The sequence below is a fragment of the Macrotis lagotis genome, chromosome 2 (genome assembly GCF_037893015.1).
Source record: "Macrotis lagotis isolate mMagLag1 chromosome 2, bilby.v1.9.chrom.fasta, whole genome shotgun sequence".
Classification (NCBI taxonomy): domain Eukaryota; kingdom Metazoa; phylum Chordata; class Mammalia; order Peramelemorphia; family Peramelidae; genus Macrotis; species Macrotis lagotis.
The window spans coordinates 25,637,343-25,924,095 of record NC_133659.1 but is presented as its reverse complement, the minus strand read 5'-3'; the positions used below and the strand labels follow the sequence as shown (position 1 = coordinate 25,924,095).

General features: G+C 44.2%; 5 protein-coding genes across 13 annotated transcripts; 4 read left to right on the top strand and 1 right to left on the bottom strand.

The window, feature by feature from the left end:
* The first annotated feature begins 1,127 nt into the window (after positions 1 to 1,127).
* LOC141512459 (protein zyg-11 homolog B) lies at positions 1,128 to 61,466 on the top strand. The gene is made up of 14 exons (XM_074221421.1): positions 1,128 to 1,208; positions 21,539 to 21,704; positions 25,488 to 26,242; positions 35,577 to 35,717; positions 36,152 to 36,328; positions 39,366 to 39,430; positions 40,292 to 40,391; positions 40,601 to 40,651; positions 42,269 to 42,430; positions 42,516 to 42,563; positions 47,498 to 47,695; positions 47,816 to 47,868; positions 51,988 to 52,085; positions 53,243 to 61,466. The coding sequence occupies exons 1-14, from the start codon at positions 1,206 to 1,208 to the stop codon at positions 53,431 to 53,433; spliced, it is 2,208 nt and encodes a 735-aa protein (XP_074077522.1). The 5' UTR covers positions 1,128 to 1,205; the 3' UTR covers positions 53,434 to 61,466.
* A 17,545-nt stretch (positions 61,467 to 79,011) lies between these two features.
* Positions 79,012 to 109,092, top strand: ZYG11A (zyg-11 family member A, cell cycle regulator). 3 transcript variants are annotated; one of them, XM_074221417.1, is made up of 14 exons: positions 79,012 to 79,199; positions 81,435 to 81,600; positions 87,700 to 88,454; positions 90,045 to 90,185; positions 96,978 to 97,154; positions 98,328 to 98,392; positions 98,753 to 98,852; positions 98,944 to 98,997; positions 100,262 to 100,423; positions 100,503 to 100,550; positions 104,070 to 104,267; positions 104,378 to 104,439; positions 104,717 to 104,814; positions 107,486 to 109,067. In XM_074221417.1, exons 1-14 carry the CDS (start codon positions 79,110 to 79,112, stop codon positions 107,665 to 107,667), a joined length of 2,298 nt encoding a protein of 765 aa, XP_074077518.1. In that variant the 5' UTR covers positions 79,012 to 79,109; the 3' UTR covers positions 107,668 to 109,067. The 3 variants fall into 3 exon arrangements, with proteins under 3 accessions (XP_074077518.1, XP_074077520.1, XP_074077519.1); XM_074221419.1 differs by lacking the exons at positions 79,012 to 79,199; positions 87,700 to 88,454 and having other exon boundaries at positions 81,532 to 81,600; positions 107,486 to 109,086; XM_074221418.1 differs by lacking the exons at positions 79,012 to 79,199; positions 81,435 to 81,600; positions 87,700 to 88,454 and adding an exon at positions 88,455 to 88,543 and having other exon boundaries at positions 107,486 to 109,092.
* Positions 109,093 to 112,334: 3,242 nt separating this feature from the next.
* On the bottom strand, positions 112,335 to 128,754 carry ECHDC2 (enoyl-CoA hydratase domain containing 2). Its single transcript, XM_074221420.1, has 10 exons — positions 128,666 to 128,754; positions 123,655 to 123,722; positions 121,567 to 121,654; positions 120,647 to 120,733; positions 119,347 to 119,439; positions 117,615 to 117,671; positions 117,104 to 117,291; positions 115,780 to 115,830; positions 113,456 to 113,503; positions 112,335 to 112,537 (listed from the first exon to the last, which is right to left on the bottom strand). The coding sequence occupies exons 2-10, from the start codon at positions 123,703 to 123,705 to the stop codon at positions 112,460 to 112,462; spliced, it is 741 nt and encodes a 246-aa protein (XP_074077521.1). The 5' UTR covers positions 123,706 to 123,722; positions 128,666 to 128,754; the 3' UTR covers positions 112,335 to 112,459.
* Positions 128,755 to 145,994: 17,240 nt separating this feature from the next.
* Positions 145,995 to 226,184, top strand: SCP2 (sterol carrier protein 2). 2 transcript variants are annotated; one of them, XM_074221415.1, is made up of 16 exons: positions 145,995 to 146,198; positions 153,372 to 153,429; positions 154,748 to 154,819; positions 166,950 to 167,081; positions 168,351 to 168,415; positions 182,619 to 182,745; positions 185,093 to 185,156; positions 186,633 to 186,719; positions 188,361 to 188,511; positions 189,414 to 189,561; positions 191,463 to 191,570; positions 200,242 to 200,404; positions 211,618 to 211,708; positions 217,186 to 217,315; positions 220,248 to 220,327; positions 225,139 to 226,184. In XM_074221415.1, the coding sequence occupies exons 1-16, from the start codon at positions 146,010 to 146,012 to the stop codon at positions 225,232 to 225,234; spliced, it is 1,761 nt and encodes a 586-aa protein (XP_074077516.1). In that variant the 5' UTR covers positions 145,995 to 146,009; the 3' UTR covers positions 225,235 to 226,184. The 2 variants fall into 2 exon arrangements, with proteins under 2 accessions (XP_074077516.1, XP_074077517.1); XM_074221416.1 differs by lacking the exons at positions 145,995 to 146,198; positions 153,372 to 153,429; positions 154,748 to 154,819; ... (6 more) ...; positions 189,414 to 189,561; positions 191,463 to 191,570 and adding an exon at positions 199,214 to 199,654.
* Positions 226,185 to 229,951: 3,767 nt separating this feature from the next.
* Positions 229,952 to 280,762, top strand: PODN (podocan). Of its 6 annotated transcripts, none has more exons than XM_074221410.1 (11): positions 229,952 to 230,403; positions 246,409 to 246,671; positions 255,494 to 255,587; positions 259,163 to 259,227; positions 260,792 to 260,901; positions 263,898 to 264,054; positions 265,401 to 265,516; positions 269,910 to 270,567; positions 274,850 to 274,998; positions 277,038 to 277,256; positions 278,070 to 280,761. In XM_074221410.1, the coding sequence occupies exons 2-10, from the start codon at positions 246,414 to 246,416 to the stop codon at positions 277,231 to 277,233; spliced, it is 1,803 nt and encodes a 600-aa protein (XP_074077511.1). In that variant the 5' UTR covers positions 229,952 to 230,403; positions 246,409 to 246,413; the 3' UTR covers positions 277,234 to 277,256; positions 278,070 to 280,761. The 6 variants fall into 6 exon arrangements, with proteins under 6 accessions (XP_074077511.1, XP_074077514.1, XP_074077510.1 ...); XM_074221413.1 differs by lacking the exon at positions 229,952 to 230,403 and adding an exon at positions 230,453 to 231,004 and having other exon boundaries at positions 278,070 to 280,762; XM_074221409.1 differs by lacking the exon at positions 229,952 to 230,403 and adding an exon at positions 235,176 to 235,307.
* Positions 280,763 to 286,753: the final 5,991 nt, after the last annotated feature.

Here is a 286,753-nt window from a genome sequence, read left to right as displayed (position 1 = left end):
GATCCCCTTAAAGAAACCAAGCAAGGTATTAGAAGGAATCTCTAGCTTTAAATCAGAAAAAGGTTTCTTACTGACTTAGCCCTTAGTGCTCAGGATATCAAGGCATATGTTTCTAAATGGGCATAATATCGTGGGGCATCACTGTAGGCCATGGCATAAAGTTTGTCCTTTGTTCTTGAAGAAGACCATGACATCAGGCAGGTGATGCCATGACAAGCCCATGAATTGGATTTGAGCGCGCTAAGTCCCCAGCCTCACTTTCTCCTCCAGAGCCACTTGGAATCAGTGGCCAGACACGGATCCGGAAGACTGGACGTGGCCCTGGGTGTGAGGCAGTCAGGGTGAATTGATTCCAACTCCTCCAAGGCCAGTGCTCTATCCACTGCACCACCCAGCTGCCCCAAGGAATCTCTATGGCGAAGTCCAAAGGAGATTTCTGGCTGACTCAACCTTTGGAGTCAGAAGGACAAGCAGTTTGACTCTGACCAGCTGTGTGACCTTGGGCAAGTCACTTCACCCCAGCATCCAGGACCAGGACCAGGACCAGGACCAGGCCCAGGCCCAGGCCCAGGACCAGGACCAGGACCAGGACCAGGACCGGCTCCAGGCCTGCTGATTCATACCTGGCCACTGGACCCAGGTGCCTCTGGAGGAGAAAGCGAGGCTGGGGCCGTAGCCCAGCCCCCCACTCAAATCCAACCCAGCTCAGGCATCGCCTCCGGGATGCGCGGGCCTCTCCTGGCATGAAGGACGCCCGTCATTACTGTACTACGGGGGGCATAACTGTGGGCCCCAGCCGCTGGGAGGGGGCAGAGCGGGGTCAGGAGGCCGGGCTGGTGAGAGGGACGGGGGTGAGTGGGGCAGCAGCGGGAGCTGGGCCCGGATGGGGGGAATGAGGAGGTTTTGGGGTTCTGCAGGGTTGGGGGTTGGGGCGTGGATGAGGGGATGCCGGGTCCTCCCTTCCCCGGCCCGGGCCCCGCCGGCCGGTGATTGACAGCGCGGCCGGGGGCGCGGCTCCTTTAAGGGCGGCGCTGGGGGCGGGGCGCCCCCGAGTCTGCGCAGTGGCGGCGGCGGCGGCGGCGGCGGCGGGTTCACTTCCAGCTTCCGCCGAGGCTGAGGGAGCCGAGGAGGCTGCGGAGGCCGGGCCGGGCCGGGGCCGCCGCCCGCAGCTTCCCGCGGGGCCGCCGGGCCGGGCCGGCGCAGCCATGGTGAGCAGCCGCGGCGGGGCGGGGGGCGGCGGGGGCGGGGCGGCGGGGCCCGGCGCGGCCCGAGGCCCCTGCGGCCCGGCCCGGCCCCCCGCCGCCCCCATGTGTCCCGCCTCCCGGGGGCGGCTGCGGGGGCGGCCGGGGCCCGGGCCTGGGGGCCGCCTCCGCCGGGCCGGGCCCGGGTTCCAGTCCCGACTCTGCCCCCTGCGCCGCCGCCGTGACCTTGGCGGGGCCGCGGCCCCCTCCTCAGGAGAAGCGGCCGGAGAGGGGAGGCTCGTGGGGGTGCGGGAAACGGGGGTCCCGAGGAGGGAGGGCCGGGAGGGGCTGCACCAGGCCCGGGGGCGCCCCCTCCCCTGCCGCTCCATCTCCTCCTTCCCTTCTGGCCTCGCCCTCCCAGCCCTCTCCCCGCCCCGGGCCCAGCACGTCCGGGGAGCGGGCGGCCCAGGTCGCACTGGCTGGACCCGGTGTAGACCCTCGTGGGAGCAGGGCCCAGGTCACACTGGCTGGACCCGGTGTAGACCCTCCGGGGAGCAGGGCCCAGGTCACACTGGCTGGACCCAGTGTAGACCCTCCGGGGTACAGGGCCCAGGTCACACTGGCTGGACCCAGTGTAGACCCTCCGGGGTACAGGGCCCAGGTCACACTGGCTGGAGCTGGTGTAGACCCTCATGGGAGCAGGGCCCAGGTCACACTGGCTGGACCCAGTGTAGACTCTCCGGGGAGCAGGGCCCAGGTCGCACTGGCTGGACCCGGTGTAGACCTTCCGGGGAGCAGGGCCCAAGTCACACTGGCCAGTGTAGACCCTCCGGGGAGCAGGGCCCAGGTCACACTGGCTGGAGCTGGTGTAGACCCTCGTGGGAGCAGGGCCCAGGTCGCACTGGCTGGACCCTGTGTAGACCCTCCGGGGTACAGGGCCCAGGTCACACTGGCTGGACCCAGTGTAGACCCTCCGGGGAGCAGGGCCCAGGTCGCACTGGCTGGACCAGGTGTAGACCCTCCGGGGAGCAGGGCCCAGGTTACACTGGCTGGACCCGGTGTAGACCCTCCGGGGAGCGGGCGGCCCAGGTCACACTGGCTGGACCCGGTGTAGACCCTCCGGGGAGCAGGGCCCAGGTCACACTGGCTGGACCCGGTGTAGACCCTCCGGGGAGCAGGGCCCAGGTCACACTGGCTGGAGCTGGTGTAGACCCTCGTGGGAGCAGGGCCCAGGTCACACTGGCTGGACCCGGTGTAGACCCTCCGGGGAGCAGGGCCCAGGTCACACTGGCTGGACCCGGTGTAGACCCTCCGGGGTGCAGGGCCCAGGTCACACTGGCTGGACCCGGTGTAGACCCTCTGGGGTACAGGGCCCAGGTCACACTGGCTGGACCCGGTGTAGACCCTCCGGGGTACAGGGCCCAGGTTACACTGGCTGGAGCTGGTGTAGACCCTCGTGGGAGCAGGGCCCAGGTCACACTGGCTGGACCCGGTGTAGACCCTCCGGCGAGCAGGGCCCAGGTCACACCCTCAGGGGAGCAGGGTCCAGGTCACACTGGCGGGACCCGTTGTAGACCCTCCGGGGAGCAGGGCCCAGATCACACTAGCTGGACCCAGTGTAGACCCTCCGGGGAGCAGGGCCCAGGTCACACTGGCTGGACCCAGTGTAGACCCTCCAAGGAACAGGTGGCCCAGGTTACACTGGCTGGAGCTGGTATAGACCCTCCAGGGAACAGGTGGCCCAGGTTACACTGGCTGGAGCTGGTGTAGACCCTCCAGGGAGCAGGTGGTCCAGGTTACACTGGCTGGAGCTGGTGTAGACCCTCCAGGGAGCAGGGCCCAGGTTACACTGGCTGGAGCTAGTGTAGACCCTCCAGGCCAGACTTTGGCAGAGGAAAACACCTTTCTCTTTTACTTGATAGGTTGCTCACTGGCATGGTCACCAAGCTTGGAAATGGTACAGCCTGTGAGGGGGCGCCTGGCTGAGCCTGGAGCTGGACTTGAGCCAGAAAGACCTGGATTCAAGTGCCACCATTTAAGCCCCACTGACATGAGTTTGTCTATAGACCAACCTCCAGCACCTTGGAGAAGTTCTTAAGACTAGAAAATGGTTTCCTTTGAAGCATCGATTGGGGTGGAGCTAGATAATGGTCCACTTTGGGACCTTCAGAAAGTCTGTTTCCAGGAGGAGGTCAAGTTCCACTTTGCCTTAGAACATTAGAGCCAGATGTTGACTATGAGGGCAGAGTTTTGCTTGTTTAGTTCGGGAATGGCTCCATCATCTCTGTGTCCAGAGCATTGGGCTGGAGGATTGTGGATTGATGTGTGTGGGAGCTCTTAGGAGGGAGAAGCCAGCCCCAAAATGGGGAGGTCTGATTGGGGGAGAGAAGGGGAACAAGTCTCATGGTGATGACTTTTGTATAATTAAGTCCAATAAGAGAGAACAAAGAGTATGGAGCTACAGTCCAGTGTGGGAAGCTTGAGGAAATTTGGGAGGTTCATTTGTGGAGTTCTCCAAGTCTGCTTAGCCTAGAAAGCTGCTGATGGATTAATTATTACCTTCTCCATTAAGCTTAACATTTGCAGTGTGCCTGGGCGGTTTCAGAATGCATTGACACTTAAGTTCCTTGGGTCTTTGCAAGAGTTTGACTATCACCCATAACTGTTTTGTTGTTCTTGTTTTTTTGCAAGGCAATGGGGTTAAGTGACTTGCCCAAAGCCACACAGCTGGGTCATTATTAAGTGTCTGAGACGGGATTTGAACCCAGGTACTCCTGACTCCAGGGCTGGTGTTCTATCCACTGCACCACCTAGCCACCCCATCCATAACTGTTCGAAACCCCTAAATCATAATCTTGAACAAGCCAAAATCCCCATTGGATTTAGAAGTCTTAGGCAAAACTAATGTGTTAATCATTTTCTTTGGGAGATTCATGTTGAATGCCAGTCTTGTCCGGAATCTGATAATAGAGAAAGGGCAAGATTACCTTGACCTTACCATGGACTAACTGTGTGACTGTAAAATGGGGTGGGAGGGTTGGATTTGAGGCTCCTGAAGGCCCCTCTGTCTTTAGGAGTCTAGAGGGTGTCAGCTGCTTTTGGACTCTGCTTTATGGGATCTGTTTCCTTTATGAGCCCTCTCCACTTGAATGGCCATTGTCATCAATCAGTTGATCAGCAAATATTTATTCCCTCCCATGTGCCTGGTCTATGAAACAGAAAAGGAAACATACGTTGGTCTCAAGGAGTTGGCATGTCTGTAGAAGGTCTCAGGATATGAGGCTGGTATAAAATACATACATTAGAAAGACTTCTTAAGGCATCCTTAAATAGAATGGAAATTGGAGATGGCATGTCAGCTTCTTGTCAAAGAAATAACAACTATCTTAGGAGAATTATATTGTTAAGTGTTTCCTGAATTTTTTCCTAAAGGCCTTCTTTGATGCTTCTCTTGTAGCCCTTGAAATAGAAGAAAGCACTGGTGCCTGCTGTTTATGTTAGCAAGAACAGAGGGTATGAAATACTTAGGGCGGAACTTCAAAGAAGGGAACAGTGGCAGATTCTTCTGAGTGTTGGATCTTGCCTAACACCTTGTAAGGTTCTTGTTGAGCAGCCCCAGATCTAGGCAAAGTAAGTACCTCCCCATGGAGACATTGAAATCGAATGGAAAGAAACACTGAATCCTCCAGGTGGGAAACAGAACTTTTGCTTCTGGCCCTATGTGTGACCCTGCTCAAGTCACTTGGTTTCTGTGGGCTGCCCCTCAGCTGTAAAAATCCAAGGGCATGTCACATAACTCTTAGGTTCTCTTTCAACCTAAAGAGCAAATTTTCTTATGTTGAACTTCACTGGTCCCATTCATTAAAATGGATTATTTGAGTGTCCATGAAACCTAATTTTCCTATTAGCCATTTTACTTCAGACCAGAATTTGGAAGTTGTAGGATTGCCAGATAGCAGATTCATGACCTGAAGGTGGCAGAGCTATCACTGCCAGTCCCAGCAGGAGCAGCTTTTGATTAATTGCTACCTAAATTGTTGTAGAGAGCCTCTGAGACTCTTACCCAAACTCTAACCTATTTGCTTCTTAAGTTTTAAAATCTAGTCTTCAGGGAATTGAAAAGAATTTCACTCTAGTCTTTCAGTTCCCCAGCTGATTTTTGTTGCTGTTCAGTTGTCTAGCTCTTTGTGACCCCATTTGGGGGTTTTCTTGGCAGAGATACTGGAATGGATTGTCATTTCTCCAGCTGAGGATACTGAGTCAAACAAGGGGAAGTGACTTGCCCAGGGTCATACAGGTAGTAAGTGTCTGAGATCAGATTTGTACTAAGGTCTTCCTAACTTCAAACCCAGCACTGTAGCCAAAGTGCCACCTAGCTGCCCTGTATAGCTGATAAACTGCTTTTAATGGTAGTTGTCTTGGGGCAGTATTTGAAGGGGTCTTATGAAGTTCTTGCTGAACAGCCACTGTTACTTAAAAAGTCTGCTATCAATCTTTGATGCTGACCAGGAGATTTAGCAGACACGATCAGCTTCTGGGCTTTCAGGGGACTGACTGTGGTGTCTAGATTGTGGAAAAGCAAGGGCCAAAAACCCTTCCCTCATGAACTGCTACTTAGCATGGAGTAGACGGGAAGATGAAATGCAACTGATACATTGAGTTTTTCTTAGAATTGAATAATAATGTTGCATTTTACTTTGTAAACCTTAAAGTGCTGTCTAGAAATGTCAACTGTTATTAATTTCTTTGTGAAGATGAAGCACTTAGTCAAAGAACTTGATGGAGCAGATTGAATGTGGACTTGAGCCAGAAAGACCTTGATTCAAATCTCATTGGTGATATTTGGCTCTTTGAACCTCAGGTAATAGTGCCAAGCCTGAGTGTTCAAAACTGGGTTGCAAGCAGGCTAAACTGGTGGACGAAGTTTCTACATAGATAAAATACTGGGTCCTTCATCTGTTGATTTAGTTAAGGTCTAGTGGGGGACACACTTTTAGCTTAAAACGAGTAGTTTCAGTACTTTATTTGTAGATTTTACATCTCATACTATCTCAGAACCCTGTACATAGAAGATACTTGAAAGGACTGGAACAGAAAGCCTGAGAGTCACTTTTTTGCCAATGATGGACTGTATGTCTTTAACTTGCTTTAGAGGGCCTCAGTTTTCTCATTTCTAAAATAAGTTTAGGCAGGATAAGCACCAAGGTCCCTTCCTACTCTAAAATCTTGGACAAATCTATCCATTGCCTAGTCTTCTGATAGGACAAGGACAATCAGGTAGTATTAATATTACTTATATGTGCTTCCAGATTAAGAAATAATATTCTTGAACATTTGTGCCACACTTTTCAAAACTTTTATTGTATTAGCTTTTAAAATAACTGGAATTTGGCAGTAGCAAGATACCCCCATTACCCCACAGTTTCTCAATACATGTTTGTTGTTGCTGAAATTGAAATATTCGAGACTCCAAAGTCTAGACCAGGGCAACTCTTGGCTTAACAAAAGATGCCAGCTAATAGTGCTTCCTCCCCACAAGTGATGGATGAACTTGATTTGTGTGGCTGCCATTCCTTCTCAGGTCTTTTCAGTTGATCACCTGATTATCCAAGCCAACTGATTAGCAAGTTTCCAAACAAAGTCTTGGTATTTTCTCCTCCCTTCTACTTCCAATCCCTTTATTCCCCATGTATTGATTCTCAAATAACTTGGACTTGATCCTCTGACACCTATAACTAACTGTAGCCTTCATTGACATACAGAACTTCTCACCTCCATCCCCCTCATGGGGACCAGCTTGCTTAATTTCCCAATAATTCAACAGCAAATTTTAAAAAGCATTTGTTAATAGTTTGTTTGTGTTGGGTCCTTACTCTAGTAAGGATGATCCAGCTCTGGTCCTCAAGGATCTTAGACTCTGCTAAGATAGGAACACAGATGCTAGAGCACGTAATGAAATGACTAATTATAGAATCATAGACTTTTTAAAATTTTAGAGCTGGAAGAGACCTTGGAGATTATTCTAGTTGAACCAACCCTTTGGGGTCCATGGAGAGGTGGATTTGAAGCTAGAGGAAGCTGAGCTCTGGATGAAGAGGACTTAAGGCAAATATTTGTCCCTTTTGAAAAAACTGAATTCTGGAGTTAACTTTGCCTAAGTGGAAGTTGATAATATCAATTTACACCTAAGTGGAAGTTGATAATATCAATTTACAGTTCTCTAGTGTTTTACATAATCTCTTTGGCCCTCTGGGCATCCCTCTGAGGAGAGGACAAGTAGTCTTTCCTTTTTAGAAATGATGCAATTGACACTGGGAGGTAGAGGTGATGGGATTTGCCCCTTGTGGCAGAGTCTGTAGTCAGCTTTCAAGTAAGGACTTGGTTGGCCTCAGGGAAGCTAAGGGTTCCCCTGAGGTCTGGATCCTCTGGATCTTCTCCCTTCTACCTCCTATCCTTTCCTTCCTCCTATTCCTCCTCCTCCTCTTCCCTCTCCTCCCCTATCCTAATTCTCAAGCTAGGCTGGGTTATGGATTTAAACAAGAGAAGCACAATAAGCAAAAGGCAGGCCGAAAGCGGAAACATTCTATATGAACCTCTGTTGTTTCCTCCAGGGTTTGGGAATACTCTGCCCAGACTGCCCTGTCCAGCTTCTTTTTTAACCTTTCGGTGTTAGATTGGAGCTTGCTGCTTGGCATTTTGTGTGTTGGTCATTGGGGAGCACATGCTCAACTGGCAAACTTTTATCTGGCATTATAGGGGAGGTGGCATTCTTACAAACAAACAGCAAAAGAGTGAATTATTTTCATGACTGACATAGTAAATTTAAATTCCTAATAAAGGCACCAGCAAAATTAGAAGTGTTCTTTTCTCTTTCATCTATAATGTGAATGTTAGTGTGAGCAGCAATCAGAAGATGCTTCATCATTACTTTTGACTTGACCCAATTTAAAACAAATCAAAACAAAAAAAGCCCCTTGACTAATCTTAAAATTTCCTAAAGGCTATGAAAGTTGGGGTCACCTCTAGGAGAGACCTAGAAGCATGCTTTAATATGCAGTGAAGTGTCTCAAGTATTTTAACTAATTTTATTATATAGCAAATAGGTGCTCATGGCATAACTGTATCTAGCAAAGATCATAGATCGAGAAAGCATAGCTTCCCCATGTGACCCACTAATTGAATGACTTCAGGCAAATCATTTCCCCTCCCTGGATTTTTCATCTGTAAAGGAGTCTATGACAAAAAAAGACCTCAATCATTTCTAAGATCTTTTCAGGCCTAATAGTCTGCAGCCTCAATGTTGTGATTCTGGAGTTGACTTCGAAGTCAGAGTCTCTTCAGAGACTGGTGGGGCATAAGTTTAGTGATCTCAAGGATCCAGCAAACCTGACCAATGATTCTTTGACAATAAGACTTAAGACACCATTTGCTAGCTAGTCATTAATAATGTTTGGTAGTTTCCTCTAAAACAGAAATTCTTTTTTTGTTTTTAGGGGTTTTTTTTAGATAAAACAAATTCTTAAACTGAGACCATGAACTTGTTTTAAAAAATATCTTTATAACTGTATTCAGTATTACTGGTTTTCTTAGTAATTTTATATTATGCATTTAAAAACATGATTCTGAGATGTGATCTCCCTAGGTTTCATCAGGATGCCCATGACACTGAAGAGGTTGTAAGAATTGGTGTAAAGACTCTTAACTCTTGTGAATCAGCTGACTAACAACCCTCCCCTGCCAAATTGGATAAAATTCCTTAATACCTTCTTCACTTGGGTCTGATTCTTCCATGACCTCTTTTGGGATTTTTTTTTTTTTAGGTTTTTGCAAGGCAAATGGGGTTAAGTGGTTTGCCCAAAGCCACACAGCTAGGTAATTATTAAGTGTTTGAGACTAGAATAGAACCCAGGTACTCCTGACTCCAAGGCCAGTGCTTTATCCACTACACCACTTAGCCTCCCCTTTGGGATTTTCTTGGTAAAGGTACTAAAGTAGTTTGCTATTTTCTTCTACAGTTCATTTTACAGATGAGGAAACTAAGGCCAACAGGATTAAGTGACTTGCCCAGGTCACACAGCTAGTAAGTGCCTGACCCCCAGGATTTGGAGTCTTCCTGACTTCAGGCCTAGCAAGCCACCTACAACACTACCTAGGGAGCTAGATGGCTCAGTGGGCAGAGTACTAGGCCTGAAGTTAGGAAGACCGGAGTTCAAATGTGGCTTCAAACACTATTACCTCGGGCAAGTCACTTAATCCTGACTGCCACGCATCCAGGGCTTCCTCCAGTCTGTCCTGATTCATATCTGATCACTGGACCCAGATGGCTCTGGAGGAGAAAGTGAGGCCGAGAACTTAGCATAGTCTTCCCCCCAAATTGAATTCATGTGCTTGTCCTGGCATCACCTCCTGATGTCAAGATCTTCATGTAGACAAAGAACAAACATCATCATCATCATCATCAATAGTATACTATTGTTTGATTAGTTTGGGAGAGTTAGCCAGGTGGCTTAGAGGATAGGAAGCTGGACCTAGAAACAGAAAGAACAGAGTTCAAATTCTATCTCTGAGACCCTGATAAGTTACTTAACCTCCCTCAGCCGCAGTTTCCTATCTGCGAACTGGCTATAATAATTCTTCCATCAAAGGGCTGTTGGGAGGATCCAAAGGAGCAGATGCTTTTTAGGTTTGTTTGGTTTTTTTTTTTTTGGTTTTTTTTTTGTTGTTGTTGTTGCAAGGCAATGGGGTTAAGTGGCTTGCCCAAGGCCACACAGATAGGTAATAATTAAGTGTCTAAGACTGGATTTGAACCCAGGTACTCCTGACTCCAGGGCCGGTGCTTTATTCACTGAGCCACCTAGCCACCCCTGAGTAGATGCTTTTTCAAGCCTTAAATGGCTAAATAAATGCTAGCAGTTATTTTGATTGGTCCAAATTGAGGACTTTGGCCTTTAGTGATTAATTGAGGTACAAGTGGGATCCACCTTTACATCTTTAAAGAAATATTTATCCCTCTTGCAGATTCAGGAAGATTTTTTAACTAAGGAACTTAAAAATTGATCTCTTGTCCTTATTCTTGTTTCAGATGTGACTTATTTGAGCCGGTAAACTTTTTCAGTCCATATGTGGATTTCCAGAAAGGAGAGCAGAGGTTCCTGGGGCTCTTCTGAGTCACTGCAGTTGGCCAATGTTCCTGCACTGTCTAGAAGGCCTGCTCTTTGTAATGCTGATACTAGTTAGCCTGGCTTCCTGGGTCTGCACTTAGAGGGCAGCTCCTGAGGACTGTTAGGAGGGAACTCAAGGGCACAACTTCATCTTACAGAGGAGTGACCAGGAGACCTCAGAATGACTTGCTCAGGGTCTCTCGGGAAGGGAGGAGGAGACCACACTCTTCTCTTCACTTCACCAAACTGCCTCATAGGAATCAGATTACGAAAGAAAGTATTTTGGGGGTTTCTTTCTACTTGATTTTTGAAATAAAGAATAATGAGTTCATAGGGGCAGCTAGGTGGCGCAGTGAACAGAGCACCGGCCCTGGAGTCAGGAGTATCTGAGTTCAAATCCGGCCTCAGACACTTAATAATTACCTAGCTTGTGTGGCCTTGGGTAAGCCACTTAACCCCATTGCCTTGCAAAAAAAAAAAAAATAGAATAATGAGTTCAGAGGTTATGTGTAGAGAAAGCACTTGACAAATATTAAAACTACCTTCTTGGGGTGGCTAGGTGGTGGGGTGGATAAAGCACCGGCCCTGGAGTCATGAGGACCTGAGTTCAAATTTGCCTTCAGACACTTAATAATTACCTAGCTGTGTAGCCTTGAGTAAGCCACTTAACTCCATTTTCCTTGCAAAAACCTTAAAAAAAAAAAATCTACCCTCTCCCCTTTGTCAGAAGAGAGAAACTTGGGCAGCAGAAGGTGGATTTGTTGGTTAATCTTTGGACCTGATGTGTCCTAATATTGTTCATAAGCAACTTATTTTTTTTGTAGATAATAACAATATTGGATTATCTACAAACCAGCCCTTTTCTGGTTAATTAAAATGAGTTGCCCAGATTTTCTGACCCTGCTAGATTGAAACATCTGAGAGACTGCCTGCCTTTGAGAGTTTGGGCTCTATAAATACACACAGGTCAGAAAGCAGCTTCCAAAGAGAGAATAAACTCAATCCTTGGCACATTTTAAAAGGTGGAACGGCCTTTAGGATCAATGACTTTAGAATTGCAGAGGACCTTAGATCTCTTAACAAGGCTCTCACTCTAGACCAGGGGAAACAAAAGTCCTCCTTTCCTATGTGTGGAAGATTCTGGTCCCTAAGGAGGGCTTTGTCCTTGGCTGAACTGGCATTTTCCCCAGTGGTCTCTCCTTGAACACTGTAGTCATCAGCCTCCATCTCAGTAACACTTGCGGTATACAGTTTAACCCTGTACTGTGAGACTTGGGGATGGGGGTAGCTCTGGAGGAGGAAGTCCTATCAAATTATAGCAAAGCACCATTTGGGCAACTTAAGAAGAGGGACCTGGCTCATCAAGGATGTTAAAAGATTTACCCAGAATTACATGGGCAAAATGTGTTAGATGAGATTTGAATCCAAGTATTCTGACACCCAGTTGCTTCACTTAAATGCTGTGGTAGTCTAATCTTAATATTGTAAAAGCTCAGTAGCATATGAAGATTTTCAATCACTTTTCTTTACAATAAGCTTGTGAGTTAGTATGGATATCATGATCTGAAGAATCTGAGGCTCGGAAACACCCAGCTAAACACCACTAAGCAAGTTCTTCCTTCCAGTACTGGTGTTCTCACCCTACAAAGGGAGGCTAGCTACCTGCCTGAAGAGGTGGGGGGGCATCTTGCCCTCTGGAGCATTTCAATACAAGGGGGCCTTCCTACAGTAGAATTTGATTATTCCGATGGAAAAAACTGTCTCTGAGGTTCCCCTGGAAATATCCTTTTCCCCTGATTGCCCACCAGCTACTGGCAGGGAGCTGGGCTTTACCACATAGCAAACTGGAATCACATCATGTCCCCTGAACTCTGTGGCAAGGTGTCTTCCCCTCCTAGCCAGAAATAGCACTATTTTTGGCCTGAAGCATTGAAATGACCTCCCAGGCATAGTACTCTTAGGAAAAAAGTCTTACAGAATCAACAAGCATTTTTTAAAAGTGCCTCCTATGGTGCCAGGCCCTGGGGTATCTAAGAAATACAAAGCCAGCCCCTGCTCTCAAGGAGCTCCTAATCTAATAGGTCTGAAAATAAGATGAATCATGATAGGGAGAGAGTACAGTAAAAAGAATGACCTGGACTCAGGACTCTGGGTTTAAGTGAAGCTGTATGACACTGAAAAAATAGTTTTGTTCTTCATTTCCTTTATCTGTAAAATGAAGGGGATGAAATACATGAAGTTTCAAAGAAGATTGTTTTTCAACTCTTAGCTTCTCGTGATTTGCAGGAATTGAGAAGACCAGACTTTAAATTCTATGGAAAATAGGTTTGTTTTTAAAGAAGGGAAGAGTTCCAGAAGATAATGCAAAGTGGGGGGGTGTGAGGGAGGGCTGAGGCTGTACTGGGTAAAACCTCAGCTCTCCTACCCCATCTGACCTTGAGCAAGTTACTGTTTCCCCATCTGTAAAATAAGAGATAATAATACCACCTACCTCAGAGTTAGTGCCAGGTTCACCTGAAATATGAGGGTACTTTATGGAATTCATTCCCAGTGAAAACTCTTAAGGAGACTCTTAGTAGGGAAAAGTCATCATGACTCAACAGCATCACCAGTGTCATCTTCACCCCCCAGGTTTCCTTTTACAATAATAACTCATGTCTATTTAATATTTTACAAAATGCTTCGGTTATAATGTCATTTGCTTCATCTCTTACTTGAAGTAAAAATTGTCTGTATCTCATCCCTGATTCTCTTGGTTCCTCTGCTCAGCCTTTTTCCCTTGACTAACTCAGGTCATAGTAAACCCAGGGGAGGGACCAGGAATAAGTGTCAGAAAATTAAACACAAGTTGATTTTGGGGAACGAGTTAAGATTAATTCTGGGAAGAACCAACGGTGGCCTGAGAGATAGCATTCTGTGACCTTTATCTTTAATTTGGAGGGATTTGCAGCATCATTTCAAAATCTGTTGAACATCTCCTCTTTACAAGGACCTGTGCTAGGCAAAGATCAGTGACATGATAGCCACTTTCAGAGCATCACAGAAAAACAGAAATTTAATTTTGGAAGGAACCTCAATGGCTGCTCGGTGTATTATGTACCTGAGGATAGTCATTGTGATAGCTCTCTTGATTCCCAGGCTAAATTTTTTTTTTTTTATTTAGGTTTTGGGTTTTTTTGCAAGGCAAATGGGGTTAAGTGGCTTGCCCAAGGCCACACAGCTGGGTAATTATTAAGTGTCTGGGGTCAGATTTGAACTCAGGTCCTCCTGACTCCAGGGCCAGTGCTCTATCCACTGCACCACCTAGCTACCCCTCCCAGGCTAAATTTGAATCTTTACACCCCCTTCACTCCTGGTTCTGCCTTCTTGGCCATACGGGAACATAATGAGAACTCTTCAGATACATGAAGATTATTCTTTTTTGTTTTTTGCTTTTTTTGTTTGTTTGTTTTGTAAGGCAGTGGGGTTAAGTGACTTGCCCAACCAAAAGAGAAAAAAAGTTGAACCTGTAGTTAAGATCCTTAGATCATCTCCAGACAAATTGTCATCTGATCATGCCTCATTTTATACTTATAAGATTGATTTTTTTTTTCTGTATCCCTAGTATAACACCTTACACTTCTATTCTTTTAGGGGAGCTAAAGGTTAAGCAGAAATTATAATTTACATTTCTCTAATATTCTCAGGTTTACAAATTGCATTTGGTGTAACAGTAAAAGTGATATTTTGCCCATTTTGCAAATGAAGGAGCTGAATCTCAGGTTGTGATTTTCCTGATTCACTCTCTAGTAGGAAGGCCCAATGAAAATAGAAAAGGAATCATTAAACCAAACATAAGAGTCTCTACCTTAGGTTGTTGACTTAGGAATCTTCCTTTTTACATTTTCTGTGTTTGATTGTATTTCTGTTAAATCTTCTCAATTACATTTTATTCTCTTTTGAACTATTCTCTGGAGCAGTGCTTCTTGTGTGTTTTGACATCTCTGACCTAGCCCATAGCTGAAAGGTGGGAAAATACCCTTAGAAACAATGACCTTGCCTTCTTTTCTATGGGACCCATTAAAGGACCAGATTCACAGGGCTTGAAGGCCTCCTCTCCTGAAGCTGCTCGAAGCTGGGTGGGTGGGTGGGGGCTGCTCACTGCTAGGTCAGGCCTCTGACTGTTCTCCCCCCCCCCCCTTACTTTCCTCTTGAGTTTCCTTTTTTTCTTTTCTTTTTTTAAAAAGAAAGACTGATTAATTGAAGGGATTATGTCCTACTTCAGAAAGGAATTTGGCAGGCAAAAAAGTCAGCAACAATAAGAAGCTGTTTATTTAAAGTAGGGATTGTTTGTAGAAATGACCCAGGATTCTATCAGCCACGTGGTACCCATTGTGCTAGTGGCTGACTTGAATTGTATTCATTTGTCCATACCCTTTATTAGTCTCTGGTTGACTCCCCTTGTTTCCCCAGAGGTTGTTTCAAAGCTTCTCTTTCTTGTACACCCAGTCAGTCTCCAGACTCAGAATCTCTCTCTGGTTTTCTGTCATCTCCTCTTTTATTCTATTGTTTGATCTTCTCTCTCAAACCCTTTTACATTTTACGTGAAAGTCAATAAGAGCACATATGGAAAAGCCTTTTCTAAAGTGCTTAGCACCTAGTAGACATTGACTGTCAATTCTGTGGTGGTGGTGGTGGTGATGATGATAATGCTGCTGCAATTTCAGAAGATAAAGGGCAAATGGGGAGTGGGTATCTAATTTCTTGCCAAGACTAGATTGTTCACTTGTGACATTCCCTCAGGTCCTTCCTTTTCATCAGTAGTTATTCCCCATTTTTTTTTTCAGGAGTCTTAGAGTCTTCTGTGTATTTATTGTTTTACAGCAGAATCCCCATCCTTTCTCTTAAGTTTTTACTATATCTTGGTTCCTTTTCTGTCTGTAGACATACTTAGGTTCCTCCATCCTGCTCTTATTCACTATCCTTCCTCCAATTAAGTCACCATTTTCCCAAGCTGTTGACCTAGATCTAAGGTTAAATTAGAAAAAGAAGGAATAGCTCTCACTTATTAAGTATTTATATTAAGCATCTCAGTCCATCCTCACATCCCACCTGAGGTCAGGAGAAGAGTAATCCTAAGTAAAGAGTAAGAGTAAACCTAATATTTTTATAGCTCCAGGAATTTGAGGCTCTTAGAATTTAAGGGACTTGTCCCTGGGTAACAAAGCCAGCTTTTGTTTTGGGCTAGATTGTTACCAACTGTCTCCATGTCAGATTCTATCTGGTAAGGTCACAAAGCCTCTCAAAAAGTTGTCTACACTACTACATTGTCATTCATTTTGTTTCCTTAAAGGTTGACTTTCAGCTTACTTTCCTGAGATGCACTGAAGTTGTTTCTATAGCTGTTAAGAACACTGTGATTTTTCTACAGTGAGAGCTTTTTTCCCTTAGACTAACACCCTTAGGTAGAACATAGCCCTAATTTTAGAATCATTTGGTTGAAGGACATGAGCAACTTTATAATTCAGTGTATATCAAATGATATCATATTTTAAAAGTGCCTATGGGGCGGCTAGGTAGCACAGTGGATAGGGCACTGGCCCTGGAGTCAGGAGTACCTGGGTTCAAATCCGGCCTCAGACACTTAATAATTACCTAGCCATGTGGCCTTAGGCAAGTCACTTAACCCCACTGCCTTGCCAAAATACCTAAAAAAAAAAAAAAGACAAAAAGTGCCTATCACTGTCCTGGACAATTAGTAGATGCTTATTCCCTTCCTCTTGCTGCCACATTATTCTTCAAAAAGTTGACACTAGTTTATGACACATTTAATTTTATTTTTAAACTATTTTTGTTACTATAATGGCTATAAGATGGTATATTGTAATTTTCATTTCTTTGATTTCCAGGTAGCTTTAATCATTTTTATTATTCAGTTTCAAAAAATCTTTAACTGATATATAAGAGACTTCTTTCCTGGTCTCAAACTGTGGCAGGCCCCAAAGGTAGAAAGACAAATAGAAAAGATTCTTTGACAGCTGAGAGCTTCATTCTGTCCTGAGTTGTAAAAAGAGGGGTTGGACCAGAGATTCCCTTCTGGTTCTGATTCTTTAGTCTTATGATTCTATGTACATGCATAAGGATACAAAATAATGTCACTAAGGAGAAGGCATGACGGGTTGAGAGATCAGTCAGAACCTTGAGTAGCAGATGTCTGAGCTTTGAAGGAAGCTGAGTGGCTGAGAGGTGAAGATGGGAGGAGGACTTAGCCAGGATAATTCTTGAACTTTGGTGGCTCCCGGGTGAGTAGAGAACAGGATGGATAGGAGAAAAGTTGTAGAGAGAGAGAATCATCCATGATTTGGCAACTGGTTGCAAACTTGGATGACAAATAGGGAAGATCACAAGAGAAGGATGGATTTGAGAGGAAGGAGAATGGTGTTGAGTTTGAAGTGCTTCCAAAACATCTGTGGTCAATAGGCAATTTGTGATTGTGACTGGAGCTCATGAGAGACTAAGCCTGGATGGGGACATGTATGCATGTATGGGTGGTAGTTATCTGCATAGAGATCAAGAGAAGAGGACTTGGAGGAAAGCCTCCTGGCAGGGATGTCTATCCTTAATGGGCAGGGCAAGGTGGAAGATCTAGCAAAGGCAACTAAGGAGGAGCCACCAGGTAGGGAATGGGAGTACAGGACTCCTTGTTGAAGGTATGTAGGAACAAATGAGAGTTTGTTTTTGGATGAGGAGACTTGGACAGATGTGTAGGCAGCAAGGAAGGAATCAGGAAAGAGGGAGAGACAGGGGATGTTTCTGGGAGTAGTTGGCTGGAGGAGACTAGAGGGATTCGGATCAAGGGGACAGGGACAGATTTAGGCCTTGTCAAGGAGGAGGGGCCCCCCCTTCACGCAGTGACAAGTGGAGTAAAAGAGGAGACAGACATAGGGTAGGGGTTTGGGGAGCAACATTATCTCTCTCATTCTTACCACCTCTTCCTTTCACTTCTGGGACTTCAATTTCTCTGGTTTTCCTCTTTTTTGAATCATTGTTTCTTCAGGTAATCCTGCTATCCGGGAGATCTGGCCTGACTGCAGGGAAGTCAAGGCAGGATCCAGACAAATAAGTACCTAGAAGTTTTGGCAGGGAGGTGAGAGCTGAGAGGAGAGCGAGGAGGCTCAGGCAGGAATGAAAGTTTCTGCAGACGCCCAGCTTCAGACAGTGGGAGCTGGACTAGGACAGGCAGCAGCAGAAGCAGAGGAGTGGGAAGGGCATCTGTATTACCGCCCCCCCCCACACACACACACTGTGTGAGAAGCATTGTGCTAGATGCTTTACAAATAATTATCCCTCTTGCTTCTCACAACCCTGAGGAGGGTTAGCCCCATAATACAGTTGAAGAAACTGAGGCAGTCATTGTTAAGTGACCTGCCCAGAACCACATGGCTAGAAGTATCAAAGGTCAGATTTGAACTCTAGTCTTGGTGATTCTAAACTCCAGCTAAAGTCAGAAGATAAAGGTGGAGCCAGTTTATAAAGACATGCCAAATATAGGCCTTGCTATTTTGCCCTAAGGGTGGTATAAGGAACCACTGAAGCTTCTTGACCATGGGAGTGACATGTCAGAACTACACTGAAAGAAAATCATTTTGGCAGCACTGGATTAAGAGGAGAATTGAGGCAAGGACGCCCATTACGAAGTTCTTGGAAGAGACTAGACTGAAGGAAATGAGTTTGTGGAGAGAGGTGGAATTGGCAGGTCTTGACTACTGCCACCGCTTCTCATCATTCTGTTCTTTTCAGCTCAGTCTGGATCCCCCAGGCTCTGCTATCTTCTACCTTGGACATCTTTAGTGATAAAAAAGAAAGCCCCATAAATGGCAAACTATTCTTGGCAACCCTTTTTGGTAGTCACCCAGGATTGAACATAGTGTAGATGCCTGTCCATTGGGGAATAGCTAAATTACCTGAAAGGAATGATAGGATGTTACCACAAAAAAAAAAAAAAATGATGAATGCAAACCAGGGAAGAATAGGAAGACTTATGAACTGAAGAAAAGGGAGGCATCTTTTTATAGTTAATATTTTTGAAATATGGTACTTAAGTATAATTACTACCTAGTGTATATATAAATAGATAAATGATTATCCAGGACAGCAGGGAAGACTAGCCTCTGTTCAGACCTCTGCAATACTCAGGATCAGTTTCCAGTTCTCCTGAATTAATGTGTAAAACAAAAGGCATTTCAAGGAGCACACCTTCAGAAAATGTATTTAATGACTTTCAGTCTGGGAGGAGAAAACCACATCCATATCTTGGGCTGATTGAAGGGTTGTGATTGAAGAAAACTTGTTCATATTTGTTCTTCCTAGAAATCATTTAATCTTTGAACTTTGTTGTAATCCTACAGTGAGAGGGACAAGACACAGAAAGCCTGCTCGGGTTTATTCTTCAATTGGTGCTTTGTTTTTGTCTGCCAATAAACACTTTTGGTTTATGAGTATTCACTATACAAATTTTAAATCCTCCCTTCTACCTGTCTTTATAAAAGGAGATCTTTAACCAGGGGAAATATTTCCTGACTCTCTGTTAATGACCCTCTTCCTGTGGTACCAGCAACAGGTGTTGAATTAAGTAAGCAAAGAAGTTAAGAAGTTGGGTGAGAGAAAGAACTACAGAGTGCATAAAGTACAAGGATAGAGGACAGTCAGGGCCAAAGCAGGGTGTAGTGTAATTTCAATAGCTAGAATATGTAAATGAAGTTCAGAGGAAGGAATACACACCATACTCTCTCTCTCCCTCCCTCCCTCCTCGGACAATTCTAATTGTTAGGAAGAAGGTCTTCTTACCAACCTTGCTCCTCATTTTCCTGGGGCCAAGCAGAACCATTTGAAATACCTCTCCTGTGGAGATCAGATTTTATATCAGAAATAGAAAAGGCCAGAGTCTATTCTATAGGAGCTCCTTAATTTATTGATGGCTTTTGAAAATTTAAGGGACAGTATAGCTTATTTAGTTTTTAAAAGTTTTACTGATACTGTTTTTTGGAGTTTTTTTTTTAATACCAACTCTTTCCCAACAGAACTGTCATTTGTAAGAAAGGAAAATAAGCCAGCAGAACCAAACATCCTTTGGCAGTGTGTAAAGCATTCTGTACCCAGAATCCTCCATCTCTACCCAGAAGAACAAGTGTGTTTTGGCATCTGATTTCTAGGACCAAGACTGATCAGACAAAGCCATGTAGGGGAAAATTTAGTTCCACAAACATTTATTAACCAGGTGGCAGGGAAAAAGACACCTCTTTTATAGATTTGTTGGTTTACTCAGGGAATCCAATATGTATGGGCACAGGATATATAAGTAAATTGTGCGTGCTTTTTTTTTTTTTTTTTTTTTGGTAAGGCAATGGGGTTAAGTAACTTGTCCAAGGCCACACAACTAGGTAATTATTGTGTCTGAGGCTGGATTTGAACTCAGGTCCTCCTGACTCCAGGGCAGGTGCTCTTATCCACTGTGCCACCACCCCATATGTTCATGCTTTTAAGAGTGAAAAAAACCCTACCTGGGAATCAGACCATCTGCATTTTAGGAAATTTTAAAAACTTTTAAAGTCAACTATAAGCAATACTTTTTGAATGTTCACTGACTCCTAAGCACAGTGGAGGAACACAAAAGCAGTTGCAACACCAAAGTTTATTTTTGCAAATATATAACCCGAATAACCTGCACAGTTGGGGATAGAGAAAAGAGGTGGGCAGGAGACAATTTATGACTTAGGAAGGTTTGTGTCACAGGCCGTGTTTATTGAATACCTTTCAGTTCTCTAAGCATTTCTCTATTTAGGAGATGGACAGGGATTTGGGTAGGTCTCTAAATGTGCCTTTGAGGAGGAAAAGAGAACACTGACAATTGGTGGAAGTTTGTGAGGGGATAAGATCTCCAGGGTTCAAACTCCTGGAGAGAATTCTATTTTCACATGTAGGGGAGGGTCATTTAAATTAGAGTCTGCCATCGAATGAATGATATCAAGACTGGCAGTATGCCGGTCATTTTCAATGACCTTCATGTATATTCCTGGTCCCTAGGCTTACCATCTGACAAGTGCAGAAAGAATACTGGATTGAGAAGTCAGGAGTCCTGGTTTCCAGTTTTAAATCTGCCACTTCCTAGATGTGACTTCCCTTTTCTGAGTCTCAATTTCCTCAGCTAAAGAATATTTTACTTTAATACTTCAAAGCTCAGTGACTACAGATTGCTACTCTGCTACACCTTAATTGATAACCTTCTTGAGTTCTGGTGGCTGAGAAATTCCTTGCATTCTATGGCTAATCAGGTGAAGAGTGTTGGCAGCTCAGTCCTTGGGGACCTAGGCTGAAGTCTTTTCTGCATGAGTGGGACTGACCAGAGCCAGTGGGTTTCTGACTTGGCCTATGAGTGTCCAGAGGAGTCATCACAGCCTGTCTCTAGGGGTAACAATGCTGACCTTACCCCCTTTCACAGGAAAACATTTTGTTTAACCTGATGGTGCTGCATAAATGGAAACTGTATGGATCTCAAGTGAAACTGAACTGGGGAGGCGAGTCAAAAGACCATGTGTGTCTGAAGTTGGGTCATCTTATTGAACTGGGATGCTTTGGCCAGAGGCAGAGCACTGGACCCCCCCCCCCCCCACACACACATTCTCCCCCCAGTGCAGGCCTCAGAGACTGTGAGGGGGCTAGATGAGCTCCAGATCTCACTCTCTGAATTTGGAGCATTTAGGACTTGAACCCCTAGAGCTTGGTACAGAAGGTTGTGAAGCATGGGATACCCACAGGACAAGGATGGGGCAGGGAAATTGGGACAGAATAGAAAAAATGTAAACCTATTTTCATTTCAAGGAATATTTGATATTACCATCATTTCATGCTGAATATTAGAGGAGGAAAATGTTGTAATTGAGCATCAGAATTTGCTGAAAACAGTTTTGAAATGAGGTTAGGTCATCTGTAAGATTCCTTTTTACTTTGTCTTCTAGTCCTGATTGAGGGCTCCCCTTTCTTTCCAACTTTTCTAAGAGTCTCTTGAACTAAAATTTCAAACTGCTCCCTCTTGTGTTATGAAGGGGCTACTGTAACTTAGTGTTTAATCTTAATTATTTTACCTGAATTCCATTATCCTTTAGCTGCCATTTGTGGTATTTTATTTATGTTCTTTTTTGTTTTCCATGGAATGTACAGGAGGAAGCATCTCCCTTCTCCTTATTGGATATTTGCTTGAATTTCCTGACCACTCACTTGGAAAAGTTCTGTTCAGAAAGACAAGATGGAACTCTGTGCCTGCAGGAACCAGGCATGTTCCCCCAAGAAGTGGCTGATAGGCTTCTTCAGACGATGGCCTTTCATGGTAAGACCAAACAGTGAGACACTAGTTAGTATTGCCACACATGCAAATCCTTGGTTTAGAATCAATGGAAGCAGAGCAATAATATAACAAAGACAGTTCTAAAAGATCTGTGATGGAAAATGCTATCCCCCACCAGAGAAAGAACTATGGAATCTGAGTGCAGATGAAAACATACTTATTTTCACCTTTTTAAATTTGTTTCTTGCTTTTTTCTTCTTGTAGTTTCCCCCCTTATTCTGATTCTTCTTTCACAGTATGACTAACATGTATATACATGTAACACGATATCAGATTACTTGATATCCTAGGGTTGGGGTGATGGATGGGTGGGAGAAAACTTTACAAAAAATGAATGTTGAAAACTATCTTTAAATACAATTGAAAAATAAATTAAAATTATAATTTTTAAAAAGCATCATTGAAAGCTAATGTGTTGTGTTGGATTGGTATATTAGAGAAGGCAGCAAGCTTAGTGTGATAGAAGGAATACGAGATTCAGGTTCAAGAGACTCCAATTCTATTAAAAAAAAAAGAGAGACTCCAATTGATTCTTATTTCTGACCAATTCTAACTGTGACTTTGGACAAGATTGCCTTGGTAAGTCTATTTCTACATTTGTAAAATGAGGGTATTGTACTAGATATAACTTCTGAGTTCTCTTCCATCTTTAAACCTTTCATCCTGTGATTCCAGAGGAAGAAAAAAAGAATTTGCTTGCTTCTAGCCAGTTCTGGCACTTTCTCTGCATTTTGGGATATTCTTTTAGATATTCTATTAGACTGGCAAGACCTATAATGCTTTGCAGTTCAGCTATTAGAAGGATGCTGACAAATTGGAGCATGCCTTGGGGAAAGGGAGAAGCCCGTGAGACTGTGCCAGATGAAAACTGGTTAGAGGCATTGGATATTCAGTCTAGAGAAGAGAAAATGGATTGGACTTGTGATATGAAGGGCTCAGTCTTGGACCAAAGATTTGATTTAGTCTTTATGGCCTTAGAGGTGAGAATTGGGATTAATTAGCACTCCAATTTTTGCTTGATGAAAATGGATAAACTTGTTTACAATGAGAGATGCCTCCTGGTGGAAATGCTGCCTTAGAGGTGATAAGCATCTTCCTTCGAGGTCCTCAGGAAAGAATCCTGAGTGTCCACTTATCCAAAATGTTATAGGAGAATTCCTGTTTAGTTCTGGATTGTAAGTGAGGAGGTAGTGATCTAGCATCTAATTGCTTCCAGGTGGTTGATCCTAGGCTGAGACACAACATATGCCAACAGTTTGGGAGAACTGGTGGGTGGCATTGCTGAGGTGCAGTCAGCAATCTCGAGAAGTGCTGGTAGCTGGGGCCACCATCGCTATCCTCGGAAGAGCTGAATGCTCTGATTTACAGTGAATTGAAAGGGAAAAATCTTAATCTGCAAGCCAGAGAGCACAGATTGATGAGCCCAGTGACAAGGAGGGCCCCGACCAGTTCTTCTGGCCCTGGGCAGTCCTTGCCCTTTGTCCTTCTGTACCCGGAACTACCCTGTAGACTTGGACCTTCCTTTGGGTATGCCAAGCATTGCAAGTCTAATGGTTCCTGCCAGAAGCAGCATTTTGCTGGTACTGCCTTTGAGATTCCACAGTTACTTCCACACCAAACTGAGGCATTAGAGAAGAACTTGTGTGAAATTCTTGAATGCAGTATTCAAGGAAGTTTTTGTGAGCCCTAAGGAAAAGAAGCAATGATGAAGAAAAGCTGTTATGGCTTCATCCAGAATGGGTCCCGTCAAATGAATCTCATTTCTTCTTTTGACAGTGTAACTAGGTTGGTAGTTCATGGAAATGTAGATTTAGTCTTAGCTTTTAGCCAAGGATCTGGCAAGGTCATCTGTATTTTTAATGGAAAAAATGAAATAAATTCATGATTCATTGAATGATTGCAGCTCTTGAGTAATTATGAATGGGTTGATGTCATCTTGGAAGGGGGTCACTGTTTAAGTACCCCAAGGATAGGGCGTCATTCTTGTGGTGTTCAGTGCCATTAAGGTAGAGATTGCAAGATTTTGAAATCTACTGATGATATAAAGTTAGGAAGACCAGTGAATATGTTCACACAACAAAATTCAGAAATTCCATTCATCAATTTCTTATGGGACATTTGACATCTACTATGAGCAAGGGTCTGTGTTGGGGATGAAAGACAAACAAAAAACGATCCCTCTTTTTTAAGGAACTTACATTTTCATGGAAATAAGAAAAGAAAAGTTAGTTTGAGAGGGAAAAAAGAAGGAAGGAAAAGGAGAAAGAGGTAGAGGTGCATTCAGTGTGGGGGCCAGGCTGCAGAAGGTGAGCCACTGTGATGCACCAGTGGGCTCAGTGGAGAGCCACCTTGATTATGTGACTGTCAAAGGATCCTGGGCTTAGAAAGGGTGTATTCTCACTGTAAAGAGACATGATGGAGGAGTGACTGAAGTCAGGAAAACTTAAGTTCAGATATTGACTAGGCTACAAATTAGCATCCAATCTGGGGCAAGTGAACTGACCAAGGAACTTGACCTCGCTGGCCTCCAAATGGATCCTTCCAGCTCTAAATCTGGGTCACCTCCCAGCCTTGACAAGCAGTCATTCTCCATATGCACCAATTTGGGTTTCTATGGTTTGTTCCTTGTCTGATCCAGAGACCTTATAGAAGTCCATAGCCTTAACTAAGAGCTTTAGAACCTCCATGTATGTCTGTGATTGTGTGTATACTACATACATACATACATACATACATACACATATATTCAGGCTTAAGGAGGTGAGTTGGACCTGGAATCTGAAGACCTGAGTTCAAATGTGGACTCAGATACTTTGTGGCTGTGTGACCCTGAGCAGGTCACTTAACTGCTCAGTTGTACATTGCAGGGATAATAAGAGCTCCTGCCTCCCAGGTTGTTGAGAGGATAGAAGTGAGATCATACTTGTAGCACCTGACCCATCATAGGTGCCCTGGAAATGTTAGCTATTAGTATTATTGGCCACATTTATGGTGCATTAGGGCCAGACCTGGAGTCGGGACTCGTCTTCCAGAGTTCAAATCTAGCTACAGATAATGCCTACCTGGGCAAGTCGCTTAGCCTATTTGCCTGAGTAATCATCTATAAAATGAGCTGGAGAAGGAAATGGCAAACCACTTGGTATCTTTATCAAGAAAACCCCAAACAGGATCACAAAAGAGTTGGACATGACTGAAAACCATTAAACAACAGCAAAATTAATTTACAAAGATTGAATTCATTATAGCCCAGAGAGACAGGTAGTATAGATATGACTTGTACTTACTTGACACTTGAGCAAGATATACTGATTGTCTAAGGTCATGCTGCTAAGAAATGGAAGGACTGAGATTCAAATTTATTTGACCTGGGCCTTAAAGCAGGAGTACAATTTCAGTTTGAGGAGGCAAGGGAGAGAATAGATGACATTTACATAATATCCCCTTTTTTCCTTCTTAGGGTCTCCTAGTCCTGATCGTGTCTGACTATTGTCCCTTTTCCTGGTATTTCCTCTTACACATATGTCAGATTGTTGCATATTTGGCCTCATCATGTAATTTAATCCTTAGAATACTAATTTATTGGTTTCTAAGCAACTTCATGAGTAATCTTTGCGTGATTCCTGAGTAATATCAGTTTCTATAAATGTACCTCCCAGTCCCTATTTTTAACTTGTGACTCATTTAAACATGTTATCAATAATGTAACAGAAGAGTTTGCCTCATAAGACAGGATGAAATGTTCTGAATGCTATTCTTTTCTTCTAGGCCTACTAAATGATGGAACTGTGGGAATTTTCCGAGGTAACCAGATGCGCTTGAAGCGAGCTTGTATCCGCAAAGCAAAGATCTCTGCTGTAGCTTTCCGGAAAGCCTTCTGTCATCATAAGCTGGTCGAACTTGATGCCACTGGTGTGAATGCCGATATTACCATCACAGACATCATCAGTGGGCTTGGCAGTAACAAATGGATTCAGCAGAATTTACAGTGTTTGGTGTTGAACTCACTCACCCTTTCCCTGGAAGATCCTTACGAGAGGTGCTTCAGCCAGCTGTCTGGTCTTCGGGCTTTGAGCATTACCAATGTCCTCTTCTACAACGAAGACTTGGCTGATGTGGCATCACTGCCCAGGCTAGAGAGTCTGGACATCTCCAACACGTCCGTGACGGACATCACAGCACTGCTCACTTGCAAAGACCGGCTCAAGTCCCTGACCATGCACCACCTGAAGTGCTTGAAGATGACTACCACCCAGATCTTGGACGTGATCAGAGAGCTCAAGCACCTGAACCATCTAGACATTTCTGATGATAAGCAGTTCACTTCCGACATAGCTCTTCGCCTCCTGGAGCAGAAGGATATTCTGCCCAACCTTGTGTCCCTAGATATTTCCGGGAGGAAGCATGTGACTGACAAAGCAGTGGAAGCCTTTATCCAACAGCGACCATCCATGCAGTTTGTAGGCTTGTTGGCCACTGATGCCGGCTACTCGGAATTTCTCACTGGTGAAGGCCATTTGAAGGTTAGCACAAAACTTGGGTGCACCAGTACAGTAGTGGTATAAGTACACTCTAGGGAGATGAGACACTAACCTTGGCAGTAATTTTCAGGGTCATATACTGTTACCATTTTTAGTCTGCTTTCTTCAAAACCCTACAAGGAAGATATTACAGAAATTATTTACCCTATTTAACAAATAAGGAAACTGGGGCTCTGAGGAAGGCCCCTGCTATATGCTGGGAATACTAACACAAAAGTAGTGGTAATCATTTCTGTTAAGGAACTTACATGCTCAAAGGGAAACCATCATACTTAGGGGGGATGATGGCAGGAAAGTACTGAAAGTACTCTCTGCAAGCAGATGCTGCAGCCAGTCACAGGGCAGAGTGGCGAGGATGTGGACCTCAGGGCTGGAGGAATCCCTGGTTCTCCAGGTCCTCATGTTGGCTGCTGGTGTGCACCAGAGGCTCCCCATGCCCCCGGACAGAGACTTGTGACTTATTTCCTCTCATTCCATGTGACATAAGAAATAAGTTTCCTGGTTTAGCCAGCAGAGCACTAGATTCCTAGCTGAGACCCTTTGTTCAATGCCCAGCTGCTTCTTCCCACCAGTGAAAGTGCCTTTAGCACTTTGAATTACACTTTCTGGGGGTTGGTCCACCTGGTGTATAAAGCCCTTCCAGATCTGAATGTCATGTACCTAGGAAGTGACAAAACCAGTCTTGAATGGGTCTTACAACACAGTATTCCATGAGGTTTTGCAGCCATGGCCAGCATTTCTGTCACAAATCATTTCTAAATCTCTTTTTTTTTCCTTAAGGAGCCAGGAAAATGCTTTCTAGTTTATTGAATACCTGTGCAGATACAAAAGAAGTAAAAGAATAATATTTGGCATTTATATAGAGCTTTAAAGTTTATAAATATTTCTTAGTTCTCATTTGATCTTCACAACAACTCACTGATGTAAGTAATATGGGTGACATACCCATTTTTTAAGACAGAGAAAGTAAGATATATGTTTATGTGTGTGGGGGGGTGGTTAGATAAGTTGCTTATGATCACAGACCTGGCAAGCATTGGAGGCAAGGTTTGAACCCAGTTCCCTCCTAACTCCAAGTCAAGAACTCTATTTTAGGATACCTCCTTAAAAGATTAAGTGCCTACCACCAAAGAACTGATGATCTCGTGGGCAAATGAGATTATTCCCTTGTTCTTAGCATATTGCTCTAGGTAATTTAGTAAATATTTAAAAATGCTTGCTACAGATCAGTAAGTAGATACTGAATTAATTCAGTGATACCAAGGCTCTAGACATGTTGATGCTGAGTGATCAGTTCTGCTGCTTTTAGTGATATGGGCAAGTCACTTCATCGATCTGGACCTCATCTGTCAAATGAGAATTTTAGGCCTATTTCTATTTCTATTGTCCCTTCCAGTTTTAAAAATTGTGGAGCCTAATAGATTCAGAGGAGAGTCTAGCTGGTGCACTTGAAGGGGTCATGGAACATCTGATGAAATAAGTAAGACTTGAGTTGGTCTAGCTAGGGTAAAGGAGTTTAAGGAGGGAAGTGCTTATCAGTAAGAGAAGAGAGGGAGGGGGTGGAGAACTGACACACCAGGGATCTTTAAGGTCTCACCTCGGTGCTAAGGTTACAACTGATGTAAAATTTATTAAACCTGTACAAAAGAAAGGCAAAAACATAGTCCCTACCCAGCAAGGAGTTCATATTCCTTTTAAAAATATAATATTATTTATGCTTTTTATTGGATTTTTTTATTTTGTTAAAGACTTCCAGTTCCATTTTAATATGGTTCAGGCCACTGGGGAGAAAGTTTGACACCTCCCTCAGTCTTAGAGCAGACTAAAAGTACAACCCACTATTTTTATTTTTTTTACTTTTTATTGTTTTGAAATTGAAAATATATTTTATTTTATTTTTCCCATTACAGGCTTTGATAGTTTTTCATTATTTAGCCATTTGCAAATTTATAAGTTACACATTTTTCTACTACCCTCCCCCCCCCCCTTTGTGGCAAGCAGTCTGGTAAAAGTTGTGCTTGTGCATTTCTGTTTAACATATCTACATATTAGTCATTTTATGTAAAGAGGAATTAGGGCTAAGAGAAAGGAAAGAAAACCATGAGATAGAAAGGAAAAACATGTTTAAGAATGGAGTTCATTTCTTAAGGGGGAAATAAACATTCCAATAACCAGGCACATTCAAGTTATATACAGAACAGATATAAAGTGATCTCAGAGTGAACCAAGAGCACCAGTAAAAGCTTCCTGCTGAAGGTGGAATCTAAGACCATCTTGAAGAGGCCAGGGAAGCCAGGAGACTGAGAGAAGAGAGTTCCTGGTGGGAGCGTCAAGCCAGTGTGGCGGTAGAAGGGTGGAGCATGGACCCTTCCATGGAGGGAGGAATGATAAGTGAGCCAGGGCAGGAGAGAGGATGGAGAGTACATGGAGAGCAGGGAAGCCTGAGAAGACGAAAGGTACCAAGGAATCAGACTAGGGAGGGCACTAGACACCAAATAGAAGAGTTTATTGTCTGTCCTGGAGGAGAATGACATGCCATGGATGAGAGTTGTAATGTATAGGAGGAACCAATTTGATAGCTAAGTGGAGGGTGACTTGAAGTGAAGTGAGAGGTGAGGCAGAGATCCATAAATAAAATTACAGTAGTCTTAAAGGACCTGAACTAGTTGGTAGAGAGAAGCGGACACATACAAGGGATGTTATTGGGGAAGGTGGGAATAAGAAGATCTGGTACTGAGTTGGAAATAGAATGCATAAGAATGGGAAGTCAGGAATGACACTGAGATTGTGAGCTTGGATGACTAGGAAGACTAGGGATGCCTTCAACAGAAATGGGAAGTTGAGGGCAGAGGGTTTGAAGGGAAAGATGAGAGTTCATTTTGGACACCTCAGTTTGAGGTGCTTACTAGTCATCCATTGAGATATCCAGAGGGCAGTTGGAGAGACTTTAGAACTTGTTTTCATAAAGCAGGGTCTCAGCATCTTTAGAAGGAAGATTATTTGGGAGGAGGTGATCAACTGTGTCAAATGTAGGTAATGGAATTGGATAGCACAAGGAGCAAATAAGGAGCACCAGTGTGGAAGATTGTGAACCAGGCTCACACTGATTGTGTCATTGCTTAAGTGGGTCAATCACCAGGTCAGTCATCAGCTTTTCAGGACAAAGATTCCATGAAGCATTAGATTCTACAAGTTCTGATGTTAGGTTGTGATTGATTCCTGTTCGAACCCTCAGAACTCAGTAAAATTTATAAATGATCTCATCAGAGTGGCCATCTAAGCACATTTTCTATCATCCTTTTGTGAAAGGTATTGCTATAAAGCTTTTTTACTTTTGAAAATCTTGGTCTCAGATCAAGAAAGCAGCAGTGTCTTTGCTAGCATACATCTCAAAGCTCTGGAAATAGGACCTACATTCCTAGTTCACCATTTCTGCAAAAGGGTGGGAGACATGCTTATATCTACATTTTGACCCCAGCTTGGTCATTATAATTTTAGAGCATTCCACCTTAAATTTTTTTCATCAAACATTAAATAATCATCTACTTTATATAGCATGTATTAAGGCTGGTATAGAAGCCTTTGACTTCAAGGAGAAAGCAATCTGTATCTCACCATCTGCCTCTTAGTCCCACCTGCTTTTTACTTCCCCAGAACAAACTTCCCTCCCTGGTTACCACTCCCCTGTGAGTGTTGTCTTCCCCTATTAATAGAAAGCTCTTTGGAGGCTAGGCCAGTTGCTTTTTAAAATGTGTGCTAGGGCCATCTGTGAAACAAGATTACTGGTTGAAGTCACTCAATAATGAATGCTTTTTGATTCATTGACACAACCCACACACCTCCAGTTTTACACAAAGATGCTCAGGATCAAGTAGCTCTAGTATCTTCTCACAGCCACACCTAATAGGGGCAGACAGTTGGCACTGGGCACTCAAGTGCCAAGCCAACCTTCTTCCCTCTGCCTCTGTCTGTTGAATAAGATGAGTAAAGGAGAAAGGAAGTTCTGTCTGGAATCTTTCAAAGAGATTTCCTATGTGTGAGTTTTCACTCTCTACTAGAATAGATCACAACCTCCCCACCCCTTAGGAGCTAATTTTATAAGTTGTGCTGGCCAAAAAACATCCTTATCTGTTGGCAGCTCTTTTCCTGGTGCTTAGTCTTTGTGGACCCTGGAATGACAAGTCACTGGTCACTGGTCCTGTGCCTAGAACCTTGCCAACTTGGCAGAGACTGCCAACCCAGCTCACTTCTTTGCTATGGGGAGGTATGGGGGAAGGGACCACATTCAGGGGGAAAGGACAGCTTTCTTAAATCCATCAAAGGAGGCTGATCACTAAGGAAAATGTCTTTTTGCAAAGGAAAAGCTCTTAACAGTCATCAAGTTCCCCAACTAATAGACTCCTGCAAGAGCCTTAGCAATGGGTACATCATAAGCCTTCCCCCTCCCACAGCATAATCTTCAAGGCCATCCCTTCATTGGAGCCAGCGATTTGTCTGAGTGGTTGTAATGAGGTTTCCTTTTCAGGTTTAGGTTGGATGAGGGGCTGCTGAAACCTCTTCCAGGATCTGAGATCTAGGGATTCTTTTACAACTGGCGGTCATGTCCTCTTCCTGTTTGATTATATCACTCTGGGAACATTATGGGTCTAACAACACCCACTATTGTCAGTTTGACCAGTAAAAAATAATAAGAATAATACAAAGTTTGCAAAACCTTAATGAAGTTTCTTCTGTAACATGAGAGAGATTACCAGAGGTCACTTGGTGCTCTGAATCCATGACTTTAACTAAGCATTTCTCTTAAAACCACCCTGTCACTTAGCTTGTTCAAAAGCCCATTTTATTTTATTTTTTTAAATTTTTATTAAAGATATTATTTGAGTTTTACAGTTTTCCCCCAATCTTGCTTCCCTCCCCCCACGCCCACCCCACAGAGAGCACTCCGTCAGTCTTTACTTTGTTTCCATGTTGTACCTTGATCCAAATTGGGTGTGATGAGAGAGAAATCATATCCTTAAAGAGAAGAGAATTCTCAGAGGTAACCAGATCAAACAATAAGACATCCGGGTTTTGTTTTTTTTTCCGAATTAAAGGGAATAGTCCTTGTGCTTTGTTCAAACTCCACAGCTCCTTATCTGGATACAGATGGTACTCTCCTTTGCAGACAGCCAAAAATTGTTCCCAATTGTTGCGCTGATGGAATGGGCAAGTCCTTCAAGGTTGAACATCACTCCCATGTTGCTGTTAGGGTGTACAGTGTTTTTCTGGTTCTGCTCATCTCACTCAGCATCAGTTCATGCACATCCCTCCAGGTTTCCCTGAAATCCCGTCCCTCCTGGTTTCTAATAGAACAATAGTGTTCCATGACATACATATACCACAGTTTGCTAAACCATTCCCCAATTGAAGGACAAAAGCCCATTTTAGAGAGAAAACTGATACCCAGAGGAGGGAAGGGAACCAGAAGGGACAAAGGCCATACAATTAGTTAGTTTCTGAGACAGGATTTGAACCCAGCTTTATTTGATTTCAGAGTGCTTTGTTTTCTGATTGCATACAATGGTAGTTTCTACCAATCATTTTTTTTTGGCAAGGTTTTGAGTTTTATAATTTTTCTCCCTCCTTCCCTTCCTTCCCCCTTCCCCCCAACAGAAGGCAATCTGATACAGGCTTTACATTTGCACCCATGATAAGCATAGATCAAAATTGAATGGAAGAAACCCATCCAAAAGGAAGGAAAAAAAAAACATTAAAGCAACTTTTAAAAATTGAAGATAATAAACTTTGGTCTTTGTTTAAACTCTTCAATTCCTTCTCTGGATACAGATCGTTATCTCCATCAGAAATCCCCTAAATTGCCCTTTGATTATCACACTGATGCTTTTGCTATCTAGCACCAGACCTTAAAAGAATGGTGGGAGATGCCTGTATTGAGTAATGTAAGGAAAGCTCCTGGCCTTTCTGGTTTTCTCACTTTACCTCCCTTCACTCTGCCTCACTGAGCCACCAAAGGGTGGCTCAAACATTCTTCTTTATGGGAACCTCTGATATTCCACCCATCCAACCCTAACTTCCTCTCATTCCTCCCCCCCTTCTCCATGTCTGTCCTTATCAAGACCCCTAGAGTCCCTTATCCTGGAATTCATTCTCAGTAATACATAGATAGGACCAAAAGTCATCCCACAATAATAAATAAGTGGTCAAAACAAATGATTCTTAAAAGAATTGCAGACAACTAACAAGCATGAATATGTTTCACATCACCAATAATAACAGAAAGGCAAAATGAAGGCAGTAGTTTTGAAACTATAAGGTGTGGGGTTTTTTTAGTTTTTTTGCAAGGCAAATGGGGTTAAGTGGCTTGCCCAAGGCCACACAGCTAGGTGATTTATTAAGTGTCTGAGAGCAGGTCCTCCTGTCTCCAGAGCCGGTGCTTTAGCCACTGCACCACCTAGCTGCCCCAACAATATAAGTTTTACCCAGCACTCTGGTACCAGATTCTGCAATGACAAAAGATGGGACTAGGAGTTGTGGGAAGATAGGCCTTCTAGCTTATTGTTGGTGGAGCTGTGTATTAGTATAACCTGTTTGAAAAACAACATGCAACAATGCAAACAAAGTGATTCAGATATCTTTACCCTTTGGCCCAGAGATATGCCCCAAGGAGGCCCACAAAGATCAGTTAAGAAAGATCCTTTTTATACCAAACTATTTATGGCAGCTCTTTTGTGGTAGAAAAGAACTGTCATTGAAAGTGGATGCCCACCAGTTGAGGAATGAATGGGCATGGTGTACTGACTGCATGTAATGGAGCATCACTGAACTGTAGGAATTAAGGAACATAAGTACAAAAGACAGAAGTCGCAGAAAGGCCTACGTGGAGTAAGACAATGTAAAGTTGGCAGAAACAGCAATAAGAACACAGTAAATGGAACTAGCAGCAAGCATAAGACAAGTTCAAGTAAATACTACATGTTACAAAGAGTGAGCCAGCCCCAAAAAAGACTCAAAGGAGACTCTCAGGACCCGCCACACACACATGCACGTGCGCGCGTGCGCACACACACACACACACACACACACACAGACACCTTGACCACAGCTGTGGGACAGGGCATCAATTTTCAGTCTTTTTTCAGTATATTTAAAATTTGGCATATTGTTTATCTTTTTCTCTTTTTTCTTTTTTCTTTTAACATGGCAATGGGGTTAAGTGACTTACCCAAGGTCATAGAGCTAGGTCACACACTTTATTAAGTGCTTGCGGCTAGATTTGAACTCTGGTCCTCCTGACTCCAAGGAGTCAGGTGACTGTGCCACCTAGCTGCCCCCCCCATTCCTCTTTTTCTTAAAAATATGATGATGGGACAGAAGGAGAAGAATACAAGGCACAGTTTAGGTGATATGAAAAATGAAAGATATACTTATTGTTTGATCTTGCTATCTCTTATACTTCATGTTTCTTCCTCATCACACTCAATTTGGCTCAATATAGACCATGGAAACAACGGAAAGACTGGCAAATTGCCTTCTGTGGGGGGGGTGGAGGGAGGGAAGTAAGATTAAGGGAAAAATTGTAAAACTCAAAAATCTTTTAAAAAAGAAAAAATGAAAGATAGGAAAATATCTACATAGAGATAGATAGAAAGGTACACATATGAGAGAGATATACTCTGGCACCGTCTTCCACGGGCAACTTTTCCTTCTACCAAATGCCATTTCCTTGCCTCCAAACTATGTAATCACTTTGTATCTATTCATTCTTTGCACTTGTAACAATCTCTGGGACTTGGTATGGAGCTGATTTGCTATGGGGATAGATGAATGATTCCATAGCACAATGTATTGGGACTCATTTCTACTTTTTATCTTCCATTTACTTCCTAACTTTTTATTTGTAATTCCTAGTCCTTCCAAATGGTTTTGCTCAGTTTGTGTTTTTCATTTATTTGTTTGTTACATTTTGAGTTCTGAGTTATCTCCCTTCTTTCCATCCTTCTAAATCTGCATTGCAGGAGACTAACATTTGAGGCGCGCGCGCACGCGTGTGTGTGTGTGTGTGTGTGTGTGTAATTATATAGTACCTACTACTGTATATCAGGTTTTTCTCTGGAGGCAGATAGCCTCATCAGTCCTTTGTAGTTGATTTGAGTGATCATATTACTCAAAATAGCTTAGTCATTCCAAGTTGCTCTTCAAACAATATTGCTATTACTGTACAGTGTTCTCTTGGTTCTGCTTGTTCACTCTCCATCATTTCATGCAAAGTCCCATTTTTTTCAATGGTCACACCTTTCCTTGCCTCGTTGGACCCTGATCTCTTCCTTCTGACTTTTGAGCAGCTCTTATGATTTCAGTTCTTCCAAGAAGTCTTACCTAGAAGGACTACAGGAGTCAGATTTTCTCACCTTTTCTACTTACTGATACCTGCCTCAGCATAGAGAAGGAATGTGACTTTCCTAAGCTTCCATGACTAGTCACATAGCAGAGTTGAACACTTGAATCCTCATTTTCTGAGTCTTAAGTCCAGTCTCTCCACCACATTATGTTTTCTCCTCAATTATCTACTGGCCTGGGGGAGGACAGAGAGGTGGGGAGAGAGAATTTCCATAATATCTAAGTCCATAATTCAGGTCCTACAAGTCCATTCACCACTTCTCTAAACACCTCATTGCTGACACCATCTAATTTGATTAGTGTCTTTTATCTTTAGATCCCTAGACATTCTTTTAAAAATTAGAACATTTAATTGTCGCCTTTTTTTCAATTAGCACTTCTCATAATGTTCTTCCCTTATAACAAAAATAGAAGTAAATAAAATAAAACATATCTGATAATGCATACTACATTTTATGTTGGTAGTCCACCCTCTCCCTGCCTAGAGAATGAACATGCTTTGTACCATTGGCCATCTGAAGTTCCCCTGGCACCTAGTCTCTGCTGTGGTTGTGAAGCTGTCTAACAGGATTGTTTTCCTTTCCATCATTATGGTCTTGTGTAAACTGTTCTCCTGTTTCTACTGACTTTGCTCTTTATCTGTTTATTTATGTTCTTAGATGTGCCTAACTTGGGCAGTTGTTAGGAGAGTTAGAAAACTTTGTGGTTCTGGAGATGACGGAACAGCTTCCAGACATAGGTCCAGACTTAGGAGAGGATTACATACTTGATAGGAGGTGGGTGTTGAATGAGTTTGGCTTGGGGAGTCCCTTTGATGGATAGCATATTTCAAAATTTGGAAGACAAATACTAGAACTGGGAGAGCATGTTCTAATCTTGTGCTTTTTGTCTTTTAAGCAAAAATGACTTTGTTTTAAAGGTATCAGGAGAAGCTAACGAGACTCAGATTTCAGAAGCATTGAAGCGATACAGCGAGAGGGCCTTCTTTGTCCGGGAAGCCCTCTTTCACCTCTTCAGTCTGACCCACGTCATGGAAAAAACAAAGCCCGAGATATTGAAGGTAAAGTTGGAGTGTCAAGGGGGAATGACTTCCTTTCCTAATTATTTTACAGATGAGAAAGCCAAGGCCAGGGCTTGACCTTGGCCTTCTGCCTCCAGCTCCAGTTCTGCTCTGCAGGATTGCTTGGGATGGATTCTGGAAACCAGTGGGAGAATGATCTCAAGGGATGTTCTTGCTTAGTGATGATGGGAAGTCACTGGATTAAAACCCTTTAAGCTTGGGTCTTAAGACCAGCCTTTTTAGCAGCAACAGCTTCCCTGAATGGTTAGTGGGAGACTTGAAAGGGCCACTGAGATCAACCCCAGAAGCCAGTCATCACCTGCGTCAGCCCCGAGGGAGAGGTCAGAATGGGCCCAGCTGGTGCCTTCCCTGCTTCTCTGGGGATTGCTGCACCCACCATGCCTGAATTCCAGGGAGGGCTTCTTTCATTTCAGCTGGTGGTCATTGGAATGAGGAACCACCCCATGAACTTGCCGGTCCAGCTGGCAGCAAGTGCGTGTGTGTTTAACTTGACTAAGCAGGACTTAGCCGTGGGAATGCCAGTGCGGCTCCTGGCTGACGTGACCCACCTGCTGCTCAAAGCCATGGAGCACTTTCCTAATCACCAGCAGGTAACTGGCATCAGCCCCACACAGTGACTGGGATTTGGGGTGGGTGGCTAATGGCAGCTCTAGGGGCCTGGAGCCCAGCAGGGCTGTGGTGGTCAGAGAGCCAGAGAGATGGGGTTTGAGGCCTCCCTCTGATACCCACTGGCTGTGTGACTCTGGGCAAATCACTTAGCCTCTCAATGCCCTTACAGCTCTCCAAGATGAAAAGTGGCAAAGGTGGTGCTGGCCTTCCTTAAAAGAGGAAGATTCACTTGGGAGCTTTCTGTGCCAGTGACCCCACAAGTCTAGTCCCTGAGCCCTGTTCCCCAGCATCTGGTGCATACCAGGCCCTGAATCCTTATCAAATCAAAGTATTGTCTCCCTCCTGAATATTGAGCACAGGGGTAGAACTTGACTCTTCTCCCTGTCCCATTTTCTTACCCTTTTTATCTCTCTGTATCTCTTCTGAATGAATCATACCTTCTGGAGACATGCCAGCCACCAGTCCCATCCCACCAAGCCAATCCTTCCATTGGGATCTCTACTGTTTGTCCCCTTCCCAGCCTTTGGGCCTTGGTGTAGAGGTGTGGGCATGGATTGTATTGTCTCTTGTGAGTCACGGGGCCTCTCCTCTTCCTCTTCTGTTGTACCTGCTACTCTGCACATCATAGCATTTTGAGGTACCTACATTATCTCATTTGGTTTTTTTTTTTTAATTGAATAAATGGGTTTAGAAAGGTTAAGTTCCCTGCTTTTGATCACCCAGCTCAGAAATCTCAGAGAGGAGATTGGATCCTAGAGCTCTCCTGATCTCAAGTCCAGTGTTTTTTCATTGTACTACATGGCCTTCCTCTTCAAGCAGCTTTCCCCCTCTCCCTGTAATTTCTGTTGAAAATGTTCTAAATTAAATCTGCAAGACTCCAAGCCAGTAGGTTTTCACTCGTCTTAAAGATGGTATTAGTTCTCCTTATGAAGACCTTTCTGTCATCTCAGCCACAGCTCCCAAGTCAGCCCAGGCAGGTCCTCTTGGCTTCCCCCAGCTCCCTCCCCTTCACTCAGTATTAGGGAGTCAGAGCTCACCATGGCCCCGGGGTTTTCCATTTGGGACCCAGGGCTTCAAGGTTGCTTTCTGCTGGTTGCAGCATGTATCACCAAACTGACAGACATGACTTTCCCAGGCTGTCTGACTCTACTTACCCCTCTAACACAGATGCAGGAGCTCTAGGGAATTGGGTCCCCAGGATCCCAGGTTCTGCTGATAATTGCCTCCTCACACATGGAATATTCCAGGCCATCTCTTCAAGCTGCCCAGCCCCCCATTTTCCAGGGAAGAAAACTGAAACCCAAACTCAGTCAACTAGCAATGATTATGCACCCACCTGCCGGACTCCAGGCCCTATGCCAAGCAAGGTCATTCTGGCCGCAAGGAGCAGAGCTGGGGTTCCAACATGTCCTCATGAGTGTTATGAGAGGACATTGACTTTCTCAGCTGCTCTGCACCTCCCACTCCAGCTTGTGCTTCATTTTTCATCTCCCATGTGATCAAGAAATTACCTTTCAGGAAATGACTAAAACCAGGAAGAACCTTTTTTCTCACCTTGCTGAATATTTATCTTCTCTAATGAGATGCCATCTTTCAGCTTGCCCACTCCAGCTCTGGCTGTGTTTGGGTCTCAGAGGCACAGCTGGGTCACTCATTGCTCTGCTGTAAGCCTCTTGCTCTGTTCTTGAATATAAACCTTCCCTCCCTTTTGCTAACCTCATCTGTCTGAATTTCAAGGCCCTTTCTTAGGAAACCTTGGTCGGGGTCAGATTGCCTTCTAAAAGTGGGTAGAATGACACGACTTCGGGGCTGGGTTGGCAGCATCCGTAAGCTGCCCCCCCACAGAAGGCCAGTTCTGCTTTGAGGAGTCACAAAAGTGGAGGGCCAAGGAGCTGATCAGACATGACCCAGAGCCTGGCAGAATTGCCAGACTTTCACTGGCCATGGCCGCTGTGCTCTTAGTCTGTTCTCTTCTACCTCCATACAACTTGGGGCCCTCATTAGTTCCCAAGATTTAACTGCCATCTCTCTGCTAATGATTCTCCAACCAATCTTTCCTGCCCTAATCTTAAATTTGACCTAGCCCAAACTGAACTCATTCTCCTCCCCACCCCCCACCCCCGACCCTAGGGCTTGGAGCCTTCCCCTTCCAAGCCTCCATACTACAGTTGAGGGCACCACCATCATTCCAGTGTCTCTGACCCCTGACCTTTCTCTGCTCACACAGCCTTCCCTGAACTCAGACCCTCCTGTCTTTCCCTTGGATGGGTCACAGTTGCTACCAGTTGGTCTTCTCTGTCAGGACTCTGTTCATCTGCCAGAGTGACTTCCCTAAAGCACAAAACTGACCATGTCTTAGCCCTGCTCAGTAAGCTTCAGGGCTCCTGGAGACTTCTGTTGGCTTTTGAAGCCCATCACCACTCAGCTCCTTTCTGCCATTCATCCCCATTCCCTGCATTCCAGTACCCTTGGCCTTCTTGCCATTCTCCTGTCTCTCTCTACCTGCCTTCTCTGACTCACCCTGGAACACCCTCCCTCCTTCCCTCTTCTTCTTCAGTCTTTATTTCTTTAAATCTCAGCCCCCAGGAAGCCTTCCCTGATTGTGCCTCCAGCTTCAAACTGCCCTTCATTGCTTTTGTCTGTGCTCAATCTCTACTCACATGTGTTGTGTACTGTTTTTCCATGTGGAATATAAGCTCTTTAAGGCCAAGCAATTGTGTGCCTTTTGTCTCTGTCTGTCCTACACCTAGCTCTGGGCTTGTCACCTACTATTAATTAATGCTGGTTGATGGATGTGCCTTAATTAGCTCCCCTGGGAGATCAGTAATCAGATCCCATGGGGCAGACAAGGGCTTTTATACTGCTCAGGTGAGAAGAAAGGTTTGGGGAGTAGTGTAAAAATGTTTGGGAAAGTCTCAGCTTCTTCCTGAAGAGAGGCGACTTATTTGGGGTTTGTTTGTCCTAAGTCATTTTTCAAGATTATTTTATCCAAATTTTTTTTTTCCCCTTTGGCCACAGCTACAGAAAAATTGCCTTCTTTCACTGTGCAGTGACCGGATCCTTCAAGATGTTCCATTTAACAGGCAAGTGAGGCCCTGGCAGTGAGCCTTCTCCCTGGACCCAGAGTCAGTGTCTGATGGTCCTCTCTGTCTGATGAGCCACATTTTGAGCCTGCCTCGTGCTCCAAGTCATTCATTGGTTCCACCTTTACTCAGTTCCTCTTTTGTATGATGAATATGTCACACTCTGAGCTCTGGGGAGAGAGGGAGGTAGAGAGGCTGTTCATCAGGCCTCCTCCACTTGGGAAGCATTCTTACCCAGAGCCACAGCTCTGCCCTCAGATAGGTCATAGACCCATAGTGTGTGAACTCACACAACTCCAGATCAGAACAGAAGAAGGGCTGAATGGGAGCAGAAACACCAGGTACTGAGCAAGTCTGCACCAAGTCCGGGAGATCATTGACCCTGGGACTTGCCTCTATTACTGATGATTAAAGTGAGGCTCAGAGAACTTAAGCACCATAGAGTCAGAGCATCCATCAGAGCTCTTCCCTCAGCATCCTCCCTTCTTTGCCATGGAGGACAGGAATTCCCTCTGCTCACCTGCTCCTAAGTTTCTCCTTTGGTTTTCATCACCATAGTGGACATCCCAATCTCAAGCCCTGGTATCACCTGTCCCAGCTTTCCAAGGATCGTCCTTTCCACGGTCCCATTTGAGCCACCCAGGATGGGAAGGCAGGCAGGGCTGGTATGCTATCCCCATTTTGCTGATGAAAAAATTGAAGCCCCGAGAGTTGAAGTGATCTCCCTACTATCCCATAGCCACCAGGTAGGCAGGACAAGACTTGAATCCAGGCCTATGACTCCCAGGAAATTCTGGAGCTATTTCTACCCCATCATGCTAGTTGCAGATTTCATCTGTGGCAACCCCTGTTTCATTATAGGTTTGAAGCTGCCAAGCTTGTCATGCAGTGGCTCTGTAACCACGAAGACCAGAACATGCAGAGGATGGCTGTGGCGATCATCTCCATCCTCGCCGCCAAGGTATCTCCGAGATTGGGCTCTCCACCCAAAGTGCCATTTCAACAAACCAGACTGATGGGGACAGCCTGCTAGTTGGGGCAGTTCCCAGAATGAGCATTCCATTACAGTCAGAGAATTGGGGGGTGGGGAGAGGGGTGTTCTAGTGAACTAACAGCCTTTGACTCCCGATGAGAAGCTCTCCAAATTTACCTGGGATTGTTTATTTGCAGCTTTCTACAGAACAGACTGCCCAACTGGGAGCTGAGCTCTTCATCGTCAGGGTAGGTCATTTTAGCAGCCTGGCTGGTCAGCCCTTAGCTCCCTTGCACTTAGACCTCCAGAGTCCTCCCTAGTGTCCTCCCCTCAGTACATTCTTCATGCTGCTGTCCCTCCCCCCACAGGTCTCCCAGACCTGTCCATGGAAGGCCATCAGGCCACCCCTGTCTTTGCATCCCAGTTTTCTCTGCACCTGGGATCTCCCCTCAGTTTTTCCTAGCACACCTTTTGATTTCTCCTTTCCCACATCACTGTCCATGTCGTAGCACACTAATTTCTGCCCATGTCTGATGTCCCTAGCATTGTTTTATCATCTCCTTGAGGTTAGGGATCACCGCGTTTCATCTTCATATCCCCTGTGCTCCCTAAATCAGAGCAAATCCTTTGAAGGATGTTCCTTGTGAATACTGGGAGAGACGCTTCTTCATTCTTTCATAGAGAAGTAAGGTGGTCTTGAGAAAAGGTTAGTATTGCTCTGGGGACTGGAGGCCTATGTGCTGGTCCTGAATCTGCCACTGCCTGACCCTAGACATGTTCCTTTGCCTCTGTGCTGCAGGATGCCCATTTGTGAAATGAGGGATTTGACCTAGTGACCTCTAAAAGACCTTCTGGCTTTAAAATTCTCAGAAGCTCTGGATCTGGGCCCCCTAGCCCAATCCTCTGTGCTTCAGGAATCCTCTGTACAAGTGGGACTGGAAGTCCCACCCCTTCAGAATTCATTCAATTGAATAGCTTTAGGGAAAGGATTCTCCACATAAGATACTACTGTAACTTCTGGATAAAGAATCAAAAATTTGTTAACACAGCCTTTAATTTTGATTGTGGAATTTTGTCTTAAACTCTAAATTTTTAAGTAGAGACCTGGACCAAAAAAGATATTCAACAACAGGATGAGTTATGGACCCTTTGGATTTCTCTCTGTAAGCAGAAATACCTAGAATTTTAATCTAATCATTTTATTTTTGCTTGTGGTAGCTCTAGATTAGTGAATTTTACTTCCACAACCCTCAGTTTGCCATCCTGTACTTTAACCCATTATTGCTCATTCTGCCTTCTGAAGACTAATCCCACATGACTGCCCTTCAGAACCATCAGGGAAACCAGTGTGAACCTTAAGAGCATGGTCTAGGGACCTTTGCCATTTAGCTACCTGCTTTTTGATGCTTTCCAGCTAAGGAGAATCTTTCCTCAGTCAGCACAGGTTGCTGGGAAATGGCCTCAAAGCTGTCTTCACCAGAGGACATTTTCTTTTTTTTTCTTCCAATTTTTGTAAAGCGTTGGGTTGTTAAATGACTTGCCCAAGCACAGTTAGGTAATTATTAAGTGTCTGAGACAGGATTTGAACTCAGATCCTCCTGACTCCAGGGCTGGTGTTCTATCCACTGCGTCACCCAGCTGCCCCGACCAGAAGAAACTCAGGGAACTCTAGAATCATGAGGTGTAGAAATATTGTGCCTGGCTGATTGCTGAGGCTCAGGTCTTCCTGGCTCTGAATCCAAGGCACTTTTTACCATGCTGTCTGTCTGCAGTAGAAGTACTTAGTAGGGACTGCTTTAAATTTGGGAGGGTTCATGGATTTTCAGGTGTCATTGAATTTAATTTCCCCCTTTCTTTTCTTCTAGCAACTTCTCCAGATAGTGAAGCAGAAAACTAGCCAAAACTCTGTGGACACAACCCTCAAGTTCACCCTGAGTGCCCTTTGGAACCTCACAGATGAGTCCCCAACAACCTGCAAACACTTCATAGAGAACCAGGGTCTGGAGCTCTTCATGAGGGTGCTGGAGGTGAGGCTGCTGGGCAGTTGAAGCTTTGCCATCTTGCTGGCAGAGAAGTAGTGATCAATCCTTCTCTCTCTTTCTCTCTTGACAGTCCTTTCCAACAGAGTCTTCCATTCAGCAGAAAGTCCTTGGCCTTTTGGTAAGGTGTGATGCATGTTCTTTAACCCTTTGTGCCACTCAAAGGGAGATCCCTAATGATCCACATCATTGTTTCTTAAAATAACATGTTACTGATCTTTTGTCTTTCTAACACCTACATTTCCCAATAGGGTCTTCTCCTTCCCTCTCTCAGAGAACTATCTCATATAAAATTCTGGTCTTGTGTCTAAAACACTACCTATAATCCCTCACTTCTAGAAAGAAGCAGGGAAATTGCCTTCCTAGAGTTCTTCTTTGGAGCAACTTCAAACATTTCATCTTACAGCTTTTGGGTTTGCATGTGGAGAGGGGGGTGTCCTTTCCATTTAAATTTTATTGTAAATGGAAGGCAGTCATTTTTACCAGGGTATGCAGGTTGTCAACAAGCAATATGGATATGGAATAGAGCCAACTAAACTAAATGTAATCTTTTTGCATGTGGGGAAAAGTGAAACCGGAACCTTGTGGGTGACCTCAAAACTTCTGTTAGTTCAGTGGTGTCCAGTTCAGAAGATCCCTGAAGATGGAACTTGTTCCCTTTTTTTTTTTTTTTTGCTGAAAACTTGTTAGACATCAAGAAAGAGGAATGTTTTCATATGAAAAGAATATTATTTTCAAATATCTTTAAAGACTCCAGGTTTGGGGTGGCTAAGTGGCGCAGTGAATAGAGCACTGGCCTTGGAAGTTAGGAGTACCTGAATTCAAATCCGGCCTCAAACACTTAATAATTACCTAGCTGTGTGGCCTTAGGCAATCCACTTAACTCCATCGCCTTGTCCCCCCCCCCCCAAAAAAAAGACTCCAGGTTTATTTACTACGTATCATGATAATTTTGTACTTGTTCAAGCTCCCACAGTTGAAACCTTGATGATATCTCTGATCCTTCCTTTTCTTTTCCTCCCTTGCTCCACTTAGTGGTCAGATCCTTTGGATTACTCCCTTTACAACCTTTTTCCCGGCTCATCTTTCCAACTCACATCTAACCCCAGACCTTGCTCAGTTCCTCAGAGACATGCAGCTGCAGCTTCCTGATATGGTCACGGTCTGCTCGGTGGGCCCCCACTTCCACTCTCCACCTCCAGTTCTTTTTTCTGCCTTCCTTGTGTCAGATTCAGTCATTCAGAGAGTTCCACCTTCCCCAGAATTGGAGGTAGCTCCCTTGATGTAAAACAGTACAATCAAGTAGCTATTGCTCTTACTACTGGAGTAAAATCAAAATGGGATAAAAAAAACTTTAGGTATCTTAGCTGAAAGGTTCAGAAGAGGTTTCATAGACGAGGTAGCATCTGAGCTGAGCTTTGAAGAAAAATGAAATTTTATCACATTGAATATTTTTTCCACATCTAACTTTGATTGTAATCCAAACATTTTTAGTGGTGTTTAAATTAGGCATGTTCCTCATTTATTAAGCCTGTTTATCTTTCTCTTGGATAAATTTCTTAATCTGTTGTGATATGAGACCTGTTACAAGATTGTTTGATAGCATTCTCTATTGAGTAATATTTAGCTTTAGAACTGGTCTTTTTCTCAGTATAGCAGTTGATCAGAGTTCATCATTCCATTAATGAGGACAATACTTCTTTGCCCTTTGAGAGAAAAATTCTTTCTAATAATTTTGAGGCTGGGTGTTTGACATTTGTTTCATCAGTGGTTTGGGAGTATAGTAGAACCTTGAAATAAGGAAGTGAATTTCCTCAGTAAAAAGACCTTTGCAAGCTTCAATGCCATCCTCTTGGTATTGTCTTGCCTGTGACAAGAGGTTTTTTCCCTTCCAGCAAAGGTTGGCAACTGCTTGGATTCTGGTCTTCTCATTATTCTTCCAAGCTACAAGGAATCAGTGCCACATTGTAGAGGGTCAGCAACTAGTCCTTTCAACTGCCAAATCTCTCTTAGGATCTTTGCTTGTATGATTAAGTTCTTGTACCAGCAATAGTTTGTCTGTTTGGGGCATTTCATTTTTGAATGCCCTTTAAGCTTTCTCACAATTCTGTCATACAGTAATATCTCTAACAATTCAGGAAAACAGCCTAATCTAATGTATCTGGACAAGGTCAGATATTGTTTTATAAAATTATAATAATAATAGTGGACTAATTACCTCCAACACAGGAAGGCTCCTGAATGTTTTTGGTTTACAAAGTCTTTTGCAAATGTGCTACTTCCATTATTTAGGCATCCAGGAAGATGGAGAAATTTGGGCAATAAGGTAAACATTTGGAAAGACTGTTTTGGCTGGAAGTAGAGAAGAACAATGCTCATTGACCGTGCACCAAGAAATAATGCTTTTCTCCCTACAAGGCCCTATTCAGGTGCTGCCCCCTACTTGAAGTCTTCCCTCATTACTTCAGCTCAATGTGATCTCTATCAATAGTCAGTCAACATACATTTCTTCTGGGTTAGGCACTAGCAAACATGACAAAACTGCCAGCCTCTTTTCTCATTTATCAGAGGAAATATGTATAAATATGTAAATATAGAGAGAATAAACATGAGAGTTAAATAGAAGGTTGTTATAAAGGACCCCAATGTCCTTAAATCTTTATAGAGTACCTCATTTGAATCTTTCCTTTTATAGTCATCCCTTATTTTTCCCACTTCAATATGTCATTTGCCCAACCATATGAGAAAGTACTCCCAAGTGTAATTTTTTAATTGTTTTTTGTTATTCTGAACTTGCCAGACATGAACCAGTTTTTGTTTTTGTTTTTGCAAAGCAGTGGGGTTAAGTGACTTGCCCAAGCTGAGTAATTATTAAGTGTCTGAGGGTGGATTTGAACTCAGGTCCTCCTGACTCCAGGCCAGGGCTCTGTCCACCTAAGTGTAAATTAAAGCAAATCTGAGATGCTACCTCACATCCATCAGCTTGGTTAAAAGGAAAATGACAAATTTTGAAGGGGCTGTAGGAAAACAGACACATTGCTATCCTGGGGGATAGCGCTGGGAATTGGTCCAGCCGTTCAGGAAAGCGGTTTGGGATCATGCCCAAAATGTTACCTGTGCTTATTCTGTGACCCAGTGATACCTTTACCCCAAAAAGGTCAAAGAAGAAAAGGACTCCTGTGGATAGAAAGTATATAGCAGGTGTTTTTGTCCTGGCCCAGAATTGAAAACTTACGGAGTGCCCATCAGCTGAACACTGGCTACGCAGAGTATGGTTTACGAATATAATGCTATTGTGCCATATGAAACTACGAAGGGCAATGTGTTAAGAGAAGCCTGCTGATCAACACAATGACCCAGTGCAGAGAACCCATGATGAAAATGCTTCCAAGTTATTCCCTTCTGACCTAGAGAGGATGAGCTCAGTCCAGAGGAGATTGAGATGCTTGGGGCATTGCCAGTGTGGACACTTGTTTTTGTTGGCTGTGCACACTTCTGTTTGGGTGCTATTTTGTTTTCTGGTAAGGGGAGGGAGGAGCTGAGAGAAAATACATTTTTGTTCGTTGGAAAAGTAAACTTTTAAAAATGCCGCTTGCCTCTCTCCCGTCCTCCCCATACTATCAGTTCTTGAGAGCATGTATTCTCTTTCAGTTTCCCATCCCCAGCCAAATAGATTGGCCATCACATAAACAACACCTATTTACTTTGTAAAGCCTAGAGACACAAAGAAAAAACAAAGCCAGCCCCTGCACTACAGGAGTTTAGGTTCCATTGAGAGAGACAACATGCCTATCGGGGTGCAGGAAGATACCCTGAGAGTAAAAGGAAGGTGACTTGAGAAGGTGGGAAGGACTCTCCGCAGAAGATGGTGCTGGATCTTGAATTAGGGAGTTTTCAGAGCTGGAAAGGCATGCCAGATGGGAGGCAGCTTGTGAAAGAGAGGGAGCCTTGTGTGTGAGGAGAGGAAGTAGATGATATGGCGACAGCCCAGTGCTGCTGGAAAGGAAGGTCAGGGCCAGGTGGGAGAGAGAGTGGGTTTTTAGGAGTCAAGAAGCAGAGATTGATAAGATAACATGGTCAAATCAATGCTTTAGGAAAACCACTTGGTATACTTTTGGAGAATAGATTGTAGAGGAGAGACTCCGAAGTTTGACTATTTCTGGAATATGGGTGACAGGTGATAGACCTTGAATTAGTGTGGTAACTATGCAGAAAGGGAAAGGGATGTAGCCAAGAGACAAAAACAAAGTCTGACGCCTCTTGGAAGTGTTGGTCTAAGTGAGGTGTAAAGGAAAATGCTGAGGTTATAAAACCTGGGAGCCCAGGCCAGTGACCAGGAGGGAAGTTTGCAAGAAAGCTGTTTGTGGGAAAAGAAAATAAATTTTGTTTTGAATGTTCTGAGTTTGGGACCCCAAAGGAAACTAGGGCTATCTACATCATTGAACCTATAGGAGCTGCTCAGGTCACTCAGGAGAGAGACTTGGGGATCACCCCAGTTAGAGGGCATGACTTAGTTAAGAATACCAAAAAAAGAGTGATCAGAGAAGTAGGGGACCTGGAGAAAGCAACATCACAAACAAATTAGGGCATCTCCCCTATGAGGTAGCAAGGTAGCTCAGGGGATAGAACTCTGGCCTAGAATCAGGAAAACCTGAGTTCAAATCCAACCTCAGACACATAGCTGTGTGATCCTGGATGAGTCACTTGACCTCTGTTTGCATTCATCTGCTGAAGGAAATGATAAACCACTCTTGTTTCTTTGCCATGAAAACCTCATTGACAGCTTTAGTGTGCCGTGGTCCATGGGATTAATGAAGAGTCAGACAGGACTGAACAACAACAGAGACCCCCTAAGGAGTGGAAGAGGGGTGCCACTACTGGGGCAGACATCAGGGGTATCAAGAGTAATGGATGCTTAATCAAGAGTAATGGATGCTTAATGTTTGAACTGATTTGTTCTCAAATATTAAGTCCACTAACTACTTAATTTACCCACAGTATGTCATCAGGAGATGGCTCTAATTGGAGATTATAGCATACTTTGCTTCTTTCCAGAACAATATAGCTGAAGTCAAAGAATTACACTCTGAGCTGATGTGGAAGGACTTTATAGACCATATCAGTAAACTTCTGCACAGCGTGGAGGTGGAAGTCAGTTACTTTGCAGCTGGAATTATTGCCCATTTGATATCCAGAGGTGAACAGGCCTGGACATTGAGCCGCACCCAAAGAAACGCCCTCCTCGATGATCTGGTAAGGTCCTCGCCCTGCCTGGTGGTCTCTTGTGGGATGGTGAAGGCTCTGGACTTGAGCCTTTCTGCACCATAGCAGTCACTGTCATGCTCAGTTGTGTGGTGTCTTTATGTCTTACAGCATTCTGCCATTTTGAAATGGCCAACACCGGACTGTGAGATGGTGGCTTACAGGTAATGAGCTAAGCCATTTGATCATTCAGTAGTTGCCGAGCAAGTGTTTGTTGAGTGCATGGAAGACCCCAGAGGACTGTAAGACATATGTCTGCAGTTGGGAAGCTTACCATCTCTTATTGGGACTAGACACCAGCACAGAAAATGGAAACATAATGTGGCATAATTGCCCTGCGAGGGGTGACCAAAGGACTATGTAAGGTCTGAAGAGAAAAAGGATCAAGGAAGGTTTCCAGAAGGGAGAGGGGTAACATTTCTGATACAAAGAAAGTTTGAGCAGAGACAAAGGAGAGAAAGGGTTGAGGCAGTGCGAGCTGGCAGTTCTGTTCTTCACTTAGATTATGGCTTTTGACTTTTACAACCCACTTCTTGCAAGTGCTCTGCTAATTGAGCTCAGAGTCAGAAGTCACACCAGGGCTATCTGAGTCCAATTCCAGGACTTCTCAAAGAAACAGACTTTTTCAAACTGACTAGAGGGTAGAGGCCTTGGAGGAGAGATGGGGAGGGGGGGCATCAGATTTTTGAGGGCCTTGAATGTTAGATAGAAAAGTGGGTATTAACAATAGCAAAGTATCAAACTCATCAGTAGTTCTGAAAAAAATGCTCTTACCCATTAATAATAGAGAAATGCAAATTAAAAAACCTCACCTATCATATTGGCTAAAATGAAAGAAGAAAAATGACAAATACTGGAGGGGATGTGGAAAATTAGGGACACTAATGTACTGTTGTTGGAGTTGTGAACTAGTCTAGCTGTTCTGAAGAACAATTAGGAACTATTCCCAAAAGGCTATAAAACTGTGCATACCCTTTGACCCAATAATACCTCTGTATCCTAAGGGGGAAAAAAAAAAGAATACATATATACAAAAATATTTATAGAAAATTTTTTGTGGTGGAAAAAGAGTTGAAAACTGAAGGACTTTCCATCATTTGGTGAATGGCTGAACTAGTTATGATATGAATTTGATGGAAATGTGTTATAAGAAATAATGAAGGGAATAGAAGTCTTTTTTAAACTGATATAAAATGAAGTGGACAGAACCAGGAGAACATTGTACATAGTAACAGGAATATTGTAAAGAAAGTCAACAGTGAAAGACTTAAGTGATTCTGATCTACCACAACTCCCAAAGGACTCATAATGTAAGATACCATCACCTGTGGATAGAGAGCTGATGGCCTCAGAGTGCAGAGTGAAGCATATTTCTTCTCTTTATTGTCCTTTTTTTCATGGAACATAGCTAATGGGGAAATATGTTCTACATGACTTGGTATGTATAGTGAATATCTTATCTTTTGCCTTTTCAATGGGTAGAGAAGAATGGAGGAAAGGAGAGAACTTGTACCTGAAAATAAAAATTAAAGTTTTTGCTTGGTTTTTTTGTTTATGTGTTTTTGCAAGGCAATGGGGTTAAGTGACATGCCCAAGGTCACCCAGGTAGGTAATTATTAAGTGTCTGAGGCTGAATTTGAACTCAGGTCCTTTTGACTGCAGGGCTGGTGCTTGCTCTATTGCGCCACCTAGCTGCCCCTTGTTTGTTTTTAAAATCAGTAGTAGGGTAACCCAGCCTCATGAAACTGAAGACTGTTGCTTTCCTAAATGGGGCATGAATGTTTTTACCAGACAAGGATAATTTTTCATCATTTAGACTCTTCCTACTTTGAAATAACAATAACTCAGTTTAAATGTGTTCTGCTCTCAGCCTTCCGATCACCATCCCTTTAACTCGAAGAGTTTAGAAGCATGGAAGAAGACATCATTTGGATACAGGATGTAACTTCATTAGCTGGGTAATTAGGTAGTCATAATTGCTCAAGTCATTGTAGTTCATTTTTTATGAATGTCTTCATAAACAAAAAGTCATTTACATCTTTGACTCCTGAATTTTGGTTTTACCTTATCTTAAACTATGGACCCATAAGCCACTTTTGGGGGCTTTCAACTGTCAGTGCTATTTTACAAGGTGATAGCAACCTGGCTTGATTCACTAGGTTGTTATCCAAAATTACTCAAATTATAAAAAATCTTAAACTGGTATTTTCTGTCACTCAAAGTCCTGCCCTCAGACGCCAACCCTGCTTCCTGAAGAAGAACGGCTTGAGATTGTTCCCTAGCCCTTTATTGGTTTACCCATCCCATGCTCTAGCTTCCAGTCTGAACTGTAGTGTTTGGAAAAATGGAAGAAGCAAACCAGACATCTGGGTATTGCCAGTTTAAGAAGGAAAGTTGGATTAGAGTAGGGGTACCCAGGTTACTTTCTTCTAGGAACCTTAGTTTCCTCATTTGTAAAATGGAGTTAACCGTAGCATCCCCTGCTTCACAGAATTGTCATAAAGAAAGCATTTTGTAGGCTCTTTATGGGTATTAAAAAGACCTAGGAATTTGATGGAGGTGTGTCCTAAGGAAGTTCTCCAATTGCTTAAGAGGGTAGCCTAATTAGAGTCTAGGTGTAGCATTCTCTTGCCTCCATCTTCCCTGGTCCTCTACTTTAAGCTGACCAGCCTTATTGAGCACAAGAAAGGCTAGCTTATTGGGGTTTTTTAAGAACAAATTTTCTTACATAGCTTTTGTTTTTAATGTCACCTAAATTTCTCCCTATAACTTCTCTATGAGAAAGACTTTTTATTTCTTTCCCAATCACATGCAAAGATAGTTTCAGCATTTATCTTTTTGTAAGGTTTTGAGTTCTCCATTTTCCTACCACCCTCCCTTCCCTCCTCCCCCTTGACAAGGAGCAATCTGATAAGAGATTTTACATGTACAATCATGTTAAGTATATTTCCGTATTAGTTATGTTGTAAAAGAAAAATCAGAACAAAAGGGAAAAATACTATGAGAAAAACAAAACAAAACAAGCATTAAAAAGGGAAAATGTATGCTATGGTCAGCATTCAGGCTCCATAGTTCTTTCTCCAGATGTGGATGGTATTTTCCATCACAAGTCTTTTAGAATTGTCTTGGATCATTGCACTGCTTGAGAAGAGCTAAGTCTGTCATAGTTGATCATCACATGATATTGCTATTAACGTGTACAACGTTCTCCTGGTTCTGCTCACTTCACTCAGCATCAGTTCATGTAAGTGACAAACTTTTTTTAAAAAAGAGACAAAGAAAAGAAAGATTTTGAATATCAGTCTGACATGTACACAATGTTCCCTACCTCCAAACCATCCCCCCATATCTGCAAAGGGTTCAGAGAAAGTTTTTTCATTTCTTCTTGAAAGTCAAACATATTCTGGGTCATTTTGCAACATGTATTTTGAGGTTGCTATTCTTTCCATTTCCATTCTTGTATTCATTGTTTACATTTTTTTTAAAAAATCTACTTCCTTCTCTGTATTCATCTTACTCCAGTCTGTTCTTACACCACTGTTTGTTTAGCCATTTCCCATCCAGTGGACATCTACTTTGGTTCCACATAATGCAGAAAGAATTTTGGTTTTTTTCCTTAGCACTAAAAGTGCTGCTATAAGTATTTTGATTTGTTTAAGAATTTTGTTTTGGGGATCATTGGGTCAAAGGTTATGGATCTTTCAAAGAGACTAGCTTGCTGCTATGTTACTCCACATGAACCTGTAGATGTCAGTGGGACACAGCCTCTGTCATGTTCTTTTCATGAAGAAATAATGCTCTTTTGGGCTCATAGTCCTTAAAAGTACAAGCTAGCCCAATCATATCCCAGGTGACTTGGAATCCAAGGCCAGGAGTCTGAGTGAGCAAAGTATCTTAAATAAAGATAAAGACAACCGAAAACAGAGTCAGAACTAAAGAATTATTTTTGTTTGAGGATAAAAAAGTTATAATTATCAACATCATCCATAATGGATGTTCATTATTTCATGTTTTCAATGCACTTAGTGATCTTTATCTCAGAAGGAAGAGTTCAGAGAAAAATCTGTTGTAAACTTTGAGGTTCTCTAGAAATGTGAAACTTACCCCTTCTCTTCCTCTCACTTGAGCACAACTTCCCCTTCACTTGTACATTTGTTTTTTCCCTTGGATTTGTCCCTTTTTTCCTTGTCTTTCTATTTCTGACCTCTCACAGCTTAAAATAGTGACGTCATTTAGAAGTTCCATTCTGGGAAATGGAGACCTATCTTCTTGTTAACTTCCAGGTCTTTCAATCCATTTTTTCCATTGCTTGGCTGCTTCACGACCCCGGGTGTACAGCTGTGGGCAGTGTGGGCCATGCAGCATGTCTGCAGCAAGAACCGTATGTATAAGGGGAGATGATGGTGTAGGGTTGGCAGGGGTGGTCCTCCATTTGGTCACCCGGCCTATTTCTGCATGGTCAGTTGAAAAGACCCAGCTGGCTTTCAGTTGATGTGTGTTTATCTCTGTGAGTGTGGCTGAGACACCTTCAGGATCCGCTTATGTGCCTTTGGGAGTTCCTGTGTCTTTGGCAGCTCCCGGTGGCTAGTGAGGGTTCAAGAATGACAGCCATTTGGAACATTTCTTGAGGAACGCCCCTGGTTGCATATCCCATTCTGGACTTGCAGGATGATAAGAATTATCAGTGACCGTCTAGTCCAACTTGAACCTGAAAAAACATTTTTATCAAGTTAGAACTAGTCAGTCTGTCACCTAGTTGTGCCTTTGGGGGGTAAGCAAAGCCCATCTAGATGTCTGTTCTCCCATATAATGCTCATCCTGGTGTTGGACAAACTTTAGTAAAAGCCCTGGGCTTTTTGGATGAGAACCCTACTAAGTTCTGCAAGGGCTACAAAGAAAAGCCCTCCAGGCCCCCCTTCAGTCCAGTGGGTACCCTACAGTCCACACCACAATCTCTTCTCATTTCTGAGGAGAGGACAAGTACTTTCCTCTCTGCTTTTTCTAACCAGCCCCTGTGACAGGGACTCGGGTTGATCTGAAGTACACTGGAAAAGGAAGGATCCCTTCTGGTCCCAAGTGGGTCAGGAAAAAGTCTCCTGGGTGAAGGTGGGACATGAGCTGTCCTTGGGAGGGAGTGTGGGATAGCACAAGCAGGGGAGAGAATAGAACTTGGATGACCCTGGGGTTGGGGGTGGGTGATCATAATTAAGTAACTTGCCTGTGGTCACACAGCTATTAAGTGTCTGAGGCTGAATTTGAACTCAGATCTCCCTGATCCAGGGCTGGGGCTTCACCCACTGTACCACGCAACTGCCCCAGGAATGTGAGCTTTTTGAGGGCAAGGGCTCAGTTTGCCCCATCATTTGGCAGCAGACACTGACAGTATTGGGGAGGGGTCACCAGCCTACCCTGGCTGCCTACCCTGGTTTGGATGTCAGTTTGACAATGATGATGGGAAGGGACCAGGCCCCAGAGCTTCTTCAATGGGAGCCTGAGGGTCACCTATCTCCCGGCTGAGCAGTGCCTTCTTTCTTGCAGCGGCCCGTTACTGCAGCATGCTCATTGAGGAAGGTGGGTTGCAGCATCTCTACAACATCAAGGAGCAGGACCAGACTGACCCCCATGTCCAGCAGATTGCCATTGCCATCCTGGACAGCTTGGAAAAGCACATTGTCCGTCATGGGCGACCACCCCCAGGGAAAAAGCAGTCCCAGGCCAAGCTCCATTGAGAGGCGTGAGCTCCAGGACCAGGGAAGGCCCAGCCCTGTGGTTGAGCTTCCTCCTCTGTGCTTTGATCAGGAGGCCTGTTGCAGTGAGGAGCCTCGATTCCTTGCCACTGTAGGGTTATTTATTAGTGGACATGGACAGTGATGCCCATTCAAGCAAGTCTCTAATTCCTGTTGTGATTTTTTTAAAAAATTGAAGTCAAGAAGAGAAGGGTCCCAGCCATCCTTCTCTGATGCCATTTAGAGACCTTTCCACATAATTCTTTGGTGTTGAATATACCTGTGCTTGTGAGATTGTGCATCCTTATGATAAACTTCAGTGCTCAAACCCACTACAGAGATGGGTTCGCAATCAGGAGATCTGCAGAACCCTCCCAGGCCAGATGGGGCTTGGTGAGATGTGGTCTGCCGTCTCTGCCTGGCACAGCTTCTGCCCTCTGCTGCTGGAATCTGTGTTCTGGCCTGGCGGGGGCCACTTGCCAAGCCATTGCTGGTGGGGAATGGATGGAAGAGAATGTGTCTGACAAGGAGAAGGACATCAGGCTGTTGAGGGAGAACAGAGATGAGAAAGTGGGCATGTGACCTCTTTCCTCTGATGCCTTCACTCACAGGGCCTCTCTTTCCTGGTGCAGCAACCAAGCATGTGTATTCTTTCTCTTCAACCTGAGAGGGCTGATCAGCTGTTTTCTTGTAAACATTTTTGGTAACTAACCCCCTTCCCTCCTAAAAAACACCTTTCTGACTTGGTTCTTTGTGAAATGTCCTAAGATTCTCCCTTGTTTGTAAGTCACAGTTGTGGAGGTGTGAATCCATAGACAGCTTCCTGTGGGTCACCCAGTCATTTCTTCTCTTATTTCATGTCTGTCTCTGTCCAGGGAGCCCAAGGTTGCACCATATATTCCCCTGCCCTGTTGGGAGAAACACTGGTGGTGATGGGGCCTGGGGTCCTGAAGTCTCTCTTTTCTTGTTCTGATGTCATGTTCCCTGTCTCACTGCCAAAGGAGGAAAAGACAGCCAAGAAAAGATTTTGGCAGTTGCTGGGTATCCAAGAGAACCTCTCCGGACTGACAGCCGACCACCTAAAAAGTCACTTGCTAGTCTAAGACTGCACAATGGGGAAGAGTCGGTGGTGTTGCCATTGGGGCCTTCTTGGAGTCCTGCGGGACTGAGGAGCTGCATTGGTTTTTTAGGAATCCAGTTCTGTGGAAAACAGAGCCCATCTTTGCTTTACGACAGTCCTGTCCTTTCCCTGGAGCAGCCACTATTTGAACCAGAGGTTTGAGTAGATGTGTTTAAGTCAGAGGGAGAGGGGGGCCCTTGTAAGACTGCTCATTTCCTAAAGAAGCTTCTCCTTTGTCATGTGATTCTCTTACTAGCATGCACTTAACATCTGTTTGGTCTTATTTCATATGACTATAAGAATAATTCACACTTTAATTTTGAAATCTGCTTGGTTAGAATGAAAATGGAATTCGACTAAAGGAAGAAAATTAGTACATTCATGGTGATTGGATATCTTCCGATTGTGTAGGGTAAGGAAATCTTATAGACTTGGCCCACTGTCACAGGTAAAAATCTCCTTCAGGGGGAAGTAGCAAATTTTTTTTTTTTTTAGGGAGGGGAAAACCTTATGTCACCTTCATATAAAATTGAAATTTAATTTCACTTTTTCCCTTCTAGGTGTGGTTCTTTTAACTTGTTTTAAAACCTCACTAACTGTACCCTGTGACACACTGGCAGGCTTGAGCATGTCCTTGGCTGATCAGAGCTGAACTGAGGACCAGGCCTTGAGGCTGCCATCTGTATATCTGCACTTCCAGTCGGAGCCCCTTAGGGGGGCAGGCTTCCTCCTTCAGCTCTACCCCATATAGGAAGAAAGTGCATGTGCTGCTCACGGGGAAAGGTCAGGGGCAAGGAGATACTTCACAAAATCACGCAAAATGTCTGGAAGATGGCAAAGGTTTTTTTCCTCTGTTACGGTACGGGCCTGATGAGCCCCACAGGGCAAACCAGGCAGCTGTTCTCTTCACTTGAGAATTGAAACCCAGCCCCTCAAGCCCATCAGCAGTGGGCAGAACCATTGGCACTCCCCAGCCAGCCATGGGCACTAGCCCTGATTGTGTTCGAAAAGGCTAGTGCTTTTCTTCCTGGGATGGTTCTTAGCAAGGTGCAGTAGAAGCACCAGACTATTTGGGTTAGACCCTAGAGCTAGCTGGGCCACATGGATGTAAATGGTGACCATGGAGTGATGTGACTGGCCAGGACCCAGCCACAAGGGCAATGCCCAGGCCCTCCCTATTGGTAAGCATTGGCCCTTTGATTAGCAGAGCCCCAAAATGTGACAGTGCTTGGGACCCTCTGCAGTTACCACTCCTATGGCCAGGGCTATTTGATCAAGCACAAAGTAGACAAGGCACTTGATGTGAAGGGAAAAGAATGATGAGCATTCTGGCCCTCAGAAAATCTTCAGAGAGCTGAGCATGCCCCAGGACAGAGCAGAAAGTTGACCAGGATCGTTAGTGACCTTTGCCTTTCCACAAGGATGATTGGCTGGTGACTTTGACACTACAGAAACGCACCCTTGATTTGTGCAATAAATAAGAATCAAGAAGGGCTGGAGAGCCAAGAAGTCGGCAGTTCCTACCAGTGGGAGTTGATGGCTTGTTAGTTTCTTGATGTTTTTGTTGTTTTAATTAAAGAATGTAGGAGCCATCTCTAAGAAATAGAGGCTGTGATGGTTAAAATGACCCTGTAGTGTCGATTAGCAGCTCACCCATCTGTGATAGGAGGGCGTGTTTACCCAAATAGTGGTAGGCCCTGATCATATGGGGAGATTGTTGCAGGGATCCCTTGTTTGGCGGGAATTTGTAGCCCCAAATCTGTAGAGTGGACTTTAAGGAAATTGCTGCTTGTTAATGGAAGGTCTGAAGCCAGAGTGGTTGTGACCTAAGCTAACACATCTCCATTGGAAGATGTTTTGTAGCCCATCCTGATTTTTCCGTTATGGTGATTCGCAATTAAATTTAGAGCAACCCCTTCTGATAAATCCCTTAAATCATGTGCTGAGGGAAGAGAGACAAGCACAGGGCATCATGGTTGTGACCTTTTGTCCAAAGTTTGGGAGATGAGTTGACTTGCCATGAACATGGAATTGCCCTCTGGTCATTCCTCCCCTTTCTGCTGCTGGCTGTCATACCCTCAGGCAAAGACCAGTGCAGACATGTGGTTGAGCTTCTGATGATCTCATTTTCCATAAGTGCATGTGAAGTCCCAGTAGGAACTGCAGGGAAAGCCTACCTCTTTGGTTGTTACTTCCTTTTGCTGTGATTTCTCACTTCTCTCTCTCCTCCCTTCCCAATTTGAACAGAATCCAATAGAAAAAAAAAACCCGAAAAACTTGAGAGTATCTGCATCTGGTATTCAGGTTCTCTCATCCCATTTGGTTGGATGTCCTGTAGCTTTTGGCTTGAAGTTAACTGCACTGGTCAAGCCTCAGCTTAGTAAAGGCCTTCAATCCTTGATTGGCTTGAACGGGAGCCCACTCACCATCTCTTAACTGCTGGCGAGGTGGGCTTCACTCTGGGCTGTGCCTCCCACTTGCCTCCTGCTCAGGCTTGCAGATGTTTGTGTCCCCTGCATCCCAGTCTCATTCAGATGTTTCAGACTGTGGTGCTGAGGAATAGAGTGTGTGTACTGAATGTTTGCATTTGAGTGACAAGTCTCAGTTTGTCTCTTTGGGGAATAGAGTAGACCCTTTTTCAAAGGATGCTGTGTATGGTGTATGCTGAAACCACTAGGAAAAGAGTTCATTGAGTGGCCTTGAAACTAATCAATGCATCTTTTTTTTGTCATTTGTTAGTATAGCACAGGTGCTATGTGTGTGGGTATGTTCTTAAACCTTGTGGGAAAATGATGCTTCGGGTGGCTAAGGTTCTAAATGGACCGCGTCTGCTGGAAAGGAGCCGAAGGCCAAGGAGGCCCTCACTTGGTGTTGTGATATTTGTTTGTGGTAGGCACGGTAGTCCACCCTGCCTTAGGTCTCCCAACACCCCACCCAGAAGTGTCAAAGTCACTTGGTGGGAAATCCTGGGGATCTTGAAATTTGATCAGGTAGTTGCAGGTGTTCTGTTTTGGATTTGTTTTTGCAGAATTCTACATCAGGTCCTTTGGGGGGATGGGGTACATTCAAATTAGCCAAGAAGTCAATTATTGTGGAGTTTTGCAAGATGAAGAATTCAGGAGCATAAAGAAGGAGATGAGCCCAGGTCATCAAATTGGTCAGAATAAATAAATACAAACTGCCTCTGCCATTTTCAGAAGTTCAGGATCCTTGGACTCTGATTTTTTTTTTATCTGCTGTTTTCTTTTGCTTTGGTTTTCAGCTCTGCTCAGCTCCTTGTGTAGCTTATTACAAATTCATTAGAAAGCATAATGTACCTCCCCCCCCCAAAGGTTCTCTGTTTATCTGGCATCAATGCACTGTTACCACTGTGGCCAGATAAATAAGATTAGATTGTACCTGGATGGTACCACATTTCTAACCAGTCCATTATTTGTGTGAGCAGTTGTGGGGGAGGGGGCTATAGAGAAGAAAGGAGTGTTTGGGTTTTGGCCTAAATAAATGTTACAATTTTTGTGCATAAGGTGTCTCTTGTCTTTGATGCTTGAGATTTATTTTGAAATCTGGTTAAACACTGGTCTTGGGAATTTAGATTTCAAGGAGCAGCTTAGAAATCATCGAGGTCATCCTTGTTTTGCAGTGGAAGAAACTGGGACCCACAGTGGGGAAAGATCACACAGATAATTAAATTGGGTTCATTGATTCCACATTTGGGACTTTTCCTACCCTGTTACACAGTCCCACTTGTTATCACCAACTCCCTTGTGATCTGGAACTTCTCTCCCCTTAGCCTCTTCTTACCCTGTCTATACCCTGTCCCTTCAAGGATCAAAGAAGACCAGTGACAAAGCCTTATCTCAACTGTCTTCTCCAGTAGTGTTCTGTACACCAGTGTGCTTCATAAATGAGGATAACTTTGACCCCTTGCCACCCTCTCCAGGGCTAGACACACTCTGCCCAAGCACCCTGATACCCTGGGCCCTCCTCGCTCCCCTCTTCCATCTCCAGACCTTATCGTACTACCATGCCTCAGTAGCTGTTGACCTCTGATCTCCCTCTGACCTGTTCCCTCCTATCCAGATCCTCGTGGCTGTCACCTACCCACAGTAGCCAAGTTCAGCACCTGGCATGATCACAGTCTTCTCTGCTCTTGCACTCATCCTTGGGGATGTCAAGATTTTTTTCTTCCTTACCTTTGTCCTTCTCACCAATAGAAACTTCACGTTTTAACAAAGAAATAGGCAAGGTTAAGGAAAACCAGCTGGCACCCTGATGGTCTGATATATGTCTGACATGTTCTTCTGTCCCTGCATCCCCAGAGAATGATGGAGAGAGGTTCCCTCACCAGTTCTCCAATCTCTTGAGCGTTCTGGTGTCCTTTACAGAGTTGTGATTGTTGTATCTGTGGACTGTGTGTGCTGACTTCAATTTCCTCATCTCCCATGTACCCCAGCCCCACGAAGGGGTGGTCAGACCCTAGATTTTGTCCTCTTTCATTCAAAATTGCCCACTCAGTATCCCTGCTGATCCTAGGAGTAGGGTTAGGGACCTGATGCATTTTCTTCCTCCCTTTCCTCCTCTGCCTGCTGGCTTTCCTGCCTTCACTCAAGTCCCAGCTGAAGTCCTCTGTTCTAAAGGAAGCTTTGCCCAGTCCCCTTAATGCCAGTGCCTTCCCTTTGAGAGTCCCCCATTTTTTCTCTCTCCTTTTTGTTTGTATATAGTTGTTAGTGTGTCTTCTCTATCCCAGAAATGGTGGCTCAGTGGAGCACTGACCCTGGATTTATAAAGACCTGAGGTCAAGTTCAGCCATGGACACTAACTCTGTGTCTCCGGTCATCTCATAACTTCTGTTTGCCTCAGTTTCCACAACTGGAAAATGGGGATAATAACTACCCCCCTCCCAGGATCATAAGGATCAAACAAGGTCTTTGTCAAACAATTAGCACAAGGCTGGCTCACAGTAGGCCTTAATAAATAGTTATTGATTGACAATCATTTTTCCCTAAATGCCTGTTTCTCCCCATCATCCCAGCAGGTGAATCACTTCTGCTCTGGCTCTTTTTTGCCCCATACTACCTTCACCCATCATCTGCCTTCCACTCCGCTTCCGTCAGCTGCTCAGGCTGTGGAGTCCACCATAGAAATATCTCATCTCCACTGTGTCCCCTCTGCTGTTTGAGAACCCTATTCTATCCTCCTTCCTTTCCCAACCACTATCATTAGTCTCCAACAGGACCCTCTTACTCATCTCTCAGAGAATGACCCTACTGAGAAAAGCAGGGACACTTATCTCTTGTCCCACCTGTTCTATGCCATGACCTTTTTCTGTCATCCCATCTTTTTTTTTCCACTTTTGGGGATAAAATGGGTCATTTCCTTGTTAAGGGGAGACCCTCTCCTTGTATCCTTGACCTCAAAGACAGATCTTGGAGGCAATCTCCCCTTGGAACCTAAAAAAGATCTCCTCTGCAACATGTTCAGGGCGTGGCCCCTTTGGCCTTTCCTGGTCAATATGAATCTTCCCTTGGGTCAGGCTGGACAAATTGAATTCCTTCAGATTCCACCTCTCTTGTCCCTCCTGAGTTATTTTCAGGATCAAAATCCCTAGATCTTCCCATTAAACTCAAGGTTTGAGCCCTCCTCTGGACTCTGTCCAGTATATCCATTTGCATGTTTGTGTGTCCTCACTTACAAGTTCAGTTCATGTGGTCTGGCCATGTCCACCCTAAGAAAACTTAAATCCCATGAAGGCTAAGACTATTTCCTTTTGTCTTCTTATCCTCAATACCTAGCCTACAGCATCTGACACATAGATGTCCAGTAAAATACTTGGGGGTTTTTTTTTGTTGTTGTTGCAAGGCAATGGGGTTAAGTGACTAGGTAAATCACACACCTAGGTAATTATTAAGTGTCTGAGGCTGGATTTGAACTCAGGTACTCCTGACTGCATCACCTGGCAGCCTAAAATACTTGGTGATTGACGGTGGGACAGTCATCCTTCTAACCTTGAGCTCTCAATGTTGCCTAAAATTGAATTAGTTTTTGTGGCTGCCTATATATATATATCTTTTAGTTTTGTGCAAGGCAATGGGGTTAAGTGGCTTGCCCAAGGCCACACAGCTAGGTAATTATTAAGTGTCTGAGGCCAGATTTGAACTCAGGTGCTCTTGACTCCAGGGCTGGTGCTCTATCTACTGCACCACCTAGCTGCCCCTACATCATATTTTTTGATTCATTTTGAGTTTGCTGTTCTCCAACCACCCAGATCTTTCTTAATTATTTAAGCATGCCTTTCCTATCTGATACTTTGGAAATTAATTTTTGAAACTATATAAAACTTTCTGCTTTTAATCCAATTTAATTTTATCTTACTTGATTTTGCCCTCGCTTTTAACCTATTAAGAATTTGGGGGATTTGGATACTACCATTCAAAGCTTTGTGATATCCACAAATTTGATGTTTTCTTGATGCTCAAGACCCTACACCCTGGTGGGGCAGTGCCCCCAGACCACCAATCTTGCTTCTAGCCATCATTTGGGGAAGCAGCTCTTGAGTAGATGAGAGCTGGTAGTCATTTCTGCAAGGGCTACATTACCCACCCTACATCCTCAGAAGCTCCATCTACTTAAGACCTAGGGGGAAAAACGTTTTCCCCGCCAAAGTCCTTGACATTGTCCAATGGTGTAACCTCAGGTTTTATCAGTGGAAATACCATCTGCTTTACCACTGACCTTTTAAAGACCATGGGACCTTTCCATCTGACTTGCAACGGGAACTTTCCAATGTGTTGTCTTCCTACTTTAGAATGTGAGCTTCTTGAGAGCAGGGACTGTCACTATTCTGTTTGTATCCCTGGTGCCTAGCACACTGCTTTGTATATAGTAAGCACTTAATAAATGCTTTTTCGTTCATTCATATGCTTTCATCTATGTCTGCAAACTTGTGTTCTAATATCATGCCTCCTTCTCTGGGCCTCTGTCAGAAGGAAGGTTGGACTGCAGGGTCTCTTAGGACCCTTCGGTTCTACAGCTTTGTCATTCCAGGACTACTCCTAAGGAAGGCATTTATAACACTTGTGTCCGGAGTTCTTTCCTGATTGGAAAGGCTGATATGCTTTGGGAGAATTCTCTGTTTCCTTGGTCCTAGCCAGAGAATGCGGAATCATCAATATCTAAAGTCCTCCCCAAAGCCAATCTCTCAGAGCAGCCTGGACCCACAGGAGTGAATGAAGTCTCTGTGCTGAGAATCTCTGGGGCTTCTCAAGTTCCTTCAACTAGGTTGTTTCCATAGTTTTCTTCTGGGCTGGCTCCAGCCTCTGCTCTACCCTCTCATTTCACTAGCCAAAAGCTCCTGCGTTTTTCTCAACCTGTCAGCAGATGGTGGTTGTGGAGCTCAGCTCTCATTTCACAATTGGTCCAACAATGTGGGAGTTGTGGAAGTTGAGAAGATCTTTAAGTTAACTTAATAGACCAGAAAGAGGAGAGGGTCCAGGACAGAGCCTTGGAAGACATCCTCAGCAGAAGTAAATGAAGATCCAGCAAAAAAGATTGAGAAATAACAGAGATGTGAGAGGAGTCTGGCAGTAAACTAACATTTTTTTAGGCACCTACTGTTTGCCTGGCTCTTTGCAAATCTCTCATCTGCTAATTCTTAAAATAACTCTGGGAGGTAGCTGCTATTATCATTTCCATTTTACAGTTGAGGAAACTGAGGCAGGCACTGGTTAAGTGACTTGCCTAGGATCACAGGAAGTGTCTGAGGTGGAACTTGCACTCAGGTATTTTTGATTCCAAACATGGCATTCAATCTATTATGCCACCAGCTGCTTTGGGGATACAAAGAAAAGCAAACAACACCACCAAACTAGTCCCTGCTGTCAAGGAGCTCTAATAGGGGAGACAACATACAAACATCTTTGACCAAATGAGATGCAGACAGGAAAAATTGGAGATAATAGAGAGAAGGCACTAGCATTAAATGGGGTTTCACAGAAGAATTTCAGGGTCTTCAGGTCATTTGACAAATCCAATAAATACCTCCAAAATATAGGAAGAAATGAACTGTGATGTCAAAGGAAAGGAAGTAGAACCAAGAAAATGACATGTGACCCTGTGTGTTATACCAATGACCCTGCTATTGGGTGCCACAAAGAAAGTTCTAGACACTAAAAGGTATAAACACCACCTCTCTGGATTTGACTGAGATGAATGTGAGCATTCTAGATACAGAGAATAGCCAGCTAAAAAATGTTAAATGGTTAAGGAGAAGAGTTAGAGTTCAGTATGAGCTAGGAATTCTTGTGGGAAGGATTTGGCAAGATCAAGGATGTGACCATCACTGTCTACTTAGACCCAAGGTGGGGCAAAAAAAATAGATTCTAGGAATCCTCCAGATTGAGAACCTGAGAAGTTAAAGTTTTTGAGGGAGTGTCTTCATTAATGTTGGAAGTCCCCAGGAGGAGGGCAGGTATTGGGGTGGAGAGAAAGGCTATGAATAAGTATATGGAGGATTGAAGGATGCTGTGGGAGGGTGGTAGAGTAGGGTGGTTGATAGATAAGGACCACCAGGACATGGATTGGTTGATAAATGTGAATAGCATGATCTTTGGAGGAGGAAAGGATACAGAGTAGTAGTTGCAGGTGTTCTGACTTCCCTACCACCTCAGGGTTTGGGAGGTATAGAACAGAAACACTGAACCATAAGAGCATCACATAGAATCAGCATCCTAGAGCAGCCCACCTTCAGAAGTCCAGGTGGCCATCACTGTTTCAAGGAAAGCAGTTCTTCACTTTTTTATGTCCCATAAAGGAAAAGAAGAGAACAAAATTTGATGACAGAAAAAGCCATTGTAAGTGAATGTAATGAACACTCACTGTGCTGTAAGAAAAGACAAATCAAATGAATACCAAAAGATTACAGGAAGAAATGAACTGATGGCAAAGGAAGGGAAGTAGAAAACAACACATGACTCCTGTGTGTTATACCAATGACCCTGCTATGGTATGGGGTGCCACAGAGAAAGTTCTAGACACCAAAAGGTATAAACACCCCTTCCCCTCTCTGGATTTGTCTGGCTTCTCCAAACTTCAGGTCCAAGTTCCCAGAAATGTGCTTCCATTAAAGGATTTCTTTCAAAATCAGAGGCCTAAGTGTAATCCTGTGGAAAGAATACATTTTCCCTTTTCACCACTCTAGGAAAAGCTCCCAGAAACCCAATATGGTTTCTATCAACACATTCAATAAGAATAATGACAGTTTTTTTTATCTTAAATATAATCATTTACTTAATAAGGCAGAAGAAAAATTAGATATTAAAATGTTAGAGAAAAAGCATAAATAATTTTAAAAATCACAGCTAGGTTGCACAGTGGATAGAGCACTAACCCTAGAGTCAGGAGGCCCTGAGTTCAAATATGGCCTCAAATATGACATTAAATAATTGCCTAACTTGTGTGACCTTGGGCAAGTCACTTAACCCCATTGCTTTAAATAAACAAAAATTTAAAATATATCATAATAAACATATAAACCTGGATCACATTCTCCCAACAATGTCTTCAATAGATACAGTGAAGTTTGGGGAACCTGGCCTGAAAACCTGTGGGACAGGAAAACTGATACTTTGAATAACTCACTACTCAGGGCAGTAGGCTGCAATGTGTACACTTGTGTCCCATGAACTATTCTCTGCTTCCTGTTGGTCCTCTTCCTTTTACTTAAACATAGTATTTACAAGCTCTTTCAATTTATCAACACTTAAATGTGGATGACAATTCTCAAGTCAGAAAACTGTGTTGTTCGTCACACTGGCCTCAGGACCAGATTTCCAGTTTAAGCCAAATGACCAGGATACTTATCCCAGCAAACTTCCCTTCTCAAACCAGAGGTGCCTGTAGCAGAAGGGAAGAAATCCTCCTGAAAAGCTTTACCTTTCTCCAACTCTAGGTGATGCTGGAGATCTCCAATGTTGGTTTTGCTCCACCATCATTATCGATACCAATAACATCCATCTTCTGCTGCATTCTCTTGGACGCTGTCCTGCCCCTTTCTTGCTCTTTAGCAGCTGTTGTTAAGTGAAGGTTTTTCTGACTCTTAGTAATTTAGCTTTTACTTAAAAAAAAAAAATCCATGCTTCTCAAATTACTCCTAGCCACCCCACAGTCCTTTTCCCATCATACCTCAGTCTCTAAATGTTAATATGATCTTTTCATTTTCTTTAGTTTTCCCCTCTTTAGACATAAAATTGTGTATTTATGAGTTGATCGACCGCCATGCTTCCAAGGCTTTCTGAAATTCTCAACAAGGGGAAAGCTCACTTTAGTGAAATTGTTTCTTCTTAACATTTCTCTAGTTTTTAATATGGAAATTTTCTTTCTTTTCCTCTAAAAACATTAACTTGTTTCCACATAAGCAAGGCTTCACTCCACATTGCTGACAAGTTCAGAATTTTCAAACCATACCACAAATAATTTTTTTTTTAGGTTTTGTTTTGTTTTTTTGCAAGGCAAACAGGGTTAAGTGGCTTGCCCAAAGCCACACAGCTAAGTAATTATTAAGTGTTTGAGGCTGGATTTGAACCCAGGTACTCCTGACTCCAGGGCCGGTGCTTTATCCACTACGCCACCTAGCTGCCCCCACAAATAATTTTTTCTCCAAAAATATACAAATTTATCTTCACACACCATATCTTAGCAGTTTATATTAAAACAAAATCCTTTTCCCACTGTTTTAGGTATCAAAATGTTCATCCACAATCTATAATTCAACAATATCTTACATTATTTTTTCCTTTAAATTAGGGATGGCTGTCTAGGAAGGGAGGAAGAAATAATACACAGGAGCATATTTAAATGATGCAAAACAAAAGATAATTTTTTTTAAAGAGAAACCACTCAGAGAGCAAAACAATACTAGTAAGGGACCTCAATCATTCCCTCTCAGAATTAGATAAATCTAACCACAAAATAAACATTTGTGTTGTCTGTGCCATGTACTGAAAAGAGAGTATATTCTTTTCTTTACCCATTCAGTTTTCTCCAAGAGTCTTTCATGTCTAGCTTTTCTAAAATTCTATTCATTCCATTAATTTCTTGTTTCATTTGTAGTTAGATTTATCTAATTCTGATAACCTAAATCAGGAGGAGTCACAAAACAAAGAAAATTATGGACCAATTTCCCTAATGAATATCGATGCAAAAATTTTAAATAAAATATTAGCAAAAAATAAGTAATTTATCACCAGGATACTACACTATGACCACGTGGGATTTGTGCCAGGAATGCAGGACTGGTTCAATTTGAAAAAACTGTTAGCATTTGACCATATCAATAGCAAAATCAGTAGAAATCTTATTTCAATAGATATAGAAAAAACTTTGAATAAATCTAGTCCCCAATTCTATTAAAAACACTGGAGAACATAGGAATGAATGGAGCATTCCTTAAAACAGTAAGTTTCTGTCTAAAATCTTCCACAAACATATCTGAAATAGGAATTAGCTGGAAGCCTTCCCAATAAAATCAGGGGATAAGGGAAAATAAAAATAAATATCTCTATTTTGGAGTTTTCTCTGTATATACTAGTTTTCACTAGTATTAAGAACCAACCTCCCCATATATCTTATGAACACGTCTTTCCAATTCCTTATCAGCAACATGTCTTTCCAATTCCTTATCAGCACCGAGTGAGTTATGGAATGATATCTTTTCCCCATCACCTGAGAGCTAGTAGTTACATGCCAATGTAAGATTTGCAAAACACTTTACAAATATTTCATCTTCTCAACACCTTGCCATCTGAAGGATCAAGAGACTATCCCAGGTCCTCCCCAATTCTCAGACCAGTTCAGTTCGTTCAGGAGATTGTGGAGTTTTTCAAGTTACCTGAGGCTGCTTTAAGAGCTACCTAGGGTGGGGGTTGTCCAACCTTACCTTTAAAAGTTCTTATTGTAACAATAGAAAATATATTTTGATCTGTCATTTTATTGAGAGTTCTGTGGTAGCTTGGGTAGCTTGGCTTCCTTTACTAAAGCAGTTAATACCCCCCCCCCCCGCTGGGCAAAGGGGTGGGGTGGGGAGGGAGAGAGACAGAGAGACAGAGACACAGACAGAGAAAAGCAGAGACAGCGAGAAGAAAGAGAAGACAAGAGAAAAACAGAGAAGAGAGAGTGACAGAAAAAGAAAGAGAAGAGGACAGAAAAGACTAGAGAAAGAAAAACAGAAAAGAGAGTGACAGAAGAGACAGAGAAGAGACAGAGAAGAGAGAGGGAGTGACAGAGACAGAGACAGAAAAAAGAGATACAGAAGAGAAGAAAAAAGATGAGAGAGAGGGAAGGAGAGAGAGAGAGATCAGTAGTTGCTGTTATCTGTTGAAATGAATGTTGATATTTCAACTCTACTAAAGTAAAGGTTGAGAGGGCCTCCCGTGAGTGGTGAGAGGCAGTGGAGAAGAGAAGAAAGCTTAGCATTTTAGAGTCAAAGGGGCAGCTAGGTGGTGCAGTGGATAGAGCACTGGCCCTGGAGTCAGGAGGACCTGAGTTAAAATCCGGCCTCAGACACTTAATAATTACCTAGCTGTGTGGCCTTGGGCAAGCCACTTAACCCCGTTTGCCTTGCAAAACAAAAACAAAAACAACCTAGAGTCAATTAAAACCTTTGTACTGATTTAACTCCTCACTCCTTGGGTTGTCCAAGGCAAGTTCCATAATCTCTGAGTGAGTCTTTTCTGCAGAAGGTTGGTCTTGGTGATTTCTTAGGATCCTTCCAGGTCTAAAAATGAATGGTGAGGCTGTGGCTTCAATTAAATAAGAGCTAGACTCTGGTTACATAGAAGATGGGTCTCTGGTCCTAGTCTTGAACTCAACTCTTTGAAATAGGAACTCTAACCCTTGTTCAACACCACTTACATGAGGCTCAAAGGAGGTCCTCGGAGTGAAAGCCTTCCCATCTTAAACTCGATAGTTCAAGCCATCCAAAAATAGGACATTCCCTGCTTACTGCAGGAATTGGATAACAAAACCAAGAGGACAAGGACTACGCTCTAGGAACACATTCACTTTATCCTGATCTTGATATTTCCTCCAAGCCAGGAACACAGTGCCCACTACACCTCCATATTAGTCTGACTCCAGTGCATACCTTCCCTGGTCGTGGAGTAAGGAGGACAAGCATTGAATAAAGCCTCAGACATTGACTAGCTGAATGACCTTAGTCAAGTCACTTCACCCTGACAGCCTCACATCCAGGGCCATCTACAGTTGTTCTGATTCATATCTGGCCACTGAATCCAGATGACTCTGGAAGAGAAAGTGAGGCTGGTGACTTAGCACAGCCCCCCTTACTCAAATCCAAGTCACATGTAAGTCTTGGCATCACCTCCCTGATGTCATGGTCTTCTTCAAGAGTGATGGTCAATGGGGCAGCTAGGTGGCATAGTGGATAAAGCACCGGCCTTGGAGTCAGGAGTACCTGGGTTCAAATCTGGTCTCAGACACTTAAAAATTACCTAGCTGTGTGGCCTTGGGCAAACCACTTAACCCCATTTGCCTTGCAAAAAAAAAAAAACCTGAAAAAAAAGGAAAATTAAGTATTTAAGTCTTCTCTGGAATGGCAGTAGAAACTCTTGAGTTACAACTTCTCTTCAAGGAGGATGTCCCTCCCCTTGGGCTGAGCTATCTTGATTCGTGAGAGGGGCTTACTCATCTAGCTCACTATGTGACTGTATTAAAATTGGATCTTGTTCTGTTCTCCCTGACCATCCCCACCCACTTCTAGGTAGTAGAGTAAGTAAATTTAGAAATTGTTAGTAGAAAGTTAACAATAGCAGGAAGTAAGAAAGCAAAGGAGAACTTAGAAGTCACTCACAGGCTGTCCTAAAGATTAAGGGAACAAAAACAATCCTTTGCAAACTGTCTCATAAATTAACTAAGATACATCCTGAGACTAACTCAAGGAAAGCCAGCTCCACCTGTTCCCTCCTCACTGTTTACCTTTGCACTCTCTTTGTCATTCTAAAGTATGATTGAGCCATTACTCCCCATTTTTCTACCAACCCGGTCTTTCCTAGGGAATATCCAAAGAACTTGCCCCACTATTTCTCCCAGACGGATTCCCTCCTTGTGGTTCCATTCTCCTATCCCACAAATTAATTAGTAACTCATTGATGGTTCTGAGGAAAGAAGAGGGTTATCTCACATTATATTTACATTCCACCTAGTCATCCATCTTCCCATATGCCTAACACCATTCATAGCCCACCCTACTCTTACCCCCAAACCTACTTTATATCATCAGCTGTAGTCACAATAATCAAGTCAATACTACAATGTGTAATGGTCATTGAGAGTCCTGACTGTAGGACTTGCTTGGATCTGACCTTCCTGGTGGGTCAACCAGAGCATATGTAGATATTCCCATCCAGTGCCAATCCAACCTATGGAACTTGGGGAAGCATGAGTAATTGAGGGATTGGTTCTAAGGGTAATGAAAACTCTTCTAATTTACGAGAACTGAAAGAACTGGTTCCTCAGGAGGTGCTGAGTCAGAAGTGAATTAGAATACACAATCTCTCATTCTCTTTTCCTTCCTATTTGTGAACAAGGCAGGATTGCAATGATCTTCCAACTGGGGGAGCAGCAACAAATTGCTTTTTCCTGTTGAGTTATTGTGTGTCCATGAGCACATGGTGAATAGATTTGGTTTGGTTTTTTTTTCTTTTTCTTCCTTGATCTTAGGTTGCTACATATTCAGAATATTAAAAGGTCAGAAGAACCATCAATATTTTCTCAAGCACCTGAAATAAGTTGCCTAGTGGGCAGATGTGGAAAGATGTTGTGTCCTTTTTTCAAAGAGGACCAATGAGATCACAAGGGGATATCTTGACTCTTGTGTGAATTGTATTTAACAGCAGCACTCATCCTTCACAAAGTCATCAGTCTCACTCTCTCACTGAAGTCCAGTGTCAAGGCAAAAGTCAGAATGATGGGCAATGGCCTTGGATAAAGTGGCTAACCTTGTGGAACTCGAAGTGCTCCACACACCTTTTCAGTCTCCTTTATGGTCATTGGAACAAATTGTCCTCATCTACCCATTCCATGGGAGGGACATCTTCACATGCTTGGGATAGACATCTCCCTAACTGCCCAATGGGTCTGAAGTCTGTTGATTATCCTTAAACTGGTTTAGCCTGTCTACTCAGGCAGTTTAACTAGGGTGTGGTCATTGCAATGCTGTAGCCTCTTAGGGCCACAGGTGACAGGTAAAACCAAAGGTAGCTGAGCAGTCCTGAAAAGGGCTTGGCAAGCCCTCACACCAGAGATGCTAATCTTCCCTTTGAAGAAGGCAGGGTCTTCAGCAATCATAACCCTCTTGTTTGGATAAAAGAGCTGGCCATAGAGTCTAGACACTCATACTTCAATCTTAGCAGAGATCTCCATTGAAAGGGAACCTCATGATAACTTTATGAAGGGAGAAAAGAACTTCCAGCATCAGGAACTGGGAGGCACCAGGTGGATCTTCTCTCTACGAGCTTCAGTGTCTTTGGATTTTAAGTTTGAGCCACTCTACCTAGGGACCTTGTATGTGGAGGAGGAGGACATAGCCCAATTGAGGAGATTGGTTTGTAATTATTTTCTTGCTATACCATCTCAGTAAATTCCTTTTCTAAAAGCTAACACAGACAGTTCTTACTTTATTTCTGCAGAGTTCATAAAAAAGTGATTTTTACAAAATGTGAATTTGCCCATTCATGGATATGAGGAAAGGAGGGAAGAAGACAGGAAAGGGATCATGTGCCCATGGAAGGGGTGCTCACATGGTTCAAGGAGATATGGGGGCTGGAGATGGAGAAGTGAAAGCAGGAAGAACCTGTGGGGTCAGGGCTAGCTACATGGAAGCCTGACTGGTACCAAGAGGAAGAACATGGGGCAGGCATGGGGCAGGCAGGAAGTTGAACATGGAAAAGATAGAAGATGGGTGACATAGGGGAGAGGGGGCTGCTGAACCATCCTATAACTCAAACAGGAGGTTTTCTTGGGGCTTGTGTAGAATTAGGGATTTAAATTCTCTATAACAGTAACATTCCCCCATTGCCCCTAGTTCTACCTTGTGGGATATACCAGTACATTCAAGGACGCATTTATTATGCACCTACTATGGGCTTAGGCCCTGTGTTAGGCACTTTAGGTTCAAGTGCAAGAATGAAACAAACAATCCCTACTTCTACAGAGTTGACCTGGTACCAGGGGAGACATAAAGGTATGTAGATGAATATTTATAGACTAACTATCCATCTTGCACTTAACAATTCCTCAGGTCCTTGAAGACACGGGTAAGAGCTCCCCTAGCCCTACATAGCCAGCCTGGCCAAATGGAGCTACTGAATGGTTACAAATAAACTTATTAAGGGGTGGCTATGTGGTGCAGTGGATAGAACACCAGCCCTGGAGTCAGGAGTACCTGAGTTCATATCTGGCCTCAGACACTTAATAATGACCTAGCTGTGTGGCCTTGGGCAAGCCACTTAACCCCATTGCCTAAAAAAAAAATTCTTTTTATTAAGCAGGTACCAAGTGCTAAGCCCTGGGTTAAACAGCTGGAGATACAATAGAAAAGGCAAGACAGTCTTTGTATATTGTATTCTAATAAGGAAGTTATAGATATAGATATATGGGAACCACCCAGGAGAGTGTTTTGGCCTAGGAAGTCTCAGAGATGATGAGTGAAGTCATATAATGATAATAGTTACCATTAATATAGCTTCTACTATCTGCCAAACACTTTACAATTATCTCATTTGATCTACCACATCAACCTTGGGTTGCTATTTGCCTCAGGAAAGTTAAATGACTTACTCAGGGTCACACAGCTAGTAATTATCTAAGTCTTCCTGAGTCTGGAGTCTTCCTGACTCCAGGTCCAATACTTTCTCCACTGGACCATCTAGATAGTTACAAATAAATGAAAAACATTTTATTTATTAAGCAGGTATCAAATGCCAAGCACTGGGTGAAAACCTAGAGGTAACAATAGAAAACACAAGCCCATTAGCCTCTCTCCTGCACAGGTCCTCCATTTCTAAAATCTTTAGTTTAGAGGATGAATTGAAATATATGAAGTGAAATCTCTTGAAATCTTTGAACTGAAATCTCTTATTAGAGAGAATACCTGTACCCTTGAGTTCCAAGCATCTGGCTTAAATTCACCATAACCTTGGATACTGAAAGGATGGATGGATGGGTGGATGGATGGATGGATGGATGGATGAATGGATGGATGGATGGATGGATGGATAGATGAATGGATAGGTAAGTGGATGGATGAAAGTATGGATGGATGGATGGGATTGCTCAAGTAATCTCTAAAAAATTACAGAAAACTGGAAGAGTGTCAGGAATTGGTTCTTGTCCTTATCAAAGAAGACCAAAATGACATCATCATGTTTGAGACCAGTGATAGTATGTCTGACTGTGATTGATCAGTCCAATATGAGCTCAGAATGCTCTGCCACAGGTTGGGCACAAATAGTCCATGTGAACACCTGGGGTGGGTACTCTAAACTTAAGAAGGTCATGTTTCCTTTGAGCTGCTTCAATTCTGCCCTTCTCATAGACTGCAGCATCCTCACTGATGAAGGCACGCCATGCTGGGCAGTCCTGTGCCAGTGTCTCCTATACTGTACAATCAATTCCAAAGTTCTTCAATGAGACCTTCAGGGTGTCTCAGTATCACTTCTTCTGACCTCCTTGTGAGCACTTGCCCTGTGGGAGTTATCCAGGAATAGTAAAGGATATATATCCAGATTTGGAGAGTGGGGAAAAAGGAGTTTAGAAACTATAGGTTAGTGACCTTGACCTCAAATGCCAGCAAAAAAATCTAGAATGTATTACTAATAAGAGCTAATTAGCAAAAATCTAGAAAGAGACTCAAGCAATACTCACAAAGAGACAATGATGTGACTTGGTCTAGAACCAGTCATACCAAAAAAGCCTTATTTCCCTTTTTGAAAAGGATACCAAATGGAGCGCATAATACTAATACTAATGCTTGAAGGAGGGCCTTGTTAATTCAGTAGCTCCATTTGTCCAGGCTGGCTATGTTGGAGAGGAAGGAGTTCCTATCTTTGTTTTCAAAGACCTGAGGGACTGTCATATGGAAGATGGATAGTTAATCTAGAAATATTTATATATGTACCTGTTTGTCTCCCCGGTACAAGGTCAGCTCTTTGGAAGAAGGAATTGTTTCATTCTTGCTTTGTGCTTATACTTGTAGTTCATAGCATAGGGCCTGGCCCATTGTAGGTGTATAATAAATGCTTACTTTAGTGTACTGCAGAACTAGGGGCAGTTTGATAATATGTTTTAGTGTACAGAGGTAAGATTTTGAATCTTTTAAATTTTAAAATTTATTTTTATTCTCAATTAACTAAGTTATTTTGTTATTTGTTATATTTTCTTATTTATAATTTATTATATGATTAATATATTTCACAGTATATATAATCAACATTTTAATTATATTATTTATAGAATCACACAATAATATAATTAATGTGATAATCATGTTGTTTATAATTAATTTAATTTTAATTAATTTATTATTTAGGCACCGCTAGACCACCGCATACCAGTACAAGTAGAAAGACAGATCTTGCCTTCAAGGAGGCTCCATTCTAATAGCAGAAAGCCTAGAAAAGGATGAAGACAAGGCTGGTCTCTCTCTCTCCCTCTCTCTCTCTCTCTCTCTCTCTCTCTCTCTCTTTTAAAAAGTTTTTACAAGGCAATGGGGTTAATTGGCTTGCCCAAGGCCACACAGCTAGGTCATTATTAAATGTCTGAGGTCAGATTTGAACTCAGGTACTCCTGACTCCAGGCCTGGTGCTCTATGCATTGTGCTACCTAACCGTCCCTAAGGCTGGCCTCTTTAAATCAGGGGGTGGGGGTGGAGGCAGAGACTCCAGGGGTAGCAGGGGTCTCCCAGGGTATGGATTTCAGGACTGGAGCAAATTTCCACAGTAGTGTTGGAGAAACCCCAGTGTGCATCGTGGAGATGTCTCAAACCCAGCTCTGCATTTATTAAGAATCTACTGTATGCTAGCTACTGTTTGCTGTCCAGCCCAAAAAGCAGTCCCTGCTTTCCAGAAGTTCCCAATCTAATGGGGTACACAGCATGTAAGTAACTAGATACAAACAAGATCCGGACGAGAATAAGATGGAGAGAATCAATACCAGGAAGGTCGTGGGGTTAAGGGGGTTGGGGAGAGGCTCCTTGTGGAAGATGAGGCTAGAGGGGAGCCCGAGATGAAGGCAGAGCACCCTCCAGTCTTGGGGCACAGCCTGTAAAAACATACAGATAGGAGATTGCTATAAATGATTGGTAAATAAATACTTAGTTCAGAGTGATTAAAATAGCTGATAGCTTTTTGGCAGAAAAAGACCCATTTCCCTGGTGGCAAATTGCAACAATGTCTATTCTTACATGGAGTTTGAAAGGCTTTCTCCTCCCCTTGGTGCCAGCCTTTAGTCAGGCTTACAATCTAATCAATACACTCACCCCCATGCCACTCTCTAACAATAGGTTTTCCCTGCCCTGGTCATGATACTAATGAGCACAGGGGAGTGTATAGTATTGTGGACGAACTTCATTGAACAGAATGTCATTGAGCATTTGCAAAGGACAAGGATCCTAGGTCAACTCTGGACCAGATGGAGCAGGCCTGAGCTGATCTCAGGTCTGATCAAGTTGGGGTCAATTCTTCTTACACTCATATAGTTGTACTAACAGCCACAGGTAGACTCCAGTCTTCATGTGTGTATATAATATATATATTTAAACTAACAATCTCCTCTTGCATTCTGTGGAAGCCAAACACTCTACATCTCTCACAGAGATGGTCATTTTTTTTGTTTTTGTGGGCAATGGGGTTAAGTGATTTGCCCAAGGTCACACAGCTAGGCAATTATTAAGTGTCTGAGGCAGGATTTGAACTCAGGTCCTCCTGACTCCCAGGCTGATGCACTGCCCACTGCACCACCTAGCTGCCCAAGATGGTCATTTTTGAGGAACAACCAGGAGACTTTGTCTTGGGGCCTGAGGCTCAAGGGAGCCGTCAGAGTTTTGAACAGTTCAGATTCAGCCCACTTTTGAAGCTGGGAGAAATGGACTTCAGGGAAGAGGGGGCTTAAGGATGGAGCTGGGAGAAATGGATCTGTGGGTTCACTTTGGGAAGAATACAACCACACTGACTTGGGGAGTTGAGAAAAGGCTTAAATTTTAATTTACAAGTTGTACAAAAGTTTATGGTGATTACAACAAAGTTCACAAGTGGTTCTTTGGAGAGGCAGCAAGATAGCAAATCCCAGAAGCGAAGCAGAGAATTATGGATAGAGAGGAATATTCTAATTGGAGTCAAATTTTATAAACTTTTTTGGCACCTGACCTTTCCTTTGAGCCTGGCCACTTCCCAACCACCATCCCTCCCAACAGATCCTGAAGGGGGTATTAAAGGAGATTTCTCACTTGTGCCCTTGACTCTCTGACTTCTGATGTACAAGTAAGCTGCTGCCCTCAAAACCACTTGGCCTTTGAACTATTAGCTTTTTCTCACTATTTTTCTTTTGATTGCAGTGACTTTTTTTTTTAGTTGTTTTTTTTTTTTGCAAGGCAATGGGGTTAAAGTGGCTTGCCTAAGGCCACCTGGCTAGGTAATTATTAAGTGTCTGAGGCCGGATTTGAACTCAGGTACTCCTGACTGCAAGGCTAGTGCTCTATCCACTGCGCCACCTAGCCGCCCCCGATTGCAGTAACTTTTTAATAAATTTGTTTAATAAATCTGTTTTCTTTAACAACTGCCCTCCTGGGTCAGAGTTGTGAGGACTTCATGAGAAGTATAAAGTCCTCCTACAACAGCATAGTAGAGTTATACAAAGAAGAAACAGCCACTGGGCTAGTGAGAATATCAAGGACAGCTAAGGGGAGGAAAGAGTGCCAGAGGTTATTTGAGGGGATTATGCTCCCCCAGAGCAGGCTGCCTTCACAGCAAGACAGTGGAGAAGGGCAAAGGGGACCAGAGTTTGGGGAAGGATGCTTCCCCAGAGCAGACGAGTTTCCTCTAGGAACATGAGCAAATCGGGATAAGTAGTAAAAAAGGGGCAGGGAATGATGCCCCCCTCAGCAGGGGTCCTCCAAAGGCAGAGGAGCAGCTCAACTGAGGGCTGACCTAAGCATTAGAGGGTGGAGGGAGTTGTTTTGATGAGGTAATGAGAGGCATGTAGATGAGGGGTGGCAGGTCCAAGACTTCATTCTTTCAGGCTAAGGCCAGGGATTCATAATTTTGTACTTTTGGGGCAGGGATTTACTGAGACCTTGTCAGGGAGGGCAAGGGACTTAACTAAAAGTTCACTGACCTCATAGCTTGGACAGTGGGATGTGAGGGAGGGGGAGATACCTGGTCAGTACAGATTAATAACTATAAAACATACTTCTCTGTCCAACCATTCTCTTTGGAACAGAAATCAGAGCAGCCTAATACTCAGCCTTCTCTTTCTGGACAGTTATCTGTGCTTCATCCCTCCTCAGCAGGGTCATACCCTTTTTTGACCTTTCTCTTTTTCCTAGTATAGCTGGTGTGTGTGTGTGGGGGGGGGGTGCAACTCCCAAAGGTGGATGAGTTTTGAACATATTTCTTTAACAAATCACTGGAAATTCCCCAATAATCTCCTTTTGCTTAATTTAGGAGCTCAACAGGAGTTCACAAGTTTAGTTAAGATAATAAAGTATCTCCTAATAATTAACTATCATTCAAAAAGGGTAGGGTCTCCCTTAATAGTAACAAAAAAAAGTCCCTAAGACTCTTTTTCTGTTAGAATGGGTCCCTGACCTCCTTACCCTCTTTTTCCCCACCTTGCCCCTGCCTCATCCTAGTTGAGGGTGGTACCCTTCTTTAGTTGGCCTAGCTGGAAGAGTTTTCCCATCAGGGCAGCTGGTAACTGGTAGATAGAGCACAGCCCTGGAGTCAGAGGACCTGAGTTCAAATGTGACCTTAGACACTTAACGCTTACTAGCTGTGTGACCTGGAGCAAGTAATGTAACCCCATTGCCTTGCAAAAAAAAAAAACCCCAAAATCAAAAAGTTTTCCCATCTAAACTTAGCAAATTATCGATAAATGTGATTTTGTCATAGAGGAAATATTGGACAGAAAAATATGTACTAATGTGTTCTCTCTGTGCTAAGTCAAATAGTTCACTTCTGGACTGACCTTACATTAGCACTGAATCCCATCCCCTATCAAGATGAGGCCAATGAACTTTTTAGCAAAGTACCAAGTGTCATCCACAAAGCAGGGGTCCCTGCTCTAGCCTGGAAGGATTAAGTCCTAAAGTTCCTCCTCTTTGCTCTTTGGGTGATGCCCCTCAAATACACAGTCCGAATTACCTCACCTTTCTAAAAGTTCACTTTCTCCTCAGTAGAGTTGCTAGTTTCCTTTGGGAGGCCAGCCTGCTCTGGGAGAGTCGAATCCCCTGAGATAGATGACCTTTCATGCCCTGTACCTTTCTTTGCTGCTTTATCCCCTCAAGGCAGCTACTGCTCCCTTATTCTCTCTTCCCCCCACCTTAGTCTCTGCTAACCATGGCAATTCATAAAATTCCCCTCCCCCCCCAATTCTTCTAGTTCTTTTAAGTGAATGCTTTTATTTGGATCAATGTACACCGTGGAAACAATGTGAAGACTGACAAATTGCTTCCTGTGGGGGGTGGAGGAGGGAAGTAAGATTAGGGGAAAAATTGTAAAACTCCAACAAAATAAGTGAATGCTTTTACCTTCAGCTCCCATCGCTGGAGCCTTTCCCATTCCCAAACACTTCCAACCTAATTCAGCTTTTTCTCCTCCTTAGAATCAAAAAGTTCCTACTTTGGGGAATTTCCCAAATAGTTTCATCACTGCCAAGGAGCTCCTAAACTCATTGGAGGGGAGGACAACCCCAATGCTTGACAACTAGGCATACTGGGATAAATTGGGGAGGGAAGGGGCTAGGATTAAAAAGGGGAGACAATCTTTAGAGAAAGTAGGCTTTTGGCTAAGAGGGAAAGAGGGAATTCCAGGCACCTAAGACAGTGCTGGAATGCCCAGAGTACAGAGTGAGTGTGTTGTGCAAGGAACAAGAAGACCCCCAGTGGAACCTGGGCTGTGGGGCAGGTGGGCGAGTGGGACTGGGGCAGGTGGGGCGAGTGGGACTGGGGCAGGTGGGCAAGTGTGACTGGGGCAGGTGGGTGAGTGGGACTGGGGCAGGTGGGGCGAGTGGGACTGGGGCAGGTGGGACTGGGGCAGGTGGGACTGGGGCAGGTGGGCGAGTGTGACTGGGGCAGGTGGGTGAGTGGGACTGGGGCAGGTGGGACTGGGGCAGGTGGGGCGAGTGGGACTGGGGCAGGTGGGACTGGGGCAGGTGGGTGAGTGTGACTGGGGCAGGTGGGTGAGTGGGACTGGGGCAGGTGGGGCGAGTGGGACTGGGGCAGGTGGGTGAGTGTGACTGGGGCAGGTGGGCGAGTGGGACTGGGGCAGGTGGGACTGGGGCAGGTGGGCGAGTGTGACTGGGGCAGGTGGGACTGGGGCAGGTGGGTGAGTGGGACTGGGGCAGGTGGGGAAGAGCTTTCAAAGTTAGTAAGACTCCTTCTTGAATGAAGGAATGATTGTGGTCAGAACTGGGCCAGAGGACGGGCATTTTGACAGCTGGGGGACAACTGGGAGCAAGAGTTGTGGCTGGGGGATGGAGAGACAGGCGCTGGCCAGAGTGCAGGGATGAGGTCTGGTCACAGTGTGGGTCCCGGGGGTGATGGGGGTCCTGCCCCAGGGGACGGCAGCAGGAGCAGAGAGGAGGGGGCTGGGCAGGGCTCTTTCCTAGCTCTGGGACCCCGGGTCTGGGCCGGACGACGGCTTTGGCCTTGGCCTCCCCCAGCTTGGGCTGCGGCTTCTCTCTAGGGAAGTGCCGGCGACAGGGCGGGGCGGCTCCTCGGGGGCGGGGCGGCTCCTCGGGGCGGGGCGGCTCCCCGGGGGCGGGGCTTCTTCCGGAGCGGGGCCGGCCCGGCCAGGCTTACTCGGCACTTTCGGGGCGGGGCGGGGCGTCCCGGGCTCTGCCTCTAGGAGGAGGAGCTTCACGACTCCAGCCTATGGGAGGAAGGGCCTCGCGGGCTCCGCCCAGAGGAGGAGGGGCTTCTTAGAGCACGCCTATGAGAAATGGGCTCCAGCGGCGGGCCGGAGGGGCGGGGCTTGGCGGCCTGCCCCTCGGGATCTCCGCGGCGGAGCGGAGGGGCGGCCCCTGCTCCGTGGGCCTGGGTGCCCCGTGCGGCGGGCGCCTCGGGCTCCGCAGCGGCGGCCCCGTTTCCGGGCGGCCCCGCCCGCGCCCCGCCCCTCGCCGCGCCCCGCCCCTCGCCCCGCCCCGCCGGATTTCCTGTTTCCCCTCGGCGGCGGCGGCGGCGGCCGTTGGTCCCGGCGGGGCGGCCCGGGCCTAGCACGCGCCCCGGCGGCCGCTCCGGACTCGGCCCCGGAGGCCTCCCGGGCCCGGCCCCATGGTGCACTTCCTGCACCCGGGGCTGCGGCCCCGCACCATCGTCACCCCGAACGCCCTGGAGGACCCCCCGGGCTGCTGCGTGGTCCAGGTAGGGGCGCGGGGGGCGGCGGGGCGGGACTCCGGACCCCGCGGGGACGCGCCCCCTCCCGGGGCAGGGGGGCGGGGCGGCCGCTCCGAGCCCGGAAGCACTTGGGCAGCGGGACCCCGGCCCGGCCCCCCAGGACCCCGCGGGGCCCCGGGAGGGAGGGGGCTGCGGGAGGCACAGCTCGGGGCCCCCGGCCCCCACGCCGGCCCGCTGCGTGGCCCTCCGCCCGGGGCTCCCGTGTGAGCGGGGCGCTGCCCGTGGGTCCTGGGGCGCCGGCCCCCCGCCCCGGAGGCGGCTCCGTGGGGGCCCGCGTGCCAGGGCCCCGGGAGCATGGCAATGCTGGCAGACCGTGGAGCCCGGCCGAGGCCGGAGCAGAGCGGCGATGCCGGGGCACCGCCGATGCCCGTGCCCGGGGCCGGGGGCTGGGGTCCTGCCCCGGGAGTGGCCGCATGACCTGGAAAGACCCAGCTTTTGGAGGGGGTAGGGGGCTTGGGGTAGCCCGGGGGCACCCGCCGGAGAAGACCGGGACGGGCATGGGGTGCTGGCTTTCCCCTTCCCTTTCATGAAGGGCGCAGACCCCCCGCTCAGCAAGGGGGTGCGTGCCGTCTCCAGCCCGGTTCTCCCGGCCGAGGCTGGCTGGAGATGGCCCTGGATGCACTGGGAGACCTGGGCTTCTTTAAAGCCAGGGCTCTGCCAGGTCACGGTTTGATCAAGGCAATGCCCACTCGGTCTTTAAGGTTGGGCACAGAGGGGCAGAGGCCGAGAACGATCGCTCCCAAAGAAGCCTCAGAGTGGCTCAGTGATGAATGAATTAACGAATCTGTGCGGGCGAGACCCTCCCGGCTTTTGGCCAAAATAGAAAACTATTATTTGCATCCAGTCTGCAGACTTGGATCCAGACAATCACTTAGTACGTTTAGCCTGAGCTCCCTTGTTGAGCCATCTAGGAGGGCCAGACCCATCTGGGACCTGGAAATCCCAAGGAACCTCAGGGGGAAGGGCAGCTCAAACGTTGAATTTTACAGAGATAAAGAAAAATTGAATTTGCTTTTTTCCCCTTAGCCTTTATTTTTATTTAAGGCAGTGAGGTTAAGTGACTTGTGTCTGAGGCAATTTTTTTTTTTAAGGTTTTTGCAAGGCAAACAGGGTTAAAGTGACTTGCCCAAGGCCACACAGCTGGGTCATTATTAAGTGTCTGAGACTGGATTTGAACCCAGGTACTCCTGACTCCAGGGCCGGTGCTTTATCCACTGCGCCACCTAGCTGCCCCTCAATTTGATTCTTTTTTTTTAAAAAAATTATTTGAATTTTACAATTTTCCCCCCAGTGAATCTGATTATTTCTAATAATCGCTGGAGAATAGCATTTATAGAAAACTGCCTTTGCATGTGTGTGTATGAATATATTCTGTTTCTCTGTTTGCATGTTATATCCCACTAGCAGAATGGAAGCCACTTTGAGGGCAGGACTGATTTTTGGCAACAAGCCAGGATGTGGAGGCATCAGGCAGTACATTTTTTCAGAAAAAAATTGTTTTATGAATGAGGGGAAAGAGATGGGGTGAGAGTAACTGGCTTAAAAGTCTAGGGAAGCTTTTGTTTGTAAAATTAGGAAGGTCTGAGTGTTCTTGTAGATGGGGAGAGGGCTTGCTTGTACATACATGATGGATAGTGGACATTGCAGTGATTGTGTAGTAGGGGTCATTTCTGCTGGAGTGATTCACAAGCAAGAGGGAAGGAGCAAACAGAAGGGATTTTGGAGGAGGAGTTCCTTTAGACAGAGAAGTAGGTCATCTGCTATATCAGAATTATGGGGGTGTGAGGAGGAGGGAGAGAAAGGGTTAGTGCAGTTGTTGGGTAATGAGATAAAGGATCGTAAGTTTAGGTTAGAAGCATTAATTTATGAAAATGAATAGTAATCTGGAGAACATCATAGCTCCCTGCATTGTATTGTGTTGTAAGAGGTCGTCATCATCTATGAAATTGCATATGGTATGGAGGACCCACTTGTGGTTTATTTAGTATAGATTAACGTTTCCTTGGCCCTGTCACGCTTTACTGTATTAAATTTATTTGCATATATGCCATATCTTCCAGACCGAGTACAGGAGCCAGTGGTACCTTAATGTTTAAGTTTGAGTGTATTGAATTTCGTTATCACAAATGTCAAAAGTCACTTGTAACTAACTGGTTAGTGTTAGTTTAATGTTGACTAATTTTAGGTTTCTTTGTCTGGTAGGAGGAAGCATCTCCCTACTCTTTGGTTGACATTTGCCTGATTGTCTTGGCTACTGACCTGGAGAGTTTCTGTTCGGAACGACCAGATGGGACCCTGCGCCTGCACGAGCTGGGAAGCTTCCCTCAGGAGGTAGCTGATCGCCTGCTTCACATGATGACGGTTCATGGTAATTCAATTTATCTGTTAGCTATCAAAATGGCTCTCCTAAATGTGTAGGAACCGTGGCTTTGTTGCCAAAAATAATTACAAATTTGTCCTCTCTTTGAAAAAGGCTTTATAATGGCCTGGGGAAAAATGATCCGGAGATGAACAGAATCCTAGAAATCCCAAATTGGAAGGGAACATTTAAGGTCTTCATGCCCTCTTAGGGCAGGAACTTGAGGGCCAGAAAAGGGAAGTAATTTATCTAGGGTTTGTCCTGCAAATCTTTTAGGGCAGGGCAAATTTCTTTAGCTCTTAACTGGCTGAATTTCAGTTTCCTCATCTGGAAAACAGGGTTAGAAATCCCTGCACAGCTGATCTCACAGATCATTGTGAAATTAAATTTGACAGAAATAAATGGAAATTTGTGTAAACATCAGGGATAATGATTATTTTCCCTAGCATTTTCAGTTTTCTGAGGCTAAGAAAACTTAAAGGTTTTTGCTTCTTTTAAAAATCTTATAAATTGCTCAGGGGTAGTAGGTAATCTATCCAGAAAACTCAGAGACATGATCATAGTTTTTAGAGCTTGAAGGGACCTTGGTAGATGCCTTCTAGTTCCATTCCCCACCCTCTTTTTTTTTTTTTTTTAAAAGATTTTTGCAAGGCAAATGGGATTAAGTGGCTTGCCCAAGGCCACACAGCTAGGTAATTATTAAGTGTTTGAGACTGGATTTGAACCCTGGTACTTCTGATTCCAGGCCCGTGCTTTATCCACTTTGCCACCTAACCGCCCCCCCCCCCCCCCTCCTTTTTACAGACAAGGAAACCAAGTTCCAGGTCACTGCAGGAACTAGCAGATTTGCCCTTTGGCATTATAATTGACCCTTTATTACCATCCAACCAACTACTACCCAGTGAGTGTATAATCTGAATTCTCCACCCTTCTCATACATGTTAAATTTAAATTAATGTCCTTTTTGAGGAGGTGCTGGTTTTTCATTTTTGTCTGGGTATCCCCAGTACCTGGCTTAGTGTCCTATGCATATTAGTTGCTTAATTCATGTTGAATTAAATTTGGCTTAAACTGAGAGAGGGAAGACAAAATTGTTCCTATTTTGAGCCTGCAATCCTATTAGTGTTTAGAGTCCCAAGAAAAACCTATTTATGAAATGATTAGTGGCAATACTTTATTATAACAAAAAGACTGAAGGTAAATTGTGTCCTTGAGTGGAAATTATAGTGTGATTTGTTTTAATTTAATGGAATATTGCCGCCCCACGACTTGTGTACAAGTCCTCTCCCTGATCCATATTGTATAACTGGGGTGCTCCTGGACATCTCTCTTGGACATATCAGTGGAAGGACGTCCCCACACAGATAAAAGGCCAGTTTGAACCAAAAGTAGATGTTCAGATGTGTCTCCTATGTGCACTGGACTTTGCTAGGTAGTTTTTGGGTTGCTTCACTTTGACATTTCAGTCCCTTTGGGTTATTTGGGCCCTGGGAACAGTGATTCAATTGCACAATACAATTTTTATGGTGCTAAGCTTAATATTCATAGAATCAAATTACAAGTGAACAAATAGGACTTTATTTTAGTTTTTCTTCAAAAGTTCAGTCTTAGAAAATCTTTTGAGTTACAAATTTGGAAACTGGAAAAGAAATTGTATATTTCCACATATTTTTTTCAGAATTACTTCATTAACTTGATCATAATTCCAGATCCTCTGATAATAGTTGCCTTTTTTGTCACTGAGTTCTTTTTTTTTTTTTTGCAAGACAAATGGGGTTAAGTAGCTTGCCCAAGGCCACACAGCTAGGCAGCTAGGTAATTAAGTGTCTGAGGCCCGGATGTGAACTCAGGTCCTCCTGACGTGCTCTATCCACTGCGCCACCTAGCTGCCCTCACTGAGTTCTTTTGCAAAGCTCATTTACTTGGGTGTCTCAACTGATCCTCTTGGCTACTCTAGGAATTGAGTTTATTTTGTCCTTGAGGAAATTGACCCCACAAGACTCTGATCTCAGATTCCAAGCCAAGCACTGTACTCTTCATCACCTTCACCAATTTCACTTCAGGCAAATCAAACCAGACAACACGTTAACAGGAAGAACTTGAAACTTTCTTGTAAGAAATATTTCTACTGCATCTTTCTCAATTATTCCATCCTGTGCTGGGTTAAAGAAAAAACTTAATTACTAATTGCTGATTTATTAGATAATAAAATTCATTTTATAAGACATGTATTTTTATCTAGTAGAAGGAGCCAAAATGACTTAAAATACTTAGGGCATTCTTTCTATTGTACATGTTTCTTAACACAGTTATTGGCAGATGTTGTTACTTTGACAGTTAAATAAAACAGCATCCTTGGGGCAGCTAGGTGGCGCAGTAAATAGAGCATCAGCCCTAGAGTCAGGAGGACTTGGGTTCAAATTTGGCCTCAGATGCATAATAATTACCTAGCTGTCCTACCTTGGGCAAGTCACTTAACCCCATTGCCTTGCAAAAACAAACAGCAACAACTCCTCCCAAAAAACAACATCCCTATTTTAGAGTCAGTAAGCATTAAGTGCCTACTATGTGCCAGGCTAAGCACTTGGAATACAAATACAAACAAAAAGACAACTCCTACCCTCAAGGGACTTAACAGTCTACTACAGGAAGACAACAGTTTAAGAAAAAGCTGTGAAAGAGAGAAGGGAGGAAGAAGTGAGAGTAAGTCCAGCGTGCTTAGAGTAGAGTCTGGAGAGGAGTATGGACCTGGCTGGCTGGAGCATTTGCCTTAAACCGGTGAATCTAAGGAACCAATCAATCAGAGGAGGGGCCTGCAGGGGTATTGTAGGCTTCCTTTGTGATAGAGAAAGGACCCAGAGGCAAGAGTGTAGCTTGGAGAGGATAGAAATAATGAGAAGAAAGAACCAGTTACAACATAGGAACAAATCAAAATCATTGCCACAGGTTTTTCTAATGTTAAATACATTAATATAGTTTGCTAAACCATTTTATCTAAAAACTATCAAGACCAATTTTTTTTCTCTTAGAAAGGTTTTATTTTGAGTTTTACAATTTTTCCCCAATCTTGCTTCCCTCACCCCCACCCCCCACAGAAGGCAGTCTTTACATTGTTTCCATGGTATACATTGATCTAAGTTGAATGTGATGAGAGAGAAATCATATCTTAAGGGAAAAAAATAAAGTATAAGAAATAGCAAAATTACATAATAAGATATCATTTTTTTTTTAATTAAAGTTAATAGTTTTTGGTCTTTGTTCAAACTCCATAGTTCTTTCTCTGGATACAGACGGTATTCTCCATCGCAGATAACCCAGAATTGTCCCTGATTGTTACATTGATGAGATGAGCAAATCCATCAAGGTTGATCATCGCCTCCATGTTGCTATTAGGGTGTACAATGTTTTTCTGTCTGCTCATCCCGCTCAGCAAATCCCTCTAGGCTTCCCTGAATTCCCATCCCTTCTGGTTTCTAGTAGAACAGTAGTGTTTCATGACATACATAGACCACAGCTTGTTCAGCCATTCCCCAATTGAAGGACATTTACTTAACTTCCAATTCTATGCCGCCACAAAGAGAGCTGCTATGAATATTTCTGTACAAGTGATGTTTTTACCCTTTTTCATCATCACTTCAGGGTATAGACCCAGTAGTGGTATTGCTGGTTCAAAGGGCATGCACATTTTTGTTGCTCTTTGGGCATAATTCCAAGCTGCTTTCCAGAAAGGTTGGATGAGTTCACAACTCCACCAACAATGTATTAGTGTCTGAGATTTCCCACATCCCTTCCCTCATTGATCATTGTTCTTTCTGGTCATAGTGGCCAGTCTGAGAGGTGTGAGGTGGTACCTCAAGAGATGCTTTAATTTGCATTTCTCTAATAAGTAATGATTTAGAGCAATTTTTCATATGACTATGGATTGCTTTAATTTCTTCATCTGTAAATTGCCTTTGAATATCCTTTGACCATTTGTCAATTGAGGAATGGCTTGTTTTTTTGAAAATTTGACTCATTTCTCTGTATCTTTTAGAAATAAGTCCTTTGTCAGAAATGCTATAAAAATTGTTTCACAGTTTACTACATTTCTTTTGATCTTGGTTGCAGTGGTTTTGTCTGTGCAAAAGCTTTTTAATTTAATGTAATTAAAATTCTCTAGTTTGTTTTTAGTGATGTTCTCCTTCTCTTCCTTGGTCCTAAACTGCTTCCCATTCCATAGATCTGACAGGTAAACTACACGTTGATCTTCTAGATTGCTTATAATGTTGTTTTTTATGTCAAGCCCATTTGTTATACCTTCACTGCAGTCTACACAGCAATAAAAAGCTGGTATACTGAACATACAAGTTACCCTTTGACACCTCTGGTGGTTTTGGCAAACAGTCTCCCTCCAAAGCACATGATATCATTTTGGAGGCAAAATTTCCATTTGTTTTTGCCCTGACTCATCTTGCCATATTGACAGACTAGGACATTACCTCTGTCAAGCATATCTGGTTGTACTTTGCTTACCAGTTTCACCCTCAGAATTGATGGGGCTCTCCCCTAGTGTGTGGGGTGCGCTGCCTTATCACTACTACTGGCAAGTGAGTCCTCACTTAGGGTGCAGGTGTTGCCTACCTCTTCAAGCACTTCAAGTTCTCGAGCATAATAGCCTCAGGAAGTCCTTGTTCACATCTCTTCTCTTTCCTATTTGCATAATTTCTGTAATATTGTTAGTTGTCTGTGGACTCAGTTCCATTTGTGCATTGGTTGAGAGAGGCCATGTCCATAGGCTTGGGGCTCTGCCTCAGTACTGTCCTCTGGGAGGCTACACAACATATGCACAAATAAATTAACTCCGTTCCACAAACATTGATTGATACACTTCTCTTTCTCAGGCATGTGTAATGTATACAGAATATTGTTGTTAAGGCGTTTTCAGTCCCATTCAACTCGATTTGGGGTTTTCTTTCTTGGGGTGGTTTACCATTTTCTTCTCCAGCTCATTTGACAGACAAAGAAACTGAGGCCAGTGGGGTGACAGGACACAGCTAGGAAGTGTCTGAGGCCAGATTTGAACTCAAGAAGATGAGTCTTCCCAACCTCTGTTCTCTGGTGCCACCCAACTGTTCCACGTAAAAATATGTAACATAATTGAGAGGGAGGAAGATTAATACTTAGTACTGAGGGTGAGAGGAAATTCATCAGGGTCTCTGGAAGGAGGAGGCATCTGATATTTAACTTTTCTGAGGGGCTGAACTAGACATCTAGCATGATTGGTATTAATGTTAAAGTGAAAATAATTCAAATTAATTTTACTTGGAGTGGAGTTTTGGGATAGGTTTTTTCCTTGTTTTGTTGTTGTTGGTTTTTTTTTTTTTTTTTGCAAGGCAGCAGGGTTAAGTGACTTACTTAAGGTCACATAGGTAATTATTGTGTATCTGAAGCTGGATTTGAGTTCAGGTCCTCCTGACTCCAGGGCCGGTGCTGTATCCACTGTGCCACCTAGCTGGCCCTTTGGAGATAGGTTTTCAGAACATTTGTGATATCTGGTGTTTAATTGGGTGATGTCCTTGGGTTTCATGAAGTGAGAGCCCCCATTTATGCATGCAGGAGTGTATGTATGTGTATGTGTGTATGAAGAATAATTGCCTCAGCTTCTTGCCACATTTCCTAAATGATTTTCTTTCCTAAAAGCTTCAGAGGCATTGTATAGAAACTGGAAGAATAGTGTAGGGAAATTGGAGCCCCCAGAGCCTGGGTTAGAATTCTAGTCCTGACGCTTGGTCACTGTCATGTGACCATGAAGAGTAAGTTCAGGAGAGAGGGAGGGTTGAAATGTGCCATGGCCATGGTGAGGGGAACACTCAGATCTGAAGAGAGCTTTTAAAGAGGGGAAAAAAACCAATCCATCAAACTAAGACATCTGACTCACAGCTGGGTCTGACTGACTAGATAGGCTTTATCTCTTAACTTCTGCAGTGAAAGGGAAGTAGTTAATATAATCCCAGTGCCTTTCTGTGACAGAAAGTGCCTTAGTCATTCTTGTTACTGGTAGTGATTAGAATCTCACCTAGAAGGATTCACTATTTGACTGAACAGGCTTGGATTACATTTTCTTTGCAGGCAAGCTGAACGATCGAACTGTGGGCATTTTTCAAGGCAATCAGATGCAGCTGAAGCAAGTGTGCATCCGGAAATCCAAGATTTCTGCAGCCGCTTTCCACAGAGCCTTCTGCCATCACAGAATCATTGAGCTGGATGCTGCCGGTGTGAGTGCAGACCTCACCATCCCGAAGATCCTCAACGGCCTTGGCAGCAGCCCATGGTGCCGCAAACACCTCCAGTGCCTGGTGCTGAACTCAGGAACCCTGCCTGCTGAGGAGGCCCTGGCTCTACGCTTCAGCCAGCTGGCTGGGCTGCGGGTTCTCAGCGTTTCCAATATTCCTTTTCAGAACAGGGACCTGGCAGATGTTGCTTTGCTGCCGAGATTAGAGAGTCTGGACATTTCTAACACCTCGGTCTCTGACCTCTCTGCCCTCCTCACCTGCAAAGACCGACTTCGCTCCCTCACTATGCACTATCTAAAGTGTCTGACCATGACCACGCCCCAGGTCCTGGATGTCCTGAGGGAACTGCGAGGCCTGGTGCACCTGGATGTTTCCGATGACCAGCAGTTCACCTCAGACCTGGCCTTTCATTTACTGCAACAGACAGACATCCTGCCCAATATCTTGTCGCTCGACATCTCCGGTGGCAAATACATTACTGACGAGGCCGTTGAAGCTTTCGTCCGGCAGCGGCCGGCCATGCAGTTTGTGGGGCTATTGGCTACAGATGCCGGCTACTCCGACTTCTTTACTTCAGATCCTGGCTTCATGGTGTGTTCTAGCCTGACATGCAGAGGGGACTGGCTGAGTACTCTGTCTGGGGAGTGATGCCTTTCTTTCACATTGCCCAACCTGGCCTGGTAGGCCTTCTGGGGTACCTGTTTGGCATGTTTGTATGATTGGGTATTCTGCAGGCTGCCCTGACCTTGCTGAGGAAGGCCAGGAGCCATTAGGTGTGTAAGTCAGCTCCCACTTGGAACCATGGTCCAGTGGAAAGAACTGAGTTCAAATCCTGCCTGTTTACTGCCTTTCTGGGATTTGATATCTTCATCTGTGAAATGGTGGGGATTGGACTAGATGGCTTCTTAGTGCTAAAATCTTATGAAATAACCCCTGCCCTCAAAGAGCTTACCATCTCCAGTCCCATTTGAGGACATGCTTTTCTGAGCCCTCTGAAGGTAGCCTGGCTCTGTAGACCCTTCAGGAAAGGGGTGCTGTTGCTAGGAGAGAGGGGCATGGGAGTTCATGAGTTAGTTTGTGGTTACTCGTTTTGTGTTATTGACCCTCTCTCTCAATCAGGCAGGCAGGGGCCATCTAAGGAGCTACTACTCTGGGCCAGACCAGAGAAAGGCAGAAGTCTTTCCTTGCTTCCTTGGAGCTCACAGTCTAGTGATGGTCATTGCGAGTATTTATCTAATGCTTTTGAGGTATGAAAGCACTCATCAAAGATGGCCTCATTTGGTCCTCACAGCTAACCTGATTGATGAGAAAACTGAAGTAGACTGACTGGTCAGGTGACCTGTTCAAGGACACACAGCAAATAATTATCTGAGGATTTGAATTTGGGTCTTCCTGACTCCAGGTTCAGCACTCTATCCTCTGTACTATCTCAATGCCAATTAAATTGATAATCCACCTTGCGAATAGCATTTTAATCATGACATGTCATGAGTTACTTTCCATTAAACATCCTTGGATGTTTCGTTGTGATGTGGAGGTGAGGGGTTTTCTAAGACTGTGTCTGCTGAGCCCAAGCTGCAGGCTATGCTTCTGTTTTACCAGAGCCAGCCTTCATGACTCAGGGCCTTTTGGGATGAATTATCTTGGCCCTGACAAATACTGAAGAAACCATGAATCTTTACTAGTGGAAAGAATGCAACACTCATGAAATCATAGTTTTTCAAAATAGGCATTGGTGTCCATTGGAATATATTGTTCCTATCATAGACTGGAGGAAGGGCTATTTAAGAGAGACCAAAAAGTTCATGTCTTGTTTTTTTAGCCACAGCTATTCTGTAGTGCCGTTTTGGTAGTGAATTTCTTTACTTTCCCCCCCTTATCTGTTCTTGTACTATTCTTTCATATTTGCCAATTAAAAAAATAATTTAGAGACTGTTGGAATAAGTATTCAGTTGAAATGTTTTCTTAACCTTTAAGAAGGTTGAATGAGACCTTCATTATATCAGTACCTCCAAGTAGTTTTATTCTTATATTCTTAGGTACCTTTTGATTACTAATGTTCTGCGAGTCTCGGAGTCATCTCTGAAGTAACTTCTTAGATAAATTTGAAATTTTTTTTAGTGTTTTGCAAAGCTTAAGAAAGAAGGGCAACTCAAGTCTTCTGGACCTTTTGTTTTTAAGGTTGCAGGAGGAGCGAATGTCAGTCAGATTTCCGAAGCTCTGAGGAGATACAGTGAGAGAGTGTGCTTTATGAAAGAAGCCCTCATTCGACTCTTCACCCAGACATTTTATATGCAAATAACCAAGCCAGCTGTTTTAAAGGTAACACTACACTTGAGCTGAAAAGAGCATTCCTAGGAAAAGAGGAATGTATAGATTTAGCTGATGTCTAACATGGTTTAGGAAACCTGGAATCATTGGGGATTTGGTTCCTTGGGGGCACTTAAGTGCTCATTCAGTAACTTGTGGGTTGGAGAAATAACAGCCTGCTTCTTTCAAAGCTTCATTTTTCCTGTTGACCATCATCCTAATCCACACTCATGGTGTGTATGGCATGTCTGCCTTGTAGAAGGGAAAAAAGGTTAAGCTTGATAACAAGATGCCTTTGAGTTTTTAAGGAGCTATTGCTCCTTGGTGTATAACATCAGCCTGAGGGGAGGTCTTCCTGCCTATCGGGGCAGTGGGAGGCACAGAGAGGGAGGAGGGGAAGACAGGCAGTCATGGCTGCTCTTGGGCTCAAGATAGCTTATATACTTGAAGTATCTGACATATAGGGAAGGCAGCTCTGGCTTTGACTTTTAAAATCCTAACTTTGCCCAAATTTCTGCACCTCTCCATTTCTATAAAAGGAGAGATCTGTGAGGAATCATTGTACAACCTGCTTGACATTGATGTTTCTGGAGCAGATCTGGGAGACAGTGTACTTTGTAAACTGGAAAACACTCTAAATGGCAGTTGAAGGTTTTGCCCTTCTGGCCCTGGTCACTTCAGTAGTTCTTGTCTGTTTTTCTATTGATGGTCTCTGTATGTGTTAAGAAAAAATTTCCACCTTGTTTAGAAGAATGTAAGCTCAGCAATAGGGAAAAGTGAAAAGGAAGGAGAATGAGTATATAGTCCTGTAAATAGTTGTGTTGAATGCTATAGAAAATGAAATGGAAAGATAAAAACTCAGTTGGACTTGCTTATTACTGGGAATCCTTTCTCAAGCCAAGATGAGTCTTAAACACTTTGCATTCTCATTGCCTTAGCACTTTAGGGGCTCCCTAAATTGTTGGCAGTGGGGATATTGGTATGGCTGGGATATTTTCCAAGGATAGCTAGATGTTGCAATGGATAGAGCATCAACCCTGGAGTCAGGAGGACCTGAGTTCAAATCTGGTCTCAGGCACTTGACATTTCATTATCTGTTGTGACCTTGGGCAAATCACTTCACCCTGCTTGCCATGCATTCCTTGATGGCATGGAGAAGAAAGTGTAGTCATCTAAGCTCACAGCTTTATTAGGGATCTCTATAATTCCATAGAGCAGGTTAGGGGCTTAAGCTTCATATACAGTGTAAAATGTCAAAGATATTGTTATCAGCAAAGAAGTTTGTAAAAACAAGAACAAAAAAAAGTTTGTTTTGTTCTGAATTTAACTCCAAATAAATTGAACATTTTTATATATAAAATATATCAAAAGAGGAGTGTGGACAGAACTGCAAACCTCTCAAGATTCTGGCATACAGGTTTCATAGTACACACCAAACAAACACCAAGGATCCCTAGTTATATTGGAAAGATCATGAGAAATGCCTATATTAGTTGGTGAGAAAGGGAGAAAAATAAATTCAGTCATCTCCAAATAAGACATCAGAACAAGAAAAAAGGAAGAAATTCTTTTGTTTACTCAGCCATTTTTGGCTCTTGCCCCCCCCCCCCCCCGGGAGAAATTTTTAAAAAAGACTAAAAGTGGAAAATAAAAGGAATTGATAAACCAATTTTTTTAAAAAAATTAACCTCTTAGGAAAAAAAGAACAGTCACCTGACCTAGACTATCTAAACAGTTACATTTGGTCAAGCCTCCCAAAAATGAAGAATCAGTTGAGGAAGATTATTTACAGTTAGAAAAGTTGATCCCAACCCATTGTTTTGGAGATGGGCCCCTGTACGGAGAGCCTAAGTGCTGGCTTCAGATTGTATCTTTTTTTTTTTTAGGGTTTTGCAAGGCAATGGGGTTAAGTGACTTGCCTAAGGTCACACAGCTAGGTAATTATTAAGTGTCTGAGGCTGGATTTGAACTCTGGTACTCCTGACTCCAGGGGCAGTGCTCTATGCACTGCGCCACCTAGCCGCCCCAGATTGTATCATTTTGACCAGAAGTGTTACAGAAAATCTCTTAGACTCACAGGGTTTGTAAAGCCTCAGTGGCACTCTACCAGCTATGGGAAACTGCTTCAGTGTAAGAACATCTGATTAGATGGGTATATAAACCTAGTAATGTGGACATTTTCCCCGAATGATGGTGGGTCCACCTAGAGTACTGGGGATCATCCTCTAGCTTTGGGGACTGCATGCATTCTTTATCGCTGTGTCTGTGAGCTGGCCAGTTTCTTTGCCCTCTCACTCATCTTTCTGATGCCTTCATGCCACTTTTCCCATGAAGTTCTTTTGTGATGAGTTATGGCTTGACTCCCCCTGCTGTGCTTGTCATTATCTTTGGGGTGATGTTTAACTTGAATTTTTCAGATGATGCCAGGCGAGTGGGCCCTGGGCTATAATCCCTGCAACCAGGGAGGCTGAAGTTGATGTGTCTCATGTGTGCCAACACTCTACTAAGCTGATTGGGTGTTTATACTGTTTGGCACCTATTGGGTGAACCCTGGAAGTAGGGGGTCCACCAGGGCACAAGGACAGAAAAGAGCAGACCAGAACTCCCATGATGCTCAATGGGAACATTTGACCCCTGACCCCTAGCAACTTCTGTACTTCCTGAAAGAAAGAAAAAATTTATGGAGATTGAGGTATTTCTGCTGATTTCCTGAACTATATAGGATCGCAGGGAGAACTTTGCTAAATAAAAGGGTCTTTCCATTTTATAGTTTTTATGATCATGAGATATGTAAGACAGAATTCTGTATGATTATCTAAATCAGGACTGTCCAACCTTAATTTTAAAAGGTTTTTTTTTTTTGGCAAGGCAGTGTGCCCAAGGTCACACAACTAGGCAATTAATTATTAAGTGTCTGAGGCCAGATTAAAAGTTTCTATTGAAACAATAGACAATATATTTTGATTTGCCATTTTAGTGAGAGCTCTGTGGTAGCTGGGCTTTGTTTACTAAAGCAATTAGTAATTGCACAGTGGGCTGCCTTTAGGTTGGCCCTGATCTAAATAATAGGGAAGAAACCTCTTTAATAAAATGTTTATTATGAAAACAAAAAAGTAAAGAGAAAAATTTCCTCACAGTAAAAAATAACAAGTTTATGCCAACATAAATAGGCATTGGAGAAACGGAAATTTAAAAAATAAAATCTGAGTGCTTTTTTTCATTGTAGAGAGCCTCCTAGGAGGTCAGCATTGCAGGTAACTATTCTTGAGTCACCTGGGGCTCCAGTGGGTCACATGACCTGTGCCCATGGTCACAGCTGCTGGCATATACCAGCAACAAGGCTTAAAGCCAAGACTTCCTGCCTTTGAGGCCACCCTCTATCCACTACATTTTTCCATCACTTTTTTGATCCAAAACATTTCACTAAAAGTAGGTTTGAAGGGGCAGCTAGGTGGTGTAGTGGATAAAGCACTGGCCCTGGAGTCACAAATACCTGGGTTCAAATACGGTTTCAGACACTTAATAATGACCTAGCTGTGTGGCCTTGGGCAAGCCACTTTATAAAAAAAAAAAGAAGAGAAAAGTAGGTTTGAGGGGCAGCGAGGTGACACAGTGGATAGAGCACTGGCCCTTGAGTCAAGAGGAATTTCCACCTTCCTGAACTCTCAAAAAAGAATGGAGACATTAAAGGAATTCGGTTCAAAGATGTGAACTTAACGCACAAAATCATTTATGTTATTTACTAGCAGTAAAGAAAACCAAAAAAAGAAACCTCATTTGCAGTAATGACCAACTATTTGAGTCTCTATTTAAATATATGCTCAAAATCATTGTAAGTACAATTATCAAACTGCTATGACTGAAGGAAATAATACAAACTATTTTGTTTTATTTTGATTTTTGCAAGGCACTGTGGTTAAGTGACATTCCCAAGGTTCCACAGCTAAGTAATTAAGTGTCTGAGATCAGATTTGAATTCAGGTAATCCTGAATCCAGGGCTAGTGCTCTATCCATTGCAGCACCTAGCTGCCCCAATACAAATCTTTTTTATATACATTCTCATTGGATCCCGTAAACCAGAGGTTTCAGACACACTGCTCACAGTGCTTTAAAATGTAATGGGGAGGGGGGGGAGTAGTGAAGTGGTGCAAGAGATAAGAGCACTAGCCCTGGAGTCAGGAGGCCCTTCATTCAAATGAAGCCCCAGTCACTTACTTGCTCCCCCTAACAATTTAATTGGAAATATTTAACAAAATAAAAAGACAGTAAGATGTAGATAATTTTGCTGTGTGGTTTTCAAAGTCAATATAGCCCTGTGTGCAGTTTGCTGGTTTTGCAGTGCAGTTTCTCTTGAGTTTGACACCACTGTCCTTTAGAAATCCTAAGTGGTTCTGGTGTGATCTCTTATCCGTACAGACAAGGAGATTAAGTGACTTGACCACATCACAGCTAATAAGTCTACAGGGGCACAGAAATATGGATGGGATGGGGACAGGGATGGGATTTATTTGAAATAGAGAAATAACTAGCAAGTGGAAAGAATATCCAAATGTTCAGAGATAGAACTATGTAATGAGGCATGTTGGGGGGGAAAACCTGGTCTTTCAGTCTCAGACTTTAAGCCAAGTGATTGCCATCCATGCTAACTGGCTTCTGGGAGAAATTAGAGAAACAGATTCATGTGACTGAAGAGAGACTTCCAGCTAAATCCATCTGAAAAAGGTGTGCTCATTCAGCCAATAGGAAACAGAAATTGAGAAAAGGATTCGTTTTGTGAAAAATATGCCAAGAAATTGGTCACCAGTTGAATGGGAAATTAATTTAGGCCTCTATTTTATGCTGTCTTAGTGAATTGCAGTTAGATGGTAGTTTTAGACATTTTTAGAAATGTGGAAGAAAATGTGACAATAAATTGTGGAGGTAACAGACTTTTTCAAGAAAAGGGGTGTAACTAGTTGTGATTGATTTCCTTAATGTACAGTAAAAATAATGAAAAGATAAATAGTCGATTGGGGAAAGTAAGAAAGATCGAAGTATTCATGAAGAAGTGTTACACATTTCCAAAGTAATTGCTACTTCACATAAGTGGTCAAAGGTTGATCATTTTCAAGAGACACCAATTTCATAAATCACTTTGAAAACATTTTATTCACCTAACGATAGAGTGGTACAAATTAAAACTACCCTGAGATACCACCACCAACTGTCCAAAATAATTAGGGAAACTCAATTCTTCGAGGGTTGTGAAGAAGCAGGTGCATTCATGATGGTAGTGTTACAGACTATTAGAATCCTCTTGGAAAGCAGCACTCTGAGATGGGCGTGTTAGGGATGTAAAGAAATGAGTGAAGAGCAGAGCCATGTGGACTTTGAAAATGACTCATTTGTGAACAGGACTTTCAAATTAGCAAAGTCCTTTCAAATTAATGTCTTGTTTGATCCTTAAAAAAGTTTTGATGGTCTGTATTCTGGGTAGCACTGTTCCCCTTTTACAGATAAGGGAACTTAGACCTAGTGAGTTGGTGGCTTGCTCATGATCACATATCCAGAAGTGACAGCGGTAGCATTTGGTCATCAGTAAGACTTTTTGCCAAGAGAATGGGAATGAATGGGTGTAGATATGGAATAACTAGATTGTTCCAGGAGTGCCCTTCTATGCCTAAAAGGCCATGTATACATGGGCTAAGGGACCTGGGGTGTGACCCCTAAATACATTTGATCAGCTTTAAACAACTTGCCACTTTCTGGCTTTTTTGAATCAGAAAAACATAAAAGATGACCCTGCAGGGGGTCATAAGGTTTAGGGCCCTTTGTTTTACCTATGCTGGTTTTTCTGACATGGAACCTTATCATTAGAAGAGACTTTTGAGGGGCGGCTAGGTGGCGTAGTGGATAAAGCACCGGGCTTGGAGTCAGGAGTACCTGGGTTCAAATCTGGTCTCAGACACTTAGTAATTACCTAGCTGTGTGGGCTTGGGCAAGCCACTTAGCCCCATTTGCCTTGCAAAAAAGAAAAAACCTAAAAAAAAAAAGAAGAGACTTTTGAGCAGAGAATGTCAGAACTAGGATGCAAGTAACCTCTTACCTGCCAAAGAGGAAACTGAAGACCAGAGAAGGAGTGATTTGCCTGCCAATCTCACTAATTTTGCAGCAGAGCTAGATGATAAAGCCAAGTTTTCATATATTTGGTTCAGAGTATTTTTCTGGCAGACTGCAGTCTTTTGAAGTGTTTTTATCGGGGCAACTAGGTAGCACATTGGATAGAGTACCAGCCCTGGAGTCAGGAGGACCTGAGTTCAAGTTTGGTTTCAGACACTTAATAATTGCCTAGCTGTGTGGCCTTGGGCAAGCCACTTAAACTCCACTGCTTTAAATAAAGTTTTTTTTAAAGTCTTAAAAAAATAAAGTGCTTTCACAAAGCAAGAAAAATCTTCCTAAATACTGGTCAGTATTCTTTGGTTTTTCTGACTTTGTGACTCACTTTGGGTTTTCTTCACAGAGATTCTTGAGTGGTTTGCTGTTTATTTCTTCAGCTCGTTTTACAGATGAGGAAACTGAGGCAAACAGGGTTAAGTAACTTGTTCATTGCCCCACAGTAGTAAAGTATCTGAGGCCAGATTTAAGCTTAGGAAGAGGAGTCCGACTCCAAGCCCTGCCTTGATCCATTTTATGACTTCACTGCCTGAAATACCCTGAGACTTAAATAGTCGTGTTTAATTTAACATCAAGATAGAAAAAAGGAACATTGTTGTTTAACAATCATTTTGTAGTAGTAACTTTTCTTTTTTTTCATTCATCTTCAGCTTGTGGCTGTAGGAATGAGGAATCACCCTCTGGACCTGCCTATACAATTCACAGCCAGTGCGTGCACCCTCAATTTAACCCGGCAGGGTCTGGCCATGGGGATGCCTGTCCGCTTGTTGTCAGAGGTCATCCATTTGCTTCTCAAGGCCCTAAAAAATTTTCCTAATAACCAGCAGGTAATTTAATTCTTGTTTTCTTCTACTATAAATATTTGGAAGTATATTTGGAACCTTTCTATACAATTATAAATCTCACCGACCTCCTTGGAGTATGTACCTAGTCTTGACCTGGGCATTTTTGGCATTTTCTCTTGCATAATTCAAAATGGATTTCCAGGATGGTAGAATCAGTTCTATCCACCAGCAACATATCAGTGTCCAGCAGGTAGATTGAATTGAATATTTGACCTTACTCTTAAGAATAGGGAAGAAGTAACAGTGGCGGGAACCGTTAGCTTCTCTGAAGAATTTCTTATTTTACTTTATTTGTTGACCAAGGAGACCTTGTGAATTAAAGGAAGAACATGTTTGGAGACTTGTTCTTGAGTATTGCCTAACATTTTCCTCAAACCTTATTGATAAAGTGGATCTCAGTGATGTGCAAAAAAGACAGGATAGTTCAGGCATATCTGCTCCCTTCCCCTTCTTTTGCTTCATCCTTTGGTTGTCTTTCTTTTCATCTGACAGGCTCAATTATTTTTAGCTCTGCCTGTCCAAATATTTCCCAGGCCTTGAGCCCCACTTCATTCTCTTGAAGCCTTCCCTGACCACCCCAGCCCATGCACCTCTCATCTTTCTCTGACCCTTCTTAGCAGCACTTCGTTTGCCCTTTATTTCATACTTAGATGCCTATATACTTCATCTCCCCCTAAGTTTTAAGCTTTTTGAAATCTGGCTAGGCCTTTAAGTTTTCTATCCTCTCACAGTGCTGGGTCACTTGGTATCATACAGAAAATAGGTATGTAATGTGAAATGTGTGGTTTAGTCCCTGGGCAGAGACTGTACAGAAGAACAATACCTGGCCTTACTGGGCCAGAGCACTCCAAATTCTTTAACTGGACTCATTCATGTACATAGCTTATTTCTGTTACCTAGAAGGAGAGAGACGAGAGGGAGTAAGGGGCAGCTAATGATGAGGGTGGGGCCACCGACTGCTGTGGAGTGATCTCAGAGCTGTTGTCTTGGACCCCCAAGAGGATTTAGTTACTGTCGTCCCCAGAAGCCTTGCTCATCATGGACCTCAGCTGTCGCGATGCTCATGGTTGAGCCAATAAGATTGGACTTGGGTGATGAAAACTTGAAGTCTGAAATGACTTCCATCTAAAGTGACTTTCCTTGATTCCTGAATAGCTCCAGAAGAATTGTCTTCTTTCCTTGACCAATGCCAGAATTCTTCAGGATGTCCCATTTAACAGGCAAGTGTCAAAGTTCAATAAGCGCGCGTGTGTGTGTGTGTGTGTGTGTGTGTGTGTGTTTAGTAAAAGTCCTCTTCCAGGCTCTGGGAACTATCCCAAACCCATAATTTGATCATTACCTTAAAAAAATTATTTTTAATGTTTCCTAAAAAGAAAAAAATCTTCACCAAAAATAGACTTCAAATGACCATTTCCCCCATGAGCCTTAATGCCACACTTATTTTCAGATCTAAGACTTTAGGATTTGGAGATTTGTTTTTTTTTATTGTGGGTAGTAGTTAGGTCTGTTCCTCCCTCTCCCTTTCCTAACAATATTAATGTGACTTAGGGGATCAGAAAAATCAGAACTTATTGTTTCAGGTTTGATGCTGCTAAGTTTGTTATGAAATGGCTCTGTAAGCATGAAAACCCAAATATGCAGACAATGGCAGTGAGCGTCATCTCCATTCTGGCCCTTCAGGTATGGGATTATGCTTAACCAGGCTAGGGCTACATCTCTCCCAAATTTTGATGGAATGCAGATAATCACCTCTCTCCTTGTGTGCTTTCAGCTCTCTCCTGAACAGACAGCCCAACTGAAGGCAGAACTTTTCATTGTTGTCAGGGTGAGTTGACTGGCATGTTCCTTTCCTATCTTGAGTTTTCTGTGTACCTTATAATGGCCATTTACCAGGTTATAAGATTTGCTGTGGAACACTCACTAAATCTGAGGAATTAGGCTACTAGCTTTGCATTTATTTTGTGACCAGCTTGGTAAGTCCTGGCCTCTATGGCTGTCTTTTCTCCAGTGCCTCAGTGCAGCAGATATGACCATAGGTCTTACCATCTTTGCTAGTACAAGAATTTGGGAGGATCCTAGGGCAGCCTCTCACTAGAGGATGGACTAGTAGGCATGGCATGTACTTGGCTAGAGTGATCTCTTCAGCTCTGGACAGGTTGTAAGCTGTATTCATCCTGATATCACAGCTATTTTTACTGCCTGGAAGGGAGACACCATGTCTTTATAGGACCCCATAGCCCTAGGCCATTGTAGGCACTCCATCAGGATTAATGTATTCATTTGGTGAATATCGATAATCAGTTTAATGCTATATTTTCCTCCTGATCCAACCACACCACTGTAATCCAAAGGGCAATAAGCTGATACTAATGACATTAATGCTCTAGAATCCTTCAAAAGTATCTGAAAATGAGAAGTCTTAAGATTTGTTAAGCTTAGGGGGTGGCTAGGTGGCGTAGTGGATAAAGCACCGGGCTTGGAGTCAGGAGTACCTGGGTTCAAATCTGGCCTCAGACACTTAATAATTACCTAGCTGTGTGGCCTGGGGCAAGCCACTTAACCCCATGTTCCTTGCAAAAACCTAAAAAAAAAAAAATATTTATTGAGCTTAGAATTTAGCTCCAGAATTTCCTGAATTTTAATGAAGGCTTATAAGAGCTGGCTCTTTCCTTCTCTGAAGAAATTTGAAATCATTTAATCCTTGATTAGATATTCTCGCATTACATGTTAATTAAATGAACTTGATTTTCTCAAGTGGAGATGCCTTTTTAAAAGGCTGTGGACTAGGTCAATGCATGTGGCTTCTTTTCTGACCTAGAGTGCTGGCTGGGCTAGAACTTGGTCCATAAACAGTGCTGTTTGTCTTTTCATGAGAAGATGAAATAATAGATTTTTTCCTAGACTTCAGCCTGAATTGGTAACTATCATAGCTTCAATTACCTACAGAAATTGTCTAATCTAATGAAATACTTTATAGACTTTTCTTAAGACAGGGAGAGGGAGCAAATGATATCTAAGCCACAAAATCAGGTTTTTGTGACAATTTGAATTGTCAGAACATCTTATTCTTTCTCTTTTTGCTTTTGTAGGAACTCTTAGCAATAGTGAAACAGAAAACCTCTGAGAATTTAGAAGATATTACCCTTACGTTTACCCTGAGAGCACTGTGGAACCTCACAGATGAATCCCCAGCCACCTGCAAGCACTTTGTTGAGAACCATGGGTTGGCCATCTTTATCCAAGTCTTGGAGGTACCAGATCGGGTGGGCTTTACACAGAGCTCCAGTCTTCTTAATGATGCTACTGACCTTGAGGTGTTTCTTTTGACAGACTTTCCCATCAGAATCAACGATACAAACCAGAGTTCTTGGCCTTTTGGTAAGAAATATATAAATTCTATGGAGTTAATTTTGTCAACTTAATTGCAATGAATGTGAATCACATTTGAAAATTTTTTTCATTAAAATTATTAAATCAAAATGTTAGAAACCCTATGTAAGGGGAAATGCTCTATGTTGTATATTGGCTGGAAGTCCCCATGGTGATTCTTCTTGATTGAGTGACCCTGGGCAAGCCTGTTGGGCTTTGTTGAGGCTCAGCCTCCTTTTCTACAAGGTGGAAACCATCCTATTTGCCTGACGTACCTCACAGCACTCGGAAGTTGTGTGGAAAGAGGGCTCTAGAAAGGACATTTTAGGAGAATCAATTAAAACCTGAAATTAGGCATCTTTCTCTGCCAGGGACACAGTTTTCGGAACAATATGGTTGCCTGATTTCTTCCTTCTCCCTTATATCCTCTCCTGATGTCTTCTTCCAATACCTGACTGTAATATGGAGATGACCTTCAGTTCTCCAAGGCTATGCCAATGGTACACAGCCTCTGGCTGTTCCTGCCAAAGCGGGAAGGCCTCAAGGGTAGAATCAGGAATGGGCTCGCCATCTGGCTGGTTCTCAGACTGACCTATTGCCAAGTTGGCTACAGAATGATCCATGTCTTAGCACATTAATTATAGCTAACAGAGTTGAATAATGGTTGCAGCCACATCAGCGAAGGGAAGACCTGCTAATCTCGGAATGGCTTTACTGAGGGAGCTACAGAGCTAAATAAGATTCTTTGCCCCCAGGGAGCTTACAGTCTAGGATTGTTGATATGACTAAACTAGAATATGATAGAACAAAAATGGAAAGAAGTTATTAAGAACCTAATGTGTGCCAGGATATGGGCTGAAGAAACAGTGTCCATCCTTCCTATTCTCCTTGTGAGGGCAGAAAATACACATGGGCTTCTTTAGCTTTGGGGCAGATGGCAAGGCTCAGTGGTCTGTCATCTTACTGTGAGAATTCTGTCGTTGTGTGTGAACAGCTACATCTGCCCCAGAGACTTGAGAATGAGGGTTTTGGGAAATTGCAGCACCCTTTCAGATAGATGATGACCCAAGGAGTATGAGGGATGCAAGGAAGTCAAGAGCTATGTCCTTTGTGCTGCCTCGATTTGCACAGTCAAGGACTCTGCCCCTGATTTCTCTTGCTCCTGCCTGTCCTTTCTGAATACTTGGGATATTAGTTGGTTTTTTATATTTTTAGGTTCTTCTCATTTCCTCAAAGTTCAAGTTGGGTCTAATGGATAGAACCAGCCTTGGTGGCCAGCTTGGTTTTCTCTCTTGGTTTTCTCTTGGTTTTTCTCTCAGTTCAAAGAGACTTTGAAGTTTGACTTAAAGAGAAGTTGTCCAGAGTAAGGTGAGCTCCCTTAGGAGGCTGTGGAATCATTGACTTGGAGCTGGAAGGGTCCTTGAAGATAGTTTTGTCTGAGAACTTCACTCCCAGGCCCACATTGGTTAAGTGACTTGCCTGAGGTGTCCCCCCTGTGGTCAGTAGCAGAACTACGTTTTGATCATAAATTCCCCGACTCAGTCCAGCATCCCTTCTACATCACTGATGATGGTATTGTAGGAAAGGTGGAATGACCACTTAGAGCCTTGGTTCTTACATAGTTAATGTGACAGATCAAATAGTTTAAGGGGGCTCTTTCCTACATTATTACCTTTTATGGGGGGGCAGGTTTGCAAGGCAAATGGGATTAAGTGGCTTGCCCAAGGTCACACAGCTACGTAATTATTAAGTGTCTGAGACCAGATTTGAATTCAGGTACAACTGACTCCAGGGCCGGTGCTCTTATCTACTGCGTTACCTAGCTGCCCCTCTATAGTATTATCTTATTCTGAGAGAGGAGGAACGTCTTAGATTCAAAAGCCTTGGGCCAAGCACCTCTTTTTTTGTCTGTAAAATGATTGTGCTCTCTTCAGAAAGGACTTTTTAAAACTGAAAGACTATGGAATTAGGAGTTGGCAGTGGCATTATTGACGTTTGCACCAGATGTTTAGAAGAATTGGACTGTTTGCCTGGAGGTCAATAGGTCATTAATGACTGTTTTCCCAGTATTTCATCAGTTACTACACCTGGCACTTGTATCTGAGGAATGCTGAGTGAATAAGGAAAGATTCATGAATGTGATACTAGGTAGCATAGGTATGATGGAGAGCATGAACTGAGTTGTTCTCCTGGTCTTAGTGTTCTTGAGCCTTCTGAGGACAGTGTTGCTGCTCAGGCTGTGTCACTTTGGGGGGCCTGCTCAGCACACACACACACACACACACACACCCCAGGTATGAGAGAATGGGCAAGATCCTTTCTAAATGCTCGTTTCCTTCCTTCCCCTTTCATTATACATTGTTGTCCCTGCTTGAGTGGAACTTCCAAGAGCTGGGGCCATGTTCTGGTTTCCCTTGTGCCCCTGGCATATCATGTAGTGAGAGCTTACTGACTAAAGACTGAAGGTTGAGCTGCCTTGATTTGTGAAGGGAAATCCTGGCCCCTGGCCATTCAGGGCTTTTCATAGATGAGAAGACAGGAGCCCTGCTGCCCTACCCAGGGGCTGTGTATCTTCCATCTTTGCCTTGTCTGTAATGTCAAGTATTCCTGGTGGCCCATTGCCAGTGTTTGTTATCAACTGGATTTTTTTATATGATCTCGGGCTTGGTTAATTCCAGAGAAACTGTGTTATCCTTGGGTCTAGGCAAGATGGAAGGTGCTTGAGTGGTCATTCTGCCATCTGCAGCTACAGGAAATTTTTCTTTATATTGATCCTAAATTGTCTTTTTTTTGCAATTTCTCCATGTTGCTCCTGATTATGTCCTAAATGACCAATAGTAGGAGGCACTGCCAAATGACCATATGCTATTTTTGGAATGCCAGAAGGGTTTTTTGAAGGGTCCTCAGGAGGACTGTGGCTGCTTAGCCCCACCAGTGTTGTAATGCAAAGTTCTAGGTTCACTTGGGAGCCCTGTATTGGGAAAGTGAATATTCATCTATGAATTTCATATTTAATATAGATGCGTAGCAAATCTGGGTGTCAAGTGTGGGTGGTAAAGAGCCTTGTGTGTGTGTGTTCCTGGGTTCTAATCCCAGATCTGCTGCTTAGTATCAGACTTTTCTTAAACAAGTTTCTTCCTCTATGCCTCAGTTTCTCATCTGTAAAATGAGCGGGCTAGAGTAAAAGATTTCTTTAGGTGCTGAAAGAATCCCATCACCGTCTAGACAAGATGTAGGATGGTATTGGGAAAAAATTTTGAAGAAATTACAGCTGTCCAAAAGTGAATTGGTTGTGGCAGGAACGTAGTGAGGTTTCAAAGAGACTGTTTCACCACATGGAGATTTTAGCCCTTTGAGGTCCCTTTTTGCTGAAATTTCAGGGAATCTTAGAATTGGATAGTTAGAAAAGGATCTGGATCCAACACTTTGAATGATGCCTAATTTATAAAAGTCCAGTCCCCAGAAGGACTCCAAATTGGTCCTACTCCCTTCCTATTCCCAAGTTCTTTTGGTCTGTCTTGCCTGTAGAACAATGTTGCTGAAGTCAAAGAATTATCCTCGGAGTTGATGGTGAGCAGCTTGATGAGCCATGTGAGCCGGTTACTTCACAGTGTGGAGATGGAAGTGAGCTACTTTGCAGCTGGAATCATTTCCCATCTCACCTCTCTGGGGGAGCAGGAATGGACCCTAAGCAGCATCCAGAGGAGTGCTCTTTTAGATGACCTGGTAGGGGAAGCCCTCTTCTGATCTAGTGGGATTGGGGCAGCTAGTGGTAACTGGACAGCCCTGGCCTGCAAAGCCACAGGCTGACACGTGTTTATTCTTGTCTCTTGCAGTACATGACGGTGCTGAAGTGGCCCAGTCCAAGCTGCAAGATGGTGGCACTGGTGACTTACAGGTGATGCTGGGTTGGGTTTTCTCTCAGAATAGTAATTAGTCTCCTTTTCCTATGGTTCCTCCCAAGCAGTTTCCCTTTTATGTTTGGCATGAGCCTGTGGTGGACGTTGTTCAATCTATCACATGCCACCTTTCACTTTTTCATCTATTTTCTAATCATCAGCCATCAAGTTCATGTACAGAAAACACTTTGTAAGAGTCATGCACTCAAGGCTTTTAAATGATTGTTAAGTCACCAAATGGCCTAATTTCTAAATTTCTTTCTTTGGAACCCACAGGTCCTTCAAATCATTTTTTCCATTACTTAGCAACTTCACGATATTTGAGGTTCAGCTCTGGGCACTGTGGGCCATGCATCATGTCTGCAGCAAGAATCGTACGTACTCTAGTGGGCTACATAAAGCCACATGTCTTTCCAGCTTTGACTTAAACTTTGGAGCAGGGAGCAGTTGAGAAAGTTGATGATAAGATGCCTCTTCTCTTCTTTGATCTGTGACTGTTGTGATCTGCCGGTCTACACAGTAGAATCTCTTTAGAATTCTACTTTCAATTCAGCTTAGCAAATAAGAGAGACTAAATGCTAGAGGACTGAACAACTTGGTCAAGGGCATTGTTGGTTAATTTTTGCTGATTTTTTTTTTTCAATTCAGCCTTTTTCATTTTATTAAATGTCTACTATTGGCTATTCTCAGATTCAAAATCAAAAATAAAATGAAACTCTATCTGCTGGGGTGACCATTAGGATGCAGCAATTGCTTACTTTTACCTTTGTGCTTAAAAATTCAAAGGGGTGGGCGGTTAGGTGGAGTAGTGGATAAAGCACCGGCCCTGGAGTCAGGAGTACCTGAGTTCAAATCTGGCCTCAGACACTTAATAATTACTTAGCTGTGTGGCCTTGGGCAAGCCACTTAACCCCCATTTGCCTTGCAAAAACCTAAAAAAAAAAATTTCAAAGGGGTGGGCAACTAGGTAGTACAGTAGACAGAGCACTAGCCCTGGAGTCAGGAGGACCTGAGTTCACTTAATAATTTTCTAGTTCTGTGACCTTGGGCAAGTCACTTAATCTCATTGCTTTAAAGAAATAAATTTTTAAAAAAAATTCAAAGAGAGCTGGGAAGGGCTTTATTTATTCTAGATGCCAATACAAAGATAAGCTTGGGAAATGGTGGGGTGAGGGGGTAGGGTAACCTGGCAAGCAGGTATTAGGAATAGATGAGTAGACCAGACTAGGTGGAACTTCTCTTGCCTGAAGGTATTAATAGTATGCAGTAAGCTTGGGAATGGGAGATAGCAGCTTGTGGGGGCATCGGATGCCATCCTGAAGAAGAGGAAGGTGGTGCTAGATTAAGTACCAGTGTACATTGGAAACTTTTTGAGCAGAGGGTATAATGTGGTCAAACCTGTAGAATTATTCATTTAGCAGCCCCATGTGGGATGAACTAGATCACTGCAGTAGTTAGAATGAGGGGTGAAGAGAGCTTGACTTATTTATTTTTTTAAATGTCATTTTATTTTTTTCTCAATTTTTTCAACATTCATATTTTTGTAAGCTTTTGTATTCCACATTTTTTCTACCTCTTTTCTTCCGTCCCCATGATGGTAAGGAATATCTGATAGAGGTTATGCATGTACAGTCATGTTTAATATATTTCCATATTAGTCATATTGTGGAAGAGGAATCAGGACTAAAGGGGGAAAATAAACCAAGAGAAAAAAACAAACATAAAAAGTTGTAAAAAGTGAAGATAGTATGCTTTGGTGTGCTTTTAGACTCCCATCGTTTTTTTCTCTGGACGTGGATGGCATTTCCATCACGTCGAGTTGTCTTTTTAAAAGAACAAAGTAAAGCCATGTAATCGAAGCAAAAAGTATTAAGTGCCTTCTGTAGTATATTGGGCCCTATACTAGTTATATTCTATTGGGCCCTATACAAGTTGCTGGGGACACATGTAGAAAAAAAGAAACCCTCCCTACTTGCAAAGGGTCAACCTGGTGGGGTGGATGACATGTAAATGCTTAGCATAAATAGGAAGTTAATACAAAGTTGTTAAAATGCCAGTGGTTTGGGGGTTTCTAGGAAGGCTTCATGCAGAAGATGGTGCTTGAGCTTCATTGTAAAACAAAAGAAAGAGACTGGGGTGCAGGTGGGGGTTGGGGGGATGATAGTGCAAAGGACTGGAGAGAAACAGAGAAGACCAGGTTAGCTCCATCTTAGAGGGCCCAAGGGAGAATAAGGCATATTGGGACCCGCTTGTGAAGGGCTTTGAATGTAAGTTCTATTCTATCCTGGAGAGAATAGAGGGCCACCAACTTTGAGGGAGATCTGCACTTGGGAAAATCCTTTCTGGGAGACTGCTGGGGCAATCCAGACCACTGAGCTGTGGGGGAATGGAGAAAGGAGGCTTGTATGGGTAGGGGAATTAAACACGGTGGATTTTGGCAGGCGCCCTGGCTGTGTGAGGGGCAAAGGATCCTGGGACTGGGAGACTGGAGGGGGTGCTACTCAGGGCCTGAGGTGGGTGTGGAAGCAAGGGCCAGGCTGGGGAGAAGAGGGTGAGCTCTGCTAGGGACTGGGTGATGTCTCCAAGGCTTGTGGGTAATCTGTGAGATCCACATGTCATCTGCAAAGAGAAACTGGGGCCAGAATCTGGAAAAATGGGATATTTTTAACTGAATAAATTTGAGAAGAAAGAGTATCAAGGGAAAAGGATGGGTGCCCTGCTGAGTGTGAAGAGAGGAGATGAGGTCAGGAGGGAGTTGTCTTGGCTTCTAGAGACCAGTGTTAAGATGACTGACCGTGGCCCCAGATGGTGGCGGATCTTGGCAACCCAAGGGCTCTTAATTCTTGGCTTTTGTATTCTCCACCAATGAGAATGACTACAGCAGGAATAGAAAGACCAAAAAATGGGTAATAGGGAATTGAGTTGTATGAGTAAGGAAGTTCTGAGCGAGCAGCAAACCATCTTTAGTACTGAGGAAGTCTGCGGCTTGGGATACCAGCTGCCTGTGACCTTCGCTAACTGTCATTTCTGTGTTTGCTCTTCTAGCTACCAAGTACTGCCGGATGCTCATTGAAGAAGGCGGGCTGCAGCTCTTGCAGGATATCCGGGACCATACTCAGGCAGAGCCCCACGTGCAGCAGATTGCTGCATCCATCCTCGTGGACTTTCACATGCATTTTATGAGCTACAAGAAGTCCTCTGGGTCTAAAATGCCTCTTCAGACGTAAGGAGGCTCCCTGAGGAGCTCTCACCCTCTGCCTTCTCACCTGCCTGCCTTTGATTGAATGTCTAAAGGGTGCTGCCTTTGAGTTGGAGTTATGCAAATGCAAACAGTTGCCTTGATCATTGATTGTCCAGTTTACAGTGGATGGCTTAGCATGGCTCGGGCTCAGCCGAGAATCCCCATCAGATGATTCCTGGGGCAGAGCATGTGGCTCTGACTCGAGTGGCTGTCTGGGGGAAAGAGCCAGTTCCGGAGCTGGAGCCAAAATGATATATTTAAATGTTTTTGTTTACTCTTTGCAAGGCCACAATGGAAAGTGCCTGTTAAAAGGCTGTTCCCAACCCATGTGGAGACTGAAAGTTGTTTCCCAGCCTGGGTTTGTTTGCTTGGTTGTCAGAGGGTGGGGGAGGTCCCAGGTGGCATGGAGTAGTTGGGCAGGGATGCTGGGGGAACCCACGTTTCACATGAAGGCCTGGCTCCCAGGTCCCTCCAGGACTGGTCCTGGATTGAAGGGCCTTGGCCAAGTCACCTGATACATGTCACTTTAGAAATAGAACCTTTGTTTGACTTTAATTTTTTAATAAAAATTTTTTTTAAAAAATAAAATGTCTTGGTTTTGAAAAATATGAAACAGTCAACAGGGACTATTTTTTTCTTTTTTTTAAGATTTGGTGGTATTTAATTTTTGTTGCCTTTGTCTAGAATTTAAAAGCTGTGGGGTTGAATGAAGAACTCAGGGTAGGGAATCTGGATGACCAACAGCACTCAGACACTAGAATGGGACCTAAGTTCCAGTGGGGTTTGAGCCCTCGCTCTTGGCAAATCACCCAATCTCTTGTGGCCTCAGTTTTCTCAGCTATAAAATGGGGACATCCCTTGCAGTTATCTACCTCAAAAGGTTGTTGTGAAGAAAGCATTTTGTAAACATTAAAGTGCTACAGAAATGCCAACTGTCCTTATTCTTATGTTATCACCTACACCTAGATAGAGTGGCAGTGGGTCTGGGCCCGGGAAGGGTGGTGGAAAAGAGTTCTGTGGTTCCCCAGGCCAGGACTTTTTATCCAATTTAGGGAAGGTTGTGAGCTCTCTTGTACTGTTGGGCAGGCTGAAAGGAGGGGGTTAATCCTCTTCTCACCATCACCCAGACTGTAAGGAGCAGAGCTGGGCCACCCCTCCAACTCCCCGGACACCTGACCCAACAAGTACCAGATCTGACCTAGTCCACCTTGTGTAAACAGGTACGAAGTCCCTTCAGACTCTCGATTATTCTGTCTCCACACGATTGCACCTGTGCTTTTTGGTCATATCCTTCCTTCACCCAGTTACTGGCCTGAAGGTTTTGACTCCACCTCTCCCCCACTTTGTCGTGTGGTGACCTCATTGGTCCCCCCCTCTTCCTCTGCAGTTTATAGCCTCCCTCCATAGGGCCACTAAATTGAGGTTCCCAGAACACAGGTCTGATCCAGTCATTGGGGTTGGCTCCATTTTGTTTGCTGGCCCCGGCCTCTCCTGGCTGATTTCGTGTTCCCGGTCTCCTCCCTCACTGCATCAGATCACTCATAGGAAGAGAGATCCAAGACCATCTTAAGTCTTCCTGATTCCTGGCTGCTGGACCCAGATGGCTCTGGAGGAGAAAGTGAGGCTGGACACTCAGCACAACTCCCCTCACTCAAATCGAGAAATGCAGATCAAAACAATCAAATCACCAAATGGGTAAATATGTCAGAAGATGGGAGTAGTTGTTGCAGGGGCCCTAAGAAGGAATACAACCATTTTGGAAAGCAATTTGGGTTTATGTAAAAAAGCGGCTAAGCTCCTAGCCTCTGACCCAAAGATTCTATTACTAGGCTTACGTTTCAAGGACACCATGGGGAAAAAAGCCCCCCCCCCATCTTTTGTGATAGCTACATGTTGGAAAGTGGCGCTTGATGGGGAAAAAGTAAATCCACTCTGGCACATGATTATTATGAGAAGGGAACAAATGAGAGCCCACCACAGGCAAAACACGGTTTCGCACACTTCCTATTTGAACCTCAACAATCCTGTGAGGCAGAGAAAGTTACTTTCCATTCAGGAAAACAGGCAGGTTTAGACTGACTTGCTTAGGCAGTGAGACTGGATTTGAACCCACCTGAGTTGGTGTGTGCCGAGGCAACTAAGTGAGCGGAACCTAAAGGCTGTACCCACAGACTGCAGTGGCACATGGAAAGAACAATCAAAACTCAATGTTGGAAAATCATGGAAAAAGAAACTAGAAGATGCCCCTCCCCACTCTGAAGCCTAGCAAGCTGCTTGTACTTTTTTTGGGGGGAAGTTGATGGAGGTTAAAGTATTGGTCTCTAGGAAGAGAGGGGAGGGATACTGACAAATCATAGTGATATAAAAAAATATAATTTTAAAAAAGATAAACAGTATAAATGGGATATAATCTCTAAGTGAATATCCTAGAGGGAATGGAGAAGAGGGCCTGGGAAAGTGGGAAGGTCCTGCTGAGCTCAGTTGTGAAGGAAGCCAGGAGGCAGAGGGATGGGCAGCCAGAGGAAAAAACTCAGAGGATGAGATAGCCATGTGTTTGAGGAGCAACAGAAAGCCCATAGTATTGGATTTGGAAAGACCAGGGCTTTAAAGGCCACCTAAGATTTCCTATTTGACTAATTGGTAGTAAGGAGTCCTGGAGGTGATCAGGAGGTTGGAATGCTTAGACTTGCAATTCAGGAAGATTGCCTTGGCAGCCGAGGGGATGGATTGGAGTGGGTAGGGACTTGAAGTTGAAAAGGTCTGGCAACAGATTGGATGTGTTATCGGAAGGTAAATGCAAGTAAGGCCTCGAGGTGACTGGTTGTGAGCCTGGATGATGGGGGGCAATCATAGCCCCCTCAAGAGTAATTCAGTTTGGAAGAAAAGTGATGCTATATATCTATCTATATCTATATCTAGATATAGATAGATATATGTCAGCTATGAATATTTTGGACTTGTTGATTTTAATATTCCCAATTTCCACACTGGGACATTGAGTTTGAGAGATGGTGGTAGGCAGTAAAGAATCAGGAGAGAGGTTAGGCTGCTTGTATTTTAGATTTGAGAATCACATGCACAGAGATAGTAAAATCTGTGGGAGGTGAGATTACAAGGGACATCATTTGGTTGCCACAGAAAAGGCGGCTGGGACCAAGCTCCACTGTGGGTGTGACCTAGGTGAAGAGTCAGACAAAAAGGCCAGATAAGGAGAGGGCGGGAAGACGAGAGAACCCCAGAGAGCAGAGAGGGTAGTGATCCTCTGTGGGTGAGGACCAAAAAAGGCCAAGCAGGTTTGATTCCTGTTAGCTGTTGAAGCCAGACCTCCCTAAGGAGGACCCTGCCTTACATCTGGTCTATCTCAAGTCCCTCTGCTAGGCTGCTAAAGCCCCGATCTGGAGGGATGTCACCTCCGCCACCCAGTACATCTCAGTAGCTTCCAGGTGGGACCAGGATCAAACAAAAATCGAGTTTTCCATTCAACCCCTTCGGGAGCCTGGTTCCTTCCTGTCTGAGGTTTTCTTCCCCTTATTTCACACAGAACCTGACCACCTGCCACGCTTACATTTTGTTGCGACTCCTGTCTTCTGGTTTGATTTAGCGGATCCTATGAATCTGTGAAGAGCCTGCTAGATGATGGGATACAAACACAACGGTCCCTGCCTTCAAGCAGCTCCCAGAATCTCATGGGGAAGGGGGACGAGAGGCCAACACCTAGGAGCCAATGAGCCAGGACCAGCTAAACTAGAGATCCTCTCAGAGGAAAGGCACCAAGTTTGAGGGGGACTGAGAAAGGACTTGAGCTAGGACTGGAAGCCAGAACTTAGAAACAAGGAGGGAGAGGATTCTAGATGTGATGCCCAACAAAGGCAGATGACAAGTGTTGGGTTTGAGGGCAGGAAAAGTGTAGGAAGTCTGGGTAGGTAGGAGGGGATCAGGTGGGGAAGGGAGGTCATAGGGAGGCACAGGCACCATCCACAAGGTGGGCACTGCCCACAAACTTACTCTTCCTACAATCCACTTTTTATATTTTCTGGGGTGGCCAGACTTGGTCCTCAGGATGGTCAGGCAACCCTATGTTCTGGGCAGTGGGAGTGGAGGCACTGTGAACAAGTTACCCTCACCAGGACTATAGCGGTGGCTTTTATAGGTGATGGATGGTAAAGCTGCCCCCCAGTATAGGAGAGCCCAGGCCAGAAAAGGGCCAGCCCTGTGTCCTAGGTCCTCAGCCTCACATGCATCCGTCAGCATGAGGCAGCTAGGGGATAGCAACAATGTTTGAGTTCTACTTCAGACAATTGCTAACTGTGTGACCCTGGGCAAGTCCCTTAATCTCTCTGTGCCTGTTTCTTCATCCATAAAATGGGAATAATAGAATTTCCCTCCCTGGATTGTTATGAGAATCATGAGATCATGTTTTAAAAGTGTCATAAATGCTCAACATCATTGTTAGTGTATTATGACGTTTGGGTTCAATCCCCTGCTTTATGGGAAGAGATGAGGCCTCCTGCCTCCTGAGATTTTTCCACACCTGTGTAAGACATGTAGGGCTGAGGGGTGTGGTGGATGGATGAGGGATCTTGACCAATGGACTGAGGGGCTCCAGAGATTGGCTTCAGATGCTCTGTCCAAGAGGCAAGGCAACGATGCAGAGGAAACACAAACCACAAGTGACTGACCAAGGTGAAAAATTTTATGAAAGCAAAGAATGTGCTCCTAAGAGCCTCCAGAGGCCTAGGCTGCAGGGTGGTGGGCATCCCTGGAATGCGCTATCAGAGTCACTCGCCAATAAAGTGGGGTGGCCGCTTCTCCCGGAAGGCCGCCATCCCTTCCAGCCTGTCCTGGGTTGGAATGTTCTGTAAAAAAATGCCAGATGGTAATTTTTCTCACCATCCCCTGCTTGAGGGTACGGGGTTGGATTCCTGCAACTAGGTCCAGGGAGAGAGCAGGTCTGTGGTCAATGACCCCTTAGCCCCATGGGATTAAACAGAGACAGACAGACAGAAAGCCATAGTGCACTCATGGCCACATGACTAATACCTGGCCTTATGGTCATTTAGGGATAATGAGAGGCCATAGCTGTGAAGACCAGATTAGCTTCTCCTATCCCAGGTCCTTTTTTTTTTTTTTTTTTTTTTAGGTTTTTGCAAGGCAAATGGGGTTAAGTGGCTTGCCCAAGGCCACACGGCTAGGTAATTATTAAGTGTCTGGGACCGGATTTGAACCCAGGTACTCCTGACTCCAGGGCCTGTGCTCTATCCACTGCGCCACCTAGCCACCCCATCCCAGGTCCTTCTGAGATCTTTACCAGGGTCCTGAGCACTTAATAAATCTTGATGCCACCTCCTCCAAGTCTCCACTGCTGGGAGCTGCCCTCCCATGAATCACCTCTCCAAATGGGACTTATAGAATCCCTAAATCTGAATGAGAAAGGGCCTCATCAGCCCTGGTACAACTGATGGCCAAAAAAGAATTGGTGAATGATCCATGTGGACGCTCACTCCTTCCCCAGGCAGCCCCCTGCGCTGTGGGATAGTTCTCACTAGGGAAAAGTCAAAGCTGCAGGAGATTCTCTTCATACTCCCTGATGGGGAGTCCAGCACTGTCCTTGCTGGAAAGATGAGGAAACCAAGGTCCCAGGCTAGGAAGGGACTTCTCTGAAATCACCAGGCGGTGAGGGAAATGGGAGGACTCACACACAGGTATCCTGAACCCCAGTCCCTAAATCAGGCTAGTGAGGAGAGGTGATCCAGCATAATCTGGCCATAACATACCTGGGCATAACACATTCCTTCAATGGTCATTCCGGATGCAATGTCCACCTGTGAGGAGGGAGAAAGTAGAATCAGGATTCAGATGGCATTCTAAGAGCTTGGGAAGGCAGGAGGGAGACAGGCATCTCCAGCTGAGCCAGAGGGAACTTCCTGTCTGGACACACCAGTCCTTAGAACAAGGAGTTTCCTCCTTCCTTCCTTCCTGGCAATGGGGTTAAGTGATTTGGACAAAGTCACACAGCTACCAAGTATCAAGTATATCTGAAGTCAGATGTGAAATCAGGTCTTTCTGACTTTGGGGCCAGAGCTGCATCCACTGTGCCACCTAGCTGTCCTGAACAAGGGGTTTTAAAGTGACCTGAAAGATATCCAGTCCATGGGTTTTTAACCTGGGGTCCAGTGAGTTTTTTAAAAAAATATATTGCCAGATTTCAAAAGAACTGGTTTTCTTTGTAATCCTGTGTATTTTATATGATTCTTGCAAAACTCTATTTGAGAAGGGGTCCATAGGCTTTATCAGACTGACTGTGGAGGGATCCTGGACCCAGAAAAGGGACAGAAGCCCTGCTCTGTTCCAATACCCTGATTTTGCTGAGAACAATGGGGGCAGAGCCAGGATCTCTGAGTCTGCATCAGAGGAAGAGACTCCAAGTCCAGCTCTGGACCCTGTGGCCTTACTCAGAGGTAGGAATCCAGCCTGGGCTCTGGCCTATGGCCTGACAACTCCTCGCTCCCCCATTTACCATAAAATTTCAGAGGGTCCCTGGGTGTTCTTTCAGGCCCTCAAAATGGGTTAGGTTGGCTTGGAGGGATGCCCAGGTGCCACCAGTTCAGTACCTGGATCAGGGTGTCTTGTTCTTTAGGGAAGGAACACAGCCCTGGGCTGTGGGCACATAAGGCAGGGTCTGGCACAGACGTGGGCCTGGAGGCCAGCTAATGCCTCGAGCAGGTACACCATGGATCCTGTGTCAATAGACTCCAGATCAGGAACAGACTCTTGGCTGAACCCTGGAGAGGGTTAGGCATAGCTTCCTTCTCAGCATAAGACCTACTAAAGAACCTATTTTCTCCAGTCTTAGCCCATTCCTCTTTACCCTTGGAGGACTGTTCTGCAGAACAAATCTTAGAAACCTCCTCCCTCCCAAGGTGCCAACCAAGGGGAACAAGAGTAGAGGGTAGCCACCCTGACAAAGGCCTCTGCTGTCATGCCTCTGAAGTGAGAGCCTAGAACAGAGCCCTCCATGGGGGCTGTGACTTCCTGAGAAAAAATCAGATCTCAGGCCTAGTCCCTGGAGAACATCCAGGTGTTCAGGACTGCTCTTCTGACTTATACATCTCAGACCCAGGGAATCACAGGTCCACAGGTGTCATTAGTCCTCAGCTTGGAGTCAAGATCAGACTCTTGAGACTGATGTCCAGGCAAGGACCATTTTCCTTGACTCAAACTAGCTCTTTTGTCTCCCAAGTACACACCATATGCCTGTGGGTCTTTTTTTTTTGCAAGGCAGTGGGGTTAAGTGACTTGCCCAAGGTCACACAGCTAGGTCATTATTAAGTATCTGAGGTTATATTTGAACTCAAATTCTCCTGACTCCAGGGCCAGTGCTCTATCCACTTTGTCATTAAGCCGCTCCATGCCTGTAGGTCTTAAGTTAGAGTCGTCCCACTTGGGGAATAGGAGGGTGGGCCATTACACTATAGCAAGTTAAAGTTACAATGGGCTCTATCTGCATCCTCTAGCTTGGCCCTAAATAAGAATAGCCCTTCAATAGGGCTTATCACATCCATTTTATAGAAGGGGACATGGAAGAATAGAGGATCAGAGACTTGCCCAAGATCTCACTAGCTTCATACAACAAACATCCTTCCACGTAACCACAGCCAAGTCATATGGAGGTTTCATCTTATTCATAATTGAGGGAACTTCGAGCCTGGGGCTCTTAACCTTGGGGCCCATGAAATTGTATAATTTTTTCATTTGGATCACTGTGTTTCAATAAAACCTTTCCTTTACAACCCTAAGAAGGTTATATATTTACAAGCATTATTCTAAGAAGGTATCGAGAGCTTCAATGTAGTAATGGGAACAGAACACACAAAAAGGTTGAGCAGCACTGATGTAGTTTAGCATCCTGGTAGAGAAACCTGTGGCCCAGGAAAGTGAATTGCTCAAGGTCACACAGGTGATAAATAGGGCAGCTCTATTTGAACTCAGATCCTCTTATGGCAAAGCCAGGTTTTCCCCTCATACTATGCAAGCTACTTTAGTCATCCCTCTCTGACTCCCACTTTAGTCCCTGCCAGCCTATAGTCCCACTTCTCACCTCGATTCCTTTGTCAATGGCCACTTTTCCCATTCTCACTGCGATGGGGGCCTACATGGGGGAAAAGAGATAGACTTGAGTTACTGGGGAGACTGGATCAGGCTAAGCCAGGCCAGATCCCTGACCCAGAAAGATCCATGATCTATGCAGTCTCATGAACATTTTTTTTGGTTGTTTTTTTTTTTTTTGCAAGGCAATGGGGTTAAGAGTGACTAGCCCAAGGTTACACAGCTAGGCAATTCTCGAATGTCTGAGGTCACATTTGAACTCAGGTCCTCCTGACTCCAGGATCGAGGCTCTATCCACTATGCCACCCAGCTGCTCCTCTCATGAACATTTTTTTTTTTTAGGTTTTTGCAAGGCAAATGGGGTTAAGTGGCTTGCCCAAGGCTACACAGCTAGGTCATTATTAAGAATCTGAGACCGGATTTGAACCCAGGTACTCCTGACTCCAGAGCCAGTGCTTTTACCCACTGCGCCACCTAGCCACCCCTCTCATGAAAATTTTTAACCAGTCCTCTCAGGTACCAGTATCATAGAACATCAAAGCTAGAATGGACTTGAGAGAACTGCTAGACAAGGAAACAGATAAAACACATTGAATTCATCAGCTACCTACTAAATGCCAAAAACCAAAATTAAAACGCTTTTGCCTTCAAAGAGCTTAGGCTCCCCTAAGAAGGATGAAGAGAAACAGTGGTTACAAGTGGGGGGAGTTGCCCCTCCCTATCCTTCCACCAGTATCTCAAACCCCATGAGGGCCATTGGTATCAATGGGCAACCATCCCCCTTGCCCATATTCCTCTGAGAAGTGCTAGGCAAAGAATAGTTGGCAGTGGAGCTCTTCTTCCCCACTTATCCTGCCCATGTCTTCCTTGCAGCTAGATGCAAACCTCCCCCATCCCCACCCAGGGGAATCCCACACCACTTGGACCCTCGGCCCCTTCCCCACCCCACTTCCCAGTGACTGTTATCCAGGTTCTAGTACCTCTAATCCAGTCCAGTAGACTTGACTACTTGTACACAACTTGTATAGCCTGGAAGTCACCAACCTAAGCCTTCCAACAAATAAAGGACGACCAGGTGTTACCATTTGCCCTGCCCATTTTACCTGTTCTCGGCCCTTTGGACACGTCTACTTTTGGCCTACTCCTAAGTGCCCAGAATGTTTGATGCTTGGGAAAGTTAATTCTTTTCAAGGTGCCCATGGTCAAAGGGCGGAAGACAGGAGTCAAGGTGTGCATGTGTATGGGGGAAGGTGGCAGATGCTAGCAAGAATGAGTGGGAGAGTCTCACACCCTACCCACCCTCTCAGCTCCATCACCTGAGGCACTATCTCCCTGGCGAGTTCTAGAGATCTATGGTAGGCAGCATTGCCCTCCTGATTCTGGGGCACTGCGTGATTCACTAGCCCAATAGCTTTCGCTTCTTCCCCGTTGATTCGTCGCCCGGTGAAGATGAGTTCTTTAGCCAGGCTCACACCCACACACCGAGGCAGGCGCTGGGTGCCCCCTGCAAGAGGATAGGAATATGAGACCAGGAAGGGAAATAGAAGACTTGGGGGTCAGGCTTTCATGGGCATCAACCATAGAGTGCAAGGCCAAAAGTCAATCAGAAGGGGGATGGCCTTAATGAAAGACTTCCCAGAAGAGACAAATTCTGTGTCCTCTTCCTTCCACTAAGGTGAGGCCCAACTAGAGCACATGACTGGAGCCAGGGCCAAACACATGACCAAAGACTGCCCAATCCAGGGTGGGGGAATGGTGGAAACGGAGAATGTGGCCATATTCTGGTATCAGGGATTTGGGGGTAGGAAGGCTTGGGGCTGGAAGTACCTGCCCCTGGAAGGAGTCCACGACTTGTTTCTATGAGTCCCATGATGGCAGAAGAAGCTATTTAAAAAGGAGACATTGTGAAAGTCCTCTCCCATCCTTTCCAGGCCTTCTCCCACTTTTTGCCCTCCCCACAAAGACCCTCATTCACTGAAGACCCAAGCTCCCCTGCCTACTCTGGGGCAGAGTGGAGGGAGGTGGGGGGAGATACAGACACTCCCCACCCTAGATACTATGACCTATCACTCTGCCTCCAACCATCTGTCATTCATCCTTTCCCCCAGTCACCCCACTTCCTCAACTCCCAAAGCAAATCTTCCCCAAATCCCATGTCTGTCAGCAACTTTTCAGTCTGGCATTCAAGAACCTCTGCAATGATAACAATCCACTTTTCTGAAATGCTTTAATTGCCTTGAGAAACCATTATCTCTATATAACAGATTAGGAAACTGAACTATGTGACTTGTCCAGGGTCACTCAGCTAAAAAGGAGACCTGACATCAAATCCAGTGCTTGAACTGACATTGGGAGAAAAGCCTTGAGGTCAGACCCAGTTCTTCCTACTATGTGATCTTGGGCAAGACTTCACCACTCTGGGCCTCAGTTTCCTCATCTATAAAATGAGAGGGTTGGATGATGCCTCCAGTGTCCCATACTGCTCTCAGTCTGGGATCCCATGACCCTATTCTTTCATAAGAATAAGAATTCTTCATCTCTTTGGTATCCTGGGGCAGTCTGAGGAAGCAGAGGGTCCCTTCTCAGAATCATGTTTTTAAACACGTAAAATAAAAGACATAGGAAGGAAAGACAAGGGAAGTCAACTGTATTGAACTGCAAGTATCAAAATATCAAAATGGATCCAGGCTGGGGCTTACTCTTTGTGTTTGTGTCCACAGGGCTTGCCAGTGTCTCACCCACAGTGCTTCGAAAAAGGCTTTTTCATTCATTCATTCGTTTATTTGTTTGCTTGTTCACATCTATGCTATTGTCCATCCATCCATTCATTCATGAATGTATCCATCCATCCATGAATCTATCTACTCATGAATTCATCCATCCACCCATCCATCCATCCATCCACCCACCCATCCATCCATCCATCCATCCATCCATCCATCCATCCATCCATCCAACCAGGGATTCATCCATTCCTCACACCACCTTTCCACATCCTAACCTCTTCCATCTTTCCCCTTTCACACAAGCACCAAGTATATCACTTTTCATGGGAGGGTAGTGTTTAATGACTAATTTCCATGACTCAGGCCCCCTGGCATGCCTTCTCTCTCTGCTTCAGCCAGAATGGCATCCCTCTAAGGCCATGCTTATTCCAATCTCTGGGTCTTTCTTCAGGCTGTTCTCTCCCCTGGCCTGTCTTTCCTTACCCTCACAGGTAATGTGAGGTTACCTGGTTAAATTTCAACTCTTGCATTCACTAGTTATGTGACCCTAGGCCAATGACCTTTGATGTCTAGTCTCAGTTAACTCATCTATACAATGGGAAGAAAGATAACATGATTTGAGGCCAGAAGACCTGAAGACAAACCTAGTTTCTGATACAACCAGAAAGTCATTTCTTATCCTCAGGCCTCAGTTTCTCCTTTGGGAAAATGGTCTCTTAATGCCCTTTCAGTTATAGATCATGGACTCCTTGACTCAAGCTCTCTCTTCTTCCAATTTTGTTACTCAGGGAAGACAAGATTCCCCGTCCCACCCCTCTCTGTTGATGACATACCTGCCACACGGAGGTCACAGGCCAAGGCCATCTCGAGGCCCCCACCCAGAGCAAATCCATCAATAGCCGCAATGGTAGGTGCAGGGAATGTGGCTGCAGGGACAAGGAGAGCATGAAAGGATACAGCCTAGAATCCACAACCCAGGCAGGGTGATGGGACAGGATTTGATACTATCCCCTATAGGACACTCCAGACCAAGGATCCCAGGGCTCAGTCTGGCCCAGCTGATCTCAGGACAGCCCTTGAGAACTTGCTAAGCCTCCTTAGGCCTCAGTTTCCCTGACTCTAAAACAGGCTTTGTGAATAAAAGAGCAATTATTATCAGTTGTTATCCAGTAAATATCCTGGGAGTTGCTCTCTGCCATTTCCACTCCTAGCTCCCTATAAATTCCCAATTTTTCTTTTTTTTTAGGTTTTTTCAAGGCAATGGGGTTAAGTGGCTTGCCCAAGGCCACACAGCTAGGTAATTATTAAGTGTCTGAGGTCAGACTTGAACTTAGATACTCCTGACTCCAGGGCCAGTGCTCTATCCACTGCACCACCTAGCTGCCCCCTAGGAAGGGATTTAAAAACCTTGATGTATCACAGAAATGCTGGCTGTAATCATTATCAGAATTATTCTATCAACTGAGCCTCAGTAGAGAGGCAGAGAGAAGTGGCCAGGGGGGTGGGAACCACCCCCCTCCCATCTCCCAAAGTTTTTATTAAAGCCTTTGTCCTGAACTGACTCCAATCCTGCAAAAATTTTACTCTTTAAATTGTGGTCCCAGGAAATGACCCAAGTCCTAGAGGAAGCTGAGGGCAGGAAGGTCGCTCCCTCCGTAGTTCTGGTGGAGGTTGAGAGGTCAGTCATGGGCTAACTTGTCAAGAGCTTTCCACATCTAAACAATCTGTGAGACCCCTGGCCACTGAGGCCCTGGAGAGTGGACCAGAGTAGGCAAGGCTCCAAGTGGTCCCCTAAATCTGAAGATCAAGTGAGGGACCTAGCAATGATTAGCCTGGAGAGGAAAAGGTTGGGGATGGGGGAGAAGGCCATGAGAATGGGCTTCAGTTATCTAAAGGGCAGGTCACAGTGGAGCCAGATCAGTATGGGAAGGGAAGCGGGGGGCTCCCCTTCTGGTAGATGTTGGGCAGCTGCTGCTTGGCATATGATCTCAGGGATTCCTCTTAACTAGATGAGAGGCCTTCATGGCTCTCCCCTGTGGGAGGCCTAATTCCTCTTCTAGGAGTCAGCCTAGGTTGGGCCTCGAGGACCTGCTCCAACCACCCTCCCACAACCCCCCCCCCCCCCCCCCTTACCGATCTGGTTCATCAAACTCCGGAGTTTTTGCACAAAAGCAGCCACCTCAGCCTCATTCATTTGCTCTCGTTCTTTCAGATCGGCACCTAGGAGGGACGAGGATCACATGGTGGGAGCTGGGGGGGGGGGTCAGGTACCTAGGGAGGAGGGAGCCAAGCTAGCGGAGCACCCCTGAAGCTTGGGGGCACTGTGACCACACCTGAATCAGGGAGGCTGCAAATGGGTCTTTTGGGAGGAGGCTCTGTAAGGGTCAGGAATTCTAGGTTCGATGTTAGTATAACGTGGGGAGGTCTCCCCTTCTCCTGCTCTTCCCCCCCAACTGCAGGAGGCATTTTGGGGGGCCTGGGTTTAAATTCCACTTCTTGTTTTTACTACTGTATGACCTCAGGCAACTCACTTCCTTTCCCTTTAAATAAGGGGGGCTGGACCAGCTAGCCTCTGGGGCCCCAGATCTCAGTTCCTATGACCTTGGGGTCTCCTTAATCTCCCAACCCAATCTAACACTAGAGGAGGAAAGTCAGGGAACGGGAGTGGGATGCAGAGACCACTTGTAACCCCTTCACAACTCAGAGGGAACATCCATGCCCCCAAGTGGGGAGGCAGCATGTCCTGTTGGCTCGATGCTGAAAGCCAGGCCTGAAGTCTGGGCTCCCATCCAGGCCAGCCTCTGGCCTGTAGGTATTTGATCAGGAGGAGAGGGTATCTTGAAAAAGTTCCCAACGATAAGGGGCTGGCTCAGTGGCTCTGTCTGGGATGATGAGTAGTGATGATGAATGATCTCACATGGAGGACACTGTCTGGAGACTGGCAAGGCCTCATTTGGGGCCAGGCACCTGAACATAGGGAGGATGCAGGTGCTGCCAGGAGGATAAGGACATGGGGACTCATGGACTTGGAGCGGTTCCTGGAAGCCACTCACCTGCACAGAATACTCCCTTGACATCACTCTTAAACACAACTGCTCGGACACTCTTGTCAAGACAAAGCTCGTCCAAGGCTTCTGACAACTGAAAGAGAGAAACCATCTAGGTAAACAAGCAGGTAAAAGGGCCTGGGCAGCCCTGCTGGGCCCTGGGAAAGGAGGAGCCAAGGACGGCTGTGAAGGAGGGGCACAGGGAAGGATGAGTCCTGGTGACTAGTCACTTCTATGCCCAGTAATCTGGTTTAGAGAGTTATTTGCATATTGTCTTCCCTATTTAACTCTAAGTGACAGAGGGCAGGGGCTGTTTTTGCAGAGCTTGGTAATGATTGGCACCCAAAGAAATTCATAAATAAATAGAACTCAGGTGGCGACTGTGGCTGATGTGCAGAGCAGGGGGATGACTCCAGTTTCTGCCCCAGCCCAGCTAAATCTGGAGTATTCTAGTCATTCTCCTGGGGGATCTCCCTACTCAATTCCAAAAGGATTTATTAATTCCTTGGGTTTTTCCAAGAATATGTAAAACATTAAACAAACAAAAAAGCAAAATAGGCTCTGCCCTTGATGGGTTTACAGTCTACCAAAGGTAGGAAAAAAGTCAATGAAGTAAACTGAGGAAGGGCCCTGACAATTGGAGAGTGAGCTGGAAGAGCCTCAGACACTAAACTTCTTCCTTTTATAGAGGAGGAAACTGAGGTCCAGAGAGATTGAATATCTGGTCCAAGGTCAAGAGGAATCAGAGAAAGCCTTTTGAAAGGGGTGGCTCTGGGAGAGTGCCAAGAGATAAGTGGGAGGGAAGAGAGAGTTCCCAGCTGGGGGTGGGGTGGGGCGGAGAGAGTGGCCTATGGAAGATAGGGCATTATTCATGATGAACCTTGAGTAGGTCTGATGGGCTACCGTATTGAGCATCTGGTGGGGAGCTACTGAGAAGAAAGTGGATGGGATGGCACAAGACCCCCACGTTCCTGATCCAAATCTAGTGGGGCCTGCTATATATAATGGACCATGTGTCCAATCTGCCACCAGGCCTTTTCTAGACTGGTAGAAGCGAGCGGAGGTCTTCTTGGACTGAGAATAGTCAGTCATCTTCAGGACACATGGTGCCATAGAGGGAAGCAGGCCAGGAAGCAAACTATTGTGAATGGAGGGGTTGGCTCAGGAGGTCTTGTCCTCCCTCACATATGAGAAGTTCCAGACAAACTGGCCTCTTTGCTGCTTCCAGAGCTTGTCATTTCTACTGCCTTTGTCCTAGGGGGGTCCTCTCCTTGGATGGAACACACTCCCTCCTCACATCTGTCTCTTGGATGCCTCAACTCTTTTCCAAGTTCAGTCAGAACCTCTAACATGAGACCCTTCCTGATACCCCCCAGTGGTTATTGTCTCTCCCTTCTTAAATACTCTTCCCTCACCTGTGCACTTGTTCATCTACCAAAGATAAAGTAAGCTCTTAGAGGACAGTGGACTTGCTCATTTTGTCATTTTGTTTGTCAGTACTGTCCTTTGTATACAATAGGGGCTTAATAAATGCTTACTGAACTGAACCAAACTGAATCCAAAAGGAACCTCCAAAGGCTTTCCAATCAGTGTCCCAGGACTTGAGTTGAACAGGACCTCAGGGGCCTAGGACTCCCTTGCAACATCTCCAAGTGGTCATTCAGCACCTGCCTGAAGACCTCCAGAAAAGGGGAAAAAAATCACTATCTTCCACCAAGAAGCAGTCATTCCCCTTTGGGGTAATACTGCTTCTCCTTCCTTGGATATCTTTAAGCAGAGGCCTGTTCTGATGGAAATTCCTTTTAGGTGTGAGTTGTATTATTCTCCACGTCTAGGATTCTAGAATTTTCAGAAAGTTTTTCCTGACATCAAGCCTCAATCTACCTTTTTCTGTCTTCCACCTTTTTTGCTTACTTTTTCCCGCCAGGGTCAAACAAGGCTAACAATCTCTCTTCTACTTGATGGCCTTTCAAGTCCTCTCCTAAATTCTCAGAGTCAAAGGGATGCTTGGCCAAGAGTGGAGATGGGCAACCCCAGGAAGGTCATACCTGGCAGGAAGAACTTGGTAGAGACAGTAGGGCCAGGTTCACTCACCTCATTGACAAAGACTTTGCCCAGAGCATTTCGGGCCTGAGGTCTATTCATCAAGATCTCAATGATACCTAGAGAGTCAGGAGACAAGATGAAGTAAACTGTTTTGTAAACTCTCAAGTATCTTGTAAACCATAAAGCGGTTTGTAAACAGTAAAAACCTCATATAAAAACATCTTTTCAAGTCTTTTCAGTATTTGAATATTTGTGTTTGTTGAAGATTAAGGTTTATTTATATTTTGTTTAGTCTGAAGCTGTAATTTCACTGTTGTAGATAGGGAACATTTGGTGAGGAAACTTCTTTTACTAGCAGAGATACACAACTGTTCTATAACTTGAGTTTCTTGACTGGAGTACTGAAGAGTATAAGTGATTTGTCCAGGGATATACAGCTAATATGTGAAGAGGATCATAGGATCTGGATGAATACCCAGAAAAGGAGACTAAGAAGGAGTCAGACCAAGAGGAGGAGAACAGGGCAAGAACAGTGTCAAAAAGAGAGAAAGAGACTCCTGGGGCAAAGAGTTGACAGATATCCTTATGCCCTATACTAGACTTGTGTCTCATTATTCAAGAACTTTAAGTTTGAACCCACTCTCCCCAGGGGTTTTGTATGTACAAAGAGGGAATGTTTTGTATCCAATATTCTTGCTATACTTTCTCCTTTTGTTAAAAGCTTATGAAAATCAAGTGGTTGATAACAACAGAGAGCCCACCAGTGGGGGCTCATGATCCGTGGTGTCAGAAACTTCAGAGCTAAATTTAGAACTCTGAAGGGAACAAATAGTGAGCTCACACCAATGAGGACCCAAACTAACACATAAGCTCAAGTAGAAGAGGGATAACGATAACAATAGCGAGAACAATAATAGCCAGCTTTAAGGTTTGCACAAGACTTTACATGTCTCCTGTCTGATCTTCACAACAATCTTGTGAAGTAGGAATATTATTATCCCCCTTTTATAGGTGGGGAAACTGGTGCTGATACAGAATCAGAAGCTCAAAAACATCATAGATCTTAAGCTATAATGTAGTTCAATGGATAAAGAACTGGGCTCAAAATCAGGAAGACCTGAGGTCAAATCCAACCTCAGATACTTACTAGCTGTGGGGTCCTTGGGTAAGTCACTTTGTCTTCATTTTCTTATCTGTAAGATGGGGATGGGGTCACACCTACCTCTCAGGATGATCTTGGGGATCAAATAAGATAATTGTTGGGGGGTGTTAAGGGATTCACTTGGCAAATGGGTTGACTAGTTGCCTGCTGAGGCTCCCAATCTACTCTCTAGGATTCTGACTCTGAGGTCAAAGGACTCTAAAGACCTCAAATCCAACAGGGGAAGTTGGCACTGCAGGGATTGGAAAGCCTCAAGAATAAAATTCAGAAGAAAGGATTCTGATAGGGAAGAAATGGGGGAGCTGCCTAAGAGGCTGATGAGGATGTGCAGAGGACTCAGTTAACAGCTCAGATTTGTAAGTGTCTGGAAGACAGAATCAAGGGTGTGGAAGACTAGACTGAATTAAAAAAATGTGACCACACACATTCTGTAAAAAGAGGAAGGAGGCCCAGAATAAGCAAGGCTGGTGAGAAGGCCAGCAAGTGAGGCTTTTTTTTTAACCCCCAAACTCGAGTTCAGCACAAAAGAAAGATGAAAGAAGGGAAACCAGTTCTTGGGATGAATGAAAGGTCACCAGTGAGACCACCACTGATCACCAGGGAGTAGAGACTACTTTACTTTTCTTTCTTTCTTTTTTTTTTCTTGGCAAGGCAATGGAGTTAAGTGACTTGCCTAAGACCACACAGCTAGGTAATTATTAAGTGTCTGGGGTTGGATTTGAACTCAGGTCCTCCTGACTCCAGGGCTGGTGCTCTTATCCACTGTACCACTTAGCTATCCCAGGAGGAAGACTGACATGTGACGAAGGAGTCAGGAATTATTGAAATTCTTCCTTTGGCATCTTATATTGAAGGAATAGTTAAGATTCAAGTGAATTTTTACATGCCATGGGACAAGTTTTGTTCAGGTGAGGTTAATATTAACAAGTTACAGGAGAAACTTCAAACATTCCCATAACGCCAAAACAGATCATCATGTTGTGTAGTCACGTACAACTCTCTGTAACCCCATTTGGAGCTTTCTTGGCTAAAGTACTAGAGTGGTTTCCCGGTTCATTTTACAGATGAAGAAACTGAGGCAAACAGGGTCATATGGCTAGTGTCTGAGGTCAGATTTGAACTTCCTCACTCCAGGACTACTACTTTCCCCTACCCTATCTAGCTGCCAGGACCATTATTTTACATCCTTAATCCTGGAAGCTCTGTTGCTCTGAATGCAGCTTGAGAGCATATTCGCATTCTTGCCACCATATCTAACTCACGGTTGAGCTTGCAGTCCACTCAGACCACCAGATCATTTTCAGACAAACTGGTATTTAGATCTACCTCCTCTATCTTGTACCCACTGGCTATTTTTTCATTGGGTTCAAAGAATTATAGCTTGTATAAATGCTATTAAGAATATTAATTTCACCTCTTTGGTCCTTTCAGTCTTACTAATATTAGAGGCATATAGTAGTCTTCTCTATAAGATATTCAGAGCTCTGTCCATCTCTTAGCTTTGGGCATTTTTTCTATCTTCCATCCCCCATGCCTAGAATGTTCTCTCTCCTTTCTGCCTCCTCAAACTTTCTTGATTTACTTTAAGACCCAAATCAAATCTCATCTTCCACAGGAAGCTTTCCCCAATCTCTCTTAATGCTGGAGTCTTCTCTCTTTTAACTGTTTACTATTTAACCTGTATATGGCATATTTGCATGCTTTTAATTATTATCTCCCCCATTAGATTATAAGTTCCTTGAAGGCAGGGCCTGTTTTTTGTCTCTTTGTATTGCCAGCACTTAGCCCAGTGTCTGAGGCATAGAAGACATTTAATAAATGTTTATAAACTGACAGTGACCAACCACAATTGGTTAAAAATTCAAAAAGCCTCCTGCCCCCCACTCTCATCCAAAGTCAACAAGATAAAGGGTCAGTCTCCAGAGGCCCCAAGGCACAATCTCTAAAGTCTTGGCCCTACCCAACCTACCCCTCTAGCCCAGCTAACTTCTTTTACAGTCTAACTTCTCTTGGCTGCCCCTGAGGTCCTCTGGGGCCTCAGCAACAATCTGAACATACCCCAGCAGACTGGGTCCCAGGGCAGCTAAAATGAAATTTGCTCTATCCATCAATCAACATCCATTAAGTGCCCACTGTACAATAGAATTACAGAAACACCAGATTTGAAACTGGAAGAGGTGGTAGATGTAGTGATATGGCTAATATAATTAGGAGTCTTGAGTTCAAATCCCCAGTGGACATCTAGTAGCAGCGTGACTCTTTTTCCAGTCTGGCCCTGCAGGCCTGTCCTGAGGCTGAGGAGGCCCTGCCAAGACCAGAGCTATGGGATCCTATATGTTCCTTCCCAGTCCATTTGTGCTGAATTAAACTGGAAGGTCTCAGAAGACAAAGGTTCTATCTCCCACTTCCTTGGGTCTTCACACCCAAGTTAGACCCTATTCTGGTTCAATTGTGGGCACCACATCTGAGGAAGGTGAGGGTAAGCTCCTGGAGGGCAGGGTCTGATGGATTTTTGACTTTGTCCTCTCCCCCACTTGAATCCCAGGTTAGCAGTGTCTGGCCTAGGGGAGGAGTGTGGCTAATAAGTAATGAATGGAAATGAACTGAATAAGCTGGAGACCCTGCCAAAGAGGGCACCCAGCCCAATGGGTGAGGGGGCAGAAGCAAAGAGTTGAGGCCTTAAGAAGATGAGTTTAAACTGAAAAACACTGGGGGGGGGGCTTCAAACTCAATAAGGGCTGTAGCTTGGATCAGAAAAGGGGGCAAAATTACATGAAGGCAAATTTAGACAGGAGATAGGGAAGATCTTCCCAACAATTCCAAATACTCCAAATTCTTGCTCTGAAAATAATGAGCTCCCCCTTCACCGGAGGGATGCAAGCCAAGACCAGATAACTATCTGTTGGGTCATAGGGCACATTTATATAGTGCCTACTATGGCCAGGCACTATGCTAAGTCATTTTAAAAGAATCTCAATCCTCACGACAATTCTGGGAGGTGGGTACTATTATCATCCCCTTTACAACCGAGGAAACTGGGCAGGCAGTAGTGAAAGGTCCTTCCCAGGATCACAGAGCCAGTAGGTGCCTGGGGTCACATTTGAACTCACATCTTCCTGTGGCTCTATCTACCACCGAGGGGTTCCCAGGTGCCTCCTCTGTGGCCCAGGTAGAGTTTGGACCCAGGGCCTCTGCTTTGCTGAGCTACTGAGATACAGAAGGCAAGCGTCTGCGTCTTGTTCCTCATTTTCTTAGCGGCTACCAGAATTTGGGCCAGGAAAGAGCTGAGGTTCCTGGGCTCTCTGAAAATGCCGGCCGGCGGCCAGATGTTGGATTCTTCAGTCTCCCCCTGCGGTCCCCGCTCCGCTCACCCAAGTGCCCGCGGCCCGGGCCTGGCACCCCTTATTCTGGGAACTGCGCCGGCTCCCTGGTCCTGCCCCTCACCTGCCTGTGCCCCGTGGCAGCCTGGCCCCGCTGGCTACTCCGCCGCCTGTGGCCCGCGATCGGGGGCGCTCCTGCCCGGGCCCACCGAGCGGGCATTCTGCAGGAAGCCTTGCCCATCCCCTGGGTCCCGGGGTGTGCCCCGTTAGGCCGGGCAGGGGCCCGGGGCCCAGTGGGTGCTTCAGTGTGGCCTGCCTGGCACACTCTGCGGGCCGGGCCCGGAGCCCCTGCCCCGCCAGGCGACTCCCCCACTTCGGTGCGGCAATGGGGTGAAGGTGCTTTGCCAAGGTCCCCCCGCTAAATATCGGTTAAAGCCGCATTTGAACCCAGGCCCTCCTGACTCCGGGGCCACGCGGTTCACAGAGGGGCACCGGGGGCAGGCGGGCCCTAGGGGTCCCTGGTGGCGGGTGCGGGGGGCCGGGGGCTTCGGGCGGGGCGCGCCCGGCGGGGGCTCACCTGCGTCCCGGGCCCCGCGCGGGGCGCCCACGCGGATCTCGGCGCGCAGGGCCGCGGCCCGGGAGGCCCCGCGGGCGGCCGTGGGGCGCAGCAGGCGGGGCAGCGTCCTCAGCATGGCCGCGGCGGCCGGGCCTGGGGGCCCCAGGAAAGGGAAGGGGCGTCCCCGGCCGGCCCCGCCCCTCCGCGGGGGGGGGGGAGAGGCTTTTTAACGCGCGTGACGTCATCAGGAGGCGGCCCCCGCCCCGCGGGCCTCCCGGCGCCTCGCGCCTGCGCAGCGCCCTGCCGGCCTCGGGTCCCCGCCGCAGACTGGCCCGCACGAGGCTTCCGCCGAGAAGACTCCGGAAGGGGTCGGGGAGTCTGCGCAGCCGCACGGCGCAGGCGCACCGAAAGCCCGGGGCGGGGCCCCGGCCGCTCCCGCCGGTCTTCCGTGGGCTCGCGCAGCCGCGGAGGCGGCCGTGGCCAGCAGAGGGCGCTGTCCCCTGGAGGCGGCCGCCGGGCTCCCCGCAGGTCCGGCTCCCCTCCCCCCCCCCGGAACCGGCAAGTCAGCCGGAGCCCCAGCGTCGCCCCCCCAGGGCCGCAAGATCGCCGTGGTGTCGTCTTCCTGTTTAGTGCCGCAAGATCGCCATGGTGTCTTCCTGTTTTTGACAGAGCAGTGGGATGAAGTGACTCTTCCAAGGCCACACAGCTAGTGATCATGAAGCATCTGAGGCCGGATTGGAACTCGGGACCTCCTGACTCTGGGGCCGGGGCTCCACCCGCTGCGCCACCTAGCCGCCCCACGAGTGATCTAATTTGATCTTCCCAACTCGGAACCCCAAATGCATTCGGCTCAAGATGTGCCCATGAATGTGGGTGTCCTGATTTGTGGCTGCTGCTTGATGATGAACACGATGCCAGAGCTGCAGGAAGTTGAAGTAACCAGTGGAGCAACACTGCGAGCAACAACCCGCAGCCCGCGCTCATGCCCCCCGCTTTTCCTCCCGATCTTCTCAGTGGGCCTGAGGCAGGAAAAAGGAGTCTGTGGAGTGGCTGAATCTTGTCAAGCCTTGCCCGACTCCGCATGACCCCGCTTGCGGGCTTGCTGAAGATACTGCAGTGCTCGGCCAGCTCCTCCACATGTTCTGCACATGCAGAAATGGAGGCAAGCAAGGTGAAGGGACTGGCCAAGGTCACACAACTCATAAGTGTCTGAAAACACATCTGAATCCAGGTCTTCTGACTCCTGATACAGCACTCCACCATTGTGCCACTGGCTGCCCTTAGGAAGGGGGTTAGGTGCCTTTAAAGGTCATGGGCATTTCCCCAAAAAGCAGGGATGGGGGGAAAAATCTAATAAAATATCTGAAGTCCATGAAGGGCAGAGACTCAGGGGGGGAGCTGTTGCCCCTCATTATCACCCTGTGTTCTGGGGAAAATTATTGACCAGCAAACATGGGAATAGCAATTCCAAAAAGGACAATGACCTTTCTCCCAGATCCAACAGATCTGAGAGAGCTTGGTCTAAAAGGTCAGTCTGTGACTTTTGGACCCAGAACTGGCTTAAATTTAATGCCTAAATTTAATTCTCATGTGTCAATGAAGGAAAAGTTTCATTTCTCTATGTATCCCTACATCTATGGTGGTGAAAGCATAGAGGTGAAATAATTTTATTTTCTTTTTTTTCCCCTGAGAACCTCATCTCTGATCTAATTTTATTTTTCAAATAGATTTGGAACATGGAAATTATTATGCTACATTTTTTTAAAGCCTGGTATGTTCTAAAGAAATGAAATAAATCAATTTTAAGAGCTAAAGAATTTATTCATTTTAAGAGGTATTTAGATACTTATATATTTATTTAAATTTATATATATATATAAACAAAATATATATTTATAAGATAATTGAATCAGTAACAACTGGACAGTGATGAGATATCCATGAAGAAAAAGAATTTATCCTGTCTACAGCTTGTTTATATGTTGTCTCTCCCATTAGATTGGGAGCTTCTTTATTTTTTTTTTAAATTGTTGCAGACTACCACTTTATTAGATTTTCTTTTCAAGGCAATGGGGTTAAGTGGCTTGCCCAAGACCACACAGCTAGGTAATTATTAAGTGTCTGAGGTCACATTTGAACCCAGGTACTTCTGACTCCAGGCCTGCTGCTCTATCCACTGCACTATCTAGCCACCCACTAGATTGAGAGCTTCTTGAGGGAAAGGCCAGTTTTTGCCCCTTTTTTTTTTGCCTTCCCAGGATGTTGGGAGCCAGGGTCTCTAAGCTGTTTGACACAGTCACAGCAAGAAGACTCAAGGCAGTTACACTGTCTGATGGAACAACATTTCCCTCTTCAATATATATAGGCATTTCATGCATACAAATATTTATAGGTTTATTATTGATTACAATATTTACCCACCCTAATACTGGAATGACTATAAAAGAAGGATTTCAGAAAAATTCCTTGAATAAAACAGATTGTAAACTCTGTCCAAATTTAACAGGACTGACTCTCTGAGGCATACAAAAGGCTTCAACATTATGAAATCTCTGGAAAACCCAGCACTGGGAATTCCAAGGAGATGCCAGAATATATACAGGGAAAACAGATATAAGATGGGTCAGATAGAATTCCAGGGAAATTAATAGTTTTGCCCCCCTTACCATACACAGGAATATATGAAAAAGATGGTGAGAAAATAGTACAGGTGACCGATATGTGAACTATAGCAGCCTTAGTTTCATGGGAAAGAATAAAAAAAGTCACAGAAACTGTGGTTTCTAGCAACAAGGCCAGAAAGAAAAATTGGTCATTGTAAGAGTTGACGAATGGGTGGACAAGCATAAAGACCCTCACTACAGACTGTTAAGGAAGTGTATCGAAAAACATTACCTACACAAAAAATATAAAAAACTTTCCATTAAAAGAATTGCTTAATTAATAACTTTAAATGAATTAACAATTATACAATGTAGTAATAAATATGGTAACAGACAGGTTGAGGTCATCATGGTCTGAGTAGGGATAAGAAATCAATTAACTATATGATTATTATTTAAACTTGTAATCACATGATTAAAACTAGTAACCATGGGGGGTTGGAGCCAAGATGGCGACAAGAAAGGATGAGTCTTAGGCACTCTCTCATAAAACTCGTAAGCTCAGGACTCTAACTAAACTTTCGAGAGACAGAACCCACAAAGGGACCCAGGGAGGCAGTTCTCCTACTCAAGGTAACCTGGAAAAGAGCAGAAAGGCTCTGCTCCCCGGGGTCGGAGGGGCGGCTCACTGGAGGGGTGGCCCACCGAAGGGAAAGAACTTCAGCCTCCCAGAGGCAGCCCCAGGGCACTGGGAGCTGCAGCTCACAGCAGTGGGGGAGTTTCCTGACTTACACCCCGGGGAGCCCTGGGCGCAAATTGGAGGAACAGCAGGGGACCTCTGCCAGAGAGAGCACATGAAGCCCAGCCCTCAGGGCACACAGTGGCCACTGCATTCCAGATCCAGGAAACAGAAGCAGGTGGAGCTGGTAAGCAGGAGCCCCCAGGGCATGAGCTCATTGAGCTGAGGGAGGGGAGTGAAGAGAGAGACTGCAGAGCTCTGTCCTCTGCCCCTGGAACAGGACTCTGGGGCTCTGACCACATTCAGATCCTGATCACAGTCTAGGCCCCCCCCCATAGAACAGCCCACTGGAGGGGTGGCCCACCAGAGTGAAAGAACTTCAGACTCCCGGAGGCAGCCCCAGGGTGCTGGGAGCCCCAGATGCTGTAGCAGGGGAGTCTCCGGAGTTACATCCCAGGGAGCACTGGGCACAAAGTGGGGGAACAGCGGGGGACCTCTGCCAGAGCAAGCACATAAAGCCCAGCCCTCAGGGCACACAGCAAGCAGTATGGTCTTTGGGCAGCCCAGATCCAGAAACAGAAGCAGGCAGAGCTGATAAGCAGGAGCCCCCAGGGCATGAGCCATTGAGCTGAGGGAGGGGAGTGAAGAGAGAGAGAGAGACTGCAGAGCTCTGTCCTCTGCCTCTGGAACAGGACTCTGGGGCTCTGACCACATTCAGATCCTGATCGCAGTCTAGGCCCCCCAATAGAACAGCAGGAGCCCCCCCACCTCAGCCCCACAGCAGAGGGGGGCACATATGGTCATTTACAGACCAGGAGGGAGGACAGAGCCTCACACATTGAGATCCTTGTGGGAGTGTCCCAAAAGCTCAGGAAGCACCCCCAAAACAGGCCCAGGCTGGGAAAATGAGCAAGCAGGGAAATAAGAGGAACACCATTGAGAAATATTTTGCAAATGAGCCCAAGAAGGTTCAAAATACTCAGTCTGAAGATGAGGAAGCACAAGCTCCCGCATCTAAAGACTCCAAGAAAAACAGAAATTGGGCTCAGGCTATGACAGAGCTCAAAAAAGACTTTGAAAATCAAATGAGGGAGTTAGAAGAAAAACTGGGAAAAGAAAGGAGAGAGATGCAGGAAAAAAACATGAAAATGAAGTCAGCAGCTTAGTCAAGGAAATCCAAAAAAATGCTGAAGAAAATAGCATGCTAAAACCCAGCTTAGGTCAAATGGATAAAACAGTTCAAAAAGTTATTAAGGAGAAGAAAGCTTTAAAAAGCAACATTGGTCAGATAGAAAAAGAGATAAGAAAACTCTGAGGAGAACAAATCCTTCAGACAAAGAATAGAATTCAGGGAGATTGATGAATTTACCAGAAATCAGGAATCAATACTTCAAAACCAAAAAAAATGAAAAATTAGAAGAAAATGTGAAACATCTCATTGAAAAAACAACTGATATGGAAAACAGACTTAGGAAAGATAATTTAAAAATTATTGGAATACCTGAAAGTCATGATCAGGAAAAGAGCCTTGATATCATTTTCAAAGAATTGCTACAGGAAAATTGCCCTGATATTCTAGAAGCAGAGGGCAAAATAGAAATGGTGAGAATCCACCGATCCCCCTGAGAAAGAGATCCCAAAAAACCAACCCCTAGGAATATCATAGCCAAGCTCCAGAACTCCAAGTCAAAGAGAAAATATTACAAGCAGCCAGAAGGACACAGTTCAAATATCGTGAAGCTGCAGTCAGGATCACACAGGACTTAGCAGCAACTACATTGGAAGCTCGTAGGGCTTGGAATATACTGGAAGGCAAAAGAGCTTAGAATGCAGCCAAGAATCAACTACCCAGCAAGGCTGAATGTCCTCTTCCAGGGAAAAAGATGGGCTTTCAATGAACCAGGGGAATTTCAAATGTTCCTTTTGGAATGGCCAGAGCTGAACAGAAGGTTTGATCTTCAGAGACAGGACTCAGGTGAAGCATGGAGTTTGGTGGAGAGGGGGGGAAAATATGAGGGACTTAATGATGATGAACTGCATGTATTCCTACATAGAAAAATGACACTGATAATACTCATATGAACCTTCTCAGTTAATAGAGCAGGTAGAGGGAGCTTTTATAGTTGAAGCACAGGAGAAAGCTGAATTCGAAGATAAAACATGGTGTAAAAAATGGAGTCAATAGAAAAAAGGGGAAATGTAATGGGAGAAAGAAAAAGGAGAGGGGGGAATAGGCCAAGATATTTCATATAATAAGTTTTTTTATTATTACAATGAGCTATTGCAATGATATGGAAGGGGGAGGCAAGGGGGAATGAGGGAACCTTTGCTCTCATCAGAGGTGACTAGGAGAGGAAACAGCATATATGCTCAATGGGGTATAGACATCTGTAGTAAGAAGGAGGGGGGAGCAGGGGGAAGGGGTGGGGATGTGAATAAAGGAGGAGAGGATGGACCATGGGGGGAGAGTGGTCAGATATAACACATTTTCTTTTTTACTTCTTGCAAGGAGCTGGGATTGGAAGGCCTGTCCAGAACCATAGGGCCAGGTGGATTCTGGGCCTAAGGGGTGGTATGGGGGCTCAGGGCTTCTTGGCCCCAGGACCAGGGATCTGTCTGCTGCACCACTCAGCGACCCTACAGCACAGTCAGAGTGAAAGGAGAGAGAAAATACAGTACATGGTAGTGGAGAAATAAGAAAGGAGGGAGTTGCGATCAGCAATTGGCAACGTTGGAAAAATATGGAAGTAACTTTTGTGATGGACTTACCATAAAGAATGTGATCCACCTGCAACAGAGTTGTTGGTGTTGGAACAAAGACTGAAGCACATTTTTTATTATTATTATTTGGGGGAAGGATGCAGGGCAAATGGGGCTGGGTGGCCGGCCTAGAGACGCATAGCAGGGTGATCATTGTTGTCTGAGGCCAGATTTGGATCTGGGTGCTCCTGGCTCAGGGGCCAATGCTCTGTCCGCCGCCCAGCCACCCCTACTATTATTACTATTTTATTTTATTTTGGGTCCCTTTGTTCCTTCTTTTTGGTTTTTGCAAGGCAGTGGGGATCAGGTGGTTTGCATGTCACACGGTTGTGTGATTGTTGGGTCTATGGGGCCGGATGTGGGCTCGGGTGCTCGTGGCTCCAGGGCTGGTGCTTCATCCATTGTGCCACCTGGCCATACCTACAATTTTTACTATTATTTTTTTTTAATTTTAATTTTTTTCTCTCTCCCCTTTACTTTATCGCTCAAGCAAGTCTGTATTTATGAGGGGGAGGGGGTATTTCGTTTACTCTTAAACAAGAATATTTTATTAATGTAAAAAAAATTTGTACAAAATAAGAATAAAAAATAAAATATAAAAAAAAGAAAGAGCACTGGAAAAAAAACTTGTAACCATATGAACTATATGATTGATGATCAAAATTGTACACCTTTGTAACCAAGGAAATGATCTCAGCTTGCTTGCTTGAAAACATACATGATTCTGAAACTATAAAAATAAATCCAAGCAGCTGACAGTCAGTCAACCTGCTCCTGCCTTTACCCACTTGTTGACTCAACTCATTTCACCGACTCTCTCCCTCCTGTCAGGTTCCAAGAACCCCGCGGAGGCTGGAACCCCGCACCAGGACTTAGCATAGTATCCAGACAAAATCCAGGTCTATCTTGGTACTCCTTGGTGATGCAGTGGATAAAGTACTAGTCCTGGAGTCAGTAGGATCTGAGTTCAAATTTGGTCTCAGACACTTGATACTAGCTGTGTCACCCTGGGCAAGTCATTTAACTCTGATTACCTCACATCCAGATCCATCTGCAGTCATCCTGAGTCTTATCTAGCCACTGGACCCAGGTGACTGGTGGAGAAAGTGAGGCTGGTTCTTTAGCACGGCAGCCCCTCACTCAAATCCAGTTCAATAGCTTGTATGACACCATCTCCCTGATGTGGTCTTTTTTTTTAGTTTTGTTGTTGTTGTTGTTGTTGCAAGGCAATGGGGTTAAGTGACTTGTCCAAGGCCACACAGCCAGGTCATTATTAAGTGTTTGAGGCCAGATTTGAACTCAGGTACTCCTGACTCCAGGGCCAGTGCTCTGCACTGCACTACCTAGCCACCCCTGTCATGGTCTTTTTTGACAAGGAAGGACAAAACATCATCATTAGACTGCAATAGGCTAACTGCTGGACCTGAATTTGACCTGTAAGTCACCTTATTTTATCACAGAATATCAAGAACACAGCTATGGAGAAGGTTGCCAGGAAGTCTTTGATCTTGAGATTCCAGAGAAGGTTCGAAGGAAGTGTTTAATTGGCAGAAATGATGGTTGGGGCATTCAATTTCCTGCCCCAACATGCTGGTGGAAGGAACCATTGTTACCTTTCATTGAGAAAAGGAATGAAGATCCAGGATCCTGACTACAACTTTTAATAGATGTTTTTTAAAAAAATGAATTTCCAGCCATTTTCACTAAATTCCTGTCCTAGTTAAGCAGATTTGCAAACAAAGCTTCAATGAAACATGCAACCTCCTCATTTTGCAGCTGTGAGGATGGAAAAGTTGGAGAGACATACTGTACTGCCTGAGCAGAACACAGTGGACCAGGATTTACCCAGATTACATGATCTTTACCTTTTAATCTTTACCCTTCCCAGTTGGATGGGGACCTGTACAAGACTCAGGATAATGTTAACCAATCTCATCATCAACCCTGGTACTTCCAAGGTTGCTTTGATCTAGTAGAGAATGAGAAAAGAGAGAGGGAAAAAAAGCCCTTGGATCCCTATTATTAATGAACTAATTATGAATAAATCATTTCTCTCACAGGTGAGAAAATAGACTGAGAATAACTTTTCCAAGGTCACACAGTTAATAAGTGTCTGATGCTGGATTTGAACTCAGTTCTTCCCAACTCTAAACCCAACACTATATCCACTGAGCTACTTAATTGTATTACTAGAGGACTTTTCCTCACCAGATCAGATTCCCTGTCTCAATGAAATCAAAGATCTGGTACCTATTCCTATCTCTATGGAATAGATATTTATTTTCTACATAAAAAGAAAAGCTGAAAAACAAAGACTCCCAGTGCACACTGATGGAAAAAATTCAGTAACAACCTATAGCTACTGTTCAAACTGCTGAGGAGGCTGGTACTTTATCTCAACCTGAAACTATTTGCAGGGCTCCTGAGGAGGCATTTTACATTTCACCTCAGCTTGGCACTGTCTCCCTCAAGGATTGGATTTTGAGCCAGACTAGGGTTTGCTTTGTCCATCGATATCTTCCCCATTGTTTGCCACCACAAGAGTTTCAGTAAGAGACCAAATCCAATCTGTATATATATTTTAAAGGTCCATAGAGTTATTGGCCCCTGTGACTCTGCAGTCAACGAGGGGGTGGCTTTATCATTTCTAAGCCCACCTGTATCCTTCAATGATAAGTCAATGCACAGTCTAAAGAAGCCAGGGGGGATTCTTCAACTCTAATATGCCCAAGTGCTGAGCCAGTCTAGTACAGTACGTTCCACAAAACTTTTACTTGTTTACTTTAAGTCCGTTCTATGTCCAAGTGTTCAGGATAGAAATCCACATAAAAGTGGGTTAGAAAGCAGGAGGGGAGGGGTGTCTACACACTGAAATATCATTCAAAAATAACCAGGTGGCCTAGTTCCAAGTAAGACAAGATGAGTTAGCCAATCAGAGACCAAAGTCCTTGGATCAAAGTCTGCAAACAGGTAGGAAGGGAAGGAGGAGGATGGTTTGGAAATGGTTCCATGCCCTTGATCTATGCATGATAAGGAGAAAGCTCCTTTCTCAGAGCCCAGGGTCCATTGGATTGATTTGTTCCTTTTCTTGCAGATGAATGGGGGATGGAGATGCTAAAAAGAAAGAAGGTATTAATCAAATGAAATGTGTGATATGAGTACCTTGCCTTACCAAGGCAACCCTTGGCTCAGTCAGATCCAAGTCTGTGAGCCAGTTGGTAAAATTCCAGGAAGCTGGGCCCCAGTCTCCAGTCAGAGTCCAAGTCCAAGGTTGGGGAGGGAGTGGATGGTTTCACATGGAGCAGCCAGGTGAGAACAGGGCCCTCTGTTCCATACTATGGCTCTGGGAGCTCTCATTCTGGATAGACTTGTTCTCCCCACCTTTCATCCTTAAAAGTATCCTGGTTCTAGGTGACAGAGAACCTCTGCTCCACTCCTGGCTCCATTCCTTCCTCCCTGATGATGTTGGGCAAGCCTCTTTACCCCAGTTTCTTTAACTCTAAAATGGAATATGGGATTGAGGTCCCTGCTAGCTGTAGATCTCTGTGATCCTATGAACATGCTAGATATCTATGTTGTGCTTCAAAAGGTGGTAAAAGATAATAAATTCTGTGGGAACAAAGGATGAAAAGACCACCTGGCATTGGAGTGGCCTGGGAAGGTTTCTTTGAAGAGGTGGGCCTTGAAGGAAGGGTTGAAGTTTTTTGTGTTTCTATAAATAAGCAAAGTTTATTTACAGGTCAGGGACAATAAACAGAACTGAAATCGGAGTTCTTGAGAAATAAGGACAGGCCTTGATGGACCCCTGTGGTCCAGAAGTCTACTTGATCTCTGTCCCTAAAAAGTCAATCCTCTGTGGGGTGGCTAGGTGGCTCAGTGGATAGAGCACTGGCCCTGGAGTCAGGATTACCTGAGTTCAAATCTGACTTCAGACACTTAATAATTACCTAGCCGTGTGGCCTTGGGCAAGCCACTTAACCCCATTGCCTTGAAAAATCTAAAAAAAACAAACAAAAAACAAACAAAAAACCCCCAAAAAACTAAAAAAAAAAGTCAATCATCTGGGCAAGCTATGCCAGGGGACTACAACCAGGCCAACTTCTCAGGACGTGTTCCTTTTTTGAAACTCTTGACTCTTGGAGGAGCCTTAGCTCCTTTTTATATCTTTATTCTACATTCCTCTGTAGTTCCCAGCAGCTGGGGCAGGTCCTCTCCTTCTTCCTTTTTGAATAGTTTTATATTTATTCAATTACATGCAAAGATAGTTTTCAAGATTCATTTTTTTGTAAACTTTTGAGTTACACATTTTTCTACCTCCCTTCCTTCCCTCCTCTCCATAATAGCAAGTATTATGATATAGATTATACATGTTCAATCATGTTTGATCTGTTTCCATATTAGTCATGTTGTGAAAGAAGAATCAGAACTAAAGGGGAAAAATAAGAAAAAAAAAACATAAAACGAGTTTTAAAAAGTGAAAGTAATTTTTGGTCTTCATTCAGACTTCATAGTTCTTTTTCTGATTATTGATGGTATTTTCCATCACAAGTCTTTTAGAATTGTCCTTGGACACTGAACTGCTGAAAGAAGCTAAGTCCATCTATTTGACCCTCATACATATTCTCCTGATTTGAGCAGATACTCTTCTGTCCACCTTTCCCAGTCTGCCCATCCCTCTTGTCCATCTCCTCAGCTTCTAGCCACTGCTACAGGCTATTTCCTTTCCCAGAGAGCCAGATTTACAACCCCCAGATTAGGGCTAAGCATGGTGGTCTCTAGGCTAAGGTCTCTTCCCTCCAGCACCCTTGTGATGGCTTTCCCACCAGTGTTAGTGCTTTCCACAAATATAGAAACTCAGTAGGCTGTCCTTCCCATCCAATTGTATCCTCTAGTCTCTGACTCTTTCTGAGTTTAACAAGAGGGAAATATTCAGATTACTGTGGTGGAAACTCATTAGGGACTAGGCTGGCACGATGAGCATTTCTGGGGCCAAGCACTGCCCCTACCATTCTTATTTCTCTCACCTTCTCAATCATCAAATTTCAGAGTTTGAAGAGAGCTCAGAGGCTGTGTAAGTCTAATCCATAACTCTACACGAACTCTACAGATAGTCATTCCAAGCTTATCAATCCAATCTGTATATATATTTTAAAGGTCCATAGAGTTATTGGCCCCTGTGACACTTCCTTCTTCCAAGGTAGTTTGTTCCACTTTGGGTCTGTTAACCTAGTCTTTACTGAGTTGTCTCTTGGCAGCTAGATGGTGCAGTGGGTAGAACTCTGGCCCTGAAATCAGGAGCATCTGAGTTCAAATCTGATTCAGACACTTACTAGCTATGTGACTTTGGGCAAGACACTCATAGTCTTTTTTGAGAATGAAGGACAAACTGAGCTGTCTCTAACCTGGTCATGGAAAAGCAGGCCAGAGACAGAGTGATATTAAATCAGGTAGCGGTTTATAAATCACTTTCTTTGTAAGAAGCCAGTTATTTTATACATAATCCATAAGTGGTCAGGTGAATCATAAAACATATCAGATTTGGGACTTGAGTCATCTTCCCAGGACAAGTCCATCATGTAGGATTATAGGATACAACAATTATATCCCTTGTTTTTTTATCTTTTAATTAAAAAAATTATTTATTTACACATTATTAAAATAGTCTTGCTGTAAGAATAAACATTATCTTCCCTTCCCCCACAAAAATAGAAAAACCTTACCATAAACAGAGAGAAAAAGAAAAAAATGTACTTCAGTCTGTATTCAGATACCATGAACTTTATCTCTGGGATGGATTGCATTCTTTATCATAAGTCCATCAGAGAAGGTGCTTCCATATTCCCCCCCCCCCCCACAGCTGCTATTGTTAATTGTATTTCTCTCTATCCAGTTCTCCCAACTCTCATTTATTCTATTCTCTCTCTCCTTTCATTTTGTCTCTCCTCAAAAGTGTGTTATGGGGCTGCTGAGTGGTGTGGTGGACAGAGCACTAGCCCTGGGGCCAGGAGGACCCAAGCACAAATCCCACCCCAGACACTCAACAACCACCTCGCTGTGGGGTCCGGGGTAGGCCATCCATCCCCACCACCTTGCAAAAAACAAAAAAAGTGTGTTGTATCTGACTACCCTCTCCCAGGATCTTCCCTCTCCTCTATCACCTACAGCCCCCCCCCCCATTCCCCTGTCCCCTTTCTCCCATTCCTTTCCACTCCTTTTTCCTCTAGGGTAAGATAGATTTCTATACCCTATGGAGTGTATATGTTGTTTCTTCTCTGAGCCATTTCCAATAAGAATGAAGGCTCACTCATTCCCCCTCACCTTTCTCCCTTCCACTCCATTGCAAAAGCTTTTTCTTGATTCTTATACATAAAATATCTTAGCCCATTCTATCTCTCCCTTCCCTTTCTCCTGGTACATTCCATTTTCACCCATTGACTCTATCTTTATAATATATTATACCTTCATATCCAGTTCTCTCCTGTGCTTTGTCTAAATATGCTCCTTCTAACTGCTCTATTATTTGAGATGGTTCATATGAGTTATCAATATCATCTTCGCATGCAGGAGTAGAAAGAGTTCAACATCATTAAATCCCTTGTTTTTTATATTATAAGTTATATTATATATATTATATTATAATTATAAAATTTTCCCTTCTCGTCCACCCGCTCTATGTTTTGCCTGAGACCTGTACTTGGAGATTGAACTTTCTGTTCAGTTCTGGTTGTTTCAACAGGAAAATCTGAAAATCCCCTGTTTCATTCAATGTCCCTCTTTTCCCCTGGATGAGGATGTTCAGTTTTGCTGGGTAGTTGATTCTTGATTGCATTCCAAGCTCTTTTGCCTTCTAGAATATCATATTCCAAGCCCTATGAGCCCTTAATGTAGATGCTGCTAAGTCCTTTGTAATCCTGACTGTAGTGCTACAAAATTTGAATTGTTTTTTTTTTTTTAACCTGGCTGTTTGTAATATTTTTCTCTTTGATTTGGGAATTCTTAAATTTGGCTATAATATTCCTGGGAGTTATTTTTGGGGAATCTCTTTCAGGAGGAGATTGGTGGATTCTATTTTACTTTCAACTTCTAGGATATCAGGGAAATTTTCCTGTGGAAATTCTTTAAAAATAAAGTCAAGGCTCTTTTCTTGGTCATGACTTTCAGGTAACCCAATAAGTTTTAAATTGTCTCTTCTGGATCTGTTTTCCAGGTCAGTTTTTTTTCCAAATGAGATATTCCATGTTTTCTTCTAGTTTTTCATTCTTTTAATAGTTTTATTGTTTTTTGACTCCTCACAAAGTCATCAGTTTCCCTTAGCTCCATTCTACATTTGAAGGAGTTGTTTTCTTCAGAGAGCTTTCTCATCTCCTTTTCCATCTGGCCAATTCTGTTTTTTAAGGCATTCTTTTCCTCATTAACCTTTTGTACTGCTTTTCCATTTGACATAAACTGGTTTTTAACATGTTGTTTTCTTCAGTATTTTTTGTATCTTCTTGACCAAGCTGCTGACTTGGTTTTTTCATGATTTTCCTGTATTCTCATTTCTATTCCCAATTTTTCCTCTACCTCCCTTATTTGATTTTCAAAATCTTTTTTGAGCTCCTCCATAGCCTGAGACCAATTCCTATTTTTCTTGGAGGCTTTGCATTCAGAAGCTCTGACTTTGTCATCTTCTGAGTGTGTGTTTTGATCCTCCATAGGACTAAAGTAATTTTCTATGGTCAGATTCTTTTTTTTTCTTTTTTGCTCATTTCCCCAACCTATATCCTGGTTTTGAGGTTCTTCCCAATCTTTTGAGGGTTATTGGGATACCCTCACAAGGATCTCAGTTTCTTTCATGTCTTATGAGAGGCTTTGACTGCTTTTGTGGTCTATGGATGACCACAAGCACTCCCTTCTGCCCTGGAGCTCTGAGAAGAGTCCCTGTTCTGCTATGGCAATAAGGTCCCCAGTTGCGACCAGGGTCTGAATATGGACAAAGCTAGACAGTCTCCACCCACCCTCTTAGCTTCTGAGGGTGAGCACTCTGGAAGCAACTTCTGGGTGGCTACCTGCTGGGTGGCTCCACAGGCCTCCTTTCATTTACCGGGGCTAGGGCTGCACTGGCCTGGACTCTGCACTCACTCTGGCAGAGTTTTCCTGATGATCTTCCAAGTTGTGCTTGGTGAACCTTGTTTTGAGAGGTTTGGAAACCATTTCTGCTCAAGAGTCCCTGTGCCCCCAGGGACCTAGGTGCCCTGGGGGTTGTTCCTAAAAGGTTGGAGCTTGTTTCTGCTGACACCCTGGCTGCCCTGCCACCCCTTCCAGTCAAGTTGGAACAGAGTCTTCCCATGGATTTTCCAAGTTATCTTGGACTTGAAGATTGTTTTACTGGTCTTTCTGTGGGTTCTGCCTCTCTAAAATTTAGTTAGAGTCATAATTTTAAGATTTTTGGAGTATTTTGGATGAGAGCTTCAGGGAAATCTTGCCTTCACACTGCCATCTTAGCTCCCAATTACACCCCTTGTGACCATCCAAGTAGTAGTCTTGTGAGAATGGCTGGGTTGATTGTATAATTTTAGGGTTACAGTACAGTACAGGTTCTATGATACACTTCATTTAACATAGGAAAGCACAATTCAGAGCAGGAACTATCATGATTGATGGATGATTTCTGTTACTATGTTTTTATGGTTTTCCCAGGCCCAGAGTTTTTCTTGAGCTCTAGAAACTGTTATTTTATATGTGTATATATATATATATATATATATATATATATATATATATATATATATGTATATATACATATATATATGTATATATACATATATATGTATGTATGTATATGTATATTATATATGTATAATTTTAAGTGATATCAAATTAAAACTTTTGACAAGTTAGGACTGATTAGGTTAAACTGGCTGCATGACCACTGTCATCTATGAGTCCTCTTTAGATCCTGGGTCACAGGTATCTTGACTGTTGTCTAACCACTGGACTCTGATGACTCTGATTCTGTATGAATGAGTAAGATGATAACTTTGAGTTACTCTGCCTCACTTCAATCCAATTCATAACATCACCCTTATGAGGTCATTGGTCCTCTTGGAGAAGGAAACATAAACAAGAACAATAGCAAGTGTCTGAATGAGAGTCTTTCTGACTCTGTTTCTAGTGCCCTATCTACCATGGATAGGTAGGTGAGTATGGATGTGGAATATCTGTCAGATATGGATTGGCCTCAGATTTTTAGTAGCTGTGTGATCCTGGGCAAAAAAAATCACTGTCTCTGTGCCCCAATTTCCTCATTTTGCAGCTAAGATTCAATAGTTCCCACCTCCTAGATTATTATGAAGATTAAATGAGATAATCTTTGTAAAATGCTATATAAATTCTAACTCTATTACTCTTATTAGTTTTTTCCCTTCCTTCTTTTAAATTTTTTGTTACAAGAATAGCTTTCTGAGGAAAGGGGGGAGGAAAGCTATGTAAAGAAATTCAATTCAATAAATATTTATTAAGTATGTATTGAGTGACAGGCATTATGCTAAGTGTTGGGGATACAAAAAGAGGCAAAAGATATTCCCTGTCCTCAAGGAGTTTACAGTCTAATGAAAATAAATGTAATCTTAAAAAGCACATCAATAAAAAGAAGAACAAACTAAAAAAATACAACATGCCCTTTGAAAAGCTTACAAACTAATAATAAAATTAAAGTATGAACATAAGGAACTATAAGACAGGGGCAATTAGATGGTCCAAGCTATTGAATGCAGGGCCTGGAGTAAGGAAGACTGAGCTTAAGAATTTCAAATCTAGCCTCAGACTTACTAGCTAGGAGACCCTGGGAAAGTCACTTAATCCTGTTTGTCTCAGTCTTCTCATCTGTAAAATGAGGTGAAAAAGGAAATGGCAAAGCACTCTAGTATCTTTGTGAAGATCACACAGCTACTAAAATCTAAATGGGACCATGGAGAGTCAGATGCAACTAAAGAATGATAGAATAACCTAATAAGGACACATGAAGGATAAAGAATGAGAAAGGCAAATACTGCAGTTTTCTTTGGGAAGGTAAGGAGAGCTCAGGAAAAACTTCCTAGAAGGGGTGACCTGAAAGTACAGGATTTGTAGGTAGTACTACTGAGTAAGCATTGAATTGAATTGTTGAACAGAACAAACAAAGGTAAATTGTATATGGTAGGAAATCTCAGGCAATGGCAAAGGGATGATTAAAGACCTGAAAAGCAAAATAGGATTCTATCTATATAATTTTAATCTGTGGGAAGCCAGGTGGTACAGTGGATAAAGCCCTGTCCTTGGAGTCAAGAGGACTTGAATTCGAATCCCACTTCAGTCACTTGGCACTTAAGTAGCTGTGTGATCTTGGGCAAGTTACTTAATCCTGATTGCCTCGAATCCAGTGCCATCTCCAGTCTTCCATTGGACCCAGTTGACTCTGGAGAAGGTGAAGTAGGTGACTTAGTACAGGCCCCCCTCACTGAAATCCAGTTCGCTTGCTTGCCAAGACTTCACCTCCCTGCTGATAAACATCAGTGTGTGGCTACTGGGGAAGAAGTCCTCTTTCCTTTCATTTGCCCTATTTTCTCCCGGAGGCCTTTTATTCTTTTGATTGAGAACAAAGCCTAGGTGTGACTGAACTGCAAACAGTCTGGAACGTTGTTTCCAGTCCTCAAGGTGTTTGTGAAGGAAATCCTCTGCTAGAGGCTCATCACTGAAAGTCCAAACTTCCCATGATGTGATTTCAGTCAGTGATGAGGGTTCTGAGGTAGGAACGAGGTCCTCAAATAAACCATTTAGTGAAAAGGAATGCCTTCTGAGGGGTGCTGGATGACGGGAGGCTGCTTTGAAGACGGGCCTGTAGGGTAGGGCTGGTACTGCCAGGGGATTGCAAGCACAGGCTAGACACCCATTGTTCCTAGCAGAGATACGCATGTATATATAGATAGATAGATAGATAGATCGATAGATAGATAGATAGATATAGATATGTGCTTCTCCCTTCAAAAGAGAAACTATTTGCAAAGGGAAATTCCAGGTGCTTCGTAAAAGGTTCATGGATCGTTGGATGCATTACACAGGCACCCGCAGCCCTAACAGCGCGGCCAAGGGAAGAAGGCGGGTGCGCATGCGCATCGAGAAGGCCAGGACGAAGGGGCGGGACCAAGGAGCCGCTGCGGCCCGGACTCGCGCACGCGCACTCCCCCCCCCCAGGCGCGGCAGGGGCGGGAGCTCGCGTGGTCGCCGCGGGGCTCGGCTCCTCCTGATGACGCAGGGCCCCGCCCCGCCCCGCCCCGCCCCGGCCCGGCCTCATAGGCGCCGGCCCGGGCCGCTGTCAGTGGGTCCCGTCGGCCGGTCGGTCCGCTCAGCCCTCGCACCCTCCGCCATGGTCGTCCCCATCCCGAAGCCGAGCGCCTCCCTGCGCGTGTTCGTGGTGGGCGTGGGCATGACCAAGGTAACGGCGCCGAGGCGGGCCCGCGGGCGGGGGCCCCACGCGGGGAGAGGGCGCGGGTCACCCCGGGGGCCGGGATGGGGGGCCTGCTCCTCCCGACGCCCCCGGGGTGCAGCCCCCCACGTCGGGGAGTCAGCGCGGGGCCGGGGGGCTCGGACCCCGAATCCGGAGCTGGGGAGGGGCCCAGCCCCCGTTCTGTAAATGAGCAAACTCACCCAGAAAGGAAGGCCCACGTCGGGGCCACACAGACCGAGGGGAGCCAGCCCGGCGTGACTTAGAAGAAAGGAGAGCCAGAGGGCCCGCAGCCGCCAGCCCGCCGCCCGGACAGGCCGCAGGCGGCCCGGGGCCTCGGGCTGGGCAGGGCCCAGGGCACGGGCCTCCTCTGGCCAGGGCCCGGAGCTCGAGTTTCCTCGCTGGACGCCTGACAGCCAGGCCAGCGTTCCTTCCTCCTTGCCCCAGAAGCTTGGGGGGCCAGTGCCACCCCCTCTAAAATGTAGTCTTGAAGCAGGCACGTCTGCCAGCCGCAATGGCTTTCCAGAGGGCAAGGGCAGCCACATTCCTCCGCATTTTTATTTGATCAGATATCAGCTATCTGCCAATTCCATTTGAATTGCTTCTGGGCTTGGAGTAGATGGCTTCTGGAGACCCTTCCACCTTGGAAGGCCTCTCAGGTCTCTTTTAGGGTGGGTTCATCAAGGCTCTCTCTCTCTCTCTCTCTCTCTCTCTCTCTCTCTCTGCTCTGCCAGGGAAGGGCTTCAGGTGGGACACAAGCTCTCAGGTAGAGAGCTTCCATAGGCCAGGTCCCTGTGACAGAAGTTTATCTGATGCATTTTAATTTTATATCAGTCATCTCTAGTTTGAAGCAACCCTTGTAACACAGAAGAGTAATCAGACAAAAATATTTGATACTGTGATTTCATCTATTTTTGTGACCAGATGGTCTTGAATGACTCCATTTTGGTGTTCTTTCAACTTTTATTGATGTACTTTGTATATATATATTTTTTTGGTTCTTCCTATTTGACTATCTGTTCATACTTATAACCCTATTTCTACCCCAAACTAGTTTCTTCAAATTCCACATACTTGTCATTTTTTATTTTACTTTGTTTTAGGTTTTTGCAAGGCAAATGGGGTTAAGTGGCTTGCCCAAGGCCACACAGCTAGGTAATTATTAAATGTTTGAGACTGGATTTGAATCCAGGTACTCCTGACTCCAGGGTTGGTGCTTTATCCACTGCTCCATCTAGCCGCCCAATGCTATGGACACTTTGGTGTATGTTGGGTGTGTTTCTGTCTTTGCCATTTTTAGGGCTTGTACCCAAGAGTGGGCTTGCTTTCTTGAAGGATTTGAGTAGTTCTCTCATTATTCCAAATTGAGATCCAGAAGAACTGGGTTAATTCATAGCTTTATGAGTAGTGGGTTTGTGTTTTTGGTTTTATATAACCTCTCCCAACATTGACTACCTTTGATTTTTGTCATATTTGTCAATGTGTAGGGCATGTGATGAAACCTCAGTTATAGAACCATACATGCTCTTCTCTACCACTAGTGAATTGGGGTATGTTTAACTGGCTTCATTTGTCTTATATGTTTTTTGAAAATGCTTTGTTCCTGTCCTTGGTTCACTTATTTGCTGAGGAATGGCACTGTAGTTTTTTAAAAATGCCAAATATGGATTAAGATGCTTTATTTAATATTAAGTAAACTGTATGTGCTACACTGCCCTGCTCTGACAGTTTAGTGACACTCTTAAAAAAAAAGACATTGAGTTATCCTGGCCAGGCTGGTGCTTTGTGATCATTGCTTCCTGTTCAGACACCATTCTTTAAGGACCCATTAAAAAAATTTCCCAGGAATTATCCCAGAATGGTTATAAGCACACGAAATGTTGGGAGTCAGGGTCTCTAAGCTGCTTGACACAGTAGCAGCAAGAAGACTCAAGGTGGCCACACTGCCTGATGGAACAACATTTCCTTCTTCAATATATATAGGGATTCCATGTATCCCCATATTTATAGGTCTATTATTGATTGCAAAACTTACTCATCCTAATAGTGGAATGATTATAAAGGAAGGATTCCAGAGAAATTCCTTGAATAAAACAGATTGTGAACTCTGTCCAAATTCAACAGGATTGCCTCTCCCTAAAGCTTACAAAAGGCTTCAGCATTATGAAATCTCTGGAAAACCCATCGCTGGGAATTCCAAGATGTCAGAATATATACAGGGAAAATAGATACAAGATGGGTTAGGTAGAATTCCAGGGAAATTAACAGTTTTGCCCCCTTTTCCATACACAGGAATACATGATAAAGATGGTGAAAAAATAGTATAGGTGACCGATATGTGAACTCTAACAGCCTTAGTTTATTGGGAAAGAATAAAAAAGTCACAGAAACTGTGGTTTCTACCAACAAGGACTGAAAGGAAAATTGGTTGTTGTAGGAGTTAACGGATGGTGGACAAACATAATGACCCTCACTATAGGTTGTCAAGGGAGTGTATCGAAAAACATTTTATATATACAGAAACATAAAAACGTTCCATTAAATGAATTGCTTAATTAATAACTTTAAATGAATTAATAATTTTCCAATGCAGCAACAAACTACATAGCAGACAGATTGAGGTCACCATGGCCTGAGCAGGGATAAAAATTAACTACATGATTGATAATCACACTTGTAACCACTACATGATTGATAATCAAACTTGTAACCACTACATGATCAAACTGGTAACTATATGAATTATATGACTGATAATGAAAATTGTACACTTTTGTAACCAAGGAAATGATCTTAGCTTGCTTGCTTGATGCATACATGATTCTGAGACTATAAAAATAAAATCTGAGCAGCAGTTCCTGCCTTTAACCCCTGTGTTGACTCAACTCATTTCGCTGACTCTATCTCTCCTGTCAGGTTCCAAGGACCCCACGGATGCTGGACCCCCACAACAAAATCATGAGATAGCTAGAAGGGGATCCCACAGAGTGTGGCAGGGAGTCCTCAAGCTCCAAAGCCAGGCCTTCTTCACAGTCTCATGGGGAGGATCCCCTGGGGGCCCATTTTTTTGTGCTCTAAAAGCACTTGATGATGCAGAGTGACTGTCAAACATGTGAACATCATTCATTGACTTAGTGAGCATTTATTAAACCTTTACTGGGTACTGCTCAAAGGTTCACAGAGTAAAACCTGAACATGACCTCACTTCAAGAAGTGCATTCTGTTAGGAAGCAGAAGTATGATCACACATAAATGAATGTTGTATACATGTCAAATGATTTCAGAGAGAGGACATGAATGCCTGGGGGAAATTGGGGAAGGGTTTGGAGAGGAACCAAGGTCCCAGTGGACTTTGAAGGAGACTGTAGAGTTTGCACTTTGGAGGCGAGGAGCAAGTACCTTTCAGGATTGGAAGCATGGGAGGGGGCTGGTTTTGCTGGGGATGCCTGTTTAACTAGAATGTGTTGCTGTGGTTATGTAGTATGTGATCATTGCAGTGAAATCTGTGAATCATTATTTACAGATTTTTTTTTAGGTTTTTTTTTTTTTCCAAGGCAAATGAGGTTAAGTGGCTTGCCCAAGGCCACACAGCTAGGTAATTGTTAAGTGTCTGAAACCAGATTTGAACCCAGGTACTCCTGACTCCAAGGCCGGTGCTTTATCCACTGCGCCACCTAGCCGCCCCATTTACAGATATTTTTAAAAATTAAATTAATTTTTTCTCAATTAACAAGTTTTTTTTTTCTTCCTTCCATTCCCTTTCATCCCACTTTCAAAATTTTAATGTCTTTTGTGTATCTTCACTCTCTTTTTGGGGAATGGGGCAGTGGGATTGAGTGACTTGCCCAAGGTCATACAGCTAGTAAGTATCAAAGGTCAAATTTGAACTCAGGTCCTCCTGACTACAGGGCTGGTGTTCCACTGTTCCATCTAGCCCCATCTTTTGGATATCCTTGTACTACCTCTAGTAAACAGAAAGAGGCAGGAGATGGCAGCTTTGTATAGTCATCTTTGCAAACTACTATGCTGGCTTGGGTTTCCATTTTCTCTTCTGTGAACTAAATGGTTTCTTGAGATTCCTTTCCATGCCATAATTCTGACTTTTTCAGTAGCTGATTGTTGTAAATAACCTTTAGTCTGTTGGAACAACAAACTTATCTTTCCAATGTGCAGATTCTCTCTCTGAAGAAATCCTGTGGCACTGGCTACCTGGGCTCAGTTTCCACTTTGAAGGTTTCTCTATCAGAGGAACTTGGGACCTTTTTCCCTTCTTTTTTTGGGGGAAGGCTTTTTTTTAAAAAAAATTTTATTTGTTTTCCAATTATATACAATAGTAGTTTCTACTTATCATTTTCTGTAAGGTTTTGAATTTTACAGTTTTTCCTCTAACCCCCCTCCTTGTTTCCATGCTATACATTGATCGAAATTGAATGTATTGGGAGATAAATCATATCCTTGAGGAGAAAATAAAATATTAGAGACAGCAAAATTATGTAGTACATGAGACACTTTTTTAAAAAAAATTGAAGGTAATAGACTGGTCTTTGTTTAAACTTCACAGTTCTTTCTCTGGGTACAGATGATATTCTCTGTCACAGGTGCTCTAAAATTGTCCCTGATTATTGCATTGATGGAATGAGCAGGTCCATTAAGGTTGAACATCACCCCCATGTTGCTATTAGGGTGTATAATATTCTTCTGGTTCTCTCATCTCATTCAACATCAGTTCATACAAGTCTTTCCAGGCTTCCCTGAATTCCCATCCCTCCTGGTTTCTAATAGAACAATAGTGTTCCATAACATACATATACTACAGTTTATTCAGCCATCCCCAATTGATGGACATTCAACTGATTTCCAATTCTTTGCTACCACAATCAGGTCTGCTATGAATATTTTTGTACAAGTGATGTTTTCACCCTTTTTCGTGATCTCTTCAGGGTATAGACCCAGTAGTGGTATTGCTGGATCAGAGGGTATACCCATTTTAATTGCCTTTTGGGCATAATTCCAGATTGTTCTTCAGAAAGGTTGGATGAGTTCACAGCTCCACCCACAATGTATTTCCCACATCCTTTCCCACATTGATCACTGTCCTTTCTGGTCATATTGGCCAATCTGACAGGTGTGATATGGTACCTCAGAACTGCTTTAATGTGCATTTATCTAATCAGTAATGATTTAGAGCACTTTTTTTTGTAGGGCTATTGATAGCTTTGATTTCCTCATCTGTAAATTGCCTTTGCATATCCTTTGACTATTTGTCAGTTGGAGAATGGCTTTTTTTTAAAATAAATTTGACTCAGTTTGTATATTTTAGAAATGAGCCTTTTGTCAGAAATACTAGTTGCAAAAATTGTTTTTCAATTTACTACATTTCTTTTGATCTTGGTTATAGTGGTTTTGTTTGTGCAAAAGCTTTTTACTTTAATGTAATCAAAATTATCTAATTTGTTTTTAATGATGTTCTCCTCTTCCTTGGTCATAAACTGCTTCCCTTTCCATTGATCTGACAAGTAAACTATTCCTTTGGTCTCCTAGTTTGCTTATGATATTATCTTTTATGTCCAAATCCTGTACCCGTTTTGATCTTATCTTGTATAGGGTGTGAGGTGTTGGTCTAATCCAAGTTTCTGCCATACTAACTTCCAATTTTCCCAACAGTTTTAATTAAAGAGAGAGTTCTTATCTCAGAAGCTGGACTCTTTGGGTTTATTGAACAGCAGATTATTTTAATCGTTTTACTGCTGTCTCTTTTGCCCCAGTCTACTCCACTGATCCACCACTTTATTTCTTAGCCAGTACCAGACAGTTTTGATGACTAATGCTTTACAATATAATTTTAGATCTGGTAGGGGAAGGCTTCTTTCTAATCCCCTTCTCCTGACTATGCAAGTTCTTATTTATTTTTCCCCCACATTTAAAAATTTTGAATTTTACAAATATCAACAAAAATGGCATTGTTATGTCCACAGTAGAACAAAAAATGAGGGTTGTATGTGAAATTGCAAATCACCAGGGTGGGTACAGTTTTTTTTTTTTTTTTTTTTTAGGTTTTTGCAAGGCAAACAGGGTTAAGTGGCTTGCCCAAGGCCGCATAGCTAGGTAATTATTAAGTGTCTGAGGCTGGATTTGAACCCAGGTACTCCAGACTCCGGGGCCGGTGCTCTATCCATTACACCACCTAGCTGCCCCCCAGTTCATCATTTAAAACCTTCCCAAACTGGTTCCCCCTTTCAGACTGTCTTCCCCTTAGACACTACATTCCAGCAGGAAACTGGTCTGTTGACTATCCCCTATGAATGACATCCCCTCCTCTGGTCCTGTGGTCCAGGCCTTGATGTTCTTCTGGGACAGTTTCCAATGTGGCCATTGTGGCCATTTTAGATCCATTTCAGAGATTGTTCCCCTCATTCAAATGTAAGTTTGTCTTGCTTGGATCTGTGTCCCTGGTGTTTAATAGTATGCCTGGGACAGAGAAAGTGATAATAAATGTGTTGTCATCAATCAGATCTAGCACTCTTGAAAGCAGGAAAGAAGGGGAGTAGAATATAGAACAGTGACCTGGGCGGTGACATCATGGAGTGTAATGAAGGGTGGAGCAGGGGCCAGGAGCCCATGTTAAGACTTTGATTTCCAAAGTGCCCTCCTGGTGGGGAAATAGAACACAGTTGTTTTTTCTGGCTTCACCTTGAATTGACTCGAATCCAATCTGGTCATACCAACTGAAAATGGTGATTGACATTAAACATATGATGATAAACTCAATAATCATCAATGAAAATGAATCATTAAATGTTTATATGAAACTTAGCATCAGTATCTTATTGCAAAACCTTGAATTTTAACAAAGAAATGAATCAATAAGCAAAGAAAATTCTTTTGTTGTGGGTCCATTCAGCTTGGCCTGAGGATCTGCTTACTCTTACCCCTTCCCTTCATTTTCTACTTCCCTCTTTCCCCCTTCCTTTTCTTATAGCTATTTGACCTTTGAACTCTATAAGTAAGCCACATTTGAATAAAATGACTGATATCTCTGCTCCCTAGGCCTCAGTCATTATTAAAATAAGAAAATTACATTTCTTTATGATGTGTATTTTTAGCATTTATATGACCCAATTGGTACTTGCATTGATTGTTTTTTTTTTTTGTTTGTTTTTCTAGTTTCAGAAGCCTGGGCTTCAGGATTCATTGGACTACCCTGACCTGGCCAAAGAAGCAGGTAACTAATCCAGGGTGAAACTAGTCTTTCATCCTTCCTCATTTCTTGGGCATCCAAACCCAGTTCTTTGGGGGTGAAGTGGCCTTGCTGCTGGCTCAGTCTGGCAGCCCTGCCAGGAGTCATTGTTGAGACTAAGCCCTGCCTGGGCCTGGGTGGGAAGCAGGGGAGGTTGTTGTCCTTGGGGTCAGGCTGTACTTTTGAGTTGCAAGAGTGGTTGGTTATTACCTGACTGCCATGATCTCTGGCAGTGAATCCTAATAGGAAATGAAAGAAATACTCTTGCTTTGTAGACAAGAATGGGAAACTGAGTTATAATAAATAGGATACTTGATAATCAAGAATAAGCATGATAAACAGGAACATTTAAAAATTCCTGAGAAGAATATTTTTAAATTGATCTCTGCTTAATCTTTCTTGATGCTGAGAACTGACTTTTGGGAGACCCCAAAGAATGATTGTGCATGAACTGAAAAAGCCCGAGACAGGGTCAGGAAGGCTAGCCTGAGGTGGGTGATCAGGGTACATAGAGATCAGGAAACAGGAACTGGAGAAGAAAGAATAATTAAGAACACTAGGAAATAAAAAAATTGAGAGAGAATCAATGTGGTTCAGTAGGAGGGTCCTAGTGATGCTGGTAAACTCAATATGGAGGTGCCCACTGGACATCTTTATGCCCAAATTGGCCTCTCAGCAGCCCTGGCAGGGATTTTACTGGTTGCAGTTTCAGGCCTTCATTCCTGACCTTGGGGGACACTGCTCTTGTTATTCTCCTTTCCATCACTTTCCTCAGTACTTCAGGGAGGTGGGGGCAGCTAGGTGGTTCAGTGGCCAGGAGGAAAGAGAACTTGAAATTAAATGTGACTTCAGATACTGTGTGACCCTGGACAAGTCACTTAACCCCAATTGCCTCCAAAAGAAGAAAAGACTTAGGGGGTTACAATGCTTTCTCTTTTTTCTTTGGCAAGGCAATGGGTTAAGTGACTTGCCCAAGGTCACACAGCTGGGTAATTATTAAGTGTCTGAGATAAAATGCTTTCTCAATAAAAATCCATTTGCCTATTTGAGGTTTCTAGAGTTTGACCCAGGTCAAGGTCAGACAGTTGCTGCTTTTCTCCTGTCCTGATTTAATTTAAACTGTTAATTATTATATTCAACTTAAAAGACAAAAATGAAGCTTGGCTCTTAAGAGTCAAGGTGTTTTGAGTATGTATTAGCTGTTTAAACTTAGAGAATGTAAACATTTCATTCGTGACTCACCTTAAAAATGTTAAGTGTCAGTTGACAAAGTCTTTTTGTTAAAATCCATTTTTTTTGGTAGGCCTGAAGGCTCTGAATGATGCCCAGATCTCTTATTCTGATGTGGAGCAGGCTTGTGTCGGCTATGTGTATGGTAAGTTAGGGCAGCCACATGCTGTCCTGGGTAAAGGGCTGGACTCAGGTTCATTTCCTGCTGTAGACACTCACTGTATGACCCCGGGCAAGTCTCCTCCCCTGTGAACCACAATTGCCTCATCTGTCAAATGGGACAATATTATCATCATAAAATGACAACTCATTCCAATATCTTTGCCAAGGAAACCCCAGATAGGGTCTTGAGTCTGACGTGAGGAACAACAAGAACGTCAAGAAAAGCCCTTTGCAAACCTTGAAGTGCCATGTGTCAGTTACTGTTATCGTTGTTATTTTCTCCTAGTTCTGAAAAAATCCCCAATATGTTACGTTACATATAATTACATTAGATATATATAGTGGCCCGCCCCGTGGACTTCCACAGCTGCATCGAAACTAGCGACAAATGAGTGTTTCCTGTTTCTTTCCTTGATTGGAATTCCTCATGTTTCCTGACCATTCTGGAGAATTTGTCCCTGTTGACCACTCTCTCTGCCCCCATGGGCTTTCTCCACCTCTCCACTTCTTGGTTTTGCTTTGGCCTGTCTGAATCTTCTTCCTTCGCCCTCTTTCCTGGCTCGTCATCGATATGGGCTTCCTAAATGTGAGCTCTCCTTAAGGCTCTCCTTGGACCCTCCTCTCCCCCATGGGGTTAGTTACCCTCTCTAGGCACATGATCTCCATGGCTCTAGATGCAGGCTAACACCACCATGTGCCTGGTGGCCATTTCAAAGTGGATGATGTTCCAGGTCATTCACTTGTTTCAGTCAAGTTCCAGTCTCCATGACCTTAATGATACTGGGCTGGTTTGTTGTTTTTTCTTCTCCAGCTCATTTTACAGAGGAGGTAAATGGGGTGAAGTGACTTGCTCAGGGTTGCACAACTGGAAAACGTCTGAGTCTTCCTGACTCATGGCCTGGTGCTCTGTGTATTCTGGTGCTCTCTAGCTGTCTCATAGACATCTCATCATTCAGCCTGCCAAATAAAGAGCTCTCTCCACTCTCCTTCTGTAGGTTGCTCCTTTATTGAGGGGTGGGGGTAGTGTCTCTACCTGGGTATCATTTTGGGCTCCTCATTCTTCCTCTCTCCCATTCCACCCTTTCTTAGCTGCTTCTTCCTAGACTTTGGCCCAAGAGCCCTGGCCTGGACTATTAGGGACCTCTGATAATTGATCTCCCTGCCTCACAGCTTTCTCTCCTGTTTGACCTCCAAATAGAGTCAATTGAGTGTTTGTTTAATATTGTGCGCTAGATCATGCAGTAAATGGAGCACTGGCCCTGGAATCAGGAGAACCTGAGTTTAAATGTGGCCTCAGACACTTAATAATTACCTACTAGTGTAACTTTGGGAAAATCATTTAACCCCATTGTCTTGGTTTTTTTTTTAATTTAATATTTATTCTCATTTTATACAAATAATGTTTTTTATACATTAATAAAATATTCTTGTTTAAGAGTAACAAAAATACCCCCTCCCCCATAAATATAGACTCGCTTGAGCAATAAAGGGGAGAGAAAAAAATTAAAATTAAAAAAATAATAGTAATAATTGTAGGTATGGCCAGGTGGTGCAATGGACGGAGCACCAGCCCTGGAGCCATGAGCACCCGAGCCCACATACGGCCCTGTACACCCAACAATCACCCAGCCATGTGACATGCAAGCCACCTGAACCCCACTGCCCTGCAAAAACCAAAAAAAGGGAAAAAAAAGACTCAAAATAAAATAAAATAGTAATAATAGTAGGGATGGCTGGGTGGCGGACAAAGCATTGGCCCTTGAGCCAGGAGCACCCGGGTCCAAATCTGGCCTCAGACACCCAATGATCACCCTGCTATGTGGCCCCAGGCAGGCCACTCAGTCCCATTTGCCCTGTACCCCCCCCCCAAATAATAATAATAAAAAATGTGCTTGAGTCTTTGTTCCAACACCAACAACTCTGTCGCGGATGGATCACATTCTTTATGATAAGTCCATCACAAAAGTTACTTCCATATTTTTCCACCGTTGCCATTGCTGATTGCAACTCCCTCCTTTCGTATTTCTTCACTACCATGTACTATATTTTCTCTCCTTTCACTCTGACTCTGCTGAAGGGTAGCTGAGTGGTGCAGCAGACAGATCCCTGGCTCTGGGGTCAAGAAGCCCTGAGCCCCCATACCACCCCTTAGGCCCAGCATCCACCTGGCCCTATGGTCCCGGACAGGCCTTCCAATCCCAGCCCCTTGCAAGAAGTAAAAAAGAAAATGTGTTATATCTGACCATTCTCCTCCCATGGTCCATCCTTTCCTCCATCACTCACATCCCCCACCTTCCCCCTGTCCCCCTCCTCTCCTTCTTACTCCAGATGCCTATACCCTATTGAGTATATGTGCTGTTTCCTCGCCTAACCACCTCTGATGAGAGCAAAGATTCCCTCATTCCCCCTTGCCTTCTCCCCTTCCATATCATTGCAATAGCTCATTATAATAAAGAAAAATCTTATTATATGAAATATCTTGGCCTATTCCCTCTCTCCTTTTTCTTTTTCCCATTCCATTTCCCTTTTTTTCTATTGACTCCATTTTTATAACATATTTTATCTTCAAATTCAGCTTTCTCCTGTGCTTCAACTGTAAAAGCTCCCTCTACCTGTTCTATTAACTGAGAAGGTTCATATGAGTATTATCAGTGTCATTTTTCTATGCAGGAATACATGCAGTTCATCATCATCAAGTCCCTCATATTTTCCCCTTATTCTCCAATCTCCATGCTTCACCTTAGTCCTGTCTCTGAAGATCAAACCTTCTGTTCAGCTCTGGCCATTCCAACAGGAACATTTGAAATTCCTCTAGTTCATTGAAAGTCCATCTTTTTCCCTGGAAAAGGACATTCAGCCTTGCTGGGTAGTTGATTCTTGGCTGCATTCTAAGCTCTTTTGCCTTCCGGTATATTATATTCCAAGCCCTACGAGCTTTTAATGTAGTTGCTGCTAAGTCCTGTGTGATCCTGACTGCAGCTCCATGATATTTGAACTTTGTCCTTCTGGCTGCTTGAAATATTTTCTCTTTGACTTGGGAGTTCTGGAATTTGGCTATAATATTCCTAGGGATTGGTTTTTTGGGATCTCTTTCTTGGGGGGATCGGTGGATTCTCTCCATTTCTATTTTGCCCTCTGCTTCTAGAATATCAGGGCAATTTTCCTGTAGTAGTTCTTTGAAAATGATATCAAGGCTCTTTTCCTGATCATGACTATCAGTTATTCCAATAATTTTTAAATTATCTTTCCTAAGTCTGTTTTCCATATCAGTTGTTTTTTTCAATGAGATGTTTCACATTTTCTTCTAATTTTTCATTATTTTGGTTTTAAAGTATTGAGTCCTGGTTTCTGGTAAATTCATCAATCTCCCTGAATTCTATTCTTTGTCTGAAGGATTTGTTCTGCTCAGAGAGTTTTCTTATCTCTTTTTCCATCTGGCCAATTCTGCTTTTTAAAGCATTCTTCTCCTCAATAATTTTTTGAATTGTTTTATCCATTTGACCTAAGCTGGGTTTTAGCATGCTATTTTCTTCAGCCTTTTTTTGGATTTCCTTGACTAGGCTGCTGACTTCATTTTCATGTTTTTCCTGCATCTCTCTCCTTTCTTTTCCCAGTTTTTCTTCTAACTCCCTCATTTGATTTTCAAAGTCTTTTTTGAGCTCTGTCATAGCCTGAGCCCAATTTCTGTTTTTTTCTTGGAGTCTTTAGATGCAGGAACTTGTGCTTCCTCATCTTCAGACTGAATATTTTGATCCTTCTTGGGCTCATACGCAAAATATTTCTCAATGGTATTCCTCTTCTTTCTCTGCTTGCACATTTTCCCAGCCTGAGCCTGGTTTTAGGGTGCTTCCTGAGCTTTTGGGACACTCCCACAAGGGTCTCAGTGTGTGAGGCTCTGTCCTCCCTCCTGGTCTGTAAATGACCATAAGCGCCCCCCTCTGCCGTGGGGCTGAGGTGGGGGGGGCCTGCTGTTCTATGGGGGCGCCTAGAATGTGATCAGGATCTGAATGTGGTCAGAGCCCCAGAGTCCTGTTCCAGGGGCAGAGGACAGAGCTCTGCAGTCTCTCTCTCTTCACTCCCCTCCCTCAGCTCAATGGGTTCATGCCCTGGGGGCTCCTGCTTACCAGCTCCACCTGCTTCTGTTTCCTGGATCTGGAATGCAGTGGCCACTGTGTGCCCTGAGGGCTGGGCTTCATGTGCTCTCTCTGGCAGAGGTCCCCCGCTGTGCCCGCGGCTCCCCAGGGTGCAGCTCAGGAAAGTCCCCCACTGCTGTGAGCCGCAGCTCCCAGTGCCCTGGGGCTGCCTCTGGGAGGCTGAAGTTCTTTCACACTGGCGGGCCACCCCTCCAGTGGGCCGCCCCTCTTACCCCGGGGAGCAGAGTCTTTCTGCACTTTTCCAGGTTACTTTGAGTAGGAGAACTGCCTCACTGGGTCCCTCTGTGGGTTCTGTCTCTCGAAAATTTAGTTAGAATCCTTAGTTTCAAAGATTTATGAGAGAGCGCCTAAGACATGATCTGTTCTTGTCACCATCTTGGCTCTGCCACCTATTGTCTTGTAATAACAAAAACCAAAAGAAAAAACTAATACTGTGCACCAGATACCAAACCTTGTCATTGTCCAATCAGTAAGTGCTAGTGGCTCCCTCTTGCCTCTAGAATCAAAATTAACTCTGGGATTGGGTTTTAAAGGCCTTTGTGACCTGGACCCAACCTGCTTTAGAAGCCTTTTACTTCTTTCTTTCCTTGATTCACTGTCCAGCCAGCCTGACCTTGCAGTTCTTTCCATTGAGTACTCCATCTTGGCCTTGGTCATGTCTAGCCCCCATGCCTGGAATCCATTCCTTCCTTGCCTCGCATCTCTCACCTTTTACACAAAGCCTTTCTTAATCCTTGACTTCCAAAGTAAGCTACTTCGTATATAGTTTGTATTTATTTGTTATAGTTGTGCCAGTTGTTTCCTACAGTACAGTGAAAACTCCTGGAAGGCAGGGGCTATTGCATTTTTCTCTTTATATTCCTAGTAGTGCTGGGCTTACTGTAGGTATTTAATAAATGCTTGTTGCTTGATTAATGGTGGCTGAGCTTAGCTTAGAGTAGAGAAATCTCATCACCAGCAAGTTGCTCACTAGGGGATGAGTTCTCTGGCTGAACCTTCCATGAAGAATACAGAATTGCACTCAGTCTTGTGCAGAGACTGATGTTTCTGCAGTGATGGTAGCAGTGCCAGAAGATGGGCAGAGACTTCTAAGAATCCCTTCATTTTTGGACCATCTAGCGGTGTCACTTTAATGATTTGTTTGACATCTTGATTTGACATCACATGGGGGAACTCAACCATGTCCATATTGACATCTTCAGTATAAATGAAACCAAATGATATTAAGAAACTAAGAGGACAGCTTTCAGATTCTCCTGAGATGTGATTGATGGAATTAGTGGAAGTGATTTCCTTATAAACCAAAGGACAGAACCATTTCATAGGATATTTGACTGTCTCACCTTACTGTGCTTGAGATGAAAAAGTCTGTTGTGAAAATGAAGGCAGCTCAGGGTCCAGGGTATGTTGCAGGAGCTGAAGAGGTTAGAGAAAATGTAGAACTGGATCCCATTTGCCTCTTTTTTTTTTTTTTTTTTTTTTTTAGTTTTTTGCAAGGCAACGGGGTTAAGTGGCTTGCCCAAGGCCACACAGCTAGGTAATTATTAAGTGTCTGAGACCAGCATTTGCCTCTTTCTTATGAAGATTTGTGCATAATGTGAAAAACTTACTAGAAAATATGATTTGGGAATGGAGCCAAGATGGTGGCGTGGAGGCAGGAAATCCTAGAAGCTCTCCCCCAGACCACTCCAAATGCCTATAAATTTTGACTCTAGCCAAATTCTCGAGGGGCAAAACCCACAGAAAGACTTGAGTGAAACAATTTTCCGGCCCAAGACAAACTTGGAATATCCATGGGAAGGCTCTGTTCCACCAAGGTTGGAAAGGGTTGCAGTGGAGTTTGGGATACCTTGAGGAGCAAACCAGCTCCAGGGTGGCTGCTTCCAGAGTGCTCATTCCTGGATTGTAAGGGGGTTGGGGGAGATTGCAGAGCTCTCTTCACTGTCCCTGGGGCAAGGACTCTGTTGCTTTACCTATACTCAGATCCAGATCGCAGTCTAGGGCCTCCTACTTCCATAGCAGAGCAGGGATCCTCTTCACAGCTCCAGGGCAGAGGGGAGTGCCTGTGGTCATCTACAGATCAGAAAACCAGACAGGAGAGTAGTCAGAGCCTCTCATAGGACCTTGAAGGAATTGAGGTCCCTGGGTGAAGATGTCCACAACCCTTCAAAAGCTTGGGAAAGTACATTGAAATAAAGTTGTAGGGGGCAGTTAGGTGGCACAGTGGATAGAGAACTGACCCTGGAGTCAGGAGGACCTGAGTTCAAATCCAGACTCAGATACTTAACAGTTATTTTAGCTGTGTGACCTTGGCCAAGTCACTTAATCCCATTGCCTTAAATAAATAAAAATTAAAAAAAATTAAAAAAAGAAATCATATCATAGAATGGTGAAATAAGCAAATAACAGAAGAGAAAGGATCTGACCATAGCCAGCCAGTTACTTTGGTCCCATGGAAGATCAAAAAACACACTCAGAAGATGACAAAGTCTAAGCTTCTATATCCAAAACCTCCAAGAAAAATAGGAATTTGTCTCAGGTGATGATTTTGAAAATCAAATAAGGGAGGTGGAGGAAAAATTGGGAAGAGAAATGAGAGCAATGCAGGAAAATCATGAAAACCAAGCCAGCAGCTTGATCCAAGGAGATACCAAAGAATACTGAATAAAACATCATGTTAAAAACCAGTTTATGTCAAATGGAAAAGCAATACAAAAAGTTGATGAGGAGAAGAATGCCTTAAAAAGCAGAATTGACCAGATAGGAAAAGAGATTAAAAAAGCACTCTGAAGAAAAAACTCCTTCAAATATAGAATGGAGCTAAAGGAAGCTGATGACTTTGTGAGTAATCAAGAAACAGTAAAAACTAAAAGAATGAAAAACTAGAAGAAAATAGGAAACATCTCATGTAAAAATAACTGACTTGGAAAACAAGATCCAGGAGAGATAATTTAAAAATTGTTGGGCTACCTGAAAGTCATGACCAGGAAAAAAAAATCTAGACTTCATTTTTAAAGAAATCATCTAGGAAAATTGCCCTGATATCCTAGAAGCAGAGGGTAAAATAGAAACTGAAGGAATTCACTGAATACTTCCTGAAAGAAATCCCAAAATAAAAACATCCAGGAATATTATAGCCAAATTCCAGAATTTCCTAGTCAAAGAGAAAATATTACAAGCAGCCAGAAAGAAACAATTCAAATGTTGTGGAGCTATAGTCAGGATTACACAGGATTTAGCAATGTCTATATTAAGGGTTTATATAGGACTTGGATTATGATATTCTGGAAGACAAAAGAGCTTGGATTACAAAAGAGAATAAACTATCCAGCAAAACTGATTATCCTCTTTCAGGGAAACAACAGAAAGTTTGATGTGCAGGACTCAGGTGAAGCATAGAGAGGGTAGATGGGTAGGGAAAATTATGAGGGATTGAATGATGTTGAACTGCTTGTATTCCTGAATTGGAGGATGATAATGATAATTCATATGAACCTTCTCATTTATTGGAGGAGTTAAAAGGAGTTTATATAAAAAAGGCACAGGAGGGAGCTGAACATGAAGGTATAATATATTGTAAAGATGGAGTCAATCAGTGAGAAAAGAATATACTGGGAGAAAGGGCAAAGAGACGTAGAATGGGCTAAGATATTTCATTTAAAAGAGGCAAGAAAAAGCTTTTGCAATGGAGTGACTCAGAGAGGAAATAACAAGCACACTCAGTAGGGTGTGCTTATTTTAAACTAGAAAAAGGAGAGGAAAGGGATGGGACAAAGGAGAAAGGGGAAGGGGAGAGAGCGTATAGGGGGTAGAAGAGGGGGAAGATTGTGGGGGGCAGCAGTCAGACAGCAACATATTTTTGAGGGGGGACAAGGTAAAAGGAAAGAGACTAGAATAAATGGGGTGGGGAGCAATACGATAAAGGGAAAATACAGCTAGCAATAACAAATATGGGAAAAAAATATTGAAGCAACTGCTCTGATGGACTTATGATAAAGAATGCAATCCATCCCAGAGACAGTTGATGTTATCTGAGCACAGACTGAAGTACACTTTTTTCCCCCCTCTTACTTTATTTTTCTTGAGGTTTCTCTATCTTTGTGGGGGTGGGGGGATTATGTTTATTTTTACAACAAGACTGTGAAAAATAAATAAGTTAAATGTAAAAAAAGAAAATGTGATTGGGATTAAGAAATGAAAGAGGCCAGAGAGGGCTCAGAAACTTCAGACTTTAGTATCATAAATACTTTTTTCAAAAAGAGCTTTGTAAGGCAATGAATGTGGTGAGCATCAAATATGACCAAAAAGTGAAGATGAAGTGATGATCAATTGAATATTTGTGTTGGTCCACTTCTGAGTCAATCAAGTACTGTCAAGCCATTAAATAGTTAGAGTAAAATTCATGTTTTGTTAGAAAAGTAAGGCAAACTTGAAACTTCACCAACTGGGCTTTCTTTAATACACATGTTTTTCTATTTGCCCTCCAGCATATGTCATTGTCCTTTCTTGTCAGCTTTGCCAAGCTGATGATTAGAATGTGAAACCTTAGACTTTTTAAATTTGTTTTTCTTTGATTATTGATTAAAATATTAATTTTTGTTATATGTTGTAAGATCAAATTATGTTGTAAAATAAAATTAAGGTAAATTGAGAGTAGTTTGAGCATATTAATTGGGTCTTTGACCTCTTAATATCTAAAGACCCAGAAGTAGAACTTACTAGCTTTCATAGAGGTTTAGAAGACATTGCTATTGGCTACAGTATAGACAGCATTGTGGGAGTGGGGACAAAAAGATTGGTTAGATTAAAGGAAGCAGTTCTATGACAATTAAGGAATGTTCATTGTTGTATGGGACCCATCTTCATCTTATAGTGTGAGGGAATCAAAACCACCAGATAGGGTGGCTAGGTGGTGTAGTGGATAAAGCACCTGCCTTGGAGTCAGAAGTACCTGGGTTCAAATCCAGTCTCAGACACTTAATAATGACCTAGCTGTGTGGCCTTGGGCAAGCCACTTAACCCCATTTGCCTTGCAAAAACCTAAAAAAACAAAAAAACCCCCCAAAAAACAAAAGCCACCAGATATGCTATCTTCCTTGGAAGAGATAAAATCTCCTCATAATTGCATAAGGACAAACAAGAACAGACAATAGATCTTGTAGAAATATACCAGGTCAGCTTGAAGGCCTTCAGAAATGGATGAATAGATGTCCTGGAATTTTCCAGGACTTTGATAGGAGGATTAACAAATTTTCTTTTAATTATAACTAACTCAGAGGGAAAGTTAAATTTCTTAGTTTAATTGTAGGACATAGAAAGTTGACTTTAGGTAGATACAGCACAAGATCATTGTAGAATCAATCTAGTAGAAATTAGTACAGTAGAAATCAAGGTAATATTAATTTTGATTTTTTTCAGTCAAAATCAATAACAAATTGGAAGAAAAAATAGAGATGAGATCAGCCGTGCATATAATTATAATAGTGCAAGCCAATCTGTTGACTCTGAATAATATTTACTCTAAAAAAGGATAATAAAGGAAAAACTAATGACTCCTATTATCATCATTTCCTAGAGAAGCTTAGCTGATGGAAAGCAGCTGTCACAATGAGGCCCCATTACCAACCGATGCTTATCTCTTATTCTGTCAGGACAACACTGGTTTAAGAGCAAAAGGCTCCTAGGGGAAGGGAGGATCAGGAGGCTAATTTACCTTATAAAGACCTCATCCCTATCTGTTACTTCTAAAACCACCCAAAGTAGTGAATGGGAAGACCAAACTGTAGCAAGGATGATGCAAGATCCTCCTGAGATCCTCCATACAACATGTACAAATGAAATTGGAAGAATAGCAAATAGATGATAAAAGGAACAGATTTGTAGGGAGCCTATTTCTCTCACTGATGATAGGACCACCACAGTGAGACTCAGAACACTCATTTGGTATACAAAGAAGTAAAAAAGATGTGTAAATTTAATTTAGAAAGAATAACAAGACTGGACCAAATAGATACAGAAGAAATTTATGTTAAGAATAATATAATTGTCTGGGGTCATACAGTTGGGTAAGCTTTTGAAATTGGTTATAAACTCAGGTCTTCTGTATGACCCTGGGCAATATTGAGGATTCAAACTCTCTCAACGAGGGAAATATATCAAAAAAGAAATAAAAAAGAAAAAATGAGAGTGCTATTATCAAAAAAGGTTACAAAGAAGATATTTACTGACCCATAATCTGGTAAGAATAGTAGTTATATATAAGTAGGGAACATTTGAATATATGAGAAGGGGATATGTGCTTTCCAGTTAATTTTCTTTTTTCTTTTTTTTTTTTTTTGCAAGGCAAATGGGGTTAAGTGGCTTGCCCAAGGCCACACAGCTAGGTAATTATTAAGTGTCTGAGGCTGGATTTGAACTCAGGTACTTCTGCCTCCAGGGCTGGTGCTCTATCCATGGTGCCACCTAGCCACCCCACCAGTTAATTTTCTGAGGTAGATTACAGTCCTGTGGTCACATCTGACTGAAAAGTGTAGAGATACCCACAAACATTTATTAAAACCCATGATGTGTCAGGACTAAGCTCTGTGGTTCTCAGACTTTCTGATCTCAGGACTCTTGAAAATTATTGAGGAGCCTAAAGAGCTTTTGTTTATATATATATGTTATTTTTGTTGATAGTTGCCATATTAGAAAGGAAAACATCTTGCTATTATTATGGAAATAGTTTTGAGTTCATGAACCCCTTTCAGGATTTTTGGGGAGCTCTGGCCTATGCTTTGAGACTTGCTGGTGTCCATGTATCCCCTTGTTGGCCCAGAGGAGCTTTCAGGACAGGGGCAAATCTTGCTTCATGCTCTGTTTTTATATTCTGGTGTCCAGCATAGTGGGTTGTACATCATAAGCATTCACTAGATATTTGCCTTCCTTTCACCTTTCTGATCTAATTAATTATGAATTTTTGTGAAGTCTACCTTTCTCATATCTATTCTCTTCCCTTTCGCTTTTCATCACCACTCCCCCCTCCATTACCACTCCCCGAGATTTTTGCAGGAACTTCTCAAAGGACCCATCCCATTCTCTCTCTTCCAGTCCAGTCTTGTCCTCTGCTTCCAAATCCTTAGCTCCCTATTGCCTACAAAGTCAGGATCAAGTTTCTAGACAAGTTCTCAAAGCCCTCTGTAATCTAATTCTTTCCTTTTTCCAGTTTTAGAGTAATCCCTGGTAGGGATTAGTAAATGGAGCAGTGGGTGTAGCCTTGGACCTGGAGTCAGGAAGACTTGAGTTCATATCCAATTTCAAATGCTTACTAACTGTGACCCTGGGCAAGTCACTTTGCCTCAGTTTCCACCACAAGGTGAGATCTTAATTGTAGGGCATTTTTATTTAGTGCTTGACAGAGTTGGTGCTGGATCAGAGTTAACCATCATCATCATTGTTAAGATTAGTCTCCTCTTTGCCCTGCTTCCTGACTTGTGTTATCCAGGTTTCTACTGGGGCCTGGACTGCCCCCCCCTCTTCTTGGGGGAAGACTGGCTGGGATACTCCTTCCCTCTCCCCAACTATCCCCCCATGGAGCCTTCTTGCAGCCCTGCACATGATATTCTGCAGATCTCAGCTCAGGGTGGCAGAGAGGACCCCAACCTTGGGCTCAGACCACCTACTCAGGCCAGAATCCACTCCTTATGTATAGGATTGTCTGAACTGCCAAGTATGTTTTAAGTGTAGGCTGATAACCACCACCATTCTTATTATAATGTATTCTAGCTCTGCCTTTGTATCTTGTCTTTCTGTAAACTCCACTGAGAGAGGATTGTATCTTTTAAAACACATTTACTTTACTTAGGGGGTGACTGAAGGTTTTATGAAGGTTTTGCTTTGGAGGCAGTTTGCTTCACTAATAGCCCCTTCTTGTTCCTGTGGGATGCTGCTCCTTCTTAATTATTGTTTTCTTCTGTACAGGTGAGTCTACCTCTGGCCAGAGGGCCATCTACCATAGCTTGGGATTGACTGGAATTCCAATCATCAATGTAAATAACAATTGTTCCACTGGCTCTACGGCTTTGTATATGGCCAGACAGCTGATCCAGGGTGGTAAGTCACCCCTGGGGTTGGGGTTGCACTTTCTGGGGGTAGCAACCCTGGGCAGTGAGCCACTCTGGGGCCTCATGGTGCTCTTTTCTGGTATAGCAACTGTTGGTCCATTTTCTTGAAGTTGTATTTTAATGCTGTTTTGGTTAATTTATAACATATATGAAGCAGGACAGCTACCATCTATCTTGTTGACAGAACTGGATCCGCACCCCTTTAGAGAGAACCTGTTCCATGGGACTGGTAGTAACTGCAGGGGCTGAAGACTCATTTGTGTGACACTGTAGAGACTTCCAAGGAGCTCATGGGTCATACAGATACACCCCCCCCAACACATTCTTACCCCCCTCACCCCCCCAACTCACACAAACATACACATATTCTGGAGATATTCCTCTAGGAACATAATTTTTTAATCTGGGCCAAGAATGGCTCTTGCTCTTGACTGACCAGCAGCCTCCTTTTCTGCCCTTATATTTCCTTGATTGTGCTGCTTGGGCTGTTTTTTTGCACCTGAGCCACCTTGGGTGATATAGAGTGGATAAATGACTGGACCGGGAGCTAGGGAGGTCTGGGCTCACATCTCAGTGTGTGTCCATGGACAATTCATTGCTCTGACCCTCAGTTTCCTCATCTGTACAAGCAACTCACAAAACCTGTACGAACATGCCTCATATTGTAATTGTGTTATTGTGCACTCGAGGGAATGGCTGTCAGGGTTGTGAATGCTTCCATGCATGGCATTGGTGCCAGGGGTCCCTCTGAGGCCTCCCAAGGCACAGCTTTGCCTGGTCAGAGGTCATTGTATCTCTCAGTAATAGCTGGTGTGCATGTCATGCTCTAAGGTTTGCCAAGTGCTGTATATGTGTCTCATTTGATCTCTGCTATGCCTCTAGGAGGTAGGGGCTTTTATCCCTATTTTGCAAATGAAGAAATTGAGGCTGAAAGGGTCAGTGACTGTCTGGGGTCACTCAGAGAGGAAACATCAAAGGCTGGATTGGAACTCAAGATTGTTTCTGACTCCTGGCCCAGCATGTTGCACAGCGCCACCTAGTGGCAATATTTTATCTCATTTATTATCACCATGGGAGAATATTGATTAGTTTTAAAAAGCAAACCTTGAAAGCCATGGTAGTCTTCTGCTAGGCCTACTCTGCACTTCATACAGGGTTTTATATTTTTCTCCATGATTAATTAATTTGAATTTTTATAAACTATGTTTCTAAATATTTGGAAATGTTGGTCTAATAAATACCTAAATGTTATTTTCAGGTTTGGCAAACTGTGTCTTGGCTCTTGGGTTTGAGAAGATGGAAAAGGGCTCCCTTGGATTAAAAGTGAGTGTCATTTGCATTTCAGATCTTTAAATTATCAAGACTTACACACATATTGCATATATATATATATATATATATATATATATGAAATATCATCTTTACAAGAATAATGGCCAGCATCTTATTAATGCTTTATATGTTATTTACTTATATATTTTATGATTTAAAGATTTACATAGTATTATAACAAAGGCTTGCCTATCAGCCAAAACACTGCTTTGATCCATTTAACACAAAAATCTCTAAGTCTAGGTTTCCACTTATATTTTGCCCTGATGCCTCATCATGGCAGGAGTTGACTGAGACCTAGTGGTAGGGACCTCTACCTGCATGAGACTCCCTTTATGCTCTACCTGAATGGGCCACCCTTCTCACTTAGGGTTTTTTTTTTGGCAAGGCAATGGGTTAAGTGACTTGTCCAAGGTCACACAGCTAAGTAAGAATTAAGTGTCTGAAACTGAATTTGAACTCAGGTCCTCCTGACTCCAGGGCCCTCTATCCATTGTGCCACTTAGCTGCCCCACCCTTCTCACTTTGGGATGATTTTAATTATTTGGAAGTTTTTTTCTTAAACACTTGATCCTTTGCAACTTTTGTCCTTTGTTTTGGGCACACACACACACACACACACAAGCTAACCTAAGGTTTACCAGGAACTCTGTTAGAATACAAAGATCAACAAAATATCACCTCTCCAAAGGAGCTTACATTCTGCCCACTGATAAGGACACAAAGTCATTTCGAGAATGGGAGAGGAGTGGGATCAGGAAAGGCATCGTGTGATGAACCTTGCTTGAAGGGTAGCTGGGGACTAGGAGGCGGTTGTGAGGAGCGGGTGCAGGCCATTCTGAGCAGCCATTTGGGTGATGTAGGAGGGGGGGCATGAAGTAACCAGGAGGCAAGTTGGACAGAAATGCAGAGTGGATGATGGAGCATAGGAAGTAGACCTGGAATGAAGTAGGCGGGAGCCTGAAGACGACTGTCATGTCTCCCCTTCTTCCTCATGGAGCTGACCTTGGGGCCCTCTCTGATGGGGTGGCCTTCCTCAGGGTGTTCAGGACGATTTAATCTGAGTATTCCAGATGAAGTCTGATGGGTGTCAGAGCTAGGGGTGCACCTCTTCCTAGCCCTGAAAGATGTGCTGCCCATTTTGACACATGCCAAGATTGTGTTCTTAGCTATCACATAATGCTGTTGACTCCTGCCGAGTTTATAATTCACTAAAACTCCCCATCCCTCTCCGATTTCTATTTCTGAGGGTGACTTATAAAAAAAAAACCTGAATGTAAACCCTTATATTGATCACTCTAGATTAATATCAGCTTCCTGTGAGTCAGGATGGTTTGAGCCACAGGATCTGTATCCCAATTGCAGTGTTTGGTGCTGGGAAGAACCCCCAAAGAAGCACTTGCTGCTTGCTTGGTAGGTGGTCTGTCTGTCAGATCATTGGGTAACACAAAACTAGGGGACACAGCTAACATAATTGAGCACTGCATTCTAAAGGCCCAACCAGACTGTCACCTCTTTTGTGTGTTTCACAAGCTAAAAATGGCAGGCAATGGACCAGAGCCAACCCTTGGGCTGTAATCTGCTGACCCCCAGGCTGGATCCTGGGCTGAGCCTAATATGAAGAAAGATGAAGGAGTGGCAATGGCCTCTCCCAGGTTCTGTGATGGGTGATCAGGTTTGTCTGGTTATCCCTCTCCAACCTGTACTTGTGCACTTGGTTTTCTGGACTCAGATGAGGTAAATTCTTGATACTTATCTCAAATCTGATTTTTGTTAATCTGGCCCCAACACTCTAGATTGTTTGGCAATCATGTCAGTTCTATTGCATTAATTTACACAGTTTGAAAAGTATCTGATAATTTGATGAGCATCTGGACTTTCACTTAAGACAATGAGAAAAATGATGAAGAAAACAGGGTCAAGAGTAGGCATTGCACCAGAGGTTTCCTGCCAGGTTGGCACTGATTCTCTGAATAATCTTTCTAAGACTATTTGTTCAGGACTTTAAAATCTACCTATTACCACTTAGCCCACATTTCACCATCTTATCCATGTTGCTATCCTGGGAAACTTTGTAACACATTTTACTAAAATGTAGGTACACAATATACATCCATGGCATGCCCTGGGCCACCAGCCCAGGGACTCTATTAAAAAATAAATGAGATTAGTTGGCCATGACCTCTCCCCACAAAGTCATCTTACTACTTCATCATTCAAGTTTCTCTTCCTGATGGTTCACATATCATTTTTGTACTATGCAGCCTGGAATTTTGGGAGGAATTGAAATCCAACTTAATAATCTATAATTTGAAAATTGAGGCAGCATTTGTCTGTCTTTAGTCCTGTGACCCATTTTCTGTTTTCCATGATGCTTCAGAGATCAAGTGGGTTGACCATTGCATTAGCTATTTTCTTGGGTTTTCCAGGACCTCAGTCTGAGTCTGGAGTTCATCATCCATTCCTGCTTTTTGGAGGGCCAATTTCTATTGCCTTTGCCCAATGCTGCTTCTATTTCTCCTCTTTGATGTTTCTGGGATTCCAGGATCATATCTAACTTTAAACAGTGTCTTTTGAATTAGTTTTAATAATAATAATGATAAAGTAATGAAAACTGACATTTGTTTAATAAGCCTTCAAAGGTTCCCTTTGCCTTGCTCACAGCCTCCTCTGAGCTGAGTCCAATAGGATTTGTTATCCTCAACTTCTAGCCTTCTGTCCATCTTTTATTTTCTAGTCATTTCCTATTCTTGCATTCAGTTAATTCATTTCTTGAGCACCTAATAATATCTTTTATTTTCTAGTCATTTCCTATTCTTATATTTAATTAATTCATTTCTTGAGCACCTGGTAACATCTGAATGGTCTGGGGCCATCTAACAGTGAGATCCCCTGGTCTCAGATTCATCATACTTCAATAATGTCCTCCTTCATTTAAATATATTTGTTTTAGCTCCCCAATTAAGTCATGAGCTCTTTAAGGTTTGGGACTTCTAATTTGTGTTTTACTATCCCAGGGAGCATGGAGAATGATCATCCTATGATCTTTGACTTCTGTCAAATGTGTATGAAGCTTGTGGGGCTATCATTTTGACCCCAAAGCTATAGCACAAAGAAATAATTTTAAAAAAAGTTTTACAGATGCTTTCCCTTAGCCCCCAGCCTCTTATGTCCAGAAAAAATAATATAAACCATTTGACCCAGAAGTTATATCTGGCTGCACACTTAGTTTTCCTCCTATGGACTCTTACTTCACAATAATCATTATCAAGAACAGTGTTTTATTATCTGTTAATCTAGGACCTTGAATGGTCATCACACTTCAGTTGAGTTCAGCTGTCATTTAGTGTTATTTTCTTTTGCATTGTTGTACAAAGTATATCTTGTACTCTTGGTTCTGCTTTCTTCACTTGCTATAAGTTTATACAAATTTTCTCAAGGAAATAAATGTCTACCCTGTTGAATATGTTAGACCTGTCCCATTCATTTTGATGCTCAGCAAGTTCTGAAGGATAAGAGCATTTGCAAAATGGAGCGTGCAATGATCAGTATTGGCTCATAGCGTGACTTTGAGCCACTGCTTCAGGAATAGCTGGGTCTGAGAAGGACTTGATCATCACTAAGGTTCAGCCTAGACCTCTTCAAGTCTTCACCTTCTCTTCCTCTGTTTCTCCCTTTCTCCAGAGATCATCTCTTCATCGATACCCTTTCCTTTCTCTCTCTCTCTCTCTCTCTCTCTCTCTCTCTCTCTCTCTCTCTCTCTCTCACACACACACACACACACACACACACACACACATACTCTGTGTGCCTTTCCCTGTTATTCTCCCTTTTTTCTTGATCTGTACTCTTTTCCTTCTGGTCTCTATTCCTTAAGTATCTTCCTTGTCCAAAGCTTTCATTTATTGACCACGCCATTGAACAAAATTTGTTGAATACAGCTTTATATTTTTTATTCCTCTTTTAAAAAGCTGGTAATTTGAATATTTATGGTTGCATCAATATAAGTAGCTGATTTTTTGCTTCAGTGTAGAACTTGATCAGGGTCATTTTTAAGCTTTGATAGAAAAAAGATTGCTGCCCGAGATCCTTCCCTTGACCAATTATGAAGATTTCATAAACTCTTGTAACATTTCCTAATTAGTGTTTATCATATTTCTGTTAAACTCTTCTTTGTATTCAACTAGAAACTTTTCTATTATAATTTTTATTTCCACTATGGAGAATGATTCATTATGATTAAAACATGACCCCTAAAGCTCCTTCACATATTTGAAGGGAATGAACACAAGTATTGAGCATTTCTGCAACGTGCTCCTTGTGCTACTCTCCCTGGCTCACAGTAAGCCCTTAAATAAATTGTCTGACTTGCTAACACTTGGGAGCATCTCAGATTCAATATGTAGAAAACATAGCCCAACTTTTCCCTCTGATCTGACCCATCTTTCTAAGTTTTCTTTTTCTGTTGAGGGAGCCAACATCCTTCCAGTCCCCTACATTTGCAACCTCTGAGTCATCTTGGATCCTTTCCTCATTCTCACTCTTATATCTGATCAGTTGCTCAATCTTGGTTGTTTTTTACTTTAAAAAATAAGTTTTCTTTTCTGAACATAATATAAATATAAAAAGAATATTTCTAAAAATAGTACAAAAAGTCTACAATGAAACTATAACTCTTCCTTTTCTATTTTCTGCTTTTTAAAAAAATATCTTAATTTGTCCCATATGTTTCTTTCAAAACTTTTTTGCCCCCTCATTCTTCTTTCTAGATCCCCTTGCGTACTCTTGTGACCTTGCCCTTAAGTGCTTCAGTAACTCATTTTTTGACATCATTATTGATTCTTGCCCTCTAATTAAAAAAAAAAACCCACACCAAAATCTCTCATAACAAATAAGCAAAACAAATCCCCTGGGAGTCGTCAGTCCAGAAGCCTGTTCCCCTTCTTATGCATGTCCCCACTATGGCAGAAGGTGTTATCTGCGCAAGACCAGAATTCTCAGTCAATTTCTTCCCAAAGTTTGTATCCTCATGTCAATCATTCTCCTGGTTCTGCTCACTTGATGGCATCATTTCACACTTCTCAGGATTCTCTGAATTTGTCTCTTATCATTTCTTATATTGCTTTGTGTTCAGATACCATCTTTGTTGTTTTCATTAGTGCAGCAGCAGTACTTGGATTCCAGAGCTCTGCTTAACTCTTTCTTCTTACTCCCCACCTTCTGGATCCCTGGCATTTGTCTCCCATGTTGTTTCATTGTTGAGTTTGTTGTGTTTCTGTACCAAATTCCTGTGAGAGTCTGTGTTTGTGTGTGTGTGTGTGTGTGTGTGTGTGTGGTTTCCTCTATATAGTTTGTTTGTACATCCTGCTAATTTGCCCAGTTTTGACAAATAGCAGACCTGTCTTCTTTGTTTCTAATCAAAGAAGTATAAATTAGTGCATTCCTTTCATCTCCCTCTTCTTTTCTTCTCTTGAAACTCAGAATAGAAGAGAACAGATCATATACTTCACCCAGTTATGGGTGAGAATTAAATTTTTTTTGGTTTGTTTGTTTGTTTTGCAAAGCAATAATTTACCTGCCCAAGGTCACACAGCTAGGTAGTTATTAAGTGTCTGAGGCTGTATTTGAACTCAGATCTTCCTGACATCAGGGTTGGCACTCTATCCACAGTCAGTGCCACTTAGCTGCCCCACAAGACTTGAATTTTTAACCAAAGAAAGGATAGAAACAATTACAAAAGATGGAATATAAAATTTTTAAAAACTTTAACACAAACAAAACTAATGCCTCTCATATGAGAAGAAACATGATCAAAAGGGAAATCAGATTTCTCACATTAAGTTTGTTTTACAAGGTTCACAGTCAGCAGTCAATAGTCAGCAGTCAACAGTCAGCAATAAATAAAGCCAAAAGCTACTCTCTGGCAGAGAAGTGATCAAAAGATATGACCAAACACTCCTCCAAAGAACTGCACGAGACAGAGTCAGTGGACACATCCCACTCTGCTAAGAATAAGAGGAATATAGATAGATTCAAGCAGCCCAGAGGTCGCACAAACTTATATTCACCAGATTGACAAAAGATGGAAAGAGTTGAGGTTGGAGTTATGGAAGAAGAGGCCCATTAATGCCAATGAGTTAATATTGGTCCTGGCATGGCTGTTGTTGATGGTCCTTCCTTCTCTAAGAGGACTAGGACCTCAGGAGATGATGCCATGACAAGCATGTGACTTAGATTTGAATGACTGGGGGGGGGGGGTCACTGTCTCCTTTAGAACCATGTGGATCTAGTGGCCAGATATAGATCAGGACACCTGGAGATGGCCCTCAGAAGGTGCTTATTAAATGCTTGTTCCATTAATGAATTGGTAGAACTTTGAATAAGTACTATTATTTTGGAAAACAGTTTTAGAATTATGCCAATTAAATGTCTACAATGGTCATACTCTTTGACTTACAGATTTCACTCTTCCACATAGCCTATGCAGATCTCCCAATAAAAAGAAAATCTCCATATACAGCAAATTATTTTAGCAGCACTTTTTTGTGACTATAAAGAATTAGAAACAAAGTAGACCTCTGCCCATCCACTGGAGGATGGTCAACCAAATTATGGCATGTGAATATAATAGAATTTTATCGAGCTGTTAGAAATGACATATAGAATGAATAGAAGGAAACATAGAAAGATTTACATGGATCAATGAAAAGTAAAACAGAACCAAGAAAACATCATAGACAATGATGACAACAATGTAAATGAAAAGAACAACTTCTAGACAATTGAAAATGGATGTTGCCAAATTACAAAGAAAAGGCTTAACCGTGAAGAAGAGATATGGGAAGGCACTTTTCACCCCTTTAAAGGGAAGGGGGTTTGTGTCAATAGTTATCAAACATTGGAAATGTCTTCAAATTTTTTTTTTTTTTTTTAGGTTTTTGCAAGGCAATGGGGTTAAGTGGCTTGCCCAAGGTCACACAGCTAGGCAAATACTAAGTGTCTGAGGCCAGATTTGAACTCAGGTACTCCTGACTCCAGGGCTGGTGTTCTATCCACTGTGCCACCTAGCCGCCCCACTGCAGAGGGATATTGCTATTTTTTTCTTTTAATTTTTGTTTTTGATATAAGGGAAGGGTTTCTAGGAGGGGTGATAGAGAGGGGGAAATGAAGGTATACAGGGATAATGCAGGGTGACATAGGGAGATACTAAGTTGTAAAACAATTTAAAAACTCTGAGAACTTAATCTCTTGGGGCAGCTAGGTGGCACAGTGGATAAAGCACCAGCCTTGGAGTCAGGAGTACCTGGGTTCAAATCTGGTCTCAGACACTTAATAATTACCTAGCTGTGTGGCCTTGGGCAAGCCATTTAACCCCATTTGCCTTGCAAAAACCTAAAAAAAAACCTCTCAGAACTGAACTAATATACTCCAAGATCCTCTGTTTCTTTTACTTTTAATTCCCAGATCCTTTAAAGACATTGGACTTATAGGACACACTTGTTTCTTTTTTTTTCTTATTAGTCTATAGATGGCAAAGTGGGTAGAGTGCCGGATCTGAAGTCAGGAAAACTCATCTTCCTGAATTCAAATTTGTTCTCAGACACTTAATAGCTACGTGACCCTGGGCAAGTCACTTCACTTTGCCTCAGTTTGTCATCTGTAAAATGAGCTGGAGAAGGAAATGGCAAACCCCTCCACTGTCTCTGCCAAGAAAATCCCCAAATGGGGTCAAAGAGAGTGGAACATGACTGAATCGACTGAATACCACAACTACCACCATTATCACACTTAAATTATTATGTAGTCCCTTGTAGCTGCTCAGATAAATTGATCTTTCTGAGTTACTTTTGATTCCTGTCACAAAGTTTGTACTTAGCCCTTTTTATCAGAAATGCTTGAAAGTCTTCCCTTCCATATGCCCACCTTCCCTACCTCCAGTAGGATTATGTTGAGTTTTTCAGATTAAGGTCTTTTTTTAGGTTAGTTATATAGAGGATTTATTTAGTATTTTATTTTTCTCCAATTATATATAAAACAATTTTCAACATTCATTTTAAATATTGAATTCTACATTCTCTCCCTCCCCACTGCCCCTCATTGAGAAGGCAAGTAACTTGATATGATGATGATGATGATGATGATGATGAGTCATGTTGTAAAAAAACACAAAAAAACCCCAAGAAAAATAAAGAAGTATGCTTTGATCTGGATTCAAACTCTTTCAGTTCTTTTTCTGGGAATGGATAGCATTTTTCATCATAAGTCATTTAGAATTGTCTTTTATGTTTGCTTTTTTTGTTTTGAGGCAGTGGGGTTAAGTGACTTGCCCAAAGTCACATAGCTGAGTAATTATTAAGTGTCTGAGGTCGAATTTGAACTCAGGTCCTCCTGATTCTTTATCCACTGCCACCTAGCTACCTCCTAGAGTTGTCTTGAATCATTGCATTGCTGAGAATAGCTTAGTTGTTTACTTATTTACATACTTATTACTTATTTATTTATCATACAATATTGTGATTACTCCTGTAACAATGTTCTCTTGGTTCTACTTATTTTACATTGTATTAGTTCATGTAAGTCTTTCCAAGTTTTTCTGAGAACATCTAGCTATCATTTTTTATATCACAATAGTATTCCATCAAAGTTGTTCACTCATTCCCCAATTGACCATCATCCCCTCAAATTCCATTTCTTTGCCGTCAAAAAAGAGCTGCTATATATATTTGAGCTTAGTTTGAAATTGCTCTACAGAATGGTTGAATCAGATCACAACTCCATGAACAATGCATTAATGTTTCAATTTTTTCCATATCCCCTCCAACATTTGTTACTGTCCTTTTCTGTCCTATTAGTCAATCTACTAGATGAGAGGTAGTAACTCAGTATTGCATTTCTCCAGTCAGTAGTGATTTAGATCATTTTTCATATGGCTATAAATATTTTTGATTTCTTCATCTGAAAACTGACATTTTTGGATCATTTGTCAATTGGGAATTGGTTCATATTTTTATAAATTTGTCTCTTTTCTCTATATATTTGAAATAGGAAGGAAGCCTTTATTAGAGAAATTTGCTTCAAAATTTTTCCCTTCATCCTACTTCTTCCTTGTTTATTCTGTTTTGTCTCTCTCTTTTCTCCTTATCCCTGCTCAAAAGTGTTTTACTTCTGATTATTGCCCCCCTTCTTTGAGCACCGCAACGCCCCTTATCTTAAATCCCTTCCTCTCCTACTTTCCTGTAAGGTAAGATAGATTTCTATAACCAAATGAGTATGTATGTTATTTTCTTTTTGAGCCAATTCTGATGAAAGTAAGGCTCCAGCATTCCCTACTACCTCCTCCATCTTCCCCTCCACTGTAAATGCTCTTTTATGTGAGATAAAATTTTGGGGTTTTATTGCAAGGCAAATGGGGTTATGTGACTTGCCCAAGGTCACACAGCTGGGTAACCTAACTGCCCTTATGTGAGATAAAATTTACCCCATTCTACTTCTATTTTCTTTCTTCCAGTACATTCTTCTCACCCTTTAATTTTATTTTTTAGACATTCATATTTATATTCAACTCATACCTGTGTTTCTCTATCTATATATTACTCCTTCTAACAGCCTAATAATGGGAAAGTTCTTTTGAGTTGCAAGTATCATTTTCCCATGTAGAAATGGAAATAGTTGGGTGGCTAGGTGGCCTTGGAGTCAGGAGTACCTGGGTTCAAATCTGGTCTCAGACACTTAATAAATACCTAGCTGTGTGGCCTTGGGCAAGCCACTTAACCCTATTTGCCTTGCAAAAACCTAAAAAAAAAAAAGAAATGGACACAGTCTTAGCCTTATTAAGTCCCTTATGATTTCCCTTTCCTGATAACTTTTTTAATACTTCTCTTGAGTTTTGTATTTGAAAGTTAAATTTTCTATTCAGCTCTGATATTTTCATAAGAAGTGCTTGAAAATCCTCAGTTTCAATGAATATCCATTTTTTTTTCTTTATAGAATTATATTCAGTTTTTCTTGAGAGTTGATTCTTGATTATAGTCTGAGCTCCTTTACCTTCTGGAAGATCATATTTCAAGCCCTCTGATCCTTTAATGTAGAAGCTGCTAAATCCTATGTTATCCTGACTGTAGCTCCATGATACTTGACTTGTTTGTTTCTGGATGCTTGCAGTACTTTTCTTCTTTTTTTTTTTTTTTAAGATTTTTTTTTTTTTGCAAGGCAAATGGGGTTAAGTGGCTTGCCCAAGGCCACACAACTAGGTAATTATTAAGTGTCTGAGGCCGGATTTGAACTCAGGTACTCCTGACTCCAGGGCCAGTGCTCTATCCACTGTGCCACCTAGCCGCCCCCTAGTATTTTTCTTCTTGACCTGGGTACTTTGGAATTTGGTGATAATATTTCTGGGAGTTTTCATCTGGGATCTTTTTCAGGAGGTGATTGATGGAATCTTTCAATTTCTATTTTACCCTCTGGTTATAGAGTATCAGGGCAGTTTTCCTTGATAATTTCTTAAAAGATGCTATCTAGGCTCTTTCTTTGATTAAGGCTTCAGGAAGTCCAATAATTTTTTTGTTTGTTTGTTTTGCAAGGCAGTGGGGTTAAGTGGCTTGCCCAAGACCACACAGCTAGGTAATTATTAAGTGTCTGAGGCTGGATTTAAAATCAGGTCCTCCTGACTCTAGGCCTGGTGCTCTATCTACTGTGCCACCTAGCTGCCCCAAGTCCAATAATTTTTAAATGATCTCTCCTGGATCTCTTTTCCAGGCCAGTTGTTTTTCTAATGAGATATTTTACATTATCTCCTATTTTTTATTCTTTTGGTTTTATTTTATTGTTTCTTGATGCCTCATAGACTCACTCTTGCTCAATTCAAATTTTTAATGAATTATTGCCTCCAGTGAATTTTTGGTACCTCTTTTTCCATCTGACCAATTCTGCTTTTCAAAGTGTTTTTCTTCTCACTGGATTTGGGTACCTCTTTTATCATATGACCCTTTAAGGTGTTATTTTCTTCAGTATTTTGTGTGTGTGTGTGTGTGTGTGTGTGTGTGTGTGTGTGTCTCCTATACCAAACTGTTGACTCTTTTTTTTTGTTATTTTCTTACATCATTATCATTTCTCCAATTTTTCCTACCTCTCTTTCTTGATTTTAAAAATCCTTTTTGAAGTCTTCCATGGCTTGAAACCAATTCATATTTTTCTTTTAGGCTTTGGAATCAGGAGTTTTTGACTTTGTTATCTTCTTAGTGTGTATTTTAGACTTCCTTGTCACCAAACTAACTTTCTAAAGTCAGAACGTTTTCTGTTGTTTGATCATTTTTCCAGTCTATTTCTTGTCATTTAATTCAATTAACTAAAGTGGATCTCTACTTCCACAGTGGAGGGTACACTTCCTAAGCTTCAGGTGTTTTGTGTAACTGTTTTCAGAGATAACATCTAGGGACCTGTATGTTTTCAGTTCTTCCAAGGTAGATCTAAGAAGAGGTGGGTTTACTCTCTGGACTGTGCTCTAGTCTGTAAATGACCACAAGCATTCTTTTTTCCTGGAATGGGGAAGAAGGTCCTTTGTACCACTGTGGCCACAAGCTCTGGTTTGCTAGTGCTCCTTCTCACCATGGGACTGCCACCCAGAACTTCAATCCAGATCTAAGTATGGGCAAAGCAACAGAGTCCTATTCCAGTGCCAGCAAAGACACTCTTGTAATCTCCTTCTGACAAGTTGTTCAGTCCCCTTACTGTCTGTGGGCTGAGTGCTCTGGAAGTAGCCACTGGTGCTGCTGATTCACTGACTCCTAAGGGCCTGCTCCTGGTTTTCGGGGACTCATGCTGTGTGGCAGGCAGGGCCTGCAGTGGGCTGGTCTCCTCTCCCATCCCAGGGCAACAGACCTCTCCTGCCAAACGTCTAAGTTGTCTTGTGTTGGAAAATTGTTTCATCCCATCATTTTGTGGGTTCTGCCACTCTAGAATTTGTTTTAGGAAATTATTTAGAGGTGTTTGGATGGATTTGGGGGAGAGATCAGGGGTGTCCCTGCTTTTTCTCCACCAAGTGGTTCCATTCTCTCAGGTTGTTTTTTTTTAAATTAATTTTTATTAAAGATATTATTTGAGTTTTACAATTTTCCTCCAATCTTACCCCCGCCCCCCCCCCGGAAAGCAATCTGTCAGTCTTTACTTTGTTTCCATGTTTTACCTTGATCCAAATTGGGTGTGATGAGAGAGAAATCATATCCTTAGAGAAGAGACAAGAATTCTAAGAGGTAACAAGATCAGACAATAAGATATCTGTGTTTTTCTAAATTAAAGGGAATAGTCCTTGAACTTTGTTCAAACTCCACAGCTCCTTATCTGGATACAGATGGTATTCTCCTTTGCAGACAGCCCAAAATTGCTCCCGATTGTTGCATTGATGGAATGAGCGAGTCCTTCAAGGTTGATCATCACCCCCATGTTGTTGTTAGGGTGTACAGTGTTTTTCTGGTTCTGCTCATCTCACTCAGCATCAGTTCATGCAAATCCTTCCAGGCTTCCCTGAAATCCCATCCCTCCTGGTTTCTAATAGAACAATAAGGTTAAGTTTTTCTATTTTAGTCTCTCCTCTCATTTATAGTAGAAGGGAAGTGAATAAGCTTTTATTAGGTACCTACTTTGTTAGGTTTTTCATCAGTTCTCAGATCGGGCCAATCCAGCTCTGTGCTAAATGCTTTATATTTATTATTTGGGCTTCACAATGTCATTATCCCCATTTTTTCCTGATGAGGAAACTTAGTCAGATAGTAGTTAAATGACTTGCCCGGAGACATATGTGGTATATATCTGAACCCAGGTCTTCCTGATTCCAGACCCAGAACTCTGTGCAGGGTGGCAGCCTCTAGCTTGTACAGACCTGTTTCAGGTCTTGTGTGATCCTCACTGTGGTTCCTTGGCACTTGAACTCTTATGATGGTTCAGTGTTTTCTCAAGAGTGGCTATGACATTCCTGGGACTTTTCCTTTGGTTGTTCTTTTCAGGAGGTGATCAGTGGATTTTTTAAATCTTCACTTTGCCTTTTGGTTCTAATGGATCTAGGCAGTTTAAGTTTATGGCTCCTTGAAATGTAGTGGCCAAGATGTCTTTTTTCTTTAATTATGGTTGTCAGGAAGTCTAATGACCCTTAAATTACTTCTTGAGCTTTAGATTTTGTTTTACTCTTTCTTACTGTTTGAGTGGAGGCATTGATTTCTCTTTGGTCTATTCTCATTTTCCAGGGAATCTGGACAATGTTTACATTTTCTATTTCAAGCTATTTCTTCTCCTTCCAATTCTCTCCTCTGGGTTTTTTTTTTAGCCCCCCCCCCCCCTTTACTCCTATAACCAACACCCTGGTTCAGACCCTTTATTCCTTCTTGTCTAACTTCTAAGCCTCCTTCCATCCTCCAAGGCTGACTGTGCCCCTGCCCTGCTCAGGAGCTCCCTGGGTCCCTGTTTCTTCTCAGAAAAGATACCAGCTCCTTTAATACCTTAAAAACTCAGTGGAGCCTGGTTCCCTCTGCCTCCAGATTTGGCCCATCATCCTTCTTCCCATATCTTGCTCCCCTGGCTCTTCTGTTTCTCTCCATCTGTGACTGCCCCTTCATGTCTTTGCCCAGATTGTCCCTCCTTCCTGGAGAGCTCTTTTCCTTCCTTCCCCTCCAACTCTGAGAATCCCTCATTCTCTTGTCCTTTTCCCCCTATGCCGCCTCTCCCCCCAAGACCTTGTGTTTTCTTTGTATTCCTTAGCAGTATGCACAGGATTCTAAATGTGGAGCCCAAGGTGACCAATCTTCTCATTTTCTTGATTAGGGCACTGAAGTCCTAGATATTAAGTGACTTGCTTGAGGTCACCTCCTCCTGACCCCTAATCCAATCCTCTCTCACTCTTCCATACCTTAGAATGTAAGCTCTTTGAGGGCAGGGTCTGCTTGGGTTTAGGGGTTGTATCCTTAGTATCAAACCCAGTGCAACCAATGAATAAAATGCTTATTAATTTGAACTCACTTTCTAGAGTTCATCTGGTGACTGAACTTGATTCTTCCCTCCTAGGACTTTGGGAGTGGGGGGATTTCTTCTCTCCCTGGGCCTCATTCCTTATGGACCAGTTATTCATCACCATCATGATGTGCTTTCTTTTATGCTCCAGTAGGAAGATATCATTTGGTCTGCTTCTTGAATTTCTGTTTTTCATCAGTTCTCAGATCGGACCAATCCAGTGGACAAACACGTGGAAGTGATGGTGGACAAGTATGGCCTGTCCTCAGCCCCTGTAGCAGCTCAGCTCTTTGGATGTGCTGGCAGAGAACACATGGAGAAATATGGTACCTTCAGAGATACTTGTCAGCATGATGGGGCAGGGTCGACTCATTCTATTGAGCAGAGGGCAGGGGGCTGGGAGAGGGCCAAGTGGAACTGGAGTCTGGTCCCTACTCTCAGAAAGTTCCCCCAGAGATTCTGCTCCTCCTGTGGGGGACTCTGGGACACCCTGTTAGTTCCTGTGCAACTTGGATGGCCACTTGGTCCTGCTGTCTTGTAATGAAATTAGAGTCTCAACCTGTAGCTATCTTACTGCCTTGTCTTTCTCCATTGTCCTGTCTTTCTGTAGCAGCATGTTATGGTGGGTGGTGACAGTAGCCTGGGTTCTCCTGGTAAAAGGCAGGTCCTAGCATGTCCTAGCAGGCTGAAACTTTTCATGCTGGGGCTCATTGAAGGGCTGTATGTCTGTTTTCTGATGAGATCTGTCTAGAGAGGCTTTAAGTGCTGATGGGATGATAAATGTTGTATCTGGGGCAGCCTTCTCATGGGTTGAGGGTCTCTCTGCCCACTGATAACATGGCTATCCAAAATAGTAATGGTCATTTACAAAATGTGGCATTATGCCCACTGCATCCTCACTCTCTTCTCTGATGACCTGAGAATTGTGGGGACTGTGAGGCTAGCTCTCAGGAGAACAAACAAGCAAATTCCCTGAGCAAGAGGACATCCAAATGGAGGCTCCAGGAGCTCAGCCACCAGCACCAACTGTCCAACTAATGAGTGGAGGATTGGGACATAGCTTCAGTCAGGAGAAAAAACAGAGATCCTTGTTCTGGGTAAAGTTTTGGGACAACTGATTTCCTTGTTTTCCCTGTAGATATTTGGGGGGTATCAGCTTTTGTTCAGCATTCAGAACAACTCAGTGCTAGAGATGCTTGCAGATGAATCAGTTTTCTTTGGCTTTTCAACTATACTTGGTTGGTTCATCCTACCGAGTTATTTTCTAGTATGTTTTATGAACTTAAAAGAAAAAACACTGGACCATTTGTGGTGTCCTACTTACAGCAACTTCTGTGCTCACTCTGCAGTTGAGGAAATGGAGATTCCCAAAGTGTCAGTGACCTGCTCCTATTCATAAAGCTAGTAGTCAGAGGAACCACCCTACCAGCTGCCTCTCAGAATGGCATTGGGGTTGGGGGTGGATTTTAAATATAAGACTGGATCCTTCCTGGAAAGGCAGAATTCAGTGTTTCCCCATTCACATGCCCCATTTGGGAATGTTTTTCTTATTTCAGATTTTATGGTATTTCAAACAACTGTCAAGAAAATGCTAAGATTGGAGGCAAATTCTTTTTTTGAGGCAAATTTTTGAAGACTGTTTCTCATCCCTTTGACTTTTCACTGAATTTCGAAGACATTATCAGAACTTGTGACTGCTATTTTAGAACTACTAAGAGCTTTTGATAGGCCTAGTGAGCATATGCAGAAGATATTAATGTTTTTTAAGCATTTTGAAAATTAGAAGATTGATACAGTTTGAAAGCTGGAGTACTTCATCCTTGATCTCTCAGCCTCTGAGGATGGGATTGCTCACGTCTTCCAGAGCTTTGGGAAGGTTCTTCCTTTCATTCATCTGATGAAACTTATGTTCTTAGAGATCCCACCAGTTGTTCCTAGTTCTGGTCTAGTCCAGTGTGTTTTCTGGTCCAGGGAGCCAGGAATCGTGGTACCTCTAAGTCTGCCTTTTTCTATACTCACTGTTTTTAGAATATTTAGGTCTTTAGATAACTTTGGTCCAGGCAGACCCCTTGGTAGGTCGAATCCATGCACTGTAGATGGATAAGCCTTGTACTGTTTTGTTTTTTTTTTTATTTGGTATCCTAGTAGAAGTGGGAGCACCATATCAAATCCTTTGCTCAGGTCCAGTTACTGGCACTGAGGGTTCCTCCCCTTTGTCACCAATTTTATGTAAGTATCTTGAGTGAGAAAAAGAGGCACAACTTTCCACAGGCTTTAAAGAACATTGTAAATTAAGGAAGTTCAGAGGAGTGTAGAAATGATTGCTGGCTCTCCGGAGGCTCTGGCAGCCCCTTCCTACCAATGGTCTCCCATGCATTTTTTACTAGCTTGTCAATGAACCCAGGAAACTAATACTGAAATTAAGCCTTCTTATCAGGTAGAGCAGCCAGGGCTTTAGATAGCTTCATTTTTTTTTCCTGCTACTAGTTGACTCAATTGATAACTAGATTCCAATTTAGTTGCAAATAAACTTTTATGAGGTGGGTCAGTTCAATATGCCTTCCATGTAGGGAAGGAAATGTGGAACGACTGAATTAGGTAGAAGGTACCATTACTTTTTGTTAATATTATGTAAAAAAAGTGGTGGGTAACAGATGTTTAACTTTTTCACAGGCACAAAAATTGAACATTTTGCCAAAATTGCTTGGAAGAATCACAATCATTCAGTCCATAACCCGTAAGTACCCCAGTGACATGGCAGAATGGAAATCCAGAGTTCCCTGCAATGATATACAAAGCTTTATTGCTCATAATAAAGTAGAGGCCAAGAATACAACTCATATTCTCTGGCCCCAAACCTAGTGCTTTTCCCACTCTGCTGCACTGCCTCCCTTAGTCTTATCTCCAGATGCATGTGGATCATTTAAATGACCAGCTTTGCTGAGTCCAGTTGCACATATAGCCATGAGGGGCCATGCGCACTAAACCAACCTCCCTGTGAATGATGGGAAGAAAGGAGAGTAAATGCCAGAGAAATACCAGAATGCTCTGTTCTCCTCCCTTGGCTTCCCTCCCTCCCCCTTTGGTTGTTTAATTCTTGTCCATCCTTTAACAACCAACTCAAAGAGCTCCTCCTCCAGAGAGCCTGCCATCACTTCCTGTCAGTAACTCATTTCCTACTTGGACCTTGTGTAACTTCTGATCTGTAAGTGATTTTGTTGTGTATTACAGTTATTTTTGTTGGGATCTTATCACCTTCTAGGACCATAAGGTTTTTGTGGGCCAAGATCTTACTATATCTGAATTTTGCACCCTCCCCCCCTCAGCATAATGGTCTGCATACAGTTAAGTCAACAACATCATATATTGGTTTTTATTTGTTTTTGCAAGGCAAAACTTGCCCAAGGTCAAGTATTAAGTGTCTGAGTTCAAATTTGAACTGGGGCCCTCCTGACTCCAGAGCTGGTGCTCTATCCACTGTGCCACCTTGCTGCCCCAGCAACAAGCATTTATTAAGTGCTTGCTATATCTAAAATCCTGAGGATACAAATAAAAGTGAAAAGGATCCCTGCCCTTAAAGAGCTTACATTCTAATTGGGGAAGATCACACAGAAAAGGAAGTTGAAAAAGTTAGGGAGGACAGGTACCAATGAGGGGACCAGTTATCAAAGCTTGAGAGTCAGTCAACATGGACCCAGGTGAGCAGTGAAGGCTGGCTGACTTTTGCTCTTCCTTAAATGGACGTTCTGGAAGGAAGTTTGGGTGGTGCCTTTGAGACAGGGGGACCTCCCAGATTGGGAAAGTGGAAACCTCAAGACAGTATCTATTGAATCAGAAAGTCAGGAGTATAGGGAAAAGGAGGGAGAGGAGGAGGAGATGAAGGAGGAGCTGATGAAGGTGGAGGTCATTTACTTAGTCTTCATCAGAGGTGACTTCTTCACACAGCACAGAATCTGACCTGAAGAGAACCAATTCATCTGTATTGGCTTTGGCACTTATTATCATATTATTCTTAGGAAAATGAAGTATTTAAGAGCAAGGATTTGTTTCTTATTAGTTTTTTTCTTGCTTTGAAGAGTAACTTTGGACATTAAATCCTTTGCATCCAAGAAACAGGTCTGCTGAGCTGTTACCCTTTGTTCTCATAGTAGTTGTTCCTTCCCCCCCATCCCTCCCCTCTCCAGTTAGAAACCCCCCTCTATTTTGTACCTAGGTATTCTCAGTTCCAGCAGAAGTACAACTTGGATGAAGTGATGAATTCTCGAAAAGTCTTTGATTTTTTGACTGTCTTACAGTGTTGGTAAGAACGATCATTTTGACATTGTGTAGAATCTGCAATAAACTGTGTCCCTACTCTGCCAGTATCAGAGGGGGTAGTAGAGAATCTATTAATCTCTAATTGCTGCCTTTTCCTCTTTCCTGACAAGAGGCCAACATAAATCATCAGCACTTCTATATATGAACAACAAAGCCCAAGGACAAGAGATAGAAAGAGAAATTCCATTTAAATATAAAATACTTGGGAATTTACCTCCCAAGATAAACCCAGAAACTGGGTTTGAACATAATTACAAAACATTTTTCACACAAATAAAGGTAGATCTAAACAACTGGGAAAATGTCAATTTCACAAGAGAGTCTCCCTTCCTTGCAAACTGTCCTTTAGACATGTTGCTCTCAACATGTACTTTCCTTTTTCTTGGTTCTCTGCTGAGTTTTCATGGTTTTCTGCCTAGTTATAAAGCATTGAATTTTCTCTTTTTTTAAAGTTTTATCACTACCTTTTGTTTTTACATCACAGTCATTTCTTGCTGTACTTCTCCCCATTCTGCTTCATCTAAACAGGCCATAAGCAAAACCCAACCTCTGTGTTCTCAGTGGCCAAGATTGATCAGCATTATTGTCTTTCATTTTTATATGACATTTATGCTACTGTTAAATGTTCTCCCTTGCCTCAAACCTTTCCTTATAACCAAGAAAAATGTTTACACAAAATTAAGATCCCCAGAAACCACATTTGGCTTCTTGGCTATGATTCCCTCTTTCCCTTCTGTTGAGATTAAAGAGGAGTGTTTCAGCTTCAGCTTTTGAGGACCAAGTTTGGGCTTCACCCGCTCTTCAGAGCATATTGTATTGGGCCTACTCTCTTCCTTCCTTAGAGAGGAAGCCTCCATGTGACTATTCAACCCCTCATGATTGGATCCCAGCTGTAGCCTGCTCTGAGATTCTTGGCTAGTGCTAGTGAAGTTCCTGAGAGGGGCTGGCAGTGATAAAAATGATAGAGACCCTTTGTAGTCTATCTTTGTGGATGTATAACAGCCCTTGGCAGCTGCCCTTGACCACAAGGCATCAGGAACTCCTGTAGGTCTGGTGTTGGGTACTCATCCCCACCTTTTTTTAAAAATTTAGGGTAGTAGGGCTAAGTGACTTGCCCAAAGTCACACAGCTAGGTAATTATTAAGTTTCTGAGGCCAGATTTGACCTCAGGTCCTCCTTACCCCAGGGCTGGTGCTCTATCCATTGCACTACCTAGCTGATCCTACTCATCCTTTTCTATCAAAGGGAACTTTGTGGTGAAAAGTACATTCTCCATAGTTATCCTCTGTCGTGGGTGATAGGGATAGGATAGAAAAGTGAGACCCACACCTCATAGATGCATCAAAAAGGTTTCCATTTCTAACATTTTACTAGAAATGAGAGTAATAGTAAATTTGATTCAGTGTGTTTTCTTCTTTAGCTTTCCTTGGGGCTTTCCAGTTAAAAGGAGGAGTAGAATAAGGGAGAGAAGGGGAAAAGCCCAGGCCTAGATCTATAGAAGTCTATAGAAGCACCAAGAACTGACTGAACCAGTTGAGGTTGGGCATTGTTCCTTCTGTCCCAGGATGAAACCTGGGACCTCATCATAGTCTGTGGGGAAATGATGATTTTTGTCTTTTCTCAGTCCCACTTCCGATGGTGCAGCAGCAGCAGTTTTGGCCAATGAATCATTTGTAATCAAGCATAACCTACAATCCAAAGCTGTGGAGATTGTGGCCCAAGAGATGGTGACAGACCTCAAAAGCACCTTCAAAGATAACAGCATGATGAAAGTGGTATGGCTGAAGTTTGCTTTTTCCTTTTACTTCAATTTACAAATCCTAGAGACTTCCCTTGGAGACTGTCTTGCACCCAACTAGAATCTCCACTAGCTCTAGGGAGGGTGGAACCCATTCCCCTCTTGGACAACTCTGATTGTTGGGAATTTGACATCTGTTCTGTCCCGTGTGAATCTTTTTCTCTGTTCTGCCGCTTCCCCTCTGCCCTCTCCACCATGGTTTTGACCATAGGAAGGCCTTCTACCTTCTCAGATCCCAAGAAAGCTCTGGAATGCTGTCAGGTTAGATGAATGATGGAAATCCATTGATAGAGAGGGTTTTAATAGCAAAATCATAGAATTGTTATCGAAAAAAAAATTCCCAGATTAACTTAAATAGTTATCAGTTCATTAGGCAACTCTGGGGTTCCTGGACAGTTAAGGGGAAATGCCCAGTTCAATAAAAGAGCAGAGGTTAATTTAAGATCTCCTTATCAATCTCATTGTTAATCTCTTATAAGCAAATGCTGCCATAGAGTCAGAGACAGCAGAGATCAGTTGATTATTAGTTTATTTTTTCAAGAGACCTGAGCTTTGTTTTAGAAGATGCTCTCTAGAGGGTTCATAATGATTTGTGAGATTCTAAGACATGCTGCCAGGGCCTCTGCCTAGAGGCAGAGTCTTTGTGTGGTCTCTGTGTAATGGGTGGGTGGGTGGCTTGTGACCTCCTGCATGAAGCCCCTTGGATTTCAGCCAAAATCTGCCAGGGCCTAAGACAATCCGAGGGATGTCTACCCCTCCTTAGGGGTAGTCGATCCTTTGCTGACAGGGGAATGTGCAAGTTAAACCATGTTTCTGTAAATAATTTTGGCTGAAGTGATACCATTTCAGTGCTGTTAATTTGTCTTCTTTTGGTTTCAGGTTGGCTTTGATTTGAGTAAAGAAGCAGCCAGAAGGTGCTATGAGAAGTCTGGGCTGAAGCCGAAGGACATTAATGTCATTGAACTTCACGACTGTTTCTCTACTAATGAGCTCATCACTTATGAAGCTCTGGGATTATGTGATGAAGGTATGGGATTCACAGTGCTTTCCAGGCTCGGGACCCAGGGAAGGTGGATGATCCACTAGAGAATGGTGATCTCTCATTTTTATGAGCTCTTGTGAAGTTTGCAGGGAATACAACCAAAATGACCTCATTTGAGCTTCACAACTGCTATGGGAGGTTAGTGTCATTATTAACCATTTTACAGAGGAGGTAACTAAGGCAGGCAGAGGTTACATGGCTAGTTCAGGGTCCCACAACTAATAAGTGGCTTCTGAGGTGCCTGATGTGAATTCTGGCTTTTTGGTGAGGCTGGCAGGAAGCCCATGGCTTGCTGGACTGCTTTGTGATGGGACCCTGGCTCTTCACCCTCCCGGATGAACTACTTCCTCTTCTGGAGTGAGGTTATATTTGTCTTTGTGAAGGCTAGGCTCAGACCCATGCCCCGAGGGGATCAAGCATTCCTAAGACCTGTTGGAAGGGCAGGTCTCACATCAAAGGAAGAAAATGGGAAATCCAGCAAATAGAGTAAAATGGTTTTTCCCCCTAGCCTTTCTTCAGCGACCAAAGTTTTCTCTTCCTTTCCTCCCCAAAGACCATTTGACAAGGCAGTGGAGGTTAGTTTGGAGAAGATTTGGGCTTGGGGAGGGGACATTGTATTCATGCTCATATACTTGAAGGTTTGTGGAGCCCACAATACCATCTGTTGTTTAAGGCTAAGGAAGAAGGGAAGAATGACCACTGAATGGAGTTGGAGCTAAGTAGTAAGTGTAGTAGTCTGGGCCCCTAGGATGGAGTTAACTGTTACTGTCAAGCCCTGAATACAGCCCTGAACTTCCTGGTCACTGGGACCCAAATGACAAGATATTATTGGGTGATGGGCAAGCATCAACATGTATGTAGAGGAGGTGGGCATGAAATGATTCGGAAGAATTTGTTTGCATATTTAAAGGATGTGTAAGGGTCATGTAAAGGACACTATACCCATTACTGTTTGATGGAAAATAGAGAAGCCTCTTAAATGATGACTTTTTTTAAAAAAATTTTTTGCAAGGCAACGGGGTTAAGTGGCTTGCCCAAGGCCACACAGCTAGGCAATTATTAAGTGTCTGAGGCCTTATTTGAACTCAGGTCCTCCTGACTCCAGGGCCGGTGCTCTATCCACTGCGCCACCTAGCTGCCCCAAATGATTACTTTTTTGTAAATATTTATGTAGAGTACAGAAAATAGTTGAAAGATAATAATGTGAGCTTAGATTTTGTCAAATTAGCATCACTGAATCTTTGTCATTTATTTCTGACTGACTATCCAGTTAAATTCTTTCTTTGCTCCTGGCTTCGTAGAGAACCTTGAGTCTAGGGCTCTGGTGGAAGTGACAGGTATTGGCAGGAAATTCTGAGTGCTCTCCTGGTGGATAGAGACAATCCTGAGCTACCATTATTTCCTGTTCTAGTTCAGCAGGACATAAGCTTCAGAGATTCTTGCACAAGTGCTTTTTCCCCCCTTCCAAATAGATTTCTCCCTCCACCCCCACCCCCTAGGATCTCTCATCCTCTCCTCTCCCTGGGAGCCATCCCCTTATCACAAATAAACATGAAAGAGGAAGAGAAAAAACTGTCAGTAATACTTTGCAACAATTTGCCATGAGATGCAGCATTCTGTACCCAAAGACTCCCACCCTTCTGCAAAGAGCAGGGGGGCTTTGTCTTTCTCTTCTTAGGTCCCAAGCTTGTTCTTGACAATTTCAGATCTGATTTGAATTGTCTCATTATTTCCACATACATCATTGTACCTGTTCATATAATTCAGAATTTTCTTTAATTTGTGTTGATATGAAATGTTAGCTTAAATAAATTTCCAACCATAACTCTGAACTTAACAAGCATCTGTTTTCAGCTTCCATTTTATTTTTAACCTTTATTTTTTAGGAAAGGCAGGAGAGCTGGTTGATAGAGGAGACAATACTTATGGAGGGAAGTGGGTCATAAACCCCAGCGGTGGATTGATTTCTAAGGGCCACCCCCTTGGCGCTACAGGTAATCCCAATACAGATTTTATCCTTATTAGTCTCAGGTTGTACATTGAACGGGGTGGTTTGAAGGGAAATGTGCATTCTTTGGGCTCAGATGGTGTCTTCCAGAGCAAGGATTCCTCCCCTTCTTTGTGTTGTAGATTTGGGCAGTCAGACTGTGGGAGACAGGGGCCCTTCCTCAGAATAGTGTTTGTAAGCTTATAAAATAAAATCCATAGGATTGCAAAGGAAACTGTTGTATTGAAGTAACCATTATTGATGCACTCAAAGGTTCAAGTTCATGGGCTCCTGAGATTTTCCCTTTAGCTCAGATACAGATCCCTGCTCTAGAATGGGTATTCTCTTTCTCTTATGGCTGTCCTCTGCCTGGTATCTGCCCTCTCCACTCTGCTGAAGAGGCTCTTTGCAAAGTCACAGTTTGGTTGCTCCTGCCCCCCATCTTTGTCTCCTTGACTCCTCTTCCAGTATTTGGCCTTGTTGCCCCCTGAACCTCCTTGACATCCTCTCATCATTTGACTTTTTGGTTTCTTTGGTTATATCATGGTTCTCCTCCTGCCTTTCTAGCCACTCCTTTTCTGGGCTTTCAGCTTCTTCCTGGTTCTTAAACATGGATTTCCACTATAGTTTTGATCTCACCTCCTTTTCTGTCAGTGTTCTCTTTACCTTGGTCATTGTGTCCACTCCTCTAACTTCAGGTAGTGTCTTTTTGCAGTAGATTCCCAAAACTCTGTGACCAGGCTCAAACAGCCCAGGGCTTCTACTCTACATTCCCATCCACTGGTGCTAAATGGTCTTTCTTGGATCATCCACTTGTACCTCAAACTCATGTAATGAAGGCAATTCATAATATGTACCCCCCCCACCAATCACCTTAGGAGTTTTGTTTTGCACTTTGTGGAGCCTGGATTCCTCTTATCTCCTTTCCTTTGTTTAATATATCCCTGACCATCGGCAGAATGTAAAAAAAAAAGCATAAAAGGGAGTTAGTTCAATTCAACAAACATTGATTAAGCCTTTACTGATTTTGATTGATTGTGCTGGTGATATAGAGAAGGATCAAGAGTCTTTTCTGCCTTTGGTAAAACGAGTGCATGGGAAACTTGGTCTCAAGGAGTTGGGGAGGTGGTGCTAGAGTTGGGCCATGAAATTAGGGCAGGATTACAACAGGTGCAGATGTGGAGAGAGTCCGTTTCAGACCTTGATTTGATCAGCATTCCTGGTTGTAGACAGGACTAGATAGAAATCATTTTTGCCAGATGAGATCTGGTTCTTTTATCAAGAGATTCATTCCTAGGCTGGCCCATTCCATTGCCTGAGTCTTCAGTGAGAGTAGATTCTTCTTGAGTCTTTGGGCAACTGGCTGGTGATAGTGCTGCTCTTTGGGGGAGATCATGGAAACCTTGATGAGTTGAGTTAAGTCATCAGAAAGGGGTTGACAGTTACTGAAGAGTGAGTGTTTATTTGCCGTAGATTGACAATTTGGCCACATTTCAAGGACATCTGATGTGTGGCCAGTGGCTGGAGTGCCATCCAAAACAGAATTTAAATTCCTGGAAAATGTCTGGGGATGATGATCTCCAAGTTGTCGTTCCACTGACTACATGAATAACAAATGACAGTAAGTTTCTGAGAGAAATGGAAAATGGAACTCTTAAGGTCTTCCAGGTGTGCTAAAGGAAGACAGGATGTTTGAGGGGGAGGGGGGGCATAGGGTGGGGTTGGTGTCTGGATCTGAATGGGTTCAGTGTAGGCATGAGATCATACTTGTTTGGTAGAAGCTAAACATTTCCATAGAATTAGTTTTAAAAATGTGAGGCCTAGATCTATGAGGTAATCCTAGTTACTTTAAAACTGTCCATTAAGTGCTTAAATTTTGTATTTTCTGCTTATTTACCAGTTTAAAATATTAATTTGATTATTTTTTGAATTGATGTTTGTTGAATTAAACTGGCCAATTTTACTTCTTCAACTCAGAAGCTTTTATTAAATGCTCACTATTTACCAGATTATGGACATTCAAAGAAAGGCAGAACCAGTCTTTGCTCTGAGGAACTCCCAGTAGACTAGAGGAAACCATCTGTCAATAGTTCAGTATTCAAGAAATGACCTGAGTAGATGGAAGGCCAATGAATAGAAAGGGATCAGGAACAGGAGAGAGGGATCAGGAAAAGCCTTAACATTTTCCTTTTAGTGAGAATTTTCTCCAATTTTGACTCAGGAAACTGAGAAGTCATAAATAAATCTGATGATCTTTATAAATGTTATTAGAGTGGTTTTGGAAGTGTTACTAATTTGGGGGTCTTTGTAAAGCTGCTTAAAACCTTATTGTTTTTCAGTTCATTTCAGCTATAAAATTTTGTGATCCATGAATAGAGTTGAGATGCCCTTACTAGTTTCTTTTGTGACTTGTACTCTTTTGTTAACACCATCTGAACTGTTGGTCTTTTTTTACCCAAGACCAGAAGGGAGGAGAGGAGGGTGGTGACATAACCAAACTGCATAAAGAATGGAGTAAAATTCAGTTTGACTTGGGTGAGAAGGCTTGGAAAAAGATGATGGGGGGCGGGCATTAAAACTAAGGAGTTAATACCTTTTCTAGTAAGCATTGGGGAGAGGTTTTTGATTGAAGGATTGAAGGAATATATTAGGATATAATATAAAAGGGAAAGAGAGAGCAGAGGTAGCAAAAACCAGTTTGCTGCACTAATTGTCAAGATAAAAACAGACTGGTGGATTTTAATCAAGGTGATTGCTGCAAGGGAGGGGACAGGATTAAATGATGATGGGAGGAGTCAGAGTTGACTACTGAGTTACCTTCTTGGGTGCTTGGGAGGTTGGTTTCCAGCCTAAAGTCAGCTCCAACACTGATGTCAAATCCCAAAAATCCTAAAGAGGCTTCTTTATAGCAAAGGTAGGTGTCAACATAAGTTCTCATATTAATCAACTTCAGAATTTATGCAGAATTTAAAGACAGGAACTGATTTTTGGGGGAAAAGAAAAATTTAGTTCCAGTCCTATTGGGTTTTAGGTGCTGAGAAGGCTGGAGAGATATCTAGCCTATGGTAAGAAATCCAGCTTGAGCTTTAAGCAGAACTTGTGTTGGAGAGGACTGTCTAGAAGACATTTGTAGAGAGGTGATGATTAAAATCTATGATGTCACAGGGATACATCAGCAAGCATTCATTACAGGCTCATTCTATGCTGAGCTTTAGGGATGCAAACACAGAATCACATGGCATTCGAGAGGTTGACATACCTGAGAGATGGAGTCTAACCCTGGAAATGGCCTTGTGCAGCTGTGCCTCCTGGAATCCCTGGCCTTCTTCAAGACTCAGCTCTAATGCCATCTAATGAATGAGATTTATCCTGGTCCTTCTAGGGTGGGGCTATTGCTTTCTCTCCAAGTCTACCTTGTATTTGATTAATAGATTAGGGGGACTAGTGGATAGACTGCCAGCAAGACCCATCTTCCTGAGGTCAAATCTAATCTTAGACTCTTATTAGCTGTGTGATCTGGGGCAAATCACTTTACCTTGTTTGCCTCAATTCCTTCATCTGTAAAATGAGCTGGAGAAAGAAATGGCAAACCACTGTAGTATCTCTGTCAAGAAAACCCCAAGTGGGATCACAAAAAGACTGAACAATAAAATGTGTCTTGTAGGTACCTGTAAATCCATGTGTTAGTGAATTGAGGTGGAAGCTCTTTGAGGTTTCTTCATTTTGGCCTTTGAGTCCCTGATGCTTGTGCCTGTTGTCACAGACCAAATACTCAGTTGTTTGATTGATTGATTAAAGCATGAGGTGTGTGCATAGAGGAAAGTGAAAAATCATTTCTGGAATATTTCAGTATTTAGGGTTAGAGTTAAGGTGAGGTGGAGAGATAAGACTGGAGAGGGAGAATCCATTCCAATCTTTTGGATCAAGACATTCTTTTTTTTTTAAGAAAGATTTTATTTATTTTGAGTTTTAAATTTTCCCCCCATTCTTGCTTCCCTCCCCCCACCCCCTACAGAAGGCAGTCTGTTAGAGACATTCATTATTCACAGAATAATGATTATCCAACTGCCTGTTAACTTTTCCAAGAAATTCAGTGGAATATAAATACTGGTCCTGCTTTTTTAGTTTTTTTTTTTTTTTTTTTGCAAGGCAATGGGGTTAAGTGGCTTGCCCAAGACCACACAGCTAGGTAATTATTAAGTGTCTGAGGTCAGATTTGAACTCAGGTACTCCTGACTCCAGGGCCAGTGCTCTATCCACTGTGTCACCTAGCCCCCCCCCCCCCTTTTCTTTTACACAGAGAGATGCAAGCCTTATTTCTGAACCCTGAAGTTCATTACTCAGATTGGCTCCGGGCTCTTATCATGCTTTGTTGGGCAATTCTCTAATGCCCTTTTTACCTGGTGTATGTTGTCTATATTTAAGTCTGACCACTCATCAGCCTGTTTGGTGTAGAATACAGAATCCTTAGGGTTTATGGCCTCCTGCCTTATCCTGGAGGATATTATTATAACAAAAACAATCACTTGGATTTGTAAAGAGCTTCAAAACCGGCTTTCCTTTTTAATGAAATTCTAAGGGAAGCAGAGGATTATTATCCTGGGAGTTGACTTGTTCATGATCACCTGACTTCAGCCCCAGATTTGGAGGAAGGACCTTGCCAGTTCAGGAGCTGCTCGAGGGCTCCTGAGTATGGAGGGGAGTGCTTCAGTGGCCTAGTGGCTCTAGTCCCAAGCACATCTGCTGCTTCCAGACCACTCTAGGAAGGACGGAGGCTCAGTTCATTTCAGATAGGCCATGCATATAGCCTGGGGAAAGTCACCAGCTTGAACTATTGGGTAGTCCTGATGTCTTGAGTGATTTTCTCTTCAAGCCTCACTGCTTTATTCACTTTATATTCACTTTATTCATTTAGTTTCTTCATCTATGGGGGGGGGGGGAATGATCATTGAGCCCCCTTTCAGGGTGTCATGAGGATCAAATGACTGAAAATACAGTAATCACTAACATCATCATCATCATCATCATCATTGTTAATTATAATGTTTTTGTCTTTCCCATCAACTCATTTCCTTAGGAATGCTTCCATTCTTTGTACATGTGTCTGCAATGCCTAGCACAGAGGAGCTTAATAACAGCTCCAGAATCAGCTGATAGAACTTATGTTGATGTGTATCTTTGATCCAAAGGAGCCTTCTTAGGATTTTTGGGACTTGGCCTCAGTGCTGGGTCTGACTTTTGCTTTAAACTGGAAACCAGACTTCCTTGTTTGTCCCGCTTTAACAAAGAAATTTTAAGAAGCAATTGAATAAAAGTATTGGTCCGATCAAAGAGGGAAAGCATCCAGATGAAAGTTTCAGATTGCACAATTTATTGTTCTAGTCGAGCAACAGCTTGAGTTGATGGATTGATTGCCTGTGGTTGGATCTCATTAAATACTTAGCAGAATGTGATTTGACCTCCTTAATGTCATGAGGCTTGAGTTAGCTTTTTATTACACAATCCATGTTCAAGTGAGATGATTTTGAAATAATGACCTTTGCATCTGATCTTGAAATCTTAAATAAATAGCAAAAACACTTAAATGTGGTTAAAAATTGCTATCAGTCTTCAACTTATTTCTATGGCTATGTTTAATATATTTTGGGGATGGTCAGATTTGGCAAAAATGGTGGTATCTTTGTTAATGGAATAATAACTTTGCAGAACAATCAGTTGGCTAATGTTATAGTATTGGGGCTAGAAATAAAGTTGTTCATCTGCTTGAAATTGCTAAACATAATTGTGAATAAAAATTTCTCTTGGAAATATCTGGGAGATCTTTTTTTTTTTAAGACCTGGCCAGACAAGTTATTTAGAAATAAATGCACAGTAGTAGTATTACTGTTAAAAAGATGACCCCTAAGTTACATAACTCTTTTTACTTGACTAAAAGCTAAGAACTGGCGCTAAGTCTGTAGAAATAGAAATTGGCTAACATGAAGTCTAGTTAGTTCTCAGTATGTGACTTATGACAATGAATTTTCAATGATAGACTTTTCTCATCAGCTGCCATACAGTGAATTCTTGGAGAGAAGCAAGTTAATTTTTGGTATTCAATCTCATTTTAATATGAATGTTTGCAATAGATTGAATTTCCTTTTGATGATATCATAGGATCTGGGTTGGAGGGGCTTCCTTCTAGAGGCTATCAAGGCCATTTGGTATGGAAACCAAAAAAGGTGTCCTCCCACCTTTGTGGAGTCCTCAGGCCTCTGGTAAACCCTAGATAGGAGTTAGACTGTCTACTTCTGCTCTGATTAGAACATCATTCCTTGAATCTTTCTATCTGTTGCTGTTGCTTTGCCCATGGATGCCAATTAGAATAAATTCCTCCTCTTTGACCATGAGTACCCTATAAATGCCTCATGGTATCTGTCCCCTGATGTATTCAGATAAATCACACTATTTCCATTGCTCCTTCTCTCATGACCTTGAAGCCCTTCCATGGTGTCCTTTCTATTCTCTGGGTGTTGTCCAGCATATTTTCTAAAATATGTCATGCAGAATGGAACCTAATAATATATTTGGGTCATAGATTTAGATCTAGTAGAGACCTCAGAGGCAATATATCTAATCTGTCACTTCTCTGATGAGGAAACAGCCAGAGAAGTGACTTTCTGAGGGTCCTGAGGTTGGAAGTGGCAGAGCTGTCTGTTTTGATCAATGTTATCTTCATCAGTCTGCACAGGTTTTTTTTTTTTTTTCAGGTGAACTCCTTTCTGTCCAATGTTCCCCTCATTTCATCCTTGTGAATTTAATTTTTAGAATCCAAGCCTCAGATTTTAAATTGATACCTATTGAATTTTGCCTTAGTAGATTCAGCCCAGAGTGCTCTGACCTGTTGAGATCTTTTGGACTCTGATATCTGTAAACTTTGTTGACTTTTCTTCTGCCTTCATCTAAGTTGTTGATAAAAAGTTAGTAAAGGACCAAGAATAAGGACCTGGAGCATTCCATGGAGACTGATTTTAATGACTCCTCTTGGGCTCTTGCATTATAGCCAGTTTTGAATTCACCTACTCATGCCATCATTTCACTCCCACCTTTCTTTATTGAGTAATATATCATGAGAGACTTTGCCTGAGGCCTTGCTCAAGGTTGGGTAAGCTGTATATACAGTATCTCTCTGTTTTCCAAGCCTAGTAACCCTATCACAAAAGGATACTAGGGTAATTTGATTTATTTATGGTTGATAAAGCTTGGCTTTTTAGGTGATCATTGCTGCCTTTTCTCCCAAGTTTACTAACCACATTTTAAATAATACATTTTAGAATCCTGTTTAGAAGTTTTCATTTATGAGGATATTACCATGTTTTGATAGCATTGTTAGCCTCCAAGTTTAGGGCAGAAAAGTTATTTCATGAGGGTGAATACATAAGGAAATAAAAACAAAAGGCAACTTGTTATAAAATATTTTGTGTTTTAGTAACTAAGAGGGTTTCTTGGTAAATGGATTTCTGAGGTCAGTTTTTGATTTCTGTGGTTCCCAGAGATTAGAGCTTTGAAGTAACCTTTGTTTACTCAGCAACTTGGAGAGCAAAGCCTGGACCCAGGGTGGAGGGGAATAAACAATGAAAAAGCTGAAGGGACTAGATTTCCTACCCATTATCAACTCCAGACTCAAGTCTATTCCCTTCCAAATGGATCCTTCCAAATAGGGAAATGGATGAGTGTAAGGCATGGCTTTGGACACATTTCTCCTTTCCTCAGAGAGTAAGGGCTCCTGCTTGCCTACTCCAGTGACTCTTAGATTCCTCTGAGATAACCTGCAGCCTCCTCTGCCATTTCAAGCCCTTCCTGTTCCAGCACCAACCTCTGCAGATTGATTCTTAAATACGTAGCACTTGAACTAAGCTTTGAAAGCAACTCGAGATTCTTAGCAAAGGGGAAGAGGGAATGCATTAGAGGCTGGGGGCACAGTCTAGCGGGTAGGTCTTGGGTCAGGGCAAGCAGGCAGGTCAGACTCGGGCATGGAGACTTCACCCTGTAGAGAGCAGGAGGAGGAATTCATAATCGGCTCGGGAATAGGTGGGCCCCGGCCCCGTGGAGGTAGGTCTGGCGGCCTCTCCTGGGGCCGGACCAGGTGTGAGGCGGTGATGGGGGGGGCGTAATGAGGGAGGGGGCACGCTGCGGACACGCCGCAGGGGTGCAGAGGAAGGCCTTGGCGGCTGCTGGGAGGTGGGAGGGAGGAGGGAGGAGGGAGAACTGCCAGGCTGAGAGCTGGGGGGGGGGGGGGAGCGTGGGGAAGGGGAGGCCTGGGGACTCGGGGCTGCGCTGTCCCAGGTCCTAGGCCGCCCCCAGCGCTCCTCTCCCCTCGGGCCTGGCCGGGCCGGCTCGGCTCGGCTCGGCTGGCCCGGCCCTGCTCGGCTCGGCTCGGCTGGCCCGGCCCTGCTCGGCTCGGCTCGGCTGGGCCCGGCCCTGCTCGGCTCGGCTCGGCTGGGCCCGGCCCTGCTCGGCTCGGCTCGGCTGGGCCCGGCCCTGCTCGGCTCGGCTCGGCTGGGCCCGGCCCTGCTCGGCTCGGCTCGGCTCGGCTGGCCCGGCTGGGCCCGGCTCGGCTGGCCCTGCTCGGCTCGGCGGGCCCGGCCCGGCGCTCAGGGGCGCCTGCGCGCTCTGTGTCTCTGTGTTCCACCCGGCAGGCCTGGCGCAGTGCGCGGAGCTGTGCTGGCAGCTGCGCGGGGAGGCGGGCCCCAGGCAGGTCCCGGGGGCCAAGGTCGCGCTGCAGCACAACCTGGGCCTCGGCGGAGCCGCCGTCGTCACGCTCTACAGGATGGGCTTCCCCGGCGCTGCGGGGGGCGGCAGGTGAGGGGGCCTGGTGGGGGGGCGGCAGGTGAGGGGGCCTGGTGGGGGGGCGGCGGAGAGGAGGGGCGGGGGGGGGGCGGACAGGAGGGGCGGGGGGGGCGGCAGGTGAGGGGGCGGGGGGGGGCGGACAGGAGGGGCGGGGGGGGGGCCGACAGGAGGGGCGGGGGGGGGGCCGACAGGAGGGGGCGGGGGGGGGGGCGGACAGGAGGGGGCGGGGGGGATCAAGCCTCCGTCTCCCGGCCGGGGCTGCTGGGAGGAGGCCCCATGGGGTTCGGACCTCGCTCACGGCCGAGGCCTCGGGCCCCATTTGGGGTCTCCTTGGAGCTGCTGCTGAGCGGACGGAGCCCCCGGAGTCAGGTGCCCTTGCCCGAGGGGTGCTAGCTGTGCCACCTGCCGGTGAGGACCTTGACTTAGGAGAAAGGCGGCTAGACCAACAGCTTTAAAAGCGTTGAGATCTCACCTCAGCCCAGTGATGGACCCCACCCCCCGGGGCTCACGGAAGGTGCCACCTGCCCCTAGAGACAGGCCATCCAAGGTGGTTTGTGCCAAGGTTTGGGGCTGGGCAGTGCTTCACGTGTACAGTGTAGGTTTTGTGAGTGGAGAAGGGGATCTTCATAAAGAAAAAGTTAAGGAATACTTGATAGCCGAGTGGGTACATGGCGGGCAGTGGGGGACGTGAACAGTAGCAGAATAATGCCAACATTACCCACCTGGAGGACAGGAAATATAGTCCTCAGAAAAATGAGAACATTACTAAGAGTGGAGGAAAGATGTTGCCTGGATTATGGAATTATAGGGTGTTGAATCTGATCTGCCTGTAGGGCATTCATGTGAATCTGGAGACCAGGAGACTGACTTGGACTAAATATCCAGACTCGGGAGCCATCTCAAAAGAGATAATAGTTGAACCAGTGGGGACTGAGGAGATCGTGAGAATGTGCTGTGAGAGCTGAGCAAGGAGAACATTCTGGAGGAAGGAAGTGGTCGGTAGAGTCAAGAAGTACGAGAAAAGACCATTGAATTTTTTCAGTTATGAGATCATTAATAAACTAAGGTGTTGTGTGGGAGTTATTGAAGGCACTAGGGCTAGAACCCAGCTCTCCAACAGTATGTTACTGCTTTCACTACCATTTCCTAATTTCGGTTCATCTTTCTGTTTTAAACAAATCGATTCTTATTGACTTTTTTCCCCGATCTTACGTCACCTGCATTTTTTTCTCTGGATCCTGAGAGCCATCTTTTATAATTAAGAATGACCTCAGCCTCTTACTAGAATGTTAGCACTTTCAGTTTTTGTCTGAAGGATTTTTGTTCCTAAAGGACACACTATACTTTTACTTGAAGGTGGCCCTGGTGTTTGTAGTTGTATGTTCTTTTCAAGTCTGTACAGGCAGTTACTTGATTAAAAGTTGTTAATTTGGAAGCTCTGCTTCTTTAACCTTATTAAGCAATATTGATTTTATCTTGATGGAATTATTTTTTAGAATTTCCATGGAGCAGTTTAAAAAAATCTTAGTGGAATCTCTTCTGCCCAAACCGGATCTAGTTAGCTCTAGGCATCATTTGAACAACCTTTAGAAGCACCCTGAGGTAGCTAATCAGATACTAGATTCCAGTCAGGAGACGTTTGGAGGAGACATGATGTCCCCTCTCACAGCCTCAGCGATTCTGGAGCCCCCCACCAGGCTGTTGTGAGGATCCAGTGTAGAAGGAGTGCCCGCTGCTTTGTGAGTTGCTATTGTAGAAGGTGTGCCCAGTGCTTTGTGAGCTGCCAGTGTAGAAGGTATTCCTGGTACTTTGTGAGATATCAGTTTAGAAGCTGTGCCCTCTGCTTTGTGAGCTGCCACTTAGGATAGTGGCTGGGGAAGGAGTTAAGAAGAAATCTCAGGAGCTCCTATTGTGTATCAGAGGCCAGCAGAAAAGGACGGACAGACTCCAGAGTCAGAGATTCTGGCTCACATCTTGCTTCTGACACTCACCATTCCATCTTGGGCAAGTCAGCTTATTTCTCAAGGTCTCTGTTTCCTCCTCTGTGAAAGAATAGGGGAGGAGGTTTGTCTAAAATGGCCTTTGAGATCTCTTCTGCCTCTAGGCCTTTGACCCCTACTATTCTAAATTGCACTATACATAGATAAATGAAACCATTTATTCTTCCAGGAAAGTTTTTCTCAATAACCCTGGGCAAGTAGATACATGCACAGAATAAGGACATCTTATCCCAAGCTAATCTTTTTATTTTTTTTATTTTTTGCAAGGCAGTGGAGTTAAATGGCTTGCCCAAGGCCACACAGCTAGGTAATTATTAAGTTTCTGAGGCCAGATTTGAACTTAGGTACTCCTGACTCCAGGGCCAGTGTTCTATCTACACCACCACCTAGCTGCTCCAAATGATTACTTTTTGAATAAATATTTATATAGAGTACAGAAAATAGTTGAAGGATAATAATGTGAGCTTAGATTTTTGTCAAATTAGCATCATTGAATCTTTGTCATTTATTTTTGACTGACTATTCAGGGATGGAAGAAAATTTCAGCAGATCATGTCATCAGTTTTACCTGCACCACCTAGCTAAACTAATCTTAATATCCCATATTGGTTGACCTAGTTTAAACCTTTCTTCTAGTTTTCTTCCATCCCTTACTATTCTACTTGGCAGCATCTAGCCCTAGGCTTGTCACTGGCTGGTTGTCCCACACAAGCTATGTGGCCTGACTTAGCTCAGAATGCCCTCCTCCCATCTTCATCTGTTCATCCACTGCCTCTTCCTCAAAGACTTACCTGATCTTTCTCAGGTATCACCTTTGCTCCCTCCTTTGAACCCCAAGTAATGCCTTGTTAGAACCTAGTTTTAGTTGTTTATTTTGTCCATTATTAATAGGTTTACTTTCGAGTCTCCTAGAATACCTATGAAAAAGTCCTTCCATGTTGTAATGTTCAGTAAATTTTTGTTGAACAGATGACCACCTTCTTATTTCATACTGTTCCTTTCCATGCACTGTCAGCCACATTGGCCTTCTGTGTTCCTCATTTCATCCTTTGGTTTCCACCTCTGTGCTTTCCTGGAAAACATCCCTCAGGCTTGGAGCACTTTCTCTGTGAAATCTTTTTTTTTTCCCTGTGAAATCTTAATCTTCTTTCCTGGCACAGCTCCCCATTCCTTGAAACTTTCTCTAATATTCTCAAACTGAAAGTGCTCTCTTCCTTTTCCAGTTTCCCTAAACCACACCCCTTCCTCTTAATGCAGACAACTATTACATAAATCTAGATTTTATTTCCCCTAGTAGGCTTATTATTATACTTCCCAAGGGTAGCGACTGTGGCTTCTTTAATTTTTGTATCTTCAGTATTATATTTTTTGAATTGAGTTTTTAGATTTAGTGACTTTAGTGACATCACTTTTTGAACTGAACAGTTAATTGGCAAGACTTCATGATAAAGTATTTGATAATAAAGTCACAAAAAGACCCTGATTACATAATTTCCAGTTTTATTGTTCCCCCATTCTAGAACTATGAGTGAAATAGTCTAGAAATATGAGGACTAACAAAGCTTAAGACTAAAAATGAGACTGATAAGAAAAATAATTTCAATTTAATACTACAATATTTTGAATTTTTTTTAATATGGAAAGGTCTCATAACCAATAAAGCTAATTCATGGTAAAAAATAAACAAACTGACAAAAACCACTCTCTAGCCCTGCATCATCTCAGTAAATATTGACCTTCTGTAATGTCTCACGCAGGGTTTATAATATTTTAGAAAAAATATTAAGTTTTCAAGAATTGCTTTTAAGCACCAGTTTAAGCATTTTCTTCTTCATGTATAATAAATGTAATTAAGATGCACTAATACAGAATTGTTGTAGGTCTGACAGGAGGAGAGTGGGAGAAAAAGGATTCACTTATGGAAGGGAGTGTAAAAAAGGTGTCAAGGGAATTGATTTCAGACATCCTTGGCTTCAGAACAATTTACAGGCTCTCTTCACAGAGAAACGACCAGTGTCCTACAAAGTATTTTTGTTTCTTGGAAGAGACCCAGATCATTTAAGTCAGCCAGCATTTAAGCACCTACTTAATTACATGTGTGTACACTTTTCTTGTTCTATGCATAGCTGTTTGCTTGTTGTCCCCCCATTAGAGTTCCGAGAGGGAGGATCTGTCCTTTAGCCCTTTTTGTATCTGCTGCACTTGGCACACCCAGCTCTGACCCACTTCTTGGAGAGGACTTCGTTGCATCCGAGGACTGGGCTGGGGTGGGGGACCAGGACCCAGAGCAAACAGTTCTTGACTTCAAAATGTTTACATTGCTCTGGGGGACATGATAAACATACAAGGAAGTAAGTAGAGATTTTATACAAAGTTATAAGGCAGTACTCTGTTAATTGAAATTACTAGAGATGCCCCATGGCTATAAAAACTATTCCTTTGAACACATTCTCTCATTGACTCCTTTAAAATTTAACATCATTAGCTTCCAGTGTCGATCTAGTCTAAGTCAAAATTTAAAGGCCATTTGTAGATGACATACACAGGACTTTAATAGGCTGATGCTCAGATTGGTTATGTGTCTGGTAAGTGATGTAAAATGCACAACATATGTGAAAATTAACCTATTCCAACTTCCTACCCAGGCTCTCTAAAATTTGGCTTAGACAAATTAACTGCCAATTTTGATGCATCAAGTTGTAGTTTATCCATTTCTGTTGAGTGGGGTTTTTGTTGTTTGTGTATTTGTTTAGTTTTTTATATTTGTCCTTTTTCTAGTTGCATTTTTCCAGGAGAAAGAACTGATGGTTACATTTCTTGTGGATCCTATCATCCTGCTCAATAAATATTTTCTTCTCTTTAAGTAAATATTTATTGCTTTGATTTCTTATATAACTACTGGCTTATTAGACTGAGGAGTCCTGCCTAGAAAGAGTTTTCTGTTGTGCATTCCTTAGATTTGCTGCTTATCAATAATAATTATAGATGTGAGATACAGCTACTTAATAGAGATAAACACTAGAAGATAAGCATCATGATCATTGAGTCAGAGGTATGATTCTTGTCCAGGAGGCTTTGTGAATTGCACTGTTGGCCTTCCTGGACCATTCACTCTCCCTTGTGTACATTTCATTGAAAACCTCTCTTTTTAGCAAAGCCACCTGCTCTGCTCCTGATCATCGCTGACTTTGAGAAGCCCAGTGGACTGGGCTGTTGGAGAAAGTTTCTGTACACAGGAAAAAGCAGACCCTTAGGTTCTTAAAATGACTTCCTTTTTCTATATCTTACTCACCTTGTTGAATGTGAGTAGGTGGCAGTGAACTGTATTCTCTGGCGGGGGGGGGGGGGGGGGTAGCTTCTTTGCAAGAAGGCAACACAAATCAGACCAAAAGACCAAAGCAGCCAGGCCAGTCTTGTAGTGAAGATGAAGACTTAAGCATTGAGATCCACTAGTTTTCACAAAGTAAGAAATGCCAAGGCTCTGACTCATAGGTTGTAACCTGCTCCAGTAGCAATCCATAAGGATCATCTGAGTCCCAAGGAATTCAGAGTTCTCAGTATATGGGAGAAATCAGTGTGACTGGTTCCAGAGTGAGTCTTTTGGCATGTTAAAAGAGAACCATTCTGGTACTTGCCATTAGGTAAATCTCTAGATGAATCAATGGTCCTTTATGGGGATGATAACTGCTTCTTGTAATTAATTGAATTAGAAAATTTATTTTTACCTAAGACATATTTCAAAGAGGAAAGACTATCACCATTTGAAGAGTTCTTATCAGTCTTCTATCTTAATTTTGTTTTTCTTCCCTAGAGCTTTCCTAACTAAGAAAAATCCTTTGAATGTTTTGTCTACCATGTAAAATATTCTTGACTGCAGAACAACAAAATTTCATTTTATCACTGGCTTAAATGTAATGGCACATATTTCATTGCTATTAATTAGGGAAAAGGATAGTAAATTTTCCATTGTAAAGCAATAATGGTAATTGTATTTTGATTATCAGTCCAGGCTTTGTGCTCCTAGTCAGATTGTAAAACTGTCTTTAAAGAAAGCCAAACCAGAACAGTCCCATTTCTTTTATCTTCAGAGGGTTTTGACTTGGAGTTTGACCTTCCCTTCATTTAGACTAGCTTTGAATGTGGCTGGTTGTTGCATGGGCTATGTAGCTTCTCTTGGGGAAAATAAGAATTTTATTTTTTTTAAGTAGGAGAATTAGCCAAGTATAGAATTAGAACCAATTTATATTTTTAGACTGTGGTCTATTTAAGAAAAAATTCCATGGTACATTCATTTTTAATATCAAACTCTTCTGGTTGGTGTGAAATTTTATCCTGTAGCATTTAGAACATCTTCAGATTTGTCCCCCTTTTGACTTCCTCCTACCTACAAACATGTTCCACTACTCCAACCCCCCCAACCCTCTTCTTTTGACTTTGCTACCCCCTCTAACTACTCCCTCCTTCCAACCCCCCCCTCCAACTCTTTAAGATTTACAAGGCATCAGACACATTCTGTCATTTGTTGGCCTCTCAGGTATTACTGTCCTGATTTTACAGATAGGGAAACTGAGACTGAGGGAAGTGGCTGCCAGTGGTCACACAGCCAGTAAGTTTCAGGGTTGAGATCCCAAACCTTTATCCTTCCAGACCCATGTTAAAATTTTATTTTATTGTGCCATGTTACTGCTCCTCACTGCCAGCCTTTTGGAAAGAATAGTTTGGACAATCCTATCCTCATTCCCTGCATTCTTCCTTTCTACCTTCCTATTGAACCTGGGCTCTTGATGGTCCCAGAGGACTTGGTAACAGCTGAGCAAAGGGCCTTCCCGTGCTGTGCCTCAGAGCCATGTCCACACTATTAACCGTTCTCACTTGTTACTTGTCTTTCATGACTGCCATCATCTGTCATGGTCTTCCCTTACTTCTTGGCTCTTTTTGGGGTCTCCTTTGCTTCCCCTGAAGTGTGTTTATCAGACTCTGTCTTCAGCCTCTTTTCATGCCCCTGATCACTTCCCCTACCTTGACTTTCTCCCTTCACCCTCTTGGTTGAGGTACCACTGTTGTCCCCATCCCTTAGGCCTCAGACTTGTAATGTTCTCCCTGCCTCCTCTTGTCTGCCTCCTTTCCAGCCTCATTTTGGCCTTGAAGTTCTTCTCTCGTATGTCTCCAGAGTACTTTTCCAGCTTTATTTCACACCACTCACTTTCGTAGGAATCTGTGTTCCAGCCAAACTGAATTGGTAGCTGTTTGATGTTTCTCCTGTCCTCTTTGCTTATGTTATTTCCTGTACCTTTGTCTACCATGGCCTTTGTCCATATCTCTGTCTCCTGAATTCCTTCTCTTCCTTCAAGGTCTTGTTTAAGGTGCCACCCCTTCATGAATTTACCTTAATCTGTCCCCATTGAGTAGAAGTGATCCCTTGCTCCCTAGTCTCTTTGTTCCACATCACTGTCTGGGTGAATGGGATGTCTCTCTGAGCTGCCCCAGCAGCCAGCTGGGTCCAAGATGAAATGGAATGAAAACAGGCCAGGTTGTATCCAGGAGATTCCGATGCTTTCAGTGACTCTAGATTTCTTCTTGAAACACCCTACTCCCCCTCAAAACCCTCAAAACCTTCCTTCTGAGAAGCCACGGGAGCTCTTTCTAGCCCTGAGAGGCAGTGGTTGCAGAGGCGCCTGCAGGCCCAGGAAGGCCTCACTCAAGTCAGTTGGGTGACTCTGGGAAGTTCCCCAGGCTGCTCTCGGAGACCAAGTTATAGGAAAGTTGGCTGTCTGCACTGACCAAAGGAATTTCTGACCAAGACCTCTCTTGTATTGCTGTAACCATGAGTCTGGTAGGAAAAATGACTTTGGCATATTGCATTCTCCCAGGAAACCCCATGGTGGGCACAAACAGGCAGCAGCATATTGACATTTTCCATGGAAGGAGTGGTGTAAGTTGGAAAGGATGTACCTTGGCTAGGTAGTGATATGAAGGCATCATCATAGTAATGACTCACATTTATACAGTTCTGCCAGGTGCTCCCCAGGTATTATCTCATTGATCTCACAGTAATGCTAGGAGGGAGCTGCTGTTATCCCCATTTTATAGCTTAGGAAGCTGAGGCTGTGGAATGTGACAGGACCTTGAGCAATGTCTGAGGCACATTGGGGGAACCTCCAAATGGAACTTCTCTTGGAGACCATGGAGGTCATACTGGATGGGGAAGTGCTTTTGGAACAAGGATGTACCCTGAACCCCAGTTGTGATAATTAAATTAGAAATCTTGATGGCTGCCTCATGTGTGTGTGGAACCTGACTTCTTTGTAGACTGACCATGTGAGAGGTAGGTGTCTGGTTAAAATATGGGATTTCATTTCACATAGAACAATCAAAAGAAGAACTCACTGCCAGCACCTTGTTTGTCATCTCTTTGGTTAACTGTTGGGGAATTAACTGGTTGGGAACTGCCAACAGCTCAGTCATAGGGTGCTGGTCATGATAGAAGTTTCTTTTTAATCTTCATTTGTCTCTTTGCACTTACATGGGTTTCTGCTTTTGGACCCCGTAAGTCTGTGAATTTTTTGAGCATAGGACTTTGGAGGTGATGGGGAGTGTTTCTGGGAGCTGCTTCCAGCCACCAAGGCCTCATCTTAGAACTTTGTCCTAGCGAAGAGTGTGAAGCAGAAGCAACTGATAAGAGATGGCCCCATGAGCAGGGTGCACTGATAGTGTCCCAGAAGCAGAAGACTGTGGGCGGGGGAGTCCTGGACTTAGTGGTGGTGTGGCAGCTCTTGCAGCTGGGAGCAACAAAGCCTTCACATGATGAAATTAGGTGCCATTTTAAGCTTTGAAAATAGAATCCAGACAGAGAGGCAGTCAACTGATGGGTTGTCTGAGGGCAATGCTGAGGTGAATCCTTTTATGCAGATGATCCTGTGCCACTCTTCAGTTTTTATTTTAAACATTTTAAAAATTGATACATTGATTTTACTTTGAAGTGGATCCTATTTGAACTATGGTGTCAGAAATATATAGAATCATTAATGCCTTATGGTAAAGGCCTTTAAATATATGAAAGAATATGTGTGAAGAGAGCTTCACTTTGTTCTGCTCATCGCCAGAGCAGTACAGAGACAGGTAGAGTGGACCAGAGTTACCTGACCAACAGCTACCTCCTCAGGATGAGGGGAATGGGCTGCTTCCCAGCTGTATCTGGCAGAAGCTTGCTGGCTGCCCATTAGGACTACTGTCAGTGGGATCCTGGGAGGAGGGCTTGAACTGGATGACCTGTGAACTCTCATTTGACCCCAAGTTTCTATCTAGAGAGAAAGATTTCTCCTTGCTAGGTTTGTTCCTTTGACATTTTTTATCAGTGATACAGTTGATAGAAATTACTTAACTCATCAGATTTATAAATCATTCACATGGAAGCTATCCAAAGCCACATAAACAGATCTTACTGTATAACTAAGGCAATAATGTGGCAGCTGAGGACATGCAGACCAGTTCACTGGTGCTGGCAGATGAAGTGGTTTTATGGGAAGGAGAGAAGGGAAGAGCTGCAGTGAGGCAGCTTGTGGGACCCTGGGCAGGTTTCATCTCTCTCTGCCTCCCAGCTGTCCAAATGAGAGCTTGAAACTTAAAGTTCTTTCCAGCTGGAACCTTCTGGAATTTTGGAGCAGAAGTCAAGTTAGGATCATCTCCCTAAGTGAACTGGGACCTTGGAGGGACTTTAGTCTAACTATGACTTTTTAAAGATAAGGAAAGTGACCTAGAATGGGGGAAGGGTGAAGTTGTGCTCAAAGTCTTTGATTCCAAATCCAGAAAAGGTCACAAGAAGGAGCAGAGTCAAGAGACTTAATACTGGTTTTCTGAAGGGATGATGAGTTTTGATTTTTTTTATTCTTTTGAAAATGGAACAAAAGGAAATGAGTAGAGAGATGAGCTGCTTGGAAGCCTTGCTGAACCCTGTTTGTTTTGGATTTGATTAAAGACAGGAGGCTTAGAATCCTCTGAGCAACCCAGCACAGTTCCTGGTGCATAGTAGAGGGGAGAGAACTGTGGATTGATGGACTGCTTAGGTAACATCTGCTTGGTCCAGCAGAACTAGGTGGATGTTCCAAAGGGCCAAACAAAAACTTGTCAGGTAGTGCTACCTTGAGGTAGAAGGGGTTGCCTGTTATGTGAGGGCTTCAAGAAAAATGTGCATAGCTTGTAAAGGGTTGCTGAACCCTAAGAGCTGTAGTTCATGTGGGGTATCACCCACTGATGACTCCCAGGTCTGGCCAGATGTGGTTGGATGACATTGTCACCTTCCTGAGGACCCTGAAAACATCTAATATTCAACATGACTAGAACAGACCTTGGGCTCTTCCCTCCCTTCTTCTGAACTTCTATTATCAGGACATCAACCTCTATAGAATCATGCAGGTCTGCAGCACTGTCAAGGTCTGACCTGTTATCCTTGGAGCCTTACTCTACTCCATGTATCCAGTCATTTGGCAGCCCATGTTCCTCCTTTCACAATATCTCTCCCTTCTCTCTATTCATGTATCACCACCCTATTTCAGGTGGGAGACTTGGATGAAGTCCACCTGTGTGGGCTCCTCCTGCCCCCCCCCACCTTTCTCTGTTCCCATCTGTCCTAGACCCAGTCACTCAAGTGATCTTCTCCAAGTCCAAGTTAGACCATCTATTTGCATCATAACTGTAGAGATAACTGTTGGAACCAATTCAGTCCCCTATTTTATAGATGATCTGAGGCAGAAATGTGTCTTTTGTTCTCTTTCACTTAGAGCTCCACTCCCAGGGTCCTCTGCTTCCTTGTCCTGCTCTTCTCCTCAGTAAACCCCAGTAGCTCCCTCAGCTTTGAACCCCTTGGCTTCCTGGCAGCTCCCTCCTCCCCCACTCAGTTTTGGCCTCCATGGCTGTCTGCCATGCAGATCCCACTTAAGCACTCCTTGGACCCAAGCCCTGCCTGCTCCCTGCCCCAATTACTCATGCCCGCCTTCCCTAACTGCATCCCCTAACTGCCTCGTGTCTCTTTATTTGGGTTATTCTGTGTGAACCTAGATCTGTGCATAGCTCCCTTAAGAGACTGTAAGCTCCCAGAAGCCAGGCATTGTTTGGTTTTGGTTTTTGAATCCCCATTGCCTAGCAGAGTGCCTGGCTCATAGAAATGCTTAATGAATGCTGTGGACTTGAGGCTTAAGTAAACTGACAGGTTTCTTTCTTTTCTTTCAGAAGACATATTGAAGCTTTTCCTGCCAGTTCGGCATTTGATGGATTTAAGGCAAATCTAATCTTTAAAGAGATTGAGAAGAAGCTTGAAGAGGTCAGTAATCTTTTTTCATTTTTTTTTCCTAGAAAAATGTGGGTTAAGGGATGGGAGGGACCCAAAGGAAAGGAAAAGAGATCCATGAGTCAGCTCCAATCATGAGATGGTTTGGATCAAAAATGATGGGAAGAACCTTAGATATGGAGTCTGAGATGCTGGACTCGAACCTTGCCTTGGCTACTTGTGTGATACCAGGAATTGCAAATGCTTTCTGTTTCTCATTCTCTGTAATGAATAATTCTGGCAAAAGGGGTTTGAGAAATGCCCAGGTATCCAGGTCTGGGGTCTGCAGTGAAATCAGGTGGCATGTGGTGGTCAGTTAGCTAGTATGAAGACCCTGAGGGGAGCAGGGAAGGGAGACAACAAGCCTGTGGGTCTTCTTTATTATCTCTGCATTTAAGAGAAATGACCAGGGGAAGTTTGGCTTAATTTTTTTCAATATGGTTTGATTTTTAGAGCATAATTCAGTGCTTTGGAACTAGTTGTTTTATATATCTGGGTTTTATTACCCTCTTGGCTGAATTTCTGAATGTCTGGGACCTACAGACTGTATAGACCTTATTTTGGAAAATGCTCAGAACAGTTGTTTTAGAACAGACCTTTTTGTTTCCAGTTGAATTTTAAGTCTTGAGTAAAATATATCTGTTTTGCCTTTTTTTTTCCTCATTACTACCTCTAAAAAAGTCTTGAATCCATTCTTTTTCTGTTACTTAGACAGCTGTCTTGGATGATTTATTTTACTTGACTTTGGAAAAACTGTCCACCTTTTGGAACAAAAGAAACAAGGCTCCTCCATCCATTCTCTTCTTTTCTCAATTCTTTTTTTTTTTTTGTTTGTGTAAGGCAATGGGGTTATGAGACTTGCCCAAGGTCACACAGCTAGGTAATAAGTGTCTGAGGTTGGCTTTGAACTCAGGTCCTCCTGACTCCAGGGTCAGTGCTCTATACACTGCCCCATTTAGCTGCCCCCCTTCTCAATTCTTTTGAAATCGTTTCTAGTAGGATCCTCATAGGCTGCACTGAAAATACCTGAAATATAAAGATCAGCCCAAGCAGCCACTCTCATTCTATAGCTGAAGAGCCCAAGGAGTGAAGGAGCTTTCCCAAGACCATAGAGTTTTATTTTACATCTCTCCAATTAAAAAAAAAGTTTTTATAACTCAATTTGTAAATGAATTAGAAAAATTCTTTTATTTTGAAAACCTAGAACATAAGAAATGCCATATTGGTTCAGTCCAGGAGGCAGAGAATTATGCTTTTACAGAATGTCAAATTATGGGGGGCCTCCAATGCCTTCCATCCTCCTGACAGCTGAGGTCCAGCTTCCTAGGGTAGATGTCCTCCAGCCATGGGGACACCCCTGCCCCTCAAGGCACCTGCTTCTCCTTGGAATGTTCTTGCTGTAAGGAAGTCTTTGCTTTTGGAGTTCCCACCTAATTTGCCTAGATTTTGCCAAGGAGCTGAGCAGAAGCCATCTAATCTTTTTTCCCACCTTATACTTCTCTAGAGACTTTGAAGACAGTGTTCATGGCATCACTCTTGACTTGTCTCATGCAGCCAAAGGGCCCAGTTTTGTCGGCCAATCTTTCTGGGCCTTGGACTCCATGTTGTGGTAGTTCCCTTTTCTGAAGCTTTAAACTGAACTTCCTTAACTTCCTCAAGAAAATTGAAGTTTCATCAATGAGCCTACATTTGGATGCAAGATCCAATTTTAATAACATTCTTGTGTTCTTTTGCTTTCTTTCTGAGGAGCACTGCCAGCCACTCAGTCCCATCCAGAGGGAAAGATTGGATGGGTGGATGGGGGGGTTCTGGCCCAGGGGCTAGAAGTCAGGGGGCTAAGCTGTAATCCCCCCCCCCCCCCGCCCCAGTACCTGGTTAGTGCTTTCAGAGAATCTGGAGATGCAGGTGAGAGAGGAGCAATGGCACTGCATCCTTCCCAGGGCTTTTTGGATGGAAGCACTTTTGAGTGCAACAGGAATTTAATTTGTTCATAATAATAGTGTCCATGATGATTATCTTGGAGATGGAGGCATCGTCTGGTGTGGTGGAGAGAGCCAGAGGTGTCTGGTCCAGTGCTGACTAGGACAAGTTCCCTCTTCTCAGTTCCTTAGAGTTCTTCTGCTCTTGGAGGTGTTTATCTGAAGAGTCAGTTCACCTCCCTCCCCTGAGTATCTTCCTTTGACAAGTCACAGATATGGCCACTGGCCTCGTCTGTTGGAATTGTCCCAGGATTTAGACTTCTATCTTACCGAAGAAGCACCACAAGCCATTGGTCTTTACTTTTTTCTAAGAGCTTACTGTGAAATAGCAAAGGAAGCTCTAGAAAAGATTTGCTTTCCACTTTTGTCCTTGTTGGCACAACCCTCCATAATCCTGTTTGGAATTCGATCATGACTCTGTTGATTCAGTGTGTGTGTGGCAGCCCATTGGCTGTGGCGGGTGGGGGGGCAGGCTGCTCTCAGGATGGAGGGGGGGTGACTTCTTTCTGCTCTCCATGTTTTGTTTTCTTTTCTTCCTCATTTCCTTCCTACTCAGTGTAATGAGAGCTGTGATGTTGGGAGAGGCCTAACAGCCAAAGCATGTCCTGTGTGTCCAATTTGGACAAGAGGGAATCTGGAATCTGCCCCCTAGGATTTCTGCAGTTTGCTTCTGTCTTGGGGGGGGTGTCTAGGAAGAGTGACTCTGAAATGTGCTTTGAAGACAAACTGAGGTGACTCCCAGTGATGGGCCTGACAGTTGAGGAGGAGGAGCAGCCTGGGCTCCGCAGGAGTGGGAGGGAGCTTCCTTTAAAGGAGGGGCACCTTGTGCTGAGCCAGCTTCAGGCTGTGGCTTGGAGGAGCTGCTCTGGTCAGAGGACATTGAAGGAACAAGAGGCAGCATTTTTCTCCAGATTTATTTCCTGGTTTTGCTAAGCCTTAGGACTCTGAGATCTTTGAGACTATGGGCTAGCTTTGTTTAAGCTTGTCTTCTGATGCCTTGAATCTTGGAGCCCCCAAAGCTTGTGTAATTGGTTATTATTAGGAGCTCTGACACAACCTTGGTCCACTCTAACTGATGGAAACCAGGGCAGGGCAGCTTATTCCATCGTGGGTGTTGTGTGAATAAAAACATGAAGACTGGTCCAATCTCCTCTTTGGTTTTTAGTATTGATACCAAATTCTACTTCAGTCAGAAAGGTCTTTTCACCTCAGTACTCCCTTCCCCAGCGCTCTTTGGCTTTGGTCACCTCAACTCTCCTGGGGAAAGCTGCCCCATGACCTCTCCTGGGGAGGTCCCCGAGGAGTCTGTGGGGCTGCTTACAAAAAGCATCCCATCCCCTGTACCTGGAACAGGACTCTGAGACTCTGACCACATTCAGATCCTGATTGTAGTCTAGGACACCCCCCACCACCACCTCAGCCCCATGGCAGAGGAGTGTGCCTGTGGTCATTCACAGACCAGGAGGGAAGACAGAGCTTCACACACTGAGATCCTTGTGGGGGGGGTTGTCCCAGTAATACTCAAAAGCTCAGGAAGCACCCCAAAACCAGGCACAGGCTGGGGAAATGAGTAAACCGAGAAAAAAGAGGAACACCATTGAGCAATACTTTGTGATCCCAAGAAGGATCAAAATACTCAATCTGAAGATGAGGAAGGGGCGGCTAGGTGGCGCAGTGGATAGAACACCAGCCCTGGAGTCAGGAGTACCTGAGTTCAAATCTGGTCTTAGACACTTAATAATTACCTAGCTGTGTGGCCTTGGGCAAGCCACTTAACTCCATTGCCTTGCAAAAACAAAAAAAAAAACAACAAAAAAAGAAAAAAATGAAGATGAGGAAGTCCAAGTATCTGTATCTAAAGACTAAGAAAAATGGAAATTGGGCTCAGGCTATGACAGAGCTCAAAAAAGATTTTGAAAATCAAGTGAGGGAGATAGAAGAAAAATTGTGAAAAGAAATGAGAGAGATGCAGGAAAAACATGAAAAGAGAAGTCAGCAGCTTAGTCAAGGAGATCCAAAAAAATGCTGAAGAAAATAACATGTTAAAAACCAGCATAGATAAAATGGATAAAACAGTTCAAAAAGTTATTGAGGAGAAGAATGCTTTAAAAAGCAGAATTGGCCAGATGGAAAAAGAGATAAGAAAGCTCTCTGAGGAAAACAAATCCTTCAGACAAAGAATAGAACTTAGGGAGACTGTTGATTTTATGAGAAATCAGGGCACAATACTTCAAAACCAAAAGAATGAAAAATTAGAAGAAAATGTGAAACATCTCTTTGAAAAAACAACTGATCTGGAAAACAGATTCAGGAAAGATAATTTAAAAATTATTGGGATACCTGAAAGTCATGATCAGGAAAAGAGCCTTGATATCATTTTTAAAGAATGCCTACAGGAAAATTGCCCTGATATCCTAGAAGCAGAGGGCAAAATAGAAATTGAGAGAATCCATCAATCTCCCCTGGAAAGAGATCCAAAAAAAACACAACCCCAAGGAACATCATAGCCAAGTTCCAGAACTCCTAGATCAAAGAGAAAATATTACAAGCAGCCAGAAGGATACAATTCAAATATCGTGATGCTGCAGTCAGGATCACACAGGACTTAGCAGCAACTATATCAAAAGCTCATAGGGCTTGGAATGTAATATTCCACAAGTCAAAAGAGCTCAGAATGCAACTGAGAATCAACTACCCAGCAAAACTGAATGTCTTCTTCCAGGGAAAAAGATGGACTTTCAGTGAACCAGGGGAATTTCAAATGTTCTGTTGAAACGACCAGAGTTAAACAGAAAGTTTCACCTTCAAGTACAGGACTCAGGTGAAGCATAGAGAGTGGAGGAGAAGGGTAAAATATGAGGGACTTAATGATGATGAACTGCATGTATTCCTGCATAGAGAAATGATACTGATAATACTTATAGGAAACTTCTCATTTAATAGAGTAGGTAGGAGCTTTTATAGGTGAAGCATAGGAGAGAGCTGAATTTGAAGATATATAGTAAAAATGGAGTCAATGACTAAAAGGGAAATGTAATGGGAGTAAGAGAAAGGAGAGGTGGAATAGGCTAAGATATTTCATATAATAAGATTTTTTTTTATTACAATGAGCTATTGCAATGATATGGAAGGGGGGAAGGCAAGGGGGAATGAGGGAATCTTTGCTCTCATCAGAGGTAGCTGGGAGAGGAAACAGCATACATACTCAATGGGCATAGACATCTAGAGTGAGAAGGAGAGAAGGGGGACAAGGGGAAGGGGAGGGGATATGAGTGATGGAGGAGAGGGTGGACCGTGGAGGAGAGTGGTCAAATATAACACATTTTCTTTTTTTACTTCCTGCTGGGGCTGGAATTGGATGGCCTTTCTGGGATCACAGGGCCAGGTGGTTGCTTGGCCTAAGGGGTAGTATGTGGGCTTGGAGCCTTTGTACAAAAAGCAATCTGTCAAGACTAGTAGACTGTAATTCTGATTTTTCCTCCTCATTTACAGGAAGGAGAACAGTATGTCAAGAAAATTGGTGGTGTTTTTGCCTTCAAGGTGAAAGATGGCCCTGGTGGGAAAGAAGCCACCTGGATAGTGGATGTGAAAAATGGCAAAGGTTCCGTAGCTGTTAATTCAGGTCAGTCACACTGCAGCTGCGCTCCTGCTGTGTGGTGGCGCAGTTACATGGTGAGCTCTGGGAGGAGAGGGGCTCCTCATTCATCTGTGGGAGACATTGGGCCCTAGAGCCTTGCCCAGGAAAGATGCTTCATGTGGCCATGGAATGAACATTAGCTAGTAGGAAGAAGCCGGGTCACTGTCTTTATCGCTATGCTCTCCTAGAGGGCTGACCTGGTGTGGCTCTGAAGAATGAGGCTGGAACAAGGGCCTGGGAGCTCCACTTGGCTAGACCAAGGCTTAGGTCTGAATTCTCTCCTTCATTCTCTGCCACCCTTGGGGTGGGGTCACCCCTTGTCCTCCGTTTCCCTCTCTATTCCTGCAGGGGGACATATAGTAAGCTCTGCCAGGGCTGTCCCCCTTGGCAAGCTTTAATTAAACACCTCTGACCTCCCTATTTCCTGACTCTGAGCTTGGGTACAGCAGGTGGAAGACAGGACAAAATGCTGTACTTGCAAGAACTTGGATTCTCTTGGGGAAAACAGCAGGCAGATACCTAAATATCTACAAAGTTAACCCAAAGCAGGATTGGTGGGGAGGTGCTTGCAAACCTGGGGATAAGGAAAGATCTTAGTCAGGGAGGCAGCCCTTGAGCCAAGTCTGGAAGGGATTGTGAGATTCTGGGAGGGAGGCTTGGATCTGGAGTCATCTATGTGGGAGAGCATGGATGCCGACCTGGCCGGGAGAGGGGCTGCAGTGAGCTGGAGGAGTCAGAACAAGGCAGCCTCAAACTGAGACGCTTAAAGAATCATTTTGGGGCGGCTAGGTGGTGTGGTGGATAAAACACTGGCCTTGGAGTCAGGAGTACCTGGGTTCAAATTCGGTCTGAGACACTTAATAATTACCTAGCTGTGTGGCCTTGGGCAAGCCACTTAACCTCATTTGCCTTGCAAAAACCTAAAAAAAAAAAGGAAAAAAAAAAGAATCATTTTGGATAAGTGGGAAAGAGGACAAAAATGGAAGAAATCTAGGAGCTGACCGGCGGGGAGAGGATTCAGGATTGAGATGGAGAAGGGTGAAAGGGCAGAGGAAAGGGATCTTGTATGCTCTTGGCAAATCAGGAGGTGGAGGGAGCAGCAGGGCAGGGGTGCCAGGGAGTATATGTTTGCAATAGCAGTATCCATGGGTAAACTACCCAAGAGTACTCTAGGATCAGGGGCTGGCTGCCCTGTCTGGGCCATGGTGGAGATCAGGGGGTCTGAAGGGGATACAGATGAGGGGGAACAAGGAGAGTCTCTTGTTGGTCATGCCAGGCACATGTGGTGCCTCATCCCTGGAAAGCCCTTAGGCCTGAAGGCTTCTGTAGCGGTGGCAGGGTCAGTGTCATTCCCATTTGATGGCTGAGAACATGAAGTGTCCAGTGAGTCCAAGGGTTTTGACTGCCAGGCTTGTACCCCTTCCTCTTCCTTTGAGGGAGCAGCTTGGAGGTTATTCAGCCACTGGTGGGGCCCCCTGCCTCATGGGGAGCAATAATTGACGGAAATAGGCACTCGTTAGCCCCTGGGATCTGACTTTGGGAGCTGGGTTTCTGCCTGCCCCTTTTATGTGGCCAACAAGTGACCATTTGTTAGAGAGCAGCCCTGTTAGCACGTCCTCATGTGAACTGGTAGTGGAGTGGTGGTTTCTTCTTGGAGCCTTTAGTGATACTGGACTCTTTGTTTGTGGCTTTCCACTTCCATTTGAAACTTGTTCTGTTTACCCTTGCTTGGTCAGACTCTCACTGCTGCAGGTGAGGCATTTGTTAGCGTGAATTCTATGAATTTCCACCATGTCTGAGAGGCCTCCATCCCTTCTCTCCATCTTCCAAGAATTCCTGACCACTTTCCCATCAGATCTGCACCTATGGCCCATCTGTCCCTGGGCAGCCTTCCATGATAACATGTGTGTGATTCCTAGATGTTTTGATTGAGTGGCCCTGAGCATCAGTGAGCTCTTTCAGGGCTTGACCACCATGTACACCCTAGTGTAGAGATGGGTCCTGCCTTGTGATGTGATGTCACGGAAAGGAGTGGCTCCTGGAGCCCCTCTACCCCTGTGGAACTGCAGAGCCAGGAGATCAGTGTGCCATGCTGCTGGTCCTTCTGGATCAGGGGGTCATCCCAGCTAGGTCAGCTTGCTGCCTCACGTTGCCGCTGCTGCGTGATTATGTTGTGGGGAGCTCAGCTCCCTACCCCCACCCCCCACATGAATTCCCTTCCTCCTTGCCTGTGTCTCTGTCAGTGCTGATGGGCCTTCACATTCCCACCTCCACAGTTTCCAGTTTAAGATCACCTACTTTATTCCAGATTTTTGCTTCTGAAGCAAATGCTGCTGTGGATATGTTGCTTTCTTTGGAACTCTCCTCTGTCTCTTGTTATAGTTATATTTGTCCTTCACTTCTCAAAGACCAGGCTGACTGAATTAACAGTGGCACGACCTACACATTATGTTTATTAAAGTGAAGGGCATGTTGGGCAAAGACCACCCCCTCACTTACCTTTACCAGAACCACTTCAGCACATATTCTGATTTGAGATCCCTCAGCCCCATTTTGTTTGCTGCTTGACCAGTAGGGTCTGGCAACTTGCTCCCCTCTGGCTGTGCCATGTCTCTCTTCTCCTCTTTGCCAGTTTGGAAGTAGGGTTTAAGGAAACCTCAGTTTACATTTCTCTTCTTTGTGACTCGTGGGTTTGAATCCTTTGGCCACTTGTGTTGGGGCCTCTGAGCTGGCCTGTGAGTATGTCCCCATAGATCTGGGCCCCCAGGTCTCTCACACAGGGATGTTTTTCTCCACTCGTGCTCTCCATCCGGCCATATTGATGCTGTTTGGGATGGCAGCTCTTTGTGTGTGCTCTGGCTCCTGGGCCTTTGCTAAACTCACTCTTTGACTAAACTAAACTCTTTGACTGTTACAGATAAGAAGGCTGACTGCACGATCACGATGGCGGACAGCGACTTACTGGATCTGATGAGTGGAAAGATGAATCCTCAGTCGGTGAGTGTGATCCAGAAAAAAGACTAAACTCTAAAAGCCTCATTGACCCCTTAGCGGCGCCCCCCCCCCCCCACATCATAGCTGGTGGGGACTGTGGCAGTCCCTAAGGAGCTAAGCCAGGGCCAGAGAGGACAGGGAGGGCTTCCTGGCTTGAGTTGTGTGGTGGGGGCTAGGAAGACATGCGGACTATTAGCAGAGCTTTCTCAGAATTGAATCTCCACTGGATGTGACTAATGGCAGTGGCCGTTGAGACGACCCACGTGGCTGTGGGGCTTTCAAGTTTGTCAGGTGACTGATAGATCCTTGGTTCTCCTAGCAGCTGGGGAGCAGCAGGTCCTGTTTATACTACCTGGGTTTTGCAGGCCAGGAAAGTGAGGCACAGAGAAACTGAGTGACTTTCCCACACAGCTGGGCAGAGTCTGAGGCCAGATTTGAACTCATTTCTTCCTAACTGTAACCCCAGTCCTTTGAGCAATCTGGCTTCCCTGGCCGCCTCCATTGTGTCAACGCCTTAGAAAAACCAACACCTGAGAATCAGAAATTTGTGACATCTTTCAGCTTAGCCTGATTTAGTTTAGACCTTGGACCGGTGTTCCCTGAGAAGGGGGGAGGGGATCATTGAAGAGTATTAGACTTAGAATTAGGAGATCTGGGTTAGAGTCCTGGGTCCCATACTTGGTTGTGCCAATGTGGGCAGATGCTGATCTCTCGGAACCTCCGAATCATCACAGAGGATGGGGATGATGTTATATTCCTTGCTGCCTCAGAGTCGTCTGGGGGCTGCAGGGGCAGCTCTGACCTGGCCTGGGCCCACGTTTTGCTTGTTCTGCTATTCGGGGCATCCTTGCAGGTGCCTGACGGTGGCCATTCTAACCCTTTGGATCTTCTCTGGGACTCAAAGCCTGCTGCTACTCTTGTTTCTCTCCTCTTGGCCTCCTGCTGTATTTTTCTTTCTGTTTGTTTGATTCATGTCAACTCCAGTGAGAGGCTTCTCTTTGGTGTTTTGAGAGTCCCCCCAAGTTCCCATTCCCACCATTCAGCTCCCCACCCTAGCCTTCTGGGGAGGGGTCAGAGGTCACTGCTGCAGTCTCTTGGCCAGAATGGTCTCCTTCCCTTTGGCCATGTGGGCAGCAGCTTGGGGGGGCAGCTCCTTGCCTTTGAGTGCTTACCAGGTAAAGCTGCTTAGTGCTGCAGGCCCAGACACCTTCTGACTGCAAGTGATGTCACTGCTGCCTGCCTCAGTTTCTTCATCTGCAGAAGAGGAATAATGATGTCCCCCTGGGTTGTTGACATGCTCAGGAACATCAAGGATGCCAGGTACATGGCAGACCTCACGGCTGAATGGAGATGCTGGTGGGGCTTATGAATATCCTTGGGTTGGTGCTTTTCTAAAAAGAAAAACTAGAGTAAACTTAATCCTGAAACCCAAGCCCCTGTGCAGTCATTTTAAAGAACATTTAAGGCCAGTCTGCTCTGCCAAATAGTGCAGAGTTGAGTTCTCTTTGTTCTAGAAAAGGTGATAGGTCTCTTTTACGTGTTCAGGGACCTACACTGGGTACCGCAGAAAACCCAAGGAGCAATGAAAATGGATCATCTAGAATTATTGACCTCTGGTTCCAATTCCTATAAAGAATACTTGGAGCCAGGTTTGAGGCCGGTAGTAGAATATGGTGGGAACAGCTCTGAATTTGGAGCCAGGACACCAGCAGTGCAGATCCCGGCTCTGGCATTCCTTAGCTATGTGACCTTGGACATGTCATTTGACTTCTGAGAGGTTGGACTAAATGATCATCACCAGCCATTTTAGCCGCTCATCTAATAAATGACTTGTGTTTGCATTCCTGCCTGGGTGCATTTTGGCCCGGTGGGTGGAGGGCCAGTCTCAGAAAAGCTAGGGTTCCAGTCTTGCCTCTGACCATGGGCCTGGTTCTGTGGCACTGGGGCACTTCTCATTCATCTGAGAACATGTCTGCATTGGGGGAGGAAGTTCCTCAGTGTGAGGACCCCCAGCCATGCAGTAGCAAAAGAAGCCAGCTCCCCCTGCCCCCCTTGCCCTCCCAGCTCCAGGGAGTCCTAGAGACTTTCTTGGTCATGCCAGCCTAATGGCCAAGTATGGATTCTTCCATTGCCAACTTTCCTACAATTGGGCCAGACTTCAGCGTCATTGTTCTCAGCATGTCCAGGGAGGGGCTTCATCATATGTCCCATCAGAGTGGGCTGTTTTTAAAAAGCCAGGTTAAGCCCATTGTACTCTGAAGTGCCCCTAGCCTTTAAATCTCTGGGCAGGAGGCTCTGCTCCATAGAGAAAGGAAACATTTACTTTGTCCAGACAGAGGGAAAAAGGAATTAGTCACCCTTCCCCGGGAGCCCAGGCAAAGCCAGAGTGCTTTACATTCTCAAGGATGATGCATTTGGAGGCTGGGACTTTTTTATTCCCTTGCTGGAAAGAGGAGTCGGCCAGGCACTTTTAATCCAAACATTTCTGAATTTTAGAGTGTCGAAGCATCGAGAAAATCCAATGCGTTGTGTTCCCCTTCTGCCATTTCTCCTGCGTTTTCCTGGGATTTTATTACATGGTAAATTTAGTAATTGTTCAAATGGCTTCACAGTACAGATTGGGTTGACTTTCCTCCTGGAGCCAAGCAGTAACAGGAGTGCCCCTGAATTGGCGGACTGCCCTCTGTGGGGAGAAGGCCTTTGTCAGGCAGCCCCAGAGTTGGGTGATATTTAATCCATGTTGTGCTGCCTTCCAAGGGCTTATGAATATCCTTGGGTTGGTGCTTTTCTAAAAAGAAAAACTAGAGTAAACTTAATCCTGTACCCCAAGCCCCTGTGCAATCATTTTAAAGAACATTTAAGGCCAATCTGCTCTGCCAAATAGTGTAGAGTTGAGTTCTCTTTGTGAGGCATCCAGTGGGAGCCAGTTTCCAAGAAGAGGTGGTGGGGAAAGTTCTTTTGCTGGAGAACAGACATGTTGTAGGGCAGAGTTTGGAGGAGCCTCAGGAGGCATCTAGTCAGACTCAGCCAGGGCCTGGGGGACCCTGGCCAGGGACCTTTCTGCACTTCCCTTTTCCGATCTATAAAGGGAGGGGTTGGACTCTGTTACTTCAAACTGTTAAATCCTGTTATTCTGTGCTTGTCCAGCACCTGCTTAAGGACCCCAGTTAGGGGAAAGCGCTGTTGGGAAGAAGACACTCAAGTCAGATCCTCTAAGGCCTTTTATGTACTGTGTGTGTGAGTGTCTGACTGTGTGTCTGTGTCTGTATGTCTGTGTGTCTATGTGATAGAGACTTTGAGTGAGTCAAGTCACCTCCTGGGCCTCAGTTTCCTTATCTGTAGAAAGAAGGGTTTGGCTCCATTGGCCTGTCAGGTCCTCTCTAGCTGGATAGCTATAGCCATGTAGGCAGTGCAGTGGATAGAGCCCTGTGGACCAGAGTTCAAATCCAGCCTCAGACACTTGTCTCTTATAGCTATGTGACCTTGTGTAAGTCACTTAACCCTGATTGCCTTGCATCCAGGGCCATCTCCAGGCTGGAGGAGAAAGTGAGGTTGGTGACTTAGCACAGCCCCCCTCACTCAGATCAGGTCACCTGCTTGTCATGGCATCATCTTCCTAATGTCATGGTCTTCAAGAATAAAGGACAATGGGGCAGCTAGGTGGTGCAGTGGATGGAGTACCAGCCCTGGAATCAGGAGGACCTGAGTTCAAATTTGGCCTCAGACACTTGATAATTACCTAGTTGTGTGGCCTTGGGCAAGCCACTTAACCCCATTGCCTTGCAACCCCCCCCCCCCCCAAAAAAAAAGAATGAAGGACAAACATCATCTATAAATTATGCTCCTCTAGTCCTCCTGCCTATAGTATCCGTCTCACAGGATTGTTTTGAGGCTTAAATTATGTAGTGATAACTGACCTTTATATAGTATTTAAGGTTTTGCTTCTCACAATTTGCTGTAAGTAACATCTCCATTAGAGATGAGAAAACTGCCTTCAGAAGAGGTGAGGTGGCTTGTCCTGGCTCATTCCTTCAGCCTGCTGAACTGGGTCCGACTGCCTTTCAGTACCTGTAGAGTCCATGTGTCCATTGTTAGTATGATGAACTTCCACTTATGTTCTCCATGGGCTCGGCCTTGGGCTCTGAGGTCATGCCAATGGAGCCCAAACTCTGGGAAGGCCTTGAGTCTAGGTCAGAATGGACAAGGTGCCTCTTACCTAAGATCTGTCCAACATAGCTTAGTTTGGAATGACCCCTCACCCAGGGACCACTTGGAAAGGAATTTGGCCCCCACAGCTCCTGATGATTATCCAAAACAATGGAAGGGATGGCAATCCGCATTGGTGGAAGGTATGCTCCCCTCGTGAAATCGGGATCCTCCTCTCGGTCTGGAAGTGCTCTGCTTCCCACAAGGCAGTTAGATCATTTTTAATTTCTGGACAAATCTGAGTGGCTCTTCCTACCTGTCCACCAGCCCTCCATGTCCTCCTTTTTCTCCATCTTCCTTCTTTCAGCTGACTACCCATAGATCTTTCCAGTCCGATTCTCCTTGCCACCCTTTGGAAATAACTCGGAAGGAGTCTCTTATGGTTGCTCATAAAGTCTGTGGCTTTGGAGGAATTTGGTTTTCCTTGAAGCTTTCTTTGTAAAGGAAAGAAATTGAGCACAGCTCCCCAGTAGCCGCGGCCAGGGTTTGAAGGATTTCAGATGACCTGGATAAGCAGCTGATCCAAGCACAGGAAAGTCCAGGAAACATCAGAAGCCTCAGAGCCTGAGAACAGCACAGTGTAATGCTCTTTTCCTTTGCTCCTACAGGCTTTCTTTCAAGGCAAATTGAAAATTACTGGCAATATGGGTATGGCCATGAAGCTGCAGAGCCTTCAACTGCAGCCCGGCAAAGCGAAGCTCTGAACACCTTGGAGAGGACTACTGCAAAACACGAGGCCTGATGTATACACATGAATGTGGTGGTGGTGGGCTGTATGTGTGTCCCCCACACACAAACACATGCATGTATGCACACCTCCTTATCATTAGAAGCTAGTCAGAAATGGATTGGCAATAGTGTGGGCCAGCAAGATCACTGGCCTTGTCTTTCTTAAGTCCTGAATTAACAGAGCTCCACTGTACTACTGTGGCCTTGCTGAATTACATAAAACTGTAAAGCTGTGCATTGAAAAGTTAATGGGGTAATTATAGTCTGGGTTAAATTGTGGTTACAGGGTAGAGCAGCAAAATCCAAGCACTCAGTAAACAAAAAAATCTCATCTTGCTTATAAAATACATGTAAGGGTTATTCTGCTGAGAGTTCAATTTTAGAGTTTTCCTTGGGAGAACTGGATGAAATAAAATACCACTAGCTGGGCAGTAATTAGTGTTGTGCACTTGAATACTTAGTCTATTTTCCTTAATATTTTTTAAAATGCAGTAATGAATTTTTTAAAAAGAACTTAATTCTTTGTTTTGTGTAACTGAAAAAGATCAGGAGTGGGTCGTGGAGAGAGATCGCCATCATCTCTTTTCAGCTCAGATCCTTTCAAGAGGAGGGAAGTTTTTCTCCTTGAAAATCAGTGTGTAAAATTCTTGAACAGACCATTATTCACAATTAAGTGAGCAAGGAATTGCGTTGAGAGGCACAGTATTCATTGGATTGACTTCATTAAACAAACTTTTCATTTATTCATTCCTCATAACTTTACTACTTCACGTTTCATTACTTAACCTGATTTAATTTTTTTGGTGTGTGAATGTTAATTATGCAACGTTTCTTTTTAACTTTCTTGTAATTTACTAAGATGGAGGTGAATAATGATTTTGATCAAAGGTTTAATAAGAAAATTAAATTTGCTTTTTTTCCTGGTCTCCTTTGTTTTTATTGTGTGCTCTATTTTGCTTGTAACAGTGGGACAGTGGGAATGGAGATGGCTGTGACAAAGGCACTTGTGTACTCTAGGACAAGTTTGAATAGTCCATATTAAGGGCTTACTATGTGCCAGCTGGAGTCACAAAAAGGGGCAAAAGACACAGTCCCTGTCCTCAAAGAACTTGCAGTCTAATGGAGTCGCACATCTCCAATCCCCTGAGATTTTTGTGTATCCTTGTAATGGGTCCAGGGGCCAGAGTGCAAGGCCGAAGTCTGGAAGACTCCTCTTTGGGATGTTAAGTCTTCTCTCGGACCCTTGCTAGCTGGGTGACTCACTGGGCAAGTCACTTAACTCTGCCACAGTTTCCTTGCCTGGAAAATGAGCTGGAGAAAGAAATGGTAAACAGCTTCAGGATTTTTGCCAAGAAAACCCTAAGAAGTCAGGCATGACTGAAAATGACTGAACAGCAAAAATTCATAAAATAAATCCCCATGGGCCATGGAGAGCAGACTATTTTGGCATGAGAACATGTGCATTTGTAGGAAGTGAGGGTGCAGCTCCTCCTCTGGCTTGGAGCCAAGTGCTCTGGAAGTGGCCCCCAGAGAATGGATTTGAAGCCTCAGCTGTAATACAACTTTTTTTTTTTTGGTGGGGAGGGGTTTTGTAAGCTTCAAAGCTTCTGCATCCCTTCAAATTGGCATATTTTAGCTGTACCTGCCACTCCTTAGGTGTTCTTTCCCCCTTCCTAGGTCATTGATACATCCCATTTCACACTAGGTATGCTCTCTTCATATTTCCTTCACACACACCCAACCGCCTCCAGATGGAATGTTTAAGGAATCCTGGTCAGATGATGCTTTTCTTCTCCCTCCCCCATACCCTCACCTGGGGTCCCACAGACCATCCAAGATTCTCAGCGGCCAGGCCAGTGTAAGAGTGGGCAAAATAAGTCAATTAGGGGCTGCCCTGGCTGGGGATCAGGGTGACCCTTCAGCTGTCTCTTTGGGTGGATAACCTAGGACTCTTACCTCACCAACCTGGCCCCTCTGCTAGGGGAGGAAGAAAAATTAGACTTTTGTTTTTAGCTGAAGGTGTCCTTTTCCTCTCTCTTTCCAAAAATGTTTGCTTCTGTTAACTTTATTAGTAATATATACCAGTGGGTATCTATCCTCTTATAATCGAGGCCACCAGAGACTGTGTTGTCTTGGAAATTGGTGTCTCAGGCCCTGGCGCAGTTTTCTGCTATGAATAGGATTTAACACCAACTATATGTAAGGCACCGCTAAAGGCTTTACAAACATCTCCTTTGATTCTCACAGCTGCCCCATAATCCCCATTTTACAGATGAAGAAACAGGCAGGCTGATGTTTGCCCAAGGTCCCACATCTAATAAATGGCCATATTTGAACTCGGGTTTTACTGACTCCAGATTCAGAACTCTACCCTAACCCTGAGCTGCTGGGAAGAGGCTTCCCATTTGGATTAAACATAACCTACACTCAGTATTAAGTGGTTGTGGGTCTCAGTCAAGACCTCTACAAGAGTCAACTTCACTCTCAGCCTAGCATGACCCTGAAAAGCCTCTGGTTGATGATGCCATCCATAGGGAATCCCTTACAAAAGATGGATTTGGATGGGGACAGACCTTCAGGGAGTAAGCGCATCTCTTTTCTGCCTCGTCTGCAAGAAGTAAATAGGGTCGTTAGATAAAATGATTTCCAGGATCTTGGATGGTTTCATTATATTTGAAGAGAGCTATGTTGGAAGAGAGCTATGAAAGACTTTTTGGAGTCAATAGACAGCCTTGGGGGTCTTGGATTCCTTGCACCTCTTGGTCAGATGGGGACTATAAAAACATAGAAACAAACACTTGACTTTTCTCATCCATTTCGAGCACAGATTCCCTCAAATGCACATTTAAATTATTCTTATAAAAACTGGGTGGAGAAAGGAAAGTAGACCAGCAGACTGTCAACAGTTAATGGGATTTTTTCCACTGCCTCCTTTGAAAATGTCTTCTAAGTGCTTGGTCTCCTGCCTCCCACTCTCAGGCACTTTGGGCTTCGGTCCCTCCTTGTCTCTCTGGGCTTGGTCTAGATGAGCTGCTGTCTTCATTAGAGGTTTTCTTCAGGGCTACTTCCCCTTCCTCATTTAGCACATCTAGGCCTCTGATTTTAAAGTCTAAATGGGATCATAAAAATGGGATAAAGACTTTTTATTGACAATAAAGAGTTGGTTGCCCTTTTCAGGAAATGGGTGGTAACATATGTATGGAAAGATAGATTGGAGCCAAGCCATGAAGGGCTTTATGTGCCAAAGAGAAGAGTTTTTATTTGATTCCATTGATAAAGGAAGTGATTATCAGACCTGTGTTTTGGAACATTTTGGAAGCTTGGTGACCTCATCAGCTCCCATGAATCTATGCAGGTTATTCTTAGATCTACTTACCCAACTCTAACCTCTCTCTTTTGACCCTCAGTTTCACAGCTGGATGTTCAGTAGATTTTTTAAACTTAACCTGTCCAAAAATGGGACTCATTATGGCTAAGGAAGGCACCACCATGTCACCCAGGCATGTAGGATTGCAACTTAAATAAATCATCCTCCATTCTTCACTTGCACTCCTGCTAAGCTCCTCATACCTTGGCTTCCTCCTATTTTTCCAGGCTTCTTATCCCTTAATCCCTACCATGCACTCTGGCTCCCTTGCTGTCTCCTAATTTGACATGTACAAGACGGATTAAAAAAGGGAGGAATTTGGAGGCAGGGAGCTTGGTCTAGGTCCTATTGTAATATTCCAAACGAGTGGTTGGGATCAAGTGAGGGGATCAAGGTGAGAGATGATGTGAAGGCAGAATTGCTAAGACCTAGCAACTAGAGGTGGGGAGTGACAGTAAAGAGCTGAGGAGGACCCTAAGAGAAGCGGGTGAGTAGAAGGATGGTCAAGTCCTTATCAGGAAAAAAGGTCCCGGGGGTGGCTAGGTGGTGCAGTGGATAGAGCACTGGCCCTGCAGTCAGGAATATCTGGGTTCAAATCTGGCTTCAGACACTTAATAATTTACCTAGCTTGTGTGGCCTTGGGCAAGCCACTGAACCCCATTGCCTTGCAAAAACCTTAAAAAAAAAGAAAAAGAAAAAAGATCCCCAGAGTAATTTGGACAAAAAAGGGGAGGGTGCTGTTCTGAACACACCAGTTTAAGATGAGAATTTACCGTGAATCCTGTTAAGTTCTAATCATAGCTAGTCTCAAGAGTTGAGGTCAGTTCAAATCTTTACAGACCATCTGGTTTCTTAGAAGTTACTCTAGATTGTGTGACCTCGGGGAAGCTACTCACATTGTCTGGGCCTTAGTGTTCTCTATAAAGTGAGGGGTTGGATTCGATAATCTCTGTGGGGAAGGGAAGAGGTGCATGACCTCTCCCATGTGCCAGACACTCTGCTAAACACTTTACCCTTATTTGATCCTCTGGGAGGTAGGAAATGTTATTTAAAATAGAGGCAAGCAGAGGTCAAGTGACTCGCCCAAGGTCACAGCTATCTCTTTATCTCTAAATCCCACAATCATCCATCCTATAAATGGAAATGTTGGATTGATTTTTAAGTGAGGTTTCAAAGATCACACAGCAGAGTCAACATTTGAAAATAATGCTAACTTCCACGACAGACATGTTTGCTTTTGTAAATACTGAGGAACCTTACAAAATCCTTAAATAGAAGAAATGGTGGTCAGCCAGGTGGGATCCTTGTATGTGTTGCTTGACAGATTGACTTTAAGGAGAGACCCATTGATTATTTGAGGCACCTCTCGTGAATTTTAGGGAAAAAAAACAGTTCTAAAGCACCAAATACTAACCAGAGGCTGAAAGATTTATGTGTTACCAACAAGCAAAGTTTTTACTAGTAGAATCTGGCCAGAGATCAGGGATTCTTCTTAATAGTAAGTTGTTGAATCCACTGAGCATGCCCATCATTTATCTCTGTCTTAAGATCACAGCACATAAAATAAATCCCCAGTTCATTGTAAATACAGAAAATCTTGGTCCAACATTTTAGCGCTCAGGAAATGTGGAACGTGATTCCAATTGGCAGCAAGCTCAGTCTGAACCACAGTCTTATTTAGCAGGACTTTTCGGAGAAGTTTGTTGATTTGAGAAGAACTGAGATTGATCCTGCTGCTCCAGGGGCCTTGTTCTCCATCTGAGGGTTTAGATTCCAGGTAAGAGAGGGTCACCGCCTGGAGCCCTCTGAGTCCAGCTCCACCTTTTTGTGTCTGAGGCTTTTCTTGATCACATGTTTATGCACAGTAGGGGGGAGAATGGAGTTACATGGAGCTTCTGGAATAACATCTGCTCTGAGGACGTTGTGCCCGGCTTCATTGCCAGTGGACAAAGGAATACACATTGAACTGACTGGCTTTCTCCAAACTGTTGTGTTTGCTTTCCCTGGTGGGTGAAGGCTATACCCCTTACAGGAGGAAGAACCTTCCCCAGTGGATGGACCCCTTCTTTGCTGAGTTACAGATGCCTCTGGCAGTGCCCACATGGATAGAAGATGACAGAAGTAAGCAGCAAAGAGAAGGCAGAAATCTCCTGCTTGGCAAAGTGATAACTAAGGGCAGGGCATGATATCAGTTCACAAATATTTGAGAGATGGAAACACCAAAAGGGAGAGGAATTATTTTGCCTGGTTACTAGGAGGAATGGGAGGAAATACAGGAAAAGGATATTTGAGCCTGAATATCAAAACTTCCCAGGAATGAAAACTAGTGAGCTGTGGATCAGAACAAAAGTTCTGTTCACTTGGACTCTCTAACCCAGGTGGGTTTTGGGGGGAGGGATGGTTGGCAGAAACAGGATAAGACTTATTCACAGGGAGCCATCCCCCCAGGCAACCTTGGGCTTTTTCTCTGAGGCTATTTAAGAAAGTTCTTATTGTATTTAGCATAATGTAGTAGGAAAAAGCCCTGGATTGTAGAGTCAATGTTTCTGCATCCAAGTCCTGGTATTACTAGCCTTTGTGACCTTAGACAAGTCCCCTCAGTTTGTTCATCAGTATAAAGGGAATAGGCAGCTAGGTGGATGTGCAAGAAAGGGAGCTAGAATTAGAGTTGGGAAGACCTGAGTTTAAATGTGACCCCGAACACTTGCTAGCTGTGTGACCCCGGGAAGCCACTTCGCCTTGTTTCTCTCCCTTTCCTCATCTGTAATCTGAGCTGGAGAAGGCAATGGCAATCACTCCAGGGTCTCTGCCAAGAAAACCCCAAATGGGGTCATGAAGAGTCAGACACAACTGAGCACCCGTGACAGTGGGGATAATGATTCTTGCACCTCTTCCCTCAGGTGAATTGTGAGGAATAGATGTTAGAAATCATAGAGCTTTCCCAGGGGAACCTTCATATTGCTGCTGGTTGTGTCACTCTCTGCTTGGTACAGATCAACCACAGATTTCTTGGTTTCTTATTTAAAATTCTCCAAGTTGATTCCAAATACCTTTTCAACCCTTTCCACCTTGGTGAACTCTTTAGTGGAGCCAAATTGACCTCTATGTTTCACAAAATGGCTATCAGCAAGCATTTATTAAGTGCCTTCTGTATACAGAAAGGCAAAAACATTCTCCCTGTCCTCAAGGAGCTCATGCTGGAATGGGATAGATAGCAATCCAACAGTTCTGTGCATTCAAGATACACACAGGATGAATGGGTGAAAAGACCCTAGCTAGGGGGGGGTTGGGGGTGGGAATGATGAGGCAGAGGGACCTTGAAAGACCTTTGGTTAAATGTGGGCTCTGAGCTAAGTCCTGAAGGAAGTCAGGAGCCCCAGCCTCTGAGAATCCCTAGTTTCTTCCCAAGGCTGACCAGATTTTTCTGTGTTTATTTTCTGTGTGCTTTCCATCTAATTGTTTCTGCATCTGGCATTTCCCCCAATAGAAAGTGAGTTCCCAGAGGGAGGGCAGCGACTATTTTCATTTTTTGCTTTTGTATTCCCAGTTTAGCACTGGACCTCCAGGAGGGCCACTTAATATGCTTGGTAACTGTTTCATAGATCCAGGAAAATAAAGTTATCCAGCCATCTCTGGGCTCTTCAACAGCCTTGGACTTTTTCACAGAGGCTCAAGTTCCCAATTCAATTCAACATCCATCCATCCATCCATCCATCCATCCATCCATCCATCCATCCATCCATCCATCCATCCATCCATCCTCTGTCCCTGTCTCTCTCATATCTATCTTTCTATCATCTATCTATCTATCTATTTATCTATCTACCATCTATCTTTCTATCATCTCTATTATTTCTATCTATCATCTATCTTTTTTTTTTTTTTGCAAGGCAAATGGGGTTAAGTGGCTTGCCCAAGGCCACACAGCTAGGTAATTATTGAGACCAGATTTGAACCCAGGTACTCCTGACTCCAGGGCCGGTGCTCTATCCACTACGCCACCTAGCCGCCCTCATCTTTCTTTCTGTCTGTCTGTCTGTCTATTTATCTATCTCTAGCATATTTACAAAGTGAATTGAAAGCTTGGGGTGGAGGTCCTAGCCAGTGGGGGTGGAGCAGGAGGAGGAAGAGGAGACCTGTAGACTTTGCATTCTCCAGAGGGTACAATATCAGGGCATAAGCACATAGGGATAGACACTAGAGCTGTGCTGTCATTGGTCAGCTCGATTTGACCTTCTTTGGTAGCCACATTTCTAGTATTTGTCTTAATTGGGTCTGAGAGGTCATGACATTCTGCAAAGTAATTTGGGGATAGGGGAAAGTTATAGCAATTTAGGGGAGAAGCAGGTCAGGAAGCCTAGGAGTTGGTGCTTGATCTGAGTCTTGGAGGGAGCTAGGGAGCCCCAGAGGTGGAGGGGCATGAGGAATGAGAGCATTCTTTAGTTTGTGGGGGCTGAAACAAGATTGAGAGAAATAGATTGACTCTAAAGCACAAGCCCATTCTCTCTTTAAGTTTGGGGACATGGGATTGGGAAGGAGATGAAATCTTTCCAGATGGTTCTTATCTCTTCTTGCCTGTGAATAATTTATTTGGATGGTTGCTCATGTCAGGGATTTCCATCTTTCTGAAAGAGATCCCTTTTCCTTGTCTATAAGAGGAAACTAAGAGAACAAGAGGAAATGAATGGACAAAGGCATCTGTGTATTTCTGAGAGGGAAGTAACATGAATTGCTTCGCACCAGAGAGATGATTTAACTTTGGGTGAATTTCACAGGTTCTTCTTGGCTTAAATTTGCAAAAGCCACTTAACCTTTTAGTTAGTTAGTCTGCACCTAATTATCCCCAAAGATTTGTGATGTTAGTGATGTGAGTATAGCCCCTTCACCAGTACAGGTGACCACCCCTCAAAATCTTAGGCTGTAGTTTAAAAAAAAAAGCTCATCTCTTGAGCTCTGGGACAGAGCCTTTCGGAGGTTGTCAGCTCTACCAGACTTTGCCCATGGAAGGCAGAAAGCCAGAGCTGAAGACTTGTTCAATTTGAACCCTGGAATAAATTGATGAGAGATGCTCAACCAGAGGTGGTTTGCCCCTCACCAATTTTAGGATTTTAAAAATTCCTTAAGACAGCTATGATCCAGTTTGTTTAGTGTTTATGATTTATATGCTCCTGATATTTATGTCTGTCTAACGAATGGCTTGTTAAATTGAATGACTAGCTTATAATTTATTAATTTATGATGAATGAAGACAATGAACATCTCTTATTTCCTTATTCCTCCTCCCATTCCCCAATAGACTCTTGGAGTGATCTTGAGTGTGGTGGGTCTGGCAGCTCCTTGTCCTCCAAGCTCCCGCCCTAGCCCTCCCTTGCCAGGAAGCCAGCTTGTCTCCCAAGGTACATGGACCCTCTCCTGTTGCATGGATGAGGGGAGAGTATGATATCTGAGCACCAAAAGCCTCTCTGCCTCTCCTTGGGGTCTCAGTAGAGGGCACCTCTTCCTTCTTATAGATGAAGCAATGTAAGTGGGGGGGATGTTTGAGCAACTTATCTGAGGACCCATGGGGTAAGGGGAAGAACTGGGGTCTATTCCGATCCATAGAATCCCAGCTCAGGGGCTAGAAGGGACCTAAGAGCCTGTTTAGGCCAACTCTTTATTGTGAATGAGAAGAGTGAGGCCCAGAGGAAGAAGAGGCAGAGTTGCCTGGGCCCCAGAGCTAGCGTTGGAGGTTCCAAGGGCCTGGAACTTCAGGAAGTGCCCTTTCCAAGCCACCCTCCTCTTGCCCTTCCTATCTCTTAGGACTGGGCCAAGCTGCAGTGAAGGCCAAGGGAGAGCCCTCACTTATCAGTAACACGTTGGCATCACTAAGTCACCAGACATTGGCACTGGCTGTACCATCTGCCTGGCATTCCATTCCTCCTCATCTCTGCCTCCTGGCTTCCTTCAAGTCGTCCCATTTTCTGCTAGGAGTCTTTCCAAGTCCTTAACATCTTAGTGCCTTCCCTCTGAGTCTATGCCCTTGTTAGCCTGTTTGGAGCCTTTCCAGGTGTTCGTATCTCGTTTTAGCTTATGTCCAGTTGTTCGTATGCTGTCTTCCCTTTAGACTGGGGGCGGGCACCATTTGACTTGCCTTGTACCTTTCTTTGTATCTCTTGAGCTTAACATCGTGCCTCCCGGCATATAGTAGACTCTTGCTAAAATCCAGCGGATGGTTATTCCTCTCCCTTCCAAGGGAGCCTGAAGACCCTCCCTAGCAGAGCCCCTCTGGCCAAGGGCACCATGGCTCCGGAGCTCCAGCTGCCCCTCGGGATGCACAGGGCAGCCTCCTCCGGGGCAGGAAGGCAGCTAGGTCTGCCCATACCTGCCATTCCAGGTCTTAGCTGGCCCCAGGCCAGAGGCAGGTGAGCCTGGTGCTCTGTTCCGGGCTAGTTTATGGAGGAGGGTGGATGTTGGGAGCCTCTCCGGGGCTCAGGGGCCTGGGTGCATCGAAGCCAATTGGCCTGATGCTGAAGCCTGAGCCACCTCTGTGTTCATTATACATATATAACTGGGGCCAAAACCCAGCATGTTGCTTCAGCTGTTAGCAGTTAATACTAGTGTGCTTGGAAATAGTCTTGGCTCGCGGCTCAGTATGGTACAATTCAGAGAGAGGGTTTGCTTCCCCTCTGTCTTGTGATTGGGGTAAGTAGGCACCCCAATCCCCTGCCCAATTTGCCATCTGCCAAGGGGGATGGGGGTAGGGGGAGAAATGGGGTGGGGTAAATTTCCAAGAAATTTCAGCCTTGGCCCCATTCTGTTAGCAAGCTTAGGTCTCCCTCAGACTGGGGGGGCTAAATGCTTTGCCCCGCTCCCCCCAACAACCTTTTCATCTGGATTCCTTCCGTCAGAGCCTCAGAGGACTGAAGGAGGTAGTGCTTTTCTTGGCGCATGGGGCCCGAGGGCGAGAGGCTGCCCAGTTCTGGGGGTGCTTCTGGTCAGCCCTGGGCGGCGGGTGGCCGGCTTCCAGGGGCACAGCCTGGGATCCTGGGCTCTTTCAAAGAACTCGCTCCCATTCCTGGAGTCGCTGTCCTTCGCGGGGCACGGCGCTGCTGGCATCTGGAGGGCAGTGTGGGCGCAGCCCCCGGGGGCCGCGCCAGGGGCGGGAGGGGCAGGGGGGTCTGTCCCGAGGCTCTGAATCGCCCGCCAAGGCCAGAAGCCACAGCGGAGGGGAGCGGAGGGGTGGGGGGCCGGGGTGGGGCGGGAGGCGCGGCCGGCCCCTCCCCAGCGGGCTCTTCGGGGCCCGCGCCTGGGTCCAGGGGAGGCCCCGGGCCAGCAGATGCACGCGGGGGCCGGGCGGGGAGAGGTCCACAACAACACGGCTGAGGACGGGCCGGGGGCCCGGAGTCGGATGGAAGGAGCCCGGGGCGCAGCCGCGCGGCGCCCAGCCCCCGGACACCGCTAGCCGGCGGGGCCGGCCGCAGGTGGGCACGGCCGCGGGGAGGGGGCGGCCGGGCGGGGCCGGGCCTTGGAGACTCCCCGGGGCGGCTGCCCTGGGCAGCCGGGGGGCCCCTCTTCTCGCTCCCCTCCCCTCCTCTCCCTTGGAGCCCATCTGGAAAGCATCGGCCGGGAGGGCGGCCCGGGGCGGGGCGGGGGGCCCGGCACCCCCGGCCCACCGGCCCGACAGATGTTGGCCGAGGGGCGGCCGGAGAGCCCCCCGGGCTGCGGGGAGCGGGCAGGGCCGCGATCGGGGGCAGCCCTCGGGCCCGGGGCCCCCCGCTCTTCTTTGTGGGGCTGGGGCGGGGGTGAGCGGGTTCTGGAGGGAGCTTCGGGGCCCGCGGAGGCCCAGGGAGACAAGCCCCGGAGCCGGGAGCCGGGAGCCGGGACCCGAAGCTGGCGGCCCTAGCAGTCACTTTCCCCGGCCTCAGTTTGCTCCTCTGCACCACGGGCCCCCTAAGACTTGCGGGTTTGACCGTGCTCTCTGCCCTTGACCTCTGTCTCCCCCCACCTCAGTGAGCCACAGCATCCCAGGCTGCGACACCCCCAAAGCTCACCCGGCCTCCCCTTGAATACTGTGGGGACAGCGAGCTCACACTGGGGGGGCAGCCCCAAGAATTCACAAGGTCATTCTACTCTGGCTAGATCTGCTTCCCAGGCCCTGCCTTCCCGTCCCCTCCTCCTGGCCTCAGGTGCCGCAGGTGCCCTGGCACAGGTGTTATGCATGCTGCTGCCTGGCTCCCGAGGGGATGGGAGCTCCTTTGGCTCTTTGCCTTGGCCTAGAGACACTTGCTTGGTGTTGTTGGGAGTCGCGTCTGACTCTCCGTGACCCCGTTTGGGGTTTTCTTGGCAAAGTCACTAGAGTGGCTGGCCATTTCCTTCTCCAGCTCATTTTTTATAGATGAGGAAACCGAGGCAAACATTAGTTAAGTGACTTTAGGAAGTGTCCGAGGCTGGATTTGAACTCAGGAAGAGGAGTCTTCCTGACGCCAGGCCCGGCACTCCGTGCACTCTGGCACCCCCTAGCGGCCCCATCTGACTCTTGCTGGGTAGGGATTTAAAACTGTGGTTGGCAGCCCCTGGTAGAGGCATCACATCTGCTCCTTTCTGGAGGGGAGGCCAATTTTCTGGCTCGGCTGCTGTCTAATCTCCATCAACGGCAAATGGCTGGTGAAGCCCTGCCTCCTGGCCACACACTCGGAGTCGCCCCACTGGGGAGAGATCAAGTCTGGCATCGTTCTAGACTGTGGCTTTCAGTGATTGTATTTAATTTTACAAATGAGAAACAGTGCCTTCCCCAAGAGTCAGGGACAGAGTCACATGGCCTCCCAAACACTGGAGGACGGAAGGCCTGCTCTCATCATTTCTGTGCTCTGGGTCAACTTCAGTCTTTCTTTTGCTTCAGAGTCTTCCGGATGCTTGAAGACCAACATCAGCCTTGTTACAGGAAGGGAAGGTGACTGGAATGGAAGGCTGGTGTAGCAAACTCTCCAAAATGGGACAGCTGATGTGCACAGAAGGCTCCGGGGCCCTAGTACTTAGGTCTGACATGAAATGTTATCTAGGTTTTGTTGTAGTTTTGTTTGTTTTGTTACATATTTTCCAAAGTGTCGGAGTAGGAGGCCTCTGAAACTCCTGGTGTAAATTATAGGGACTGAAGAGACTCAAGAGCGTTAGAGCCCACTGGATCTGGGAAGGGCCTTAGAAATGGCCTAGAGATGGGGTGACTCAGTGCAGAGGATTCTGGGCTTCATCACTGTCACTGTATGACTTTGAACGAATCACAACCTTCCTGGACCTTAGTTTCTTTATTTGTAACATGAATGCATTGTCCTTGGATGATCCCTTAAGGTTCTTTTTAGTTTTAAAGCCTATGAATTTTATGGAGCCCTTTATTTTATAGAAGGCCAACCTAATACTCCAGAGGGGTTGTGACTTATCCAAGAGCTCTTATAGGTTTTGGCAGGGCCTGAACCCACACAAGGGGAGGCAATATGACTGGAGCCTGGCCTTGGCATTGCAGTTTCCTCATTTGTGTGGCACGGTTTGAATGGGACCAGATCACCTCTTCCCAGAACCTCTGGATGTCTCTCTTGGGTCCTGCCTTTCTTGATTCATTAGTCCTTCCTCTTCCCACGATAAAATTCCACATGCTCAACTGGATCCAGGCAATCCACTCCACCAAGGTTCTGCCTACCCCATCAGTAAGAGTATTCTCTAAGGACTGGGACCCCATGACAAAGGAATGAGACGAGTGAGGAAATGAAGGGCTTGAGGAAGATGATGAGGATGAGGATGATGAGGATGGCCAAGGAACACAGTGACCAAGGTGGTGAGTTGATCTGTAAGGCAGGTGATTAACAAACCCTTTCCAGAAGCAACAGTTGTATTTGATTACTGTTCTCAGAACAGATATAGAAAGTGGGGGTCCAGGACAGATGATCACTTGACCTCACATGTCTCTCTATTCTTCACATTTGTCCATGATTCTCACTCCCTGACTCAGTCACCTCTAGATGTTCCCTGTAGTCTCTGGGATCAAATAGAATTCCCCTACCCCCAAGGATCTGGTCCCGAGTTCTTCACAGCCTTCCTGGACATTCCTCCTCCTCCAGCTCCTTGTTGTCCAGGCTCCCTCTGTGTCCAATGCATGTCACCTCATATTTGGGTGTTTGGACCCAGTGGGCCGGAAGTACCTGGGATGCCCTCCCTTCTTCCCTCTGCCTCAAAGCATCCCTTCAAGAACTGCCAGCTACAAGGGACCACCATCTTCATGAAGCTTTTCCTGATTTCCGTCACTTTGAACTCTCTCTCATTTAGTATTCTCAATTTGTATTCTGTATTTAATTAGAAAACGGTGGTGGTTTACCTTTCCTTTCTTAATCACCGGAAACTTTGTCAGTTGGATTGAATCAACCAAGAAGATAAATTTGGTGCTGACAGTGCAAGGAAATAGCTTGTAATTGGCTGTAATCAGCCCCACTCTGGGGCCCTGGGTAGGGTTCAGAAGGCCAGAGGAGCATCCAAGGCTCCAGAAGCACTGGCTGATGGTGGTGGTGAAAGAATTTCCAAGAGAGGAGCACCTTAGGGGTAGAGAGGCTGGAGTGTCTGTAGACCCCAATAGATGTGGGCACTGTAATTGCCTGGCCTGGGAAGTAAGAGGCACCAAGGTCAGGCTCGGGAAATAAATAGAGCAGTGTGGGATCTCTATGAGATTCTGCCTTTGGATTCCATCTGTGAGGTGACCTTCATGAGGACTTAGGGAGAAGAAAAGAAAGAGCTAGGAGTGCTCCCAGGAGCCTTGAATGGATTCTTTCTAAGTTTGAATCCACTTTCCCCAAGTACCTTGTATGTGTGAGGGGACGTGTACTCCTGGTCTTGGAAGGTGGCTATTGTGGCCACTGCTCTTGTTTTACCTTCTGAGTCAATCTAAGAGGAGAAGCCCTTCAGGGTTTCTGACCAAAATAGAAACCACTGCTTTTGAATTCACTCTGAGCCAATCAGGAGAGCCAGAGTGATATGGACTCGACTCTGTAAATCTGAAGAAATCTTACTAGGACTTTGGGCAGAATACCCACAAGTATGAGAAGAAAAGGAGAAAGAGAGAAAGAAAGAAGGAAGGAAAGAAAGAAGGAAGAAGGAAGGAAAGAAAGAAGGAAGAAGGAAGGAAGAGTTGTGTGGCCCAACTTGCCTACCTATTCTTGACTCTTACTAACTGTGTGACCTTGGGCAAGTCGCTTAGCCCTGATTGCCTCACATCCAGGGCCATCTGTAATCATCCTGATTTATATCTGATCACTGGATCCAGATAGCTCCAGAGGAGAGAGTGAGGCCCGTGACTTAGAACCCCACTCATTCAAATTCAATTCATGGCATTGTCATGGCATCACCTCCCTAATGTCATGGTCTTCTGCAACAAGGACAAGCCACAACAGCAACAGTACCTTCTGAATGAATATCCTCCCTCTTCTTCCTTTTCCCTCCCCGGGGATGTCACCCTGTTCAAAGTCCCTTTCAGCTCTGACATCCTCTATTCTCAGATCTCTCCCAGTCCCGACATTCTTTCTCTGTTCTAAGCTCCCACCCCAGCTCCAATGATGCTTTCCATTCTGAGGTTCCTGCCCTTGTCACCTTCTACCATCCCATAACCTCAGAGGCCATGGTTCCCATCACATCGAGGCTGTTGTTCACCGATGCCACATGGCCCTTGTTTTTCCTTTCTTATTTGCATCATCTGTTCCTGTTTCTTCAGTTGAAGGTGGGTGGGCCACCCAGGAAGCTGAGGGCTGAAGTCAAAACTTGGGATCAGAGAGATTAGACCTATGAGGACATTGGCAATGCTGTCATCAGATGCCCCGAGGAAACCCAAGCGTCCTACATGTCAGAGCTGGCAGGGGGTTTAGAGGTCATGGAGTTCTGACTTCTCATTGTCTAGAGGGAGAAAACTGGGGCTCTTAGAGGAGAGATGGCTTTCCTGGAGTGGTCCCTCTGGGATCCCTGGCAGATAGGAGCCTGAACCATAAGTTGGAGGCAGAACCTCAGGCTGGATCTAGAACCCCAGGCTAGATCTGGAACCTCAGACTAGATCTTGTTATGCTTCCCTCCCAGCCCAAACAAACCCTGTTCTTTGCCCTAAAGGGAGCAGGGGCTGTAGCTGATGGTCCCAGTTACTAATGGAGCCTAGACCTCAGAGGAAGGGCTCGTGGAACTTTCTTCCCTGGTAGATTGGAAGCTTGGACAATTTTGATTGGTGGTTTTGTTCTGTCATTCCTCAAGCTTTGCAGTGTCCATTGCTCAAAGATGGACCTGGAACCTACATGTTTGTTGAATTAACTTGGTCAGAGGAAGCCCCCATAGTTGATTAGGAACATTGGTCTCAGGAAAGAATTGGGGAGCTCTGGGATTTGGGGAGCTCCAGAAAAGCTTCTTCCTCATTGCCAGCAATTGGTTAGGGTGGGGCGCTTTCTGAGTCTCCATTTTCCTATTTGTAAAATAGGGCTAATACAGCCTGGATCTTAGTTTCTTCTTCACAGAGTAGCTGAGAGGAAGGGGGGGGGGATTCCTGTGTCTTTGCTCCCCACTCTCAGCCCTTAAATCTTATTAACTTATGGAGGGAAGGAGACTGGGATTCACCAAGAACAGACCAAGACAGATGCTCCTCTCTCCCTTTTTTTGACCAGGATGGGAGAAATGTTGCATAAAGAGTTTTTTCCTTAGATTTTAGCAAAGCTTTTTACAAAATACTCTGCTGCATAGTAGCAGCCTGGGGACATAATATCTATGTGATCCTTGATTTTATACAAAGATGATATTGATGGAGATTGTGTGGCCAGTAGACAAGAGTCCTGGGGACGCAAGACCTGGGTTCAGATCTCACCTTAGAGATTTCTTACCTGGGTGACTTTGGGCAATTTCCTTTCCCTCCCTGGGTCTCAGTTTCCTTAGATGTAAAATGATAGATTTGGACTTAACAGCTTTGTGGTCCTTTCAGTTCTACTTCCAGGATCTGTGAAGGGAATCACGCTCGTTTTGAGGACAAGATAAAAGGGTGAGAGGCAGACAGATGGACAGTCATATATTCAGACCTGACTGGAGGGCAGGACTCCAAGTGTAGCTAGTTATGGTTCCATGTCAACAGGGAGGATGTTGTTGGTGCAGAGATGCAGGTATCTGGGTTTGGCCCTGAGCTGGGAAACATTCTTATCAACACCTCTGATCAATGCAGACATCCATGGCAGGCCTGTCAGGTTTGTGGATGACGCAGAGCTAGGAGGGGGAGTCACCACTCTTGGTGACAGAATGCAGAAAGATGTTCACAGGCCATAACAAGGCTGGAATTTAATAGGGAGAAATGTAAACTCTCCTACTCTTGTGTTCAACCTCTGTCTCACCAATATAAACTAGAGGAGGCCAGCCTAGACGGTGGACTGTGAGCTCGGTGTGAGTCAACAGTGTGGTTTGGTTGCTTGGGGAGAGGGAGGAGAGGAGTTGGGGCTCCTCCAAAATCTATCCCAGCCTGGCTGGAGTTTCTATTCTGTGCTGGGACCCCCATTTGAAGGATGTTGTCAATGGTGCTCAGGATGGAGCTCCCTGTTGTCGTCCAACTGCCCCAGAGCTCTTTCCACTCACACCACAATTTATTCCAAGCTCACATCTGAAATGTGCTGCTTCCTTCAATGCACAGCTCAGGGGTCCCCCTCCTGCCCTCGAATCTTCCTGATCTCCCCCTGCCCCCACTGCCCCATCTCATTGTCTACTGCTCTCTCCTGGATTTGTGTCTTTGGCTGCCCAGTATTTGCATAATATCTTTCTCACAGGAACAGAAGGACCAGTGATTTCATTGGTAGGGAACTTCTTGGTCTTGGGAACCCTTTCCATTCTTAAAAACTGAACACTCCAAAGAGCTTTTATTTATGTGGATTATATCTGCCAATACCTAACATACTAGAAATTAAAATGTCAGCATTGATATAGAAATAATTTTGACCTTGCAGACCTCCTGAAAGGATCTCAGGGATCCCCAGATCCCTCTTCTACTCTTTGAGAACTCCTGATGGAAAGAGTAGCTAGGTGCCACAATAAGCTCTGGAGTCAGATGGGCCTGAGTTCAAATCCAACCTCAGACACTAGACATGTACTAGCTGTGTGACCTTGGGCAAGTCACTTAAATCCTGACTGCCTCACATCCAGTATTATCTTCAGCCATCCTGATTCCTATCTGACCATTGGATCCAGATGACTCTGCAGGAGACAATGAGGCTGGTGACTTAGCATAGCACCCCCTCACTCAAATTTAATTCACATGCCTGCATTGGCTTCACCTTCCTGATGTCGTGATTTTCTTTGAAGACAAAGGATAAACAACAAACTACCAACAAAGACTGGGGGCAGCTAGGTGTTGCAGTGGCTAGAACACTGGCTCTTGGAGTCAGGAGGACCTGAGTTCAAATCCAGCCTCTGACACTTAATAATTGCCTAACTGTGTGACCTTGGGCAAGTCACTCAACCCCATAGCCTTGCATAAACAAAACAAAACAACAAAGACTGATGCTGTTCCTGCCTCAAGCACTGGGAAGTGAAGGTCTCAGAGTCCCAGGGTCCCAGAGCCAGGACATATCAGAGATGGGATCTACAGCCAGGCCAGTTGCCTACTGGGTAGAGTATCCCTGCAGGCAGGCACCAGACTCCTCTCCCACTACATAATCAGTAGCTGTTGAATTGAAGGGTCTTGATATCCTGGTATATTCTTGGAGTATGTAACCTGGAGAAGGAGACTCGTTGTCTTAAAGGATTTGTGGGATTATGTTGTACAAGAATGATTAGGTTTCTTCTGCTTGGTGCCCAAGATGTTAAAGTCTAAACAACATGACCCAATTTCGCTGAAAATTCTGGTTAGCGATCAACATTCATTTATTAAGCACCTACTGTGTCCCATAAAATGAGAAAAAGTTAAGCAAACCCAACTCTCTGTGATCTTGCATTCTAATAGAGAAGAAAACAAACACCCACATAGAATGAAAAGGACTAACAGTAATTCCCCCACCTTTAAGCCTCAGGCTCCTCATCTGTAAAATGAGGCTATTACTTGTGCTGCCTACCTCATGGTAGCCATCTTCCATACATTTATGAGGAAAGTGCTTTGCCAACCTTCTGGTACCGTAGAAATGTGAGTCTGCATTATTCTGGAGGCTATAGCAAGTGGGATGTTCTAAGACTCCATGGAAAGAGAGTCAAACCCTCAGAAATGTTTTTTTTTTCATTTTTAAAAATTGTAAACTTAGTAGTTAATGAAAGCAAACATATGAAATAAGTATAACATTGTGACTCAATCCTTAGCTTTAACCAGGTAGGACCAGATGATGGCAAATGAGCAGAGTGAGTTGGGAAGAGAATCTGTTGATCTAGAGCAAGGATGGATAATGGGCCCATGAAATCATTTGGTCTGGGTTGTCTTGGCAACTGCAGGCAGGACTCGAAATTCAATAAATCTAGGAGTTATTTAGTGGTGAATTAATGAAATGTTTGACCAAATATCGCAGGCAAATGAGGTTATATTCAAATGGCCATTGGCAGACAAGGTTTTTCACCCCTGCTCTAGAGCTTTAGTCTTGCCTAGAGCTGTTGTTCTCAGTATTGCAAATAATTTTTATGCTGAATTTATAGTCTGATTGGTTGTGACTTGCCCACAGTCATACAGTTTAATGAATAATGAGAACTTGTTAATTATGTGCTAACTGTGCTGTCAGTCAGTGTGCCAAGTGGTGGGGCTATAAATATACAAAGAAAGAGGCAGTGTCCTCCAGGGGATGACAGAGCATCTAGGGAGCGGTGGGTGACCAGGGAAGGAATTTAGTTCTGTTGAAGAGAAAAGGGAGGGGGCATGGTCAGTGGCAGGCACACAGGTGGTAAGACATCTTGGGTATGAGGTGGCTGGATGGACTGGGAGGCAACTTGAAGTTCCAGCCAGTAGCTAGAGAGGGCTAAGAGATCTGAGTTTGGATACACTCAGTCAGAACCCAAGTGGGTTGGGTCCTAGGGTGAGAACTCTAAGGATGAATAAGCTAACTTCCTTGGGGCTGGGACGTGGATTCTGGCTGCCTGTGTATGGAGATGGCCCTGGTGGAGAGAGGCAGGTCAAGGAGGGGGCCTGAGTGCATGGGTTGGAGCTGAAGCTCTCCTCTCCTGCTCCAATCTCTGCTTGGAATTGCAAAGTCCACCATACCTTGACCAGCCACCTTGCCAGCTTCATTCTCCTTTACACATTGTTCAAGCAAAGTTGAAATCCACTCACTGTGTCTTCTTGCCCTCCTTGCCTGAAGGCTCCTTTGTCTCCTTGTCTCCCTTCAAGACCCAACTCAGATCTCACCTGCAATGGGGGGGGCAATCCTAGGTACCTTTTCCCCCTCTTCCCCAATATTTCCCCCTGAAGTGATCTCTTCTCTCTTCTGTAGATACCTTATATATACCTGGTCATTTAAGTGTCATCTCCCCATAAAACTGGCAGTTGTTCAAGGATGGAGACTGCTTCCTTGTATCCCCAGTGGGTGCTTAATGAGTGTCTGGTGATTGACTGGAGGCCAGGGTGCTTGCTCTTATTTTCTGAACCCCAGAAAGGATGATTCTATCTGCTTCCCTGTAGCTCTGAAGGAGGAAGGAGGGTCAGCCCCAGACCTGTGGTTACTGAATTCCGAATTGTATGGAAAAGGAGATGCCAGTCTCCATGGGAAACTTTGACCCTCCTTATGGAGAAAAAAAGAGCTGCATTCTCATGGGGAGGACATGAGGCTCAAAAAAAAATGCCTAAGTCCCAACCCTGGATGTGAGGCAATCAGGGTAAAGTGACTTACCCAAGATCACACAGCTAGGAAGTGTCAGAGGTTGGATTCAAACTCCTGTCCTCCTTATTCCAAGGCCAGGGTTCTATCTACTGTGCCACCTAACTTCCCTTCCATGCTAGCCTATTGGAAGGTACCCATCCTTACCCCCATCTTTTCTTAATAGCCACTAGCTTCACCATCTTGGTCTCTGAAACCCTCATCCATAAGAACTGTGAGTCCAACTGCACACATCTGGAGATCCAGATATAAACAGAGACACATACACCCAGATCCACCCTTGCCTCTTCACCAATCTTCCTCCCCTCCTCACTCTCCACTACCCTCCATTCAGTTTCACAGAGAATCTGACAGAAGCACAGACTCAGACATCACTGCTGGGAACTTTTATGCCCCTTTTACAGATGAGAAAATTGAGGCTGAGAGAGATTTTAACTCTGGAGTCATAAGTGTTAGAGGGAGGAATTGAACCCACATCCTTCTGACTGCACATTTAGGACTGCGGCTCCAGAGGATAAACCTTGGGGGAAAGTTGAAAAAGGGCATGTTTATAGTAGTCTCTATTAGAAATGGTGACAGCTGAGAAGGGCAGTGGCTCTTTCCAAAGGGGACTTACTTTTTGTTTTGGTTTTGGTTTTGGTTTTTGCAAGGCAATGGGGTTAAGTGGCTTGTCCAAGGCCACACAGCTAGGTCATTATGAAGTGTCTGAGGCTGAAGTTGAACTCAGGTCCTCCTGAATCCAGGGCTGGTGGTCTATCCATTGCGCCACCTAGCCACCCCTAAAGGGAACTTTCTGAGAAAGCAGGAGGAGCATATCCTGAGCATCTTGCCTGGGGAGATTCTTGCCCAAGGATGGGTTGGACTGAATGGCTCCTGAGCCCTGAGGACTGGGCTGGGAGCCAGAGGAAAGCAAGTTGGTCTGTCCTTTTCCCATTCCCTTCACCATCTTCATCGTGCCTTTCCTTTCTTTTCAGAGGCAATGGTCCCAAGCAGGGCATTCCTGCTAGTGCTCTGGGCATGGGCCTGGGGGTCCCATGGCACCCATGGTCAGACTGATGAAGACAACGAATTTCTGGAGGATCCCATCCTTTTTCTGAGGCCGGAGCCAGGGCAAGGGAGCCTCGATTGTCCCCGAGAATGTGTGTGCACACAAGAGGGTGTGGTAGACTGTGGTGGTATTGACCTCCGGGAGTTTCCTGGAGACCTCCCTGATTACACCAATCACCTGTCCTTGCAGGTAAGGGTCAGATATCTCTGTCACCCAACAACCTCTCCAAGTCTCCTGGCAATATCTTGACCATGGCAAGCAAGCTTTGTAAATGCTGAAGTACCCTACAACTATCATTTATTTTATTCCTTTGAACTTAATCCAAACCTGGGAGTTTATTAGTGTAGAAAACTTCCAATGTGGAAAGCCCCTCCACAGCTGCTGATCATTAGTTTGCCTATAATTTTACATTCAGATATTTCGTCTGGGGTTACAGAGCTAAGACATCTGAGATAGGGCTCAAAGCTGGTTCTTGCTGTCTCCAAGGCTGATCTCTCTTCTTTACACTCCTCCTTATCAGAGACCAAATGGGGAAAGAGGCAGCAAAGGCAGGTTCAAAAATCCACCCTTAATCATTGTCACCTATATAGTCTTGATCAAATCAGCAAATATTTATTAAACACCTACACAGTGCCAGGACTGTGCTCAGGACCGTATACACAAAGACAGAGAAGAAGAGAGACTCCCTGCCCTCAAAGAGCTCACATTCTAATGAGAGCAGTCAGACAACCACATTCTCTTAACCTCCTTGACCCTCAGTCTCTTCTTCTGTAAGATGAAGGAACTGGTCTAGATAATCATAACCTTTCCTATATCATGGGCCCCTTTGATTGTCTGGGGAAGCTTCCTCAGTACTATGTTGTTAAAGACATTAAATCTCTAAAGTTACAAACAAAACCCATTATATTGAAATAAAGATATGCATTTTTTTAACCATTCAAGTTAACTGATCTCCTGACATCTGTCCCTAAGATTAAGAACCTCTACTCCAAAGTACCTCCCAGCTCTACATTTATGAACTAAGATCATGTATAGGCAGACATTTATAGTTACTGATATTATTATGTAAGACTGACGGCTAAGTGTATGATGCTTTAAACAAAGTTTACCAAGGATGTTCTCACAGTTATTCAAAATCTGCCCGATAAGCTGAGTGTTCTCCACCCCAGCGCCCAGTCAGCCCTATGCTATCCTGTCACTGTTTCTTTGTCAGAGCACTTTCCTGTCTCCTCTGCTCACCTTCACCTGAAGAAATCTACCTCATCCTTCAATGTCTCCTTCTCCAAGAAGATTTCCTGTCTCCCCTTTAAGCCCCCGCTTTTCTCCTCAGACTTTTCTAAAACAATTCTCCTGACAAGACCCATTATTGGATCTCTACCTATTCTCCTGCCAGCTCATCTGCTGTTTTGTCTCCCCCTTTCTTGGTCACCCCAGAGGGACATGATCTTTCCCTTCTTGTGATTTGCAGTGGAACCATCTCCACCTGTCCTGTGACACTTTAACTACTCAGCCATAGGTAAACGCTTCCTGTTTACAGAGAGCATACTTTGCCACCAGCTCTAGGTGGCAAACCCAGGTGACTGGGGGAATGTTGGTGTCCTTAAAAATAGTAAAGAAGTTGGAGAGACAATTGCGAGGGTGTGAAAAGACAATGAATTCAATGTTTTTTTGTTATTTTTTTAAACAAAGCAGTGGGATTAAGTCACTTGCCCAAGGCCACACAGCTAGGTAATTATTAAGTGTCTGAGGCTGGATTTGAACTCAGGTCCTCCTGACTCTAGGGCTGGTGCTCTATCCAGTGGGCCACCTAGCCGCCCCAAAGAACTGACATTGAATTGACAATTCAATTGACATTGAAAAGACAATGAATTCAGTTTTGGATGTGGTGAATTTGGGGGATCAATAGGATATTCAGCTAGAGATATCCAAGAGATAGCCGGTGATGTGAGATTGGAGCTTAGAGAGGGTAGGGCTGAATAAATATTGATCTGGGAATTGATTACTTGTTTAGAGATGATCACTGAACTCATGAAAGCTGATGAGATCTCCAGATGAGAGACGATGGAGGGAGAAGAGAAGGACATCACTTTGGGGGATACTTGTGGATGACTTAGAGGAAGAAGCAGCAAAGGTGACAGACAAGAAAAAACCAAGAGAGAGCAGCATCACAAAACAGAGAGGGGAGAAAACATGGAAAAGAGAGGGAGTACCACGGTCAGAGGCTACAGAGAGGTCAAGTAACATGAGTATGGAAGGAAGGCTTTAGATAAAGCAGTAGTGACATGCAAACCTCAAAGGGCTATAGAAATGTCAGCTATGATTTCTTTGGGCCTCAGTTTCCTCATCTGTAAAACTGATGGACATGGTCTAGGTAATCTCCAGGGTCTGGCTCTAAATCTTATGATAATATGAACATAAACTGTTAGTTCCCAGAGCTTTGAAACTTGAAAAGTTCTTTTTTTTCCTTAGTTTTTTTCTTTTTGCAAGGCAAATGGGGTTAAGTGGCTTGTCCAAGGCCACACAGCTAGGTAATGATTAAGTGTCTGAGGCTGGATTTGAACTCAGTTCCTCCTGACTCCAGGGCTGGTGCTCTATCCACTGCACCACCTAGCCACCCCAAAACTTGAAAAGTTCTTAAGAATTTCCCAAATTGCCCGTGCATCAGAATTCTGTTAGCACTGATCCCAGTGCCATTTTCCCCTTCTAAAGTATTAACTGTAACATTTCCATGCTAGTGCCTGCACATAGTTGGTGTTTAATAAACCCAAAGGATTGGTCCCTACTGAAAATAATTATGAGCTGTAACATTTTAATAATTTTAATTTTATGTTCATCTATAATTTCTTATTAGTTCTAATTTCTATTCATCTGTTTTTGACACTAACCCATCTCCCTTTTATGTGGGAGAAACAGGGTAGAGGATCCCTAGTCCAGAAGAGCTGGATGGTAACTCAATAGCATCTAAGTCTTTTCCTGAAAGGTTACTCCCCACGCCCCCACTTGGACTTGTCAATTGTTCACATGACTTCTGCCTGATAATCTCCCGAGGGGGGGTCCATCCCTCATTGGGACGGCTCAAATTCTTAGAAAGTTTTTCCTGATAAATTCCCCAAATTTGTAGACATCCCCCTTTGCTCTCAGTTTGCCCTCTGGAGCCAAACAGAACAAATCTTACCCCTCTCTATGTAACAGCCTCTGAAAAACTTAGACTTGGGCATCCCTTGCCTTCTGAGTCTTCAACTGATTCTCATGTATCAAGCATTTAAGTCCAAAAAAGACTTAAGACCTTAAGACTTTTCTGGTTACCTTTCTCTGGACATTCTTCATCTTATCCTGGACAGACAAATCTCAATGCCATCCTCCAGATGCACCCTGACCAGGGAGGAAAGCAAAGGGACCATTCCCTCTTTTTCCCTGAAGTGACCCCTCCCTCCCACCCTTAATGCTGCTGTCCCAAAGCTTATTAGAGCTTTGCAGATTTTCTGTGATGTCCCAACATCCTACTGACTCATAACAAACTTGTAGCTTTGAAAAACCAATATCTTTTCTTTTTAAAACAATTTTTTAAATTGTTTTTTGAATTTACAATCCCCCCCCAATTTTTCTGAAGGCAGTCTGTTAGTCTTTCCATTGTTTCCATGGTATACATTGATCAAAATTGAATGTGTTGAGAAAGAAATCATATCCTTAAGGAAAAAACGAAATAGAAGAGATAGCAAGATTATGTAATAAGATGACTTATTTTTTAAAAAAAGGTTTTTGTTTTTGTTTAAACTCCACAGTTCTTTCTTTGGACACAGATGGTATCCTCCATTGCAGATACCCTAAAATGGTCCCTGATTGTTGTACTGATGAGATGAGCAAGTCCATCAAGATTGATCATCACCCCCATGTTGCTGTTATGAAAACCAATTATCTTTTCCAGACAAACTACTGCCTAGCTTTGCTTCCCCTGTCTTGTACTTGTGAAATTGGTCATTTGAATCCACATATAAAACTATATTTATCCCTACTAAATTTCATCGGAAAAATTCAACCCAAAGCTCTAGTCTGTTTTGGAGTCTGATAAACCTTCTACCTCTGTGCCATTGATAAAACTATCAAACATTCCAGGGCCAACCACAGGGCCCTGGGGGCACTCCATTGCCACACTGACATTATAGCCTTCATGACCCTTTCTGTTTTTGAATGTTATTTTATTTTTTCAGTTACGTGCAAAAATAGTTTTCAACATCCATTTTTTTGTAAACTTTTGAGTTCCACACGTTTCTGTCTCCCAGCCTTCCTTTCCTTCCCCATGACAGTGAGTAATCTGATATAGATTAGGCATGTACAATCATGTTGAACATATTTCCATATTAGTCATGTTTTGAAAGAAGAATTAGAACTAATGGGAAAAATTTATGAGACAAAGTAAAAAACCATGACAAGTTTTAAAAAGCAAAAACCAGTAAGTAAACTTTGGTTTGCATTCAGATTCCACATTGTTTTCTCTGAATGTGGCTGGCATTTTCTATCATGAGTCTTTCAGAATTGACCTTGATCACTGAACAGTTGAGAGGAGCTGCGTCAATCATAGTTGATCATTAATGACCCCTTCTTGTCCAAGGCTATTCATCTTGGTCTGAATCCATCTAACCGTACGATCACTTAGGCCACATATCTCCATCTTCTACACAAGAAGCATTGGACTGCTTTATGGAATGCTTCACTGAAATCTAGTTAAACCAAATTCACGGCATCCCCTTCCAAAAGGGAAATGAGGTTAGTCTGGCATGACCTGATCTCAATGAAGCTAGGTTGGCCCCTGGTCATCCCTGCTCTCTTTTCTAGATGGTCACTTATCATTACTTTAATAATTCATTCTAACATTTCCTAGGAACAGGAAGCAAGTTCATTGATCCACAGTTTGATTATTTGACTGGAGAAAGAAAAATGTTCCAATTATTGTGAAAGGGAAGGTCATTCATTCCATTTGCCAGTTCTTTCAGGCACCAATGATGATGTGCATCTGGGTCAAATGACTTTTGAAATCATCAAGGGTCAGTGCTTCTTACTGAATTCTTACTTATTGCGGGCATTAGTTTCTGGTTGGTAATTTTGGTTCTGTCATTTCCTATGGAGAAGGCATTCTCCATAGCAGAGGAGGAAAAAACTCCAGCAAATTAAGAGTTGAGCAGCATTGCCTTCTCTCTATTGTTGGTTTTAATTATCCCATATATTTTAAGCACTAGATATACATTCCTGGAACCTCCTTTCTCCTTTAGGATCATTTTAAAGCATCACTTTTTGCTTGGATTTAACTTTCCATGACTCTTCTACTCATTCTGATCTTTAACATACCTGACTGTTCTTACTGTAATAAAAATGCTCATGTATTCATCTTCACCCACACATTCCATCAGTTAGTTGCCAAGTCTTCTTCTTCTTCTTTTCTTTTTTTGGCAGGGCAATGAGGTTAAGTGACTTGCCCAAGGTCACACAGCTAGGTAATTATTAAGCATCTGAGGCTGGATTTGAACTCAGGTCCTCCTGACTCCAGGACTGGTGCTCTCTCCACTACATCACCTAGCTGCCCCCAAGTTTTTTTTTAAAATAATTTTTATTTTTGGTTCACATTCCTTCCCTCCTCCAACTCACTGAAAAAGCAAGAAAAACTTTGTACACACACACACACACACACACACACACAGACGTATAATGAAGTTCTGCTTATTGCAGATATGGAGTCCCATCAAATGGTGCGTGTATTTAAATTCACATTATTCAAAATTATAATTAGATAAATTTGGCAATTTTTCTAGTCCAATGAAAATATGCCATGCAAATTCAAGTAATGCAACCACTTCATGGGACTCATTATTTGCACTCATTAGAAGCAAGTTGTTTATTCAAGCAAAACAAATTTCCTTATTGGTCATGTTCCCCCACCCCCACCCCCACCCCCAGAAAGTCTCTGAACTTGGAATCCACCAGGAGGAAAGTCAGTATAGTTCATCTTTAAAGGCAGTATGGTTTGTCATTAGTCTTCTGGAATTGTGGTTGGTCGTTGTATTGATCAATATCCATGTCTTTTGAAGTTGTCTTTATAGTATTGCTGTTTTTATATAAATTGTTCTGCTGGTGTGACTCATTTTATTTTGTATCAGTTCATGCAAATCTACCCAAGCTTCTCTGAAATTCTAATCTTCTGAATTCTCCCTTCGCAATATCTCCCACCTCTGTCCCCTTCTCTGTACTCATATAACCACCTCCTTTGTCTAGGCTCTCATCAGCTGTCACTTGGATTATTGTATTAGCCTCCTAATGGATGTCTTTGCTTCCAGACTCTCTCCTCTCCAATCCTTCCACAACACACCTGCCAAAATGCGCTCTAAAGTGTAGATTTGACCATGTGACTTCCTTTCTCAATAAACTCCAATATCTTTCATTTTTTCTAGGACAGGGGGTTTTAACTTTTTTTTTAATGTCTTAGACCCCTCTGGCAGTCTGGTGAAGCCTATGGACCTCTTTTCAGAAATAATATTTTTAATTTAATATTTTATTTTTATTGATGAATAACATTAATATTTTATTTTTATTAATATTTTATATTACATATAAAACAAGTAAAAACAATTTTAGTATTTTTTCAAATTTTGAGTTTTAAATTCTCTCCTCTCCTCCCCCTCATTGAGAAGGAAAGATATTTAACATGGATTATAAATGTATAGTCATGTCAAACACATTGCCATGTAAGTCATGATGTGAAAGAAAACATAGACACCCCCCCCCAAAGAAAAATGGAGTAACGGAAAAGTCTGCTTTGATGTGTATTCAGACTCCACTTATTCTTCCTCTGGGTGTGGGCAGCGCCTTTCATAAGTCCTTCAGAATTGTTTTGGAACATTGTGTTGCTGAGAATAGCTAAGTCATTCACAGTTGATCATCATTACAATATTACAATATTGCTGAGTACAATGTTCTCCCATTTTTGCTCATTTCATTTTGCATCACTTCATGTCTTTCCATGATTACCTGAGAACCTCTTGTTCGGCATCAGAAGTAATGTTTTTACAAGCATAAAGCAAGATGCATAGGATTACAAAGGAAATTAATTACATTTAAGTAAAAAAAAAAAGTAACATGTTTCCTATCCAAATTCACAGATTCCTTTGAACAGATCATTGACTCCTCGATGGTCCAGGCCAGATGAAGAATCCCACACTAGGAGGAAATGAAGTTCTCATTTGACCAGTAGAGGCCTTCTTGACTTGTCTCCGGCCTCCTTCCCTGCCTTATTGTCCATCACTTCCCTTCTTTCCCTCCTTGTGCCTTCTTCCTCATATCCAATGTTCTATTTACCATCTCTTGGCCTTTGCATAGGCTGTTTCAAATACCTTAAATAGGAGCTTTCTCCTGCCCTCCCATTGGAAAGTTTCTAATTTGCTTTACAGTTCAGCTTGGAACAGTAGAGGCCAGATGCTCTCCCCGAGGATCACTGCCCTGTGTGCATACTTAGATGTATGTGACTTGTCTCCTGGAGCAGAGTAGAAGCTCCCTGAGGGCAGGGCCTATTTTACTTTCATCTTGGTATCCTCAGCTCCCAGCACAATGCTTGGTCCACAGTAGGTGCTTCTTCAAGGCTTGGTGTCTTATTGATCCTCAGTTATCTGCCTTCATTTCCACCTTCTGTATGTCTTTTCAAAGAGAAATCGATTGCTAGGTTGATGCCTTAGACATCATTGTTTTAGACAACCTCTGTTTTTCCTTTATCTTCTGAATCATCCTCCTTTGTGCCTTCAGAATCTCATTTTTAGTAACTGGAGTCCATGATACCCTACCTTTTCTTTCTCCAACCTCTGACCCAGAATGGGACCACTCTTGAGAGCTATGTCAGACTATGGCTTGCTTTCTTGTTCTCCATCATGAGTGCTAGGAGGGGGTAGCAACAATCTGCCCTCCCCACCAAGGTCCATCCACATCATTCCACATGGCAACCAGTGCCCACCTGTTAGTCAGAATCAGACCCAGAAGGGAATTTCTTCTGTTGGTTCTGCCACCTTTGAAGGACAAAATGATCATTAATACATATCTTGAAGTTCTGAGCTGCTGTGCTTTTTTGGAATGGAGAAGGGGAGACAGAGAAAGAAATAAGAACAAGAGGGGAAAGGGAGAAGACAGAAAAAGAAAGGGAAGAGAAAAGGAGAAGAGAGGAAGAGGCAGAGACAGAGACAGAGAGAGAGACAGATATACACACATACACACATAGAGAGACAGAGAGAAACAGGAGAGAGAGACAGAGACAGAGAGAGGTAGAGAAAGGGAAAGAGAGACAGCAGGGAGAGAGAGAGAGAGAGAGAGAGAGAGAGAGAGAGAGAGAGAAGAGAGAGAGAGAGAGAGAGAGGGAGAGAGAGAAGAATAATGGAAGGGAGAAGGAGAGAGGGAGAGGGACCAAAAAATAGAGACAGAAAGGGGAGGAAGGGATAGGGAGCAAGAGAGGGAGAGAAGGAAGGAGGGAAAGAGTGAGAGAATGAGAGAGAGAATGTAAGAGATTGAGAGCAAGCTAGAGAGAGAGAGACAGACAGACAGAGACAGATAGAGACAGACAGAGACAGACAGACAGAGACAGAGACAGAGACAGAGAGAATGAATGAGAATGTGAGAGATCAAGAGCAAGAGAAAGAGAAGTGTCTGGATAACTGGAGGCCCCACCATTACTGTATGCTGCCTCTACCTGGGCCAGACTTGTGATCTGTTTCCTGAACTCCTTCTCTACCCACTCTCTGTGTCCAGGGTTCTCCACCCTCTAATAACATCATCTGCTTCTTATCTTTGGGCCCTCAGAACCACTCTTGGTTCCTGTCAGTGTATTTCAGGTCCCAAAATTCTACCACTGAGTCCATGTGGGAAACCCTGGCTTAGTCTAACACTCTCATTTTACTAAGGAGAGAAACTGAAGCTCAGAGAAAGGAAAACCTTGAAGATCTTCATCCTGTTAAAGTCTAACATCCCCATTTCTCCTCCCACAGAATAACCAATTGGAGAAAATCTACCCTGATGAACTTTCAAGACTCCACAGGCTAGAGACCCTCAACCTTCAGAATAACCGGCTGACATCCCGAGGTGAGGGGTCTCTGGGAAGGGAAAATATGAGTGAGACCTAAAGGAAGTGTGAGTGGGGGCATTGAAGACCTTGGTTGGGAGTGCCTGTGACTAACTCTGGGTGTTTGGATGTCTACAACGGTCCAGGGTAAGGGAAGGTTGATCCTCCAGGGTTGGAAGGATGGTGGGGAAGGAAGTGTGACTATCAAGTTTCCTTTGGAGAATCCTAATGTGTTTTTTCTCCCTCAGAAGTGTAGGGTCAGAGAAGGGGAAAGGAACATAGAATCCCAGCAGGTCAGAATGAGAGGTACCCTGGAGTCTCCAGTGCTCATCCAAGCTGGGTTAGAATCTCTTTAGTGAGGGGGAATTCATTACCCACCCCCAGAGCAAGCCATCCCACCTTAAATGGTCCACACTGACCTGAACTCCTCCCTCTCTTCTTCATCCCACCCCCAATCCAGCTCTCTCTGGCTTCTTTTTCTGAAGCTAAATATGCCAGATCACACGACACAGGCACTTGAGGATATTCACCCTTTATTGCCCTTTTCTGAACCTTTCTTAACTTATCAATTGTTTTCCTCCAATGGGACACCCAGAACTGACTTTAGGACTCCAGACAGTCTAAGGAAGGTGCAAGACAGTGGAACTATCTTTTTCCTATTTTGGGACATTGGGCCTTCTCAATGTAGCCCAAAATTGAATACGGGTTTTGACTGCTACATCTCACCCTAGATTCATATTGAGCTGGCAGTCCACTCAACCCCCCAGATCTTCTTCAAACCACAGTTTGACATATCTGCAAAGTACATTCTTTTGAGTTCTGCTGGAACTTTTTAACCTTTATCCCTATTGAATTTATTTCTGCCTTCGGGGCCATTAGGTAACTCAGTGAATAGAGCCCTGGCCTTGGATTCAGGAGGGCTGGAGTTCAAATTTGGTCTCAGACACTTGACTCTTATTAGCTATGTGACCTTGGGCAAGTCATTAAATCCTGATTGCCTTGCATCCAGGACCATCTCCAGTCATCCTGACCCATATCGAGCCACTGGACCCAGATGATGCTGGAGGAGAAAGTGAGACTGGTGGCTCAGCACAGCTCCCCCTCACTCAAATCCAATTCATGTGCTTGTCATGGCATCACCTCCCTGATGTCATGGTCTTCTGCTAAAATGGAGGAAAAAACATCTTATTATTTCAGCCCTCTTCAGGTGCTACCTTTGACTCAGCCTAAGAGCAGGTTGAAGGCCATCATAGTTAGTCTCTCCCCCATCTCTCCAATCATTTATATTTTCTACATAAAGAACTACAATATTTCACTCAATCTTCATTGTTACCCTCCAAGGGGAAGGGAAGGAAAAGGAACAAAAAAAGCTCCAAGGGAACTAGAACAGGTCTCTTTGTTTCCCATTTTACAGTTCAGAAAATTGTGGCACAGATTGTAAAAGTGACTTGCCTAAGGTCCCACAGTAAATTAGTGCCCTTCCACCCTTCACCTTCTTTGCTCTCCCCAGAAGTTATTTAAAGAACTGAGAAGGAAACCAAAGGGGGGATTCCTTTAAGTTCAGAATTCATCGAGATAGTCTGGTACAGTTTAGAGGGTCTGGGAGTCGGGGGATCAGTGGCTCAGATAACGACACCCCTGTGACTTTGGACAAGTCACTTCTCTCTAGATCAGACAATTCCTAGGCCAATTTATTGAATTGCCTAAACCCCAGCTAGGTTCTTTTCTTTTTTGACCCCATGTAGGCGCCTCACTCCCAGGAGAGCAGGGGCCCCAGGGAAGCATCCCAACCTCTCCGGAGGGAGACAGGGCAGAGAGCTTCTTCACTGGACCAAGAAGCACACTGAGGCCCAGAGTCCTGGTGCTTGGCCTACTCTGGAACACAGAATTAGTGGTCAAGCTGGGATTCAAACCCATATCTCTACTCTTTGCACTAACATGTTGCTGCCTCCCTAGTATTTGATAAGAAACTGAAAATAAATCGACCACAGAGGTTCTGAATCTGAGTTTTGAAGAGAAAAAATTCCAGTATTGAATTCAAATTAGGTTCAAATCCTCCCTGCTCCAGGACCCATTAGCTGTGTGACTAGCCAAATCCTTTCAGCTCTAGGGGTCTGTTTTCTCATCTCATATTTTGGTTAGAATAATATTTGCAGTACCTTACCTCAGAGAAGCATTGTAAACAGAGGATTCTGGAAGTGATTCAGGAACTTTAGGAATGTGACTTATTATTATATATGAGTTGTGAGAAAGAAACTCAACAGGACTTGGGAAGAAAAGGGAGGGTTGGGGTGGGGGGCTGTGTGCTAGGTTGGAAGGCTTTCTCTTTGCTCTGGGGGATTGGGCAGCACTGAGTGTATGAGTGCATGACTTAGACTTACAGTGAACCAGGATATTTGGGGGTGTCAGATGGAGGGAGCAGAGCTGGCCTGCCATTGAACAGACTGGCATCATGTTGTAGAGAGAGGCCAGGTGAACTTCTTTGGTTGGACTGGGGAATTGGGGTCCTAGTCTTGTGGTTCTCAGAGGGTCAAACCAAGTTCTTTCCAATGACTTTAGTGGCTGAGCAAAGAAGCTGGCTGGCTACAGCTAAATGCTAATGATAGAAACCTAAGCAGTGAGGCAGTCTCGGCCCTTAAGGAGCTTACATTATTAAAATACTTTGAATTAATATTTTCACTAGGAAAAATAAACAAAATCTTTGAAACAAATATTTATAGTCAAGTAAAACAAATTCTCACATTGCCCACATTCAAGGATGAGGTCATCTTAAACCCATCAACTCTGTCTGCAACTTATATCATTATTCTGTCATCATGGTTAGTCATTGCATCAATCAGGGCTTCTTAGTCTTTCAAGGTTGTTCATTTATTACAATGTTATTATAGTATAAATTGTTCTACTTGTGCTCATTTCACTCGCTCTCAATTCACACAAGTTTTCTCAGGTTTTTCTGAAACCATCATCCTCTCAATGACGGGTACCTCCTCAGTTTCCAGGCCTTTGTCATTCCAAAAAAGAAATTTCTATCAACATTTTTGAACATATGAATCTTTTTCCTCTTTCTTTGGGATATGGACCTGACAGTGGGATTGATGGACTAAGTTGCTTTCTAGAAGGCTGGGATAATTCACTGGGACTTAGATTCTAATGGGGAAACAAATACGTAAGGGGGAACTGGAAAAGGTGTGTTTAGAGGGGTTGGGGGGAGGTCATGGCTGAAGAGCTGGTGTGGAGATGATCTGAAAGTGAAGCTTAGACCAGGGCAAGATATCAGCCTGTTGGAGGCTGGAGTGGTTATTGGGATAGAGTCCAAGTTTCAGGTGGGGATGAAAGGTAGAGTGGAGGTGCTGGGGCTCAGAGATGGTTTGATGGTGATTTTCTCCCAGGTCTTGTGACCCCCAGACCAAGATTCTCATCAGGCTGCTTCTGGCTCTGATCCTTCTAACTCTAAGAACTGGTGAGACTGGAAGTAGCAAAAGATAGTGATGTTGGAAAACTTGAGGGGACTAGATGGTCCTCAATGTTAAACTAAGACCCTAGACTAAGTACCTCTGTCCAAGGTACTGACCTGCCTTCATTCATTCTTTTGAAGGGCTCCCAGAGGAAGCTTTTAAGCAGCTCACTAACCTGAATTACCTGTATCTGGCAAACAATAAGGTAGGCTGGGGGTATGATCTCGGTGGGGTGGGGGGTGGGGGTCAGGGGAGAGAAGTTGCCTTTTCAGATTTCCTTCCAGGTTACAAGGCTTGGAAAGGTGACCCATATAGTGTGTGGACAAGAGTTTTTCTTTGAGAAGGCAGCTCAGATGGTCTTGACCATCAACAGCTCGGAGTTAGAATCTAGCATTTCTATGAAGGACCCTTGCCAGTGGCATGAGGGGCAGGAGCCTTCCCTCTGTCAGTTTTTTTAGTTAAAAAAACAGCGATAGGCTAATGGGTTTGAAACCCTTCCCCAATGTGTGACATTCTGAATGGATCTTCGTGGAGGAGGAGTGGGACCCTGATCCTCTCTCTGGACCTCAGCTTCTTCCTCTCCAAAATGAGAAAAATTTTTAGGGCCTCAAAGATCCTTTCTAATTCTGACTGAATGTTTTGTGGGAGGGGAACCATCCCTCTGCATATTTCTGGCCCAGCATTGTCACTGAAGGCCTTCCTTTGGCCTTTTAGGATCTCAGGGACACAGGTATAACCTCCTTCCCTCTTGCTGAATCACAGTCCTTCTTGTTCTTCTAATCATATATGCCTGCGAGGCCACCAAATCATACCCTCAGATACATGTGTGCATATTTATACATATATGGGTATGTATGTGTATGCACACGTTGTCTCTCTCATTAGACTGTGAACTTCTTGAGGGCAGGGAATCATATTTTTTTTAATAAAAGAAAGATTTTATTTATTTTGAGTTTTACAATTTTCCCCCTAATCTTGCTTCCCACCCTCACCCCCACAGAAGGCAGTCTGTTAGTCTTTTCATTGTACGGAATCATCTTTTGCCTTTCATTGTCTCCCCAGTCCTCAGTTCAATGCTTAACCTGGAACAACCACTAAATAGATGCTCGTTGGTTAATTGATTGGGATTGGAACCTTAAGGACAGCTATGTAAAGTCACATGGTTTGGGCTAATACTAGAAGGGGTGGGGTCAATGAAGGCTGGAGTCTCCAGAAGAGTTTCCAAGAGGAGGCAGGGACTGGAGGCAGTGAGGGCAATGAGTCTGGCATGTGTGAGGAAGGTCTTCCCTTGAGTCTATTGCAAAACTCAAGGCCAGGGTCAAGAGTCATGAAGTTGTTTCTTTGAGAAGTGAAGGCCAATCAATCCATGCCTCAGAGAGGAAGCCAAGAGCTTTCAAAGGAGTAGGCTTGGAAATCAATTCCTCCTTATCCATCCCAGGGAAGGCATTTCAGAGCCAGCTGGAATCCATGACCTTCCCTGGGGCCAAGTGGGAAGGAGTCCAGCCACTGTCCTATTGCCAGCATGATTGGGAGAAGGCTTGATGCCTCTGTTGGCCTGTCTGGTTTTTGATCTATCTGTCTACTCATCCATCTAATTGTCTGTACATTCATCTCCATGTCTACTTAGATGTCTGTTTTTTTTGTCTTTCTATTTGTCTGTTCATTCACTTGTCTGGGTCGTAGACACCACACTGTATCCATCCTTTATCATTCATCTCTGTCTGCTCATCTTCTCTCCACACCACACCCCAATCCGGTCCCTTCTCCAGCTAACTCTGGCTCCGAGGTTCCTGCCGAGTACTTTGGTCAGTGCTGACTTTGCCGCCAACTTCCTCACCAAGATCTACGGGCTCACCTTCGGCCAGAAGCCAAACTTGAGGTCAGAGGTCAGAGTGGAGCAGGGTCATGGCAGTGATGGGGGGTGCAGTGGGTTGATTGGATTGGTGAGCACCTTATGTAGAACACGATGGGGTGGAAGGGTGGCTCCGAGGAGTTCTGGGTTAGATCCACCTCTATTTTATGGGAGAGTGTGGTTTAATATGACTTCTGATGTAAGGGCTTAGTAATCTTTGTTGAGTGACTGACTGACTGACCAACCGATCATTCTTTAGCCTGGTGGGTCAAGGAAAGGTGGAAGAGACCTAAGGGGATGCAGCATACCATGCGACAGGAGTAAGCCAACATGAAAAGCAGAGAGTTTTAACTCTCCCCTCTCCCACTGCGTGACCCTGGACCTTCCACTTTCAGATTTAGAACTGGTGGTGGCTAGGTGGCGCAGTAGGAACACCAGCCCTGGAGTCAGGAGGCCCTGAGTACAAATCTGACCTCAGACACTTAATAATTACCTAGCTGTGTGACCTTGGGCAAGCCACTTAACCCCATGGCCTTGCAAAAGCCTTAAAAAAAAGATTTAGAACTAGAAGGGGCCCCAGAGGCCAAGTAATCCTGCTCCCTCATTTTATAGAGGAGGACATTGAGGTCTAGGAGGGGCAAGCACTTGCCCAAGGTCACCCAGTGAATCACTGGCAGAACCAAAATGCTAATTTCCCGACTCATGTTCTTTCCACTAATCCATTACTACTGCCTCTTCCAAGATGGTGGATTGGGGGAAATTGTTGGGTGGCTGTCTGTTGAAGGCCAGTCCTGAGCCTCTAGGGGCTCTATGGGGATCAGGCCTCTGCTGATCTTACTTACTACCTCTGGGAAAGCACAAACAGAACATGCCATCCTTTATATATATATATATATATGTATATTACATATATATTTATGTATATATAAATATGATATATATGTATATATAAAATGCTGTGTTCCTGTTAACTGATTGCTGGCACCCCCAGAACCCTGGCCTCTTCTTCCTCCATATCAGGGGATAAAGAAGCCCAGAGGACTTGGCTTCTAATTCCTTTGATAGTAACTTGAGCCGTGGACACATCCTTTTCCTTCCTCTGCTCTGAGCTGCATTGGGGATAATCTCCAATAATCCCTTTGCCTGCCCTCATGACTCCCCTGAGAAGTAGTTGCTGCTGAAAGGGGCCAGGGGAGCAATCAACTCAGAGGAGGAAATGACTTGTCCAAAGTCACACAGCTAGTCAGGTTCAAAATCAGGTCTCTTTTCTCCTGTTCTAGCCTTGGCTCCATGGAGCTAGGTGACTGTGACCCTGGGAGCTTCCTCTCTCCGTGGCTGCCCCTTTTCTCCTTCTCCTGGACCTTCCCATGGGGAAAAGAAGTCCTACTGCAAGGAGGGGCTCCCCCTGTGGAATTTCCTGTACCTCCTCCATATCCTGGTTCACAAAGCTGATCCTGGGGCACCTGGCAGGACCCAGAGGCAGAACGGGATCAGCCTGTCTGCACATGAGGCTGTCTGTATGCAGAACAAAGCTTCTGGAATTCTGAGCTTAATGACCAAGAATGTAAATCTAATAGCTTGCCCACCCCTGGCCCTCCTTGTATTGACAGGTAGCCCAAGAACATAGACACTAAGCAGACATCCAAATCCCCAGCTCCCTTCATTGAGTTCAAAAGCCAGGGAGACTGGTCCTATTAACTTGCCCACTTTTACACTCAATAAAAGCATTCTGGTCTTTTAAAGGAATTTCCTAAATCATTTTGACTGTTCCTGCTCAGTTTTGGAATAAGGCCTCTCTGTATTTGTCTTTGTTTCTGTCTGTCTCTGTGTGTGTGTCTCTTACACATCCACACTCTCACCCACTCCTGTTCATTTCCTCATCTCACTCTTTCTGTACATACCCTCAGTCATTTATATGGACTTACATCAACATTGTCCTTTCTGCTCCCATCTGATACGTGTTCACTCATACTCAAAGCCCTCTGCAATCAGACAGACATTTGAACTCACACACATTTATACATATATGTGACATGAACACGTGCACATCCAGTCACCCCGCACAAACCTACATGATAAACCAGAGCCCTGAACTGGAAGTCGGATGACCTGGATCTTAGGAAAGCCTTCATTCCCTTCATTCTGAGCCTCAGTTTCCTCATCTGTAAAGCAAAGCAGTTGACCTCTTCCAACTGAAACTCTTAATGATCTTAGCCTAAACTTTGGGTAATAGAATTGTGGACTCATCCAGTCTTCACTGAACAGAAATCCATCCCTGATAAGTGGACATCATCCTACAGGAAGGGGAACCTTCCCCCTACCTCTACCCTGTCCCCTTGTGACCTATTCCATTTAGGAATGGAAGACTGGAAGTCTTTGTTTGTTTGTTTGCAAGGAAATGGGGTTAAGTGACTTGCCCAGGATCACACAACTATGTATTAAGTGTCTGAGGTCAGTTTTGAGCTCAGGACCTCCTGACTCCAGGGTCAGTACTCTATTCACTGTGCTGCCTAGCCGCCCTGACTGGAATCCTTTGAGTGGCTGAAGAAAACATGTTAATCCATCTCATCTACATAGGTGTCATTGGACCACACCACCACCCACATTTGCCCTCTTTTTTCCTTCATACACAATAGTCTTTGGACAGTCATTCAGTACATTCATTCATTCATTCATTTAGTACATTCATTCTTTCACATATACAATCCTTTGGTTGACAAGGCTATGAATCCACATCTGTAATTCATTTATACTGAGGGAGACACAGGGCAAGGAGGAGACATGGTCCCCACCCTTGATGACCTTCCAGTTGCCCCAAATGAGGAGAGTGATCCAAGATGGTAGGGAGAGCCTACTTTCAGTCATGGTGGAGGGCTAGTCTGGTGGGAGTGAAAGGGGAGGAGGGCATTACTGAGCGTGAGGGGGCATGGCTCGGCTGGGAATAAGCACTGTATGTATTGTGGGAGGGTCCAAGCTGTTGGACAGGCCTTCCCTCGGCGCAGCACGGCCCCTCGCCCTCTCAGGTCTGTCTACCTACATAATAATAAGTTGGCTGATGCCGGTCTCCCAGACAACATGTTCAATGGCTCCAGCAACGTGGAGATCCTCATCATGTCAAGCAACTTCCTAAAGTACGCGCCCAAGAACCTGCCCCGGGCCCTGTACAAGCTGCATCTGAAGGTGAGGGAGGTTGGGAGTGTCCCCAGTCCTGGGGGGGTGGCACCTGCTTCCTATGAAGGGCAAAGGGTGGGAGAGAGTTCTGGGAGACCACTCTAGAGGCAATGGTGGCAGAAAGCTTTGGGGGATGGGAGAGGAGTGAAAGACCTCACTTTGTTAGTGCAATATCAGACAGGGTTCTCATCTGGTTGGGTGGGAGAAGGGGAGCCCCTGGGAAGTTTGAGGGGAGAGGGAAAGATTAGGAAGAAACACTGGTGGGGTCATATAGAAGGTATAAAAGGATTGCTTCAAAACAGACCCAGTTAAGGGGCTTTGTGGGTTATCAGCAACTTCCAGATTTTCTCCTTCATTCAGCAACATGTCAATAGAGGGTAGCAGTGACCCAAGGCTGAGGCTCATCAGGGCAAGTCGCTGAGACTGCAGAGAGGGGACAGTGTACATTAGGACTGATTCACCAAGGGTCTAAGATGAGATGAAGAGAGAGTGAACCAGTGCAGGGCTAATGGCCTGGCAAAGACTTGAGGACTCAGAGTATTGGAGCTCATGGTGTGGACATGAGCATGGGGCTGCAGGATGGAGGAAGAGGAACAATGACTACACATTTCAAAGTTCATGAACATTCAGGTGGTGCCTGTATGGGTGATGGTAAGATCCAGAATATGATACATATGTGTGTAACTGAGGGGGGGGTATAAGGAGGGGGTCATGGCAAATGAGCAAGCCAAGGGACTATGAGGTTAGAGAGGGTGTCACTATCTAGGCTGAAGTCCCCTAGGTGAGGGCAGGATCTGGGAAGGAGAGAAGGACTGAGTTAACTGTAAACTCATTGAGGAAGGAAGGACAGTGTCCTGGAGATGTGGAAATAAGAGCCACCAGAATCTGGATTGGGTGGTTAATATAGATTGGGTGAACCTCAAAGGAGGAGAGATAGAGGATGAGCTTGGAAGTGACCATAGGGAGTGGAAAATAGGAATATTCCCACTCCCCTCTCCCATTCTCCTCCCATGAGTTGGGGGAGGGAAGAGAGAAATGAAAATGAAGGTGAGAAGATGGCATCATCAGGAAGGATCCAGGTCTCAATAAGTACCAAAAGAATCAAGAAAGGAAAAGGTTTTAAGATGAAGGGAACTTTATTAATCATGGAGGAGACAGTCTAGAATTCCCCATCACTGGGTGGCTGAAAGCCTGGCCTTCCTGCCCTTTTCCTCTAATTGGGACCTCTGCTCTCTCCTCAAAGACTTCCCTTCTCTTCTTACCTTGCTGTAGTCTCCAAGACTCCTGGGGCTCTGGAGGTCTCTCAGAGCCAAACATTCCCTTCATGCTGTCTTCCTACCCTCTCTCCCCCTCAGAATAACAAGTTGGAGAAGATCCCACCGGGAGCCTTCGGTGAGCTCACCAACCTTCGGGAACTCTACCTACAGAATAATTACCTGACTAATGAAGGCATGGACAATGAGACCTTCTGGTGAGCCTCTTCCTCCTCAGGTCCCAGGGTCAGAACTTTGAAACTGGGAGGAACTTTAGGAATTCTGGAGGGGAAGCCGATGCTCTGCTTTCACAGATGAAGAAACAGGCCTAGAGATAGGAAGGGATTTTCCCAGGGTTGGACAGGTGGCTAAACTGGGATTGGAACCCAAGTTTTTTCAGCTCTTGAGTTCTATTTTCTAGCTACCGTCCACCTCTAGTTCCAAGGTTGGCCAGGCTCATTCTTTCAACCCCCAAGTCTGGCTACCCTTCTCCTCTCCAGGCCTGATGATCCCCCTTTCTTGGGAAGGCCCATCATTAAGGAAAGAATCAGGAGCTTGAAGGCTGAAAAGTAGGCTCCTTGGAAACCTGCTCTAGACATTCACTAGATGTTAAAGATGGTATACATTTCTATTGCCCCATCAGGTGAGCTAATGTCTGTAGAGAACTTGGCAAAGGTTACAGACCTATAGAAAGTGAGTTGCTATGGTGATTGTTGTTTACAAAATGCTTTTTTGTGTAATTCCCACAGGAGTTAACTAGTGTAAATATTATTATCTCATATTTCAGAGGGGGAAATTGAAGCTCAAAGGTGGCATGACTTCCTTGTGCTCACATCGCTCATTCATAGATGTCTCTTCCAAGCCTCTATTTACCAGGGACTCTCAGTTCTCTGGTCTGCCCTGAGTTCTAGAGTCTCTATAGGGTCAGGGGGATGTGGGCCAAGGGCAAGAGAGGTATCTGCCAGGCCAGCTGACCTGCTTGTCATCCTCAGATGTCAGGTCAGGGTTGGCTCATAGATATGTGGCAGTTTCCACCAGAATTAGCAAATGTACAATCAGCTGGCAAACATATATTAAGCATCTTCTAAGTCCAGGGAGTCATAGTCAGAACTAAAACATTCCTTGCCCTCAAGGAGCTTTCATTTCACTGCGGGAGATGACATTGTACATGGATAGGTGTATACATACAGAACAGCTGTGAGGGAATCCTGGGGGGGGAAGGCTAGTAAATGGGGAGGGGGGCAGACAAGGTCTCCTGCAGAAAGATGGTAATTGAACTGAGTTGTGAAGGAAACCAGTGGAGATGAGGAAGGCAAGCCTTCCAAGCATGGGGGGGGGCACTACATCCAAAGGCATAGAGATGGTGGGTCATGGATGAGGTGCAAGGGAGAGCAGGACTTACATTGAGTCATCGTCTTGGATGAGCCACTGTTAGGGGTTTGGCGGAGAATACATGATCTTAGCAGCATCACTAAGGATAGGCTTGGCCAGTGGCTGTCTCTGGTCCTGGAGTGAAGGCTCAGGCTGGATAGAAACTTCTCTTCATATACTCGAGAACATGCCTTAGAAAACCAAGAAAGGACTGAACCAACAATGTCAACTTGCCATGTCCAGAAGAAGTCATAACAGTTAGCTCCAAGTCTGGGAACCCCTCCTGAAACCAAAGGAAATATTTAAATATGAAACCTAACAAGATACATAGGCAAACTCAGGATTGGGGAGAGAAAAGGAGGTTTTTGTGGGGCCCTCATATCTTGGCTTTAGATGGATTACACAGGTCAAGATGTTGGACTGGAAGTCAAGAGACCTGGGTTAGTCTAGTCCTGCCTCTGGGAGCCTAGACTTTTTTGAAATTCAATTCATCCACCTGTAAAATGGGAAGAATAATTTTGGCACTTCATACCTCTCAGAGCACTGGTGAGGAAGGTGATGTGTAAGCCTTAAATTGATGAAGAAGATAATAATGAGAGGATGTCTTTGACTAGTGCTCATGCCCCTTTTCTTTTAGTCTCTCCTATGTTCTGGGAGAAACCTATAGGAGCTGTAAGGAGCTTATGGTCCCCAAGAAGTTACTTAGAGCTGATCCACTGAGGCCCTGAGTCTGTGTGATACAGACTTAGTATTTGGAATGGGGATTCAAAGTCTGATTCTCCTATGCCACATTTTCTCATTTATAAAATGGAAACAATAGTCTAATCCTTGGAGGATTGTACAAGATACGTGCTGGAAAAATGTGAGCTATGGTGATGATGATGCTGATGGAAAGGGAGTGATCCACCATCTCCGCCCTCATGCCCCTTGCCCTAACTGGAGGGACTGTCTGTGGTCAGAGGCCAATTCTCCTCTGATGGCCTGAGGTAGGTGCCAAATCCTTGGCCTGCCACTGACCTCTGGGTCTTGTGCTGGAGAGTTGGGGCCAAGGCCTGTCAGGCCACACTGGGGCTCCCAGCCAGATGATTCCCCGGCATTTCCAGTAACTCTCCTGTCATCAAAGAAGTTGGCTGCAGGCAGTATTAGGTTTTTTTAACTTGGGAGAATTCTGGACTCTGTCAGCCCCCAGGGTGAGGAGGGGGGAAGAAATCACGTGGATTGAACACAACGTTTTCAGAGGAAAGTGTAACATGGCAGAACACTGGGACAATGAGGAGGGTGTTGAGAAGGTGGAAGGGGATAGTGGGGAGGTAGAACAGAGGGAGAATTAGAGGGCTCCTGAAAGGCCTTGAGTTTAAATCTCAGCTCTGATACTTTCTGGCTGAGAGCAGGTCAAAACATCACTTGAAGTTGTCTTCTTTTCTATAAAACAGGGATGATTGTATTTAGACTATTCCTGAATGCCCAGAGTTTAGTTCAGTTCAGCAAACATTAAAGGTACAGAGATAGGAAATGACCTGCTGAGTTTGGGGGAGGAGGGAGCAAGTAGGCTGTCTAGTAGGAACCTAGAACATGTGAAGGGAGTGACATGAAATAAATGTCTAAATTTAGGCTGAAGTCATATGGTAGATAGCTTTAAATGCTAGGCCAAAGAGTTGGCTTTTTAACCTTAGGCAGTAGGGAGCTATTAAAGATTTTTGAGCTGGGGAATGACAAGGCCAAACCTGGCCTTTAGGTATATCACTTTGGCAGCTGTGCAGAAGATGGATTGGATCAGGGAGAGATTGGAGGCAGGAAGACAGTGAAGACCAATTATTGCAGTAGCCTAGGTGTGAGGGTGATAGAAGCCTGAAATGGGGTGGGGGCCCTGTGAATAGGGAGAAGAAGGGAAGACATAAGAGAGGTTGTGGGAGTGAATGAACCAAACAATAACTGGTTAGACCTGAGAAGTGAGAGCTAGTTAAGTGGATAAATGCTTCCTGAATGTCTTGAAGGAGAGAAAGAAGCTGGAGATTATTTATCTGTCTATCCATCCATCTACCTATGCATCCATCTACCTTTCTTTCTCTCTTTCTTTCTCTCTCTCTTTCTTTCTTTCTTTCTTTCTTTCTTTCTTTCTTTCTTTCTTTCTTTCTTTCTTTCTTTCTTTTTCTATCTAGCTTTCTATCCATCCATCCATCCATCCATCCATCTATCTATCTATCCGTCTGTCTGTCTGTCTGTCTATCCACCCATCTGTCTATCCATTTATCTATCATCTATTCGTCTAGTCAACCAAAATATTTCCATAAGAGCCACGTGAAAGAAAATAGATTAAAAAACACCTCAAGATAAAGTAGAAAAATACGCTTCAATGTGTCTTCAGCCTCCATCAGTTCTTCCCGGGGGGTTGAAAAGCATTTATTTTTCCACCCTAAGTCCCTCAGAGACGCCTTGGCTCACTGCACTGCAAGGAATAGCCGGGGCGTCCCCAGCTGGCCACTGGGCAATATAGCTGTTCACTCTGTAAGCAGTACTTTTCACTTTATATGGACTCACGAGTCTCCCCAGGCTTTCCTGGGAGTATCCTGCTCACGGTTCTGCGGTTTATTTGGAGTTTATGAATCTAGGTAACTGGAGAGGTAGCGATGCTCTGCAAGGAAATAGGAGAGTTTGAAGAGGGGATGGATTTGGTGGAGGATAGATTGAACTCCCTTTGGCTGTGCCGTTCAGTCCAATCTGCATGTCTGGTTGGAACTGTCCAACGGACAACTGGAGAATCTGGGCTTCAACTCAGGAGAGAGACTGGGGCTGAATGGAGGGACTTAGGGGAGGGTCATCTGGTCAGAGAGCATTGAAGCCATGTGAGATGAGGAGATCACTAAGAAAGCAAACAGGTGAGACTGGGGCCTTACTTACTTAAGTAGGTAGGCTTGGTAGAAGTCTAAGGAGGAGGACAGGGGTTGCACTTGGGATGTCACTGGTGCAGAGATCTCCTAGGTGAGAAAAGTTCCTTTACCAGGGCAGGTCACACCTGCTTTGTTGTTTTGAGAGTTATCTAAAGCACTGAGAGATGAAGAATCTTGTCCAGTCTCATCAGAAGAGGGACCCAGACTTTCCTAGCTTGAAGGTCGGTTCTTTATTCTTGGATTCCGAAGAGAGACTCATGTCGATTTATAATCGCTGACTAGAATTTGGGTTTTGGTAATAATGTACCTCAGCCTTGCTTTCCCCTTTTTCATCTTCTCTCTCTCCCTCCAGGAAACTTTCCAGCCTTGAATACCTCGACCTGTCCAGTAACAACCTGTCTGAGATTCCTGCAGGACTACCCCGGAACATTGTGCTTCTGCACCTGGAGAAGAATGCCATCCGTACGGTGGGTCCCGATGTGCTGACCCAGATCCGGAATCTGGAGTACCTGCTCCTTCATAGTAATAAGCTCAAGGCCAAAGGCATCCACCCATTGGCCTTTCAGGGTCTGAAGAAGCTTCACACTGTACATCTGTACAACAATGTACTGGAGCGTGTACCCAGCGGGCTCCCCCGCCGGGTCAAGACCCTCATGATTCTACACAACCAGATCTCTGGGATTGCCCGCAATGACTTTGCCACCACCTACTTCTTGGAGGAACTCAATCTCAGCTACAACAAGATCACGAGCCCCCAGATCCACCGGGATGCCTTCCGTAAGCTACGGCTGCTGAAGTCCCTGGACCTGTCAGGGAACCTCCTGCAGACGCTGCCCCTGGGTCTCCCCAAGAATGTGCAGGTGCTCAAGCTGAAGAGCAATTACCTGGGAGCCATCGCCCGTGGGGCTCTGGCTGGCATGGCCCAGTTGCGGGAGCTGTACCTCACCAACAACAGGCTCAAGAGCAAGGCTGTGACCCCAAGGACCTGGGCCGATCTCACCAGCCTCCAGGTAGGGCCTGGTGCCAGCTACTCTCCAGCCCTACAGCCTGGGCAAGGACCTATGGGTTCTTGGGGGAATAGATTTGAGAGGACCTTGGGAGATAATCTAGGTCAACCTCTCCTCTCACAGGTGGGAGGACTGAGCCCCACAGAGATCTGCAACTTGTTTCAAGAGCAGACTGGAACTAGGAGCCTTTGACCCCAAATTTGGTTTTTTTCACTACATTTATTGCTCTTGGTTGGTCCAATTTATACCCTGGGGGTTTATTAGAATATAGAAGAGGATGGGGAGGGGCTGAGCTGTGTCCCCCCCCCCCCCACTTTCTATCCAGCATCATCTCCTTCACCTTCAACCTCCTAACCTGTACCTATCCTATAAAATACAGCATCCACATTTCTATCATGATGAGGGTAGGTAGCCTAAACATACGCTATGTATAATAGGTGATAAGGTTAACAGGGTTAGAGGACAGGAAGCTCTGGGTTCCAGTCCCACTTGGGATACACATTAACTATGTGAACCTGGGCAAGCCACTTGATCTCAGGGCCCCAGGTCGCTGTCTTGAGATTATCAGTTACAGATTTGCTGAGCTGCATTGGTGGAGGGAATTTTCAAATGAGTAGTTCTCTACATGGATTAAATCATGGGCCCAGACCCTCTTCCCCTACTATCAAAGAAGGAAACAGAAAAATAGACAGTCAGATGAGTTCAAATCCTGCCCCGGATACTTGTGAGATGTGTGACTGTAGTAAGTCATTTTACCTCTCAGTCTCAGTTTTCTCAGGTCCTAATAATAGCACCTGCCTCTTCCGGTTGTGACGATAAAATGAGTGTCCCAGCATAGGGCAGCACCACACCAGATCCTGGATTTTCTGATTCCCAAACCCACATGGTGCTTCTCAACCACCCAAGCTTCTGCTTAGCCTGAGCAAGAGCGGGAACTGTTGGGTCCTGTCCCTGGGACTTCAGGTGTCAAACACACTCAGAACTCAGATTTGGGATTTGGTTCCCTGGTGGCCATGTGAGAGGTAGGCTGCTATGGTAAGCAGGGTATGGACCCTGGGTTCAATTCTAAGCTCTGCTGCTCAGGTGACAGGGTAAGTCACTCCCCTCCCTCTGGGACTCAGTTTCCCTTCACTTTGTAGATGTTCTTATTTGATCCTTATAACAACCTTGGGAAGCAGTACTTTTATAGTCCTCATTTTATAGACAGTGAAACTGAGGCACATTGTTTTTTTTTAGTGACTTTCCTCGAATCACACAACTACTAAGTGTCTATGTTAGGATTTGAACTCAGGTCTTCCTTGACTCCAGTCTACTAGAGCATTATCTGGTTTCCTTATTTAGGACAACAGGTCTCCCATTTAACAGTTCTTACAGAAAGCTGGAGTCCCTAGGAGAAGTTCCTCCATCACAGTCCCTTCCTTCCATTATCATCTTCCATTGCTTCTATTTCCTCCTGCTTAAATGCAGGGGAGGTCCTTTGGAGCCCTTGCCCCTCAATCTGATCCTGTAGTTCTGTTTGTGCCCCTAAGGAGTGGGCATGGGGCAGCCATGACAAGAGAGATTCAGAGAAGATGGAGAGCAACTTCCAAGGGGAAGACACTAACAGTGGTGGGATCCCAGTGGGATAGTGTTGGAGTGAATTAATTTACCCAAAAAACATCAACACTGGCTTGGCCCTGTGCTGCTGCCATCTAAGATATATATATATATATATTTATTATCAATGACTTGTCTAGGAGACAGAAGAATGGGGATGGTTTTAGAAAACAGAGGCTCTTGGTTCAAGTATTGCTGCTACCACTTATTTCCTGTATGACCTTGGGTAGATGACTTCCTTCTCTGGACCTTACTTTCCCCTATGAAGGGGAGGGTAGAGTGGACTCAAGTTTCTCTAAGCTTGTGACTCTGTGATCCCAGGATCCCGTTAGGTGGTGGGGCTATAAACACCAAAGAAATTAACCTCTCTTAAGGAAGCTTCTGTTCTCTTGGGGGAAAGCACCCTATCCTTAGAGATGCTCACTAGTTATCTTTTGAATGCTTGATACAAAGTAATTTGGGGTCACTCAGAATTGGCAGGATCAGGCTGGCCTTCCCATAGACCCCAAGGGGTCTCACAAGGGACCTAGAGGCTGCGATAGGTGGGAATGTATCCCTAGTGCCAGGGAGAGTCTGGGCAAAAGCAGAGATGGGAGATGGGAGGTTGGTTAGAGAAAGACAGACAAGTTGACTTGGCTAACTCAGCGAGTGTACAAAGGAAGGTTGCACACAAGAAGTTTGGGAGCTGCCTGGAGCCCAGCTGTACTTGGCTTGGAAAGCCAAACAGGATTTTGTGTTTGATCCTCTGGGTATTAGGGAACCCCAGGTCTGCTTGAGCTAGGGAGAGACCCTGTCAGATCTGGGCTTGAAGAACATCATTTGAAGACTGGACCTGGTAGAGCCTGGTGTCAGGGAAACCAAATAGTTCAATAGGTATTTCAGGGTGTGGGCTAGCTCTGGACAGGACTTGGGGGCAAGCTTGTTGGGAGTGACACTAGAGGAGGGTTTAACTGAGGAGACCAGATACCCACACAAGAAACAAGAGGAGCCAAATGGCACCCAATCTCTTCCATTTTCTGTTTCTTTAGGGGTGACCTCCTCAGGGCCTGGAATCAGTGCTGCTCCCCCCCCCCCCCGAATCTGCTGAAATCCTAAGCCTTCCTGGACACCATCTTTATTTTCCCACTTTTTCTTGTAGCAATTTTCTCTGACCATTCCCTCTTTGTATTTATCTTGCTTGCCCGTCATATTGGAGTTATTTGGGTAGTTATCTCCTTCCAATCCCCAGCGCCCCAATTCTGCCCCCCTCCAATCAGGTAGATCAGTGGAGAAGTGAATAAAACCCTGGTCTTGGGAGACAGGAAGACTTGCTCCAACACTGACTAGCTGTAGGACCCCAGGTAGTGACCTCGTTTCTAAAAGAGAGCTTTAGATCCGATGACCTTCCAGCTCGAAGACCTTATGATCATTAGAAAGTCTGGCACCTAGATGGCATTCACTGAAGAGACTGAATGAAGGTCACATGGACCCAGGTCTCCTAATTCCCAACTGGACATTCTGGGCTTGGCATAGAAGAAGTCTCTGGGTGGCAGCTCTCTCCCTCTTCTGTAAAATGGGACCATACCCCTTGTATCCTTTGTTTTTTTTTTAATACTTATTTTTAAAAAAAATATTTTATTTGCTTTCCAATTATATACAATAATAGTTTCTACCTATCGTTTCTTGTAAGGTTTTGAACATAACACTTCCCCCCCCACCCTCCCTTCCCTTCCCTCCCCCCAGAAGGCAATCTAATAATCTTTACACGTTTCCATGCTACCTTGTATCCTTTGTAACAGAGTATTCAGCCCCATTTCTTTTTTAGTTTTGGTTTGTGCAAGGCAATGGGGTTAAGTGACTTGTCCAAGGTCACACACTCGGGAATTATTAAGTATCTGAGGTCACATTTGGACTCAGGTCCTCCTGACTCCAGGGCCAGTGCTCTATCTTCTGTACCACCTAGTTGTCTGCCCAGCCCTATTTTTTTGTTGTTGTTGCTTTTATTAAAATGGCTAAAATTCTGGGGAGGAAAGTGCTCTCATTCCATGCTGACTCCAAAAAAAAGTGATCTAAGACTAGGTCATAGGTTTTGGGAAGGAATAGGCGAGGGCAAGCTCTCAGGACTGCAAGATCCTTGGGATAATGGCCCGAGGAAAAAGGCTTCATGAACAGGGTAACCTTGAAAGAGGGGGACCCTGCTGACTTTTCCAAGTAATGGGAAATATACTGCCGCCCCAAATATGAAGATACCTCCAGGTGAGCCATTCATACTCCTGGGTCACCAACTGGAAGAGATCTCTGCTAGATTCCATTCTGTAGATAAGTAAACTGAGGCTTCAGAGGAAGGATAGGACTCCAAAGGCCCCATGTAGCAGGTGAAATTCTGAGACCATGTCCTTGCACTTCCAATGACCTCATTTTCCACTCCCATCCAGTCTTCTGGGGAGATCCCACACCAAGTCCCATTTGCTGATTTTGAAGACCCATACTCTCAGTTCCCTGTGGTCCTTGCCAAGTCCAGCCCTGGCTTGTAAGAACCAATGGGGTGAAGCAATCCATTGGGCAGGGGGTGTGGGGGACTCTGGAGGCTGGGGATGGTGCTCCTGCTCCCACTCCATCCTTGGCTCTTCTCCAAATCTAGAGGCATTAAATTCCGTTCCCTTTCCTCTTAATCCCTCCCTATCTCCCCACCTCCCCATACCCCCTTCAGCTGCTCAACATGGCCGGGAACCAGCTCACAGAGATCCCAGAGGGGCTGCCTGAGTCCCTGGAATACCTCTACCTACAGAACAACATGATTAGCACCGTGTCTGAAAATGCCTTTGAGTCGACCCCCAATCTCAAGGGGATCTTTCTCAGGTAGGAGGCTGGGTGGGGCCCCCAGGATCCAGGGCAGGACTTACCCAGAGAAGCCTGGATTTCCTCTGAGGACTTCTCCTTATACTACTCCCTAGCTCCCCCTTTGTGCCCCAAATCCCAGGTCAGGGTTTGTTTTGGTTCAGAACATTAGACTGTTGGACTGGACAGGATCTTAGAACATAAAACTAGAATATAAGATGTCAGAGCTAGAAGACAAGGGGAAGATTATTGACTCAGCCTCCCCATCCTCCAGAGGACTAAAGGGAGGTTTTGATTGCCTAGGGTAGCCCAGAGCCAAAAAGAGAACCAATAAGTCTTTATTGAACACTACTGCATGTCCAGTGATGCTCTTGGGATTGTGGGAGAAGCAGAAAATGGGGACTCAGCCTCCAGGGAACTGAAGGACTACAGGATAGCAGTTTTGTTAGTTGGTTAGGGGTTCTTGGGTCTTCATCACTCCAGAGCCTCAGAACTGGAAAGGGATCTCTGAGATCCCCTTGTCCTGTCCATGTCTGGATAGTTCCAACAAGGGCTAGCCTGCCTCTTCCAGACACCCTCACTCTCTAGGGAGTTAGTGCTTGACAGTTCAGTGATAGGATGTTCTCTCTATATTGATTGGAAACCCACCTCTCTGCAGCTCCTGCCCCTCACTCCTGGTTCTGTTCCCTGAAAGGCAACCCTTCAGATGTTTGAAGACAACTATGATATTCTCCCCAAGACTTTTCTTCTCTAAGCCATACTCCTCATTCAATTAGTCCTCTTTTTGACATGGTCACCATACTCAGTCACCCTCTCCTTATCTGGCTTCTGTCTGGACAAGGTCTTTTCTAAAATCTCTGTCCAGAATTACTCCATATGTGAACTCCTTTCTCTGAATTTTTTGAAATCTATTCTCCCTAGATCTCAGGTGCATATCAGATCATAGACAACACTTACCCTCCTGTTCCCTCACCACACCTATCATAAAGATTCCTATTCTTTCTGTGCCCAGAATTCACAATCTCTTTCCTCCCTCTCTGGCTGGATGGTCAGTAGTTGCCCTTCCCACAATAATGGGTCCATTTCCCTCTCCATTTATGTAGCTCTCTACTATTTTTCCTCATTCCTGATTTTGAATTTCTTCACATGATGGATGTTCTTTTATTTTCTTTTTCTTTCTTTTTTTTGTGTATTTTCTAGATACCTTTTTTCCTTTAATTTTTTAAAAAAATAACAAAACTCATATTTCCATGCCTCTGCAGCTCAGTGCATAGTGGAGTTCACAATTTGGTTTTAAATCATCAAATTACAGCCTCTCGGCATGGGGAGAAAGCTCAACAATCCCCAGCCACACCAATACTTGAAGAAGAATTTCTAAAACCACAGGCCCAACCGCTGTCCAGCCTGCTTTTCCTTCAGGACCTTTAGTGAGGGACAAACCACCACCATATTTAGAGGTAGTGATCTGAACCAAGTGTGGCCTCCTCTTGCCTCTCCTGATTCTGGCTTCTATGCCTAGCATGTCCATGTCAAGACCTTTTCTCTGAGATAGCCTTTTAGGTGTTTCAAGACAGCCATTGTGTTCCCTCAGGCTTCCTTAGTCTTTAGATTAAGTGTCCCTCATTTCTTCAGCTGATCTCTATGTGGTAGGCTTATAGGGTCCTTCATTATCCTGGTTGTCATTCTGGATGGTTTTTAGTTTATCAATTATCTTTCCTAAAATGCGGCCCCTCCAAAGTGAAAGCAGCACCCCATCTATAACCATATTATTATTATTATAATATAGGCCTGGCACTTTACAATTATTTTCTCATTTGATACTCATAGTAACCCTGGGAGGAAGACGCTGTTAATATTCCCGTTTTATAGTTGAGGAAACTGAGTCAAGTAGAGGTTCAGTGACTTGCCCAGGGTCACATCATTAGTTAAGTATCTAAGATTGGATTTGAACTCAGTTCTTTCTGAATCCAAGGTCAACTCTCTGTGTACTCTGCCATCCTGCCTCGCAAAGCTTTACATCTATCCCACCTATCTGAATTTCATCTCCTTGGTCTGTACAGGTTTAACAAACTGATCGTGGGCACCGTGAGGGAAAGCACCTTCAAAAAGCTGATGCACCTGCAGGTGTTGGACATTGAAGGCAACTTTGAGCTCAGTGAGGGATCCAAGAGCCGGGGGCGCCCAGAAGAGGAGGAAGAGGAAGAAGAGGAGGAAGGAGAGGAGGAGGAAGAAGAAGATGAGGAAGGAACGAGATAGCCATATGAACCGGATTGACCCAGGTAGCACTAGGGCTGGAGAAGAAGGTCCCAGGCAGGACTGGGACTTGTAGGTGTGGTGTCATCCCAGATAGAGGCCTTTCTCTAGGTTCCAGAGCCCTTCCCCACACCCCTCCCCCTCTCTCCACCCCCACCCTCCAGGGAAGTGGGAGATTCTTGTCTCAGGAACCCGCTTCTCATTTAGGAGTCTGGGGCATGGAGGAAGTCCTTGTCACAATTATTCGGTGTAGATTTCTGTATGGTCTTGTGTTGCTTTATGACCATGTAGGTGTGTGACTGGGTGATGGTATGATGACGTAAGAGTATCTGTGAGAGGTGTGTTACTGTGGCTGTGTCCCTGTGGATGTGCAGTGGGGCTGAATCAGATTGTGCCAGACGGCACCAGAGCTTCTTGCTGAGTGGGTTAAAAGCTGGACTGTTTTGATGCCTCCAAAAGACAGAATATTCCCTTAGCAGCCTCTTAATTTTCTCTCCTTGGGACAAAGCCCCAGTCTCCCTACCTTAGTTTGTCCTCAGTAGACTCTTCTTCCATGTCTGTCTTGCTCTGGTGCCTCATGGCACCTAGATGCAAGTCTTGGTCTTTGGAGGCCAGGCTGAGAAAATCTGATGGAGTCTGATGGGGGTCATTTGTTTGAGGGCAAACTGGAGAGGAGGCTCCCAGCCAGATCACCTGCAAAATGGGGAGAGATATATGACAACAGCTCTTAGGGGAGATCTCTGAAGTTAGAGAGGGACCATGAGAAAGGAGGATGGTGGAGGCGTGAGCCCAGCAGCCTGACAAGGTCTCAGCTCGACCTCTGTTTGTGTCTCCCACAGGACAGCGGATGGAAAGTGACGCCTCTCTTTGTGTCTGCGTATTTATGCCCCGATCTTCCTTCTACTCAGACATGCCTGTGCCCACCATGGTCCTGCACACCCACCCACATAACCAGTTCTCTCTGTCTCTGGCTCTGGTTGTCTGTCTGTGTATCTGTCTCTGTCTCTCTCTGACTTTGTTTCTGTCTTTCTGTCTCTGTCTCTGTCTATGTGTCCCTCTGCTCTGTCTCTCTTGGTCCCTCTGTCTCTTTCTCTGTCCACCTACCTTTGTCTTTGTCACTGTCACTGTCATTGCCTCTATATCATTCTCTATCCCTCTATCTCTGTCTCTCTGTCTCTATCACATATACACATGCACACACATACACACACACTCATAGTCACCCCTAAACTGTCATCTTCCATTCCTACCCCCCAATCACATGGATAGTCACACAGCCTCACACTATCACCCATAAACACATACACTTAACATTTAGCACTGGCTCCACATCTGTAGAGAGCAATGTGGCCCCTTAATCCTAGGTGGGGAAAACCTTCCTTCCCATCTCCAACCATTTCCAGACCCCAATGGAAAAGGTTCAGGATCTCAAAGTCTCCATTGCCTGATGCTCCACAAAAGCTGGCTTTTGTTCTTTACTCTCCTGTGAGCAGGAACCTCCTGGGAAGGTTCCTCCCTGGTTTCCCATCATTTCCCACCCCCATACCTCCCATCAAGGATACTAGACTGGGGAACATTTTCATCCTTTATCTAATCTGCCTCTCTTCAGAGTAACAACTGTGGCCTTGAACTCAAGGTGAGACCCCGTAACTTGTCTGAGGTCATACAACTGGTGTTTTCTGACCTCCAGTTCAGTGTTCTTTACCCAACCTAGAGCCATTTTCAGTGGCCACAGATTTCTCCAGCCCTTCCAGAAGACCTCGTCAGGGCTCTGTTGGGTCCCAATGCTGAAGGCATCTTGTGTTCCAATGGTGGGGTTAGACTTGGGGTGGTGGCTGATCTGGGTATCTGGGGGGGGAAATAGAGGCAGATAAAAATTCCCTTCCCCAACTTGGTCAGTCCCCACCCTTTGGAAAGTATCGTTTATTTCCTTCAGATTTGGTGGTGGAGTTTTTTCATGTTTTGTTTTATTTTGTTTTTAAAGAAAAGAAAAAAATTCATTTTTGTGCTTTGTTAAAGAAAAAAAATAATATAAAAAGCATATTCCTTCCCTTCTGGCCCAGTGGGCCTGCATGTGTATGTGTTGGGTTTTTTCCCCACCTTCTTTCCAAGTTCCTGCTCTCTTGGTCCCTCCCCTGGAATCATGGTTCCTGTGCCATGGCAACTTTGACAGGCTAGAAGGTTGGATACTTAGAAAAGAGCCTGGTCCTTTGCTTAAGGACTGGGTCAAAAAGAGAAGGACTGTTGGGTGCCCTTTATTTGGCTTCAGAAGTTCCCATTTGGGAGAGATCTAGGCTTGGGTGAGGGTCAGAAAGTTGAGAAAAAGATCCCTGAGCTTTCTGAACTCACAAGCCCAGGGTGAGGCAACAGTAGGATACAGAAACATAGAGAGCCAGTGGAAAGAGCAGCATACTGAAGGCCAGAGTGAAGGTCAGGCTCCTCCTGCCCACCCCTGGACACTGATGAGGGGAAGATAGAGGCCTGGGCACTGCCCATCTCTCTGCAACCCAATGGGTGCCTTCCTAGCAACCAAAGGATGATTCATGCTAACTTTTATAGCCTATGACATGAGAGCCTCAAGACCCTTTAGAACACAGACTATCAGAGCTGAATGGGACCTCAGAGACCCCCCCCCCATCCAGTCCTCTCTATTTACAAATGAGATCACACCACTGTTAAATGGTGGATTAATTCACAGAATTTCACATAGCCACTTCTGAAGTCTTCTCCAGCTCTGAGACTCTGGGCATATCCTCCTTATAAGCTATGTGACCCAGGACGCTTCTGAATAGCAGTATCCCCTACAAAGTCCCCAGTTGTCACATAAATGACTAGACTCTCACTCCTTGTGAAGGCAGCCATTCCACTTTGGTTCAGCTCTATTAGTTTTCCCCAGTGTGCCTCAGTTTGCTTATTTGCCACTTTCCCCCTTTGCTCCTAGTCCTGCCCGCTAGTGGCAATACTTCTGTGATAATCCGTCATACACAGATAGTCCCATCCATTGTATGACTTCACCAGGCAACTGTCCTATAACATAACCGTGAGACCCATCACCATTCTGGTCATCCTCCCTGGTTTGTCAGACCTTGGACATTTCAATGGATTTTTTGACCTTATCTCCAACAATGCAGATTGCTGAGTCACAATGGTGTCTATCACAATCTTTCAGAGATTGTGGAAACCAGAAGAAGCATCAGGGACCTGGAGAAGGACAAACACTCTGATTCTTCAAAACGGGGTGTCTGTGTGTGTGTGTGTGTGTGTGTGAAGATGATGAAATCTGCAAGCTGTAAATCATTTGACTTCAATTCCCAGGAAAATTCTAGAATGCATTATTAGAGACAGTGCATATCTAGAAAGAGCTTCAACGACAGTAGACCTCACTCCAGAGTGACCTGATCTCCTTTTTTGGGGGGAGTTTTTGCAAGGCAGTGGGGTTCAGTGACTTGCCCAAGGTCACACAGCTAGGTAATTATTAAGTGTCTGAGACTGGATTTCAACCCGGATCCTTCTGATTCCAGGGCCAATGCTCCATCCACTGCACCACCTAGCTGCCCCTTTATCTCCCTTTTTTGACAGGGTTGCAAAGCCTGTCAAAGCACCAGGAGAATGAGATAGATGTCATTTTACTGGTGGTGCTGCTGCTGTTGGCTACTAACCTGATCCAAGTCCCACTAAAGAATCAGGTTCTGGGAAATCTCATATTCACCTTGATGTCTATGTACTCACCTAACACCAAAATAATCTCTAGGAAGGTGTTAAATACTTTAATATCCTCAAAGAGCCGACCACCTTCCCCCTTCCAGCTCCTTCTCTTTCTAGTGGGCTTTGAGTATCTGTCTTAGGGTTACAGTTAGGGTGGATTTACTCTATCAGATTAATCCTAAACCTCCTCCTACTTGGAAATCCCATATTCGACCTCAATCTGTTCTGGGTCACTAATGGCAGAAGCAAATAGACCAAGTTATAATGAATTACAGTCTGTTTTTAAAACTCAGGTACAGATTCACCAAAAAGAATATAATTGGAAATAGATTTAGAGAGCTATAATACCTATAACTTTCCCCAGGCCTATATAGTCTTTAGATAGTCATCGTTGTTCATCTGCATTCTCAAAGAGGATCAATGGCATCCAAAGGGAGATAACCTATACATGTCCTATACAAACCCAGTTAGGGACACATAAATTGATTGGCTTCACTTTTTGCTTTCTCTACCACAACTCCTACCCAGCACTGACTCAAGGAGATTCATACCATAAAACATCTCCAAATGTTGATTCACTCCCGGCATCCAGAGTGTCTCAGTAAGTTGGGGAAAGAAGTCCTCAGTTGTTTTGCCCCATGAGCCATTCTACTCAAAATTCTGTCATGGAGTAACTTCTGATCCTCTTCTCAATTGTCTCCTGGCTCTCTGTGAACTGACGGGGCCCCCAGAGTACTTAGTTTTTTTTACCTTGGTGGAACCTTGGGGTATGGCTAACCATGAAGCCTCAAATGTCATCTTACCCTCTCTGTCCCTGACCTTGAACTTCCCTCTCCTTTTGGGTTCCTATTCTGCCCTTCTGAGAATGATCAGATTTTACTTGCTATTCAGTCTCTTCCAATTGAACTTGATCTCTTCCTCCTCCGCCACCCACCCTAATTCCTAAAGTCATGGCAAGATGTTAAATCTGCACATATTGAAGATCACTGGCTCGAACGTTTCATGAAAGAACTGGGGCCAAACCTAATCCAGGTAGAAGCCATATTGGTTGGATGGTCAGAGCTACAAAGTAGTCACTAAGGAGAACCTAAGGGATCTGGACTGTATGATACATATATATGTGTGTGTGTGTGTGTGTGTGTGTGTGTGTGTGTGTATGTGTGTGTGTGTATGTATTTAATCAGTGGTTTGGATAAAGGAACTGATGCTCATAATATCTGAAGTGAGGAGGGTTCATTAATAGATTCAATGATAGGATCTGGATCCAAAAAGATCTTGACAAAATTGGACTAAGTTTTATAAAGGTAAAATTTAGAAGGAGGTCACCATCGGAGAACCTAAGGGATCTGGGCTATATGAGACGTACATATATATATATATTTGTTTATTTAATCAATGTTTTAGATAAAGGAACTGATGATAGGCTCATCATTGCTGAAGTGAGGAGAGTTCGCTAATATAGTCAATGACAAAATCAGAATCCCAAAAGATCTTGACAAAATTGAGTTAAGTTTTAAGAAGATAAAATATAGTAGTTAGATAAATGTCATACAACTGGGTTAAATAAAATCTTTCCTAAGTAAAGGTATTGGAACCCTGGTTGAACAGCAATTTGTCTGGAAAAAATAGGGATTTTAGTGGATTTGGAACCCCAAATCCCTCATGCAATCTTAGGCTACATTCAGTGTGGGGAGGGGGGTGGGCAAAGCTACCAGGAACAAGGAGGCGATAGTCCCACTGTTCTCTGATTTGGGGTTCACATCTGACTTTTAAATTAGATTCAAGGAAGATTTAAGCCACATTTAAAGGACATTGGAAAGCATTTGCTGTTGTTATTATATCTGATTTTTCATGACCCCCTTTGGGGTTTTCTTGGCAAAGATACTGGATGGTTTGTCATTTCCTTCTTCAGATCATTTCACAGATGAAGAATCTGAGGCAAACAGCACAGCCAGTAAGTGTCTGAGGCTGGATTTAAACTCTCAAAGATGAGGCTTCCTGGCTCCAGACCTGGGGCTCTGTGTGCTATGGGGTCACCTAGCTCGCATTGGAAAGCTATTGGGCATCTGAAAGATGCAGGTCCCAAGTTGATGCCCCAGTAGCATCAGATGAAGATGAAATTTAGCTTGGAGAGAAGGCTCAGGTGGCTTGAAGTATTTGGATGTATCTCTGTGTTGGAGAGGGATCAGCTTTGTTCTATGTCTGCTTGAACCCAGGGGCTGTTGTTTGCTCTTCATCCTTGGAAGAAGATCACGATGATGATGATGATGATGATGATGATGATGTTGATGATGTTTATGATGTTTGTCCTTCGATCTTGAAGACCATGACATCAGGGAGGTGATGCCATGACAAGCTCATGAATTGAATTCGAGTGAGAGGGGGTTGTGCTAAGTCACCAAACCCCATTTTCTCCTCTAGAACCATCTGGATTCAGTGGCCAGATATGGATCAGGATGACTGGAGATGACCCTGGATGTGAAGGTTAAGTGACTAGCCCAAGGTCACACAGCTTGTATGAGTCATATCTCCTGAATACAGGACCTAGTAGAACTCTTTTGCAGATTACTTCTTCCTTGTCTCTGCCTCACCTGTTAGGTTCAAATTATTTTAATTTCAGAAATCACAGTTTTCTAAGATTAGCAATCATGCAGCATAACTGAGTGGGATTTTGTGTCAGAGAGCAGCTCGTTGAATTTATGAGCTCATGCTGCCCTGGATCCCACTCCCTTCCTTCCATGAGATTGTGGTCCTGGCTCACTGTCTCTTCTGTGGTGCCTGCCCAAGATTCACCTCTCACATTGTAAGACTGATGCCCTTTGGAGCAAATGATAGATCTCACTGAAGAGATGTCAACATGATGTCCCCCACAAAGAGGGGTATTGGGGGACCTCGCCTCTGAAAGGCCTGTGGTCTCTTTCATCTGGACCCTGTGTGAGAGGGTTTTCATCTCATTGAGGACCCCCTTCAGGGTACCCTTGGCTAGTTGCTGTAGGCTTTCATTGATCACTATCATGAGGTGGCTGAATCACAATCTCAGGGCTTTCATTTATTGAGGAATCTTTCATCAGAGCTTCCCAGTTCCCATCTTTTGGAAGAGAAACTTCAAGGCTGCATCTTTTTCTTCCAAGCCAAGCACTTTTGTAATCCTAATCAGCAGACAGAGGGTCACCCTTATCCAGCCCTGAGGGAGCAGACATTCTGTATCCAAGGTGGATTTGATGATGGGTATTCAGGCAATATGATTCCAGTCTCAGGGTAAGCCCCATCTTTCCTTCCTTCCAGCCCCCATACCAGAGAGATAAGGTTTCTTCTGGATCTACAGTCATCCTGGAGGGAGGATTGGGTTCAGTTCTGGCGACAGTAGTTTAAAAAAGCATTGGTAAGTTGGATATAGAACATCTTCAGGCAAGAGTGGACTGCCCAGCTGCCTCCACATCATAATGAGCACCACACCATAACTCCCTTATCCAACCCACAGTCAAATGCAAGAAAGAGACCTGGGTGTTGGGAGAACAGATGTGAGCAGATGCTAACAAGGTGGACCATCTGTTTTGCTCAGTCTCAGATGTAGCAGCATCTCTGGAGTGAAATGAGTTGTCTCCTAGAGCCAAGTGCCAAGACCTGAAGGAGGTTGCCATCTGTAGCCAATATCCCTTTCCACTGACCTCAGATCTATGGGCAGTGTCCAGGGAGCTTGGAACTCTACACGCTGCATTTGTGTGAGGCCTATAACCCCATTAGAATCAGTGCCAGGGCTGGGAGGAGGCTACAAATACTTGGTTGTACCTTTTTCAGGGGTAATTCCAAACCTTCCAGAATTTGACTAATAAGGTGTTGACAGCTTTCACCTCCACTGAGGCCTCATTGAAGTGCGGGAGGGACCCTGGATTCTGAAACAGGATTTTTAGGACAGGTCTTTCCATGATGGAATGACTTTCCATACAAGCTCAGGGTTGGACAGTTAAGCTTGAAGGCAGTCACCTCCAGGTTGGCTAAAGAGGGTTGGAGTTTTTCATTACAACCTTTCTTTAAAGCTTTCTACTGAGCCCTGGAGCAGTTGTGATCTGTGTCAGAGGAGAGAGTACCCACCCCGGAGAAATCACAATTGGGTCAGGATCAGTGGACCTGGGAAAATGGACATGGCAGATCTCCACTACCATATTTGAGCTTCCATTAGAGTTCTCACCACCATGAACAAGGTCCCCAAAGACAGGCTTAGGAACACTCATCCAGTAGCAATACGTTTGGTCCTTTCTACATCATACATCAGAGTCCAATCTGAGAGTAGTAAGAACTGACCCAGAACATTTCACACAATGGTTCTGAAAGCGATGTGGGCGTTTTAGGTAGGCTGCAGATCAACTGGGTGATGTGTGGACAATTTCTCTTTGCCTCAGTTTCTTCCTTTACAAAATAAGAGGATTAGACTGATGACCCCTAAGAGTATCTATGATCCCTTGTAAAGTGCTTTTCAAACATTCATTAATGTGAACCTGGGCCACTTAGAGAGAGGCCAGACTTGCTTCCAGGAAGAGGGGAAGGTGATCATCTCATTGTCCTCTCACCTGGAGGATTGGGTTCAGTTTTGGAGACAGTAGTTTAAAAAAGCATTGGTAAGTTGGAGGGTGTCCAGATAAGGTGAGGAACATGGTGCAGAGCCCTGAATCTGTGTCATAGGAGGGTGGTGAAAAGAAATGGGGTGCTGAGCATGAAGAATTCTGGGGGAAGGAGCTGAAATATCTAAAGGCTTGTCAGACAGAGGAGGTTTTGGCCCCAGGGGCAGAATCTAGAGCAGTGGGAAGAAGGGGAAGATGGAGGGGCTGAGGCTCAGGGTCAGGAGAACCTTCCCTACACTGAGAGCTGTCCTAAAGTGGAACAGGCTACCCCCTAGAGATGGTGAGCTCCTCACTGGAAGCCTTCAGGAAGAAGTCGGACCACTCCTTGTCAGTGTGATGGAATAGGGATTCCTTTTCTGCATGGGCTGGATTTGATGGACACTGAGGATAGCCATTCAAATATTTCTTAGGGGGGTGGCTAGGTGGTACAGTGGATAGAGCACTGGTCTTGAAGTCAGGAGTACCTGGGTTCAAATCCGACCTCAGACACTTAATAATTACCTAGCCGTGTGGCCTTGGGCAAGCCACTTAACCCCATTGCCTTGCAAAAATCAAATATTTCTTAGGGGTAGTGAACTTTGCCCATAAGGGCATATCAGATCTTGGGGATTGGAGAAAATATTGCCCAGATCTTCCATGGTGAAGCTACTGTTACATTATTGGAACACAGAATCCCTGTATTTTATGGAAATAGACCATGAAAGCTTTCCAAAAATGTACAACACACTTCTAAGTTTAATCTACAATATTAACATTTTCCCACATGCTACCAACCTCTACATAGAGAGGTGCAGATTGAGGCATTTTTTTCAGATATGGCTAATGTGGGAATTTGTTTTGCTTGACTATGTATATTTGTAATGTGTCTTGAGAGGCAACTAGGGGGTACAATAGAGCCCTGGGTCTGGGAGACCTGAGATCAAATCCAGACTTATTGGATGTACGATCCTGGGCTACTAACCCTCCACCACCCCAAAAAAACCCTTTGTTTACCTCAGTTTCCCCAATTGTAAAATGGTGATAATAACAGCATCTACTTCCTAGAGTTGTGAAAATGAAGGGGGGGAAAATCTTTGCAAAATGCTTCCACAGTCCCTGGCTCATTTAAAAATAAGGGTTATGTTTTTCTTGGTTTCTCCTTGTGGCTAGTGGGAGGTGGGAAGGAGAGAAGTCAGAGCTGCAAATTTGATAAAATTAAA

Bases quoted from the DNA above. Each gene is read 5' to 3' on its own strand.
- LOC141512459 (XM_074221421.1), top strand. The intron at 26,243-35,576 runs GTTAGCACAAAA...TTTGTTTTAAAG, and splicing joins CTGGTGAAGGCCATTTGAAG to GTATCAGGAGAAGCTAACGA. The intron at 36,329-39,365 runs GTAACTGGCATC...CTTTGGCCACAG, and splicing joins ACTTTCCTAATCACCAGCAG to CTACAGAAAAATTGCCTTCT.
- ZYG11A (XM_074221417.1), top strand. From the start codon at position 79,110: ATGGTGCACTTCCTGCACCCGGGGCTGCGGCCCCGCACCATCGTCACC. The intron at 81,601-87,699 runs GTAATTCAATTT...TTTTCTTTGCAG, and splicing joins TCACATGATGACGGTTCATG to GCAAGCTGAACGATCGAACT. The intron at 98,393-98,752 runs GCAAGTGTCAAA...TTATTGTTTCAG, and splicing joins CAGGATGTCCCATTTAACAG to GTTTGATGCTGCTAAGTTTG.
- ECHDC2 (XM_074221420.1), bottom strand. From the start codon at position 123,705: ATGAATAGACCTCAGGCCCGAAATGCTCTGGGCAAAGTCTTTGTCAAT. The intron at 120,734-121,566 runs GTGAGTGGCTTC...CGTCCCTCCTAG, and splicing joins CAAGGGAGTATTCTGTGCAG to GTGCCGATCTGAAAGAACGA. The intron at 113,504-115,779 runs GTGAGAAGTGGG...CCCTCCTCACAG, and splicing joins CCATTGACAAAGGAATCGAG to GTGGACATTGCATCCGGAAT.
- SCP2 (XM_074221415.1), top strand. From the start codon at position 146,010: ATGACGCAGGGCCCCGCCCCGCCCCGCCCCGCCCCGGCCCGGCCTCAT. The intron at 186,720-188,360 runs GTAAGAACGATC...GTCTTTTCTCAG, and splicing joins TTGACTGTCTTACAGTGTTG to TCCCACTTCCGATGGTGCAG. The intron at 188,512-189,413 runs GTATGGCTGAAG...TTTTGGTTTCAG, and splicing joins ATAACAGCATGATGAAAGTG to GTTGGCTTTGATTTGAGTAA.
- PODN (XM_074221413.1), top strand. From the start codon at position 246,414: ATGGTCCCAAGCAGGGCATTCCTGCTAGTGCTCTGGGCATGGGCCTGG. The intron at 264,055-265,400 runs GTGAGGGAGGTT...TCTCCCCCTCAG, and splicing joins TGTACAAGCTGCATCTGAAG to AATAACAAGTTGGAGAAGAT. The intron at 274,999-277,037 runs GTAGGAGGCTGG...TGGTCTGTACAG, and splicing joins CTCAAGGGGATCTTTCTCAG to GTTTAACAAACTGATCGTGG.